The following is a 288,358-nucleotide window of genomic DNA, read 5'->3' as shown; positions in this document are numbered from 1 at the left end:
GAGATAATTTTAATTTTAAGCATTTTAATTTTAGATAAAAGACTTAGAAGAAAGATTTAAAATTAATAAATAATGTAAATTTGAGCTTATTGTAATTTGTCTGTGCTGCTTTCTTGTATTACGTAAGCGAACGAGCGAGACACGTTGCGAGTGACAAAGATATCAATAACAGATATGACAGATCGGTAGGAATACCGCTCTAGGTATGTATACTAGATAAAAACACTCACGCATTTAATTTAATATTATTTTATTATGTAGTTACTTTTAATCTCATATGGAAATATTTTCTAGAATAAATTAATTTCATTCATTCATTTATTAATTGCCTATGACATTTAAAAAATACATTTTAAAATTTACTACCATTAGATACAAATTGAGACTTGGAAAACTATTGGACTTTTAAATTAATAAATTATCATCATATCAGCCCTTTATCGCCCACTGCTGGGCATAGGCATCTCTTCTAATACGCCATTTGTCCCGGTCCTGAGCTAATCTCATCCAGAAGTGACCCGCAATCTTCCACATGTCGTCCATACAACGAGACAACGGACGCCAGGGGCTTCTACCGAAAGCGGCCACCATTCCGTCAACATTTTAGTCCACCTATCACACATGTCCCGTCCAACTCGATTTTACGCACGCGCATGAGGATGGTTTCCACGCGACGCTGCGCAAGCGCTGCGCCGCGACGCTCCGAAGGGTGCGCGACAGCCGCCACAGTCTCCTGGCCGTCGTGGCAGGGAGATGGGACAGTGCACTTATTAGGCACTGGACCTCCCAACATCTTACTTTAGGTACTAACATAGTAATTTAAGTATATTTGTAACTAACAAAATATGGATTGTAATATCGTCGGAAATAAATGATCTTTATTTTAATTTTATTATTTATTTTATTTGGTAATGACGTAACCCACGTCTTGCACCTAATAAATAAATACACACCAACAACCTGTTTCATAAAAAGCGACCCTTTTTTATTGCTCCTACCTAGATGTCATCTCGACAATGGTGTAATTGGGGCACTTGTGATTACCCCATTCACTCCATCGCCCAGATGCATCTTCAAAGGACGCTGAATGCTCGGGTTATGTCCTTGCCGCTCAGTGCCTATACATTACATAATTGCGTACATTTACACGGTTTACTGTAATAATAATAAATAATAAAATTCTTTATTTAAGACCATCGGGGATCATTGGGTTAGTAATTACCTTAAATTTAAATAATCTTATCTAAGTGTTAGAACTATATACATAACTATAACTATCCTATAACTATAACTATCCTATAACTATACATTTATTTATTCATTTATTACTGCGTGCGTGTATCAAGCAGCAGTTATTCAGATACAGGCAATCAATCCTGTCTGCTAACATTCTCAGAATGCTGTTGGAGCTGGCCCTCACTGCGCACAAGGGATGTAGCTAGTAGTAATACTTATTAAAAAATATTTATATCGGGTCTATCGCGAATTTATTTTGTTTCCGTTTTTTCCGATTCTGACGTTCGTTGCAGGTTACACTGTTCGTGGTCGCGAAGAACTGTTGTCCCAATAAAATTCGCGATAGACCCAATATAATTAAATATAATTGGTCAAGCAAATCTTCTACGGAACGATATCCCTTCGCGTCTACTTTTTTTAAATTTGCCGCCTTTTTCTACTGACAGCATTTATTTTTATTTTTTATTATAAACTGATCGGCGATTGGCCCTAGTCACACCTGATGGAAAGTGAAGACAGGGCCTAAGATGGAGCTCATCGGTTCAGTAACAGCCTATTCACTCTTGTTTTAAAGAGACCGAGGTCATATTGATCAGGGAATACAGATGGCGGGAGCGCATTCCATTCCTTAGCCGTCTGTACCAAAAAGGAGGAGGCACATATGTTTTCGTCACTATATGTTTTAATGTGTTCAAAAAGCGAAAGCTTTAAATGTTATATAATAAATACTATTGGAAACGGGTTATTTACCAGCGAATCCGAAAAGATGGCATGTGCAACTGTACCGAAATAAATGTAATGTCTTTAGAACTGCATGACTATGACCAAGAAATGTTAACTCAAACTATATGTTCCGTGCAAGTCATTTTGTGCAAGTGAAGTATTGAATATCCTCACACTCGTTTAATACATATCTCTTTACGGTCTCAGATTATAAGAAACAGAGATCATGTTATGTCTATCGGTACATACATGTAAGATTCATATTCACATAAGTATGCAAAACGTATGTGTGTCATCATAAATTAACCATTAAGCACAAACCGCTCATAAACTTAATTAAAGTTAACCCGCGTTCTAAGTAATAAGTATCCGCGGTTTGCGAGATTTAATGCAATTTGCATAGTTACGCGCTACCCAAACGCTGAGGTTCAAACTTAAAGCATTCTGATCGTAGATTACCCCACTAGATCCGGCAACGTGCTCACGATTTGTCGGCGCTTGGGGAGATATTCAATTATTGCATGCAGTGGATTCTACGCGCTCCAATGAATGAATACAAAACAATTTTTTTATTAACAAGATCCGCCTGCAAGGCTTGCCCGTAACGGTAATATTTTCTATTTTTCTTAAATTCAAAATACTCTGCTCTATGTTAAATATCTCAAATTTTGACTATTAGGTATAACAGAGGTTTTTACCTAGCTCAAAAGTCAGGGACTTCAAAACTTATTTGTATTTGTTTTTTTGACAATAAATATTTTTATGTATTATTATTTATATGTATATGACAACAAGTCAAAATTTGAAAAGGTGGATGGACTGTGTGAAAGATGATATGAAACTAACGCAAGTGAATGATGAGATGACGGGTGACAGAGATGTATGGAAGAAAAAGACATGCTGCGCCGACCCCAAGTGAATGGGACAAGGGCAAGCGAATGATGATATGACAACAAGTTTAATTCTGCAAAGGTCGAATGCGGCTCCTATACTGTAGGTACTGTGTACTGAGGTACATTTCTCATCATACTACCTCAATAATAATATTATTTATAATATTTATCTCTATAACTCAAATTTATTCACATGCATAGGTATTGTAACTTTCAAGAAATTTGACTTGTTTCAATCATAACGTATTCCAATTGTCCCCGTCCTACCCAAAAAATCCAAATTGTGTATCAAATATTACGATCCGTGTTCATGTTACGAATTATCGTACCTAATGTTGCATGGACGTTGTAATTTGACTACAAAATCGATCGCGATGAGTGGAAATCTCGAGTCGTACAAAATGCGGAATCTTATTGGAGGCAATCTGTCCCGAAAGTTCACAAGACCGGGGAGGAAAGAATGCTGCGATAACTACATACAAGAACTTGGGCTCGTAAATATAATGAAAGTCGTAACTCTTTGCTATCTTTATAAAATGTTAGCTGAATTATAAAATACGGTAAACTGCTCTCGTGTAACCTCGGTCCAGGACTGGAAGTGTGGTTTCGCGGTCTCACCGCTGGTCGGCCACCTACAAAACAGGTTAGAAAAGTTAATTTTGAAGTAGTTTCTTTATTTCCCCCTTGAGCGTAATTCACATTGAAAAAAATTGTTAGGTATGATTTTGATCTCATTTTGATACGACTATGAAGATCGATCACGGTGATTGGGGCATGCAAAAAGAAGTGAAGATGCGCACCAGTCACCAAGATAATCATCAAGATAGTATCAAAACCAGTTCAAAATCATTACAAATTGTTAAATTGTAATTGATCTTCAGAAATATTAATTTTGATGTACCTAAGTAGTATCTTTTTCCCTTGTCTCTGGTAATATATAGTTTGCTACAAGTTCGCGAAATTGCGCGAATGGGAAGAAAGTTGGACGCAGCCGGCAAAGGAAATACTCAACCGGCTTTAACAGCTTTTTCCTGTGAACAGTTGTATCATATCTAACTGATTAGATTAATTCCTGCTTTGCCGTTTCTTCGTATTAGGTTTGCTGTGTCATGTGATTCTAAATGATTACCTACACAAATTTGTAATCTGCTAAAGATACCTGTTAGAAATCACGCATTAATGCTTTGATAAGTAAATAAATAAGTTACGTATTTTATTACTCGTTTAGCGAAAACCTTCTTTACTTCATTTGCCTGGACACTCATACCTCGGACGTTGCTATGATTACCCCATTTTTTAAATCACCCAAAAACGCTCTTCTAACAATTTACAGATTATTACAATAGTTGCATTATTAGTCCAATTTTAATAACAAAACTTCCGTGAGACACAGACATATTAAATATATTAATAACGGGTCACTCACGTGTTTTAAGTCGAAAACGCTCGACATGTTTCACTCTGTACCGAGGAGCGTCATCAGGAGCTTGCGTCGACGGTGACGGACCGGCGCAGACTGCGGGCCGCAGCCCTCCGCGGCCGATGACTCGGCGCGGGCGCCACTGGCGGCAGGGGGGGGGGCGAGAAACTACCCTCGTTTACGGCATTATTGTCAAATGATGGGTTGCACACAACACTCACTACGTCATTCGCTGATGACGCTCCTCGGTACGGAGTGAAACATGTCGAGCGTTTTCGACTTAAAACACGTGAGTGACCCGTTATTAATATATTTAATATTATTAGTTCAGTTTAATGATGTAATCTTCTTTTGAAGATAAGTAGGTACTTATAACATCGCTGAAAACACATTAGGTTTACGGCCCGATTCGAACTTTAAGATACGTCAAATATTACGTCTAGATACGATATGGATTACATATGTATGTATTTATGGAAAGTGACATTTCTGTTTGAAGAAACTTAACTTTTGGCACTGATATATATCTAACCCATATCGTGTCTAGACGTAATATTTGACGTATCTTAAAGTTCGAACCGGGCGGTCCCACGTCTCCCACGTACGCAATCGTTTTACTCTGCCGACGTGGGCCAATGAAAACATAGATTAAATTCTACTAGCAGATATGCCACACGCGAAAAAGTACCAGATTTTTTTTGCGCTCGAATAATTTTTTTTTTAGTCGCACCGTGATAAAAAATTTGTTAAAAAATATCTTTTTGATCGTTTACAAGGACCAATATAAAAATAGCAGTTAAATTACGATAAGAATTATATTCGTACTTGAATCCTCAGACGAGTACGTTTTTTCATTCATTCATTACAAAGACACCGATGGTCAGTTAAGTGTAGATGTAAGTTTATGTACTTATTGTACTAACAGGTGCAATAATAATGTCACTGATATTTACGTGTTGGAACGTTGCGTATAATTATGTTACTTTACTGTATTACATAACATAATCTGATTTAAACTTTCACGATTTTTACTCATTGTTATTCACAACGACGGGACTTAATCGCGTAAAATAAGTGCGGGTAGTTCGAAAAACTGAAGATGTTGATGTCAACTTTAGCCAGTCTTCTCCGAGACCACGGGGACAACGCCGTCCTCAAAACGTCGGAGGTAAATTTAAAACTTATTTTACGCGATTAAGTCCCGTGGTTGTGAATAATAATTACATAATCTATACCAAATTGCTCTCGTCGGCAAAAATAAATAACCTGGCCCACCGGAGTGTGTGCTAAGATCTCCAGCGTCCGGCGTCCGCTCCGGTCCCAGTGCCTAGCCAATGTCTTGGAAATAAGATATTTCCAAGTATTTTGCTCTGAAACACAAATATGATCCCCTTTCGAGTATTGTGCTCTGAAAAATAAAAAATATTTAAAAAATTTTGTTCAGCGGGCTCTCGGTGACTTACTTATGTTGTCTAAAAATAAGATATTAATTTAATTAAGAATACGATTTAAATTAAATTAAATTCAAAATATGATTTATTCAAGTAGGCCTTCTAAGAAGCACTTTTGAAAAGTCTTTTACAAATTTTCATCTTAAGTTAATTATCAGAGCAATTTATTGATGTTTTTAGTATTATTTTTAAACAATGTTAAAAACAGATCTCAAATTTAAACGTAGATTTTAGGTATGTCAAAACTAGATCGCAGGCAAAAGCTAGATTAGGATATTAGAAGATTCATTTTTGCAACGACAATTCCTTGCAGTTCTTTATCAAATTGTTTCTGGCGAAATTATACCCAGACTCGCAAGATGGCGTCAACAATACAACGACCCAATTCCGACTCAAGCTTATTAACTCGCACAATGGCTACAAGGCTTATAATTATACTAATGAGAAATCTATTGGTTACGAATTTTATGGACGGCGAGGAATATTATAAAGGAAATTCAGTAACGTTATATAACAACAATGTCGTCTGCTAGCTGGCGCCATTGTACGGAGCGGGTGAGTGAGCGGGTTAACGAAAAATGATATGAGCAATTAAGCAACGCTAACTGGCGCAGTCGCGTGCGACGGATTTTACCTACAATGGCATCCGAGTGCGTGCGCCCGCTCCGTGCACCCGCGCCAGTTAGTGGACGCCCTAATTTCTTTAGACATATTTTTGATATAATGTCTTTATGATTTATATCCTTATGATGTTTCCGGTTTTGTTGAGACCTCTATAAATCAAAGAACCAGAATATTATCAAAATGTCGAAAAAAATCCTGGAAATGTGTCAAAAGAAATTAGAGGGACTAAAACACTGCCCTCCTGACACTGATCCTGAGGTCTATTCGAATAGTAATTTCTGGTTGAAGAAATGTCACTGTTGACAGCTAGATCACGTACATAAACGGTTTGATAACAAAAAAATACTATTAGAATATGCTTCCCGGTTGCAGTCGCCATACGACAATATAAACTTTATGGGTCATACATATTTTATCTTTATAGTATACTTAACTCGTTCGTTCACGTCCTTCCTAAGACATTGCAAAGTTAAGGGAATCTAAAGTAAATTTTTACGTTGCACCCTTACCAGCGGGATCCATTTTTTCAGTACTCGAGACTCAAATAATAAAGAATATCTTGTCTTTCTTATTTTAGTCTCGAGTACTGAAAAAATGGATACCGCCGGTAAGGGTGTATAGGTATATTACGTACATAGGTATGTACTATAGTCGTTAATTTTTATTGTATTGTCCACAGATGTGACCTTTTTCTAAAATGTGTTTGACCCTTACAGTTATACCGGTGTCTTCAACACAGCCGTAAACTGTATCCTCGTCCAGAAAAACGGGGTAATTACATGCCTGGGGCGTTCTCGATTCACTTTCATAATTAAACCCCTGGAGAGGCCACTGAAAAGATGACGGATACTCGGCCATAGCTCTGAGGGCTTTTTAAGAGGCTTTTCGATTAAGCCTGCTATTAATAACGTTGATTAGTATTTTTAGAAAGAGAAAAATATTAAAACATAGAACAATAAAAGTCAAAACATATTTAACATATAAAATACATAATCAAGTGTAGTAAAATGTGGTTTTCTACTGTATAATATAATATTTAATTACAACGAAATAATATATTATTATAAGCAAACCGGGACTGGAACCTCAGGTGGCATGAATCGGCCCACGCATCGGCCTCCACAGTCACCAAACCCGTGGTTGTCTAAACAGCAATAGACGAAAAAGCGTGTGATAGTGATAAATTATTTATAATCTATACTATAATACCTATTATTATAAATGCGAAAGTAACTGTATGTCTGTCTGGCTGTGTGTTACCTCTTCACGCCTAAACCGCTGAACTGATTTCCATAATTTTTTGATATGGAGATAGTTTTAGGCTATATAATTTTGAGGTTTAAATGTCGGTGGACTAAACGAGTTTATATGTAAATACGATACAGAGAAATATTATTGATAGATTGAATGACCATTCATTTTTTTAAACTTGAAAATTGACAAAATCAACTAGCGATGACTGCAGGATACATGCCGGCATATAAAACCACTCACGTCGCACTCGGGCCGAGCCCAAACATTTGTCCACTCAGCGTCCAATCCTCGACGCTCAGATAGAACCGATTTGTCCGCTCGGTTCGGGCAGAACCTAGAATAGGCATTGTGTTTTAGTACGTACTCATACATACTTTACGCGAAAACGAGTTTTATTCTAGTGTGGTGTGGATATCGGTAACGTCCATCTTGAATTGTATTGTATTGTATTTATTTATTGCATTTCACATGTACATTACAGGTTTTACAAATACTTAAAAGTATAGATAGGTACACAAATGACACATGAAACCCTGATGGGCGGGCGCAGCAATGTAGGTAGATAGCTAAACAATATTAATCGTTTCATTATACAATAAGGTACATTGTTATTATCGCACCAAGACACAGGTACACAAACAAATATGAGCAAAGAAACTGGATGAGCTATATTTAGTATTTACTTACAAGTAGGTATTTAATTTAGTTGAAAATATACCTCTTGTACGTGTTTAAAACCTGAAACCGATGTGAATTTAGTAGGTATTTAAAAGTTAGACCAGCGTTTATATTTATTTCCCTGTTCTCGTTTTCATTAAAATAGTCCTGTAAGCGGTAATAAATTTTTTTGGTTAGGTATTGTTTTAAAGTTTTATTAAATATTTTTTCCAATCTTTTATACTTAGTAGGTTCTTGAATCTTGAGTTTTAAAAAGATATTCAGAACTACTAAGTTTAATGTTAATAGACCATCATACCACAAAAATAAACACCTATACAAAAATGCCTAAAAGTCCGAGTAAGCGGTAAAATATTTATGTTACAAGCAAAAAAGTTCCAGACTATGTTTTATTTCAGGGCATCCCTTCCATCGGCCGCCGTTTGACAAGGCCGCAGCTGTTTGATTGCCATTCGATTAGCCTCGCTTCGCAAAACGCGAAAAAATCTGCAGGTTTGCAGTTTGTACCGCCGCTGTTCACTGACGATTTGTAAACCCTATCGTAAAGACATAAGATCTATTCATGATTAGTTCAGAGATTAGCGCCTGCCCTAACGCAGATATTATATTGGTATTTGATGCCAAAATCGATTTGTAAAACGCACAAAAGGGAACAATGGAGTTGTAGAATGTAAATTCTTCATTCGCATAGTTATAAATAAATAAATAAAAAGCTTTTATTCCAGGTATTTACCCATATTGCGTACAAAATTAAATACTACTTAAAAACTAATTGACACTGTAGGGGTGCCAGTCATGTTAAAAGTTATGCAGCACTACAAGCATTACAAAGTATTGTAAGGATCATTATTTATTAATAGCTTATATTTAGATCATTCTTACTTTTATTTATGATTAGCTTATAAAAGAGTATCAATTTTATTTATTTTATTTTTATTTGACTCTTACTTGTCACTGGTCATAACACAACAGTATGAAAATAATATTTTCTTCGTGTTTTCTTTGCTATTGATACATTCGCTATTTAATGTGCGAACCAAGCTATGCATCGCACGTGATGGGCTTATAGGGCAGTTTACTGCGTTTTTAGGGTTCCGTACCCAAAGGGTAAAAACGGGACCCTATTACTAAGACTCCGCTGTCCGTCTGTCCGTCTGTCTCTCACGAACCGTGATGGCTAGACAGTTAAAATTTTCACAGATGATGTATTTCTGTTGCCGCTATAACAAAATGTACGGAACCCTCGGTGGGCGAGTCCGACTCGCACTTGGCCGGTTTTTCTACTTATCTTGGACACTTTTTGAACCATTACCTTACACACATGTTTTAGCACTATGATTCTATATATATTCTAAGTTGGTTACAATATTTACCTTAAAAAGTAACATCGACCCAAACTGGGGTCCCTTTGTTTGACATAATTATTGAAAGTCATAATGTAATGATTGTCATATTATCATTAGTCATAATTCTGAAACCGTTAACTTTTCAGGATTTTCCTCGGGTTATCCTATAGATTTAGGTTAGGTTAGGTTTGTTACTACTACCAAATTATGACTAATGATAATATGACAATCATTACATTATGATTTTCAATAATTATGTCAAACAATAGAGACCCGTTACAAACTACCCCTGAATTCGAACAGCTAGTTAGAGTTTTTACTAGACATGAAATTTAGTGGAGCGAGTAAATTAACAACAACTAATTGATATACTAATTAGCGTAACGGTTCCGACAGCGTTTTAGTGGAACTAATTAATAGAGTAGCGTGTTTTGAGCGCTGATGTTGACGAGACTCGAGCTTGACAAACGCGAATATGTCCGTTGTAGCGGCTACATAGTACAATTATTATTATTATTTATTATTAGGAGCATATAATGTCCCACTGCTGGGTAAAGGCCTCCCCCCACTTTTTCCAGTCTTCCCGATCCTGTGCAATCTCTGGCCATTCCTTTAAAAAGGAGTCTAACTCGACCCGCCATCGCCGACGTGGTCTGCCAGATCCTCGTTTTGAGCTGGGCTGCCACTCTGTGGCGATTTTGGCCCACAGCTCGCTCGGCATTCGGCAGTACAATAATTAACCAAAATTGGTAATTGTGCTCGGAGGCACTGATTTGCGTGCTCTAAATTAATTGCAATTAATATTTACTTTGCAAGTACTCTTACAGATTTGTGTGTTGAATTTGTAATAGCAGAGCTTCAAGACACTTCCGATACTGAAATGGAAGATAGAATTAACATTCCAGCTTTACAGTTCAGAGGCTGATATAGATTACATTTGTTAGAGAAAGATAAGACTTAAATTTGGTTTTATCTTATTATAAATATGCCCAGAACACTGACAGGGAGGAAAGATTACAAGGCAAGTTATTTGCGTAAGTAAGGAGTATTTATAACTGAAGCCACTTGTACATGTAGATGGTACTGAAGTTATGTAATGCGTAAACCAATTTATTTTTTTATGCAATTAAAATATCTAGATGACATTTTTAATATACCTTGTACTTTATCACGATTTAAATTGTGTTTAAGTCGAGCCTCACAGTCACTTTCTTGACAAAATGTATGAGGTTTGACATTTTACCGTAAGTTTGGGACGATTCCTAACCGGCTGTTAACGGTAGGTACCTACGCAGTTAAGTGAAGGCGCCCGGATACAACACTGACGATTACATAAGTGAACATAATTAATAATTAAATTTTATAGCTATATTACAGTTATTATTACTATAGAGACGACGTACCAAACAATAAAATTGTCGCAACCACAACCAAGTAAGCTTACGCGAATAGGCCGCGAAATTCACGCTCCGCTTCTATGGTTTGATGCCAAAACGGCAGCAACTCATGGCGCAAAATACTGGTTCTCTGTGTCAGTTCTATACGTTAGTAATAATAGTTCAATGCTATATTGTATCACTTACTTGCTTTTGACTTCATCACCTAAACGGAAAAAGTTGCCGTTTAGGTGATAAAGGAAAATAACTAAGACCAAACGTCGGGGAATAATTAGGACTACAATATTAATATGCTGGATTATACAGAAATAGATTGGTTTATTAAAAAACACAATCGCCCTAACGAGGGCGCTACTGGACGGACGATACCCTCTTTACCAGAATCATTGCTACTATTGAGCGCTGAGGAGGTTTGCACTCACGACCTTCTGTGTTTTCTGTTTTAAGGGTTAACTGGTCAGTAAGAGCCTTTCGCCGTAGCCCCCACCCCACTTTGTGGACCCTTCAGATTCCATCGGAACTTTTAAGTGGAATTCTTACATTCTGCGCGGATGCTACGAATCGCTGTCAGTTCAACTCGCTAAGATTTCTTTTATTATTTTTCACGGGCTTTTTATTAACTTCACTTCTATTAGGAAAAGTGTTTAATTAAAACAATAATATTGCTTTGCTTCTCCGCGATATAATAACAAACTCTAGGTACTTTTGCGCATTTTTATATGCAATTTATGCAAGTAATAAAATTGAGGAGGGATTTAAATCTTTTCGGCAGAGGTGTGTATAGGGTTCGAGCCGGCTTAGCATTATCTGACGTTCATAAGCGCATTGTAAGTAATAGGCCTACCTACTTGAAGAATAAACTCTTTAAATATCTTTATTTTTATGTTCTCACCCTTGCACACGAAAAGATATATTTAGGCAAATACATGTATTGTTGCTTATAAGGAGATCTTAATTTGTTTTGCAATAACCCTTTAAGACCAATACATTTTTTCAAATGTAGCAAACCGCCACCAAAAGTAGATAGAAAACCAAGTTAATGCCTGATTAATTAAATACTTTAAAATATAGAATTTATGTTACTAATACAATTTCTCTTATAAAAAATAACAAATTTGTAAATATGTTTTTGTGATGAATTTTATTTGTTTTGTTATTTTTTTTTACGAAATTGATTAATCGATTTGTGGTATTCATATCATTATACTTATATAATGTTGTATGTATATGTATAATTTCATAACAGAAAGTCCTTTGCGGTAATCACCAGTTAAAATACCCTCGTATGTTCAGCAACGTTACCTACTCGTATTTAGAGATGATAGAACTAAAAAAATACTTGAATTTACTATACTTACACGAAAACTCACAATATTACTTTATTTATAGTATTTAAGAGAAGTGGACGAATGCGGGGTCCAGCGGCAAGGGAAAAGAAAAGATTGATTCAGTCACGAGCTGTAGCCAGGGACAAATATACCCCATCAATTCAAGGGCCGCTATGTATCAGAGTGCCTCTCGAGAGCGCGTTATGGCGAGCCTCGTTGGTTCTTTTGATGTACAAGTAGTTACAAATACAAATCTTTATTTACAACGCCAGTTACAAGTTACAATAATAATAGGTACAGTGACGCTCCTTGATTGTTGTGCCATTTAAGCCATTTATTTCTGTCAATAAATAAATGGTCGTAGGTTAAGTCGACCGTAGGCCTATTTACTTGGCTTGAGTCTTTACATGTTACTGAATGGATTATGACGCTGGCTATCGATTCGTCGAGACATGTATACCCTGACAAGATTGTTTTTGGCCGTCGCGATGTTGCGGATTTTCTTCTTACTTTCATTTTACTGGCAAGGAGACTCGTTAACAATTGACGTTAAAATCATGTCATCTATGTAATTTTTAACTCTGATGAGCAAAAGTTTATACACCGATAAAGCAAAATCATCTGAATACCAGAACCTATAACCGGTGAGTACAAATAAAAACCCTAAATTTTTTGGTTAAATCCATTAGAGGCGTTACCGACATATATAACATGTTTTAAAATCGGTGTATGACCCACAATAAAAACTGCTGGTCCAATTGACTGAGCTCCTGCGAACAACAGAAACTGAGCTTCAAAAAGCGCTGCCTTTGCGGCAGGGACCGGCTCGCTATCCCTTATCGGGGTTTTATAAGGGTATTGCATAAGGCTTATCTCACCATACCCTTTGCCACACGAAACCCTTTGTTTTGCTTTTAAAAACACTTATATAAAGCTACCACATTTGAGTAATCGGTAGCCCAAATACCCTTACAAAACCCTTATCATCCGCTCACCAACACCTTGCATATTGCTTATAAGGGTTAGCCTTATAAAGGGCTTCCCTTTTAGCATATAAGCGTCCTAATTTAAGTCGTCTACCTTGTTCATAAAGCACACATTACTTCGAATCCGAGCGATCGTCGGCGGCGACGGCGGCGTTCTTTGACTAGGCACGTATTTTCTTTCCTTTTCATACACTACCGTAGATATATACTAATCCTGTCTCTTTCACGCAAAGGGAAACCTTTATAAAAAGCGCTTAAAGATAAGGGTAACCCTTATTAAGGGCTAGCCTTATTTTTGGTTAGCTTTTCGGTAAGGGTTAGTCAAAGGTATGAATGGGCTTGCAGTTCAAAAGGGAAAGTCTTTCAATGTGTTAGCCGTGTTTAAGTGTTGCCCATTGAAAGGGTTTTATCGCGGAAAGGGTTGTCCGGTCCCTGTTTCGCGGTGCATCGGCCGAGACCGAAACTTGGCGCTAGAAATAGGGCCGAAGCCTTGCACATGAGTTGGTGCAACGTTTCGGTGTAACTTCAAAAACAGAATTTTGAAAGCCTACACTCTTTGTAGGTATGAGGCTTATTGTTTCCTGTTTCTATACTTATGTAATTACCTGTTATGTTTCGTCTGCTTATAAATCGTGAAACGGCTCCCCTCCACTTACTTTCCCTACTTATATTATAAATGTGAAAACAACTCAGCAGAATTGCAAACCTTAAGTGGCAGTGGGCGGGGCACATTGCTCGCAGAACTGATGGCCGGTGGGGCCGGAAGGTTCTGGAGTGGCGTCTGCGTACCGGAAAACGAACTGCCGGTAGGCCTCCAACGAGATGGAGCGACGACCTGGTGAAGGTCGCGGGAATTCGGTGGTTGCGAGCGGCACAGGATCGGTCGGAGTGGCGAGCCTTGGGGGAGGCCTATGTCCAGCAGTGGACGTCTATCGGCTGACATGATGATGATGATAAAAACAACTCTGCCTGACTGTCCTGGTCTCCTCACGTTTGAACCAATGAATTGATTTAGATGAAATTTGTTATGCTGATAATTTGAGGCCCGGGGATGGACATTGGAGTTTTTTTATCAAATTGTCATCAAATTTCTACGCAAACGAAGTCGTGGGATAAAGCTATTTCTATAACAAGTGTAAAATCCACTTAATGTCCTTTTCTAGGAGATAAACTATTAGTGACAAGTATTATTAAAATTCTCCACGCCACTACCCATAAATAAAATTGATAAATATGTTAATACAGTAGGCCGAGCACATGATTGACGCGACAGTATCTCGCCGCGAGATAGACTACCCGTCTTTTACTAACTGTATGAATTAGAGGGGGACGGCTAGTCTATGTCGCGGCGAGATATTCTCGCGCCAATCGTGTGCTAGCCCGGCTGATCTTCCGTTATCTCGAATGCGGTTATTATCTTTTTGCACGTCTTTTTGCCGGCCTGTAAACTGACAAGCAAAAAGAGAACATATTAAAATCTCATATTGGCTTTCAATGTCGAGTTGGATGTCATCGCACGTTTTTCTTGTGAGAATAATAAATTATATTATTTCAAGCAGTGTACAAGTAATTTTCACCTTTCAGAATACTTGCAAAACGCCCATTAAAAATTTTACCCTCCTACTGACGGAGTCAGGTAAAAATGTATCTACACATTGATGCGTTCTTTTTCTCTTAAGATATACCCAGGAGCCATTTAGTATATTAGTTTGTGAAATATCGTGCCACTCGTACTACTGAACATGAATTTAAATTTGACTCAAATGTGCAAAGCTTTGAGCTCCAAATATGTAAATCAGACACTCGCCCAATAATTTCTTAGTAAGATTCGTATAACAAGCGAGCTGTGTTCGTGCAGCGCAGCTTGCGCTGACTGCAGCAAAAGCGAAGTAACTCAGATGCTGCTAAATTTACTTGAAAACTAGTGTACATAGTATCTCAACAATAGTTTGCTTCGTCTTAACTTCCAATTGTATGGCAGATAAATAGATATATATATTGTAGCACAATTTTACACAAACCGATTTAGTCCCACTAGTAACCTACACAAATCGATACTTCCATACTATATATCCATACTAATATTATAAATGCGAAAGTCTGTCTGTCTGTCTTTCTGTCTGTGTGTTCCCTCTTCACGCTTAAACCGCTGAACCGATATAGGTTGAGTCCCTGAGAAGGACATAAGATAGTTTTTATCCCGAAAATCATCCCTTAAGAAAGTAAAAAGCGGGGTGGAATTGAGATAATTAACGAAGTGCCTGCTAATTTGTGTGCATAATATGCTCAAATTTAGATTGCTATGAGAATTTTTCCAGACGCTATTCTTACTCTAGCTGCGGTTACTAAGTCCACGCAGACGAAGTCGCGGGCAAAAGCTAGTACACAATAACTGATTAAATTGTATGTACAATCAGCAGCAGAAGTTACCAAGAGGTGTGTTTACAATTTTCTGAGAACTATGTTAGTATTGTATAATAATGCGTTTTCGGTGTGTGCGTGTGAGGAAGAGAGCATGTTTGTGTGATTAGGAAGTATTTGTATATTATACAATTTATAGATTGTAATGTGGTACGTCCCACAATAAAAAAAGGAAAAATATTAACATTTAAGTATTTTCCCTCTCAATTATTCATATGTTAAATTTTAAATTACACAAATGGCGTTATATTCTTATACTTAATATAAACTAATATATCGTTGTAAGTCAGTTGAGTTCCAGCTTGATTTTTCAATGGATTTTTCCCACAAAATCGTGGCTAAGCTGCAAATGCATCCGATCTGCGAACAAATTCATGCCTCAGCGGACAAAGCCTGTTCGAGTACCGTTTACACCACACATAATCCTTCCTACGTCCAAATCCTTTACGTGCCCAGAATGTATCTACTCTTGAAACCTACTTTCAACCATACTCCATTCACGGACAGTTCTTTTTTGAAGATTTTTGGAATTTTGAGACGGACAGGCAGTCCCGCCCACTTCTATTAAAGGAAATTAGACTTTGTTTCAATGAGGTCAAGGTTTAGTTTCACTTGGGTGGTTTAGGTATCAGTCACAGGGTCAGTCGGCATTCGTTTCAGTCGACGCACCGTGCACTAGATATAGCCCCGCGGAACGTGACTTGCAACGTGGCAGTGCACTTAATATAAGTGCACTGTTGCACAGTTAATTTCTACAGTGTAGCTTGCAGGGGTTTAAAAAATCGATTCTCTGTAATACCTCCCCAAAAGCTGCCCGGAAAGACTGCATATTTTGGAACTTCTACCTAGGTTAAATTATTTGGTTGACTTTTAATTGATCTAAAAAGTGCCATAAACTCGTAGAGTTACAGTTATGGATGTTTAATATCATATTTAAATTAAGAGGTTTAAGATTTACTGTGAAGTCTGTCACAGAATCACTGTGCGGTTTAAGAGGAATTTCCTCCCGCGGACGCTTCGGCTGTGGAATGAGCTCCCTGCCGAGGTTTTCCCGAGGGGCTACAGTATGGAGTTTCCACGCGCGTGTAATATATTTGGTGTTACAGGCGTCCATAGGCTACGGTAACTGCTTACCATCAGGCGGGCCGTATGCTTGATTGCCACCGAAGTGGTATAAAAAATAAATAAATAAACTTATTGCTTATTTGCAATACGTACTTTTTTGCCACATCTATGATATGGGCAGCAATTATTTTATCTAATTACAGTTAACCTAAAAACATTACTTATACTGAAGTGTGCTTAACTGAGTAAAATGGCAATTAAATTGTATAATAAGATTCCAAATGACATAAAATCACTAGATATAAATAAATTTCAGAAAAAAATGTTTGATTGGTTACTTGACATGTGTTTTTATTCGATCAATGAGTTCCTTAATTATTAATAAACTAATTATTTTATTGTTGTAATATAATTTTAATATATTGTAATTTATTCCTGACTTAACTACTATTGTGCCAATACCTAGGTAATTATAAGGTTTGTAAAAACTCGATATGTAAATATTAAAATATATTATATGCATGTTAGTAATAATCAAGTAGGTATAGCAACTTAGTTGTAAGTAATACATATTTCTACGCCGATAGAGGCAGAATATGCCGCACTTATTGTAATTTGACCATCTTTGTACCATATTCTATGAAATAAACATTTGTATTTGTATTTGTATTTGTAAAAATGTGTACATTTTAAATTCAGTTTGTAGCGCAACAATTTTCAAGTCAAAGAAGGTCTTCTGAGAATCTGTTTTTTAAAATTTTGAAAGGTTATTCTAAAATCAATGCTAAATTTATTCTGTCTCAGAAGGTAGGTACAAGCAACCAATGACTACAACGATTGTATCTTGTCTTAACTGTATTACTATCTGGTTGAAGAAAATGAGAAGATTTTATATACTTAACATGATAAAAAGATCAGGGGCAAAGATAAAATAAATTGTGTTCGTAGAATCGAGTTTTACATCTCTCCAATCGAATTGCTAAAATAACTTTTAAACATTTTTGTTGTGACATCGCGTCAGTAATGTTAGACGATATGAATTAAACAAAGTAGTGGTACATTACGTGATGAATTATTTTTAAGGATAAAAAAGTAGTATGATTTAGTAAAATATGAAAGATCGTTCATGGGGCCAATACTAAGCTACCCTTTGAATATGCGGTCGTATCAAAAATACAGGCTTTATAGAATTTTGGCCCCCATTATGCGTATAGTTTAGCTAAACTGGCCCGCTTGTGGCTAAGCATTGTACGGTGGGTAAACGGGAATAGCCTAGAGTTTGCCGACGCGATTATGCAAAGTACAAAGGTCAGTCAGGTGCGCGAACTTGGCTAGTTCCATTCCGTAGTAGAGAACCATTCCAGACTCGCTATCTTGGGATAAGGTCGAGATCTGTTTTAGGAACGTGAGTCAGATAGTTTGGCTGATAACGCTGGAGTTTTAACTGACTGAAGAAGGGTAGGTATATAATGTTTCTTGAGTTTATTTTATATATTTTTAAATTTGAATCAGGCAAAGGGGCCCACATTACAAATACGTTAAGTACGTTAGTATGTACAAGATAAATAAAAGTTTGTAAAAAATTAATGCTAACCATCATTGCATATGAGGTTCGTTAACGGCTCAAGGAAAGGTCATTCGTTACTGTAAGCAGAATTGATGCGGACCTCTCATGGACCACTAATCTGGCGAATGAATGAGATGTCGAACAAATGGGTGCCGCGAGACTGCACGGGAAGAATGAACGAAAAAACGGACTGAGATAAATAAGATAAATACAGTTGTATTGGATTCATACTTCTGCATTTGTTGGTACGGACATTTATCTCGTGTCAAAATCTCAGAAAGAGGTATTTAACAAAACCATACTTGTGTTAGTCGTCGTTATAAGGGCATATATTATATGTGCTATGTTCAACCAAAAGGGTACTCATTATCAGTTGTCAATAAGGCGCTATTTCCATAAAGTTTCAATTTGAAATCAACATTATGGACAACCGACAATGTGGTACCTTTTAGTTGAAAATGTCACACATATCGACGGCCTCCTAGCCTAGTTGGCAGTGACCCTGTCTACTAAGCAGGAGGTCCAAGGTTCGGAATCTGGTTAGGGCGTTTTTTTGTGTGTTTATTACTAGATAAAGTAACTGAGATTTACTAGCTAGCGAGGACCTTACTTAGCTTAGTATGCGACTAGGATATTTTGTTTTTATTTATTTTACAGGTTCAGAGAGAAAACGAACATCACAGTAAAAAAACACGTGATCTTCAAAATTAGATTAGGTTAAATTAGGTACTCTTAACATTTACACACTATTACACACACACACACACACTTACACACACACAATTCATGACTACTTATTTAGATTGCAGAGTAAGAAGTTGAACGTAACATATATTTTTACAAAACGGTAAGTCAGTGCGTGATTCACCGACATTGCAATCACATTGCTTTCATATTCTCCGTTCCCGAACACACCCCGGAAGCACAAGCTAAAAACTTGTTATTCTTTTCTGCACATCCATTCTATTTTCGCCGCGAACAAAGCGTGTTGTGTGAATTTCCGAGCGCTGTAAGTGTTTGCCTTCACTCAGGTTTCCATCACCGATTTTTTACCACAATATAAACGGCCAGCTCGCGGATGCACCTGCGACCTAGTTACGTGTTTAAGAGCGATATTCACATGTTGGTATTGATATGATACGATCGCGTACGATATTTGGTGCGCCATGAGATGTACTACTAGGCGTATCAAGGTCGTGTACCTATTAACAAAGCCCGGTTTTTCGAGAGCAAAAACCCGTATCAGTGCTAGTGATTAATTAAATATCGACTCGATATTGATAGCAAGCATTTTCTTAATCATTTCAACATAAAATTAGTTTGCTTTAAAATTTATTAAGTTTGGACTCTACAAGTATTATAAAAATAAAAATAAACATTTATTCTAGCGAAATAAACCCTATTTTACATTTTATTATTCTGCCAAACTGCAAGACAGTAAATGTCATACGCAGATCGTATAACAGAAGTTGTTTCGTCTGGTAACACTAGAAATTATGTTGGATTTTAGGGTTCCGTACCCAAAGGGTAAAAACGGGACCCTATTACTAAGACTCCGCTGTCCGTCTGTCCGTCTGTCTGTCTGTCTGACACCAGGCTGTATTTTATGAACCGTGATAGCTAGACAGTTGAAATTTTCACAGATGATGTATTTCTGTTGCCGCAATAACAACAAATACTAAAAACATAATAATATAAATATTTAAATGGGGCTCCCATACAACAAACGTGATTTTTTTTTGCTTTTTTTTTCCGTAATGGTACAGAACCCTTCGTGCGCGAGTCCGACTCGCACTTGGCTGGTTTTTTATAAATCCCATCTCATGCTTCAGTTTATATCACGGAACTACGAAGCTTCTAGAATCTAGTGTGTTTTATTAGGGTGTTTGACTTAATAGTCACTTTTTATTATCAACGGCGCGTATCGCAAATTGAATCGTGCGTATGAGGCGTGTCTCGGGACCGCCGTAAAATATCGCCGCTCCAGATAGCCTGATACGGCCCGGCATGGAATATGGAGGCATGTTCTGGTGATAAACCGATTTTAAACGAAAAGTTGTCATTACAGTCACTTTCAAAAAGTTCCCGATATATCGGCACAGTTGCACATGCCACCTTTTCGGCGTAACTGACAGTGTACCGTGCATAGCAAACGAATCCTTAAGAGTAACTACTCTTTTGAAGTGGTGTGGTGTGTGAGTAGAGCATAATGTAAACTCGCAGCACGTGAACTACGCTGAGGTACTCATACCATGGAAGATTTTATCAGGAGCCTAAGTGGCTTTAACCATAAAATTTTGATAAAATGCAGAAACATATTATAATTATGGAGTAGAGCTACTGGTCCATGAAGGAGCTAATGAAGGGGGACCCTCCAATGTCACTAAAGCGTAAACTCGTTGACATGTGTATTCTGCCTGTCCTAACCTACGGTGCCCAAACATGGTCGCTCACCGAGAGTCAGAAGTCCAAATTGAAGGTTTGCCAGAGAGCAATGGAGCGCAGCAGCATCGCATCCGAAACACTACACTGCGCTCAAGAACAGGCATAGCTGACGTAGGGGAGAAGACCGCTAGGCTGAAGTGGGACTGGGCAGGTCACGTCTGCCGCATGCATCCTGATAGGTGGGCTATTATAGCCACCAAGTGGATGCCGCAAAAGAAGCGCGGACGTGGCAGGCCCAGGCGGAGATGGCGGGACGACTTAGACACCTTCACTAATAACTGACCGGAAACAGCTCAACAACGGGAGTCATGGAAATCAAAGGGAGAGGCCTTTGCCCAGCAGTGGGACACTACAGGCTATTAATAATAATAAATAATAATAAAAATACATTATACTCGCAAAATAAAAACCACAGAAAGGTTGTCCAGGACTCGTCTTAATTATCTTCGGGAATATTTGGACACTAAACCTTCTCTTCCAAATTCTTAAATTTAATAAAAAAGAAGAAAACAGAAAATGATAGAGCAAGGTGCACTTATAGGAAAAAGCTCGTTTCCTGTGTGTGGCAAAATATTGGCCAGGAAGGAGCCGTCCCTGAGAAACAAACTCAAACCAGGTCGTTTAGCTATTCCCAATGGCTGTGCCCGCGTGGCCTGGTCGAGTTCTTGCTTAAACTACTTAATATAGATATTAATTCACTGCCAGCGTGCGCGACGCGGTAAGAACGTTAATCCGCTTTGTAGCGAAAAACACCTACAAATAGAGAACCCGCCTAGGATCGCTGGAAGTCACTGTGTTAAGGCACATAATGACATAATACATCATAGTTCTGGGTATACAATTCTAACTTTTAAACAAAACTGATGTTTGACAGAGGTATCGTTTTTGCCTGCTAGACTGTGCCTAAATAACTGCTTAGAGAAGCCGTGAACCGAGCTCAAATAATTGAGAGATAATAGCACAGTGCTTCAAGATATAATAATTATTTTTTATCAACCTACTGCAATCTCTGTCCCGTCAAAATATCACAAACGGTAGGATGAAAATGATGATGATCAACCTATTGAAAACTATGCGTAGGTAATTGCAGATTAATCTTTCAAATCTTATAAAACACTCAAAGTATATGCCTCCTTGGCGCTCAATTGTCCTAATTATATTAATTAGGAAAAATATACAAAAAAGTTACAAGTATGTTGTCCTAATGTACATCACGTAATAAATGGTTATACTGGTTGTTTGAGCATTTGCCTGACTCGTGCGCGCCAAGCTATTAGAACGATGCCAGGTTGTCTACACTCCTTTGTCGGCGTACGTGTGTGGATGGCGCTATTGTTACAGGACGGAAGAAAAACAGCACGAGCACATGTATGTCCGTCATTTAGTTTAGTGGTCATTTTACTGGAGCATCTATGAATTAAAGGATAGCATGTATATTGTACTGCGTTTTAACTACATTATTAAAGGTGGTTACTACAAGTGTGCTTTAAGATGTATTAAGTAGTTTTTTTTATTAATATCAATTGATGACAACTATTCGGTGGTAAATTTACCGATGTCATGGTAAAGTAAAAGTTTTTGGTCATTATATCCTTATATATTGACTCAAACTCGACTGAAATTAATTTCAAATCAATATTATAGCTTTAAAATCCTTATACTCGGATTTTAAAACTATAATATTCACGAATCTTCTGGTAACCTACCGACTGCGCCAATTTCGCCTAAAAAAATTGACGACGTGTTTAGTCTTGTTGTCTACAAAACTGATAGTCCTAGGTTTACATTACAGGTCATTTTTTGTAAGACAGACACCAAGAGCTGTTCCTGACTCATGAATGTTTTTTTCTATGCACACATATATATATATAATTAAATAATACTGCCCTGCCCAGGAGTCCGATACAGATGTAACAACTTGTTACGGTTTCGATTTCGATACATCCTTGAATCGCTCACGTTGATTGATGCCTGCGAAATGACGTGTAAAACATATCCCACCTATACAATATTTATTAGTTTATTTTTGACACAAATTGAATTACTTATTTTGAATCTATATCACTGGCTTTCTTTATATTTTGCTACGTGTTTTTAAGGGTTAAAAGTGTAGTGGATTCGAGGCCATGCTCATGCTCATCGGCTCCGTTCAGAAATTGTTATGGAGCCAATTAGCCCATTCTAATGGCAGGTGATCAAAGCTGGCGTGAACTTGAACTTGGAAGGTCAGTGGGCTATTATTAAACGTCACACACGATACGTGCAATAGAGTATTTAGTTAGGGGCAAAAGATGAGAACTATGCTATTATTAAATGTCACACACAACACGTGAAATAGTGTATTTAGTTAGGAGCTTAGTTCGGCTTAGCCAGCCATATTAGGGCTCACGTTAGACAACGTCTTTAATGTCATTGTTTATTCAGGGTCGCTGTCATCGAAAGCGATGAGGCTGATATTATTAAACGGCCTAACTTTTCTAACAAGTAGGGAATGCAAACAGGTTTTTATTTGTATGAATTTCGGTTAATAACTGGTTATTAACCGGTTTTTCCATTAAATTAAAAACCAGTTTGCATTCAACAAGTCGTCTCTTTGTAATTTGACCTTATATCTCGCATACTTTTAAAATTGCCTGTGTCATGTTAATTTAATTTAGTGTCAAAACGAAGATGGCTAAGAAGTAATTTGATCATTGGTTAAACTAGTGTGGTTAAACTCGAAGTTCAGTTTAGATGCCCTAAGAATTGTAAATTTATATACTTGCCATTGTAACGGCAATATTTACTTCCATTTACCTTTGGTTGTAGATGCAATAATATGTGTTATGTTTTTTTTTCCCATAACACGCAGTCGCGTTTGCGTCACCAAATCAGCCATTTAATTTCACTTTCTGTTTATATGCCACTTGCATTGACAAAAAGGTGGATGGACTTTGTGAGAGATGAGAGATGATATGAATAGAATACAAGTGGATGATGAGATGACGGGGGACAGAGAAATATGGATGTTTAAGACATGCTGTGCTGACTCAAGTGAATGGGATTAGGGGAAACGAATCATCATCATCAGCGGTCTAAATATAATAGTCAGAATGAACAGCCCTATACAAGTTTCTGTGTTAGAACTGTGATCGCTACGTCGCTACTCAAATGTCACATCAATCGTATGTCAACTTTCCCAGACAAAGGCTAAATGATTGAGCCTGTCATAGACATAAACAATTGAAAATATTCGTCTGACTAGACTTGAAAATATGACGTGCTCATTCATTTAGAGATGTTTTGTCTGCTTGAGCTAAATGGACAGACCCTTTTGCTTATTGAACCATAAATATACAAGGGTTTCGAGTTTTTTGTTGACACGGTTATGTCCAATTCTGTTTTGATAATTTGATATGGTTTTCATCTCATTTTTATAGCGAGCACCCATCTGCGTAAGCGTCTCACGCTGACTGATGCTTACACATGCTCACATCACTGAGTGATCGAGATACCAGATCATTACGACTCAAGATCGATCGAAAACCATATAAATTTGGTAAAACATAATCGGCCTCCTCATGTCAACTGTTTATATTGATTTAAAAGGCAATCAATTAAAATAATATTTACGGTAAAAATAATCATTTTTGGTGGACAACATTTCAAGTGTAATAATAATAACCTCTGATTATTAACAGTCCCTTAGACAACGATACAGAATAACAAGTAAATGTTGATTGCCCCATATATTTTTAAATACAACGCGTTATGCATACAAATAACGTTAGGTTGTAACCCCTTTTATTTCCCCCTTCTTTGGTCAATCACTTACTGCCCCATATATTTCTGCTCAATATTAAAAGGACGTATGAGTGCAGGAAAAACCTACAAAATGCCCTTTTAGAATAAACACGTTGGTAAATATTGGAGCACGGATTGGTTATCCGTTTGTTCCGACCATCGATGAACAAGCCTTTGTCTGAATATGCAGTTAGTATGTAGGTATATATTAGGGTTCCGTACCCAAAGGGTAAAAACGGGACCCTATTACTAAGACTCCGCTGTCCGTCTGTCCGTCTGTCACCAGGCTGTATCTCATGAACCGTGGTAGCTAGGCAGTTGAAATTTTCACAGATGATGTATTTCTGTTGCCGCTATAACAACAATACTAAAAAGTACGGAACCCTCGATGCGCGAGTCCGACTCGCACTTGGCCGGTTTTTTATTAAGTAAATGTATTGGGTCTTGTACGTTGCTATTTTTATTGTTTTGGAATTCTGCTCAGATTTACATTTATTCTTGAAACATTAGTAGTCATATTCACATATTCATTGATATACTTGCTCGTAACGATTGGTTTGTCGCGCTTTAATTTCCTGATAGATGATTATTTTGCGAGAGAATTCAACCAAAAATGTTTGTCAGTCGTTCATTTTATCAGGTATATTCACGTTTGAAGTATTTTTTCTCTCAATTCGCCCCTTTTTTGATATTACAATATTGTTCTTTTTATTAACATTCAAGACATTAGAGAGAAATAAGAAAGCTTAGTGCTCACTCCATCATCATCATCATAATAGGCCTTTCAGTCTATTGCAGACTATACAGACAGTGTCAGGTAGGGTGACAACGTTTCACATGGCTGTGTAAGCCAATACGGGAGCGGCAACCACGACCGCAAGATAGGCAGGTGTAGTGTGCCCGTGGCCAACAGTTGTCGCGCTGATGACGCTTGGCTCGCTTACTGGCGAGTGTCTTAAACCATGCGTCATCGTGGATTTTACTACCGTCGGACACCAGTTTGCGCCACTTATCTCTGTCCTCGACAAGCTTCTCCCATTGATGAACCGGGATGTTGAAGGCGTGCATGTCTCGCTTGGCGCAGTCCTTATGCCGTAGCATCGGTCGACCGACGCTTCTCTTGGCATCAGCTATGGCGCCAAGCAAAACACGCCGCGGCAAACGAGAAGGTTGCATACGATGCACATGCCCCAGCCAGCGTAAGCGTCTCTGCTTTAGCAGCGCAAAGAGGCTGGGCAGCTGAGCAATCTCAAGAACCCTCTCGTTCGTGACCCTGTCCTTCCAAGATATGCCCAATATGTTCCGGATGCAGCGCTCACTCCATACACTGATAAAAAAACTCAATAATAATAAGATTTAAGCGAGCTTTTCGAAAACTTATTTGTAATAAAATTTAATTCGAATCAAGCTTTAAGCGAGTTTGAAATTTATTAATAATACGTTTTACAATACCTCCCATACAACTTATTATTTATTAAGTAGCGAAACTTATGTATGGGGAGAGCTTACTTTTATTTCTCAACTAGCTTTTGCCCGTGACTTCGTCTGCGTGGACTTAGTAACAGCAGCTAAAGTAAGTATAGCGCCTGGAAAAATTCTCATAGCAAATCCAATTTGAGCATATTATGCACAAAAATTAGAAGGCACTTCATTAACTTTCTCAATTCCACCCCGCTTTTTACTTTCTTAAGGGATGATTTTCGGGATAAAAACTGTCCTATTTCCTTCTCAGGGACTCAACCTATCTCTATGCCAAATTTCATCTAAATCGATTCAGCAGTTTAAGCGTTAAGAGGAAACACACAGACAGACAGACTTTCGCATTTCGCATATATTAGTATGGATATCATATCTGGTTACTGGATTCACATGTCCCCATTCCTCTTGTTACACATCACCAAGAGAAAAAAACAACAAATTATGAAAGCAAACGAATCCGTCGACTTGTCGGCAACCTCTTACCCGTCAGTTTGACAGCTGACAGTTCCCGCTCTGCGCTGATTGGCGAAGACAGCGAGGCGTTGATTGGCGGAGACAGCAGTTGACGCTGAGCGCTCTCGGGAAAGTTTTGAACGAGTACCGTCGCCCACACTGTTAGTGTTAACTGACAGTTCGTAAACCTTATAACAAAAGGCATAAGGTCCACCGATGGATGGATGTTTAAGAGTGTTGATGTATGTACTCTATTACGTCACATTAAGACAACGTTAAGTAATTTTAGTAACAGCCTTTAGAAATGGTAAAGGATTATTTTTATCTTAACTAACTTAGCGGGTACACTCACGTATTTTAAACGTGTAAACCCGCTAAGTTAGTTAAGTTAATATGTCTCACGATTTTTTTTTAATGTGTGATTTTGTTATTTAATTTAGGGTGTTGTATATTTTTAATTTTATTTGTATTGTAATTTTTGACATGTGTTTTTGACATTAAAGATTGATTGATTGATTGATAGTTTAAATTCGATTATTTTTATGTCTTAGAAATGTGTTTTTTTTCTCAACATTTTAAAGAATTGTTTTGTTATTAAAGTTGAGCGAGGCTTATATCTTCGTGGCAGTTTAGCAAAAAGGAACATCTTAAAAGTCTGGCATCTAAATCAATGATTTTTTTATAGAAAGCTTAAATTTTATTAAAAGATTTTTGTGAGTTGAATCCTTTTCCCAAAATGACGTCCAACTGAGGTAAATATTATATAATTATTACGGAACATAGCCATATGTAGTGCGTTAAGTTAGGTTAGTGGCATAGGGGAAAGTGGGGTAAAACCGGGACGCTAAGGGAAATGTTGAATAAAATACATATTTGTAGATAAATCTACGAACTTTACTCGTCTCTGTTTAATTGACTTCATTAACTATGTATATATTTAATTAGTGAGATCACTATGTAAATTTTCACACGTGGAAAAAAATAAACAACTTTAAAATCCCTATTTTGTCCAGTTTTACCCCATGCCTTCTCCAAAACCAGGTATACCAAATCCTATCATGTCCGTTTAGTTCTTCAGGTTCCTAACCAGTATATCCTTTACTGGATTTTTTATACTTGAGACATTGTACGAAAGCCTCGTTTTTCCGTGCATTGTACGAAGAATACACTTGTACGAAACCGGGACGACCCGGTTTTGACCCGAACGTACCTACGAGAAACTAAAAAATCTGCTGACCTAAAATAATATTGCAATAACAATCAAAGTAATGTTTGTTCGCGTAAAAAAATCTACTTACGGGTCAAACACAACTTTACTGTTAACTATTGCCCACAGGAGAGAAAACTGTACAGTCCGGACGAACACACAAGTTTTCTCTCCTGTGGGCAATAGTTAATAGCTTGTGGGCATGTAGGTAATGATTTTATCATACATATCCAAATAAAAAGAGTACCTTTTCATGTGGATAAGGGTTAAATAAGAAAATTAACCTTTATAGCCCTTAATTTTTGGGTATGTCGACAGGAAAGACGCGAACACAGTTTTGTCAACGTACGACAAATTGGTATAGTGATGAATTCTATGGAATTTTTGTATCAGGCACCGATAAAAAAAAAACTTATTTTATTTAATATGGTAGACAGCAGTGACCAAAGCGTTCGTCAATCTGGAACTGTCTAAGTAGCCATACTGCCGTGTCCTTGTTTTACCCCGTGTCACGGTTTTGGACTAATCTCCCCTATGTCTTGTGGTAACAAGTAAAAAGAAGATAATCTTGATGCGAAAAACAATTAGTAGATTTACTTAATTAGGTAATATTTCTCTAAATGTTCAACAAGCACGTCTCTTACAATTATGGATAAGGATATGAAGTTTTAAGAAAATGAATGAAATACCTAACTAAAGTTTTAGTTTGAAACAGGTAAAGTACTAAAAGATTTATGATCCAATCTTCTGATTCTTGAAAGTAATTCTATTCTGCAGTAGCGCATTGTACACGGAATTGATACGGTTCGTGAGAAGCGTTCTCGATACGCGAAGAGATTCATTTTGAGTTCACATAATAGTTGGTCGAAGAATAGCTATTCGTTGTTGAATCTGTGCTGTGACCGCAAGTCCGTGAGGAGGACAATGCAGGCGCAAATACACTATTGTGTCCGGTGGCTATAGTAGAGTGAAAGAGTAGTACAATTAAAAGTTTAGAAGTCCATTTAGGGATGCGAATACATTAGCAGTAGGTAGGTAGTACCTTATGTATTCGTATCCCGTTCAAGAACTTCAAACTTAAACAAAGAACACAATGGACTCTATGGTGTGCGTTTGATTTACGTATTTAATTTATGCACCATTTTTATTATGAATACAAAAAATCCTCTTTATTTTACAAGATAAATTTACAGAGAAACAAACGATGGTGAAAATTTGACTGAGTGTGTAGGGTTGCATGGTATACTCGTATTGTGAAATGCAAATGATAAAATAGAAAATTTGGCTACCCCTCTCAATCCCCTAAATTTCCCCCTAAAATAAGCGGTTTTGACTTATTTAGGATATTAGTATGGGTAGTTACCCTGCCTGTGAAGCCGATGGTCCTGGGTTCGAATCCCGGTAAGGGCATTTATTTGTGTGATGAGCACAGATATTTGTTCCTGAGTCATGGGTGTTTTCTATGTATTTAAGTATTTATATATTATATATATCGTTGTCTGAGTTCCCATAACACAAGCCTCCTTGGGCTTACCGTGGGACTTGGTCAATCTGTGTAAGAATGTCCTATAATATTTATTTATTATTTATTTATTTATTAGTGGTGGTAATTGCTATTACTGTTTCAAATTTTAGGTATCTACCTCAAACGGTCTCTGAGAAAAACGCATTTAACTGATTTGCAAGACCGAAGTGATCCCATAAGTGTTCCGTTTGTCAAAACAAAGTTTTGCACGGAACACTAAAAATGCAATCTGTATTGTTATTTTATATTATTAGAATCAATATCTAAATCTGTTTCCTAAATCTAAATATATACCTTTCTCTTGTAACAACTGGCTCGAAGTTTGTTTACCTGAAGTTGTACTACTTTCTTTACATTGTGTACGTCGCTACGAGAACGCTACGAGGCGTAGCTATTGCTACGGCGTAGCGGGCGATGACCGGAACGGTAGATTGTTTCCTTTTAATAGCTCGCGGACGCTTTGTCTTGAGATAAAGTTTTATTAAAACTACGAGTTCATTATTAGTTTTAGTTCCACTGGAAAATAGTAAACGTTGTATTTAGCAACGTAAATACTATAAATATAACTTCTCGTAAAATCTTCTCGAGGCAGAGGTGTAGGGCTTTAGCCGGCGTAGCTTTATTTGTATATGGCAAATACACTAATGTAATATGCCTACTTGAATAATAAACTATCTTTATCTTATCTTTTATAAGGTGTATTGGCGTCATTCAAAGTAATGTTTGTGGCAATCAAATTCTCGATAACTAATTCTGAAAAATAGTAATATAATTCTTATGTAATAAGTATTAAGGTATGCACATACGTACTTATAATATCCATATATCAAAAGCAGCAAAGCGCTTTTGGGTGGGAAATGTGATCACAGCTCACATACACCTACAGCTACAGCTAGCGCCTGGAGTGAACGGCAGGGCTTTAGATGAACAAGGTATGTAATGCGAGCAGTGTATCCGTATCGCTAATTCGTTTTTTGTTTAATGTCGAAATTATACCACGTAAGAATTATAACAATACTAGCGTCTGCTATATGGGTGCCATTTCCATATTAAATTCCACCCTCGTTTTCATGATTCGGAGCAAAGCCGTGGACGGACAGACAGACGGACATGGCGTTTCCTAGTTGACTACGGAACCCTAAAAAAGAGAACACACAGACAGACACACAGATAAAGTCACTTTCGCATTTATAATATCAGTAGTGATTTTGTTATATTATTTTATATCAAAAAGTATATATTTTTATTCATAATTACACAGATCAAAAATACAGAAATGCAATGTCAAAAATTATACAATTATTAATAAATACCTAAACACTTAAAAATATAAATAAGCAATGAATTCCAAAACAATAAAATACAATCTACATACAATTTTATCAACAATACCTATACCTAATATATTTTATTATTAATAAGGATACAAGAAATTACAATTCAAACATTACATTAAATTAAATCATTCATCATCATCATGTCAGCCGATAGACGTCCACTGCTGGACATAGGACTCCCCCAAGGCTCGCCACTCCGACCGATCCTGTGCCGCTCGCAACCACCGAATTCCCGCGACCTTCACCAGGTCGTCGCTCCATCTCACAGCCACATCAACATCATTAAACCACATTAATCATTATTATATATTGGTTATTAATGTTATTGTATACGCTCCGTTGCAGCCGCCCAGCAAGCCAACGCTTTTATTTTCAAAGGTAGCTTCTAATAAATCTTGTAATTCTTTACACTTTCAGCGTTTAACGTATAAGCTTAAGTTGTACAAAAGCTTATTTTATTTTATGAGATAAATTTTCCGTAGACGTCTTAAATTCTTAGCGCTAAAATAGGGGAAATCTTGAGTATGCTTCCGAAATTCTCATTTAGAAATGATTCTCAAAAAACAGGACGGGTTGCGTATGGAATAAAGATAATGGGAATTCATGTACAATTTTCTGAAATAATATTCTTGCGCAACGAAGCGCGCAAAAAATATATGACATGCTCATAAGGCTCTGCAAATTATAAGGGTGCGGCCACACATATTGGGATTCGGTGAATATTCGTGATGGCGTCTGTCGTTACCCTGTAGGTACCCTAATCCCTGCATGTCTAGTCGCACCATAAGATTTATAAATGTCTCATAGAACTGTTAAAATTATATTTAATTAATAACACGGGGTCTCTATTGTTTCCCATATAGTTTTAAGTCATAATGCGGGTTTTTCCCATAACGCGTAATTTTTCAGGATTGGCATAAAACAAACTTAACCTAACCTAACTTATCTATAGGATAACCTGAGAAAATCCTGAAAAGTTAACGGTTAGAATTATGACTAATGATAATATGACAATCATACATTATGACCTTCAATAATTATGTCAAACAAAGGGACCCCTAATAATATGACATACTTATTGACTTTATTAGGAACCTTGTCAGCTGCATAATTTACCTGCGAGTCCATACTATCCCTACTTATAATATTATAAATGCGAAAGTAACCATCTGTCTGTCTGCTACCTTCACGCTTATACCGCTGAACCGATTAAGATAAAATTAGGTATGGAGATAGTTTGAGACCCGTGAAAGGACACGGGTAGTTTTTATAATTCATCATCATTTCACGCAGACGAAGTCGCAGACAGAAGCTAGTTTTATACTATTTTAGATCAGTACGGTTTCACTCACTATTGTTTATAATCGCTTTTGGCGACATGTTTTGGATTCGTCGGGAATCCTTCTTCAGGCACGAGTGCACTGCCCGCGCCGCCGGTCTCGTCGCTCGTTGCGCGCGCGCTGAGTTCACGGAGTACAACCGCCGCGGACACTCGTGCCCGAGGAAGGATTCCCGACGAATCCGGAACATGTCGCATAAGCGATTAAAAACAATAGTGAGTGAAACCGTATTGATCTAAATATTGTGAAATATGTCTGAAGATAGTTTAATTTCGATTAGTTTTATAGTATTTATGTCAAGTACTACGTCAAGATTTCAACCCGCATTGAGCGAGCGCGTAGTTATATCACATAGGTGATAATACTTTACACGCCCTTAAGACCCCCTGGTTAGTGTAACATATTAATCACACGTGTCTAGGCTAGAAGTTTTATAATTTGTACTTGTCGGCCACCCAAGACAACGTAGGACACCTAAGTTTTAGATCCTAACGAAAACTACAACAGTCCTCTTAAAATGATCCCCGCTATAGTGTGTGTTGGACGCCTTGGTAAAGTTTTCCTTTTTGATGTCCATCGCTAAGAACAGAACAATACTTCTTGTAAACTGTGCTGTCCAAGATGAAAAACTTCTGAGCAAAGCGATATAAAGCTTTGTTTCATACTCTTAAGACTTACTTTCGTCTGTACGTGCTTCCAGCAAGCAAGATAAATGATATGAAATGGCGTTTGCATGATATCGAGCGTACGTTACGATATTGTTCCGTCGTATTTGCCCGGTTTATTCTGGTTTATAAATTTGATATGGTTTTCATCTCATTTTGATATAACCTTGAGTCGTGTCATCACGTCATCAGGCATCTCATGCGCATCAATAAATGCGAGCGAACTGCCTTATGAGACAACTACCGATTGTATTTCGTCAGCGCCAATCTGCGTCAGGTGCTTGTGGTCAAGTAGTTAACTATCCATATTAATATTATAAATGCTAAAGTGTGTCTGTCTGTCTGTTACCTCTTCACGCTTAAACCGCTGAACCGATTTAGTTGAAATTTGGTATACAGATAGTTTGAGTCCCGGGGAAGGACATAGGATACTTTCTATCTCAGAACCCACCCCTCAAGGGGGTGAAAAGGGGGGAGGAAATTTATATGGGGATAGTTTGAGCTGTGGGAAAGGATATAGAATAACTTTTATCCCCGAAATCATCCCTTAAGGGTGCAAAAAATGGGGTGGAAATGTATAGTGTGGACCAATTTGGGGGTGAAAAAAGGATGGATTAAAAAACAGATTTGTTTAAGAATTAAGGTACCCAAATTACTAATTCCACGCAGACGAAGCCGCGGGCAAAAGCTAGTAACATTATAAATGCTAAAGTGTGTCTGTCTGTCTGTTACCTCTTCACGCTTAAACCGCTGAATAGATTTAGTTGAAATTTGGTATAGAGATAGTTTGAGTCCCGGGGAAGGATATAGAGTAATTTTTATCCCAGAAATCATCCTTTAAGGGGGTGAAAAGGGGGTGGAAGTTTGTATGGGAAATCGATAAAAAGCAGATTGGGTAAAAAATAAGCTATCCAAATTACTAACTCCACGCAGACGAAGTCGAGGGAAAAAGCTAGTAACAAAATAAGATGAAAATCAAGGCACGATTCAGATTTAACAATTTGTTATAGTTTTGAACTGGTTTTGTCACGATCTTGACGATCGTCTTTGAAGGTGGGGCACATTTTATGTACAACTTTCTCCTTGGTTTGCATGCAATCAAAGGAAGCGTTCACTAAGGTCGCATCAAAACCATTTTAAAAATTTCTAAGACAGTATCGGCCTCCCGTAGCCGCTATGTAGCCATAATACGAGTATGTGCTGGTAAATAACATAAATAAACAGTATGAAACCAATTTACCGCCCACGGTATCGCCATTAAATCTGTTTAAGCGGAAAATGCTGATGCAAGTATTATCATTGATTTATCTGTTTAAACTTCGTTCGATCGAAATGAAAATAAAATGAACATACTAAGTAACAAAATAAGCGACTACATAAAAAGTCAGCTATCGTTTTATGGTCTTAATCAACAGTTCCACTTCCATAATATTGTTTAACGAGAGGAAATGCACGAGTTGCTATAAAAAATCTAAATAACTACAGTATTTGATATACACATGTGTCTATAAATAGCATCATGAGAACGATAGCGGAAAGGTGGGATTCGGATATTCTCCGAAGATTAACCTGTCTTATAACCTAAAAATTTCTAGATCTGAGGAATATGAAAAAAAATAATATTTTTTTACGATATTTGAAGAACTGTCTGGAACCAATTACCTAAAGAGATACCTTACCTTTTTTATACTGTGTTTGACATAATGTTTCAAGTAATAATGTATTTTTTGTCAAAATATCATTTTCGTAAGGTAATCCTATAGATAGGTTAGGTTTGTTTTATGGCAATCCTGTAGTGACACGTTTCAGAATCAAACAAATTATGACTAACAAAAATGCGGACAAACAATACATTATGACTTAAAACTTTATGGGAAACATCAGAGATCCACCAAATTTATTATGGAGAAATAATTCATAACTGTCGTCAAGCTCACTATGCTTATTAACCTATCGAATGAGCTGATGCCTTTACTGAATGAGCTGATGCCTTTACTGATACTGGAAAAACGATATGTAAACATACTGCATACCTATACGAGGCCTGGACGTTAGTGAGATGACGATAATTCATTGCTGGTGTCCTACTTTGTTACCTACGTATAACATGAGTTAAACCTGATTATCCATCTGGTTACTTGGGCTTCATAGTCGCCTCCAACCTCCCCTTATAGCGACCCCTTTCCGCACACTAAGTTTACCTTAAGTTCATATGATGAGTGGTTACACTTTCTCGTAACTACAATGTGTTCTATAATTCTAAATTACTAATATCTTGGGATGAAACCCTTCGTATAATTATGATTGAACTTCACTTACATTAGCTATGAACAATTCCCTCGGATCACTGTTGACACTCTGAATACTGATATCACAATGAATGTTAGTCACAATCTACCATCGACACCTCATTATTCTAATAACACCATAAGAAACTCCTTAAATAGATCCTAAAGCAAATATCACTCTTCCCGTAGCTTTGTTCGCACCCCACCTCCTTTTCTTACTGTCGTTCGCGCGTATACCCTCTTGTTTTACCCTTAAAAATCACAACAACCTAGAAGCGGTTATTTCACTTAAACGTGACTACGAGCGCCATCTACTCCATGACGTTGGCAGCTATTAGCCGATTCGCGATATTCGCGACAATAACAGTAAAAAAAAATTCGACGAATTGAGAACCTTTTCCATCGAAATTTATTTCACCACTATACGTCTTAGTGGTAACATGTTAAAGTTACTGTTGATATTAATTTGTTGATGTTGATATTAATTTTCAGCTCCACACCTTCCTCGAGCAACACGCATATTTCTACATCGCAACTTCGCCCATTACACACAACTTTCATTAAACTTCATATTGATTAATTAAACATTCTTACGAAACATAATTTTGAATATAACGCGTCTTATATATGTCAACAACAAGTGAAGGAAGTGAAAGGGGTATGTCAGGATCGTAGCAAGTGAAAATCCGTGGTCTCTGCCTACCCCTCCGGGAAATAGGCGTGATTAGTATGTATACTATGTATGTTATATATGTATGTCGTAAGTACTCTCCAGGGTGTTATTTTGGATAAGGAATGGTATAAGAACTTCAGAAGTTATCTAATTTTGACAGCTCTTAGCACATAAGCTCATATAAATGTACAAAATGATGTCAAGTGTCATTGTAGGTATTGACTTCAGTTTTTTTTTAACACGAGTCGATGATTTGATTAGTCACTAGCACTGACGTATTTTAGTCACTAGCTCTGACGTATATTAGTCACTAGCACTGACGCATATTGGTCACTAGCACTGACGCATATTTGGCTAACGTCAAACCGGGGCATAAACATCGCCCATTTTGTACTGCAACGCAGCACCTGCAATACCTACTGCTGAAATCGCAATAAAAAATGTACGCACGTAAGCTTCGAGGAAGAGAGTTATGTCAAATTCAAATAAAATTGTCAAGCGCTGATGGCCTAGCGGTAAGAGCGTGCGACTTTCAATCCGGAGGTCACGGGTTCAAACCCCCCCCCCCACTCCCCGGCTCGTACTAATGAGTTTTTCGGAACTAATGTACGAAATATCATTTGATAAAATGAAATGAAATACCAGTTGCTTTTCGGTGAAGGAAAACATCGTGAGGAAACCGGACTAATCCCAATAAGGCCTAGTTTCCCCTCTGGGATGGAAGGTCAGATGGCAGTCGCTTTCTTAAAAACTAGTGCCTACGTCAAATCTTGGGATTAGTTGTCAAGTGGACCCAGGCTTCCATGAGCCGTGTCAAAATGCCCGGGATAACGCGAAGAAGAGGAAATAAAATTGACAAGTCAAAAAACTCCTATCAACGTAAACGTCATTTCTTCAGTTTTCTTTCCTTTATCACATTTCAGTTAGTAAGTAACTTGGCCGGTTCTTTGATTTATATAATGATAAATTCATGAGTTTTTCGCAAAGTAGATAAATATGTCCAAGTAATTTAATTTGCAATAATCCTTCACGAAATCGCGCTCTTTCACTTGTCCTTCATTTCTCTCAAGTAATCCTCTAAGTAGCTTTTTGCTAAATTATTTTCACATTCTGTCCCTTCGGGCTTTTATCAATTTTGCTTTTAATTATTCACTATCAATTAATCATTGCGTTTAGAAATTTGTCCCCGAGTATTTAGTGAACTAGTGGTGGCCAAATTTATTATAAAATGGACGTCTGTCGTGGTCAAGAGTTTTGCTTAAAGGTGACCGATTAACGCTTATATGCTACGAACATCATGTATGAAGGAAATGGATAGTAGCAGCGCCCGTGTAGTGTGCAGCAGTAATGTCGCGACGTTATGCAGCTGCAGTGGCCATTCGAACGTCACCTTTAATGTTCTTCTTCTTCTTCTTTTTCTAGGGGCTATGTAAGGCTCCAGAGCCTATGTATCACTGCGACCATCTCTGATCTATTGTGATCGCCACCTACTACAACTCTCGATCCAAACCTGCAACTTCAAACAGCTGCAGGATCTTTTTGGTTTCGAGAGACTTTAACTCCTCCGGGCGCAATATATGTCCACCCACGATCAAGTCACGAGTGCGCATTAGGCAGGGGCACTCTGTGAGGATGTGTAGGGGCGTCTCCTCTGCCTCCATACAGAGCACCGCCCCATGTCACGTTTCCCCATAGTGTGCATGTGCTTATTTAGGCCGCAGTGCCCGTTAAGCACCCTAACCAAGTTACGCAGTTGGTTCCTAGGCAGCGCCAAGGCGCTCGAAGACGCCTTTTTGCTGAAGGCCTTAACAAGCGCTTTGGAATGGTTCAAGAAGAATGTTACATTCGGATGGCATGCAGAAAACTTACTGCTGCGTTGACCCGGCTATGTCGATATTAGTGATGGAAGCGCTCTTGGAAGCGCGTGATATATTTTAGTGTGGAGCAAACACAAAAAATATTACCATACCATATTTTGTTATTATTTTACCATGTGTAATTTTAAGTGCAATTGTATATTGTGAGATAAATAAATCATATCATATCATATCATATTACCTAGTGCGTACAAACCATAAACAATAGTCAAAATTTTAAAACTAACACGGGACAATCGCGTACAAACTTACGTTTATTTATGGCCTGACGTTTCGAACGTGACGTTACGTTCGTGGTCACAGGCAGACTGGCGAGGAATTGTATCAACATCTTCTTGCCACGCGGGTTTTGCGAACTACCCGCACTTGATCTTGACAATAGTCAACGCGCCCATTGGAGTTTAAGTGCATAAATTCTCATGAATTATCAGTTAACCGTGTCATCGATTTTACGTACCCACCGGCCGATATTACAAAAATGACTGAAATTCAGCTCTAGCAGTACCAACAACTTCCTACAGCAACTACGTCACATTTAAATAACTCAAATTGACGCAATTCAGCTCGTAATATTGAACAAAATCCTTTCAACGTTTTTAATTTCTGATTGAAATCGTAATTTCCCGGCCGGCACGGATGATTGATTCAAGCAAAGCGGCTTACGACGGCATCGACGCGTTTTAATTTCCCCCGGGATGGAACCCGGGACCGCGCGACATTGTCTCCGACTATGTATGAGTACACTCAATGATTGTGTCTTTGTCTCCTTATCTATTTCTTTGTACAGATAGGGACATCTTTGAACTCAAACCTTTTTTTCTAAAATGAAGAATCAGAGCGATTTGCATTTCTAAATACATAATTACGTCATGTTCTTCTGTTTAGTATACAGAATGTGATAATATCGTTCGCGACTTGATCAAAAAGCACAAGGCTCCAGTCTTCGGCCTTCCATGCGTCGGATGTCAGAAACCACAAAATTCTGTATAAAAGCCAAAATGGATAAGGTTGCCTAGTTCAGGTTACACATAATTGGAGTCCTTGTTCGCCAACCAATATATAGGAATACTTCCTCTTGTTTATGCCCTGGATATTGGACGCATTGTTTACGTTTACATGCGTAAGCCGACAACGGGTGAACTGAGCACGGATTTACGCTTTGGTCTTCTCATTGTTACCGGGAACGGGACGTTTCTTGGCGACTTGACCCGGTTAAGTTAGTCCAGTTGATAAGTCCGCACGCCAAGTGCTGGTAGTTTGCAACGACAATCGTGTTTAGTTCATTTTCGAATATTCTTACTTCAACTTCTAATCGGCCCTGCATTCTATGAACGCCTACCCGCTAGTCTCAGAAACGAAACCTCTGATGATATTTTTTGGTGCCGATTCAAAGAAATGTTATTAACAAAATCGCTGTATTCTGTTAAAGAATACACAAAATTGAAACGCGATTAAAATGTATAATATTTTTTTTATAATAATTTAATGTGACATTGTTATTTTTATGTTCTATTGTTGTTTTTTATTTCTTATTGTTTTAGTTACTTTGTTAATTAGAATTTTATTTCAATTTGACTTTGCAATACTATTATTAATTCTGACATTATATTAACTAGGGTGCCCTAGCAATATATATATTTTGACCGCTTATTTATACTCTGAAGAGATAATTTTTGACATTGTGTTTAGTATAACTATCATTACTTTCTGACATTTTATCTCACTGTATTTGACTTTTAATTTTTTTATTTTGTTATGATTTGTTTGTTTTTATTTATTTTTTAATAATTTTACTGAATTATTATTTTTTACAATTAGACGATCTTTTTGTGAGTTCATGTTATTTGGATACATAGTGACGTTGTTAAATATCATGTAATTCCCAATAAGAAATAAATTAATCTAATCTAATCTAATCTACTGCATTCCTGAGTGTGAGTGTACGATCAACTCTCCTATAAATTCGGTATTCACCAATATTCAGTACAACTGTGCACTTCGTCCACATTTTACCGTTCCCATGAGAATGCGTTCTAGTTTAAAGCGTCTTCTTCCGAACTACGAGTATGAACTGTTTCAAAACTTTTAGAGCAAGTTTTAATCTTGTTTATCAAGCATTTATTGTGTTTATAAAGCAACACCAATTTTAGTGGAATTAGTTTTGTAACTTAGCCGTATTTTAAGGGGACCACATTGATGGCTTATAATTCCTTTAAGGCAACTCAAGGCATCAGGCGTATTATGGATAGCTTTATTCATGTGATAAAATAAATATCACTTTTTAATACCATGCGATTGAAAGTTTTTTCTCTGCTTCACCACCCAATGCAATGACCATTGAAAAGCCAGATGAATTTGGAATTTATGAGAACGCTAGCTCCTGCCCGCGTTTTTTGACTGATATTTCGCATTTATAATACCTACATATAATACATATTATAGTAGGGATGGTAAACAATGAGGGCTATCGTTTTTTTGCTCACCAGTTGGCGCCTCTGTTGATGGTGGTCCAAAAGACTAAAGAACAGGCTGTCAGTCATTGAAGTGACAAGTGACATTTGACATTTCGAACTATGGAAAAGACCACCATCTACACTAGCACCCCTAGCGGCGAATTCATACGCGTTAGCCCTCATTGAATGAGTATTTCAAATCGCTGTCACTGCTGCTATGCGTGGGCAGTACCGTCATCTAACATGAACCGTAATGGGCACCCGAATTGTCAAACATTCTAAAAAGGAGATCCTCTCCTAAAATCTAAGTTATTTTTATCTACTCACCGTTAAACCTCTTCCTTTTGCCGTAGGCAAGTGTCCCGTAGTTTTTGCATTCTAACGCTCTTATTTTCTTAAGGCTAAGGTACCTTTTTGCTGCGTTGTTTGTGTACCTGCGTAGAACTGCCCTATAAAATTGAATGGCCAGTAAAACTCAAGCGGCGCTTGTATTATTTGAAACGAGTGGCGACGGACAAATATAAACAGAACGGTTACTATTTTGTGCCGGACCCGAAAATATTGATGCAGAGATTCGGAAGCTCGTGAATAAAGTAGGAGTTTAACTATAAATAACTCAAGGCCCGAGATAAAGATTAAATAGTTTTAGATTCAGCTGACGTATACAATTTACCGTTGAACTGGTGCGAATGGTCATTATATCCAGCTACGGACTGGTTGAAGGTGAGCATGAAGCTAATTAGCATTAAGTTAAGTAAAAACATATAAACTAGTTTTAGTCTTAGAATTATGCTAACTTTTGCTACAAAACCATCACGCAAATTCTTCACCAACCGCCAGAGATAAGTGGTTGACCTATAACATGATACAGCGTTTGTCCTATCCCAACGCGCGTTGTTAGTGACGTATTCTAAAATTGTTCTGTCATGCTCGATAAGCCCTGCTACCAGAATAGGCTTAAGCCACAGTGTAAAAACTAACAGTGGAGCCTTTGATGTTTGCGTAAGTGCTGACACCGCAGAAGAATACATTAGGGTTGTCACAGACTATAAGACACGCTAGCCCTGTAAGTAGTACCGAGCTACTAACAATGGCGATGTATGCAGCTCGGGTGCGCGCAACCCGCCCCTCGCCCCTCGCATCCGTCTAGACGGCTTTGTCAATTGACTATTGTTTTAATAGACTGTGCTTAAGCTCTATTTTCCTAGCGGTGCCGTCATATAGCGGCTGTCTCCATACAAAATAATATATATAATAATACATATAATCTCCGTAGAAGCACTGAAGCAGGTGTACTTTGCGCATTTCCACTCTATTATGACATACGGCTCACTGCTCTGGGGTAATTCAACAGATGCAAAAAGAGTCCTAATAATGCAGACACGCGCAATACGTACACTTGCCGGGGTAAAACACAGGCATCCTTGCAAAGAGCTCTTTAGTTCTCAACGTATAATGACGCACTACTCACAATACTTGTTCGATCTATTGCTATATGTAAGACACAATATAATAATATTATATAGATATTATCTCAATTTGCTACAGTTAACTTTTCGGGCAAACTGCTTCGAGCTACAGGGCGTCTGAGAACAGTTCCCCGTCGCATGACACTTTCAAGGAAGAACCCTCGAGTCATTTGGCCCAACTTACTACGAACAACTACCTGCTGACCTAAAAAATGAGCCGTGTGACGAAGCATTTAAGCGCAAATTGAGAAATAGTTGGATAACCCTCTGTACTCTATAAGTGAGTTATTTGTAATGATATATGTAATTTTATTTATGATTCAAATGATTTATTGTATTTTAAAAATGACATTTACTTCTTTTGTGATATTTTATTTTTGTTTGACATTTAATGATGATTCTAAATTGCTTAGATTGACATCAAATTTTGACATGTTTTTGTTTATACATACTTATATGACGATCCTGGGGGAGAAAATTATTTTAATTTATTTTGTATTTTTTAGTATGTAAAGTTTGACGATCATGATAAGAAGATAAGCATAATTTTGACATTGATGCAAATTTATAGTGTAATTTTTATCCTGAAATAAATAAATCTAAAATTTAAATCTATGGTAGAGTAGTATTTTGTATGGAGACGGCCGCTAATGACGGCACCGCTATCCTAGGAAACCAGAGCTTTAGAGTTATGACTTGTTGAATTTAAGCGCTGAAAATAATATTATATTGTAGACACCCTCTAACATTCAAAAGTATCCTAATCTCCATCCATTGTTGATGAAACAACAGCAGCAAAACACTCAAACACGTGTTAACTCATATTTACAAAACGGCAAACTTGTTCCAGATACAGCAGCCGCGAAAATTATGTACATAAAAACAGATGTTCATCCCACTTCCTTCTGTCTCCCTCCAACATGCCTCTGTCTCTCTCTACTATAAACTCTTTACTCTAACGTGTCATCTTTATTGCCTCCTATATATTGCGGGACGATGGACACCATTACGCGGGCGTCAAAATAGTTATTTTTTATTCCGTGGTAGCATGTAGGCGTACTGCCTGTTGTAAATGTTCACATTACATTATTCTACGAACTATTTATGCAAGAGGGAAGCGAATGGAAGGAGCTAATTTTAGTAGGAACTAGGCGCGAAGAAGTGAACAATCTGCGAAATCGACGCCACACTTCCACGCAGCTTCGCGCCGTGATTCGCGCATGAGTGTGTAGAGCCCTTAAGATATACTTTTCATTTCTTTTTGTAGTGTGCAAAAAAGCATTTTATTATTAGACTTATATTGACCGGGATATTCAAAACTCATTTTGTTATTAAATAAAACTATGAAAACGGATTATATTACGGATTATTGAATTTATAATACATCCCGACGTTTCGAACTCTTTACAGCGTTCGTGGTCAACGGGTGACTTTTATTTCATGAGTAACTATCGCGGTAACCGAAGACAATATCATTTTGTTATTATTATTATTTGTTTGTCCTTTCCATATCTCGGGACCATGGGGTCAATTAATATTATAATATTAAAGTGCATTCATTGCGAGTTCCCAAGAACGCACTGGATGGCTAAGTGCGGTCAGTTTTTCATGTATGCTTAAGTTCTGTTACAGGAAGAAATTATTTTTTACAAACTTTTACAATCTTCACTAGACTGTACGTAGCTTTTATTCTAGTACTTAGTAACCCCAGCTAGAGTAATAATAGCGCCTGGAGAAAGTCTTATAGCAATTATTCAATTAGAGCATATCACGCACACAAATTAGCAGACACTTCATTAATTATCTCAATTCCACCCCGCTTTTTACTTTCTTAAGGGATGATCTCTATGCCAAACTTCATCTAAATCGGTTCAGCGGTTTAAGCGTGAAGAGGGAACACACAGACAGAAAGACAGACAGACAGACAGACTCGTATTTATAATATTAGTATGGATAGTATGGATGGATTGTGCACATCTAGAATCAAAATAGATGTAGCCGAAAGCCAACACTCACCAATAAAGACAAACTTCACAAGCATGAGAAGTGGAAATGATTGCAACATTTAATCTATAAGTTTCTGCGCCTGACTCGGTGTCCTCCGAACTTCGCCGTAGTGCCTCAAAGGCAGTGGCAGCGCTCTTCAACTATATCCTTAATCATATTAAGGATGACTCACGTTAGACTGGGCCGTGTCCGGGCCGGAGCTTCCGGCGCTTCGTTTTCTATGGAAAGCATCACGTGATCACCTGTTATGTCATAGAAAAGTAAGCGCTAAATCGATTCAGCGGTTTAAGCGTGAAAAGGGAACACACAGACAGACAGACAGACAGACTTTCGCATTTATAATATTAGTATGGATGTATCCGCTGTCCAGCACCGACAATGGTTATTCCTAGATATTGCGGTAATCTTGCCCTTAATAAAGATGTCTATCTTACGATACGACGTAACTTATGGCTGTTCTGACCCGAGATCTTGGAGGCAATTTTAGATTGGCTGCTGCATTCCAGGTGTAGATATGTACAATCAGACAATCACTCATAATAATTTATTATTTATATTTTTTATTTTATTTGTATTTTTATTTTTTATTTTTATTTTATAATAATTTATTGTTATTATAATAAATCTCAAAATAGCTCAAATTCAATTTGTTTGTTATTTTCGATTCTCTATTTAATTTTCTAGCCGTCCAGGCTTGCGGTCGTGTATGGGCCATTTTAAATAAAATAAAAAATAAAAATTTCAGACCAAATTGATTCATAGTTTATTACTCACAACGTATCTTAATAGCTAACTACAGCTATTAAGATACTCTGTAAGTTTAAAGCTTTTTATTCAAATATTTACATTACACTTTTTATTAGGAATTTCCATATACATTACCTACGTTCTTACAATTCCGTTACCGGCATCGTCATACAAAATCTATGGAAAATGGTAACGAAATAGAAATAAAATCTTGAAACACATTTTCTCTTATAAGGATCGAAAGAGCTTGAGATTCTGTAGATTCAGTAGAATATATATAATAGAGAAAAAAATCCTAATAAAAAAGGTGGTGTACACTGTACAGTCTAAGAATTAAATGTCTTACCCATTTTGTACTTTGTCACAGTGACAATAGTATGAGATCTCTAGCGACTTTCATATTGATTGTCACTGTGATAAGGTACGAAATGGGTCGGAAATTAAATTGTTCGACTGTACAACTTTCAATAAAATGGCCCGTATGCGAATTGTCTTACACGGCTATGAAAAACGTTGTCTCCTTATAGTCCTTATTTGATATGTACAGTCAAGGGCATAAATATATATACATTCCCAAAGTTTCAATATGTGTACGCTCTTACACCTTTGACAATAAAGTCGTGTTCACATAATTTTGAGCCATTTGTCTGGATCGATATTTTTGCCTTCGACTGTACAGTCCATTGCTTGACTGTACAGTCCGTCTGTCATGGATTATGATTAGTAGTGCATGGACACTTGATAAAAAATGAAGAAAAGAATCACGATTTAAATATGAGAATAAAATTATATTATGAAAAACTTAATTAAATTTTACTACATCCAATATTATAAATACACTAATAATATATAGGCCTCTTATGTAGCATTCTTCTTATCACCGTCCCGCCGTCCATGTAGTCCTCCGACGGCTGCAATGAAGCACAAACGCAGTTTGTAGACATTCGAGTTTTAGGCATGAGTAGACTTAAGTCTAGCCAATGATAAATTAATTGGTCTGAGCCAGGTTTAAAACCGAGACTCGGTTCAAAAGTCGCACGACTGCTACTACTATTTTTTTTTAATTTTTGCGACACGAATTTAGAATCGCGCTATACACGGTGTAACATGAGGATACCGAATAATTTTAACAGCGTATTCCTGATCATATTTAAAGACTAAAATATCCTATACACTTTTAAGTAACCTTATTGATAGATGTCAAAAAGTGACAAGTAACACTGTAAAAACTACGTTTTACGAAAAAAAAAAGTAAAAGTCCATTTTAAGTGACAAGTTTACCAATAATATTTACTTTTTATGTACAAATACATCTGAAAAATCGAAAAAAAAAACAATTTTTTTTTCCTGCGATTTTGACCTAAACATTCCTTTTTTTCCTTCTTTTGGCCTCAGAAAAGTGTGGTTAAAATCTTTCGGTTTCCTCGTGAACACCTTGTATAATTTTTTTTGCCGTTTATGCACGCACAGACATATAAACACATATGTTGCATTTCTGCGACAAAATTATCGCACGACAAAAAATCGCAGCGCGCTCTTGGCTTTAAAGCTTAAATGCGTACCTATGCGTCTGTAGGCACTTATTAGTACGCGCTAATAGGCGCTTGCGTACACTTGGCTGCTCTTTCAGTCCGATTCTGTGAGTTGGAGGTTCATTTCATATATCTCCTAACCTCTAAAACCTTTTTAAACCAGTCTAGGAAATTTTTAACGCTACAGAAGCCCTTTACAGATCTTGAAGTGTACTCAAAATGGCTCATGCTATTCGCCAAAAACAACTCCACTACATTTTGGGGTAGAGGGGCACGGGGGCTCCACAAGGCGCTCAGCAAACGCCTAAGGGAGGCTACAGGTGACCCTCGCGCAGGTGGCTTTCTCGCGCAAAGATTGGCCATAGCAATCCAGCGCGGGAACGCTGCCTGCGTGATAGGCACAAAATTTTGATAGGTATTTTTAATTTTTAGCTTTAGTTATTATAATTATAGTTAGTTTTAGTTTTATTATTTATTTTATAACACTTATTATCAAATAAATGAGTTGTACTACATTTTCATAGTGATTACTCACCAGTAAAGTGCTGGTGACCTCCGGCAAGGCCGGCTCCCCGCGGTCCTCCCTCATCATGGCAGCTGCCTTCTCACGTAACTCTAGCAGGCCTGGTTTGAAACAATGGACATTATTGGAATAGAATAATAATTTTATTGTAAAACTGTGTACAGGCATGGACTGTAAGATGACAGATCTTAAGGGCTTTACAATAAGTTTTAAGGGTGAGAAGTAAAGCTTTACTCTCTTATAAACTGTTATAGAAATTAAAAATGCGAAAGCCTCTGTATGATAGGTAGACTGTATAGATTAATTATCCAAAAATTTTGTTCCCCAATAGCTTTTGTTCCATTCGCATTTTCCCCATTCCGCTTTTTAACCAGGCGTTTATTTTTTAGTAGTTTATTTAATCACATATCATAAATATGATATACATATCATAAATCAGAATGGGGAAAAACGCGAATGGAACAAAAGCTATTGGGAAACAAAAATTTTGGTTGGACTAAAGCAAAGGGGGCGCAGGACTTAGAAAATTTTTGATGGGGTTGGTGTTATTATGACACCTATTTTTTATGATGCTATCGTATAGAAGACGCTAAAATAAGTAAGTTTTGTAGAAAAAACTTTTTCTCTAAAATCAAAAATGGCCGAGATATTGGACCTGAAAGTTGAGCCGATTTTTAGGACAGAAAAAGTTCGATGGGTGTTGTTGTCATTATGACCCCTATTTTTTATGATGCTATCGTATAGAAGACGCTAAAATAAGCAAGCAAACTTTTCTCTAAAATCAAAAATGGCCGAGATATTTGACCCGCAAGTTGAAACCACTGGAACAGTAAAATTAAGTAACAGAGACAAGATAGGTGCGACGACGAGCGAAGCGAGGAGGAGTGTGTTAGGTTGACCGCGATGATCGCGCTCAAACAGAGCAGACGTGTTCTGCGCTCCGATTTAAATCGTCGAAAATTTTACAAGTTTAGAAATTTGCCAATTTTGAAGTCTATTATCTCGGTCATTTTTGATTTTAGAGAAAAAGTTTTTTCTATAAAACATGCTTATTTTAGCGTCTTCTATACGATAGCATCATAAAAAATAGGGGTCATAATGACAACAACACCCATCGAACTTTTTCTGTCCTAAAAATCGGCTCAACTTTCAGGTCCAATATCTCGGCCATTTTTGATTTTAGAGAAAAAGTTTTTTCTACAAAACATGCTTATTTTAGCGTTTCGAATGAAATTTTTCTAAGTGTTTTATGATTATAATTTTCACTTTTGGTCAAAAAATTTCTAAGTCCTTATATTGCGCCCCCTTTGCTTTAGGCGGACCAAAATTTTGGGTAGCTAATCTAAACAGTCGATAGGTACAGACAGAATGAATAACACGGACAACGTGTCAAAAAATGTGTGCCCAAGTAGTTTTAAACTAATTATGATCTAAGTACTTTAAGACAAACGAGTACTGGATAATCTTGTTGGTTGAATCCAGCAGGCCAGCATATCTCGAGAGGTTTCAGACATACTACCTACTGTATGGCTCAGCATATTACCTGGATCCACCAAGGTCATCAGGTATATGAAGCCAATGAACACGCCCAACAAGAAACACATCCCAAGCACACAGTTTATAACACATTTCATCTTCACTTCACTTTGTGGTTACAAACGAAACGTATAGTTCTTTATGCTCTTATGTTGCAGTTTACCCTTAAAATGCACTCATAATTATTAAATTTTAAACGGAGCACTTCTTTTATATTAGAAACGAAAAGTCACTGAAAAACGTCATCCATGTTGGCATGTAGCTGATAAATGTTTTTAAAAATTTATAATAAGGCTTTTGTCTTAAGTTATGCAAGCTATAAGCTATAATAAAGTTGGTCAAGCAAATCTTGTCAGTAAATAAGAACAAAAAACTACACTCATCCCCTTCTTCTGGGCGCCAGAACCAGTGCAAGACAAAGACAGTATGACTCTCTCCGTCTACGCCGGAAATGAGACAGTCCCTTGACAAACTATACTTATAATTTTAGGTTTTAATTACAATTACTAATACAATAGTTACCTAGCAAATACAGACTATTCTGTTTGTTGAAAAGTTTAAAGTGAACATTGTAAATTGTTAATGATTGTTATTTCGTGTTGTTTTGTGCGCGTGACGTGTTGTTTAGTGTGATTGTGAACATTGTGACTCCTATCCGACCGACGCAGCGTGAAACTAAAGGGGACCACTGACTATCAGTCCGCCGGACGATATCGGCCTGTCAGTTGTTCGGAACTGTTAAATTTTTGTTCTACCTGACAGGCCGATATCGTCCGGCGGACTGGTAGTCAGTGGGCCCCTTTAGCGTAAGTTTAATAATAAATATATACTATATAAATTCACAAAACCTTATCTTATACAAATACAAATAGTTTATTTTGGTTTACAAATACAAATAGTTTATTTTGGTTTAACATTACGATACACTTTACATAAAAGGCTGGAGTCTCCCATTAAGTAAAACAATACTTGTGACGGGAGAGCCCGCTCTTATTAAATAGGGTACTTAACAAGCAGCTGTACTTAACTTAATTAATATACTTTATACAAATTATTATACAATTTACAATTTATGATCAGTTTCAATTGTGTGATTACAATTAAAGATCTTTAATATTCTATAACAAAGTTATAATATTATAAATAATAATAATGTTTTAGGTGAAAGTGTGTGCGTCTCTCTCTCTCTCGCTCCCTCTCTCTCTCTCTCTCTCTCTCTCTCTCTCTCTCTCTCTCTCTCTCTCTCTCTCTCTCTCTGTGTGTGTGTGTGTGTGTGTGTGTGTGTGTGTGTGTGTGTGTGTGTGTGTGTGTGTGTGTGTGTGTGTGTGTGTGTGTGTGTGTGTGTGTGTGTGTGTGTGTGTGTGTGTGTGTGTGTGTGTGTGTGTGTGTGTGAATGTGTATGTGAGTGGGATTCATTCTAACAGTGTATTTTATGCATAGAAATATGCATATTTCATGCAAATCGGTAAGAATTTACGATGTAAAACATGCCGAAGTAAATCTTACCCCTACATAGTATATGTTCTATTATTATTCAACAGTCAAGTAAAAACTAACTGCAGTATTTATAAAATCTAGATAACATCAGCTTGGAATGTTCACTTAGGCTTCCAAATAAGCCTATTACGTATTTCCGCACCCACCTATTTTCTCCGTTGACTGTTTATGAGAAAATCCTCGCCTCGTAAGCCTCTCCTCGACACGACATCGGAGCGACACGACACAGCGCGACACGCTAATATCCCGCCATATTTGAAGAACAGATCCGTTCCTCGATATTCACACATTTATCCTCCGCTGCGCTGCTGAAAACCAGAATGACGTGAATTTTCAAAGACGCATAGGTAGATGTAGTGAGTATTATTATTTCTAATCGATATTTTCTACAAATAAGAGCAACCTCCTTCAATTTTCTCGGTCTCGCCCTCTGGCCAATCAAGAAACAGCCTCACCTCTACAGCCGTCTTACGGCTTTTCAACTTTTGTTTTCGAGTGCCTTCGAGGGCCGGGGACGGTCTCCAACTAAATGGAGCGATCAAGTAAAAGGGGCCCCATCCTCAACCAGCTTTTGCTCGGTCGTCAGAGACGCGATGGACAGGCACCGATGGAGGCAGATCACAAGAACCAGGTGTGGAGCATCCACATCCACTGATGACCACGATCCTCAGTCATGAGGGAGCGATCACAGAGAGAGAGTTTCGAGTACCTACCTACTCTTTTATTGTATATTATAGGCTTCCAAAAACGTACTTCCTAACCATTTGGCCGTCTTCTGAGTTATACGGACTCGATTCATCAATTTAACACCAAATAATACACTCCATGGCCCACTGGTAAACCCCGAATTCGAACTTCTAAGCTTCAAGGTGCCCAAGTCTGAGCATCATAGGTGAGACCAGGAAGTAAACAGGCACATAGAGGTCAATTTATGCTAGTTTTAAACTGATAAAAATGAGGAGATACTAAGCTTAAGAATAAGAGTGTTGAGCAGCTTATGCACCGCCATATTTTACTTTGCATTTCCTGCGATGAAATACTATATTCGGATTTTATTCACTGCATTATTTATATTAAAAGGTAATTTAACTCACACGGGTTTTAGAGAAAATCCATTTTGAAAGTACTTTTTAAATATCATAAAAGAATTTTTCATATTCTTGGTGCTGCATGGCGGGTAAAAGAAATATAAGAAGTTAAAGAAGATAAAAATTTAAAAATTTAATCTCCTTCTGTACGTACATACCCGAGTATTTATTTGTGTTTTCTTTATTATTTTTATCATTATATAATAATAATGCTTATCATTATCATAAATAATAGACGTTATCTAAAATAAAGTCTCACAAAGATAAAAATATGATTATCAACATGTTTAACTTAAACTACAGATGTGCAAGTTGCGGAAAGTTTCAAAAAAGTTAGAATAGTTCGCGAAAATTTCAGGAAAATCTGATTCGAAATTAAGGAAACTTTCATTTTGCAAACGGAAAATTTCGATCCCTGTACGTACGTAAATATGAGGTTTCCGATTTTATTTTTATTTTGAAAACTTTCCGATGGCACTAGAACATCAGTAGACTTAATTTAAAAATGGAAAAATTACTGCCTTGGGTGTCTCAGGCAGTAATTTTTCCATTTTTAAATTTATTCTAAGCTTAATAGCATCGATCGCAGACGTTTCTGCTTGTTAAAAATTAATATCAGTAGACTTAGACATAATTTATTGGTAATAAGGTATTTTTACATTTACATCACTTCGATATCAATTCAATATAACGATTCGATAAATTCCATTATTAAAGAATTCGATATTACACTATTCTTTATAGTCTAATATACATAATACACTATTAACTATTCTACAGTAAATCTTCAACTAACGAATAATTGGTAAAATTATATTGGACTAACATTTGTACAATTTAATTGGCTCAAAACAATTCCTATTTGTCCCATAAATCATTTACATCGTAAGACACAATGGTCCTACTAGTCTTGAACTATGAACAGCCGGAAGCCAAACGTCAGAAGATGCTCCAGACTGCTCCAGACTGCGGACTAACTCTAAACACTAACCAGCCGAGATTAAACCGGCCGAACTTTGACGTAAAGTCCACAGTGTAAGAACTAATGACAGTACCCTATCACAAAACTTTAAGGGATATGCATTTAGCGTTCAAATCTCGAACGCAACGATCAAACTCTAGCCTAGTTGTTTAGTTTTAGTCTTTGTTTTAGTTTTAGTCTTAAGTTTAGTTAGTTTTGGCTTTTTTTTCTGTAACTTCGTAATAAATAGATTTTAAAAGGGCGGTAGCTAATATTTTGTTTGTCTTAATTTTCTATGTATTAATAATGTTTGTGTTTTTATGTTAATGTAAATTTATTTGTGTGTCATTGGCGTACGTGTCGCCATTAATTTTTAGATTAAGTCAGGTCCTCACAGAAAACCAGCGCCACAGTATGCCGCGGCATTATGCTGAGTGGGGATCCTTTTTGGCGTCCAAATGTTTTTTTGTCTGCATGCTTTTCTTTTTTATGTACTATATTGTGGCGTCATATAAATGTATTTTCTTTCTTTCTTTCTTCTATTTTTAGCTGCTACAACGCTGCACCAACAATGCTGCTGCAGTCGCAATACAAATGTCACCTATAAGGTGATGTTCCGATGCCAACTGCAGCTGTATTACTTTTGCAGCGTCATTATTACTGGCGCTGTATTTGTATATTCTCTTTAGTTATATATCAAATCAGTCAGCCGTCTGACTTTTCAACCCAGAGGAGAAACTAGGCCTCATTGGGATTAGTCCGGTCCCCACAATGTTTTCGTTCGCCGACAAGCGACTGGACGTATCAAATGATATACCTATCGTACTCGGGTTTGCACTAGTGTCCTCCGGGTTGAAAGCAGGCAATAGACAGAAGGCGACATATCAAAACACACAGGAATTCAAATTGAGCGTTCGACGCAACGCAACTTTATCCTAGTTGTGACCTCGTGACGTGTATTATCACGACGACGCGTGCTGTTCTGCGTGCGACTTGCAAAAAAGTTTTGGTTTAAAGTTAAGTTGTATTACTGTATTTAAATCCTCTCTGTGGAGACAGCTATTTACGTTCGCACTTATTGAAGGAAGTCCGTTTGAATGGTTTTCCTATAGCTAGGACCGTTTCAATACGTTAAGTATCGTAAATTGGTTACAGATTGTCGTGGTAATTTGGTAGTTTATGATTTTTTATAAATATATAAAAAACCGGCCAAGTGCGAGTCGGACTCGCGCACCGAGGGCTCGGTACTTTTTAGTATTTTTTGTTATAGCGGCAACTGAATAACATCGTCCGTGAAATTTAAAAGTGGAAACATTACTGCCTTGGGTGAGACTTGAACTCACGGCCTCTGGATTACAGACAGACAGACGGAAAGACGGACAGACGGTCAGACGGTCAGACGGTCAGACGGACAGACGGACAGCGGAGTCTTAGTAATAGGATCCCGTTTTTACCCTTTGGGTACGGAACCCTAAAAACAAAAACAAAAAGATCATCAAATCAAGCACAAATATCTAAACAAAGCTGTATTATCAAGACGTTGAAGTGCATTGTTTAGATATTTATGGCCTTGACCGCTTTGATATATCTGATGGCGACTGTACGTTTATCCTCCAAGAAACCAGCATCTGAACAAAGCTTGAGATACTATCTAAAGAAAGTAAAGAAACGTTATCCTCTCTTGGCAGATACCCAGCAGCAGTTCCATTAATTCGTTTAACTATTGTTATTTATTCACAGTTTAATTTGTTAAGTTTATAGGTAACGGCACTAAACTACTCAGTTGATGGCAATGGCAGCAGTTGCGTCTGACAAATAGTGAAACTCGTAGTTTCGTTGTTATAAAACAGCACCTGTGTGAATGGGAATTCAGCGGCGCCTTAAGGAGTCCACATTATGGGCGGGTTGCAGTTTGCGGCATTCTGGGGTGGATGGCTGTTACTTGTGATAACATAGTATATGGATTTTTTGGATTCCGAAACATAAATGACACATGAGGGAAATTGCTAAGCTTAGCTTTTTACCCTTCTGAGCCTTCATAATGAGATTAAGCTAATGTAAGTAATTGTGTAATGATGTGGGTGTGTTTTTGTGACTGTTTAAAACAATAATATTATTACTTTGCTAATCTGCAAAATAATATTTCTGTTTTAATTAGTATGGATTTCCGCAAAGTCTGCCAAACGCCTGATTCCCCAGAAAATAAATACGCAAATTAATATAACAAACCACCATCAAAAGTACAAAACTTGACACGTGTTTTAAATCTCTAGGAGGCATCCTCGGAAGTTGCTCGAGATAATTACGGTCTGGCGTCCGGCAAATAACGGGTTAGTTAGATCTATTAAATATACAGAAGATGAAGCTAAGTAAAAACGTGAAAAAGTAATAAACTGGAGTTTTTATACTTGTACATACAGCGACACTTTTTCGACATTTGCATGTTCGCATCAGCTGTGTCAGTGTCAGTGCTGCAAGAACTCACAGAGGGTGTATGCTAAATTTCTTTGTTGCTCGCACGAAAGAATATTATACTCAGATAAGTTAGCATTCGCAGTATACTCTGGACCGTTGAAAAAAAAAAACCGGCCAAGTGCGAGTCGGACTCGCCCACTGAGGGTTCCGTACTTTTTAGTATTTGTTGTTATAGCGGCAACAGAAATACACCGTCTGTGAAAATTTCAACTGTCTAGCTTTCTCGGTTTATTAGATACAGCCTGCTGACAGACAGACAGACATACGGACAGCGGAGTCTTAGTAATAGGGTCCCGTTTTAACCCTTTGGGTACGGAACCATAAAACGGATTCGTTAAAATTTCAAAGGTATGATACAACAGTTAATAAAAGACGTTATTCTCTACATTCTGGAGTTTTCAGGATTTATTAAGAAGCCATTTACCACGTTGTTACCCATTGCAGTGCAAACCTTACGATGCATGAGTTATGGCACTTAACCGCAGCAACTTTACTGCTATGTCTTAAAACTGCGTCGTTACACACGAGCGTTATGCGCTAGCAGTGAACGGATTTCTGTTCACTGTGCGCTAGTTACTGCTCAGCTGTAACAATTACTTTCTTAGTCTAAACGAGCATGTGTCAGCCGGGTTTACATTTGTGTCATTTTAGCGAGTTATATTTTTGTAGGTATACTTATCTTACAAGAAAATGCCCTTTACTTATTGAACTAGTCAGACTCAGCTTTTTTCGAGTCTTTCTGAAGTTTAAATTATTCTCCAAAAACGATTATGCATTTTGCCGTAACTTTGCGATTGAAACTTTCGGTCCTTGGTCGTCAGACACCAAAAAACTAGTAAAAGAAATTTATACTAAACTAGTCTGGGTAGGTGGCGCATTTTTTGCGCAAAAACAGCCTCACTGTGCAGAAAGGGAACGCGGACAGTGTCCCGGGAACAATGCCTCAGGCTAATTTAGGTTTAGACTTTGTTTAATCTCTGTTTTGTGGTAATAAATAATAAGTATTTTGTCGGTAAGGAAATTGCTCTTTTAACGTATACGAACAAGGTGCTAAATTGCCTCTATCAGTTCAAGGGTCCGCACATGTCTATGCTAAACAATCGGAGATCGGAAATAGGACTGCTTACAATCAGGCGGGCCGTATGCTTGTTTGCCACCGATGTGGTATAAAAAAAAACACAAAAAAAGGTAATCAAGAGGTACTCACTTAACCCTACGTTCCCGAGGCGCCGTAACAGCTTCTCCCATAAAGTATCAGAAAAGTAACCGTACATCCAATAATCCAGCCTTATTACTCCGTCGTCGCCGGCACCTGCTCCGGCCGCCGTATCCTCATGATTTGGAGCGTGAGCGAGGCGATTCTACGGCGAACCAGTGTAATGTGGAATTGAGATCCGTGAGCTTAGCTGCTCATATTAAGAAAGTATGCAATGACATACGAAGGCGTATCTATGCCGTCTAATAGTAGGGCAAAAAGCACACAGAGTGCGCTCGTACTTTGAGAAATGGTCCCAATCGCGTTACAAATATAGCAACATAGGAAAGCGGCAGAGGCACTCTAGGGAGCTAGAAAGGCCTTGCACTCCTGAGTAGCCGCAGGCCGATCATAGGAATAGGAAATCGCATTTAAACAGAAAATTTAATGTTAAATTCTCAAATCGACCCTGTTGTAGTTGTGCTACAAAATAGCTTAAGCTACGTATAGTCAGCCAGGGGCAGTCGATCCGGGCTAGTCTTAGCAATGTGTATCGTACATTAAAGTCATCTCCGACTCTTCATCTTGACAGATTGGCCCAATAATACGTCGACCAAAGAAATTAAAAATCTCTTTCTTACATACACATATTTTACAAAATGTCATTAAAAATTAAAATTACAAACGACTTTTAGGGCCACGTATGTACTTATATTGCCATCAAGATCATACTTTGGTGGTTTGCCTTGAGATGAATGTTCAGAAGATATTCAGAAGCGATAAGAATCACAGCCTTACTTGAAATACTTCCGAAATGGCGCGAGATGCCTCTGATTTATGCCCTGACTTAGTGCAATGGACCAAGTAAAGTGCGCAGCGCTCACGTATCACGCTTATATCGGGACTAATGGAGCCTTAACGACCTTAGCGATTCAGTTGTCGATCTGCAATTGCATCAATCGAAAAGTTTGCTCCCAGATAACAAAGTTATAGGACTTTTATCCCCGAAAGCAAAACGAGGTGTTTAGTGTCAGAAGCTAATCGTGTACACGAATTAATGTACACATCATCGCTTAAACGTATGCCATGAGCGGTTTTCTGTTGAGGATTTGTGATAAACCAGCGATGCATATCTGATGACCTGCCAAATCTGAGAATTATTTGTCATCAGATAAAGAATAACTTTCGGGGAAGTTTTTAAATTCCAAATCTATTTCATACGTTGATATTTATGATTATAACTTACAAGTGAATTATTACTTACAAGTTCAAATTTCAAAAACAACGGTCTAAAAACCCGATCTTTAAAAATACTAAAGAATCGGCCACACCATTTGCTAAAAAAACTTTGACGCACCGTCAGTTAAATGTGTGAAAAATTTAACTCATCACGCTGCTACAAGTTCCTATGTGGCCTGTCCTTAACCATCTCTTTAACCAATTTTGAATCTCCTGTTTAAACTATCAAGAAACCCCACACTAGATGAAGTATTCACAAGTTTGCGACCAACTTGACCCGCAAGTTGCGACCGAGTTCCCGCAAACCGCAAACATGGACGATCCGCTGAATTAGCTAACATGGACGATCCGCTGAATTAGCTAACCCGTACACTGTCGATGAGTGGTATCGACCCAGAAACTGTGTAATTAGTACCTAATTACATATCTATCAACTTGTTCTGTGATTCTCTAATTTTCGTTCTGGGTTTGCGACTGATATAAGATCCTGAGATATTCAGATCAAGATCCCAAGATCCTGTAAATTACTTAAAACGAACATTATGTATATGATATTTGAATAATTACAAATATTTAATATTCTGTTAGTACGATTCACATCTTGTAAATGTGTTTAGTCCCATCAATTATAATAATATTATACCATTATTGAGATATCAATGAATATTAGAACATTACAAGAATGAATATTACATTATAAAAGTTCTATTCTTTCCGGGATTCTTGTTAATTGAGATACGGCCCTTAAAGGATAACTCACGTTAGACCGGGCCGTATCCGGGCCGGAGCTTCCGGCGCTTACTTTTCTATGACATGACAGGTGATCACGTGATGCTTTCCATAGAAAACGAAGCGCCGGAAGCTCCGGCCCGGACACGGCCCGGTCTAACGTGAGTCATCCTTAATATGATTAAGGATATAGTTGAAGAGCGCTGTTACTGCCTTTGAGGCACTACGGCGAAGTTCGGAGAACACCGAGTCAGGCGCAGAAGCTTATAGATTAAATGTTGCAATTATTTCCACTTCTCATGCTTGTGAAGTTTGTCTTTATTGGTGAGTGTTGGCTTTCGGCTACATCTATTTTGATTCTAGATGTGCACAATCCATCCATACTAATCATACTAATATTATAAATACGAAAGTCTGTCTGTCTGTCTTTCTTTCTGTCTGTGTGTTCCCTCTTCACGCTTAAACCGCTGAACCGATTTAGATGAAATTTGGCATAGAGATAGGTTGAGTCCCTGAGAAGGACACAGGATAGTTTTTATCCCGAAAATCATCCCTTAAGAAAGTGAAAAGCGGGGTGGAATTGAGATAATTAACGAAGTGCCTGCTAATTAGTGTGCATAATATGCTCAAATTTAGATTGCTATGAGATTTTTTTCCTGGCGCTATTCTTACTCTAGCTGCGGTTACTATTAAGTCCACGCAGACGAAGTCGCGGGCAAAAGCTGGTAATATTATAAATGCGAAAGTCTGTCTGTCTGTCTTTCTTTCTGTCTGTGTGTTCCCTCTTCATGCTTAAACCGCTGAATCGATTTAGATGAAATTTGGCATAGAGATAGTTTGAGTCCCTGAGAAGGACATAGGATAGTTTTTATCCCGAAAATCATCCCTTAAGAAAGTTAAAAGCGGGGTGGAATTGAGATAATTAATGAAGTGCCTGCTAATTTGTGTGCATAATATGCTCAAATTGAATGATTGCTATGAGAATTTTTCCAGGCGCTATACTAACTTTAGCTGCTGTTACTAAGTCCATGCAGACGAAGTCGGGGGCAAAAGCTAGTATTAAAATATTTTAAAAACTAAAGAAAGTAAAAATCGTTCTGCAGGTTCGTCCTACGTCCTACACATGTTAGTTAGTTAATTTAGTGAATAAAAGTAACTAAAAGGTCCTGGGAGCAAATCATAAGGTCATTCTTTTAACTTGTAACCTAAAACTTCTCGATTGAACCGTAATGTCCGAAGATTCGCGGTACTCGATGGAAGAGGACTGCCACTTCAGAACCAGGCCTGGACGTGAGCCAGCCAGCACCCGATTCCGTTGAGTATTTTAATTCAATTTAACGACTATCAGCTGTTAAGAAGGTAATCTTTAAAACACTTTTAAAAATCATTCATCATAAGTACCTATACAGAATGTTGAATTTTCCGACCATTAAATACTAACTGTAGGTAACTATCATTTTTTTTTTCTAAATATCGACTCACCATTGACCTTTCTCATAGGTAAATATGGGTTGTTAGCTAATGGTGGGTAACGAACAATGTAAACATTCAATTTCATGATTGACAGTTGAGGGTATAATTGAAAATCATTTGAGTTTAGTGATTAATTGCTTTTAATGTTCATGGATTATGATTGTACAAGTTTAGTTGAATATGTACTTTAATCTATTTAAATATTAGACTGAATTTGTATAAATAACTTAGAAATATTTACAATAAAGTTAACATGCAAAGACTAATGTAAAATGTAGATCATTATAAAAATGTTTTATCTGGTTGGCAACATTGGTTGTCTTTGTTCAATTCATATCTATTCATTACTTACTGGTCGCTGATAAAAATAGCTTCTAAGTGTTGCAGAATAAATCATCAAGTACTTAAAATATCAATTGTAGTGATTATTTACGATTCCTGTGGTTCCCGTAGTACGGTTCTCGTACAATTCAGAAGTGCGATACTGGAAAAGCAAACCTACGTCGCCTGGAACCGAGGTATTTGATCCCGAGTGAAGGTCAGTGATTTGAATTTTATATAATTGGTGATTTGTGCTTATTTTATGATCTGATCATTGTTGGTGCCGCGTATAGTGAAGTGATAAACGCAAAATTCTTAAACTTTTCCCGTCGATTAACCGTTTACTTTCAAATGTTCATAATGAAACTGTTACGTAATGAACTCGTTGCACAGATAGATTTATGTGTTTTTACGTAGATACGTACGCTTCTACAAAGATACGTTGGTTCAAGTAACGATACGTGAGAACAATAGTAGTTAATTAGTGACAAAGCAAGTTTGGTTAATTACTTTAGTATATTATAATTATATGATTTATGTAATGTATTGTATATTTCTTAATAAGTTGAGTAATGACTAGTTGATTACTTGTCGTATGGTGAAGTACATTCAGAATTATTAACCATGGGATCAGATAGGGCTTCTAGATCACGTAAGCGTCGCTCTAAACATCACCGTCGCTATTCAAATTCCTCTGGCCGAAGCATATCGACGGCATCATCACGTAGTTCGACATATTCGCCGCCGCGTCGGCGACATAAGAAACAAAGAAAACATCGCCATCGCAAAAGTAAACAAAGGGATGCTCTGACGAACAAACCTGAAACTTATCGTAGTGTAGGGCCTAAAAGTTCTACACCGCCGTTACCTTCAAAAGGTAATCCTAGTAATAATCATCTGTCTGGGAATCTGTCTGCTAGTACCGCTGGAGCGAATCAAACTAGTACAAGTAGTATGTCAGTAGGAAATATTTTGCCGGGTCATGCTTACACTGCACACGTTAACGTAGTGCCTGAGTTTGACCCTAACGATGGTGCTCAGAATATCGAATGCTGGATTCACAAGGTCAGTGAGTGCGCTCAAATATATTCGTGGACAGACACTCAGACGTGTCATTATGCTCTACCTAAGCTGTCTGGTTTGGCAAAGCGTTGGTATCAAGGACTGCCATCCCTTTTATACACTTGGCCTCAGTGGGTGGAGAAGTTAAAACTAGCCTTTCCCTCAACTGAAAATTATGGCGATCTTTTGCAACGAATGCTTAATGTGCGTTGTAAAGTTGGACAACCACTAGATGTATACTATTACGAAAAAATGATATTGATAAATAAATGTGACGTAGCAGGCCGTAAGGCCGTAGGGTGTTTAGTTCACGGAATTGACGATAAGTTTGTTAGGATGAGTGCAAATTCGTGCCGTTTTGAGGAACCGGAACAATTATTCTCGTACTTACGCACGTTGTCTCAGAATGACAGTTATTTAATGTCACAAAAACGCAATAAACCTTGGAACAAAGATCCACGGCCTACTCAAAACGCCACGAATACAGCAACAAGTAACGAGCCAGTTAAACCAGAAATAGTTTGCTATAACTGTGGGGAGGTTGGTCACATTCGCACCAAATGTACAAAACCTATGAAGAAGTGTAGTGTTTGCCGCAGGGCGGGGCACGTGGCTACTGAGTGCCGTAATAGGACGACTTTAGGGTCATCAACCAATTCTAACAATAGCGGTTTGTTGCAACTGCCAGCTCCATCTGACAATAACGACGTAAGACGTATTGAAATAAATAACACTGAAACACCCGATAATCAAACAGTAGAATCCGGAAGCGACAAGTACTATAAAGACGTTAAGCTTGAAGGCGTAGTTACGCCTGCTTTCATTGATTTCGGAAGTGCGCGCACTTTGATTAGGGAAAGTTACGCGAATCAAATATTTGGATCATGGCAACGCTCAAACAATTTGGCAAATTTAAGAGGTTTTGGTAATGGGATCGTGCGACCCCTAGGTATTGTCAACGGTACTCTAGTGGTAGATGAGGTAGATAATCCAGTCGATTTTATTGTCGTGCCTGACCACCACATGCCAAGCGAAATTATGATAGGCCGCACTTTTACAGAATTACCAAACATTGTGGTTATAAAAACTCCAAAAAATTTAACATTTTATAGAGCTCCAGGGGAGGGATGTGTTCTACCTAATACAAAATATACTCTAAATACAGCTGTTGATGTGACGGTTGCGGCGAGTTGTACCTCACCTATAGACGTGAGTACAACAACAAATTTTACTGGGTCCCTTTATATAGCTGCTTCATTTTGCAATTCACAGCAAAAAGATTACATAATTTTACCGGGATTGTATAGTTTTCGTGACAGTCACGGGTTCGTTATGATTTCAAATCTGGCTGCTGTGGAACTAAAGTTTGATAAAAATCAAGTATTAGCTAGAGGAAGTAGTTATGATGAAATTAATGAGCCAACAGTTAGGTTATTGTCAACCACAGATGAAATCGAGCAAGAATTACCAATAGAAGATGTCGTAATAGGGACGCAATTAAATGAAACTGAACGCGATGCATTCCATGCGCTTTTGTCGAAATACCGCGATTGTTTCGCATTAGACTTATCCGAATTAGGCAAAACTGATCTGGTCAAGATGGACATTAAACTTAAGGATGACAATCCTGTAGTTTATAATCCTTACCGTATGTCCCTCAAAGAAAAAGAGCAACTATCAATCATTATAGAAGATCTTCTTAAAAACGGAATTATCCGGGAAAGTTCATCATCTTATGCAAGTCCAGTGTTATTAGTTAGCAAGAAAAATGGACAAAAACGTTTATGTGTCGATTATCGGGCGTTGAACCGGAAAACACTTAAAGATAAATATCCACTGCCACGCATTGAGGATAAATTAGATTGTCTTGGTGGTAACAACTTCTTCACCAGCCTCGATTTAGCTAGCGGATATTACCAAGTACCAATGGCTGAGGGCAGTAAACACTTGACAGCGTTTGTCACCCCGGACGGCCTCTACGAGTTCAATAGAATGCCGTTCGGTTTGGCAAACGCTCCAAGTGTCTTCCAGCGCGCAATAAACTCGATGGTAAATGGTGTTGGGCAGAAACTGGTTCTTGCGTACATGGATGATCTTTTAGTACCGTCAAAATCTGTTGGAGAGGGTCTTGAAAAGCTTGAAAGGGTATTTAATATGCTTCGTAACGCTAAGCTAACGTTGAACTTAAAGAAATGCCGGTTTTTCCAAGAAAAAATAGAATATCTCGGCTATGAAATTTCTAAAGAGGGTGTTAGGCCGGGGTCATTCAAAATCGATGCCGTTAAAAAGTTTCCTACTCCAAAGAACGTACACGAGGTCCGCCAGTTTGTAGGATTAGCGAGTTACTTCCGTAAATTCGTTCGCAATTTCTCTGTAATAGCTAGACCTCTTACTGTTCTTACGAAAAAGAACGAGCCTTGGCGGTTCGAATCCGAACAATTAAAAGCGTTTAATCAATTGAAGGACATACTGGTCAGCAGACCCGTTTTGGCATTGTATGAACCGCATGCACGGTTAGAAGTTCACACGGATGCGAGCAAAATGGGACTTGGGGCCATTTTATTGCAGGATGCTGGTCGGGGACTCCAACCCATAGCATTTTATAGTAAGCAAACGTCGCCTGAGGAACAAAAATTCCACGCCTATGAGTTGGAGACCCTGGCAGTCATAACTGCTCTGAACCGATTTAGAGTTTATTTGTTGGGCTGCTCGTTTAAATTAGTAACGGATTGCCATGCAATTCGTAGTACCATGACTAAGAAAGACTTAGTCCCTAGAGTGGCGAGATGGTGGATGGCGATGCAAGAGTTTGATTTTGCTATAGAATATCGAGCGGGCACAAAGATGACTCATGTAGACGCCCTGAGTCGAAACCCTATTGCAGCAGATAATCCACCATGTCGCGATGATGATTGTCACGTCTTTCACATAGTTGGTGCAGAATCAAATGTCACAGTTGATGATAGGTGGCTACAAACTATTCAACAGGCTGATCCCGAATTACAAAGAATAGTACAAATTTTACAAGACCCTGAAACTAACACAACGGTAGATATTAAAAATAATTTTGTGTGTAAAAATGATAGGCTGTATCGTATGGTTAAAAAGGGTGAGGATGTGAGTTTGCTGTGGGTTGTTCCGAAATCAGTTAGGTGGCAGATACTTAAAAGTCACCATGATGACGTTGGGCACTTTGGATATGAAAAGACTTATGAAAGAATTCGCAAGGTATATTGGTTCAAAAAGATGCGGCGGTTTGTCAAAAAATATTGTAATGCATGTTTACACTGCGCGTATAACAAAGTGCCCGGCGGCCCTAAAGAAGGCATGCTACATCCAATCCAAAAACCTGATAGACCGTTTCACACCTTACACGCAGATCATTGCGGTCCTTTCCCTGTGAGTAAACGTCGAAATGTATACATCCTAGCAATAATTGACGCATTTACCAAATTCATATATATAAAACCTGTCAAAAATTGTAAGACTAGCACCACCATAAATGTCTTTGAAGAATATTTCAGCATCTTTGCCGTACCGAGGCGTTTAATTACAGATAGGGGGACTAGTTTCACCAGTAACTCTTTTAAAAAATATATAAAAGATCAAGGGACTGTTCACATACTTAACGCGGTTGCTAGTCCTCGCGCAAATGGCCAGATTGAGCGCTACAATCGTTCCATTGTAGACGCACTTACATCAATGAATCATGGAAAACCTGATAATGAGTGGGACGTCTGTGTACCAAAAGTCCAATGGGGTCTTAACAATACCATCAATAAGGCCACTAATAAAACGCCGGCTCAACTATTATTTAGCTTAAGCCCCACAGGCAGTTCTGATGGGGTAATGAATGCGATAGTTTCCGAAGCTCAAGAGTATGAGAATCCTGATGTAATAAGGGCAGAGGCTAGTGAAAGGATGCGTATAGAACAAGAGAAACAAAAGGAGCGATTTGATAGTAAGAGAAAATGTCCACATAAATATAATGTAGGTGACCTAGTGCGAATTGAAAGAGAAATAGGTAACCCAACTGGTCAAAGTAAGAAATTGCAACCTAAATGTAGCGGGCCTTATAAAATTACCAAAGTTTTAGGTAATGATAGGTATGAGGTTGAAGACACGCCTATTACTAAAAAGGTAGGAAAACCAATATACAAATCAGTATTTGCGGTAGATAAGATACACCCTTGGTTGGTTTTTGAAAATGATCCCATGGAGAGTGATTCTGACCCAGAAAGTATTAAAGTGTGAAGTAAATTATCTTAATTGATTATCACTTGGAAAAGTAATTGTATAACATAAATGGATAAACAAATGAATGATTACTTTGAAGTTTGTGTTACTTAATGATTAGGTAATGTAAATGTACTGTGTTGAATTAAATCTAGCCCTTGGTGGCGATACTAGCCCTGGTGGCGTTACTAGCCCTTGGTGGCGTTACTAGCCCTTGGTGGCGTTACTAGCCCTGGTGGCGTTACTAGCCTTTGGTGGCGATACTAGCCCTGGTGGCGTTATAAGCCCTTGGTGGCGATACTAGCCCTGGTGGCGTTACTAGCCCTTGGTGGCGTCACTAGCCCTGATGGCGTTGTTAGCCCGGAGTGGCGTCAATAGGTAAGGACAAGGTGTTTTATAATGAAAGTAAGTGCAGTGTGATTATCAGTTATCATTGATTTAAATTAATTGATTTAAAGTGCATAATGATAATTATCTAGTAAATATTTATGATGAGATTGCTTAAGGATTGTATATGTTAAGAGATTAATATTTATTTATGATAACAATTGGTATGTATTGTTTTATGTATTCATAAATAATTACAACAACACGTACACGCGAGGACGCTTACGGTGTCAGAAAAGGCCGAATGTTAGCTAATGGTGGGTAACGAACAATGTAAACATTCAATTTCATGATTGACAGTTGAGGGTATAATTGAAAATCATTTGAGTTTAGTGATTAATTGCTTTTAATGTTCATGGATTATGATTGTACAAGTTTAGTTGAATATGTACTTTAATCTATTTAAATATTAGACTGAATTTGTATAAATAACTTAGAAATATTTACAATAAAGTTAACATGCAAAGACTAATGTAAAATGTAGATCATTATAAAAATGTTTTATCTGGTTGGCAACATTGGTTGTCTTTGTTCAATTCATATCTATTCATTACTTACTGGTCGCTGATAAAAATAGCTTCTAAGTGTTGCAGAATAAATCATCAAGTACTTAAAATATCAATTGTAGTGATTATTTACGATTCCTGTGGTTCCCGTAGTACGGTTCTCGTACAGGGTTATGAAACTTTTTCTGTATTTTTCTTAATATGAACCCTAGTCTAGAATATAAAGAGAATGCCTACATTTTTGACTATTTTCTTAAATAACTTCAAAACAACCTTACAATTATAAAAATATATATTAATTTGAATTTCTCACAACAAGCACGTTCTTTTTATGTCACACGATATTGATGGCAAAACTTTTTTTTTCTATTAATAATTTACACTCCCAAAAATGACCGCCAAGTTTAAAAATGTAATAAACAATAAATGAAAATTGTCACTTGTTCACATATGCACCAAATTTTAACTTAATCGGTCCAGTAGTTTCGGCTTCAAATTGACTGTGACAGACGGACAGACAGACACACGAGTGATATTTTTTTTATGAAAGTTCCGTTTCTTTCTAGGATTAGCTACCTACTATGTTTGCCACTAACGATATCATTGTATAAGAATGTCTAGAAGTATAAATAGTCCTAATTCGTATAGCGTCGCCCACTGACCGCCGCAGACGCCGCCGGTCCGACCGGTTCCCCACCCAGCGCAATGCGCCGGCCGCTCCACGTAGTACCAATCCGCGCCTCGCAAAAACTAGTGTCCCGGTATTTTTCTGATTGTGTTGTGCCTTTGTGTACCTTATTGGAATGTGATAGGGTTCGTCGATGGTCAGTGAGTGTGTTGTGACAGTGCTGGGATGACGGAGTATGCTGGCTGTGCGCAATGCCGAGGTTGGTGTGTTTTTGGAGCCCCTGAAGGTTCCATGGAGGACTGAATGCTGTAGATTGAAGTTACATTCCGATACCTAGTTCCAATTTCATTCCAATGCCAAGAGTTATTGACTCTTGGAGTTGAAACCATTATGCATGTAATTTTTTTTTTCAATTAGTTTTCCTTGCAAAGTGATATAATATATATCTTTTTAATATTTTAGGGTTGGTCTCATAGTAGGTAAATTTTATTCATAATAACCTACATATTTAATTCACCTCGTAGATCATAATTAAATATGAAAAAAAAATCATAATGCTTAACAAATTATAATGCGGAACGATAGCGAATTCCACGACATCAAGGTATATAACGTCGGACATTTATGATTTAATTTATACATAATACCAAAGAGGATATAATAGGATAGAGTGGTACTGTCATACTAAATTTTGTGCCACAGTAAATTCACTGCCATCTATCGTCACCACGCACACACACACACACAACACACGATTAAAACTAAAAATAAAAATATAAAAAAAATGTATTTGTATATGGATATTTTTTATTTTATTTGCATTAATTATTTTTATATGATTTTGACCCATGTTCTTTCTCTGATATGCGTTAAAATTGTTAAATAACAAACGAAACCGTCAACGCCATTTATTCGAGAGTAGGCCAAAGGTAGTGGCGCCATCTGATCGAGAATCAAATTTTCTTGATTTTCGAGGCACGTTTTTTCCTTAGACTGTATCCATCTATTACGAAGTTATATCTATCTTTGCATCCATACTAATATTATAAATGCGAAAGTCTGTCTGTCTGTCTGTCTGTCTGTGTGTTACCTCTTCACGCTTAAATTGGTGATCCGATTAAGTTGAAATTTGGTACACAGATAGTTTGAGTCTTGGGGAAGGACATAGGATACTTTTAATCCCAGAACTCACCCCTCAAGGGGGTGAAAGGGGGGGGGGGTGGAAATTTGTATGGGGGATCAATAACCGCTGAACCGATTTAGATGAAACTTGGTATGGGGATAGTTTGAGCTGTGGGAATGGATATAGAATAACTTTAATCCTCGAAATCATCCCTTAAGGGTGTAAAAAATGGGGTGGAATATATAGTGTGGACCAATTTAGGGGTGAAAAAAGGATGGATTAAAAAGCAGATTTGTTTAAGAGTTGAGGTACCCAAATTACTAATTCCACGCAGACGAAATCGCGGGCAAAAGGTAGTATACATATAAGATTATTAGTACGTATAGTATAAAACGAACTGACAACATATCTACAGATTCACCTACGTCTATGATATAACAAGAATGAAAAGATACAGCAATATAATATTTGATCATTCTTAGCACCTACCATAAAATCCATACTTAATATTATAAATGCGAAAGTCTGTCTGTCTGTCTGTCTGTCTGTCTGTGTGTTCCCTCTTCACGCTTAAACCGCTGAACCGATTTAGATGAAATTTGGCATAGAGATAGGTTGAGTCCCTGAGAAGGACATAAGATAGTTTTTATCCCGAAAATCATCCCTTAAGAAAGTAAAAAGCGGGGTGGAATTGAGATAATTAACGAAGTGTCTAATTTGTGTGCATAATATGCTCAAATTGAATAATTGCTATAAGATTTTCTCCAGGCGCTATTCTTACTCTAGCTGGGGTTACTAAGTCCACGCAGACGAAGTCGCGGGCAAAACTAGTAATATTATAAATGCGAAAGTCTGTCTGTCTGTCTTTCTGTCTGTGTGTTCCCTCTTCACGCTTAAACCGCTGAACCGATTTAGATGAAATTTGGCATAGAGATAGGTTGAGTCCCTGAGAAGGACATAGGATTGTTTTTATCCCGAAAATCATCCCTTAAGAAAGTTAAAAGCGGGGTGGAATTGAGATAATTAACGAAGTGCCTGCTAATTTGTGTGCATAATATGCTCAAATTTAGATTGCTATGAGAATTTTTCCAGGCGCTATTCTTACTTTAGCTGCGGTTACTAAGTCCACGCAGACGAAGTCGCGGGCAATAGCTAGTTGTTCAATATTGCCGACCGATCCAAACATTGCTTGCTTGAAAAATAGCGGTTCCCTGCCAAACTAGGTACTTACAGTAACCATTATCTATATATTTTTAATTATACACTTGTGAGATACCAACAACACATAACTTATATTTTTGCAGTATAGCTGTTGATTATACGAGTAGCCCATTTAACAGTGTGGAGTGGACAATAGGTAGGTATCTAATAAATTATTAACTTAATAAACTAAAGTAATACATAATTCACACCTTGCAAGTTGTAATGCACTGTTATTTATGAGTCCAGCGGGGGTCAACTCCTTTCCGCAAACTCCATCGTCGCGGATGCAAATTTTGCACGTAACCGAAACTGATTAAACAGCGCAACCGCGGTGGTCGCGTGTTCTCATTGCTGATAGTATCGCGGGTGACTCAAGTATTAAATGAAATAATACACTCGCACTAATACTGATACCCGAACGAGCGAAAGATTCCAAAATTGATTTTAAAATGGAATCTTGAGCATTGCGAGAGTTTCAAGGCACGAAGGTAAGCATGACTCACGTAAGACCGGGCCATGCACGGGCCGAGGCGTCCGCCATGACGGCGGGAGAGGCTGGAACTTGCGACTCCTTGTTCCATCCGCCCATCGCCATTGACTTATATCTAAAGAAGGGCCTTACGGCCACTAAGGGTCTCCCTACATATGTCGACGCGAAATCGGAAAAAGTCGATAGAAAAAACCTTTATGTCCTGCGCAAGAAGAAAGAAAGATGCGTCGGCGCATCGGCAGACATGTAGGGAGACCCTTAGAATGGTGCTAGATCAGCATTGTCACTCACTAATTCGAGCCAATCGTGCAGTCTAACGCAACTAATTGCGACCAATCGCGCGCGTGATGCAAACTCATCAAACAATCGCGTCGTGGCCGTAGACTGCACGATTGGTTCGAATTCGTGTGCGTGACACCGTGGCACCATTTATATTATAAACTGAAATAAATGTCATACTAAGAAAAAATGACCAAGGCCTCCAGTGCCCCAGGCTGGAATCGAACCAGCGTCCTCTGCTATCGCGGCAGGTGCATGTGCCATTCGGCCACTGGGCCACAGCGGCATAGGTCGAAATTTTCCAAGTATATGTACTTGTTACTGAAGGCTAAGGCGCCTCCTGGCCATCCCTAAGGTAGAACAGTATGGTTCGACCTAACTGAATCATCCATGTGATTTCGAGCTAGCGAGAGAGATGGCGCTGCCAATCAATACTGTTAGAAGTATTAGAACAAATTAAGTTATTAACAGAAAATACTTTTAATTTGTTTTTATTTTAAGTAGACCAAGGCCTCCAGTGCCACAGGCTGGAATCGAATCAGCTTCCTCTGCTATCGAGGCAGGTGCCTGTGCCATTCGCCTGTGCCAATAAAAACAAATTAAAAGTATTTTCTGTAAATAAATTAATTTGTTCTAATACTTCTAACACCATTTATATTGCCCGTAAGGCCCGTCTTTAGATATATATGTCAATGCCTATCGCTCTGATCGCTCTGCCCACGGAGCTACCGAGACCTCACTCGTGGACAGCGAATATTTCCACCATATCTTACTTAGCATTCTTCTTTATAAAACTGCTAAATAAGTTGTTATTGTAGTTCATTGTTAAGGTGCAGTTTGGGTGTGGTTTGCAACAATGCAGCAGCCATTTCGATGACGTCATTACGGAAGTTTCCTGCGACACTGGCAGTGGCACTAGCAGTTTTGGGGTCCCAGTACCAAGCCAATTGTAATGGACTCCCCGAGATGAACTCGCTTGTGCTAGGCTAGCGATTATAATAGTAGCCCTGTATCGTTATCGGGGTCGAACAAGCGTTCCAAAATACATTGTGGACGTTTCCTGCGACACTGGCAGTGGCACTAGCAGTTTTGGGGTCCCAGTACCAAGCCAATTGTAATGGACTCCCCGAGATGAACTCGCTTGAGCTAGGCTAGCGATTATAATAGTAGCCCTGTATCGTTATCGGGGTCGAACAAGCGTTCCAAAATACATTGTGGACGGTGTAAACAAACTAAACTAATTTGCCAATTCTGCTGTTTGGCGAGCGATTTGATAAATAGTTATATCGATTACACAGTACACTGATCGATGTTGGCGTTAGAATTTTAGTTATTCTATCTGTTTCCGATATGATACTCATCTGTCAGTGTCAAAAGTGACGTTTTTGGTTGAAAAAATGTCATATTGGATACAGATCAAATAACTAAAACTCGAATTCGCCTGGAAGATTTATACAAATATCAATACTGATTTAAAATAACACGATTTTCACTCATAATTTAAAACTAATACGGGACTTAATCGCGTACAAACTTACGTTTATTTATGGCGTAACGTCACGTTCGAAACGTCAGGCCATAAATAAACGTAAGTTTGTACGCGATTAAGTCCCGTATTAGTTTTAAATTATGAAATATCAATACTACTAAAGATATATTGACAGTGTAAGGAAAGAACGTGCCTCAAAAAATTTGACTCTCGATCAGATGGCGCCAGTACCTTTGGCCTACTCTCGTATAGAGGGCGTTGACGGTTTCGTTTGTTATTTAACAATTTTAACGCATATCAGTGAAAGAACATGGGTCAAAATAATAAAATTAATTAATGCAAATAAATAAAAAAACATTTATCCATATTTAAATACATTTTATCGTATTTTTATACATCTTCATTTTTAGTTTTAAAGTGTGTCGATAGATGGCAGTGAATTTACTGTGGTTACAAAATTTACTATGACAGTTTCAGTACCGCTCTATAATATTATATCCTCTTTGATACTACTTATAGTATCAATGAACAGCGTTTTAAAATAAGTATGGCACAGAAAGACAGCATCAAATTCAGTTTTCAAGTTAAAAATGTAAAAGTAAAGTTCTTACTGAATGTTCCTAATTTAATTAGATTATTTATGAACTCAATTTAGAAAAGTGGAAAGATCTAGAAAATTTTTTGCTTGTCTAAGGGTCGGTTGAAAATATTTGGAAGGGTTATTTTTAAGAAATATAATTTTATTTTATTATAATCCTGCAGTCTAAGTTGATTTATATACAATAAGGGATCGGTATTCTTTCTTCGGAAACTCGAAAAGTAAAGATATTTATTTCTAAAAAGTGTAACGTCATACATATCATTATATGTTTTACCACAATGCCAATAAGACACAAAAGACACGTGTTTCTTTTCCTAAAGAACAGTATCAGTAGCTTTTCTCAAACATGCTATGTAATATTGATATTACGTTCTTTATATTAGGCTGGGAAGTATCACGTTCCAGGCGCGGCTAGACGAGAGGTCTGTAATGAAATTTCATACAAAGTTGCAGGCCTAGGCCGGGAAGTGGTTTTTTTTAATTTCTATTTCACATATACTTGTGGCACAGCATCATGGCATTCAGCCATTAAAAAAAACTATAAGCAATATTTGCTTTTTGGTTCGTTTATGACATTCTGCCAATACGCCTATTAAAAAAAACATTTTTTTTTACCTGACTTGGGCTCTGGCACTAGGGCCATTAGAGCGGTAGGAGTGGTAGGACTGTGTGGGGGGATGATAGCCTGGGGAAAATCCAGGACCCTTCCGCATCACACGAGACGGTTTTGCTACGCTGGAATACTCCTAAAGAGTTAAAAAAAATATAAGAACAAAAAAAACTATACTCTTTTCTTTTGGGTGTTAGTACTAGTGTAAGACAAAGATAGTATGATTCTCTCTGTCTATGTTTGAAATAAGACAGCCCTTTGACAAACTATATACCTATATTAAACGTTTGAGAAAAGCACTATACATACATCGGCGTATTCGGCCGGCAACCCCTTCCTTCCCGGCCTCTGTAGTAATGTACTATTGTAAGTTAACAATATAATACGGTCGAAATATGAAAATATTACTTCAAGCCCTGTTTTTACCAAGCAAGTTGCATTTATGTATTCCATTCTTGCGTTACTAAGTTGAAATGTAATAAGAGTAATTCAGCTTAGAATAAATTCAAAAGTGGGAAAATTACTGCCGTGGTGAGACTTCAACTCACATTAATACCTCCTACTCAAATACCTCATAATCAAATACCTACATTAATTAAAATGAAAATTGCATTTGAAATTCGACAGCAACAAGCATTAACATATTTAATCATTAAATAAGCTTTTGAAATAATATCCCCAACTGATGGCGGTATTGAGTGTATTTGCATAATTTATTGAATAATTTATTTGAAGGATTTAAATATTGATGCGTGAAAGGTCAAGTGCGGTCAGCCGAGTCATCGAATTTTGGCGAATGTTAAAAAGTTGAAAGTTGCAAATGGGAGGGGAGCATTCATATTTTATTAATGTAATTTTAAATTGACAATACAGTTCACGCAGTTCGTCTCGCTCATGTCAAAATGTATATTTTATAATTATAATTATTACGTTCTACCTACCAAAATAAACCGCTAGCGATGTCCAGACGTTTTCAAAATTATTAGAATTATACGTGTGCCGTGAATAGAGAGGCGGTTAGTCCTGAAAAGACATCAGGCGGAGTTCCTAATGCACTTATGAGTAAAATTTTTAAGAACTTAAAAGAAATTGTTTACCGACCATTTGATTTAACCCTTTTCCAGGCATAGTACGATTTATCGACCACCAGCCAATAGAATTTCAACTTATTAATTGGAATATTTGATTTTTTTGCGAACTCCCTGTCGATTGGTGCGGCCTGGAAAAGGGTTAAAAGGTCCGAGGTCTTTGCACCTCGCTTCATTATAATCAGATATCGAACCTCGTGGGCGGACTACTCTGAATTTGCTAAACATTTTTTAATAAGAATAATAGAAGCACATTAAAGTCTCTTTTGTACTCTAATGTTACTCGTTTTTATTAACATTAGAATGGTGGGCGGCCGACCAATGGTCGATTGAACCAACCAAATTTTTAAACGAAACGTCGGGATGTATTATAAATTCAATATACGCGATATAATCCGTTTTCATAGTTTTATTTCACAAATTTTTAAAATTGAATCTTTTTTTTTTTTTTTTTAATTTATTTAGGCAACAAACAGTCATATAATAATCTTCAAAAAGGTATCAAAACTTACACAGGTACTAACAGCAAAGCTCTTTGTATATTGTTTAATATGCCAACATTTAAGGGATTCTGTCCAAGTTCACATTTATTTCACTATCTACAAGTATTGCGGCACATTTTGTGACTTCTAATAGTACCAAGTAGGTAGTTAGAGGAAACTTGGCGTAGGCGGACTCTTCATATCCCTTTTTTAGGGTTCCGTACCCAAAGGGTAAAAACGGGACCCTATTACTAAGATTTCGCTGTCTGTCTGTCTGTCTGTCCATCTGTCACCAGGCTGTATCTCATGAACCGTGATAGCTAGACAGTTGAAATTTTCACAGATGATGTATTTCTGTTGTTGTTGTTGTTGTTGTTGATGAATGTGGAGGTAGGTACGAGGAGAGGAAAACCGAGGAAAGGTGGATGGACTGTGTGAAAGATGATATGAAACTAACGCAAGTGAATGATGAGATGACGGGTGACAGAAAGGTATGGAAGAAAAAGACATGCTGCGCCGACCCCAAGTGAATGGGACAAGGGCAAGCGAATGATGATGTATTTCTGTTGCCGCTATAACAACTAATACTAAGAACAGAATAAAATAAATATTTAAGGGGGGCTCCCATACAACAAACCTGACTTTTTTGCCGTTTTTTGCGTAATGGTACGGAACCCTTCGTGCGCGAGTCCGCCTTGCACTTGGCCGGTTTTTTTGGCTAATGTCATCCTCAAGCTAAGAGATAATACTGTTAGCTGCTCGAACTCTCTCTCAAGATAAACAGTTTTAGTTGTGATTAATAAAATTAAATTTATTAATTGATAACATAACTTAATTACAATTTTTTATCTAAACTTCAAAGTAAAGTTTTTTAAGTTCGCCTTTGTACATCTTATTATTTGTACCATGTAATTTTTAATATGTATATTTGTACAATAAAGAGTTTACTGCTACTACTGCTACTACTAAACTTGTGATGCATCCATTGACCTCGTTGATTCTTAGTTTCTAACAAGTTACAGTGAAATACAATGATTTATTCACATTGTATAATTCTGAAAATATTTTGCTGCAGTATTTCTAAATATGCATAAAATGCTGCAACAACTATTATAAATGCAAATGAAATGTCTTGTTCTTGCACTCGGTCATCGTCGCCACAGAAGGGTCACAGCGTAAACAGTTCACTTTGCTAACTTGCTTTTATTAAGAAAAGGCACACTCAGACTACACTAAAATCACTACACAGTATAAAACAAAGTCGCTTCCTGCTGTCTGTCTGTCTGTCTGTATGTTTAGATCTTTAAAACTACGCAACGGATTTAATGCGGTTTTTTTTAAATAGATAGAGTGATTTAAGAGGAAGGTTTTGTATGTGTAATACATCATCATTGCACCCGTGCGAAGCCGGGGCGGGTCGCTAGTTAAATATAATCTAAAATTAATTGAAAGTAAAACTCACACCCACCTAAGACGAATTCCCGAGGTTTGTCCCCTGCAGAAGCGTACTCATGGGGCTTCATTCCGACGCTGAATGGCGATACGTATTCTTAGTCCGAAGAATGAACCAGCCTACTCGCTTACTATCACGGCTCCACGGCCCTACGGTGGTTGTTCGATATATACCCGGCGCTATATCGATCTTTTTATATTTAAATGCAGGTTACCTTACAGTTTTCTTCGTCGACAACTTTACCTACGATTTTTGCCAGGCTACAAGAAACAGAGGCATATTCAAACTGTACAAATTCCTCAAATATATTAGTGCAAGCGAGATCCATAAATAGCAATTCGATTGCAAATTAATACCAAATTTCGAATTAGCCTCTAGACTTTGATTGTTGGGCTTACACACGTTAGCAAGTACAGTCGCCATCACATATATCGGAGCGGACGAGGTGCTCAAAAATATCTGAATGCTCACTAACGCCTTGACAATAGAGGCGTGTTCAGATATTTGTGAGCACCTTGGCCGCTCCGATATATCTGATGGCGACTGTACGTAAAGCGCACTCTATAATGCTAATATAATAGAACTTAATTCAACTTTGAATAAGTTGCCTGTAATTTTTAAGTTGTGTTGCCGGAGAGCAGGGTAATGAAGCTCGCCGCAGCGCAACATGCGACCGCGTCCTTAACTATAACAAGCAGAATAACGTGCTGTTATTCTGCTTTTAACCGACTTTAGAAAAAGAAGTCAACTACGTAAAATAATACCATTAATAACAGTACATAACACACTAAACAAACACCTATATAATATGGGTAAAACTGCAACCCCATGTGCAGAGCATGCATGGCAGAAGAAGAAACAACAAAACATATTCTCCTAGACTGTAAACAGGTAGAAGTATATAGGAGCAAATACCTAGGGAATCCACGCACACTAAAGGAGGCATCTAGCAACCTGAAGACTGCTAGGTTTCGTGGAGGAGATGGAGTGGTTAGAGTAGCGCTACCTCGTTTAAAGGGGCCCACTGACTATCAGTCCGCCGGACGATATCGGCCTGTCAGTTGTTGGGAACTGTCAAATTTTTGTTCTAACTGACAGGCCGATATCGTCCGGCGGACTGATAGTCAGTGGGCCCCTTTACGCAAAATAGGCACATTGGATGTCGATTTGCGGAAAATGCACAGCAAAACGAACTAACTAACTAAAAGGAGGAGGTTGTCAATTTATGAGAATTTTTTCCTATAGTCTGTTCGGAAAGAGAAGAGTCGTGGAATGTATTGGGCACCATACATTCCACGAATCTTCTCTTTCCGAACAGACTATGAGAGTTTTGTTAATATTTATATGATACGATGCATAGTTTAAAAACTAATGCCTATTCATAAACGCGTTACTGGCCTGAATTAGCTAGAGTTAGACCAAGAAAGTTCTGCTACGAGTTTGATATCATACGCAGTGCAAGTGTTTTTTATACGTCATAATTTTATAGAAGTTTGATGTTTAAAATAACACTTGTACTGCGTGTGCTATCAAAATCGTTACAGACTTTTCTTGGTCTAACTCTATGAATCGTTTGTCTTTGTGTATTTGTAAGAAAGGGATGAAACATAATTTAACGAAATCAGGCCGGTAAAGTTTTATGAATAAGGGGGTATATTGTTCCTGTTATTCTGCCTTTCCACATAACCTATGAGACTTTTTGGTTTTCTTGTTTGCAATACATACGACTGATTACGTAAAATAAAATAAAAACATGCCAAAATTTTACAAATAAAAGGATTTGAAATCACAAGGTTTTCTATTTTTTTAATATTTTGTAACATTTTAAGGCATTACTTACAGAAATAAGTTGCTCAGTTAATACGCTTTCTAACTATAAAACACTTAATTTTGGTATCTTCTTCGCCTAGCAGATTATATATGTGAAAACCTCTGTGAAAAATGCAAATAACAAATTAAAATAATCAAAATGTGAAAATCTAAATGACTTTAAATGTTACTCTTGCTTCCATCCTAAAACGAACTTTAACTCATTGCAAAAAGATTCATTATCGACTGTGGGAGTAATTCGTCATGTAAGGCGGAAGTTCTTTGATTAAAACTTGTGCTGAACGGAACGACGAGTTGAATGGAGAGGTGCGGCGCACTGCGAGCGAGCGGTTTGTGAGGTAACGTGGCATTCGGATAGCGACTACAGAAGCGTTACTGCCACAGCGTTGAGGAATAGTGACGTCGCCCACGTCAATGCTGCAGCAGTAATGCTACAACAGTAACTGAAACATCCAAATTTAGGGTCGAGTTCAGAAATATGTATACATTTTTTTACCTTAATCCATTGCAATTAGGTGAAATAATGTACTTACCTATACATATTTCTGAACTCGACTGTAATCTTACACAAAAATATAAAATTGTAGCTTGATTATTCGGTGATTATTCGGTGTGCGTCAGAGAAGGGTCCTTATGCTTCATGTGCAATAAGTACCTTTTTATCAGAATTTCTGTTGGAATTTACATACATAATAGTATTTTCAGTAAAAAATAAAATAACACATCATGAGAACATTTTTTTCTAGGCGTGAAGTTTTGATGGCTGTCGCTCTCATAGAAAGCCAGTTTTAATTATTGACCTGTTTCAATCCATACTAATATTATAAATGCGAAAGTCTGTCTGTCTGTCTGTGTGTTCCCTCTTCACGCTTAAACCGCTGAATCGATTTAGATGAAATTTGGCATAGAGATAGGTTGAGTCCCTGAGAAGGACATAGGATAGTTTTTATCCCGAAAATCATCCCTTAAGAAAGTAAAAAGCGGGATGGAATTGAGATAATTAATGCTAATTTGTGCACAAATATGCACAAATTGAATAATTGCTATAAGGTTTTCTCCAGGCGCTATTATTTCTCTAGCTGGGGTTACTAAGTCCACGCAGACGAAGTCGCGGGCAAAAGCTAGTTATTAATAGACCCAAGGCTCCTAGGCTCCTATAGTATAGCATGCCGCGACAAAAAGTCAAGAAAACGCTAGAAAGTTAATGGTTTCTCGCTATAACTGGGGCTCGCCAATAAAAACACTATTTGAGGATTTTAATGAAGTTTGTGGATCTGACGAGCACCACCCTTTCGTGAGTCACTTACATTTCCCAATCGTTAAGTACCCTACTGTTTTCCAATAAGCAATTAATTTCAGACCAGTAAATATGTTTACTTGCTTGTATATATTGTGGCGATTTTACATATGAATTAATTAGGTATGAAATGGGCTGGGATTGGGAATGTATAATAACTGGGACTTACCAATAAAAGCACTATTTGAGGATTTTAATGAAGTTTTTGGATTGATGAGTACTTACCGCCCGCTCGTGAGTCACCGTCTGGTGTAGGTTATTGTATTTCCTAATCCTTAGACAATTTCTAATAGTAATCAACATATATGTGACTTTTGAAATCCCTCATCATATTCTTATCTCGGAATTTCGCTATGACTTTATTGCAGAATCAGCACAGCACAGACAAAAGTTTTTAAACAGGCCACTGCCATCTGAGCTTCTAACCCAGATGGGAAACTAAAACTTATTGAAACGGTTTCCTAAAATCCGTAAATAGCTAATTCGTACATAAATTTCAAGAAACTCATTGGCAGAAGTCATCAATTTTAAAAATAAAATACACACATATACATTACATTTTTATAACATTAGTACCTACCATCTATTTTCAATCAGCAAACTTTATGTACATAATATTCAGTTATTCTATCCATATAACAATGTCACTAGTTCACCCATTATTATTTCAATTCCCAAGCCTTTACAAATACTGTTATTCTAACATTTCTAACAAATCCCTCAGCCTAGCAGATTAAGCCTAGGCTAGATTTGAACAAACTACACTTCAATAACTTCGATTAAGAGCTGACAAAACAATAGCGGAGATATGAATCAAACCCTTGACAGACCCAGTTGTGAGTTTGATTTGCATTCAACTATGCTAAGCCAAAACCTGCATTATCACCTGGTAATAAGGTGGGATTTGCAAGAGTTAAGTCGAGGTAGTAAGTAGCTGAAACTCTGGGCTGGTTCCAATTTGGAACTGCGAGTTAAGTATGTCCGGGCTTATCGGATTGGAGTGTAATTTGGACACTTTCGCAAGATGTCTGCGTTTTGTAATTTGTAGATAAGTAGTACTTAGTAGTATTTGCCAACTTTATCGCTTTACAAAATTTATGACAATTTGGTATAAGCGAATTGAATTGTGGGTTGACATCGTGTTAATGTAAAACCTTTTTGAAGGAGGTATTAAAAACAACACAACAACAAGGGACATTCTTTAAGGGGATCCCATGCCCCAATGACCTTCGATTTGAATCCCTTAGTTTTCTAATGTTTTTTGTAGCTTATCATATTAACAGCAACGGATTTTAGCAATATAGTATCCCATATTTACTTCAAAGTTCATTGTTTTCGAAATATTTGGCATCAAAGTTCAACAATTTTAGGCCAAAAAACTGGTTTTCTGGCCATAACTTTTGTGTTAATTAGTTTAAAATTAAAACCTTAGACAAATTTTTAGAGACGTCTAAAACGAACCCAAATATGTAGATTTCGTATAAGTAAGATCTTTCACAGCAATCGAGATACGAAAAAAGTGTTTTTTTAGACAATGTTTAAAACAATCATAAATAAATAAGTATTCATTTTTTTCACAATCCGGTAGACAAAAATGGAGATAAAAGATTGAAGAACCGATAGCCGCTTGTCTTATAATTCTATATGTAGTGCAAAAGTAGGAGATACGATTCAAAACTTGTCAAAAATCGATGAAAACCTCAGGTGGCCCCTTAATAAAACATTGTTATTTTGTGTAAAAATCGAGACGACGTGTGATGATTGTGTGAATAAGTATAATATTATTAAATATAGTAGACTTGCAATACAAAAATACAAAACAATCCCAACAATCTCGACGACCAATGAGTCGTATATTATGACATGATCTTGGATCTTGGATTGAAGGTCTACAAAAAACAAAAAGAAAACATGGAGGAACAGATGCCCAGAAAGAATCTACAGTGAAAAAATGCAGGGACTTGCTAGCTTGGCATGAGGGCGATGAAATTATTTATTTCGACAAAAACATGTTTCAATTGCAAGATAGCCATAATCAACAAAATGACCGTGTTTACGGTATTTCATTGGGAGATATTCCAGTAGACAAATTAGCCGTACAGCGGTTTCAATGCGTTTGCCGTCATGGTATGGGGTGCCATATCATCTATATGGGCAAACTAACACTGCTGTTCATGGATCGTGGAGTAAAAAGACCAAGACTATTATATTCAGAACGTGTTTCAGGGTCATATGCTATAAATTTAAATTCATTCAAGCATCGATTGGTCACGATATGGGACGATATATAACAGATGAGGTAGTGCGTGCCGCGTGCAACTTATTCTATGGTAGAATGCGTGAAGTTATTTATAAATACAAGTTTTTTTTTTAATTTTATGGCTATTTTATACTAATACACTTAATCTGCCCAACCCTGTATATTTATTGTAGACTTAAGAGCGTGTTATATATTTTTGCGCGCTTACATGTGCAAGATATTATTGTAGGTGACTCTACGAAACACCATATTGTAAATAAGGCAGCGCCGGGGCGCAGCGGAGCGCGATATGAGAACCGGAACCAACGTCGTCAATCGGCGTCACACACACCCGAGAATCAATCATAACTAGTGATGTGCCACTGGGTTACCCTACCTGTACGGACATGATACTGTACCGTATTGGAGGCGCAACGGAGCGCGACATGAGAACCGGAACCAACGTCGTCAATCGGCGTCACACACACCCGAGAATCAATCATAACTAGTGTTGTCGTGCCTTATTACCTTACTGGATGTAATAAGAAGAGATGTGGATGTGGATTTTGGTCGTATTTGTCTAAGTGACGGCGTGATAAAGATAGTGCCCGTCTCTTTCAGTCGGTTGTGTTAAAAAAAAACACGTGTCGTATTAATAACATGGATAAATCCATCATAATTCGCCTACTGGACAATTTCAGCAGAATGTTATCTTGCACGAACCTGGAGCCGAACTTACACAAGGCCACTGTCATTCAAGACAGCAGCAGTAATGCTAGTTATATTCTGACTCTGAACGGTACCTTTACCGTGTACATTAGGTAACGGGAACATACCCGTCTTGGGTAAGGTCACACCACTTATAACACCGTTACTCGCCAATATTTGCTGTTTACTACAAATTATGCACAACGGAATGTTCAATTTCATTTCTGAAGCAGAGCCGGTTTAGTTAGTTTGAAAGTGACTGAGTATTCTAGTAGATTGTGAGCTTTCAAACGCGCGCCGGTTGAAGGGAAATATTTTTAACTTTGGTGGTTGGTGCTAATTACTAAAACCTAGCAAAATTTTGTTGTCCTTTTCTAACAAGCACGCACAAATACCAAAATGACAGATTTAGGTTAGGTTACGTTAGCCTATTTTCCATAACCTAGTTTCCGTCGCTCATTATTAGTTTAAAGAAAGTAAAAGCCATGCTATTTAAAAAGCAAGAGCTCCACAAGTTTAATAAGCTTATATAATTCCGCAGGAAAATTCTTTCAACAGAAGCGCTTTGAATAAAACTTGTAGTGTAATTAATTTGTGGAGCCCATGTCCGGACGCACAACTTGTAACGCAATTTCAGTAACTTCATGCTCAACACAGTGGCAGATAATAACAGTAGGACAGCTTTGAATAAGTTGTTTCATGTCCGACGCAACTTGTAACGCAATTTCAGTAACTTCATGCTCAACACAGTGGCAGATAATAACAGTAGGACAGCTTTGAATAAAGTTGTTTCATGTCCGACGCAACTTGTAACGCAATTTCAGTAAGTTCAGGCTCGACACAGTGGCAGATAATAATAGTAGGACAGCTTTGAATAAAGTTGTTTCATGTCCGACGCAACTTGTAACGCAATTTCAGTAACTTCATGCTCGACACAGTGGCAGATAATAACAGTAGGACAGCTTTGAATAAAGTTGTTTCATGTCCGACGCAACTTGTAACGCAATTTCAGTAAGTTCAGGCTAGGGTCGGTACAACAGTGGCAGATATCAACCGTAGGGGAAGGAGTAAAACTGAACTTCGTTACTTTAATTATTGTAGGAACCTATAACAAAAAAATAATGAACAGTGAATACATTTTTCACCTTACGCCCATGTGACGGTAGCGAAACGGCCAAGCCACATATTTTGACTAAGGTGTAGAGTTTGTGAATTAGGGCTTGTAGAGTAAGTTAGAAGCTTGGCTCTACGTGAGCTCTGAAAACTTTTTGACAGTGCGAGCCTTATAGTTTCGTCTTGGCAACATTTTACATGAAAATGTTTTTAATGGGATATGACTTATTTTTGTAAGTTGCTTATAACAATCAATCCTCTATATAATTTAAAGGATGGGGGGTGATTTACTAAAAATCCTGAAAATTTAATACGTATTTTATTATTTATAACAAGGAGTCCCTATATACATTTTCAACCCCTAGCATCAAAATTTGCGGAAGTCTCATACAAACTTTCATCCCCTAGTTTAAGGAGTTGGAGGGGTAAAAATTCCAAGGTTTAGATTTTTTTTTGTTTGTGTACCAATACTAACATACCAAATTTGAGCTTTCTAGGACTTACCCCAGGAGTTTTGATGATCATTATATTATTTTGGTGAGTGAGTGAGTGAGTGAATGAGTGAGTCAGTGACGAAATCGGGGTTTTTTTAGATATCAATAAAATCTAAAGTATAAAAGCTATGTAATTAAAACGTTCTATGTTTAATAAGTCTACAATTGACATCATGTCTCGAGAATGTTGTTTAACTGGTATAACCCAAACCCAAGTTATGAGGTTTTACTAACAAAACTTCCGTGAGACACAGACATATTAAACATATTAATATGATCAAGTTATGAGGGTTCAAAAAACGCCGAAGCGCTTCGAGAAAAGGTAGGTTCGCTTCGCTTCCCTTCGCTTCGCTTGGCTCGTCTTGGTGGGGGCACTCGTGCCCTAGATAGTTAAGGAAATTAGGTCCCGATTATTAATTTCGATCTATAGGTAGGTATATAAACAAAAAACAATCAATATGTAGGTACTAGAAATCGACTGGTTTTGCCCGATTTTGTGCTTTGCTGATCACAAAGTTATGATTAATGGTGTGCCGCTGGTGCAAAAGTAATAGGTAGGTACCAGAGGTCGCAGTTCCTTACAGTCTCACCGGAAATAAGTAGCTTTGCTGTACACTACAATGTTGTTTTTAACCGACTTCAAGATTTCAAAGGAGGAGGTTCTCAGTTCGGTTGTATGTTTTTTTTTTTTTTTTTTTTTTTTTTTTTTTTTTTTTTTTTTTTTTTTTTTTTTAAATGTTTGTTACTCCATAACTCCGTCATTTCTGGACCGATTTTGAAAATTCTTTTTTTGATTGTAAGTATATACATACAGATTGGTCCCGTTTTTGTCAAAAAGCAGTTCTGATGATGGGATCCATGAGGAATCGAGGGAACTCCTCAAATGTTAAAGGCATACATATTGACGCATAGTTCACGTTTGGCGATTTGTCCTCTTCGTTATGTTTGTTAAGCAAGTTAGGTTTTCAAGAAACATTTTTGTCAAGCTCGAGTTCTGATGATGGGATCCATGAGGAATCGAGGGAACTCCTCAAATGTGAAAGGCATACATATAGTGATTTTTGTATTTTTATAAACAAATCCAGCACTTCCATTTTAAAAAGTGACATTTGATGAAGTGGAACTGCTGATGATGATCAGAACGGAACTCTTCAATGACGCATAGTTCACGTTTGGCGATTTGTCCTCTACTTTATGTTTGTTAAGCAAGTTAGGTTTTCAAGAAACATTTTGTCAAGCTCGAGTTCTGATGATGGGATCCATGAGGAATCGAGGGAACTCCTCAAATGTGAAAGGCAAACTAAAGTTGTTTTTAAGACATATTTTTGTCTAGCTCGAGTTCTGATGATGGGATCCATGAGGAATCGAGGGAACTCCTGAAATGTTAAAGGCATACATAGTGACGCATAGTTCACGTTTGGCGATTTGTCCTCTTCGTTATGTTTGTTAAGCAAGTTAGGTTTTCAAGAAACATTTTTGTCAAGCTCGAGTTCTGATGATGGGATCCATGAGGAATCGAGGGAACTCCTCAAATGTGAAAGGCATACATATAGTGATTTTTGTATTTTTATAAAAAAATCCAGCACTTTCATTTTATTCATTTTAAAAAGTGACATTTGATGAAGTGGAACTGCTGATGATGATCAGAACGGAACTCTTCAATGACGCATAGTTCACGTTTGGCGATTTGTCCTCTTCGTTATGTTAGTTAAGCAAGTTAGGTTTTCAAGAAACATTTTGTCAAGCTCGAGTTCTGATGATGGGATCCATGAGGAATCGAGGGAACTCCTCAAATGTGAAAGGCATACATATAGTGATTTTTGTATTTTTATAAACAAATCCAGCACTTCCATTTTAAAAAGTGACATTTGATGAAGTGGAACTGCTGATGATGATCAGAACGGAACTCTTCAATGACGCATAGTTCACGTTTGGCGATTTGTCCTCTACTTTATGTTTGTTAAGCAACTTTAGTTTTTAAGACATATTTTTGTCTAGCTCGAGTTCTGATGATGAGACCCACGAGGAACCGAGGGAACTCCTCAAATGTGAAAGGCATACATATAGTGATATTTGTTTTTTTATCAACAAATCCAGCATTTACATTTAAAAAAGTGACATTTGATGAAATGGAAACTGCTGATAATGATCAGAATGGAACTCTTCAATGACACATAGTTCACGTTTGGCGATTTGTTCTCTTCCTTATGGACCCAGGCCTAATTTTGGACCCAGACTCGGACCCGGACCCGGGTCTGAACATGGACCCCACTCTGACCCAAACTTGGACCCGGACAGCCGGACACGGACCCGGACTCTGATCCGGACCCGGAAATGCTACTAGAAAAGTGGGTTAGGTGGGTGGTTGGGTTTTGAACTGCGATTCTCACAGAACAGAACTGCTATTAGAAAAGTAGGTTAGGTTAGAGCTGTGACCCTTACAGAAACGAAATGCTATCAGAAAAGTAGGTCAGGTTAGGTTAGAACTGCGACCCTTAAAGAAACGAAATGCTACTAGAAAAGTGGGTGGTTTTACCTTATTTTCTACATTATTAGGCAAAAGACGCTGTCTTTTTCATTTCATTGTCTGGAATCTAAGAGTGCACCATCAACAATAAGTGAACTTTCAGCGGCATCCCCCATTGAAGTCGGTTTTTTTTTCTTAAAAATTATTTATTATTCCTATTATAAAAAGTATGATACAAAACATTGTATCTTGAATCATACTGATCGCATACAGCAATATTTTTTTCATCGCCCTTTGACATTCACACTACTCACAATGACTTCCCTAGAAAAGCCAAATGGCGATTTTTCAAGATTGTTCTACTGATTAATGATTTTGTACTGTGTCGCTTGCTGTCTGCTGTGGTCGACGCGCGCGGGATGTTGCAACTATCCGCCTTTGAAGTGGCGCCGCCGCGGGCATACACCTAATCTCATTAACTACTAGCCCGCGATTCCCTTCTTTACTGAGCTTAGGGAAACCAGTGTAGAGAACCCCCTCTAAAGTACTAGATGTGACTACGAATGTGCAAGCACACCTTAAAGTAACTTTTAAAATTCACACAAAATAATTCTGGAAACTTTTCACATATTTGTATGGGAATCGAAATTTTCCAGTTTCAAAACGAAGGTTTCCTTTATTTCTTGTATTTTTTTTTCTGAGAACTGTTCCATGTTTTCGGTAACTCTCCGCTACATTGTCTTAGATGTGACATGTGACTGAACATGAGTTTTTGTATGTTTTGTACTCTCCCATGAAGTACAGCGGCTGTAACAGCCGTTGATAAACCAATTTTAATCTTTCTACCCCAGCCATTTGTGAATTAGATAAATTGATAGGGTGAGACCAAGAAAAATCTGCAACGCTTATGATAGCACACGCACGTTTTATTTATACATCATAATTTGATAGAAGATTGACGTTTAAAATAACACTTGCACCTTGCACTGCGTGTGCTATCAAAATCGTTGCAAACTTTTCTTGGTCTAACTCTATCTGAGCTGCCATTGATATATGCCAGTGATATCTAAATCAACTTCATTAGAAGCGTGGCGCGTGGGCGAGCTGGGGCTTGTCTATAGGATCATAATAGGTGATGTTTCAATCAAAAGGTACCACATTGTCGCTCGTCGATAAGGTTGATTTCCAATTGAAGCTATATGGAAATAGCGCCTTACTGACAAGCGACAATAAGTACCCTCTTGGTTGAAAATGGCACATATTTACTGTAATATTAGATTTACGAAACGGTTGTTTGGTAAGTATCGCGAATACAAACTAGTTTTCGCCACTCCGGCTACTCGTCCACACAACAAAGGTCTTGTTGTGGTTACAACAAGGCCATGTGCACTTCCGTCGTGCTTTGCTTATTCATATTATGAAGTTAGTTAAGCATGATAAGCAACAAACAAGATAATAATTTAGCGAAGCAATCCACTGGTTGGCAACATGAAGGAGACAGTAAAAGGTACAAACAAATACTGGTGATTTCAGTACAGAGAGGTGGATCTTGACTCTTGAGCGACCGTCAGTAAAAATATCTTCAATACAGGATTCCTGCTCCGCCTTCACATTAGAAGGTTTTGATATGTCGTCTCGTGCCTCAATAAATCTTAAAGTCCAGGAAAAACGATTTCGTCAAAAAGTTACTTAATCGCGGTATTTGCAGTAATAGGACGTTATGAAGACAGCTCTTATATTCGACCAACTGACATTACAACAAATTATATTAAAATGTCATTTTGACAAATTGTTTCAAAGCGATTTTAAGTGGTGTTGTGAAAGGAAATCACTCAAATGATATTTATTTTTATAACTCTAACCCTCTTATTCATAAAACTTTAAGGGCCTAATTTAGTTAAATTATGTTTTATCCCTTTCTTACAAATACATAAGTCAAAATGACAGATAATTCAGGCCAGTAACGCGATTATCTAAATCTAAATCTACGTTATAGTTTAGTTTTCAAGTATTTATTGGCTTAGATTTTTAAGTTAAGACTCTCCTTGTCTTGGAATCTCTTTTGCCGTGATTGATAATCCTTCATTACTACTCCTGGTGCTCTAAACATTAAAGATTTAAGGTGGTTCGATTTTCATACAAAATTCAATCGGCTTTAATTAAGGCACTACACACTATTACTACACAAATATTTGCTCATTTATCTACTTTCGAATATTCGTTTGCGCCAAAGATAGATATAACTCCGTAATATATGGATACAGTCTAAGGAAAAAACGTGCCTTGAAAATCACGAAAATTTGATTCTCGATCAGAGGACGCCACTAGTTTTGGCCTACACTCGTATAGAGGGCGTTGACGGTTTCGTTTGTTATTTATAATTTTAACGCATATCAGTGAAAGAACATGGGTCAAAATCATAAAAATAATTAATGCAAATAAAAAAAAAACATTTATCCATATTTAAATACATTTTATCGTATTTTTATATATATTTATTTTTAGTTTTAAAGTGTGTCGACAGATGGCAGTGAATTTACTGGGGTTACAAAATTTACTATGACAGTACCGCTCTAGTATAAGTTACTCTATGGTATTACTTAAACGGGTGTGCTCGGAGGCTCGTGAGGCGCGCGAGGTATTTAATAGGGTGGTAACCCTCTTGAGTCTGCACCGACCGCACCCGGGTTTTATTTATCTGAGAAAATATTTGCAGACCCTATTTATTACAGCTGGCCAGCACAATATGTAAACAGAATTGCTAACATGAATTCCTTTTAAATTGTACGAAAATATTTTTATCACCTCAGCAGCTCGAACAAGCCTACTTTCCTCACCATGAACTGCCACTTCATACTTTTATTACATTTTTTTTCTGTTTATTCTGTGTAATTCGAAATAAATTTTAACCTTTCTCACTACTGAGGTGAAAAATTATGTGTGCAACACGAGAGCAAAGTTATTTTACATCTCGTGTTTTTGAGTCCCTCGCTACGCTTAAGATTCTACCTTAGAATCTTTCGCTTTCTCGGGACTCAAAATAAACACTCGCAAGAAAAACCAACTTTCCTCTCTTGTTGCACAAATAACTATTCTTAACTTTTTTTTAATACAGTCAGTTAAACTATGATCTATTATTATCAGATATACCATTGGGATTGTCACCTGCTGCCGTGTAATGTGACCGTGCCGTGAAATGACAGTCTTATTTATCGTTTGCATTCTTATCCATTCCGAAGCAGTAGTTTGGTTGTTGCAGACCCGGCATGAGATCCTAGACAGGCTCGGAAAAAGGAATTTTTACCGGTCAGTGATTTTTATAATTGCCTCTGAGGGTAGCTGTTGTCTTACATTTAATTATACCTTTCAAAGTTATTCAAAATTTTGGTATGACCCGGAGTTTGAATCGAATTCGAAGTTTCCGGTTTTCAAGCCGCACTTAGCCCTAAGTCGCCATTTGCAATTGCTGTAGTGAGCGTACAAGTAAGATATAATGGATAAATGTAAAGTTCTACGAGGCGTACCGAACTCGGCGAAAAGTATCAAAGTTGCAAAAAACTTAATAGAACGCTCAAGTTCAACTTCTGCTTCTAAAATTGAAACTCGTGAAGACTAAATAAACGTAGCAGATCTAATTTTAAAATTGCTACTAATAAATTACTAAGTTCAACAAAGCGGAAGTTTTAACTTTGTTTAACTTGCGCAGGTACAGTAAAACTTGGTAAAACATTACGAGTACTCTTAAAGAAGAGTAGCCTAGCGACATCTCTAAGAATTTTCCAGTACCTTGTTGAACTCTTGGTTAGTAACAACACTGCTGCACGCGCGAGCTTCTCGTTTTCGTAGTTTCGCCACCAACAGACAGATGTCGTTGTAGAATAGTCTGGCTTGCTAAATATAAATGATTCGATTAATACACGTTACAAAGTAACAAAAAAAAAATACAGCAACTATTTTAGATTGCATATTATTATAGGTGTTTAATTTTATTGGTAGATATTTTTACCGCCTTTAATTAAATACCGTGTGTTGCATGGGCAGGAAAATTAAAATACAACTGTTACATTCACGTCTTATTGTAATGATGGTATTATTTGGTATTATATACTTGTCTAATTTCATGGTTCAATGTCATTGCGTCTCACTCCCTTATTAAGCAAAATGTAGGACAAATACACATTGGACCATGGAGACTGTATAAAGGAGCCAAATCTCTATGTATAAAAAGTGTCCATCAAAAAACAGTAATTAGGCGGCGCCACCATACACCGAAATACTACCAAAAACAACCTACGTAATTTGGTCGGATTATTTGTTGCCTTATATGGTTCAAGTTATACTCATGTCCCAGAGCCTAACTAGCGCCACCGGAGAGATTAGGAACTGTTATTTAAAGCTTAACGCGGTCACTTTTACAACAATTCTGCCATAAGAGATTCCGATCCTTTCTTTACCATCCATACATTGGACTAAGAATTTGGACAGATACCAACCTAAGACACGATTTCCGCTACGTTCCAAATGCGACGGGCGTTTTCCTTTAGATTTTGATCTGATCCTGATAAACAAAGCGGCCATATTATTATATTATCTATGACTTGTTTTGGTGTGAATGTGCAATAACTAGCCCTTTTCTTTACAAAAGCGTGGGTGTAACCGGACCGCGAACTTGCGGTCGCATTGTGGTGGCGTTCGTATGTCATCCTACAACCTCGGGCTTACTGTTGCTACTTAATATAGTTTAAGGAAAAGGAAAATATATATTTTCTTTGGACTCTGGGTAGTCTTTGTGTCTATGTATGTTGGTGTCATGTATTCCACCGCTAGCGAAAAACAAGTTGATTAGCTTATGTTGATATTTTGGTAAGTAAGGCGTTAATAATATTCGTTGTTATACCCTCGAGCCCCAAGTTAAAACCTGTAAGTCCTCGGACTCCTGGAGCCCTTCCGGGCTTTTAACTTTCCTGATATTTTCTAGTCCGTGGGAGTTAGAGGTAACTTTTCAGCTGACGCTATGTAGCGTCCGCGGAATACGAGAGATACATACATTTTAGGCATCTTTGAAAATAGAGGATTTCTTACAAAGAAAAACGAAATCGGGTCAATATTTTGCTTTTATCACTTTTATCAGAATGATAAGTGTATATGTCTACCTATTATATATAGATTTATTTGACAAGCGGCTTTACTTGCAAGTTTAACATATATTTTAAATACGTTTGACCAACCCCTCAAACTACACCCCTTAATCAAATTGGCATACATATACTTACTATTCTACCGGAGAATTAAAGGGGCCAACAAAACAATTGTAATTTTAGCAACCGTGTCCATTTAGACAGACCTATAAACAATTTTTCCCTCACCTCAATCCAATTCAATTTTAGTTCCCTAGTGGGTTCCGTGAATGCTCGTAGTTAATTTTGTACACAATGTCCATTAGTTCCTACGTCTAAAAACGTATTGTGATAGCTAGAGAGTCGAACGGGAAAGGTTTTCCGTACCGTATGTTGCATATTGCATTGATTGATTGATTTATTTATTTATTTATTGGTACAATCATCATCAATCAATCATCTCGTTATTTAGCATAGAAACTAGCAACATACGTTGTTATAAAATAAAACGGTATAACAAAATGGTCGAATAATGACTTAAAAACTGACATGACGTAGGTAGTTTGTGCCAACCTTGTGGATACGTGATTCACCAAAATGTTCTTAATATTTCAGTACTAAAACAACAAATAGGTATGTGTTGTGTGTGTATGGTAAGCTAAGCAAAAAGCTCGGGACCCGCAACAATATCCTGCATAAGCTGACCAGAACAACATGGGGAGCTACTGCAGATGTACTCCGGACTACAGGTCTCAGCTTGGTTTACTCTGCTGGGGAATACTGTGCACCCGTATGGCTTAATAGTGTCCACGTGGAGAAGGTAGATGTTCAACTGCGGAAAGCCATGCGCTGCATATCTGGAACCATACAGTGGACCCCAATCCAGTGGCTGCCAACTCTGAGCCACATACCTCCACCACACCTCAGAAGGCAGCAAGCCCTATTAAACGAAGCTACCAAAATTTTAAAAAATCCAGAACTGCCAGCCTATTACAGAACGGCACAGGAGCTAATGAAGGACAACTTCAACGTCCGAGATAAATGGATAGAGGAATGAAATTCCAACCTGCCTGCAGCCTACAGCGACTACAATCCCACTGAAAGGCCCAAAGGCTTCTCGGCCCCAAGATGGGAATGGTGCCAGCTTAATAAATTTAGCACAGGGCATGGTCGATCTGGCGATTTCATGTTTAGGTGTGGGTGGAAAAACTCACCGGAATGCGATTGCGGAGCGCCTATACAATCTATCCACCATATAATTCACGAGTGCCCAAAACGAATGTACCCTGGTGACCCTCTGGACTTAATAGCGTTTAGTGATAACGCAGCCCAATGGGTGAAGAACCTAGACATTATTCTTCTTCTTTTCGTGTCGAGGTTCCTTTTCATACGATGGATGCCCAGTAGGCAGCCGTATTGACAGCCCTGGCTGTCGCGTCCCTCAGATCCAGCTCCGAGCAGTGATGTGGGCATGCGGGGCACACCAGTAGATGTGCCATTGTTTGCGTTGCTGTGCCGCAGGTACATTGAGCTGAGGGGCTACGGAGCAGTAACACAGCGTCTGGCGTACCCCGGGCAACGTTCGGTATTCATTTATCGAGCGGCTAATCCTTTCGCCACGATGGTTCCACCAAATTATACCTAGACATTAATTTGTAAATTCATAAACATAATTGTAGAACGACTCATGAATCATAATGCCATACGAATAAATAAATTCGACTCACTTGCACCCTATAAACGTTTGAAAAGAACATCATTGTGGGGTATGTTCCCTCACAGAGCACAAAGTAGCCCTCATAGGGTAGCTTAATTAGTGGTTATTGTACGTAAGACATGTGACGCGATCTCAGGGGCTGTCGATGCCGATTCGATACACCTAATTGAACATATGTTATTGTTACGCTTTAATGAACTTTAACCTTTCATATGCTTAGTATCTGCTACATATTATATTCAACTTAAACATAAAGTTGTCACGATTGCTGTTTGTATGGCAATTTTTCTGTTTATTGGCATCGTATTATTAATAAACTGCGGTTTTAAGCTATTGAACATACATACATACATACATATAATCACGCCTATTTCCCGGAGGGGTAGGCAGAGACCACGGATTTCCACTTGCTACGATCCTGACATACCTCTTTCGCTTCCTTCACTTTCATAACATTCCTCATACACGCTCGCCGGTTTAGGGTGCTCTTGACCTGGCCTTTCTTCAGGATTTCCCCGATCTGATCAGAGAAAGTCTGCCGAGGTCTGCCCCTTCCAACTCCCGTTTCTACCTCTCCCTTATACACTCTCTTTGTTAGCCTTCTTTCACTCATTCTTTAAGCTAGTAATCTAAGCTATTGAAGCCAATGTTAATTGGATTACCTACGTAGGCTTATTTGAATTTATCTAGTTCATAATGAGTAGTATAAAGTGCAATTGAAATCTTAATTTCTGCAGTTATTAAAAACTGCTTGGTTTTATTATGTTATAAAATATCTAGTAAATATATCATGATGTTTTGCACATGTTTTAAACCGACCCTTTAGTAATAGGTACATGCCCTGCGAACATCCTGGGACGAGAATAACTATATTAATAATTAACAATAACACTCGACGTTATATATTAGCAATAAGGTAGGTATACAAATGGTTAGTTAACTGTGTAAACAATGACATGTCACACACTGAACAACTTTCATAAGACCAACAATGAAATAGTGAAATTAGCTTTTCCAAAGAAAACAAGAAACACATCAAGTAACTGTGTAGTTAGCAATTTCTGGGTTGGTTCTATAGTAATTGTTGTTTAGTATGACCCACAAATTTATCTTGCAGTTCGCAAAAGTAAGATATATTATGTCCAACTGTCCGTGTCAAAAACGCGCCGAATAAAACGTACAGTAAACTAAACTAATGTCGGCCCATCGATTGGCTCCTCTCATTTTAAGGTAGCAATAGTGACTTTCCTATAAAAATACCTAATATCTAATAGTACATTTCGATGCTAGTGCGGAAAGTATGTCATTACGAGTACCGAGATATCTTGCCATGAGCCGTAGGAACATTTCCGCACGTGTATCGACCGACGTTTTTTAATACAGTTGCGAAAAAATAATACAAACAACAAGTAAGGAATAAAAACTTTGGAAATTTAAAACGCCTCTTATTTGACAGGCGTTTCGACAGCTATTCCGTTACATTCAGACAACTTATTAAGAACGGTTTTTCCATATTCAATATTAAAAAATAAACATGTTATAATGATGATGAGGTAAGTAATTAAATTATAAAATATGTATTTTTTCGTATTCTTACATTAACAGTAGGTTTTTATGTTGATTACGACGTTTAAAGGAAACTAATATTAACACTCATCAATAACTAGTCATGTATTGGAACAAGTATAAATTTAAAAAAATTTGAAAAGTAAAAAGCACTAGTTCGCGAAAACCAACTTTCCGCACGCTAAACAGCTACGTAAAGTAGCACTTTTTGAGCAACTGTATTAAAAAATACTTTAATGATAAATTTGGTATTTTGTTTCAGTACCTGGGTTCATTCCCGGCGTGCGGCGGCGAGCGCGCGCTCTCCGACCAGCTGTTGCTCATAAAGGTATGTGCCTCTAAATCCATACTATCCATACTAATATTATAAATGCGAAAGTCTGTCTGTCTGTCCTTGTGTGTGTGTGTTCCCTCTTCACGCTTAAACAGCTGAATCGATTTTGATGAAATTTGGCATAGAGATAGGTTGAGTCCCTGAGAAGGACATAGGATAGTTTTTATCCTGAAAATCATCCCTTAAGAAAGTAAAAAGCTGGGTGGAATTGAAATAATTATTGAAGTGCCTGCTAATTTGTGTGCATAATATGCTTAAATTAAATGATTGCTATGAGAATTTTTCCAGGCGCTATACTTACTTTAGCTGCTGTTACTAAGTCCACGCAGACGAAGTCGGGGGCAAAAGCTAGTAATTTATATATCGTATAAATATGATATCTACCAGATGGAACATAGGGTTACAACACTTAGTTCACACCGACAGCATTATTGGCATTGACAAATGTACCCATGGGCGAATTATACTTGAAGTAAAACTTAGCAGGAGACTTACGTACGGTGATGCGCTATCAATCTATCTGCATAGATAGGCGCTCCGATCCCGCTTTATATATTGATGAAATGAACACTGTATCAATACAATGAACATCGGCAGCACATTGATAAGTGAATTTACGTGGATGTTCCAGCGGCTCCTTCCCATGGCCTCGTGGTTGGTTGGGAACATTCCCCTTTTTCCCGTTTTTTAGGGTTCCGTACCCAAAGGGTAAAAACGGGACCCTATTACTAAGACTCCGCTGTCCGTCTGTCACCAGGCCGTATCTCGTGATCTGTGATAGCTAGACAGCTGAAATTTTCACAGATGATGTATTTCGGTTGCCGCTATAACAACAAATACTAAAAACAGAATAAAATAGAGATTTAAGTGGGGCTCCCATACAACAAACGTGATTTTTGACCGAAGTTAAGCAACGTCGGGCGGGGTCAGTACTTGGATGGGTGACCGTTTTTATAGTTAATGGTACGGAACCCTTCGTGTGTGAGTCCGACTCGCACTTGGCCGGTTTTTTTTACACTTGATAGCGCTGGAAAGGCTTTAATATCAATGTAAAGTTGCCAGTTCAAAACACTGCTACAAGAAAAACGTAATTTTTCATGCTTTCCATTGATTTTCATTAAATATTGGTTACAACATCATTCACTTATCTGATAACAACTGAAATTTAATAAAACAAGCCGATCGAATATGAACGAAATCATGTGTAACAAAACGAAACAGTATTACTAAAAATAGTTCTAAAAACCTTGGTTTTAGACGGTAGTAGGTCAGGCGCCCTTCACATGTGGGGCGGTCTAATGAATGGGCCCTACGAGTGGCAACGCTTTGTGGCCTGGAACTTTCGGAGCTTGGTGGACTTTTATATTTTTGTGTCGCTGCTGTATTTTTTACTTTGCTTTATTCGACAATAAATGGGTGCCTAGCCAATATGACAATCGTACAGTCGCCATCAGATATATCGGAGCGGCCAAGGTGTTCACAATATCTGAACACGCGCTCTAACGCCTTGACAATAGAGGCGTGTTCAGATATTTGTGAGCACCTTGACCGCTCAGATATATCTAATGGCGACTGTACATCGACAAACGCCTGACAAAAAGTTAAATTTTTATTTTTATTTTTTTTTATTCATGTATTTGTTTAGGGACTTTTAATCTTAAGATTACGCCAGTCCCATCGTACCTTAATCTAAATTACACTCATCTACGGCCTGTAGTAGTATACTGACTAATATAATTATACACAAATAAATATATCTCCTTTGCCTCTTCTGAGATTGGTGCCGCCAAGATGCTTTGAAAAGCGCCTACATCTAACCTATTAATATTTAGTGACTTCATCAACAATTGTCTTTTACCTTCGTTCCGTACACATTCCACCAGTATATGTTGAACATCCTCCACAATATTGCAAGCTTCGCAGTTCGGGGATGGCTCTTTTTTCATCATAAAAGCGAACTTCTTTAGAGGAATGTGTCCTGAACGAAGTCTTAACCCTATTTTAATTAAAATGTATCGGGACATTCGGGACCACAGATCTGATGCTACAAAAAGTCACGGGACTATTGCTATACATTATTAAAGTTTTGCTTGGCGTTTTATATCAATGATTGCTATCTTGGCAAGGCCCCCAGCTTGCTTTATACTACAAAAAAAACCGGCCGGCAAAAAAGTCGGACTCGCGCACCGAGGGTTCCGTACTTTTTAGTATTTGTTGTTATAGCGGCAACATAAATATATCATCTGTGAAAATTTCAACTGTCTAGCTATGACGGTTCATGAGATACAGCCTGGTGACAGACAGATGGACAGACGAACAGCGGAGTCTTAGTAATAGGGTCCCGTTTTTACCCTTTGGGTACGGAACCCTAAAAACGTATAAATATTAGGTATACTGCGTACTGTACTAACAGATGCGAAAAAATAATTATTGCCTATTATTTCTTAGTTTAACGTATTTTAGTCAACATGAAAAATAACGAAGAACTCAGTTATTATTATTTTTTATAACCCCAGTGTAAATTAGGGTGCCTTTGTACAAAAGGTAGGTAATCAAACCACTTCAAAAAATAAGTCCACTCATTTCCGTCATCTTGAATTTGAAATTAAAAAGCTATTTCTCTCTAAAGTCTCGCATCGAAGCTTAAAGTCTAGGGGACATACCCACCTGGGGCCACCTAGGTTTTATTATATGCATTTAGTAAATACTTTTACGATTATACCATAGGGCATTTACCGATTAGATGGTGCATTTTGTAACGATTCACTACTCACAGTCACGACACATAATATTAGGCGCTCAATTCAGTTTCGTCCTCAATTCCGTTTACAATGTTCAGGTATTCGTACTGATGCAAATCGCCATCAAACGGAACAGTTTGGCGAGAATATAAATGTTTAGTAAGTAAGTTGTAAATTTGATAAAATAAGTTATATAATTATGGCGTACGCGGCAATGTCAATGAACTTCTAAAATCGTATTTAACTGGACGTAGGCAGATAGTAACAATTAATAAGATATGTACAAAATCAAAAACAGAGCAGCTTGTGTCATCTGATTTCAAAGAAATAAAATTTGGCGTGCCTCAAGGCAGTGTACTTGGCCCATTGCTTTTTATTATCTATATCAATGACTTGCCACTAGCTATAGATCACCCCATGGTCCTCTTTGCAGATGACTGTACAATTGTATTCTCAGATTCAGACCCACATGCATTACAAATTGACATAAACAAGACACTTGGAACAGTAATAGAATGGCTAAACAGAAACAATTTACGCATTAATTTGACTAAAACAAAAAATATGAATTTTAAACAAAGACTAGACAAATTGCCCGATCTAACTGTGACATATAAAGATAACATTATTGATGAAACGGACATAACAAAATTTTTAGGATTAAGTTTAGACCATAAGTTGACGTGGAAAAATCAAATTGAAATTGTATGCAATAAGCTTAGCAGATTTTCTTATGCATTGTATAATCTAAGTAAAAGTGTCAACGAGTCTGCTTTACTGATTGCCTACCATGCATACGTTACATCAACACTGAAATATGGCGTCATGTTCTGGGGAAATTCCACTGATCGCGAGGCTGCTTTTAAGGCGCAAAAAAAATGTTTAAGATCAGTTTGTAGATTACAATTAATGGAAACCTGTAAACCACATTTCATTAGGTTCAATATACTAACCCTGCCATGTCTATACATTTTTGAAACTGCGGTTTACATTAAAAATAACATCGATCAATTTTCAATGTTTAAAAGTGCTCGCAGATGCGAAAAAAATTACATCCAATCCGTGAACTCGGCTTTGCTTGCTAAAAGTATCTTTGGGATGGCACCCAAAATATACCTATACAATAAGTTGCCAAAACATATTATTGCAATAGATAATGTAACTGAATTTAAGAAATGCCTGTATGACTTTTTGGTACAAAAAGCATACTATTCGATAATGGAATATTTACTCGACATATTTTGAATTTAAGTTGTTTTAGTTTTAAGTACACTCTTAGTTTATAATTCAATTAATTTAATTTTCAATTTAGTACACTCTTATTTTGTTTGACATTTAACATATTACTTTCGTTTGACATCTGTTATAATTAGTGCATGCTCCATCTCTTCTTGGCTATATTTGTATGCCAAATGGCAAAACATAGTGAAATATAAATTATTGTATAAGAACTATATTTAACCTATGTTTACAAATAAATAAATTTTGATTTTTGATTTTGATTTTTGAATATAAAAAAAAAATACAATTAAAAAAAAAATACATCATCGTACAGTCAGCATCAAAAGTAAGAATTGAAACAACGTGCCAGAAGTTTAGTATCAGCTACCCTGAAGTACTCTTCCAAATATAATTAATAATATAATTTTAATATAGTTTTTATTATTAATATAATTCTCTAGAGTTCGCATTTAAAAGTATTAAATTTGGTACAGTTTATTGTTTTACATATATTATCTCTTTTTATTAAGCTGTTTGAGAATGAAATATGTAAGTAGATACTTTTCATGCGTAGTCTTATCCGCTACTTTTGACTGACTACGCGATGAGCTCTCCGGCGTCGACTTTATTTTCACAGCGCACTCAGCTTGTTTAATATGGTGAATGTTACCAAATTAAAATGCGCAAAATAAAACGCTTTACAATGCGGAGTCTATGAGACGTAGTTCACGGGATGTGCATTGCCTGGGCACCCTAAGTTTATCATCCCTCTCTGCGTCCCCTCTTTTCGGTATTCTTTGTGGCGGCGCCATTTCGCAGTACTTGGGGGGCAAAACTGCATGTTATCAGAAACAATGGTTTTATTGTACGTTTGTGCATATAATGCGTAGATATCTTTCTGTGACATTTTTAATTATAGTTTAGCATAACGTGCTGAAAAGCGACTGGAAAATATCAAATAATATTTCATACGTAACCCTATTGTTCAATCTGAGGTCTGAAACCGCGTTTTGCCGGTTTGAAAGTCGCATCTTCAATAGTTTCATTTCCAATATAAAAAAAATCGTGACAAAAACGAATGCTTGACAAATTGAAAAAATTAGTACCTGCCTAAATATAAAAACGAAAACTGTAGGTACAGTACTTTTTTTTTCAAGATAGAGGTGTGCTTATATTTTTCCTGTAATATTTATGATAATATTGATAATGTTATTATTGTGTCAAATTAAAAAACAATTTAAAATTAAATAAATAATTTAAACACTGCATAAGCATTTTCGCTTGTTATCCAGCGCGGCAATGCCGCAAGTATATTTGGCACGTTTGGACGGGGTGGGGGTCGGAATGGGGGTTTAAGTTTAGTATAGATAATGTGTATTTTCTAGTTATTTTTAGTGTTTTTCTTTAGTTTTATGTGTACGTGTTTGTTTTAGTTTGTATTTACAATTTGCAGTAAAACAACTTTTTCTGCGTTACACGTGTAATTTTAGCACTTATAAAAAAAATATTCTGGTTCGGTTCGGTTCGGTAATTAGGATCACATTTTACACGGTGTATAAAATTCTTCTTCTTCGTCTTTGCCTTTATCCCATTATTTGGGGTCGGCTCTCCTCGTTCTCATGCGCCAGGACCGTCTGTCCTGGGTTGTCTGTGGATTTAATTGGGCTCGTTCTAAATCCTTTGGACCACCAAGTAGCAGGCCGGCGCCCTGGTCCTCTTTTGGTTTCCTGAAGGGCCAGTGCCTTTTTCACGACACGGTGTATAAAATGATAACAATTTTCTTTAAAATTTATAAAAACATGAAATAAAACTATGAAAACGGATTATATCGCGTATATTGAATTTATAATACATCCCGACGTTTCGAACTCTTTACAGCGTTCGTGGTCAACGGGTGACTGAGGAAAAATTACAAAATGCAAAAATACCCACATACTAAAATAATGAACAATCATAGACTACAAACTTTAAGGCTGGTTGTACATGCAAAATCGGTTCATAAGGCTAGTTATACACTATAATTATTTTTCAAGTAAAGATATATATATATACGCGATAAAAAATAAACTATGCCGGCTCCATATAAATTCAATATACGCGATATAATCCGTTTTCATAGTTTTATTTCATGAGTAACTATCGCGGTAACCGAAGACAATTTTATAAAAACACTTTTTCAACAGAATAATTTAACAGATGGTTGTGGAGGTACATACCAATATAATCAAAGTAAATATTGGACGTGTTCTGTATTTTGTGACAGCTATCTTCTTAAATATGCTATAAATTAATGATCTAGACATGTCGAAATTTAATTTTGTCAATTAATACTATGTCTGATTATTACACAACGAATTGGCCTAAAATGTAAAGGTATGCCGTCTATATGTAAATAATTGTTTTACGTATTTGCCCATTTCAGTGCACAATATTATTAATAATAAATAATAATAAATAAAATTATTTATTTCAGGCCAGATTGCCCATAGATTGTTAGTTATATACAGACTTATATTAGAGTTAGTACATCTTAACCTAGGTTATACAGTTTTCTTTTTCAAACTTATTTGGGGTCCCGGTAAACAGGACGATGAGCCGACGCCCAGTGACTAACGGACAATCCCACCTCTCGGCTATATCTACCAGCAAGCTGTTGGTGCTACCCCGCAGGCGATACATTTGAGAGGCGATTCTTTTTCTCATTATGGCATGAAAATCGTCCATTCGTGCTTTCGCAAACTTCCGCAAACCGCATTATTGCAGGTGACATAGAGAGTTTCGGCGTGTATGAAAACTTACCAATAATAAGTACTTTACGATAAATAGCGTGAAGACTAGCGATAAATCATACTGAAGAGTGTGGCATTAATTTGCGCAGGCGGTGTGGTTGGGAGGCACGTTGTTACATAGAGCAGAATAGCGCTGTCACTTCCTACTGTGAGAAACGCTGCTTGTTTCAATTGCTTGCACCTTTTATTTCGGTGTCTAGGTTTTGTGATCGCGAAACACGTATTCCTTGAATGCGTATTAATTAGTAATATCATATGTAAATTGCTAGCGGAAACTTTAATTTTTTAATTGTTGATTTATTACAACATATGTAAGCATATAATTACAGTCCAAAGAAACCAAGTCGCTTGTATTATAGGACTATTCTTATATAGTAAGTATAATATTTAGATAAAACAAAGATAGATATAACTCCGTAATAGATGGATACAGTCTAAGGAAAAAACGTGCCTCGAAAATAAAAAAAAATTGATTCTCGTTCAGAGGGCGCTACTAGTTTTGGCCTACAGTCGTATAGATCGCGTTGACGGTTTCGTTTGTTATTTAACAATTTTAACTCATATCAGTAAAAGAACATGGGTCAAAATCATTAAAAAAAAAATACAAATAAAAAAAATCATTTATCTATATTTAAATACATTCTATCGTATTTTTATAAATCTTTATTTTTAGTTTTAAAGTGTGTCGACAGATGGCAGTGAATTTACTGGGGTTACAAAATTTACTATGACAGTAACGCTCTAGTATCAGTTACTCTATGGATAAAATTAACAAAAAAATACAACTGTCTTAAAAAAACAATAAAATTAAAGTCACAAAAATATACAATTTATTTATTTAATCGTATGGCATAGATACGTTAATAGGCAATAAGTTATACATTATTCTATATTATATTAATTATGCATTAAACATCAACGTTCAGAAGATCTGCTGCATCTCACACCCGACGCAGCTGCTTGGCTCAGCACCCTGAACGTTGATGTTTAATATACAATAAAACATAAATGAATCAGTTGTAAACCACTTTTAAACCATTTTTAAATTAAATTGAATACTCGTAAAAATTACACACACTTATTATTTAAATAAATTATAAGTTTTCGACCACATATGTGGTTCGATGGACATGGCATTATATTTTAGCGTAGTATCCTAGTATCATTTATATTTGCGCCTTTTATTTTGTTATGCACATTTACTTTTGTTGTATATGGTATGACGTACCTATTTGTGAACTTTATTTGAATAAATGTTTAGGTGATCAGTTTTGTATTGTAAATTTAGTTGTAGATTATGCTATCAAGGCTTCAGTTTTCCTTTAGACATACAATGCAGTGCACGGGCATTGCAAACCAAGTCAAAACGTGTAGCTTATAAATTCATTTTAAATTTGAAGATTTTTGTATTTTTAATTTTATTTGTATTGTAATTTTTGATATGTGTTTTTGACATTAAAGATTAATTGATTGAAGTTTAAACGGTTATTACGCATTACGCTAGTGCACTTTCTGTCCTATATCAGCGTTGTAAACCTTAATCCGCAGCATGTCTCGCGTCCTTTCGATCTGATAATGACGTCACAAACTTCACGCCGGGAGTGTGCGGGTTGGACGGAAACAAGTTTTAACAAGCTTGTTACTAATTAATTGTTAGGTACTTCATTAGTAACATTCTATCATTCATTAAAGTTTGTTTGACTGATTGGATTTAATTATAATTTTTAGGACCCTTTCAAGGTTTCCGTTTTATGTTACAGTTATTTTTGATACAGATTTGCGCAAGGAGTTTGGCTCATTCGCCCTGTTTTCGTTTTAGGGGAAAATAACTAAAGAGGGTTTGTACACTTCGCTTTTTCGCCATGTTTCCGTTTTACCCTATTCAAAGAGAGGGGATGGCCCCACTCCATCCCATATAGTAATAGTACTTGTTGGTCATTTCACCAGCACGGTGATTTGTGAAAAAACATAGCCCTTGAAGCCTAATTAAATAATATTTTTCTTAATTTAAAAAAAATAATAATTTTGTAGTGTAAAAAGATTGCAAAGCAAAAAAGTTTTCCAATATGGCATTCTCGTCGCCAATATGGTATACGGGGGTTGTCTAGGGGTGAAGTAACGGAATACGGTGTTGTTCATTCGGCGTTTATTTCAGAACTGATTTTTGCCCAATCACGAGTCTACCACAAGTACAGTCGCCATCAGATATATCGGAGCTGCCAAGGTGTTCACAATATCTGAACACGCACTCTAACGCCCTGATAATCGAGGCGTGTTCAGATATTTGTGAGCGCCTTAGCCGCTCCGATATATCTGATGGCGACTGTACATATAGGTACATATATCACAGCAAAGCTACCACTTTATTTGATTTCATAAACGAAGACCAACTAATCCAGAAATTCATCACACAGGACATCTGATCACTGATTTTAAATAATTAGAGAAAACGTTAGGCTGTTTTTATTTCACCAAACTGATAAAGAGAAAGTAATGTTCTTTTCTAACGTTTTCAGCAAAGTCGGTATTAAGTTCACTGCGGCATATCAATTCACCAAGCATTTTAACTCGACTGCTAGCCCGTCTCTACTAATATTAGTCAAACAAATTAATATCCACATGAAGAACGTTGCTACAGCCAAAAACTACGTCGGTCATCCTACTTTTAGGCGATTTAATGTAAATAGTTAATTGTAATTTTAATTTTAATTGTAATTTAACTAATCTCTAAAACTAAACTAAACTACAGTGGTACTACGTAAACGAAATTAATAACTAGCTTAAATCTAAAATAGGCCCTTGAGGCATTGTACCAAGGATGCTGGTGGCATTTCCCCGCTGTATCGCAATGCTGATACGTTGTGCGAGAAAGCCGCCAGCTCTTCGGTCACCAGTTACGTCAACCAGACGCTTCGCGATTTCTGCAAACAACTTATGCGCGCTGGGACCCCATGGACCTAGAGTTTCAACTCCAAATTGTAATTTTAATTTGATTTTTAATGTAATTGTAGTGTAATGTAATTTCAATTAAATTATGTATTTTTAAGTTTATTATGTAATTTTTATCTATGGGTTTTTGCCTGAAACAAACAATTTGATTGATTGATTGATTGAAAACCAATAGTTACACTTCACCACTCCTGTTCAATCTATCGGCATTTTTTGTTTTTCTACGTATTTATGAACTGGTTTAAGGTAACCATCCGGATTCAGATTACACCAGCATTCCTGCAGTATTGCAGCGTGACATGACTGCCGCTTGCATAGCTGCCGCAAATGTCAAAAATCCGGGCATCAATAATCGACGTTGACATTTCCGGCAGCAATGAAGACGGCAGTATTTCTTGAGTTATCTGAATCTGAACGGTACCTTTATTGGTGTTTCAGTTGGTCTGGGATGTCGTGAATAGCTAACGCCAGGGACGCTCGGGGCTAGATCCAGATGAGTTTTTCGTCGCTTCACACATAAACATACAGTATATACATATACTACGTACGCAGGAAGCTACAACGTACACCGAATTTCGAAGATTGTCTATCTCTATTATACATGTCTATTTAGTGATTTAATTCTTGGTATAATTGAGCGATAGATTTGGATTTTTTTTAAGAAGGTAAACCCCTCTACTCTCAGCACGGAAGAGAACGAAGCAAGGAGGAGGCAAACGAGCAGACGGATCGCCTGAAGCAATTACCATCGCTCATGGACACCTGTAGAACCAGAGGGTTTGCATTGCAAGTGCAACGCCGATGCAAGATGGGAGTACGTTATTTTCTTGAAAGTTTGAAGGTCATATCGGTCCAAGAATAGCGCGGGTTCATTCCACAGTTTTGCTGTGCGAGGCAGCCCTCTAAATTGCTCAATACGAGTATGCATGCTGCTGATTTTCTGACATAAAACAAGTTACCCTTACACAATTTTGACATATCAAACTGTCGGTTCACCTTATCGGGGGCCGGTGTTGGCCGAAACGTTAATGCAATTAACCATTAACCAGTACAAATTGAACCGTAAACTGTAACCCTCCGTTACGGTTTACGGTTCAATTTGTACTGGTTAATGGTTAATTGCAATTAACGTTCGGCCAACACTGTCGGGGGCTTTCCCAACTCCCTTTTTCGCCATTGGACCGCGTATACGGTCAATGTTCACCATAATTGCAAGAACATTAAAGTTTGGCTTTTGCATTTTGTTAGCTTAACTCATCTCTCCTATTGCTTAAGCCTTAACCTTAAGAATTCCGAGCACAATATTCGTATTGTCTCCAATCAGTGAGAGTTAGATTCCCGCGCGCGCCAGCACGCCTCCGGGACCATTTTGCTTACAGTTGTTCCACGGGTAGGGGTGTAGCGATATCGATAGTTCAGAACGATAAAACCTTTCTTTTCATGATCACAAATCATAATTGAGGAGAGTCTCTTCAAAAGTGTTTATTTCTCTATGAACACCATAAAAAATAAAACCTTTTGAAGACCCTCCTCAATTTGTCATTGTCACATAAAGTTAAATGTCGTAGCGCAAAATTCCATTCATAACAAAACTTCCGTGTGACACAGACATATTAAATATATTATGGTCTGCGCCGGTCCGTCACCGTCAACGCAAGCTCCTGATGGCACTTCTCGGTACGGAGTGAAACTTGTCGAGCCTTTTTTAACTTAAAATACGTGAGTGACCCGTTATTAATATATTTAATATGAATTCTGTGTTCATGCAATACTGCAGTTCGCTGTAACTACATTTAGTAACTTTAATGGTAAATTTAAGGTAAGAGTACCTACTCGTAGTTTGGTTTAAAAATTTTAGTTGTGAAATAAAATGTTTAGTTTAATAGAATGAGAGCTTTCTCACCAGTAAAATACATAATTGACATTTGAAACGTCTGCTAATGCCTTAAGCTTCAAAGAGACAAGGAAGATTGTTAAGTTATCGAAGTATAAATCAAATTACAAAAACCCATTTAGGCTCAAAATTTTAGGGACTCAACTCTGGCGAACAATCATTCAAGTCCATCGATATCCTTCAAAACGTCCCATCTCTAAAACCTCGCATTGCGTAACTTGTCGACTTACGTTTATATTTCGCCGCTATACTTACTCAACCTCGTATCTGCAACACTCATTTGATGACAAAAACACCCGTATTCCGAATGAAAGAAAAGCGACATTTCCATCAAATGATTGTTGCAGATATGAGGTTGAGTAAGTATAGCGAAGATTTATTGCGCGCAGCTTAACGGTCTCTTAAATTGTACATTAATTCGGTTCTAAATGCAGATTGTGTACAGACAGACAAATCGCTTTTACGGCATGACCTTGTCCCGACCTTGACGATTTTGTTTATAATATGTAACACGAGCATGAATAAAGTATCTAACAATAAAAACTTGTGCGAATTTTTATAGGTACTTGGAATTTTATGTTTACTTGTTTATCCGAAGGCTGAATTCTAATTAGCCTCATGCATGAAGTTTATATTTGAACGAAATATGTTTTATTCGGATGTTTGTTACCGTTATATCATGTTACAAATGCATTTCCGTTTTTAAATTACCATTTAATTACTTAAAATTATAAATAAAAAGTACAAAAATTTGCCCGCGAAAAGCTAGTGAGCGAAACGCTCGAAACGCCACGTGACGTCACGCGTTCGACAGATTAGTGTCATTAGTAGCAAACGTCAGTTGGGCCGCCCAACGTGTGACGTCATCACGCTCTGTCGAATTCGCGCCAAAAATTATGAGCGTTTCGACCGCTCAAAAATTTTTAACATTTTAAATATTTTTTAATAAAATAATGTTAAGGTTTACAAAAGTATTTTTATCATTTCCGGTGTTCCAACGATATAAATTATGAATCCAAAAATAAAAATAAATTCATGCATGGAGCTAATTGCAGCGACAAATACATTTCTTTCGGCAATCGGCAATACGAAACAATACAAGAGGTAATCACGGTCTATATCCCGTTGAATATAATAGTGAAAGTGAAACTAACCGTGAATCATTCAAAACTTTTAATTAATGAATGCTCAAATTGAATGATTGCCATTAAACTTTATCCAGGCGCTATTCTTACTCTAGCTGCGGTTACTAAGTCTACGCAGATAAAGTCGCGGGCAAAGGATAGTAGGTTGTATATTTTGATAACCATACATACAGTGACGTAAGGCTAGACCAGGCCTTGGTCGTCGCAGATTAACGACAAATGTTGACGACATTAACAACATTTAGCATTTACGACCTCCTTAACGACATGTGCGAGGGGCTTAATTGGGTGCGTGCGAGCGAGGGGCTCTAACGAAGTGGGGAGTGGGGACCCACATTTTATTACTTTTTATCGAGTTAGGTAGAGGTAATGGACCAGTGGTGTGCTGTTTAGTAATATAATAAGACCGAAGGTAGTAGAGCAATGATGTCTCATTTATAGTCTAGCCATCATTTTTTGAGGTTCCGAACCTAAAGTGTAAAAACGGGACCCTATTACTAAGACTTCGCTTTCTGTCCGTCTGTCACCAGGCTGTATCTCATGAACCGTGATAGCTAGACAGTTCAAATTTTCACAGATGATGTATTTCTGTTGCCGCTATAACAACAAATATTAAAAACAGAATAAAATAAATATTTATGTGGGGCACCCATACAACAAACGTGATTATTTGCCGTTTTTTGCGTAATGGTACGGAACCTTCCGTGCGCGAGTCCGACTCGCGCGTGGCCGGTTTTTTTATGATATAGGAAGCAAGCGAGCAGACTAATTGCCTCATGGTAAGCAACTTCCGTCGCCCATGTCCATACTGCCACTGTCCAGTTGCAAGAATTTCGACGCGCTGCGCAATTTTACGCACTCCTGGCACACAAAGCGGAGACGATATGAAGAGTAAGGACAGCTGCTCAAGGGTGTAGACGACGCTGAGTGGACGTGCAGTGTTATGAAGCCAAAACTTGGGATGGAGTGCTGGAAGATGCGGCCTGCCCTGAATGGGAGAAAGGCCAGGGACGAAAAAATAAAAATTTGTAGGGAGACACGACAACGTGTAACTCCCGCGTTTCGGTCTGTACTGCGCGAGCCAGGAAAGACCATGAGGAGGTGGTGTCCAGTTGCAAGTGCGTTGCCGGCCTTTAAGATGGGAATACGCTCTTTTCTTGAAGGTCAAACCTTCATCAGAGGTCATGTTGGTACGGAAACACTGCAGTCACAGTTCATTTCCTGTTACTACTAGTATCAGTATAGGCAGGTAGCTGCTACTTAATATGTTGAGACAGGCGTACACGTACAATATATCGACACCCCTATTTATTTTGTGGCTCGCCAAACAGTTATTTCCGAAACAGTAGTAGTAAGGTACCTAGATAGGGTTGTCACTAATATTGGATGCCCGTGCCTTTGACATTATCTGCTAGATCTATTGAGCTACCGATATTAGCCGAGCGAGTCTTGATAGCATACTCGAAGAATATTGTACCCTATCACATGAGAAAGTAGGTTGATAATGGCACGATTTTAGATTTGACCAGTAGTTGTTCTGAGCTTAGCGACTTGCTATCTTCGAAATACCTATCTAATGTATAGTCGAATATTGTCTTTTAGATCTTTTGATTACTTAATCCTTTATTAGTTTAAATAAGTTCTAATGAGAAACTCAGAACTTTGGAATCTAAAAGATCTTGTGCGGTCACAGAGGATTTTTCTTTCCTGCCGAGGTTTACTTAAGAGATTACAGAAATGGTTCTTTAAAATAGTAATTTTAATAGGTTATTGAGATGCACATGACACCCCTGTAGTTTCAAACGTCCAGAGGCTTATTTTCAAGCGGGCTGTATTCTATTTCCTACATTCATTTTCTTACTGTGGGTATAAATGAAAATACCCTGAGGTAGGTGTACTGGCAAGTACTGTCAAGGTATTAAATATTGACGTGGACAAAACGCCAAAAATCTGTAGACAATAAGGTCCTGTATACATATTTTTTACACTTTGTCCGTGACGATATTTAAAACGTTGCTGAGCGTTTCTTTTTTTTGCCATTTTTTTATGTGACCTTTTTTGCAGCTCTTTCAATCCTAATGGGATAACAAAATGTCCCAAGGTTTTTTTCCTATTGTGTTACTATTTCCCCATATACTTTGTATGGCGGTAACAAAATGAAAGTTTAAAAAATGTATGGAAATTTTGAGACACTTTTTTTCTCCTATAAGGATGAAAAGGGCTCGTGATCCTGACTAGAAATAACACAAAAGTGGCAAAAAATGTCACATAAAAAAATGGCAAAAAAAAGAAACTCGACTGTACATACATCTGCCTATATGTCGGCGGCAGATCGTAAAATCGGGCATATCGAGATATTCCTAGGCATATCATGAAACGCCGCCATTTCACGATCCGACTAAGACTAACCGAGGCATATCACGATCTGCCTAATAAAAGAGGCGGCAGATCGATCATACCAATTATTGCATTCGTTGATATTCCTAGCTTCATATCGGGCGCATCGTAAAATACCTTCATTGAGATATACACCTGCGTCAAGTAATCATGCAAGATTGTGCACACAGTGGTAAACTACACCATATACCTCGCCCGTTATTCTCCATTAATCCTAAGCTCATCACCGCGCCGAGTTAAGCGCCTCGTAAAACTGGCGACCAAACTCACTGATTAATGATTAACTGAATAACATAGGATGATTTTATGAGAACCACTGGATTTATTATCTAATCTGTCGTTAAACTGAATTCATTAATGCAAAGTGGTTAATAAAGGTAAAAACTTTAAAGGGGCCCACTGACTATCAGTCCGCCGGACGACATCGGCCTGTCAGTTAGAACAAAAATTTTACAGTTCCGAAGAACTGACAGGCCGATATCTTCCGGCGGACTGATAGTCAGTGGGCCCCTTAATAGTGGCTCTGTTAGCTCTGTGAGCTTAAATTAAATAAAAATACTGTTTAAGTCTTTGAATATCTATCTATCACAGCGACAATAGTTGTGACCAAGTGACATAGACCCTTCTGGCGCATTAGTCAATTCCTTAGGCCAATTTCCGCCATTTTGAACATTAAAAAAAAACGCATCGACAGAAAAAAATATTCTAACTAGTGTATCTACCGAACCTGCTAACAAAATTACACGACAATCGGTTAAGAAATGCGACCTGCAGAGGAGAACATCCGGACATGCGAAATCATTTTTGTCCAAGCTCCGGAACGGAGAACGGAGATCTTCGCTAACGCTGGGTCAACAAATTTTACTATGAGAACAAACCCAAAAAGGCAAAAAATTCGGTAAATACTAATTGATTTGTTGCATTTTACCGACACGCGTAGTCTATTCGAGCGTTATAAATTAAACTCATTTTATTTCGACATCGTACCTATAAGTACGAGGAAATGATTATCTTAAACGCTTAAACATCCCAATCGCAGTCTAAATTGAATCCCGTGACGTCACTCATTTCCAACTAATCCGCGAGAGTTTGCTTGTTTGTTCGTGTCAACTCGTAACTCGATAGCAGTCTAATGGCAGCGTGGGCGCGTACAAAGGAAAACAGCGAAGATACTCGCTTAAATAATTGATTTGCCACGGTTGAAATCATTATTCAACCGTATTATTCAGGCGACAGTTCATTCCTTAGTTTAGCTGCAATAATACTGCTATATATTTTTTACCCAATTATTTTCCTGGTCATTTCAATATTTAAAACTAAAGAGAACGTAAGAGTCCCTTAAGTTGTATGAACTGTAGCATAATTAATATATAGTATTTTTATGTATTAATAAATAAATAAATAAATAAAATAAATAAATAAATAAATATTACAGGACATTCTTACACAGATTGACTAAGTCCCACGGTAAGCCCAAGGAGACTTGTGTTATGGGTACTCAGACAACGATATATATAATATATAGATACTTAAATACATAGAAAACACCCATGACTCAGGAACAAATATCTGTGCTCATCACACAAATAAATGCCCTTACCGGGATTCGAACCCAGGACCATCGGCTTCACAGGCAGGGTCACTACCCACTAGACCAGACCGGTCGTCTGTCATCGTCGTATTATAGGATTAATTTATAAAGTCCGTAACGCGTCGCGCGTAGGTATACAAAAACACGTGTTTTTTTTTTTTTAATACCACGTCGGTGGCAATCAAGCATACGGCCCGCCTGATGGTAAGCAGTTACCGTAGCCTATGAACGCCTGCAACACCGGAGATATTACACGCGCGTTGCCGACCCTTTAAAAACCTGTACACTCCTTTTTTGAAGAACCCCATACTGTAGCCCCTCGGGAAAACCTCGGCAGGGAGCTCATTCCACAGTCGAAGCGTACGCGGGAGGAAATTCCTCTTAAACCGCACAGTACGCGACCATTTAGGTGCTAGGGTGTGAGGATGAACACCCTGCCGATGGCGAGCGGTGCGGTGATAGAAAGCGGCCGTTGGCATCATGTCAAACAATTCTTCAGAGCACAGCCCATTGTACAAGCGGTAGAACACACACAAGGAGGCGAAGTCTCTCCTTAGACTTAAAGGTTCGATACCGCTTGTGAGTTTGAACGTTTGACGTGATTAAAGTATAACATTAAAGTGGTATAATAGTGTTCACCTTAAAAGTGAAAATTATCCGCGACTACTAGGTATACTAGTCAAATTATACTTTTCTATGTAGGTATGTATAATTTTTCGAAATGCTAAAACTCTTTAGCCATTCTCTTAGAAATAAGCAAAAGTAGGAGCATTCCACAAGAATGTCACTTACGAAATGCTTTGCCTTGTATGGCAGCTACCTCAATCAAATGCGTAAAGCTCGAAAATATACTGCCAATTTGTTGACCAAGTCATGAAAGAGCTTTGAATGATTCACGGTTGATAACTTATATTGACCGGGATATAGTAAAGCGGTTGGGGTAGGAGAATTTACATGCATTTTGTTCACGGGTGACACCCAGATGGCACAAGAACACAAGGTGCATGTAACTGCGTCGAAATATCGGGAGCTAAAAAACAATACAAAAGGTATTGAAGGTTTAGGGCTTTATCCCGGTCAATATCAAGTCATGAAACATTACCAGCCCAAAAATAGTTTTCTCAGCATTTCTAAAAGTACTAAAAGAATGGCATGTCGTAAGCGACATGCTCGTGGAATGCCTCAGTAGCAGCTGCTCCAAAACTTACACGACGTAATAAAATTTCCTGCTCTTGTTTCACTGAACAATATTTTTATGACTTCATATTTCTTGAAGTTTCCTGCAATTCTACTTCGGGCGTTTACGACAGATGTAAAGTGTTAACAGTACAGACAGGATCTTTCTTTCGCTTCAAACGTAGCTGAAAGTATGCTTATAAGAATAAGTGTTCCTTTTGTCAAAACAAAGTTTTGCACGGAACACTAAAAATATGTATATTTAAAGATCCAGTGCCACCAACTATATTATGTTGACGATTATAAAAATTACACAAGATTATAAAATTATAAGTATTTTTAGGTATATAGGAGTGTAATTTTAATTCTGCTAATTAATTGTGTTATTGCTATGTTGTTAATGTGCTATGTTAATTATAATGTATCTAAATTTGTTTTAATTTGAATTAGGTTAAAATTTGGATAAAAGTTTTATAGTTTCATCTAGTTATAAGTCTATATGTATGTAGGTAATTCCATATAAGTACTACTATACTATATAAGTCCAACACTTCCCTATAACATTCACTCTTACGTTAGTTTAAAGTTTAGAGGTTCGTACTTGCGGCTCTTTTGTAGGTATCTTCTTTTTTAACACAGAATGAAAACTTACGTACTTACAAAAATAACACAATTTCTAAGGGGCTATAATTGCATAAACAATAGTTATGCGATGATTTTTTTCGAACAAGTGGAAACTTTAACAACATCGATGAGCAGAAGTGGCCTTAAATGATTGAGGAACAAAGTCGGGCCGGCTCGAGTGCTTGAGAGCTCGAGTTGCTCGAGCTCGGGCGATTTAGAGCACTTTTCGCGCTCGGAGTTGGAGGCTTAGCCGTCCGGCGCAACTTTGGGGCTAAAGCGGGCTTTAGTTTAAAAGTTTTTGTGGTGATTTTAAACATCTTAGCAAATCTTAGTACAGATGACGATTCTTGCTGACATTAATTTTTATATTTTTCTTAAGTTACCTATAGTGAAAAATGAACATGAACTGAACTCCTTAAGTATGATGATTTAAAAAAGTATTTATTTCTAAATAATTGGTTAAAATACTTCACTTTGTTTTTTTTTATCTTAATTTTGTAGCTTTGTAAGTTCAGTGTCTATTATTCAAAATGTTTTAAATTTTTATCTAAAATTGGTTAAATAAAATATCACCTGCAACAAAATATTTTGGGGAAGTGCGCAGTTTACCCTAAAGCACAGGTTATACCTATTTAGGAAGCAGAGTTTCTAGTTAAGGCAATAGTTGTAAATTGATGCTTATGAAATAAGTTATAAAAATAAACTTATTTACGTAACTGGCGCGGTCGGTAGGATCCACAAATTTAGAATGACACTTACGCTTAGATCTGTGATTAGTTTGCGACACAGTTACGTTTACGTTTTGATAAAACTACATGTACCTTGCTTACTTACTTCCAGTCTCAAAAAAAAATAGTTAAATTATTGTATTTATAGATATACGAGTACAACAAATATTGAACTACTACTACAAAAAAAAACTAGGTAAAAAAATTGGCCTATGTCGTCGTCAACGGGCAAAATGCCCATAAGGCCTTATTTCCTCGCTGAATAGCAATACTTATTCGTACAAGTACGGTTTAAACACAATTTTCCGTATGCTTGCCCCACGCGACGCGCCCGAAGTCCGTCCAGCCTGTTCTCAATAACTTCGATCCTTAACTCCGTTCAACTCACGTTCAACTGCTCGCTGTTACTAAAGTGTATGGCCCACTTCAGACTTTGTATTTTTCTACAAGTTCTATTTGTTAAGTAGTATTCGATCTGGAGGCTTCTTACTGCTTTTCTATTATGCGTTTAGTAGTTTCTGCTGGGAATCGTTATATAAAAGCGTGTAAGGCTTGTAACTTGTATATAAAGCGATAGTTTTTTTACAAAATACGTTAAAAGACCCTTAAGCTTGCAGCAAGCATTTAAGATTCGTATTTACTTGTGGTGAACTTATCGTTTGAAGGATAAAATACCTAGTTTATTCAAATATGGCCATGTTTTTGATGTTTTAGACCATCAACTTAATTATTGCAATGAAATAGCAATGTGGGTACAGCGATAAGACCGTCTGTTTTTCCTCTCTTTACGTGATTCAGGTATATTTAATTTAATTTTTAAAAGTGTCTACAAGAGTTTTGTATTGTGCACTAGCATCTGCCCGAGACTTAGTCTGCGTGATAGACAGAGTTACTTTCGGCTTTATAATATTATTACAGATTGCGTTAGTGAATTTGTATATGAATTATTTAAGCCCGTCAGTTATACGTCGTACTAAAGCCTAACCATCTATATATATAGGCAAAGGGTCAGATTAATGATTAAATTGATTAACCAAGATCCATACGCCACGGGCCTAAGCCTCGGACGGAGGCACCGCAATAGGCTCGTCTAAGCCGTGTGTGTGGCCGCAGACGCAGATATAAAGCAAGAGAAAAGTGTCGGCTATGTGCCTACAGCATCATATTTATTTAATACTAGCTTTTGCCCGCGACTACGTCTGCGTGGACTTAGTAACAGCAGCTAAAGTAAGTATAGCGCCTGGAAAAATTCTCATAGCAATCTTTCAATTTGAGCATATTATGCACACAAATTAGCAGGCACTTCATTAATTATCTCAATTCCACCCCGCTTTTTACTTTCTGAAGGGATGATTTTCGGGATAAAAACTATCCTATGTCCTTCTCAGGGACTCAACCTATCTCTATGCCAAATTTCATCTAAATCGATTCAGCGGTATAAGCGTGAAGAGGGAACACACAGACATACAGACTTTTGCATTTATAATATTACATAGTATGGATGACTGGGTTTTTGCGATACGGTGCACGAATTGGAAGTTAATTGTGTGGAAGATGGTACTTACATAACTCCTAATTACGACATATTAATCAAGCACAAGAGCAGTGCAGAGTTTGTGTAGAATTTAGTACCGTCAAGTAGCGTAACTGGGGACAGATGGGATAACTTTAGATATTACGTTCTAATCTAGGTAGTTGAAAAATTAAGAATAATGAACTCAGATTTAAAGATTGTAAAACAATACACTGCTTTCAACCTTTCATGTGCTTGGGGAATATTTTTTGTCTAATTGTTATCACTTCCCTAATTACCCCACTTGGTGGCATTTTTAGTAGCTATATGGCTTTTTTTTTGGACTTCGAGCTCTCATTCGTGCCAACTTCGTAATGTTGTTTAATTTTTAGGGTTCCGTAGTCAACTAGGAACCCTTATAGTTTTGCCGTGCCCGTCCGTCTGTCTGTCTGTCCGAGGCTTTGTTCCGTGGTTGTTAGTGCTAGAAAGCTGCAATTTGGCATGGATACCTAAATCAAGCATTGCTACCGAACGGTAAAATAAAAACTACAAAAAAAAAATTTTTTTAGGGTATCCCAAAGAAAATGTTTATTTTGTTTTTTTTTTGCTTTAACCAAATAGTGTAAGGTATCAACGGTATTGGATTGATCCTTTAAAACAATAAGGGTCTTCTACAAAGTTTTTTTTGATAGTGAATAGGTTCGGAAATAATCGCTCCGAAAGAAAAAAAATATGTGTCCCCCTCTAACTTTTGAACCATGGGTCCAAAAACATGGAAAAAATTGTAAAACAAAACTATTGCGAACATGATCGGTCCAGCGGTTTTTGAGTTTTTTCAAAAGGCTTCTCTTCTTAGTAAAAAGACGTATTTACAAAGCGCTGCGAAGTTACTCCCTTATCCCTTATGCTTGTAATGTATATGATACTTAATACTAATAGCCCGTTTAGCCTATTCTGATAGAATGGTAACTACGGAACCCTACACTGAGCATGGCCCGACATACTCTTGGCCGATTTTTATTACTGCATTGGGCAGATCATTATGACCCAACCACATGCAGTTTCCATTGGCAATAAGTCTGAAATTGACAAAAGTTTAGTTAAGTATTAAATGAATCTGTCTAATATCTTGGTCCAATGTGTATTTTCCAAAACATGTAATCATTTTATTCATAAGCAGAAAAGTAAAAAATTAAATTAATTGACTTAATGGTATTTAAATACTTTTCTAAACTTTTAATTTCCATACAAAATATTGCTAAAACCGCCACATCCACGAACACGATTATTGTCCAACTTTATATCCGTGGCTGCACGTCCTTTATCCCAGACTATGTCTGACCTCTATAGATGCATCAGATCCAATATGCCGTTGTTTAAGATATGTGGACGGCCATTCTTGATTGTTTGGACATCATAATCTCTATCCCAGAGACGCTCAGATGATATGAAGTAGGCATTTTAACTGCTTTTAATGGGATATTTGCCTAGTGTTTTTGTTTTTGTTTGGTTGAGTCCCGATATTTCGGCTTTATTAAATCTAATTCGTGAAATTTACGTTTATTACATTTTACGTCTCGAGACCGCTCTTTATTTAATCAGCTATGTAAAGGGGCCCACTGATTATCAGTCCGCCAGACGATATCAGCCTGTCAGTTAGAACAAAAATTTGACAGTTCCGAACAACTGACAGGCCGATACCGTCCGGCGGAAGTTATTTTTGTACATTTGTAATATCATTTAAAGGCGTGAATTTTGAAAATTAAGTAGCTCATATCCATCCTCAGCAACTAGGCCTAGCACACAAGCGGCGCGACAGTATCTCGCCCGCGATTTAAACTACCCGCTCCTCTCTAATTAATGCAGATTGAAAAAGACGGTAATGTATCTTGCGGGCGAGATACTGTCGCGCGGCTCCTGTGCTAGCTCTATAGGGATCAACATTTTCATTCGCACATTGAAATGCTTGCAGATGTATGTTACAATACAGACTAAGATTAATTTAAGCCATTTGTAAAGATGACAAGGAAATAATATGCTTCTGTTTCGATTCTAACGCTTCAGACAATTCCGAGTTCGAACCATCCAGCTTCGCAAGCAGAACATTCAACTGGTTGATAAATATTGCCTGGATTGAAATTATAACACTTATCAAGATAACGGGCAAACACGTTTCATCCTACTATTATTGCCAAAGCAAACAAGCCCATCATTGCTATCAACTATAAGAGAGTAATGTCATTGAAAATCCTTAGCCGTTACGACCTTTTAAGTATAGAGAGAAAAACATTAAAGACTACAGTTTTCCAATACTGCAAATTTGAATAATTGCAAGTGCGTTGCGAAGAGCAAATAGTTCCTGGAGTTAATAATAGGGTATTAAAGTAAAGCCTCCGTCGGCAAATGATGTTTGCAAGCGCTTGAATGCGGCTCGGGCGGGGAATACGAACGAAAAAGATAGATCACAAAATGAAGGGCTGCTTGATGAAATATTAGTTTCTAAATCTGTACTATCATGACATCATTAAACATTAAAAATTGGCCCTGGCTGAACCTGAAGCTTCGATAAATTTATCTGAACTTGTGGCCTGTTTGCCCAAGTAGGTCTTGTGTACACAACCTGTATTTAAATTTAAATGCATTTTTTTATTAAAGAGTGGTTGTGTGCTCAACTGAAACTTCTGCTTTTGTGTGTATAACGAGGAGTGCTCTGAGGCAGTGTTTGGATGAATCCCTACTCTTACCTGCTTTTCATTTCCATCTTCACCACTTATCTAAGTTGGTAGTCCTCAACTGTCCGTTTCTCCAGAAACTTCCAAGCTCGATCAGCTAAACTGTGGAATGAACTGTCGCCTGCGGTATTTCCGGACCGATATGACCTTTAATCCTTCAAGAAAAGAGCGTACTCCCATCTTAAAAGCCGGCACTTGCAACGTGCTTGCAACCCCTCTGGTGTTGTAGGTGTCCATGAGCGACGATAATAATCGCAGGCGAGTTTTCTGCTCGTTTGCCTCCTATAGCATAAATAAAAACCAGCCAAGTGCGAGTCGGACTCGCGCACGAAGGGTTCCGTACCATTACGCAAAAAACAGCAAAAAAATCACTTTTGTTGTATGGGAGCCCCCCTCATATATTTATTTTATTCTGTTTTTAGTATTTAACAGAAATACATCATCTGTGAAAATTTCAACTGTCTAGCTATCACGGTTCATGAGGTACAGCCTGGTGACAGACGGACAGACGGACGGACGACGGACAGCGAAGTCTTAGTAATAGCAAGTAATAGGGTCCCGTTTTACCCTTTGGGTACGGAACCCTAAAAAGTACAGTGGCACAGTAAGAGTAAGCTGTGTTCTGATCCTGGCGAGTGGACCTTTTTTAAACACTGCACACTCCAGCCGGCGCTCGAATTTAATAACACTCGTCTTTTGTTTGACTCCTCCGCAGTTCTTGATAGTCTCTTACCGTTTAAACGGCGGGTAACGATTTTCGCGTTGAATGTTTTAAAACTAACAAGACAATATTTTACCGTTAAGTTGTTGGAGACATATTTTGGCTTTCTATTCCACTGTCAAAGATTTGATTAGCTACAATTTTTAGGTATATGATCTGTGACTACAACTAGCGGCAATGCATATTTTTTTAATAATGTTATCTGGTAAAAGGAATTCAATCAGTCGCTGTAAGTAATTTAAAACAACAACCATATTTATGATACCAAAAGAATGTTTTGTCTTTTTTATGTTTGTATAGCTTTGATGTGTCTAAAGATTTTGGATATGTATAACATTACTTTTCCTAAATCTAATAACATATAAAGAACTGACGCACGAAAAGGCGTCCGATATTAAAATATTGTTTTTTCCCAAGCCGTGAACAAGAAATGTGAATAACGACAGCTGTTGCGGGGAACCATCCATCACCCTTTTTCATTACTTATCATTTTTTCATGCTTTTGGCAATGTTTGAATCAATATTATCTATTCTTATTAGCTAATATGGAGACGGGATATGCCATGGACAATTGGGCATGGTTTAACGTACGTATTGTTAACAATTTTCAGTTTACGAAGGGGCCTAGCCAACATGACAATCGTACAGAGAGCTGTGAAATTACATGGAGAAATTATGAATGTATTCATTGATAAAGTCGCCATGCACTTTTGCGGCTGATAGTAGATCGAAAAACGTCGAACGAAACGATTAAATATGGATTAAATGTATCGGGATGACAGATGGTAGAAGTAACGTGACTATTTCAATACATTTATGTAAGTAGAAACAAAATATCGTGTTACGAATATGCAAATATTTCTTTCTTCACATTTTCACATTATAGTTGGATTTCCGAACGATGTTTTCCTTCATCACAAAGTCTCTCAACAAAACATTAAAGAATAGTTTAAAAGCACACTTAACTAGCGGCCCAACATCTTGTTGAATCCTAATGAGGCCTGTGTTGCTCATTAAGCAAATGCAACTTTAATTGTATCTCAAGGCGGCCATTTTCATTCTACGAATCTTGGGACCCGAGTCCCTCTGATGGGCGAGGATCTGCGACATTGTAAGACAACAATGGTGTAAGAGGAGTGAAGAGAATAAATGAGTTAGAAGAAAAAAGATCTGCTGATATGAATGCCTTTGTCGTCCATTTAATCTAGATTGTAGAAATTTATTACGAATAAGATTAAATAATAATGTTCTCGGTATATTGCGAAAATTATTAAATTGTAGTGAACTGACAGGATGGCTAGTAGAGATAGATTCGATATCGGATCGGGCAAATGTGAAAGCGCTCTTAGAGTCGGACCAATCTAACTGTGCATGCTATTTGCAATTATAGTGTTGTAATGTCATTATTAATGTCAAGTTTCTATGAAAAATTATGTTTATAATGACACTCTGTCACTTTTTTATGTTCAAGGCATGTGCAAGGTTAGCTTAAGCAGACTCTATAGTTCGTTTTTTAGCATTAAAAAGAAGGTAAGCGATCTTGATGTAACTTTTGATTAAAAATCACTTTTGAAAAATAAGTCACAGCAAATATGTTACAAATTATAAATCGTATACGATCTTTTACATTATTTTGCTTTTATAAGTAATAAGCTAATTTTTTTAAAGCGTTTTTCAATATTTCTCAATAAAAAGACACGTTAAGATTGTTTACCTTATTTCTAATGCTAAAAAGAACGAACTATATATAAGTAGTTATATAGCTTACTAATTCTAAAGCCGCGTATTGATTTTTTTTATCGTCAAACTGTTATAGGTAACAATGATACACGCAATTGTACGAGAAGCAGCAAAAGTTTCACACAAAAATGTTTAAAATTACTTACAGCCCACATAAACATAAAAGGATAAGGCTTGACAGATAATTATGAGTATGTTTGTATAGCAATATTCGTTGCTGACTGTACTCTGCGTGTACGGGGACAGTTAGTCGGGTATCAAATAAAAAGCGCGCATTACGAGTAACGTCACGTTAGTGTCGGTAATAATCTAATAATGCTGGGGATAGACAGCGAGGCAATGTAATATAGACGTAGCTCTTAGTAGGTACATTTTAACCTCGAAAAATGGCCCACATGAGTCATGTGACATATATGATTGACATTTATCTGACATGTATTATGTAAGGTGAAGGGGGCGAAGTGTGCCTGCCGTGTTAGTGCGCCTACCCCTATATATCTATATAGATTATATAGGTAGGCGCACTTACACGGCAGGCACACTTCGTCCCCTTTACGGGTAAGTGCGCCTGCCGTGTATGTGCGCCTACCCTTATATATCTATATAGATTATATAGGTAGGTGCACTTACACGGCAGGCACACTTCGTCCCCTTTACGGGTAAGTGCGCCTGCCGTGTATGTGCGCCTACCCATAGGGGGATATATAGTATATCTATATAGATTATATAGGTAGGCGCACTTACACGGCAGGCACACTTCGTTCCCTTTACGGGTAAGTGCGCCTGCCGTGTAAGTGCGCCTACCCCTATATATCTATATAGACTCAATTAAAGGTAGGCGCACTTACACGGCAGGCGCACTTCGCCCCTTTCACCTTACCTCGCCCGTAGTTTATACATAATTTAAGGCTATGAAAAAATATCACAAAATATTTTTATTGGCTAAAATAAATCCTGTGGGACATTACAATTTTTGCAGTTGTCAAGCTGAGCGCAGTACAGTGAGTCTCCCGCGGCAGACTTCTATACTTAAGTATTCTAGTTCGTTAGGGATGGATAATGGATACCCTACAGCTTGTGCCACTTTTATGTGCCATAGGAGGTATCGAGAGTACAGAAATGGGAATGAAAATTATATGACCGCAGTCACCAGCAGCTTTTTTTTTCATAGGTTAAAACATAAGCTACCCAATTTATCTTTATTTTCATTATTATCTTTCAAGTCATTTCCAACAGCAGGCAGGCAGGTTTTTACTTAAGTCAGTGAGTTGTTAGTTTTGTTTGGTTTTGGTTCTTAATAAATAGATATATAAATGACTTTTTTCTGCTTTACAATTTTATTCTTTCCAGTCTTTCTTATCAATACAAATGATAACAAAATATTGTTTAAAAAAATTGAACAAGTAAAAACCGACTTTACCTAACTAATCACGAAGCTTCATTATTAATATTCATAAAAACAAAAAAATCTGCCAAAGTTTCGTTCTAATAATTTCCGGGAATTGTTAATTACCGCATTGATTATAATATTTTACTTGATTAATAATGTAGATTTCGGTTTTGTTCGTTAACATGTAAATACATTTTCTCTTTTCAACAGTTTTTTCGTTGTTCCTCAATGCCAGTTATTTCTTTTTAACACGCTTTCTTTATTCGCACTTAAACTATCGTGAAACATATTTCAAAATATTTATCAGTACGGTTTTTACTCACTATTATTTTTAGTCGCTTTTGGCGACATGTTTCGGATTCTTTGGGAATCCATCCTCAGGCACGAGTGTCCGCGGCGGTTGTACGTCGTGCACTAATACACACGCTTTTATTAGGTCGACCTGTGTATAACTAACTATGTAATGGAATCTAAAGTAACTAATTTAACCATCTTCCAAGGATTGTGTTTGGGGTTTTTAGAATTGTCTCGATGAGTATTAGTTGCCTGTGGAAGTCAGCGATAAAAGCTTGTACCAAAAATGAAATTTTTCCAAAAACTTATTCTATCGCTTAGCGCGCGTTCGCTTTAAACGAAAAATACAGTCCGAGCACAGAAAGAGAACATAGAAGAAGACTCATGCCATTTTCAATAAGCATTACTATCTATTACCAAAAACTTTTTGAAAGAATTTGAGTTATTTTGAATCACGCTCATAACAAATGTAGATAATCCATAGGTAACTAATTGTGTTAAGGTTCTCATTCAACTTATACTGGATCAATTGAGGCAAAACACTCGGCAAGCAGTTGGAATTAGACCTCAGGCCTCACTCACATCAACATAATTTAGAGCTTTATATCGACGCGATAAGGTTGCGATTTAAACATTTTCCATTTCATCAAAATTAAGAATACCATTTCTTTGTGTCTGAGGTTTATGAGAAGGAATCGGGCGGTATTAAAGAGTGTCTGGTCTGAAAAGCAAATATGCTCGGATTTGGAGATATTTAATTATGATGCATGCCTTTGTGTTGGTCTCATTATGCGAATCTATGCATACAAACATTTAGGAAATTTATTTAAGAAATATATGTGTACCTATAAGCATCGTCGTTCAATAGTTTTCAACATAGTCACTACATAAAGTTCTCGATCCAGTTGATGCCTGTGTTTGAACGTGTTTTACTTGAAACAAGGGCGTGATTGTCCGAGAAAACGCTGTGTAGACACTGGACCATAACTTACAGACTAAAAATCATTGATTGATTTTTAATAAAATTTGACAGGTGCTTACCTAGTTTAGGGGTCGAAAGTCTGACCTCTCCACACTGTCATGTTTGTACAAACCCTTGTGTACTTGTTTATTATGTAACGTGCTCCTTATGTACAATAAATATTTTTATTATTTAAAAAAAAAAATTGATGGTAGGAACTTGAACCATCAAATATAGAAAACCTTTGAAATTTTAAAATTCATCCCCAAAGGGGTTGAAAAGGGAAAGGAATGAAATTGTAATAACCACTTCGCGGGCAGACGGTAGTCCTTTAATAATATTTGCAGATGTTTATCATTCTAGTAATATTTTTGTGTAGCAGATCGGTTAAATGCTCGAAAATATAAATGACCATTTTAAACCTTGTCACGTGACAGATTTATCCCGCAAACAACATAAGTCACGACAAATCGAGCGATCGCGACATACAAACCGAGCCGGCAATCCGTCTTGCGACTGTCGAAACAATATGAGTAACTGAAAACGATGACGAAAAATTACCTATTGCGTTTGAGGGCGCGGGCACAGTAGGTTTATAGATTTTCATATAATGTGACGTTTTCAAACCATCATTGTCTTTGTCGATAAGGTTGAGTTCAAATTGAAGCTATATGGAAATAGCGCCTTATTGACAACCGACTAAGTACCATTTTGGTTGAGAATGGCACATAATTATATTGTTTTTGTAAGAGCTTAATAAAAAAAACAAGGAGCTACATTCAGATTGTTTAACCCCTTAACGGTCAAGATTAAAAAAAATAGCCTTATAAAATAGAGAAAGATGATGTTGTTATTAAATCTAAGTGTGCTCGATAAAGGGTTAAATACATCTTAGATTTGATATAAGGTACGTACAACAGCACATTATAATATCGTTTATTTTTTGGTGCGAGAGCAAATAGTACATCGCAATATTGTTAGTGAAGAGATTGATAATAACAAAACTTTAACTTTCTCGGTCTTTCTCAAAGCAAATAACATTATCATTATCTTTTTTAATCTATTAAGTATTTGTACAAAAATAAATTAATGTGAATATTAAAATAAAAAATAAAAATAAAATAGTATTATTAGTGTGTATGTCAGTTGCCCCATGTCACGTGCCAAAAGCTCAAGATTGCAATCTAATATTTCACCCCACTTACCATTCGAATAGGTATTCACGTCTATAGGTAGGTACCTAGTTTAGTGCTATGTTCAACTTTTTCTTTTAAATTCGTTGTTGGCAATCTAACTTTTCAAAATATAAACTTAATCACAATAACTTTAGGTCCAACATTCACTAGAGCAGCGGTTCTCAAACTTTTGGGGGACAGAACCCTTTCGGGAAGCGAAATAGTAGTAGTTTTTTGCTTTTACTTACCACTTAGTTTACGTTCCCTCTGCATTGCCATGGCACATTACTTTAAAAAAAAATATTCTCGCCCTCTTTCCTATAAGCACTTAAGCAGTCAAATTTAGATCGATACAATATTGCTTTTGTTGTAATCAAAGAGAAGTTCAAATAAAATCGACCTGTCTTGGCTGTCATTTTGGTTTAGTTTGTGTATCTGCCGCATGGCGTTAGTTTTTCTTAGGCATAATGTACGGCCAAACTGAGTTCGGCCGGCCGGAACAGCTGTACATAAAAATACCGTTTATTGTAATATGTAAAAATACTTATCTGTCTTTATCTTTTGTATGTTATATATTAATTTTGTTGTTTTTTTTGTTCCTGTCGTGATTGTTTCACCGGATGGTCTCACCGGAAGATCAGCGCCGGAAGTCGCCAGCAACATGCTGAGGTGAGACCATTTCGTGGCACTTTTTCTTTTTTATATTTCTCTGTTTTGTATAATTTTCCATTTGTGTGTGCTAACGAATAAATTATTTCTATTCTATTCAATTTTATTCTATTCTATTCTAAATATTTGACGGAGTCCCAAAAAAAAAATTCTTTCGTCACCAATGAACCGTGAACCAGACATAGAAGAGCTGGCTTTTGATTTTTTTTTCACGCGGAACCCTAGGGGTCCGTGGAGCACACTTTGAGAATGGCTGCACTAGAGTGTGTTCATATGACTGTGACACGCACTTCGTAGGGCTAGGGCGGGCGGCTCAGTCGTGCTTCGCCCGCCGCCCTGAGCGCGCGTGTTTCGCCCGCCATTGGAATTACAACTTTACGTGTACGGACTAAAGTTCATACTTGTACTGGAGGGAAGTTAGTTTCTTGGTAAGTTGTTTTTACATGTTTTTCAGTCTCGTTCTTTGTAAATTAAGTTTAGGTTTTGGGTTAAGTTAGTATGCGTCGCTTTACTAGTACCTATGTGAAAAGGACATTAGCATTTTCTCAAAACAAAAACGTGTATGAATCATGTATGAATCCATATAAGCTAATTATTTGTCTTATGTCAAAATCATAATTAATAGGTAGCTTGTTTTTAAAAACATTAGTCACATGTTTTAAGAGTAAAATGTATTGTCATACATATCAAATAGTCGTAGACCTAAAATATCTTCCAATCCTTGATATTTAAGGCAAATTAGATATGTGAATCAGTTAGGTATTTGCAAAATACTTGATTGAAAACTGTCAATAAACATAACGCTCGGCACCTTTTATTTATACAAATCATGTCATAGTCAGTAAAAATACAACTAATAACAAACGCATTTTTGCTGACTTCGAAATAACATTTGTTTTCATCCAGTTTTTAAATAAATACCCACCCCATAAAACATCATGAACCGACAAAAACACTTAATGTTGTGTTTCCACCAAACAAGTAACCCCCCAGTTATTAGAAATATCAAAACTGGCCAAGTGCGAGTCGGACTCGCGCACCTAGGGTTCCGTATTTTTTAGTATTTGTTGTTATAGCGGCAACAGAAATACATCATCTGTGAAAATTTCAACTGTCTAGCTATCACGGTTCATGAATGTGAATGAATGTTCTATCTGGTGACAGACAGACGGACAGCGGAGTCTTAGTAATAGGGTCCCGTTTTTACCCTTTGGGTACGAAACCCTAACAAACTCAGTTAAAACACACGCTCATATAAATCAGCCAGTTGACGGAAGAATAAAATATGCCGCAACTCACCAACTTCCAAAAACATTCCTTCACGACCCTATTAGTTAACCCCAAGGGCCATATCTGCATGTACCGACGGCGTTTTAACATTGTATTCAGTGCGTAAAACTTGGAGTCGGTTATTGCGTAACTTTTCCCATTGTAACGTGTCACCTTGTCCCCTTTGGGGGTGCCTCGCCCCTCTAACCCCTAGATTAACCCGGTAATGTCTGGCTTAGATAGCTGACAGTTCAACCTTGAATAGATGACGCTTGTATAAGACGAATATCACGAAGAAACATCTTACTAAGGGAGATCCAGTAGACATCGTACTGAATTTTTTTTGATGTGAAACATACATAAATGGAAAAACATGTAAGTACATAATTGCGAATGCATCAGACAGGTATTTTTCTTCAACTTAATTTCATTAAAAAACTCAACTAAACTGTGTCTTGTATGTGTGAGTGAAGTGTGTAGATACTATTATCTACACACATAATTATATCTGTCTAGCATACATAGACATAATAAATTTACAATTGCAATTTAACGTAAAACTTGCAAACTCATCATTATAAACTTAGCTTGCAAGCCTGTTATACAGGGTGGGCCAGTGATAAATGCCACTAATTTTTTTTTTTAATAAATAATCAATTTTTATGTTTTTTAATAAATAGAATTCGGGATAAAGAAATAAATTTTACATTTTAAAAATTAAATCATTAAGATGTCGTCCGTAGCGGTTGCGGCACTCTTCCAGTCTTGCTTGTACATTTTGAAAGCCATCTGACCTTCCAACCCAGAGGAGAAACAAGGCCTTGTTGGGATTAGTCCGATTTCCTTACGATGTATTCCTTCAACGAAAAGCGACTGGTAAATAAGTTAATAATTTGGTTTTGGTTTGAACCCGCGACCTCCAGATTGAGAGTCGCACGCTCTTAAGGGGCCCACTGATTACCAGTCCGCGGGACGATATCGGCCTGTCCGTTGTTCGGAACTGTCAAATTTCTGTTCTAACTGACAGGCTGATATCGTCCGGCGGACTGATAATCAGTGGGCCCCTTTATCGGTAGGCCACCAGCGCTCCATGCGTTTTAAAACCTATATACAACTAAATAAGAAGCCTAGTTTAGATTTTATAGTTTTCAAATACCTGCGCCCAAACGATAAAATAAAGGATGCGCCAAATTGTAGTCATAAACATGCGATCTGAGGATTTCTTTACTACCATCCGCGGTGTGAACCCAATTTAATGTGTTCCCCTGGCCAGGAAAAGCTATTTGTAGCCTGGCGCCGATGTTGTGTAAAATAAACATTAATAAATTATCTACTTACCTGATAGTATGGTTTGAAAGAGTATCTCGGTAGTAAACACAGTATGTTTTCATTTTGTGAGAAATAGGTTAGGTACATCTTCAAAAAGATTTCTGCAATAAAAATTGAGCCGAATTCATATTTTAGTGCATGATTTGATTGCTAGTTGGCGCTGAATGACTTATATTATAAACTAACCTCTCATTACTTTTTGAACCAGTCTAATCTCTGAAGTGTGAAACTTAATTGAAAATTCCAAGAGGCTATTTTAAGGTTACTTAATCTTGTCAATTAATTTGCACTAATTGTCGAAGTTGTCAAAAATTTCCAGCAAAACTGAAACTAAAGGACGACTCACGTTAGACCGGGCCGTGTCCGGGCCGGAGCTTCCGGCGCTTCGTTTTCTATGGAAAGCATCACGTGATCACCTGTCATGTCATAGAAAAGTTAGCGCCGGAAGCTCTGACTCGGGCACGGCCCGGTCTAACGGGAGTCATCCTTAATTGGAAACAAAATTGGGTCAATCCGAACGCAATCGCACGGAAAAATCGTCAATCCTGAAAACTGGGAGCATGCGAACTCACAAAAATCGAGTTTCATTTAAATCGAAAGCCAAAAGTGGTGACTTGATATTCCGCAACTGTTCGGACGTGCGACGTGCACAACTGCGGATTGAAAATGCAATATGCAAGTCCGGTATTCTGATTGGTGGCACGAGAATTGGCGAATCAATTTCTTAGGCAAGATTGGGTATGATCCAGACCCAACGCCTTTTGTCCTCATTGATGAATATCGTGATTTCTCTTTTGTTAAGTAACATGTCGGAAGGTGTTTCGCTATTTCTTTTGGTTTTTAAGACTATGAAGGCGTGCGACGTAGTGACCGTAGTGTCCGTGGTTGTGCAACCACTTTTCCAATCATTACTACTAATAATACAGTCCTCTGTCTTCTGATCGAAACAATGTAGTGTTCTCAAAGTGTTCTTCTAAAATAGGTGCTTTGACAACGACCAGAAACAACTCCTAAATATCAGTTCGACCGCGCTCAGTATCAAATGGGAATGACATCAGGCGGTTGCAGCAGAAACTTATTAAGTATTGAGGCGCTTTGGTTTTCAGATTTTCGATGCTTCTCTATTCGCTTAAACTACCAGGTGTATGCATATGAAAGATTTATGGCACAGTATAAATTTAGTATGGTATAGGCATTATAAAAGAGTAAAAGTTAAATATAAAATAAATGAATCATGAAATAGGTAATATTCATTGATTACAAGTTTTACAACTTAACTTAACATACCAGGCACTTGATATCATAGGACATTCGACTAACATAATATGTAATGCATATAGGAAAGAAGAAAAAATACCTTACTACACATACACACAATTGAGTTAGTTTTGAGTGATTCACGGAGTTTCACTAGACTTATATTGACCGGGATATAGACCGTGATTACCTTTTGTATTATTTATGAGCTCCCGATATTTCGACGCATCATGTTCACGGGTGACTGAAGATAGCGGGTGGGTGTCAAAGTTGTGTAGACCGCCCTCGGTCTACCCTCATTCTTGCGCGTCGGCTGCGTTCGCTTACAAAAGGTAATCACGGTCTATATCCCGGTCAATATAAGACACATTTGAGTATTCTGTATTCAACTTCGCTAATACCTAGAGAAATATTTAATATTACAGATTATTCTTCAGAGAAAAACCAGAAGACTAAGTATATAAATAATAGTACTTAGATTTTCTTTCATCATCATCATCATCATATCAGCCTTCTATCGCCCACTGCTGAGCATAGGCCTCTCCTCGAGTACGCCACTTATCCCGGTCCTGAGCCAATCTCATCCAGAAGTGACCCGCAGAGATTTTCTTTAGTAGTAAACTTCGGTCCAAAAATAAAGTTAATCGTTTCCAAGCTATGACTCTCTAGATCCCTGTGCCACAACATGCGCAAATTCGGCTGATAAGAGCGGCACAGTTTCGGAGCCTATCACGAGTATCACGACAATCCGCCATCGCCGTGAATGCCCCGGAACCTACTCCGGGCCTAATGGAGTCGCACTAAGAGGGACAAGGTATGAGCGCGACGCGAGGACTGTAAAAAGGGAATACGTAAAAGCTATTTAAGGAATGATATTTAGAGGTTCAGTAATAATTATTAGAATACGTTCCATTTTAGACATTAATGAGAGGTCGTGAGCTAATGACCAATTAAAGAATAACACATTTTTTTTTAGTTTCATTTTTAATACAAGCTTTTATAGTTGACTGTTATTTTCTTTCAACAGGCACCTAAGTTAGAGTTGGTTAAGTTGGTTGGTTGGTAGAGTTGTTTCGATGTACTCATCGAAACAACTCTAACGAAACCAAACACCAAATATGGTCTCCACATGTGTATGTGTTCATCATCAGATCAGCTCGATGGCACCATAAATACCATAATACATATTGCATTGTCACCCGACTTACGTATGTATGTGTGTCAATCGAATAATGGGAAATGGGTCTAATTTAGATTGCAAGATTTGACCCGAACAAACAGGTATTACCATGTATGTAAATAAAGGGAGGTAGATATGGCACCAGGCGCTCGATCGTGAGCCATCAAATAATAGGTTCCGAACCTATATTGAGTAAGTCGTACGGCTGACGCCAATGTGTCAAGATTGTCAAAATCATTTACTAAATATTGCCTGCATTTTAGTTTTGCCAACTATGAACGTCACGCGTCTATTATTAATGAAAGGTAATTGGGACAAGCAAACATTACAAGTTAAATAACAGCTTGTAAAAAAAAAGTAACGCTCGCACTTTTTTGTAAATTCTATCCTGATTTACTCTAGGGTCAAGGTGAAATTTTCTACAGAAGTGTCGGTTAGTTCGTAAGATTCTTCTCGCTCCCGCTTCTCTTTTACACCTGCCCTTAATGCAGCCTCCAGGAGTTCGAGTGCGCGCCGATGTACCGACACTTTAGGAACTGGCACACTTACTCCGCACTTTCGGCTTCACTTTAGCCTTTAGTTCGACTAAAAACTATTATTTTTAAATAATATGTAAAATTATGCCTTCCTTATATTTTTCTAGTTGCATACTTTCTTAGGAGTAAATACATACCTACCATGAATTGAAAATAGAAAGCTTTCAGGTCTGTGTCCAACTTTTTTTGTCTATATCACATTCTCTGTTTATATATCCCAGAAATACAATGACAGATCGATTGCTTAATGACTACTAACATAAATAAATACAAAAACAAATAAATTGGGTAGTACTTAAACTGGGTCATTCAAGTATCATCCTTAGAGCTTCATTTAATGTTTTATCAAATTTGGGTTTCATACCCGTATATACATATTATTATTATTACTTTATTCATAAAATGACAAAATTTTACATGTCAAAAGTGTAATTTTATTGTATTGAACAATCACAAATACCACAACGCACTACGGAGCGACAAGGTTTACGAAATAAAATAGTAATAGGTATAATATAATTGACTATAAGAAAGAGTAATTAATATTCATACTTATATAATTAGGTCGATGTAATTGAATTACAATTCATTAAACTAATAATCAACAAATAAAACTAAAATATATTTCCAAACAAACTTCACCTTTTAGTTTAGATAAAAAATCCTATTCACCAGTAAATAGAAATTTGCTTTTCATCCACAGCACACTCGTAAATTCCCTGATCGTGTACTTGATAGAATTGGTTCAGCCTTCCACCGAAATAATGAATTCTCAGTTCCATTTAGATTCCCGCAGTGGATCCCGCAATGCGTGCGTCAACCAAAATAAAGTCAGTTTTTTATCCAACAATGCCAACATTCACATGGAATTAAATAACAGAAAAACGCCGCATGGTACATACTGAATGAATGAATTTTATGTTGCGTACTATGAATGGCTATGAATGACTTTCGAGATGTGGTGTTGGAGAAAGATGCTAAGAATCCCATGGACCGCAATGAGAACAAATGAGTCCATTCTGAGAGAACTAAAAATCACCAAACGACTCTCAACTCAACAATCTGTCAGGAGAGGGCTCTCAGATTCTTTGGGCACATAAAGCGATCGCCACACCACAGCCTCGAACGTGACATCATACTGGGGCAAGTTGAAGGCAAGCGCGCTAGAGGAAGAGCCCCGGCAAGATGGTCGGATTCCATTAGACAAGCATGTGGTTCCATGCAGAGGGCAGCCCACATAGCCCTTGATCCCGTTAAATGGAGGGATATAGTTCTTGGTCACGATCCTCAGTCATGAGGGAACGACGAAGAAGACTATGAATGGCGCACAGTCACTGTTAATTATATTATTAAGATTTCAATACTGTTTTTTTACCTTATGCAGTTATTATTCGTGTTGTATTTGTACACTGTCAAAAAGAACAATTATTTTTTTATGGATCACTGACGGATAACCCATGTATATAAATACAAATAGAGTAAATCTTAAAAGTATACTAGAAGTTATGCAATATCTTAGGTAGCACCCGGTTAATACTGCGGTTAAGCTATAGCTTCTTGTTGGAACTTTGTAGCTCGTTAAATTGCGTAATAGACTTGGTAGCTCAATTTATTTTTAATTTTAGTAGGATTAAGGCCTGTTTTAAGACTAAAAATGTTCACAAAGAGATATTTTCACAACCATTTTTTTTGTAGGTACAGCTATAATTGGTATTCCAAAATATATTGGTTAGTTTACATTATTGTATGCAAGAAAATTTAATCTATTATGCGCGTACCAATCTTCGATCCCTCGTAATGCAAACTTTGCGATTGAGGTCGCATCCCCTGTAATTGCGTTCCGTATTTTATCCTCTCCCTTGTTCTGATATCCTTAAATTGGTCAAACACGCCTAAGATCATCCCTGCCAAAAAGAGCACTAAGGTAAGATAAGATAATCATTTATTTAATTTCAATCGTACTTGATACATTAGATTAAGGAGCCATAGCTGGTTTGTAAAAATTGAAATTGCTTAATATTTGTTAATAAAATATTTCTATCTATTATTTTATTATTTTGTTTTCATCTTATTTATAATCTTAGTTTTAAATTAAATCTCAAGTTACGTTATTAACAATTTAATTAATAAACTCCTTGCTTCTACCCCTCAAGCGGTGTCCCGTCCCGAGCAATAGTGCAAATTAAGCTCCCAGCATTTTCGTAGGAATTATGAATAATTCAAACTTCCTAACTAAAGTAGTACACCTGATGAAAGTTCCAAGTATATTCGGAGCAAAAGTTGTATTATCTAACGTTATTTTCATGTCCTTACATTCTTGGTATGGGGCTTTTATAAGGAACTTTCTTACTTAGCTTTAGCAAGTTAGCAACAAGGAAAATAGAAAATCTCTTGATTTCATCAAACGTTGTTTTAAGGGGCACACTGACTATCAGTCCGCCGGACGATATCGGCCTGTCAGTTGTTCGGAACTGTCAAATTTTTATTCTAACTGACAGGCCGATATCGTCCGGCGGACTGATAGTGATAGTCAGTGGGCTCCTTTAGTAAACCAGTTTTGATTTTCACATTGTTGTGATTTCCTGCTTTATTTCTTATATACGTACAAAATATTGAATATTTGCTAAACAAAACATAATCTGTAATTCTGGTTTTTCGTTAATTTCGTTATTAACTACATTTTATCGAATCCCTTTGATCATTAGTAAAGTCGTTATTATTGTTTAAAATGTTTTCTTTAATATTTTACCTACGGGTTCGTAGGGGTCGGATCAAAAACTAAGTAATTAAGTCCGACTCACGCTTGACTGCACATTTCTAATAAGTTTTCCTGTGATCTATAGGTAAAGATCTATTTTGTGTTTTTTTTTTTCAAAATTTTAGACCCAGTAGTTTCGGAGATAAAGGGGGGGGGGATGGTCATGTTTTGCCTATTTTCTTGAATAACTTCTAAATTGTCTATCCTAAAATTATAAAAAAAATATATTTGAGATTCTTATAATGTTACATATCATTTCATATGTAACACGATATAATTTGAAAAGCTTTTTTTTTAATTTTCTCATTTACCCCCTAAAAGTGGCCCCCTTGTTTAAAATTCATTTGTTTACGTTAAATGTCTGGCTTTGGGTCACAAACATACATATGTATACCAAATTTCAACTTAATTGGTCCAGTAGTTTCGGAGAAAATAGGCTGTGACAGACAGAGAGACAGACTCATGAGTGGTCCTATAAGGGTTCCGTTTTTTCCTTTTGAGGTACGGAACCCTAACAAGTAAAACAGCTCAGCAATAGGAAAATTATGAGCTATTATCCGAGGGTTTTACTTTTTTGGTTAGACATAATATGTAAAAACATCTTTTATATAATTAACGTAACTTGCGTTGTTCAACGTACAAAATTTCAATAAGTTTTCAAATTCTGTCGACTCACTAGTCATTACTCATTACTAGCGTATTCACTATTCACACGCCTATCTCTCACGCTTCCCTGCTCGCCACTGAATGAAATGAACGAATGGGTGACCGAGTCAATCGATTAATTAGGTGAGGAATCAGTTTTCTTGTATCTGATGAGAGCAAGGGAATTGTTACCGACAACGGATATAAACACGAATTAAGATATAAAATTGGGTTATCTATAGATATTTATGACAAATTTATGAATAGTTATACAGAAGAAATTAAACAGCAAAAATGTATAGTCTTTATATTAAGGCTAGGCTGCGAACTTATTAGTAAAAAACTTATTAGCGTTTATTTTAAACTAGTCTACCTATGAAGTGTAAACTAGCGAGTCACATTTTTATGTAATTTCAGTGTTTAGTTTGATTTCCGTGTAGTTGACGACAAACTTTGTTTTACATTCAAAATATTTTCAGGCCAGTTACAGCTTTTTGTAACAGTTAAGAAACGCAAAGGAAAAATAATCCACAAAGGAGGGAAACCTCTGAATCCTCGCATTTACATCGAGCAGAATGTAAGGCTGCTATTCTGTGCACCGCACATTTAATAGGTTTCAACCCGCGGAGGCTCGTATTGTCTTCCGTTTTATATTCCCTTCGGGAGTCCCGCAAGGTCGTATCTTTGGTCTCAGTTTCATTCTAATTACAACTTTATGATGACTCTTGAAAGGTTTGTTCCTACTTCCCTTTACTTTACTCTGTATATTTTTGTAAAATTACTAGTCGATTTTGTTTTCCCTTCAAAAAACCGCGACGTAATCAAGTAAGCAAAAGGAAAATGTTTTGATAAGATTTCGACTGCTTAATGTAATGAACCCGATCGGGTTGTTTATAACATTCAGTGTCGAAATATCGAAGGTCAGGATAAAATTGGTTACATTCCGTCTGATTGTTTTCATTCGATTTGATCACGATCAAGATAGCACGAATTGCGAACGGAGAAAAGGTTTTGCTTTTTCTCGTTTTTATAAAACTAAAAGGAATGTACAAGACATTCCTTGTCACGTGTCACCTTTACATGTTTATAGGTACTTCACTTCAGGTAGTCATCTCTATATACCCCCCTCATAAGCTATATTTCTTCCTCGTAAGGTCATTTTCCTTAAGTGTCTTATCCATTTGAGCTTTCGCATCACATCGCAAATGATGCTCTCCGCAAGGTCGCAATATTGCCGCGAACACGCCAAATAATTCACCATTTGCATACAAACTGTCCTCAGCCCCTCATCACGCCACGGCGATACCTCCCGACATCACGTTTTACAACTCCTGCGTATTCAGAACTACAATGAGTGTTTGCCCTTCGTACGCGTCAATGGATTACCTGTATAGAGTGGTCGAAGCATTCGAAACTTCGTTGTTGTTACCTTGAGTGATGGAGCTTTTATGTTCATTTCCTTTTGAGTTTGGAAACTTGAGGCTCCTAACGTTCAGGCTGCAATTTGTGGCAGCTGCGCAAAACCACAGTCTTAAAACCAAATGAACGTATCTACGCATTACGTTTTTTGAAGATACGCTCATCTCGTTGTAATCCACGAAGTATACCCGCCGGAGTGATGCGGACTTTATTAAATACACCCACAAGAGCGAACTTCACTTTGCTTAACAAAACTGCTTTCAATTTTGACTTTAAAATGTTGGTCCTATTAAGAGCTGCTTTTGTGGTTGGAAACAAGCTAGGTTATCCTTTTTACGGAAGCGTCGTAATAAAGTGGGAATATAGTTGCTTCGGGAAATGGGAACTGTGTGTTTAATTAGTTTGACGCTGTGAAAAAATTACCTCTGAATATATTATTATTTTGTGTATGAATACAGGAACTAATAATACTCATACTCAATCCATAGACCGGTATACTGTTCACTTTTTCTGCAATAGTCCCAATGCCTGCTGCGACCGGTTCATGGGTGTCTATTGTTGCGCCTGTGAACGGGTTCCAGCAGGCGTTCTACATGACATTAAAGCTCTCCAAGGGGCCTCTACGTGTTGGATCTATATCCCCACGCAAGCCTATCAAAAGACCGGGATTTATAGGCCCGTGATATCCAACAAGAAGCTCATACTCATTTATTTATAATAATATTTCATATTACACGTCATAATTGGATTTACATAATATTCAATTCATTCATATAATCATTCATATAATATTTCTGTGTACTAAGATTTATCACATTTGTGAAGTTGTTGTTATAGGAAGAAAATGTATTATTCTTCTGACATTCAAATTAAGTATAATTAAATTTTAATTGTTTAAATTGGGTAATGCTTTTCAAAATTTTCAAATTTTTGGTCGTGTTGCAATTTTCATTTTTTTTTTCTTTATTGTTTTAATCAGTCTAAACTCTTACGTTAATATTATATGCTAATATAGTATACATTACATAACACAAAAATGAGGTTAAATAATACTATCGATCAGTATCAAAATTATCAGATTTCCTAAATCCGTAAAACTAGCACCAAAGTTTCAAGGGAAAACTTTAATCTCCGAAGCCTTCTTAAATCAAAGCAGCGAAGGCTCTCCTTAGGCATTTTAATTAAGAGGGGCAGTCGGCTACACCGCAGGTACTCGGAGTACCGCAGGGGAGAATTTTAACCCACATTTGTTTAAGACAATGGACTATGGTAGCGTCGATTAGTTGGAAGTTTTAATTAAGAGGAAGCTACTATAATATAGACGGATGTGTTAGTTTGGTATGCTTCATTAGTTTGGTAGTCGATAAGAATTTCGAAATTAATTACAAGCAAGTTGATTAAAATTACTTCATTAAGACTTTTAATGTTCTTTTTCATATTGGTGAGCAATAAAGAATATTTGTATTGTAATAATTATACAGAAGAAGGTTTTACTCAATGAGATTCAAACGGACCGAAGTGTGTCAACAAGGTTTTATACTATGAATTTAAGATTGATAACGTGTAGATTTTGTTCTAATCATAATTACGTTATTCCAATAAATCACTGTATGACAAAAAACTACTGCTTACAGCTTAAGATTACAGGTGTTTAATGAAAAATTTATTACATTTGTTGCAACAATTATGGGAACTAATATTATGCTTATACTAATTTTAGATTTTAATTCACACATACTAATTGTACCATCGTCATCACTATTAACTGTCAATCCTACTACAAATATGTAAGATAATATATCATTAATTAGTAGAATTGATGGTCGATTAAGAGTGCGGTAGTGCGTACCTTTCTGCTCACAGAACTAGTGTTTCTGCTTAATATAAAATAAAATTTCCTACACGTATTCGTACAGCATTGTCTTCAAAACTCGTACATTTGTCCCTCCTATTTATTTTTCGCAAAACGTAGCTGCTGGCAAGGACTATAATAACCACCAGACGTAACATTAGCAGCGCATCGTTACCAAAACTTTTGCACGGCAAAAAACTGAAGGATTACCATTTTCATCAGCCCCATAATGGAGTCTTTGTAATCCTGTCTCAGCGGCGTGATTAAACCAGCACAATGGAGCGGCTGCCGTACACAATCTACAGTAAGTCCGTAAAAGTGCCCATATAATATATATCGCTTGTTAATCTTGTTAATTATGGTGACTTTTTAAAAATAATATTTATAATATGAAGTAGATGTTAAAATCTGTGGCAAATTATTAGTTAGTTACTTCATTATTTTATCATAGTCTTATTTGTCTTACACATTCACCGCAACAGTTGTCAGCACATTTCCATAAATAAAATTTAACTTGTTATCTGACAAATCTTATCTAGGTAGTATTTAGTAGTTATATTTCAATCAGTTTAAATTCGATTATATTTCAATCATTTATTCGCTTTTTTCTTTTGTAAATACTTTCTTTTACATTATGATTACGTATTCATAATGTTGTATTTCTAATGATGTATTTGAAAAACTAGTCAGAACCGGTGGTAGTTTTTGGCATTCATTAGTTTATTGTAATATGCGTAAATTTGAAGAATAAAGACTCTTTCACTTTCACATTCCCAGCCTATATTTATAGTAGTTAATAGTATGGTGGCCGATGCTAGGCAGGCTCATATGTCATATAGGCCTTTATATGCAAATAACCGACGCGTGCTTTAATTGTCCCCTTTGTCTCCATTTATTGCGACGCGACCTGTTGCCTTATTGTGCCGTTACTCACTTTCCGGCTTTTAATTATTTTGTATTGATATTGTTGCCATCTTTAATCACTCTTTAAAGTTGGTGAGGATGCTTTTGTTTCATGCATGTTTTATTTTTATTCTGTCTACAAAACGCAACTTCATTTCGATTTCGTTTTGTAACTTTGGCCCTTGAATTTTAAGAACACCCTGTTCCACAAAATACTATTCTTTAATTGCTTTATCATATCGTTCACTACTATGTCAACATCCTTAACAATATACATATAGTATACCGTTTTATTAGGCAGGCGTCCGGTTTTTTATCCCATATTATTTCTAAGTTCCGTGTTGGGAAGACATACATATTTTATTCCGTTCGTATGTATCTCTTCATTTTAACAAGGATCAATCTCTTCATTTTAATCAGGATTGAATTTCAAGTATGGAAGGTACTCATAAATAAATAGGTTACATCAGTTGGTAAATTTGATTTACCTTTTTATATGTTATTTACGTATATAATTTGATCTACCAAACACAATTAATGCCTGAACCATAGTGTTATTAATATCGATTGCATCAATAATTACTTTTCCAATATTCTTGTTCCGTACTCAGTACCCTACCTTCATGAACTGTTGATCTTCATTCACAACCCACATCTCCACAAAGAGACTTGGAATGTTTCATCAACTCCACATTATTAAAATCATCTTTTGTTTTGTTGCAGGATAGCGAATGTGCGGTACCGGTCCTAATCGTGGTCGCGCCATCGGGGGTCAAAGTATGCGACCCCGAAGATCAGGTAAGTAGCCAATTTTTAGGGTTCCGTACCCAAAGGGTAAAAACGGGACCCTATTACTAAGACTCCGCTGTCCGTCTGTCTGTCACCAGGCTGTATCTCATGAACCGTGATAGCTAGGCAGTTGAAATTTTCACAGATGATGTATTTCTGTTGCCGCTATAACAACAAATACTAAAAAGTACGGAACCCTCTGTGCGGGAGTCCGACTCGCACTTGGTCGGTTTTTTACTTTGGTTTTCATAAATTCGCGATTTACTTGTTTACAAGTGCGCAGTATTTGCACTGGCTTGATCAAGAAGTATATATCTTTCCTTCTCTTACTTTTTCTGTAGGTGTTAGAATTGAAAATTAACATTTATGTTTTAAGAAAAGATAAAAAGTGCTTATTTATTACACGTCTTGGTTTGAGCGAAACGAATATTACCTATTTGCAGGTAAAGGATTCAGCTAATAGGCCAATTCTAGTTTTAGTTATTAGATTTGTTTCCAATACTGATCTGTCAGTGTCAAAAGTGTCATTCCTGGCCTGTTAGACAAGTTCACATAATAAATCGGATCCAAAAATATTTCATAAAGCAAACAAAAAATGCTTACGACTTATTGACTTGAGTCACAAAAATACTGAATCTGATTAATTTACCTTTAGAACATGTGCTTCATCAAACCTGACATGGTATTTGGCACAAGGCACAAATGCACAGTGAAACTAAAGGGTAGAATGTAAGTTTCTCACACCTGAAGTTTTTAGATCAATCATGTTTTCCAGAGTGTGCGCATGTATCACGCACTGCGCCGCATCTCGTTCGCGACGTGTGAGAGCGCGCGCTCGCTGTTCGCGTTCGTGGCGCGCGAGCGCGCCGAACCGCGCGCCGGACCGTTCGGCGAACACGCCGAGCCCGCGCCGAGGCACTACTGCCACGCATTCAGGACTGAGACGCCCGAAAAGGTCAGTAGAGTAGGACATTTAGATGATGTTCCTGCAGTCCCAAGTCAGAAAACAGATCAAAAAAATTCCGTCGAAACCGAAATATACCAAAACATTGCTTAGGACAGTTAGGGCACATAAATTTTAGTGTCTGCAAGAAAATCACATAAAGCAGTAAGCATTAACTATCAGAGGTTAGGACCTCTGCGGTGGGTCGCAAGCACTGAAGTTCACAAATTGCGGGCATCTTTCTCTATCGCTCTTAATCGCATGCATTATTGTATTTGCATACATTCAAGTATGATCTGTTGCAAATAAAGTGATTGATTGATTGACGCCTTAATTGAAGTAAAAGAAAACGATATTTAGATCAATACGGTTTCACTCACAATTATTTTTAGTCGCTTTTGAAAAAAAAAGAAAAAGAAAGAAAAAGATGCCCACAATTTGCAAACTTCGGGGTTCGCGGTAGGCCCTCAGGGTTTCACGAAGGAGCTGAACCAGTAACTGTTTTAATGTTCAGTTTGTCTTTTTTGTACCTTTTTGCGTTAGTGATGATGATACGAATGTTCAAAATTTTGATACTTCCGAAAACTATGTTTATATATACTTACTTTACTTATGTTTATATTTACTTGTTCTCTTTTTCTAATAATCAGTAACTATTATATATTATTACACACAGAAGAATTTATAAAGTTTTATGTACCTAGTCAAAACGTTTCGCTATCGCAAAACTGCAGCAAACTCTATGTTAATCGTAGTGAATACAAATTGGCCTTCCTAAACAGTTTGCTCGGGTATAAACTCGGGGACCAATTCTGTTTTAAGAATTAGATATGGGTTTGATCTTGTTTTGATACGACCTTCAGTTGTTTCATCTGGCATCTCACACGCACCAATAAATGCGAACGAAATGCCCTATGAGACGACTAGCTAGAACCAATCAGCGTAATCGTAACGCTGATTGGTTTTCACGGTCAAGGTCGTTTCAAAATAACATAAAAATCATATAAAATTTATAAGACAGAATTGGCTTCACGGTACATTTCTCGCGTATGTTTTATTCAAATTCGGTGCAGGTATTGCCCACTCCAGAATTCTTGTAAACCTGATTTAGGACTTGTGAATACTAGTAAAGTTTGTACGGTAAAGTAGAAAAATCGACTACCTAATAAATATTGTAGCTTCTGCTTGTGACTATATACTGTAAAACAGCTGATGTTGGTGTGATTGAGCAATAAATATCTTAATATTAGGTTCTCACAATGGCGGCATTCAGATCAGGTGTTCTGTCTTGGTTTTGGTTTTGATATGATACTAACGTTCGCGCACATTTCCGCGCGAGAAAAGCACTGCGAGTCGCGTCACCTCTATAAGGTTATAAATGGGAAAGCTATTATATCTGTCTGTTACCTCTTCACGCCTTCCCTTTTAAGAGGGAAGTATACCACGTACCCGTCCATACAAAAAGAGAAAATGTTTTTAAAATATGTTAATTAGAGAAGATAATAGAAAGTAGCAGCAACTCTTGCTTTCTTACTTTGGCCATGTTATGCGTAGAGGTAATGAAAACTTAGAAAAAGTGATCGTGCTCGGAAAAGTAGAGGGCGAAAACCCCCAGGGCCCCCAAGTAGATGATCTGACGAAGTTAAAAAGGCCACCTCAGGCAAACTCCATCAAGCGGTGAGGGCTACGGGAGATCGAGGCTGATGGAGACAAATCTCAGGAGCTGCAAAATCAAGTGGTCACGATACTCAGTAATGAAGGGCCGATAAAGAAGAAGATTATAGTTAAATCGTGAAATCCGTTAAAATGTGTCTTCTACATAATACACATCTTCTTCTTCCTCGCGTTGTCCCGGCACTTTGCCACGGCTCATGGAAGCCTGGGGACCGCTTGGCAACTAATCCCAAGAATTGGCGTAGCTACTAGTTTTTTACGAAAGCGACTGCCATCTGACCTTCCAACCCAGAGGGAAAACTGGGGTTGGGGTTTCCTCACGATTTTTTCCTTCACTGAAAAGCGACTGGTAAATATCAAATGATATTTCGTACATAAGTTCCGAAAAACTCTATGGTACTTGGTAGGAGCCGGGGTTTGAACCCGCGACCTCCGGACTGCAAGCCGCACGCTCTTACCGCTAGGCCACCAGCGCTTCCACTACATAATACACATATCAAATTTAAATTCAAATGAGATTCTGTTTCAGATTTTAACATCGCTCACCGTTAACCCAGTCATATTTCTCCCATGCATAGTGATTGTTTCCGAGCAGAATTGATAAGGATTCAGAGACCTCGTATCGCGTTATTTCATGCCATTTCAAATACTACCTTAAATTTGGGAGTATAAAGCTTATAATCGAAGAACAAGCATCAAGTTGACGGGAGATTAGGAACGTTAGTAATGGGTGTAGCCTGGACTATCGCTAGGTATGTAATTCAGGCAGAGTTGCAATGGGTGCATTTGCATGACTTTGCTTGACCACGATGTTTTAAGAGGCCGTAGTCGATTTTGGAGCAAAAATGTAAAATTGATAGATTTAGTCGTTGAAATTATACACGTTTTGTTACGTAATATCTAAATAACGAGTATTGATTTCTATTAGCACGTCTTCTCATCTTGCCTTTTAATAATGAGGTCGCGAGTGTGCGTCACCGGTAATGCATGAAGAGAAGGGGCAGTTTTTAAAAATTCATCATAAAATCATGGTGGTAAATTATACAAATTGATGTATAAGAATAGTTTCAGCAAATGTTGTAGATTGTTTACGTATCAAAATTACGTTGAAATTAAGTCGATTTTCAGAGAAATTGTCACTTGTTTTGAAGTAATTTCTGGAGAAAATTGATTTCGTCTAACTTTCATTTACACTACTTCAAAGTCATAATAATAAAAATGTAGTCTGATAAACGTCAAGTACAGGATATGTGTAATACAAAATTACTATGTTTAGCCGTCCAAACTTTACGAAATTTACAAATAAGAGCGAAAAAATCAGTGCTTTACGCGCGTTTACCTAAACGTCCATCAGAAAAGCAAACATTACTAATTTAGTGAGTCTGTTTTCAAAAAACTGATCTGATAAAAGGTAAGATAAGAAGACGTGCTAATAGAAACCAGTACTTGTTATTTCAATTAGGTAACAAAAGGTGTAAAATTTCACGGACTAAATCTATCAATTTTACATTTTTGCGACTAAAATCGACACCGGCCTCTTAAGGAAGAAGTTTTCAGAAAACTATAGGTGGGTACCTCTCGCTTCTAATGATGGTCCCTATGATAGTTCCTTCAAGTCTCTTTTGGTTAAGCTTATTTTAAATATAATTGAAGCAATACGTTTTTATCGAATTTTTAGGCTTACCACTCAACCTACATAACACTTACCACAAAAAATGTACGTACGTATTTGTATTATTTTGTTGTTTTCCGCTTTTGACAACCACAATATGAACTGAAATATCATACACTAAAGAAAAAGTGACCAAGTCCACCGGTGGCCAAAAATATTTAATAAAATAATTTAATTTGTTCCCTAGTTGAACCACAATATGGTTTGACATCGTTTAGTTAAATGGAACCAGAGAAAATTGAAATATAATGAAAATGAAAATAACTATTTTTTTATTCCTCCTATTTAAAAGTTTCATAAGACCATATCTCGTTTAGTTTTGGTCATTACGTAGTCACGACTTATATTTTTAGGGTTCCGTACCTCAAAAGGAAAAAAACGTAACCCTTATAGGATCACTCGTGCGTCTGTCTGTCTGTCCGTCTGTCACAGCCTATTTTCTCCGAAACTACTGGACCAATTAAGTTGAAATTTGGTACACATGTCAGTTTGTGACCCAAAGATGGACATGTAACGTAAACAAATAAAATTTAAACATGGGGACCACTTTTGAGGGGTAAATGAGAAAATTAAAAAATAAAGTTTTTCAAACTATATCTTGTTACATATCAAATGAAAGAGCTAATTGTGAGAAACTCAAATATATTTTTTTCATAATTTTAGGATAAACAGTTTAGAAGTTATTCCAGAAAATATACAAAAAATGACTATTCCCCCGCTTTATCTACGAAACTACTGGGTTTAAAATTTTGAAAAAAATACACGAATTAGTTCTTTACCTATAGATCACAGGAAACCCTATTAGAAATGTGTAGTCAAGCGTGAGTCGGACTTAATTACTTATAGTTTTTAATCCGACCCCTATTACGGGTTTTTTAAACATTTCACTTACATTTCACATAAAAAATACATTGTTTAAATTGTGTAATGTACGAAACCCTTGGAACGCGAGTCCGACTCGCACTTGGCCGGTTTTTTCTCCTCTAGACACTCGTCTCTTCTCGTTGGCACTATTATTACCTTGAAGTATTTATTCCTCAATGCACTCGCTATGATTCTAACTTCCCTCGTTGCCTGTCGTATGTGTTGTGCGATGAGATTTGTGCTGACGCCAAGTTGGTGAAGTTAGGCATGTGTCAGGATGCCTTGATAGAGGTAGGAGGTCTTTGCATTAAAGTAAGAGTATTGAGTGTTTGATGCTATATTTTAACCTTTTATTACAATTTACAAGTTATATATATACAAAAGACCATTTTTTCAGTTTAGGACAACCGTAAAAAATATTTACCTTATCCTTTCTTTGCCACTTTCAATCCAGCTATAACGCTTGTTAAATGACCACAAAACCTATTTCCACGGTCCAGCCCAGGTCTTGACAAATCGCCGGCATCCCCAATCACGCAGCTAATTCGGTGCTAAATTCATGCGGTTTTGGCGCAATCCTGCGCTAAATTCCCGCGGTTTTGGCAATTTGGCGCTGAACGGCGATAAATTTGGGTAAAAATCACGATAATTACCCGCAATGATGCACAAATAATGGTATTAAGAGGGTTAGGAAGTATATTGCTTTGAATTGGGCGACAGATCGCGGCTGAATGCATTACGAATGCAATACTTAATTTGTTCATTATGTTCTGTGACGTGAATCGATGTATCGAATCCTGAAGGCGTAATAAATAAAAACTTTATAGCTTAAAATTAAAAACTGTTTTTTATTTACGACAAGAAAAGGAAATTAATTTGAGGTTACATTTAATTCTAGTCTTGTTATTAATTAAGTATGTTTTGGGTTTAATAAATTATATCAAAAATAATTTGAAACATGCCCTCTTGCTCCAACCGCATTGTTCATACAAAGATAATTTAATATACGAGTATTAATATAAAAAAAATATTAATCAGTAGATTATCATTGAAAACTGTGTCAACAATTTTAGTTTAGGTACCTACTCGTTAGAGTCGAATTAGTGTCATGTGACGAATTAGTGTGTGTGTGTGTGATATGGATGTGTTATAGAGACATAAGTAAGTATAGAAGTAAGTGTACACAACAACACACACTTTCCTTACTTCCTTTCAACAGTTTCCTTACTAAAGGGGCCCACTAACTATCAGTCCGCCGGACGATATCGGCCTGTCAGTTGTTCGGAACTGTCAAATTTTTGTTCTAACTGACAGGCCGATATCGTCCAGCGGACTGATAGTCAGTGGGCTCCTTTTTAGATATATAAATAATAAGTTGTACGGGAGGTATAAATAAATTAATTTGTTTTAAAACTTATTATAAATTATTTTTTATCTATGGATGGAGTTAGCACTTCAAGTTTACTTTATTTCTCTATGGTTATGCGAATCTAATTGTATCTCCTGGTTTACTAAATTTTATAATCATTTAATTTTAGGTTTGTCAATATAGGTAGCAGCAATAAATCTTGCGTCTTTGAGCAATCACAGCGACCTGTACCTAACTCACGATATTATCGATTTCGTGCATAATATTATTGCTGTATAATTAGATTAAATGGATAAAAAAAACATCTAAAGAAATAAACATCAAACGGTTAGGTCTGCAAAAGCTCTGTCGATTAATTTGACTCGTGAACTAAAACTTGGAATTGCTACATTCTTGATCAATACAGCAATGCAGTTCGATTCACGGACAAGTTTTTTTTTAATTCGTGTGTGATTAAGTAACAGGTACTTGTATCAAATTACTTGAAAACATGTTCAAGCTATACACTTACGATTTAATTTACGGTAGATACCTAGTTTGCTCGCTTGTTTATGGCAAACATTGAAAATGAGATATTATTTGAACGAGTTTAAATCATAGTCAAGAAGCACCACGAGTTAATACAATTTTAAATTATTAATTTGTCGTAATAAACTCAAATAATTCAAAGAACTTAAATGTCACAAGTCACAAGCTGATATGTACTTTTGCATTGACAATAAGACTTGCGTCCATTTGCTCGTTGGGTGGACGACATCCAGAATGCAGGTCACTTCTAGATGAGATTACCTCATCAGGACCGGGACAAGTGGCGTACTAAAAGAGAGGCATATGTTCAACAGTGGGCGATAAAGGGCTGATATCTATGACGATGAAGACTTGCTGCATCATCATATTTGTAACTTTAGGCTACAGCGAGGTTTAGACTAGCAAGAACTTGCATGCAATTTACGTTACATTGCTGGCTACTAAGGTAAACTGCATTCAAAATGTTTATCAGATACCGCAATTTAATGAGAATTGCATGCATGTTCTTGCTAGTCTAAATCTCGCTTTAGAACGCACTGCGTTTCTTGCGTTTTCAGTTTTGCAAGTGGGTGCGCTTGTGAAACATGCCGTGCGTTACACTTTTTGCGGTTCTGAAACCGCAAGAAATTAAGGCGGTTCCCTGAGCCAGAAGGCGAAAAATCTTCTTATATGATCCTGTTTTTGTAAGAGGCGTTGATATTCGTAGACGTGGAAAAAAATATATGTAGTTCTTGACTATATTATCTTTAATATCATAGCTTCCGATATATGAATTATGACATTTCGCTCGATACAATTAATTCCCAAAGTAACCTCTACCTCGGACTTTTAATCCAACTTTACTCGATTATTTATTATGTGATACTATAAACAAAAAAGAAGAAAAAATGAATCTTAACTTAAATAGTAATTTCATAGCTTTCGAATTTCGATATTGTAGGGTAACGTTTTTAAAATAAAAAAAAATCGACAAAATTCGATCAAAATTGACACTTGGCATGTGACAGAGACAGCGGCAAACCGATGGAACGGCCTTAATCGCAGTGCATTCTAAGCCTTAGATAGTTTAGAATCTTGCACGCATTTTGATTGGCATTACTAGGCATTGCTTGAGCAACTTTCACTTAGACCAGGCTTCAATTAAACTCGCCATTGTTTTATCATAAGTCACTTCTTATCACACATTCTCAGAATTCCTACGATTTGGGGGCGGTGGGTCAAATCGTGACTCGTTCCGAGACGCAAGCGCATCCAATGGATTGGTTTTGATGTTGCGTAGCCGTCAATTGCTATTCATGCTTTGTGTGTTTTTGTGATAATTGGTCTGTAGGTGTACTAACAATACAAATATTGATCACTTGATCACTAAATCATCAAATATTTATTTTACTAAAGATAATGACTACTGGAGGCCGATGGAGGTAATTTTTGAAGTTCAAATGCCGTGTGTGTATGTGTGCGTGGGTGTGTTTAGTGTATACGATTGATCGTATATGATATTTAAAATAATAATGTGACTTCCATTAAAAAGACTGCTTGATCTTTCGGAAGTCGCATGTTAGCATCTTCTCTCTTATTTAGTATTTCATTATGGGTACTGTTAAAACTGCACGAGGCCATGCGCTTGGCTTCTTCTTCTTCTCGTGTCGATGGTTTCGTATACATTTCATATTAAGCGGGACCAGAAGGTAGCGACGCTTAACGCCCTGTCTGTTGCGTCCCGTAGATCTTGCTCGGAACGTGTGTGCGGGTTCGCTGGGCAGGACAGCATGTGTCTCATCGTTTGGGGAGCCGTGCCACATACGCATAGGGTATCTGCGCCGTTTAGGCCGCCCCACCTTGCCAAATTCTCTTTGCTGCGGCCAACTTGGGAACGCAGTCTATTTAAGGCTTTCCAGATCGGCCATGGTTGTTTGTGTCCGGCCGGGAGCGTTTCGGCGGGACGGACGTAGTCATCGGGAGGGGCGCGAGTACTTTGCCAGTGTGCCAGCCGGTTCTCGGGTGGCGGGACACTGATAGCGGTAGTGCACCGCATAAAGCTCTTTCGGCTCTTTAGACGCGACGGTGGTAGCTTGTGGCCGTGGAGAGGGTGTCTTGGGTCTTGCTCCTGCTTGAGTTTTTCGATAGCGCAGGCCACCTCCCTGCGGGTCTCCGGGGGCGCTATACCCGCCAGAGGGTAGAGCTTACTGAGCGGCGTGGGTTTCAGACAACCGGTGATCGTGCGGCAGGTGTCGTTGAGTGCTGAAGAAACTTGTCCTGCATGGGGGGAGCGGTGCCACACCGGGCATGCGTATTCACCCGCCGAATAGGAGAGTGCTAGGCCGGTTGTGCGGAGTGTGTGTGCAGAGGCACCCCAGTGCGTTGAAGTAAGTTTCCTCAGCAGGTTATTTCGTGTTGTGACCTTTTGGCGTGTTTTTAGGCAGTGACTCTTAAAAGACAAAGTTCTATCGAGGGAAATTCCCAGGTACCTCGGGTTCGGGCAATGCTCAATGTTAACGCCGTCCCAGATTATGTTGAGCGGTCGATTTGCGTCCCGATTTCGCAGGTGAAATGCGCACGACTGTGTTTTTGTAGGGTTTTGTTTTAGGCAGTTGGCTTTGTAGTACCTCGATTGACCGTCCAAGGCCGTTGACAAAGTTAATTCAGTATCCTCGAAGTTGTTGCTTTGAACCGCTATTGCCAGGTCATCCGCGTACGCGAACCGCCGAGTTCCGGGCGTGTCTGGCTGATCGTTAGTGTATATATTGAACAGGATCGGGGCCAGCACACTTCCCTGAGGGAGTCCGTTTTTTTGTGGACGCCAGCGACTTTTTTCCGATTGCAGGTGAACTTGGAATCGACGATTGTGGAGCAGTTCGCGAAGAATGTTTATGAAGCCCACGTCCTCAGTCATGCCGCCAACCTTCGAAAGCAGTCGTTGTATGTTCACCGTATCATAGGCAGCCGTTAGGTCCACAAAGACTACGCCCGTTATCAAACCGAGCTCGAAACCATCTTCTATGTACTGTGTGAGTTTCAGGGTTTGGCTGGTACAGGACTTTCCCGGCCGGAAGCCTGCCTGCTGTGGAATCAGGAGTGGGTCAATGACGGGAGCAAAGCGATTTAGGAGCAGGCGTTCGAACAACTTATAGGTGTGACACAACAGGGAAATGGGACGGTAACTTTTTGCATCTGATGGATCCTTTCCAGGCTTGAGAAGAGCGATGACTTTGGACTTGCGCCATGCCTTTGGTATTTTGACCGACGACAGGCAGTTGTTATATAAGTCCAGGAGCCAGTTCATGGCTTTCGGCCCAATGTGTTTAATTTGTTCTACAGTCAGGTCGTCGACGCCTGCAGCTTTTCCATTTTTCAAGGTTTTGATTGCGGTCTCGAGCTCGTGGAGAGTAAAAGGCTTACTAAGATCGGTGCAATTCTGTTGCTCAGCGGCTATTGGAGTCAGTTTTGGCATCCGATCAGTAGCTTTGCGATGCGCTTGGCGAAAGAAGTCTATGGAGGAACCTAATCTTCAACATAAGGACATGATGTCACGATCCTCAGCAATGAGGGACCGACTGAAGAAGATGGGTACTGTGGTTAGCAGTGACGGTGCGCCAAAAGTATGGGAAAGCCGGCGTTAATAGACTTTCTTTTTCTTCATGAGCTGTGTAATACTGGCTAGCCGGTGGGAATCTAGTTTTAGGTGCTTTAGGTTTCCACTGGTGGGTAGCCTTGCGCGTGATCGAAGCGCAGAAAGCTTTTTGGTAGCCCGTTCCGTTCGCGAATTGCATTGGAATGCGACTTTCGTGTCGTTTGCGTTGCGCGTGACCTTGCGCGGTGCGCGGGAGGGGGGGGGGGGGCTTGTAATAGAAGGCACATTTAGATTTTCAAAAGTCTCCAATAATACTTACCACCGCGGTCTAACTCTGTCTTCATAAAAAATTCGTAAAATTTTACGAAAAAACGCATAATACTTACATTCGAAAACATTATTTATTATTTATTTATTTTATTATTTAAGGAGTACCAACAGCTACAAAATCATTATGCTTATTTGCTTAATTTATTTATTATTTTAGTTCACTAAAGTAATGTTTTTTAATTTAACTTTATTTTATTTTTAGGTTTGTTTTTATTTTATTCCTACTAAACAGTATAATTCAAACATCTTAAAGTCAGTTGGAAAACAATAGACACAAACGATGATGTTTTTGCCACAATGCATATAATTTTCTTGTAAGAGTAATACTTAAGCTATAAACCTTTGAAGGACGTAGGCTATTCTAAAATTTATGAACTCTCTCTCTCTGATGCAATAAAAAGAAATAAGTGTTTTCAAAGTTCCATAAGAAACCTGCAGCTTGCATCAACTATACAACTACAAAAATACCATCAAAGGTCACATTATATCATTTGTATATTCGCCAAGTTCATCGACCTTATAAATTAAAAAAAAATAGCAATACACAGGTGCTCGTGTTACCATTGTGCGCGAGCGCAAGCATGAAGGCTTCGGAACGAGTTTGCTTTGCTGTCGCCTTGCTCACTGCTCAGTGCTCACTGCTCAGTTTGCTTCCAACCGTCGGAGCGGACGGACGTGCCGTTTGTACTCACGCACGACGCCAGTGCCAGTTACATAGGTGGTGTTTTGTTCAGTGATAAATATAAAAGTGCTACCATGTTTACTTACCGTGGGAGTTAGCTCTGGTATGCGGCCTTTTGTGTGAGTGGGAATATGCTAACCCTTTTAATAATGTATAATTTATTAATGGTTTTATCATTTTCTGTTTGCGTGTTTTTTGCTTTGTCCATTCATGAATAAATGGAATTTGATAAACGAGTTCGGAGTGGAATGCTTTTGAGAATTCCGATATTTTTTCTTCTATTCTCATCTCATTTCTACAAAGTATTGTTTTTATACATCGGCAGGAAGTAAAGACTTGCATCCAACTTACCTAAAATTTCGTCAAATCTACAAAAGATTCTACAGTTTTACAGAACTGTGTTATGTCTGATACCTGTGGCTAGGCACTCACTGCCAGTTCGGTCAGGACATGCATTTACTATCCTGCTAGCATGGCAAGAGCAGGAGACAGCAATATGCAAGAATGAGAAAGTTACCTATAAAAAGTATTGCCATCGCAATCTGATAGCTGTTCCCCGCTCTTGCAAGTCTGTGAATAAGTACTAGGTTTTAGACCACAGCCAACAGAATGTTGTATGCATTCTTTGAATGCTTTGAGTTGCATTGCAACAACCTGGTCAAGCGGCAAAAACATTGCTTATTCCACATCGAGAACTATTGTGAATTTATGTGGTATGAATATTAAAGAGTGATTGAGTAATTATCCTATTCAATACAACATTGTTTTGTAATAAAAGTTTTTGCCATAATTCAGTAATGTCCTACATAAGTAAGAAATCAACCATAGATATATACCTAACTATGAACAAAAAAAAACATTTATTTTGAGTATCTGTGACTCATAAGTACATAATACAAACAATACAAACATTAAACAAACACAAACATAAAACCGATAACATTAAACAAAAAAACCGTCCAAGTGCGAGTCGGATTCGCGCACCGAGGGTTCCGTACTTTTTAGTATTTGTTATTATAGCGGCAACAGAAAATTCCGAAAATTCTGTGAAAATTTCAACTGTCTAGCTATCACGGTTCATGAGATACAGCCTGGTGACAGACAGACAGACGGACAGTGGAGTCTTAGTAATAGGATCCCGTTTTTACCCTTTTTTTATACCACGTCGGTGGCAATCAAGCATACGGCCCGCCTGATGGTAAGCAGTTACCGTAGCCTATGGACGCCTGCAACACCGGAGATATTACACCCCTTACCCCCTTTGGGTACGGAACCCAAAAAATTACAATTAGGGTAGGTAACCGTGGTAAACACATTGACACCCGTCATCTATTTCTCAATGTGTTTACCACAGTGCTGCCAACAACACAATCAACATAAAAAACAATTTAGGTCGAGGTTCACAAAAAAAAAATCCCACAAAATAGATAAGATTATACTTTATTATATAGATATGAGTAGGAACATACAAACTAACCAATATGTACTTGTACTACTACTAGCTACCACTCCAAAACTACAGAAGATTAAAGACCCTTTAATCTATACATATAATAAAGCGGAAGAGGGACGAAAGTCTGTACATGGAAGATATTCGAAAAAAAATTGACTGGGGATACTTTGAATCGATAATAGAACACGTTCTAACAGTTTTTAGAATTTTTGTCTGTTTGTCTGTTTATCTGTTTGTCTGTTTATCCGTTTATCTGTTTGTCTGTTTATTTGACCGCGCATCAAATGAAAACGGCTGAACGGATTTTGATGCAAACTTTACTAATCTGTCGAAAAAATCCACGGCCAGGTAGGCTATAAAAATTTGAGAAATTTCAACCCTAAGGGGGTTAAAAAGGGGATGAAAGTTTGTATGGGGTTCAAGATTTATTTTAAGCTAGCAACTTGAAACTTCGTAAAAAGGTATATTATTGATATACAAAAAAACTTATTTCAGCGTTTTCGAAAATTCATCCCCTAAGGAGGTGAAATAGAGGTTGAAAGTTTGTATGGAGATCAAATTGATAATGGAGTGTAGTTTTATTTAGCGGTACCTAATTGTAAAATATTTTATCTGGAATCTAGCGTATCCATCTGTCAACTGTACTTCAAGTTCCGCCTCCAGGGGAGAGGGAGAGAAATTAGGGGTGAATTAGCCGCTTACTGACACAGACCGAATTTCACGCGGGCAGAGCCGCGGGCACAGCTAGTAAATTTAATAAATGTCTCAATAGACCAATCGTTCAATGGTAGACCTTGGGTCTTCTTAAGACTAAAAATGTTCCACATATCTTAATTTCAAATGATGTTATAAAGCCCACATTCTATAAAAGAAAAAAAAGAAAGGAGAGAAGTATTTCATTTGCAAACACACATAAACAATTTAGTACTAATAATAAATTAACTGAGTGTGCCAGCGAAAAGGCACAAACTCAGCATTGTGCTAAAGCTCGGAATCGTTATCAACCAAGGTCTGAAACTCCTTACTTTCTTTCCAACATTAAAAACAAACTACCTTCCGCAAAACCGCACGGAGCTTTCGGAAAGGAAGTAATTACAATACGTGACAAGCGTGACCCCCTTATGGTTAATTTGTAAATGACCTATGCCACGAAACTGCATTGAAAAATCACCATTATTGCCGTTTCTGTAAGGACCACCAACTGTCATGTGGGAATTACAAATAGGGCGACATACATATTGTGTTAAGTAGTTAGAACTGCAATAAGACCTGCAGTACTTTACTGCTCTGAGTGCTGGGCCACGAACAAATGCCATTTAAACAAACTTCACACCACAGAGATGCGCATGCTGCGTTGGTCTGCTGGCGTCCCTCTGTTGGATAAGATTAGAAACCAGTACATCAGGGGCAGTTTCAAAGTAGCACCGATAACTGATAAACTTGTTGAGAAACGCCTACGGTGGTACGGGCATATTCAGAGACGACCTCCCGGACATATGATCAATGTAGCCTTAGCGATGCCTACGACGACGCGAGGACGCGGGAGACCACCAGCCACTTGGTTGACGACGGTGGAGAAAAGCCTGAGAGAGCAAGGAATAAAGGACGCACACCTGGCACTAAACCGTGCAGAATGGAAGAAGAGGACAGGGAGGGCCGACCCCAAGTAAATGGGATAAGGTCTGGGAAGAAGAAGAAGTTAGAACTGCAATTGTTTTGTTAATTTGTCGTCAATATTTAAAACAGGATATTTAAAAAAGAGGTTAAAAATGAATCGCCATTTCTGTGTTAGCTAGTTTGAAAGGCTATAAAAAAGGGATAGGTTCGGGTTCGGGTGGCCGAAATGGTCGAATCTACCTGATCCCAATTTTCATTTTAATTACGGCTCACCCGACCAACTGCATTTGGCTTTTGTTTACTTTCGGCACTTTCGTGTGTTGTGGCTTTTATGAGCTAACAATGCCGTGTATTGTTAATTTAATGGTTGGAGTAAGTAAGTACTTACTTGCAAAGCTCAAAGTAAGCTGGGTCAGATTTAGAAAGTACATATTTAAATGTTTTTTAAACATAATGGGCTCTTGCATATTGACCACCATCATTCTTCAAAAAAGTTTTTTTTTCAATATTTGGAAAAAAAACGGCAACTAAGTACAAGTTTTAGAATACTTACGTATTATTTGTTCACGCTGCATTTTATTATTCAAAACCTAGGGTCTACTCGGGTTCTACTTAAGCTGTAACATTTTCCTAAACACTATATTTTGCTTATTCACCATTATGTCCTTCTCAGTGAAATAAAAGGCATATTATCATCCCTTTCAAAACAGCGCATGGCATCTCTAAAGATAACCACCGTCCTCCCCTGGTCCCTTGGTACAAAACCTATTGTCTCAAAACAATGAGGTCTGTCTCGTGGTCAGATGGACATTTCATTCATACCCTTTGTTTAAGGCTTTTGCGATATTGCTGTTCATTGACAGGGATTGAAACAATGACTTGTTTTGTTGATTATTTTGTGTTCATTGACATAGATTTCGTTTTTATTTTACTATAGCTAGTAGAATCGTTTTGTTCCTTTAGGAAACGCACATGTATAAAGGCTGTAAAAATAAATTAACGATGCTATTTTACTATAACGATAATCCATGTTATGATAAATTTCTGATAGAAAGATTGAACAAAAAAAAGGAACACGGAAGAACTTAGAACACTGTAAGAGAGACGAAGGGGTGATTGCAATCTACACATAGGAAATAATCACAAATGGTGCATATGAAAGATAAAGGTCTTGGTAAGAACAAAATTATAATGAATATATGCTGGGTAGTATGTAACGAGAATGATACAGGAGGGAACAAGGCCACGATCAGAATAAGACAATAGCCTATAACTGTATTCAATGTTCTAAAGTTTCTAAACAATAAACAATATCGACTAGAAGCAGCGGCCGCATGCAAACAATCTTGGGAACTCAACCACTGTATACGAGAAGCTATGTATCAAACTGTTTCTAGTTGCACGCATAGAGACAAAATAGCTATTTTACATTTGATGAAATCATTGATTAGACTTATATTGACCGGGATTGTTTGATTACCGTGATTACCTTTTGTATTATTTGTGAGCTCCCGATATTTCGACGCAGTTACATGCATCATGTTCACGGGTGACTCGGGTGAAAAGGTAATCAATTCTGAGCTTTGTTCAATTTCTCTTTAAGACAAAGTTTACTGGTCTCATTACCCCATTAAGTTACAACGAAAATAATCAGCTAAATCAACACTCGATTATTATCAACGAGTAGAAAAGGGAATATAAATTTAGGAGTTTCCTGAATCTTTAACGCCGTTTTCTTCCAAATGGCAGTATTTATTAGCAGTAAAACGGTTACTGTAATCTTAAAAGCTCTCCGGCTGATACATCTTCATTGATTTATTTGCTACAAACAGTCATAAAAACGCTACTAAAGCAAGTATCAATTACTTAGGACTATTATTGTATTGATGATTTAATTTCCAGGTCAGCTTTAAAACACCAGCAACGTCCTTGAGACTGACAAATCTGGCTGGTTATTGTTAAACAATTTTAAGCTAATTTGGTTGTTCATTAACACTATGGTATATCCAATACGTATGAAGCAGACCATAAATGGCTTAAGGCCGTTCCATCGGTTTGCCGCTGTCTTTGTCACATTTCGCAAGAAAGAACGGGAAAGGACATACGCGCCAAGTGTCAATTTTGATCGAATTTTGTCGGTTTTTATTTATTTTAAAAACGTTACCTTACAATATCGAAATTCTAAAACTATGAAATTACTATTTATGTTAAGATTGTTTTTTTTCTTTTTTTGTTTATAGTATCACATAATAAATAACCAAGTAAAGTAGGATTAAAAGTCCGAGTTAGAGGTTACTTTGGGAATTAATTGTATCGAGCGAAGTGTCATAATTCGTGTATCGGAAGCTATGTAGTTAAAGATAATATAGTCAAGAACTACATATATTTTTTCCACGTCTACGAATATCAACGCCTCTTAGAAAAACATGATCATATAAGGAGATTTTTCGCCTTCTGGCTCAGGGAACCGCCTTAACAATTACAGTGATTATACTTTAGCCATAATTTACTATTTTGTCGGAGGGCTGCTGACCTGTAGCAAGTTCAACATTCGCTGCAAAAAACTTAAGGCAAACTTTCCTTTGGCTACCTGCTATAGCGATAAAAACCGTTATTGCAAACATCAAATCTAACATTAATTCTTAATGTTTTTAGCTGCGTAATATTATCAGCAATGTTGTATGAAGATCTGGGTAGGACAGTAAAATCGCCGCAGCAGTAAAATTACAGCTAATTACGCTGTAATGTTATACACCATAATGTGATAATCGCCGCGACCGAGCCGGCCCGTTCCCCGAACACAATCTCAGGCAATTAATGTGGAAAAAGTTATTTCGAATATGCGTTGGTAAAAGTTGGCGTGATTGTATCGGTTCTTACTCCAGTCGATAAAAGCTACAGTGCCCAAGAGAAATTAAAAAAGGAATTGTCAGAGAGTAGTATTTAGCGTATTTAATTGCTGGTGACTCCAAAAAATATTTGACAAATATTGAAGAAAGGTACAGCTCATGAGATATTTTGTGTATGCTGTTGTTGTTTTTTTTGTGTGGGTGTTATTGTACATGTTAATTTTTATGAGGGCATCTTGTTAGAAGGCGAGCAACCGTTTGCCAAAATTAAAATTGTAAGCTATTTTATTATTTAGAGTAGTATTTTATAGCCCTAGTAGTTAGTTCATCACCACCGTTAGTCCTATTCATTGTAGCTTTCATTTAGTTCCCAATAATGTTGGCCATGGGCGTGCTATGGCAAGTTGGCAACAGCAGTACTCTTCCTTACATATTTATTGAATTACACTTGTTCACTATTGTCTCGTGTTCATATGTCTACGAGAAAGATAAACAAATCAATTTAATTCGATGTGTTTTGTAAACATCACTCGCACCTTACCATCGTTCAAACTGTTAACTGACATTTCATAAACCTTTTTGTAAAGTCCATTGGGAGTTAGTTAAAAGTACTCTTGATACAAATTTCGCTTTCTGTTGCAGTCCTCCTTGTCTGGAGTATGCAAAGTTTTCGGGCAGTCAGAGCGGAGCGGTATTTTCGGCGATCGGTATTCGTTGGAATGAATTAGCGGATTTTCGCAATCGTAAATAACACCCCGGACTTAAAGTCTTCGAGGCCAAGTGGATTACAAAATGGAAATAAATTTCAGTCAGATCCATGTTGGGATTTAAAAGTTAAATTTAAAAGGAGGCAAGTATCAGTCATAATTTTAAAATCAGCATTTTTTGTCGTTTTTCTTTAATTTCTCTAGAAAAAACTAAAAACCTTTCTACAATGTTTGCTGTGAACAATGTTTTTACACTTTGCTAATGTTTTCATTCTACAGCTTTTCAAAAATAGGTTCTATAGGTTAGGAACTTATATTACTCGACTTGGCGATAGCACTACAATACCCTTTCGATATTTACAAGATAGGTTCACTTTTATTTTAGTGTTTTAGAAATGTTAGACATGTCAGATGAGATCAGGTGAGACAGAGTCAGTCGAAACGTACTTTGTACCGACTTGAACTTGTTTATATTCAGCAAGAAAGTTTGACTTTGAAGTTAATTTAATATACCTATGATGTCAATGGCATGTAAACATGTAAAGTTTTTGACTCGAATCCCACCATAACTTTTCTCTACAACCCTAATATCACCTGGTACCGGCCAAACCCACAAATCGCTTCCCAGCGTCCTTTGCTGACAGATACGAGTAGCCGCCATTTCTCTTCGACGATTGAACGGTGGTCCCACGTCCCACCGGTCCCGCTAATTGTAGCCAGGATGCTTGCAAGGTGAAAGGTTAGGAAAGATTATGGGCGCGTTATTGCCTTCAACGTTGTAAAGTTATAGTTTTATGTTCAACTTCCTAAAGTACATAATACGTCAGTGTTGTTATTTGTACGAGTAGGTCGTACAAATAACAACACTGACGTACTAGTTGAGCATAAACAATTACTACACACATATATTCAAATATGTATTTCGTATATTTCTCTCGTGTTGTAAACGTTTGAGTTCTTGAAACGAGTTGATATAATAAGTTTGACTGATTCTACGGTAAACGTTTTAGTAAGCACGAAATAACAAAGCAAACAATATAATGCATTTAATTTAAACTACAATTTAAATTCCATCAAAATTCTAGCCACAAACTAATAAAAGTAAGCTACAAGCTCGTTAAATTCTGCGTTCGGGAAGCGTTACAATATCGTGTTTATTTATTCAGCAATTTTAAAATATTTGAACAGATTTGCACCTTACATCTTTGTAATACGGCCAGAAATGTGTACTTATTTTTGACTTGCCTTGGCTTGGACGCATTAAACCGGATATTTACACGGCAGTAAAGGGTATTTCTACCGTCTTTGATCCCGGTTTACTGATATCTTTCCAGCAATTATATGTGGACGCACCGGTTTGGGCGCCGATTAGTGTTTGGTGATTGATACAGTTGGATTTATTTTTCCTAGTGTGTTATAGCGCTTAATGTTGGACTTAATCAGTTCACTATTTTGTAGAGCATATAATATTATTGACACTATGTCGGGTGGAACAGAATGAGGGACTTTTATGTAAACGGGGAATTGTTTAGGCTACGTACTTAATTTTTTACTAATTACGTTAATATTTCTAACCGTTTTTGAGATACGGTTGTTTAAACATTAGTGCAAAACTCTCTATGTTTTAACCCTAGCAAGTGGATCCTATGAATGAAATGACATGTGTCAATTTAAAATGTAAGACTATATAAAACTATATAAAGGAGCCAAATCTCTATGTATGAAAAGTGTCCATCAAAAAACAATAATTAGGCGGCGCCACCATACACCGAAATACTACCAAAAACAACCTACGTAATTTGGTCGGGTTATTTGTTGCCTTATATGGTTCATGTTATACTATATAATAATACTATATAATCATGTCCCAGAGCCTAACTAGCGCCACCGGAGAGATTAGGAACTATTATTTAAAGCTGAAAGCGGTCACGTTTGCAACAATTCTGCCATAAGAGATTGGCATCCTTTTTATACCATCCATAGTAAATAACTTTGTAGGGTTGTCACTGATATAAAAATATTTCATTTTAATGATTTCGTTTGACTTTTTAATCCAGCTTTAAGATTATAATAACTGACTTGTAGATCACTTAGCTGCTTAGATAACACTATCCTTTCAGCCCAGTCTCTAGAAAAGAAATGTTCCACCCTGTATACTTATTTAAGTAGATATAACATGTATTTTTACTATTTTTAGGATAGTCTATAATTAATAGCTAAGGCCCACTTGCACCATTCCACTAACCCGAGGTTAACCGGTTTAACCTGAAGTTACCATGGTTACCAGTACAATTTGACACAATTTGGGTTAACCCAGTTAACGATTTAACCGGTTAACCCCAGGTTAGTGGGCCTAAGATGAAATTTGATACGTTAAGTTAGCAAATCATATTAAATGTCAATTTTCCAGACATTTCCCACCAAATACATCGACCGTCCCTCAAATTTGATTCCGAATTCCGCGATATATCCTCATCCCAAATACTTTTACGAGCAACCCTTGTGCCCGGACCATCAAATCCTTGCCATTTTTTACCGACTTCCATCCAAATTCAAATAGGACAATGCGTTTAACGGAAAGGCTGGGTTTCCTCACGACTGATAAAGACTGGATTGGGTCTTGCGGAATTGGGTTGCAGAGATAAGTGGGTCATACTGCACAAAATAGATACCTATAGGTTAAAATTCGGTTTTATGTGCCCGGAAACTGTCTCGACAATAAAAAATACATTTGGATTTAATTGCGACAGCTACAGTGTTGCTTATGGAGAGTTAAGTCACCGTTCGGAAACATCAAAATTCATCAATTTCAACAAAGGACTAGGTACAACCACGCAAAAGGTCAATTCTCCGTGACCCGCCTTTCATTTATAAGGACAGGAGTCTTTTATTGAAAACCCATCTTAATACTGCATCGCCTTTGTCCTCAGTCAGGGCGCACTAGCGAGCGGGTTAGGCGCCGAGATCGCAAATATTTTATTATCTCCAATCGGGAGGCGCTTGGCATTCCAGTCCGCACTCCGCACCAGATATAAATTTCGGTCGTGCCGCGGACGGCCGAATAATATGGACAGTTGGTATTGGTAATTTAAAAGGCCTAAGTACACGCAATGTTGTATGAGCTACACGCCTTTTGAAATGAGCTGTAACTTGTCATTTCGGTTACAAGTCGCGTATCTGAAGTTTATTCGGCTTATATTCAACATAGTACAAACCGTAGAGCTTTATTGTCCATTTGTTTGATAAGTGTGATAAAATTCGATTAACCGTTTATAGATATTGCGTGAGAAAAGTCAATCTTTTATTCTTTGAAGACGCTCAGTTACGCAATAGGTAAACTGTTTAGTCAATATCACCATGGAATTAATTGGCAAATTCAAAACGACATTTTTTCTAAATGTATTTGTTTTGTAACTTAGTCTAGGACCTAGGTATACAATCGGTACCTATTTAATAATGATGTTTACATTTACAACTTCGCAAATGTCTTGACAGAGACAAAAACAATAGTAGGTATATTTCCAATTTACTGTTTAGGTAAGTGGGCAATTTTGTACGTCTTTATTTTTGATATATTTAATGTTAGTATTTCTAATATTGTCTTCGGTTACCGCGATAGTTACTCATGAAATAAAACTATGAAAACGGATTCTATCCCCCGTGTCACCCGTTGACCACGAACGCTGTAAAGGGTTCGATACGTCAGGATGTAGTATAAATTCAATATACGCGATATAATCCGTTTTCATAGTTTTATTTTATATTATTTCTACTTATTACATTTTTTTTTCCACCTATAAGAATCGAAAGACGTCGTGATTTTAGGTAGAAAATATATTTAACAAAATCTAAGCAATAAAATGTGTACTTTATATAAAATGATCGAATTTAAACTATCGTGAGACATATTAACTTGACTAACTTAGCGGTATATCGTGCGAGTGACTAAAAATGAGTGAGTGAAACTGGCTAAGTTAGTTAAGTTTATATAAAATGGCTCAAATACAGTACAACCATCTGCTTTCTACATCTCCGTTTAAAAATATATCGTCTCAGCGCGCAAACTCCTCTGTCATGTAGTCGTATGTTAATCGCGCGATTGATTTATTGCCTGTGTGCTGGATCGTGACAATGTTGTGCGTTGTGCCTTAAAAATTTAATGTCAACGACGTGACCTTGTTTCTGATGTTACAGTCAGTACTAAAATTCAAAAGTAACGAATCATACCTCGCGTCAAAAGTATATAACATTATCTAACAGCTTGATAAAACGAAATTAATAACTAATTTAAATCTAAAATAGGCCCTTGAGGCATTGTACCAAGGATGCTGGCGGCATTTCCTCGTTGTATCGCAATGCTTTTCGTTTACGTAGTATCTACCACTGTATATAATATATTTCGTTTTATGGATTTAAAACTCTTTATTTTCATACAAGATATGCAGAACTAAAATCCGATAATAATGAATGATGATGATAATGATGAGTTACTCTTTAGAATACTTAGGATACTTTTTGACGCGAACTGTAGAGATTTGTCTGTAGGCGGAAAAGTATTTCAGGGTGGTATTAGATAGTTACTTTTGGCGCATTGTTTCATCTGCTACTATTGGTGGTGACTGTCTGTACTAGTGAACCAAATTTATTATTGATGTCCTCGCTTGCTGCTTTGGGACGTCAAATAGTATCGTCATCGTCATTTGGAACTTCAATTAGGTTTATTAAGACTAATCGTCCTAAATTAATGTTACGTTATATTGTCTTCGGTTACCGCGATAGTTACTCATGAAATAAAACTATGAAAACGGATTATATCGCGTATATTGAATTTATAACACATCCCGACGTTTCGAACCCTTTACAACGTTCGTGGTCAACGGGTGACTTCTATACCATCCATATTTATGGGAAGTTGACATACGTTACATTTTAAATCGAATTCAAAAATGATGTTGGTTTTCAAAGGTTTTATTATTCATAATTTTAAAACTGAAATGGGGCTTTTTAGGGTTCCGTACCCAAAGGGTAAAAACGGGACCCTATTACTAAGACTCCGCTGTCCGTCTGTCCGTCCGTCTGTCTGTCTGTCACCGGGCTGTATCTCATGAACCGTGATAGCTAGACAGTTGAAATTTTCACAGATGATGTATTTCTGTTGCCGCTATAACAACAAATACTAAAAAGTAAGGAACCCTCGGTGCGCGAGTCCGACTCGCACTTGGCCGGTTTTTTTTTTAATAATTTAAATTTTTTTCGGGCTTTAAGACGAATTAAGGTATTGAAAGTAATATCAATCATCTATTTTATAAATCCTAATCCTAGGAATACCTATCACATAGGTAGAACTCTCGACAAGACTAACAGTTGTGACAGCAACTCAAAACTTTCAGTCGGCATCAACCTATCTATTCTGCATCCAACTATAATATATGCATTGTTCTCTCAGTTGGTTGTTCCGAAACATTCGCTCATATTCTATTTCCGTCTGCCTCCATTTCCCGTCGTTCACCCCTCTCCCCCCCCCCTCCAGCAGTAAACGCCGAAACAATAGCTCCTGTAGGACGTGGTTATTAGAAACTGGTGGATTTGCAGGCTAACGATCTATTCAGATGGATTTCATACTAGCGACATTGATTTGTTTAATGAGATTTTTTTACTTTATTTCTAATGGGACGAGAAGGGAGAACTTATGTGAATTTTGTTAAGAAATTATACACGAAAAAAATACCTTAACTCCCCAAACCTATTAGCGAGTATAAATTTAATAATATAAGTACATACCTATGTAAAATTGAAATCATCTAGGCAATTGTTTTTGTTGGAATCCCTGCCAAACTGGTTAAAAAGTTTTTTTTTTAGGGTTCCGTACCCAAAGGGTAAAAACGGGACCCTATTACTAAGACTCCGCTGTCCGTCTGTCCGTCTGTCTGTCTGTCACCAGACTGTATCTCACGAACCGTGATAGCTAGATAGTTGAAATTTTCACAGATGATGTATTTATGTTGTAGCTATAACAACAAATACTAAAAACAGAATAATATAAATATTTAAATGGGGCTCCCATACAATAAACGTGATTTTTTTGCTGTTTTTTCCGTAATGGTACGGGTTCCGTGCACCGAGCCCGACTCGCACTTGGCCGATTTTTTTATATTCGAAAAACTGTACGGAAGCTTAACTAATACCTAGATTAATAAAATAATACATTGAAAACAACCAGAATTAAATAAATCTACGAAGAAATACTGAAAAGTCAACTTTTTTATGGCATTCGTTTTGAAGCTTCACAATTAAAAACTTTTTCAAAGGGAAGTTGATGTAAATGGTAATAAAGACTTTATTGTTAAAATTTTGTAATTTGCATAATGAACACGAAAATAAATGTTGTTGTATTTAATGTTTTAATTACTCTTAAAAGCTAGCATTGGAATTACCTCTACCTACATGAAACAATTACTCCTTGAACTGATTACCTTGTGATACTATTTTTGACATAAACTGTAAAATAGTTAATAATAATAATAATAGTTCAAGTAAAATAACAATATTAAGGGGAGACAAATATCCGTGCTCATCACACAAATAAATGGTAGGGGTACCTACCGAGATTCGAACCCAGGACCTTCGGCTTCATAAGCAGGGTCACTACCCACTAGGCCAGATCGGTTGCCGTATTTAGGTCCTAACCTAACGGTTTATTTAAAATTTTAAGATCTTCTAAGTAAAGTAAAAAGTAAATTGTACACAAAGAATTAGGCAGAAACAAAATTAGCTGGTCTTAAAACTAAGGGACAATTTATGTACATTTATGAATTTACAATGACGGTTGTACCGGTTCCTACACTAGGCGTGGCCTGTCACGTAGGTAACCAATCCAGACACGAAATATCAGTGACATGATTTGTGCAAAATGCCAATAAGACACTATACTTAAATTTAAAGAAGTTACTAATAAGTAGGTAATAACAATAATACTAGTTACAAAGCTAAAGTAAGTATATATCTTATTAGTCTAGAAATGAGTGACAAAGACAGATATATAGATTTACTTGTGTTACACGGTTGTAAAGGGGCCCACTGACTATCAGTCCGCCGGACGATATCGGCCTGGCAGTTAAGGGGCCCACTAACTATCAGTCCGCCGGACGATATCGGCCTGTCAGTTAGAATAAAAATTTGACAGTTCCTAACAACTGACAGGCTGATATCGTCCGGCGGACTGATAGTCAGTGGGCTCCTTTAGAACAAAAATTTGACAGTTCCGAACAACTGACAGGCCGATATCGTCCGGCGGACTGATAGTCTGTGGGCCCCTTAACGGTTATTACGATTGTAACTGACGTATCTTTACGAGATTTACTGTATTTTGAAAGTTTGCTGTAGGGTTTCGTCTTTTAATTGTAGATTATTAATATGATTTTCTGTACATTGAAAGCTTGAACCCAGTAAATAGGCAAGGAAGTGAGATAAATTTTATTTTATTGTGTAGCTTTATCATTTCGCAAAATTCCGTCCAGAAAACAATATTTTCAAATATAATTTTAGGTTTAATTTTCTCTCTTACGGTAGATGTCGCTAGGGTCCCCTAGACCCATATAGTGGGAAGATTTGCTGACTATGGATGAGGTCTTGGTGGCTCAGTTGGCAGAGCGCTGGAGTATCGATCCAGAGGCCGTGAGTTCAAGTCTCACCCAAGGCAGTAATTTTTCCACTTTTAAATTTATTCTAAGCATAATAGCATCGATCGCAGACGTTTCTGCTTGTTAAAAATTAATTTTATTTCATTATTTTTACATAATATAGTTGTTTAACAATGCTAAGGAGCTAACAGCTAACAAAACATAAAATAACTTCTAACCACACGTATCTCCAGCTCCTTAATAATATCTCTCATTTCCATACATCTAAAACACGTCTCGATGCATACAACATAAGCTCCTGCATCCATAAATACCGCATGAAGTCATAACCTCTCGCATCTGATTTATGGTTAAACTTCAACCCACTTATAAGGCTATTTTCTTCGGGTTCAAAATGTAAGATGGAAGATTCGGGTTACGAGTTATTTATTGTATGAAATTATATTATAATCTTTGCTGTAAACTATTTGGGATTGATTTTTATGGTTTGTAACTGAAGGAAATGAATTTTGTATTATGAGTTACTATGTTTCGTTTGGAAATGTTGAAATTGGCAACGATTTTCTGCTCACTATTTAGTTATCTTCTTTACGTAATTTTTCATTATTATGTGTATAAATTAATAAGCAAAGTTCATTTATAGTACATTGTGCAACATGCGATTTATAGACTCTAGTTTGAAATATTATTACGTCCCGAGTTACACACAATGTTTTTCATCACACTTGCGATACAGAAATGAAGTTTATAGACAAAAAACTGTTAATTATATTACAAGACTGACAGAGGTTGACTGGAAGAGATCCCTTATAGGGATAAGTCCGCCTTTGTACTTTGTATGTATTTTTGTTCTTTTATTGTGTTTGTTATCTGTCTTATGTACAATAAAGTGTTTACATACATACATACAAGAAACTTCATAACTCTCTAGGGAAAACGCTTTTTCTATAGTTTCCGCTAAGCCTGCGTTCAATTCCACATTTACTGAGCGAGTGTGATAAAAAAATTATTGGTAACACAGTATTAATATAATTTATATGACCGTGTGAGTCAAGCAACGTTTTTTTTATAGATAATAATTTACTATTATAATGGTCCATCATAAATAAAAGCGGTTATTTCAACTCAGTTAAAATATTTTGAAGCGTCCGATTTATGACGCTGCAAATATTTTTATATGATGAGGAAATTAAATTAGAAGTTTAGTTCGTAGCACATTAGATCTATTAGCTATTTATAAAGCTCAAAAATGTAAGAACATTTGTATGTAGGATCACTTCCGTATGCTGAATGTCTGTCTATCAGACTCATATGATTTTATATTAACCTCGGTCTAATGCTTCATTTCGTTTATAAAAATTGTAACAATATGAATATACAGAAAGCTCTGTTTTCATACAACTGGTCGCTGGATTTGCATGTATATTCCGGCCGCGGCGCGCCGGTAATTCAATCGCGTGCGTGTCGATTGATAACTTCGAGCTGAATTCAAACTTTAAAATGATTTAATACCGATTTGATATTACTCACTGTGTTTCTCGCTCATACTTTTACATTGGTTCGTACGAGTGAGGTAAATTGCGAGTAGTATCAATTTAAGATCAGATTTTTAGGGTTCAAATGCAGCTCCGGATTGTAAGACAGACATTTGAGGATAACGGGTTTTGCTCACGGTTGATTTCATGTGGGGTGAGGTTGTGTTACTAAGCTTGCGGAGGACGATCTCAGTCCATAGGGGACCGGAATCAAAATAATAACAATTTGCGGTCTTATCACGTCGCGGTGGACATTATTTACCACTGATTCGTACAGCGCCATGCATCCAGAAGTTGTCATTCATTTCATATTTTTCTTGGATCTTATAAAAACTTACACAAAAATATACTAACTAGTCTCTCTAGTTTCTGCCGTGTTTTCCAAGATCATTAATCATCATCATCATAAAGTCTACTTTGTAGCAGTGCGTAGCTGTAGGCTACCAGGAAATCATGACATAAAACAGATGGCCAACGGAGACGATAGCCTCTTTACGACTCGATTGTGGCTCCGTCTGCGTCTGTTTCATTGTTTAGAGGTTCTCTGTATGTTTATGCTTCAGAGGTTTCGATCGTAAATACCGAAAACGTGTGCTGGGTGCTGGGTGCATACTAAACTTGAACCTTTACGCGGAGCATGTCACATTCTTAGGAGGTCAGTTTCGAGTTAGGACACGTTCTGAGTTTGTCACTTTCGGAGGACGTCACTTTCTGAGTTCGTCAATTTCTGAGTACGTCAGTTTTTTAGCATAGTAAGATTTAAGCGTACCTATACCGGCATGAACAATGGATACCAGCAATTTTATTAGCTGTACTGCATACGGCCGCTTTTATGTATGACATACAGCTAGTTTGTTTTTTTTTTGCGGCCATTGAAGGGTAATACGAATCTATATTTATTTATTTACTTATTTATAACGGGAAACTGTCTTACAGTACAGCTACTATGATTGCTGGTATCCATTGTTCATGCCGGTATAGGTACGCTTAAATCTTACTATGAAGAAAGTGACGAACTCGGAAAGTTACGTCCTCCGAAAGTGGCGTTCTCAGAAAGTGACGTACTCAGAAAGTGACAAATTTGGAAAGTGTCCTAACTCGAAACTGACCTCCTTAGAATGAGACATGCTCCGCCTAAAGGAATTTGAACATGATTAAGACGTTAGTGGACGATCGATTTTTCATACAAACGTTGTCCCCATTTTCCTCCCTGAATATGAATTTAATAGAAAATATTTTTGCAAACTTTATTGACTTTTCCTTCCCTTTTTCCCTTCCCTTCGTTTGACTTTTTTCGATTTATTGATTATAAGAGTTACGATTGAAAAACAAATTCGTTTTTTTTTTAAAGCTTCTTAGCTACTCTTATATACATATGTTTATAGGCAGAGTTGGGCGTTATCTAGATAATTTCTTATCTAGATAATTATTTCAAATAAAATCATTTTAATTAAATTTATTCGAAGATAAATTCAATCACTAATAGTGCGTTGACAACTTTTTTATTTAGATAAATTATCTACATGAAGATAACTGGGTTCGTTTGTTATTGAAGTAAGCTTATAATAATAAAACAGAAACCGTCACACTAACACTGTACTACTGACATTCATCTTTTATTTAAAATCCCAACTAATTTATCTAGATAAAAATAAAACTGATCTAGATAAATTCAAAATAACAAATGACGGATTATTTAGTTATTTTAAATAAAAGATGATTTAGTTATCTTCCCGGTTATTCGTAAATAAATAATTTTTGCCCAACTCTGGTTATAGGTAATAATTATATTTTGATTTTATAATAATATAGTTTGATTTATAACAGCTATGGTTCATAATCATCAAGTTGTGTAAAAATATTCTTTATAATATCTCTTTACCGATATATCATAATGTAAAAAAAACCGACAATCACAATATAAATTCCTAAGAATTTACCATGTGTAATTTTAAGTGCAATTGTATATTGTGAGATAAATAAATCATATCATATCATATTATATGCCCGTAACTAGTCTTCGGTCTGGACTCCTTGAGGTGTCAGGCTCACTCTCCTACTAATTTTAATGCGTAGGAGCGAGTTCTATATATTCAGTGGGTGAGAAACGACCCAATGGGCATATAATTATGGGTTAAATAATTGTGAAGAAATTCGTAGGAAGTTTAACCCACTAATCCCCTTCTAAATCCCGCTTATAAAACGAACACGTCTAATAAATTATGAAATGCATTCTATACCGTTACCAAATGACATCTCGTCAACACTAATCTTAAATGGTAATCAGAGATTGTTGAATCGTAACAAAGTTAATGAAGTCATCTGTAAAGCTCACAAAGTCTGTCTGATTAGAACATTTAGAACAATGTGTATAATGTGTATGGTAATGAAATGAGCTGGCAGTTGGCAGATTGGTTGTTTATACGGTACGATTACGAGACGATTCTTTTGGTTTTGTTTACGTTTGTTTAACCCATTTTTAGTGTTCCGTGCAAAACTTTGTTTTGACAAACGGAACACTTATGGGATCACTTCGGTCTTGCAAATCAGTTAAATGCGTTTTTCTCAGAGACCGTTTGACATAGATACCTAAAATTTGAAACAGTTATTATGTTATTTGCTCAACTTTTAACAGTGTCTTAATTATTATTATTATCACTACTAGACTACTCGTTACAGTGTTTACTAATAATGTGTATTTCAAATAAATTTAATTGAGTGTGATAAGTAAAATTATTAGGTAGGTACACTTATGCCGTACATAATATTATAAGAACTAAGTGAGCTAAACTAAAACCTGTTTAGTATTTTTTAAAGCAAGATATAAGAGAAAGTTAGTAAACATAATTATGCACTTAAAGCAGGTACGTTGCCAACTTACTAACTGAATTAATAATTTAGTACGTTGTCGTAGTGTTTCTGATGCTCGATTGTATTTTTTGCATATAACTATGACCTAAGTACCTACTTTGAAACTTTCTTCGTGACGCATCGTGGTCGTTACCTGTAAAACTGTAACTAACTAATATGCACTGTGCTAAATGGAAATAATGTTGAGGATAATTAAGTAGGTACGGATGCGACCCGCGCGGGAGCGATGATCGAAGAATAGGAATACTGCGGGGAAATCATAAATATATCTACATCTTTACTGTAATGTGAATAAGTAATGGAATTTCAATGTAAAACTGTCGCAAATACTTACACTGAACTTGTGTGCGTGTTCGTTTTGACGGGGACAATGTTTTGGCTGACTGTACAGTCGCCATAAGATATATCGGAGCGGCCAAGGTGCTCACAAATATCTGAACACGCCTCTATTATCAAGGCGTTACAGTGCGTGTTCAGATATTGTGAACACCTTGGCCGCTCCGATATATCTGACGGCGACTGTACCGCTTACAGTTAATATAACAAATAGATAGTGGCATCCAAATTGGAACAATATAAATCGTAACACACTTTTTTTAGGCTCGGCCATTAAAAAAAACGTAAACTGAATCCACAAAGAAAACAATTTCATTTTTAACCTGCTCACAAAATTTCACGAGAATCGGTTGAGAAATGCGACCTGTAGGATGAGAATATACGGACATGCGAAAGCATTTTGCCCATGCTGAAACGGAGACCTTCGCTAACGCTTCGGTCAGTTATAGAAGTGTTCCGATATAGTGTTCCGTAACTAAATATATGTGCCATTTTCAACCAAAAGGGTACATATTGTCGCTTGTCAGTAAGGCGCTATTACCATATAGCTTCAATTAGAAATCAACCTTATCAACAAGCGACAATGTGGTACCTTTTGGTTGAAAACGTCACATATACTTGATGCTGACTGAACGAATCAAACCTTTAAACGAGCTATTCTAGCAATATATATCGGGGACCTCGGAAACGGTTCTAACGATTTCGATGAAATTTGCTATTGGGGGTATTTAGGGGGGAAAAATCGATCTAGATAGGTCCTATCTCTGGGACAACGCGCATTTTTGAGTTTTTATGTTTTCCGAGCAAAGGTCGGTCTCCCAGGTACTATGAATAAAGTTCGTACATAAGTTCAATTTTTTTTTGCTTATGGTCTTAAAACCACGGTCTGTTTTAGTATTTTAATATAATACTTATTAAAATAATAATTACTAGTAAAACTAGACTGCTACTGTCGAGACCAAGAAGTAAAACAGAAAAAAAAACACGATAAAAAACTAGGTTTCAACGAACTAAGTGCATCACTCACGGAAACACTAAAAGGTTCAATCACCTACTAGTCCTTAAACCCATCTAATGAGGTTTATTTTATCCCATTCTCTCTCTCATACTGAATCTATCTAAGTTTGTAGAGGAAAAGTGGCATCATCAAGCATGTTATTACAATTATTTATACCATAAATAAACGTGTACTTAGCTTGGGTAAGGAACCAGTCGGGAACGAGTTACTGCAATACGCGTAGGGTTGCCATGCGTCAGGATTTCCCCTAATAGGTATGTCAGGATTTTTGGTCCTTTGTCAGAATAGCTATTAGAAGCTACGAGTAGCTAAGGTTGGAATTGGGCAGGGGAAAGAAAAGTCTATGCTGTATAGACCGCGGGCCAGGAACAGATTTCCATGACCAAACGCCTCCCGGGCGAAAACTCGTATAGTGGTTAACGGCTATGTATAATGAACCCTCGTGAACGTCAACTGCCGCTTCGTTAGTGGGTTGAGGAATGGCAGCAAATAGTCTATAAAAATTTTTGTCATCGCCTCCTGCTTGATATTTTGTCAGATGATAGTTCAGATGCTATTAAACAAAATCGTCACGTCAGCCGATTGTATCGCTGTGGAAAGACCGTCAGCTGGTCACATGAACATGTAAGAAAGAGAATTCTTTTTAGTCATCGGCGTCATCGCCTTCCGTTTGATACTTTGTCAGATGATAGTTTAGATGCTATTGTTAATAAAACAAATCGTCAGCCGGTTGTATCGCGGTGAAAAGACCGTGTTACGCGTTTCAGTGGCTGCCATTTCTCAACCCACCAACGGAGCGGCAGCTGACGTTCAAGAGGGTTCATCATACATAGCCGTTAACCGCTATACGAGTTTTCGCCCGGGAGGCGATGACTGACGAAATTTGCGCCTGGCTCGCGGTCCAGTAGCTGTAACTAATATTTGTAAACCAGAGAAAGCACGGATGGAACAACCTGCCACTCGGACGAATTCTTAGAGGAATTGGGAGGTTCTTGGAGAAATGATCGTTTAACAAATGTCAGGATTTTCAGGTCCAGACTGTAGTCGATTTTTTCTTCTTATGGTAACCCTAGGGTTACGCGTGGTAATGTAATCATTTAAACGCCACTTATAACTCAAGACGTGGAGTATTTTTGTAATAATTAGTTCTATTTTTGTTATGTCTATGAGTGGTGATAGAATAATGTTTATTTTTCTACTTAAGAAGGGTGTATGGACAGCATTTAAGTGGGCAGGTCAGAGCTAAGTTCTAAACTTTTATTTTTATTAAATGTATAACGATGAGGCCTCAGAGAGGTCTGCCTATCTGTGTTTGCGGAGTGTATCTGACATCTTAATCATTCAGATATCGTGTATTTCGCTTTCTGATGTCAGTATACGTTCGAATTGGCCTATTAGATATCTAAACAAAAGTACATCATTGCCTTGTCAATCTAAGCCTACCCTGTTTTATAACATTTAAAACTTTCGCGTTTTGAACACACATTAAATCACATTTACAATCGGGTCTATCGCGAATTTATTTTGTTACCTTTACCAAAGATAGATATAACTCCGTAATAGATGGATACAGTCTAAGGAAAAAACATGCCTCGAAAATCAAGAAAATTTGATTCTCGTTCAGAGGGCGCTACTAGTTTTGGCCTACAGTCGTATAGATGGCGTTGACGGTTTCGTTTGTTATTTAACAATTTTAACGCATATCAGTGAAAGAACATGGGTCAAAATCATAAAAATAATTAATGCAAATAAAAAAAATCATTTATATTTTATTTATAGATATATTTAAATACATTCTATCGTATTTTTATAAATCTTTATTGTGAATTTACTGGGGTTACAAAGTTTACTATGACAGTACCGCTCTAGTATAAGTTACTCTATGCCTTTACCTTGTTTTGATTGTCATTAAACATGTTCCTCACGCAAGCACCATCTCTCGGCCATTAGTCAAGATTGCGATTAGCTCACGTGCGCGGGTTAGGACCTTCAAGAAAGGGTTGTAAATTGTAATCAGCATTGATCCCGTCGGAACGTGTACTGATCACTGAAAGCCTTTAGAATGAGAAATACTTGAATGTGGCTGCATATTGACGAAAAGTCAGTTCAAGAGATCCCTTTCCTTTTCTGTGACATTAACGCCTTCTGCCAGAATTATCTATAGTTCGTTTTTTTTAGCATTAGAAAGAAGCTAATAATCTTGATGTGTATTTTTATTAAAAATCACTTTTGAAAAATAAGTCACAGCAATTATGTTACAATTATAAATCATATATCATATAGTAAAATCATATATTACGAACTTTTATATTATTTTGCTTTCATAAGTAATATAAAGTATTTTTTTAAAGCGTTTTACAATATTTTTCAATAAAAAGACACGCCAAGATTGTTCACCTTTTTTCTAATGCAAAAGAAAACGAACTAGTACTTAACCATTTATAGAAATTTACTCTGGGGGCAGCAGGTGAAGGTTTTAAAACTTATTTAGTTTTGATATGATCGTAACCGTAAATCTTAGTGATACATAGGAGATGGTTGCCCATATTATCTTTTTTCAAAATAGATTTAGATTTTTTGTTTTCTTTGGATATGGCCCTTTAAAAATAGATAGCTAAAAATGGATGATAAAATAACCTAGTAAAATCTAAAACTATTTTTTATTCACCAGAACCTTTTCAAGGGTACATATTTCGGTTTACACAACCATATGATAATATTAATATGTAACATTTTGCATAAAAGAAACACATACATTATTCTCTGTTGTCCAACAAAATTATGTATCGTACCAGTCTTATTTCAAGATTTGCGTCCCAAATACGCCATACACAATCCTGTCACAACAAATCGTTGCACTTTCTACCACACGTGGGCGGGCATATCACCACTTACCAGTTACCGCTAACAAATTCTCACTTTCAACTTTAAACGCATATATTTAAAGTTCAAATTACAAATGCTAGCTGCAAACGATTTGGTGACTACGCTTCCTTTACTGGAATAAGCCTACGTCAACGCATAAGTATTAGCTTTTTTGGATGGCAACTTTTTTACGGCATTTCTGCGTCTAAACGTAAATTGTAGCTATCAAGATAAGGTTCAAAATTGAATGAATTGATTGTAAAGGTGTGTGGTAAAATTGGATTCCTTAATAGAGGAGCAATGTTTATAGAGCTATAGTTTGTCTTAGCTTTTGTAACACATTCCGTTGAAAAATGTAGTTGTTTGACTTCATGCTAGCAGTTGTTGGTAATAAATTTGTGTAGAAAAATACAGTTCGTGAGCGGCATTCGTAAGCGATTGTAAATAGACTTGTAGGTGTAAAGGTGTATTGGGTTTTAGTGTTTTGTCGTGACTGTAGTAGGTAAATTGTGTTAACGTGTGACACGTGGATTTTAGTTTCTTTCGAAACACTTTAGTTTTTTCGAAAAGGAATTTTTATCATAAATTTTGTTTTGGCGTGGATTTATGTCGTTTCTTTTTTCGGTGGAAGTGAAACATGAAAGCTTAAAAGAAGAGTTTTTAGTAAAGAACTTTATTACAGTCGGTATATATACATTTACATTGTTAAATATATTTTACGCGCCTGAATACGAAGATACGAGTATTTTTTATGATTTTGGAGGTAAACGAGGAGACGAATCGCCTGCTGGTTTTTTTTTTATACTACGTCGGTGACAAACAAGCATACGGCCCGCCTGATGTTAAGCAGTCTCCGTAGCCTATGTACGCCTGCAACTCCAGAGGAGTCGCAAGTGCGTTTGCTAGCCTTTAATTTATTTTATTCTGTTTTTAGTATTTGTTGTTATAGCAGCAACAGAAATACATCTGTAAAAATTTCAAGTGTCTAGCTATCACGGTTCATGAGATACAGCCTGGTGACAGACAGACAGACGGACAGCGGAGTCTTAGTAATAGGGTCCCGTTTTTACCCTTTGGGTACGGAACCCTAAAAATCAACTGTCTACCTATCACGGTTCAAGAGATACAGCCTGGTGACAGAGAGACGAACAGGCAGACGGACAGCGGAATCTAGTAATAGGATCCCGTTTTTACCCTTTGGGTATGGAACCCTAAAAATTACAATACGAAACGAAAGCAACTATTATCAGCAATATGTATACTATAATAATCCCTACAAAATGTACCCGTAGTTATATTTTGTGAGTTAAGTATTGTGTTTTGAATAAAACCGCGTAATTGCCGCATAGCATAATGCACTGGAGGGGTGTAAAATATAGGAGTCCGTTAAACAGGATGTAGCTTGGGACTAAGCGGTTACGAAAGCGATTTAAGGCTGCTTTTCCACTGAGGCAGACAGCACTGGATTACAACCAATGTGCTATTGCTTCATTCCATCTCCTCTCATGTGCGCCCCAGAGGAAAGGCAGCCTAAAGCCCGGTTCACATTTGTCTGTCGTGTTAATTGTGTTGTGTCGTGACGCATTGTCTGATGCACACTGCGTCACGACACAACACAACACGACACGTCAGACAAATGTAAACCGGGCTTAACAGTCATTTATTATATAACGATAGAAGAATTTTAATTAAAATGTTACCGAGGTTACAGACTAAATTCAAAGCATTTGTTAAGCAAAAAAGCGAGCATACTATTATTATGTCATGGATAGAGATGTTTGCATATGAAATCTAAGTAACTATCTAATCTACTTTGTTACTTCATGAAGCCTATAGTAATTTGTATTGTAGGTATTTTTTAATTTAATGCTTGTTAATTATAATATGTAGGTAATGTTTTGAAGAGATATATCCCGCCGAGTTTCTTGCCGGTTCCATATTGGGACACCTTTCTCCAATTTAGGAGAATTTGAATTTAATTTAAATATTCTAGGGCAGAGAGGTTTAGAGCCGGCGTAGCTTCCTTTGACGTTTATAATCGCATTGTAATAATTATGCCTAATTGAATTGTAAAATATCTTTATCTTTATTGAAAATCATTCAAGTAAAATCTCCTGTGTCCTTCCGCCCTCGGTTTGGCTCCATCGCATTGCATTAAGGCAGCACTCAAACACGCTGTTCCGAAACTACTCGATGCGACTTGAATCGCTGCGTTGAGTGCGTTTACCATTTAGCAGCATTTTAATGCTCAACTTGTAATTGTTCTGTCAAGCGGTCGTTAGTTTGAAAAACAGCGAAAAATGTAGGTAACTAAATAAAATGTATGACGTGATGAAAATCATCAATCACCCGTTTATTTACAGCCCACTGCTGAAAACAGCAGGGAATACTAATAGGGTGTAAACAACAACAACAACAACACACAACAACAACAAACAACAACAACAACAACAACAACAACAAGTAAACAACACACAAACAAACAACAACAACACAAACAGTAACAAGTAAAGCATCTAAAAGTGAAGTTCGTATGTCAACTGGAGCAGCAATACTGTTGTGATTTCGTTGTTGCCGCCTCTGTTTCCGTCAATTTCCTTGATAATATGAGTTAAATTTGCCGCCGCATTGCTGCCGCCATTATAACGTACATCCCGTAAATTCCCGTCACTCATTTTATCAAGAAAATTGACAGATACAGCAGCGGCAACAACGACGCCGCAACAGTAATGTAGCTGCAGTTGACATCCAAATAAGCTACCTATATATCTAAAATTGTTGATTTATTACTAGTTTGCTATGATATAATGTTTATCCGCTTGTCTGCAGGCAGAAGAACTGAATTCGCTGGTGGGAGATGCGTTCCGAATGGCGTTCGCGTCGCAGCTCCAGCCCTCCGCGCCGCTTTGGGTAAGATAACATAAGATAATATAAGATATCATAAGATAATATACAGAAAAACTGAACTCGCTGGTGGAAGATGCGTGCTGAATGGCGTTCACGTCGCAGCTCCAGCTCTCCGCGCCTCTATGGGTAAGATAATATAAGATATCACAAGATAAAAAAACAGAAGAATTGAACTTGCTGGTAGGAGATGCGTTCCGAATGTTCGCGTCGCAGCTCCAGCCCTCCGCGCCGCTTTGGGTAAGATAACATAAGATAATATAAGATATCATAAGATAATATACAGAAAAACTGAACTCGCTGGTGGAAGATGCGTGCCGAATGGCGTTCGCGTCGCAGCTTTAGCCCTCCGCGCCGCTTGGGTAAGATAACATAAGATAATATAAGATAACAAACAGAAGAACTGAACTCGCTGGTGGGAGATGCGTTCCGAATGGCGTTCGCGTCGCAGCTCCAGCCCTCCGCGCCGCTTTGGGTAAGATAACATATCTTATCTTATTATTTCGGGGGCCCGTGCGGATACACTTCGACCCATCGAGGTCTTATGTGCAATCGCCCACTAAAAAACAACCTGACCAACCTAATTAGATGATGATGATGGAGCTCAAGGGCAGTGCTTTGAATTAATTTGATTACAGATAGCCTGCTTCAAAGTCTTAGATTCAAGATAACATAAGATAACATTATAACATTTTTAACGGCCTTTTAGCTTAGTCGGTAGTGATCTAAGGTCCCGGGTTCGAGTCTCGCTAAGGGCTTATATATATTTTACTTGACTCATATAAAAGTTTTATGTGTTTAAATACATTTTTTTTTATTATAAACTGATCGGCGATTGGCCCTAGTCACACCTGATGGAAAGTGAAGACAGGGCCTAAGATGGAGCTCACCGGTTCAGTAACAGCCTATTCACTCTTGTTTATTTACATGTTTATCTAAATGAAAAAAAAAATGAAAATATTTTATTACATTTATAAAATGTTACATTACAATGTAGCAGGTTGGGACTTTGGGACTTCCTATTAAGTATATATTATTATACCTTATACCTGTATCAGGAAGCCCCCCGTTCCTCAAACTACCTAAGTATCGTTGTACAGTCGCCATCAGATATATCGGAGCGGCCAAGGTGATCAAAAATATCTGAACACGCACTCTAGCTCCCTGACAATAGAAGCGTGTTCATATATTTGTGAGCACCTTGCCCGCCTCGATATATCTGATGGCGACTGTAGAAGGAAGCACTAGACCTTACTATTTAAATAACGTAACGTTTACAAAGCTTTAAGGGCCTTATTAATTAAAAACGACCTAAACGACACGTCATTTTTGAAATTAGAACCTTTTGCCTGAAGCAAAAAGTCGTTAATCCAACAATAACTTCTTTTACGTTTGGTTCGCGCTTGAAACTGTGCCCGGAACTATAATTCAACGTTCCATAAAGCAAACACCCATAGCCGTTATTATTTTAATCGGTCCAAGTGTTATTCAAATCGCCTACTTGGCTTGGAGTATGGAGTCGAACCATTATTGTAGCCCGTTCTATCATAAAATTTTAAATATTTTTCACCACACCAGCTTGTAAAGGCTTTCTTTATTCTTCAGTAACTGATGGTGAGAAAGTTGCATTTTATCCACACGTGGCAGATTAATTAAATGCTCATTTTGAGTTTTTTTCCTCGTGTTGTCTGGTAGAATTGACTTTTAAGGCCCAATGTGCATTACAATATACACTCCGTTTCAATCTACCTATAATTTGAACCTTACACGCTTAACTGAATTAAGTAGCATTTATTTCGTTTCAATGTTTTCTAAAACAAACGAAAGTCACCCTAATCTTCTATACAATAATGTTCAAATTAAAAATAGGGAAACTTTGTATGGTGGGCCTTATTATGATTTCTGAATGATAAATATTGTATAGCGTTCTTTTGGATTTGATTTGTAATGTTTGTTCCTAGCGTTGGTGTGGCACACATTTTGTATTTCACTCAGTAGCAAAGTTTGTTTAACCCTCATCTTAAAACCCTTGCAACGTTCAAGATTCCATTGAAGCACACACTACGCTCGTGGTTTAATTTTTTAATATTTCGCTTACTCGGGTCAATATTAGCAGGAAGAGGGAGACAGGTGGCTAATTAAAACTGATTAAATTTCATATATCATTATGATATGTCACTTAGGTTCAGATAGTAGTTCAGGTAAACCGTAAAAGTCCAGCACTTAATACGCTACTTAACCTTAACGTTTCGTAGACTCTTCCCCAACGGCCCGGCCACGACATCGCGCGGCGGCGGCAGCGGCGAGCGGCGGCCATAGTTGGGAACGAAAGGTCCAATCGCTGTGTCTCGCTCCAACCTATGGCCGCCGCTCGCCGCTTCCGCCGCCGCGCGATGTCGTGGCCGGGCCGCAAGCCTTAGTTATATTTGCTCCTGTGTCGTAATGATACGTTTGTTACTCTGCTATTAAGTCACGATTGGGTAATGGTAGGTTGGGAAGTGTGAGGTTATAAGTTGTGATTTATTGAGGTATAATTTTGGTGCGGGCATGATTTACGAGTACATAGTTAACGAATTTAAAGCTGTACACGAAAATGTGGCGAAAACCAGATGCCTTCTTGCCAAACATGTCATAATGTAAAGTAGGTAGGTAAATAAATTAAAAAGTGAAAACAATAATTGCTTCTTTCCGAGGTTTGTAAGACTTATATATACTTAATATACTCAAATCCTTGAGTTTAGGGTATAAAACGAATTCATTTTATTTCATACTTTTAGGTAAGTGTGTCAAATACCTATCTGAATTCGCAATAAATAGGTAGGTAATATGTAAACATCGGTATAAAGGCCAGTTACAGTCGCCATCAGATATATCGGAGCGGCCGAGGTGCTCAAAAATATCTGAATACGCACCTAGCGCCTTGACATTAGAGGCGTGTTCAGATATTTGTAAGCACCTTGGCCGCTCCGATATATCTGATTGCGACTGTACATACTCCGCAACCACACTTACCCGTACACCTACCTGTACCTTGGATATACATATACACGGTGGCTAAGAAATAAATGCATTCCCGTCGCGATTTCGTGGTTTGTCCCATAGTAAAACTTGCTCAGTATAATTCCAAAACCTTTCTGGCAACGGGAATACACTTATTTTTTTGCCACCCTGTATTAGATTTTGTAAAGTGGAATTTAAATGATTAGTGTGTTTACAAACTAAAGGCTAACAACCATGACCGTTCCATTTTTCATCACATCATTTTATTTCGTTTATTTTAGTATATTTCTTTAAACTTTTAATTAGGTACTTAAGACGATCCGTAGACCACCGGTACACCATGTCTTTATTATAATGCTTACGAATTATTAGTTAAGAAAGTCGACGATTAACGATCTCCAAACTAATAAGCTATAATCTAAACAATAACCAACACAAGCCAGTAATAACTCATCTTGCTTTGATTTACGGCCGCACGCATCGGCAGTCAATGATCTAAATCACTTACGGCGTGTTGATTAATACCTTAGCGCCACCATTAAGCTATTACTCGTCTTTTTGACAAAAACTTGGGGCAATTTGGGGTCTAATCACTGTAATAGGCGGTAGTTTGAACATAATTCCTAAGTGATAACTTTAACTCTTTTCGTTCTGGTGGTTATCTGCAATAACCACTTTTTATCGACCGATTATTTAGTAACAGAGCCATCTATGGTCAAAGTATCGTATTACGTGGTCAACAAGAAGGCCTAAGTTAGATAACAATGTCATTCGCAGTTCGCTCGACGGCTGTTTGTGGAACTAAATTTTTATTCGAAAACCGCCGTTTACGGAAATGTGAAAGTGTGATTTTGCTGGTAAGTAAAAAATTATAAATAATCTTTTTTTTGCTGTGTTTTGTGATACGTATTATGAAATATACTTATTCATTTATTTTAAGTGAAAAATATTTACATTTAGATTTATAACTTTTGGTAGAAGTGGACTTAGTAAAAGTGGTTAACAGCGATAACCACCGTGGCACAATTGTTTTTTGTTACTCGATTTTTTTTTGTAAAAAAATAGTTTCACATATAATGAAAAGTGTTAAATATTCAGGTTTTAAAAGGTACCTTTAGGTAAAAGCTGACTTATTCAAGGTGGTTAACAGCGATGACCACCGTGACACAAATATTTAGGTAATAAAAAAGGTTTAGGTAATAATATACTTCAAAACGGTCATAAATATAATAATTATTTCTGTTTTAGATAATGTATAGAAAAAGATTGACCGATCGAGATATCGAAAACGCTTTAATATATGAAGTTATACCTTCAGACAATGATAGTTTTGCCGGTTGAGATGAGTTAATGCCAGCAGCGGGAGAGCAAACAGCAGTTCTAGGAAATGCAACACTAACTCGCCGACTTATGCATCTATAATAAAACACAAATTCTTTGTACCACCTTCTATAAGGCATGCAGTAGCCAATCATCTACCAATAAGAGGCACATCGCGACGATGCAGCGTATGCAGCACAAAAGCCAAACCTGTCCGCACTGTGTGGAGCTGCAAAATATGCAAAGTACCACTTTGCTACTGTAAAGAGGGAAATGCGTACTTTAATTCACATCGTGATGTGAATTAAAGCACGCATAAGACCGTGGTCTTATGTATTAATTGATTTTGTTTTGTATATAATACAATATTTTTGCAAATAGGACTGTATACTTGTATCACGGTGGTTACACCTACTAACCACCCTATAAAACACCCCCTTCAAACAGAAAATGAAAAAAAGTCATGGATTTTCATATTATTAGCCCAAATCAATAAATAAATGCAAAAAATAAGTTTTTATTATAATAAACAAAAATCTGTGACACAAAGAGTTAAAAGATAAAGTTTTTTGGTGCACTTTATGCTAATCAAAACGCTCGATGTCCGTCCACTTTTTGATTGCAGTAGGTAATATTTCTTTGGAATTCATTAAACAACTTCAAATACCGAGTATCTTTTACGTTCAACTTTTTTTATTATTATTAGATGTATTGTTTCATCTTGGTCAATAATTTTACTACACTATTAAAACGACTTGTCCGAGCTTTGTTTCTTAGCCTCAAACTATCAGACGATTTAATGAACATTACAAATGAATAACCCGTTTATTCTTTATACTCATAATGTATTGCTTAATTTGTAAGAAGCACAGATTTAACAGCATGTGACCTACAACAGTGGAGACATTTCTAACACCACCTACTCTATAACACAACGGCCCAATCTGGTCAAACTACATTGTTGTATAATTTGTCATTTTGAAGGACAGACAAATTTCATTCACAAATTTAATCTGCAAAGGTAATTTTAAGGCCTTTTGGGCCTTATTAAACCCTTAACAATTCTACTTTTAGAAGATAGACAGACCAATTTGAACGTAATTGCACTGACATTGACATCACAATTAAATTAATTTGAACCATATTATTTAGTTATCGTGTATTTTGCTCGTACACACAATGTATTGGCGCGGGCACGATAACTAAATAACAATGATTCAAATACCATTCTGATGTCAGCGTGCGTTAGAATTGATCTGCTGGTCAAACTATATTGCTGTATAGGTAATTTACATATTTTGAAGGTCGGGCATAAAACCCCCAGATGCCTTTCAATTCAAAAACTCATACACAAATCCAATCTCCAAAGGTCACTCCAATTTCTAAAAACACTCAACTATCTACTTTAGATTGACTCACAAATGCAAGGGTCGGTCGTAGAACGCTCAAAACAAAATGGTTATAAAGTTTTATTGGAGTTAGAAACAGTTTTCCTTATCGCTGACAAAGGGACGTAAATTCGGTTCGTTATCGTGAGCAATGGGACCCCGCCCTAATTACTTATTTCAGCTGTTTTTAAAATCGGATAAAAGTTTACGGGACTAGTGTTGTGGATTTAAGCTTTGAGGCGTAAACTACAAGACTTGAGTCGCGACTGCTGAGCCTTGAAGCCTCGAACCTTAAAGCCTCGGAACCTTAACGACTCGAACTAAGAGTTCGTGTTGCTGCTTACGAGCAAAGAAACCTCGAATCTTTTGGCCTCAAGCTTTAAAGCCTCCTAAGCTTTGAAGGTTTAAGTCTGTAAGGTTTTTAGCAGTAAAGGTTTGGAGCAAAAAGTAAAAGCTTTTAACAAATAAGATCAACCTATGCTATAGGGTAGGGTGAAATTTAATACGTTTTTGTGAAACAGGGAAAAACAGAAAAAGATAATTATGATTTATCGCGTTTTTAGAGTTCCGTATAGTCAACTAGGAACCCTTATAGTTTCGCCATGTCTGTCCGTTCGTCTGTCTGTCAGTCCGCGGGTTGGCTCAGTGACTAGTACTAGAAAGTTGAAACTTGGTATGAATAGATATTTGTTGTGAAATGTGAACACGCTGACAAAGAGTGCTCGAGCAAAAACAAAAAAATAAATCTTCGGTACCTCACTCATATAGGACGGAACGGAATGGGAAATTTTTAAAATATAGTTTCATAGAAAATGTATCTGGATGTACAGTCGCCATCAGATATATCGGAGCGGCCGAGAGACTCAAAAATATCTGAACACGCACTAGCGCCATGACAATAGAGGCGTGTTTAGATATTTGTGAGCACCTTGGCTGCTCCGATATATCTGATGGCGACTGTACATACGCAACGGAATCACGGTTCTAAATGGTCCACCCTGTATACGTTGCAGGCAGTAAATGCGTTAACTGATGTTAAGTTACTCTTCCGATATAGATAGGTATATTATAATATTCGTAAATTTTCTGCACAAAAATAATTTCTGCAAAGAGAGCTCAACGTATGAGCTCTAAGCTTGACACAAGCTTTTAAGGTTCGGGGGCTTGAGCTTAAGTTAAAAAGCTAGAGTTCCCTATGAGGCCCGAGTCTTAAAGACTTCATTTTGACAAGTCATAAAAAGTTTGAGTCGTTAAGGTTCTAAACCGCTTTGTGAGCAAGCATTTAACGCTCTAGCTTTCAAAGCTTGAACCTAAAGGTTCGCGAGTCGTTAAGGTTCAAAAGTCTTAAAGACTAGTCTTTTAACAACACTATACGGGACTTATTGTTTGAAAATTAACTTTTATATTTTTGTGATAAACTCAGATATTACTTGAATGGGTTTTACGACGCGGACTTACAAGGTACGTAAGTTACAAATGCGTAACTTTATTTGTTTATGCCAACGAAGTAAAGTGATATCCGTTTATTCAGCTTATACTGATACTGACCAACCGCTTACTATGATGCAATTACAGTGAGAAGGTTGGTTTTCATATAAAATTCTTTGTGACAATTTCGGATAAGATGACTTCGCTGTGACAAATCGCTTACTATGACCTATAAATCCTATTTTTATGAAATGATGTCCAGTTATACTGACAAATTCGCTGGTTTTTGTGGCCGTCCCTACGTCTTGCCCCACGAGGACGTTTGGTGCGTGCGTGGCGTTTTAGTTGTCATAGTTTAGATTCTCGGTGAAAGTTGATAATTGGTACAAGGTTAATAAAACTCATCTCTTAAAAAGGAATATGAGATTAATTTGTAAAAATTAACAAGAATAAGAAGTTAATCAACTATGCTGTATATGACATCCGCTTAGTATGACGTTTTTGTCTTTTTGACACTTCCCTTCGATGTCATTATAAGCGGATTTTACTGTATTATCCGCAAATAATGTGGTAAAAAAAATATAAAAATATTTACCGTTACCCATGGACGCCAGCAGCACCAGGGGGGTTGCAAGTGTGTTCACAGCATTTAAGATGGGAGTAAGCTCTATTTATGAAGGTCTAATCAATCTGAAAATACCACGGGCAGTTCCTTCTACAGTTTAGCTGTGCGAGGTAGGAAGTTTCCGAAGAAACTTACCCCCTTATTCATAAAACTTTACGGACCCTAATTATGTTTTTTCCCTTTCTTAAAAATACATAAGTCAAAATGACATATAGAGAAAAACGATTCATAGCTAATTCAGATCAGTAACGCGATTATGAATAATGCCATTAATGTTGAACTAAATTGAATATTTAAAGAACGCATTCCTGCCAATACACCCACAGTGAGCTAAAAGCTCGAAAGCCTCGAAAAACACTGCGCTGTGACATAAGTACCATCGTCCACACACTATGACCATTTATAAACCTTAATACCAACGTATAAGGCCCATCAGTAAACATTTAAAGAGTTGCTTAGTATACCAGTTGTAATAGGAATTCCGTGCAACCTCACTTTCGCTTAAAACGGGACGCGTGTACTGTACCCCGTGAGTGCGACAGAGACAGTTGTCGGGGACTGTCGTGCGAAGAGGCAATAACGCATAACTTAGGGTCCGGATTTAATTACGTCTGAAGGTTGAAAGTGTCGGGTTCCGTGAACGCGGGAGGTAAACGAATGTGGGGCATTTTGAATTGACAATTACATTTATTTTATTGCAACTGAGATGGACCAGAAATTGATTATTTACAAGCTCTCTCTTTAAAGCTATGTCTGTGGGATGGTGGAGGGGTCAGCTTTCAGAATTGTTCTCTTCCACCCCGCCCTATAGATAGATAGATAGACAGATAGAATACTCTTTAGTTGCACACCTCAGTAAAAACATACAAATGAAAAGAACAATTGATCAGACCTATCCGCTATTTCATAATATATCTTTCCCGACAAGGCCTAGTTTCCCCCTGGGTTGGACGGTCAGATGGCAGTCGCTTTCGTAAAAACTAGTGCCTACGCCAATTCTTGGGATTAGTTGCCAAGCGGACCCCAGGCTCCCATGGAGCCGTGGCAAAATGCCGGGACAACGCGAGGAAGATGATGAGTTGAATAAATTACTTAAATTCCAAAACTTGAAGTGATATCGATTGTGCTATATTCATCCAATTATCTTAGACGGGAAAAATAAAGAACATTGAGTCTGAACCAAAAGTGGGGTAATCGACAAATAAGAGTTTTGACGACCGGTTTGGCCTAGTGGGTAAATCCCGGTAAGGGCATTTATTTGTGTGATGAGCACAGATATTTGTTCCTGAGTCATGGGTGTTTTCTATGTATTTAAGTATTTATATATTATATATATCGTTGCCTGAGTACCCATAACACAAGCCTCCTTAGGCTTACCGTGGGACTTAGTCAATCTGTGTAAGAATGTTGCTATAATATTATTTATTTATTTACTATCTTTTCTTCTTTGTCGTCACACTCGCTTGTCATATCTTTCACCTTTACTTGAATAAAAATATTGACTCCTCCATAAATATTAAAAATCATTGTGGGTCGATGCGTGAAATACAGCGGGCTGAGCACGGTCGCATTTTTATCGCCTGTCACCATGCCTTGCTGTCTCGTTCTAACAAGTAGGTAACTGCGAAAGTGACAGACATAGTGACAGGTGATAAATAAAAATGCAACCATGCTGCCACCGCAGATTTGTATTGTTCCATTTAGTGTTGAAACTAATTGGTTTGGTCTATACTTGCAATAATGTAATTATGCTCTGTGAAAAGTAAACACTACATATCTGAACAAACAATTAAGTTATTGGTTCTCAATTATTTGTCGGATACGTAATCATTCTTTTACTATTGATTTAATTTCATTGAAGTATGTCAAAAATATTAACTTTTAGTTACTTATTTATTATTGATGTAGCAAATAAACGCAAATTGGAACGGCGAACGTTTCAATTTGTTTGTTTGATGATCTTTTTGTGAAATTCTTAGTATTAAATTTGATCCGTATAATAAATCAATATTATTATAGAAGCTCTGATAATTCACCATCATCATCATCATGTCAGCCGATAGATGTCCACTGCTGGACATAGGTCTCCCCCAAGGCTCGCCACTCCGACCGATCCTGTGCCGCTCGCAACCACCGAATTCCCGCGACCTTCACCAGGTCGTCGCTCCATCTCGTTGGAGGCCTACCGGCAGTTCGTCTTCCGGTACGCGGACGCCACTCCAGAACCTTCCGGCCCCACCGGCCATCAGTTCTGCGAGCAATGTGCCCCGCCCACTGCCACTTAAGGTTTGCAATTCTGCGAGCTATGTCGGTGACCCTAGTTCTACTGCGGATATCATCATTTCTGACTCTATCACGCAGAGAAACCCCGAGCATAGCTCTCTCCATTGCCCTTTGCGTGACCTTGAGCCTTCTTATGAGGCCCATTGTTAGCGCCCACGTCTCAGATCCGAATGTCATCACTGGCAACACACACTGGTCAAAGACTTTTGACTTAAGACACTGCGGCAATTTGGACGAAAAGATACTGTGGAGCTTCCCGAACGCTGTCCAACCGAGTCGGATTCGACGAGTGACCTCTTTCTCCTCTGATAATTAGCTTAAGATAATATGTATGTATATAATACTTACCATTCATAAGTGAAGCACTCGTTGCTAGGCTTACATGAATAAGGTATATTTGAACTTTGAAAGTTTTATTCATTATTATCTAATTTTAATGTCAAAGTTCACCTTTATCACGAAAACGTTCACATATTCGACCATAACCGACTCACGTGGGTAATGTCACTGTAAATCATAAATAATGGAACCGTTTACGTGAGGTCGCCCTGTGTAATGGAGGTACAAGGGTGACATGGTGGTTATGGTTTGGGCATGTTACAGGGCTAAGGGGTTAATAAATCGGTATCGACGGATCGTCATTAATTTATGAAAAACGGTATCCAACGATAACCCACATCATTGGGTTAAATCGAAAAAAAAAAAAAAAATTGTATGGAAGGTACCCTAAAAAAATATTTTTTGTAATTTTTATTTTACCGTTCTGTCGCCATGCATGACTTATGTATCCATGCTAAATTACAGTTAACAGCACTAACGATCACGGAGCAAAGCCGCGGACGGACAGGCAGACGGACATGGCGAAACTATAAGGGTTCCTAGTTTACTACGGAACCCTAAAAAGTATTCAGGTTAGACCAAAACATAAATCAAATATAACTCTATAGCCTGTACCTAAAAAGATGGGAAATTCTATCTATCCTCCAACTTTAGTTGACTTGAAACCCGATTGTTCCTGGCCTGCGTGATCTGACTTTAATATTTACTGAAGTTCAACATTATGATATGAAAGTGTGTTAAAGCCGTAAAGTTTTGTTTGAGTTGTAAACTGGTATTATTTACGAGCGACGTAGAAGGACGTTTCGTGTGGAATGCGTATAAAATGGCCAAAAACCGAGCATTTGTTCTAATTCTCAATTAATTTCTAGGTTTACCCTAATAGTTACAGAACTTTGTGTAGGTACTACATTAATTTGTGATAGCCATAATTTGGTATTTTTATCGTTGATAGATTGACTAATTGCTTACTATGACGTAATTACTATGCGAAGCTTGGCTTTCATATAAAAAAATATTTTCCCCTCACTAGCTCGGAAAGTTGTCTTTTATCCTTTAAAACAAGCGGGGAAAAACGCATTTTATCCAGTAGTGGGGAAAGTAATTTGACCTTGGATGGATCATGTTTAAGTAGCTTGACAGATAACAAAACGTAAAACGCTCATAATAATGATTCGTTTGATATTAATTATCATTAAACAAATGGTTTGAGAATCTAATAAAAAATACCAAATTTAGCTTTATTTAATGATTTTATATCATAAACCTTAAAGTTCCATAAGAAACGTTTGTTTTTTAATAATGATGTTAAATATAATTCTGAACGCACAAGTTGAGTCGATGCAATTTCAAAACGCATCATTGACATTTCATACGTCAGAAATGTCAACATTGTCAACAAAATTTTTACTTACAAACTTCTCACGTAAAAATACAGAATTTTCAGAGTTTTTGTTATAGTATCGTAAAAAATGAGTGATTTCAGTGATGAAGATGATCTAACGCCTGTGGATATTGCACTTTCCTCGCTATAGTGAGGTGAAAAGTTTTGTGTTACACACGGGTGCAAATGTATTTTACTTCTCGTGTGTTGAAACACTTGCTACGCTCTGGATTCTATTTTAGAACCACTCGCTTCGCTCGTGGTTCAACTATAGAATCCTTTCGCTTGCTCGTGTTTCAATTCCACACTCGCGGGTAAAATACAACTTTGCACCCTTGTATAACAAATAACTATTGTGACAAAGTCGGATAAGATGACTTCGCTTATAGTGATAAATCGCTACATGAAATTATGTCCAATTATACTGACACATTCGCTGGTTTTCGTGGCCGGCCTCACGTCTTTCTCTGCGAGGACGTGTGGTGCGTGCGTGGCGTGGCCTGTAAGTTGTTTTAGTTTTGGTTCTCAGTGACAAGTTGATAATTGGTCCAAGATTAATAAAACTCATCTCTCACAAAGGAATTTGAGATTAATTTGGAAAAAATTACAAAAACAAGAAGTTAATCAACTACGCTTTATATGACATCCGCTTAGTATGACGTATTTGTCACTTCCCTTCGATGTCGTTAGAAGCGAATTCGAATATATATACTTATGGTGTATAGCTTAAAATACCTTATAAAATCAAAATATTTAATCAACCATAATTTTTTTTTTAGTTCAGAAGCTTTATTTATCTCTGGAACCGTGATAACTAGACAGTTGAAATTTTCACTGATGATGTATTTCTGTTGCCGCTATAACAACAAATACTAAAAAGTACGGAACCCTGTGGGCGAGTCCGACTCGCACTTGTCCGGTTAAATCATATAACTACCTATTATCAGGCCAATGTGAACGTACATTAATATCAGAATGATATTTGAATGATGTCATTTAGTTTCCATGCATTTACTTGTCTGTACATTTATATTGGCGCGAGCGAGTCGCAATTTAAATTAATGATATAATTCTGATGTCAGTGTACGTTAGCATTGGCGTCAATGTGTAAAAATTTGTGTATAATGTGGATTTATATGTTCTGTATATCAACTGAATTTATTGGGCAAGCTTAGCTTTTTTTGTTGTCCAACTTTGACCTTACCACATTTAAGTGACCTAGCACATCACTGAAAAAGAGGATTAAATCCTCTACACACGACAATAAGTCTGAAGGTCGCAGCGCCGCGTGTGTAGCGGCACTTAGGTGGAAGTTCGACGCCGACGATAAACGGCGTTTTGGGGCCGGTGGTGTAAGGGAGAAGCGAAAGCGATATGGGCGTTAACTAAGACCAAGGGTCAGTTGCACTAACCACAATTGACGGACTGGTCAACGTCAGTCAACAGTGAACTATGAAACTTCTCATAAAACAATATTTACTGAACGTTTTAACGGTGACAGAGGGTTTGGTCTAAAGTTCGATTCCTACCTTAAATGGCGTTCTGGGGCCGGCGGCGTGAGGGAGAACCAGATAGCGAATAAACGGCTTTACGAAAAACCAGAGCTGGGTTCTAAGCCAGTATTAAGGATGACATATGCTAGAACGGTCCGGGTCCGGGCCGAGGCGTCCGACACTTGGTTTTTAATAGAAAACATCACGTGATATGCTTATGCATGCAATATAATTGGTATGAGCACTAGAATAGGTATAATATACGTATAAGTAGGTAATTAGGTACCTCTTAAATACTAACATTATGCGCCCTACCCGGGTGTCATGTACTGACTACATTCTACATACTAACATCTTCTGTAATGAACATGACTTTTAATGTGAAATAAATGAAATGAAATGAACTTATTACCGAGGCTCGGGAGTGGCTAATGAAAAACGAATTGTTGTGTTTTATTTTAAAAAGCCGTCATAAACCGTCATGTTTATATCAATTTCAGTCATTTTAACTCGCACCATACCCCAAATTTCGCGCACCCTCCAGCAAAATCGAATCACAGTCTGATAGAAAACGTGCAGATTGCGTCGGGCCCTCGGGGCCGATTGGGGCCCATCGGGGCCTATCGGGCCATAGTAGCCTAGCGTAATGGAGATTGCTCGATTGAAACTCTTGGAAATATTTACCGACAAGACGACCTTGTCTTGCGCAAGTGAAATACTAAAATTATTAAATACTTACAGATATTGTTTTGGGCAACAAAAGTGTCCAAAATCTTAGAATACTTTTCCATTGTGCGATTTGTGCTCGTTCAAAAATATCTGTGACAGTATAATTTTATTGTTCTACATCTACATATAGGCATGGCTCTTTTTGTTAAGCTATTAGAGAAAAGAGAAAAGAAACTTTGATTGCAAACTGATAAGTACCTAATATGTACAATGACACATTTATAATAAAACGTTTCTACAGTTCTATCGCAAAAGTTTGTTTTATACCCTATTAAAATTTTGAGCCTACTTATATTGATTTCAAAACGGCATGCGTAAGTCCAAAGTTCAAAAAACCCATTCAAAGGTCGCCTCAAAAATATTTGACTCGATCTAAGTGTAGATGATACGAGTATAAATAACAGATACGAATCTGGCGTGACGCGCCCGCCGTTACTGCCGCGCCGCACGCGACTGCCATTGTTTTCTAGGCTAAAAGTTTTATCGCACTTTTTCGCTATGTACTGCTTATTTAAAGACCTCGACTGTGGGATATTTTATAGTCTGTAATAGTCATAATTCTTCTTTAACGTTGAAATATGAAGACGGTTTAGACGCTTTTTACGGTGACGCTGCAAAATTTTACTTGTAATAAATAGGAGCATTATTTTCATAACCGTAACATTTGACCAGACCAGAAACATTGAATATTTAAACGAGGGTTAAATATCCTGTGATGATTTTAATATTAATCAAAACGGGTCTATTTTTATGACCTAAAAACTTCCTTTGAGTTGCGAAAACGTATGGGTTTTTTATAACCCAACGAAAAATTACACACAAGTACCAACATTTTTTTCTAGATACGTTGTTATTTCGCATATTTATCCCACCCGAAATAAGAAGCTCTTCGAATCAACCAGCAAACGTCTAACGAAAATTAAAATTCGACAACAAAATAAAGATCGACCCCAGGCATGACACTGAACTGTTTACTTATCTCGTTGCAGTAAGGTCTGCGAATAGTAAATTGTGTCAACGATGTTACCTAAACACTTAGCAATAACAGTACTTCTGTTAGCGGGGTTCAAAACTGCAAGAAATCGTGACAGAAATAAAAAAAAACTGCAAGCAATAGTGATCAAGCAAAAAAAACTCATTTAGTGAAATGACGCGTGATTAATGCATTTTTCAAAAATAGTAATAACTTATCCAACCCAAAAATATAATTAAGCGACGTTTTTATATTTGCCTAGTCGTAAAGCATGCTCGCGAAACTGATGGCCGGTGGGGCCGGAAGGTTCTGGAGTGGCGTCCGCGTACCGGAAGACGAACTGCCGGTAGGCCTCCAACGAGATGGAGCGACGACCTGGTGAAGGTCGCGGGAATTCGGTGGTTGCGAGTGGCACAGGATCGGTCGGAGTGGCGAGCCTTGGGGGAGGCCTATGTCCAGCAGTGGACGTCTATCGGCTGACATGATGATGATGATGATGAAAGCATGGAGGGTGTTAAGCAAGCTTTCTGGGAAACTTTCTAGAAAGCGGGTAGAATGGTAAAGGAAAACACCCAGTCGCTTTCAAATAATATTATTTATTTATAAAAAACCTTGCCGAGCGAGCGCCGTGGTAAAAGTCCGTTAATTCAAAATTAAACCTGTCTGGTTCCGTGGCAATTACGGTACTCCCCTGTCGCGCTAGCTGGTCGCTCCACTGTGCCGCTCCGGGTTGATGTGGAACGATGGGGAAGTGCCGTGGACCGCTGGTGCAGTTTGGACGGAGGCCACTGCGTCCTGGGTACTCTACGGCCGAACTTGCATCGTGGAATTTATCTCTTACATCTATCCCACCTCTATAGGCTCTTATCTATAGGCACTTGTATAAAATAGCCGCTCGGAATGAACCCCAATGATGTCGCTAAGCTAGGCTGAAGGCAGAAGGTAGCTGGTGGGTGCAGTCGGCAGTAATGTCGCGCTGTGATACTGCTGCGGTGATGCTGGTGCAGTCTGAACTGAATGCAAACGGTACCATTATTGTGCAAGACAATACTTTAAGACTGTATAGTGTACAACAGCGACACAGCGACAGGTGTTATAGCGACAAACTATGAGCTAAGGGAGTTCCCGGCGCAGAGAAATTATCCCGTCTTCTGTGCATTTTCTACATTGTCACGGAGGTGCCAGGGGAAATTAGTAAACGTTTTAACTCCTTTAGTTTACTGTTGCGTTTTCTTTTCGGTTCGCGTTCAATGAAAAATAGGAAACCTAAGTGCCTATTGCATAACTTTTTGTATAATTTCATAGTTACTTAAATATTTATTACAGGTTTTATATTTTATTATGAAAAGGTTAAAGTGCACTTTCTTAATGCCGTGAGAAGTGAAGTTTTTCCACGATAAATATTTGTTCAACTTGCATCTTTTTTACGGGCATGCCTCAAACCCTATCAAATATAACAATGTATTATAATTAATTTTATTTCTCTGTATACCAATATCCAGATTGATTTGGATTACTTAATTATGGTTGGTGCAATCATGCATAACTGTTCGCTATTGAATATGACCAATACGTCTAGCCATTTACAGTTGAGTATTGGAAATATAACACCCAAGAAATTAGTTGGTTGGTGACATAGACAAATAAGTAAGCTTACAGCTCATTCCCTAAAGTATCAGTTTCCTTACTTCATAATAAGAGGGATGCTAAATTTAAAACTGGCTAACCTTCGCTAAATAAATTTTCGCAAAGCTCGCTTAAAAGTTACTTTAAATAAACCAGGCTTTTCTCTATGTATGGAGTGGGCACCACCTACCACCATACCATATCAATACCATAAACGACGTTAGGTCATATTCGGCCTGAAATGAAATTGATATCAGATATCAAAACACGTAGGTAAAGTTATTAAATGACGATCAGAAGTAAACAAAGGCAATAACTGAGTGTAATTATTCCTCAATTTAACGAGCCTGTAAAAGCTGTTATTGTGATTTAGATGGACATTAATAAGCGGAGACCATAAAATGAGCGCCGGGAAACGGTAGCTTTCTGGCTTGTCGGGACCTTGGCTGCACGTTAGAAATAACAAAACCTGCAAAGGCTTGTAATTTTAAAGGTCTGTAATTTATAAAAGAAGCAGCTAGAAGCCACTTTGTAATCAAAGGAGTATAACGGATTTGCCTCACTAGATGCGTTCTGCGGGCAGCGGTCAGGTCAAACTTCAACTTCAAAGGTTGCTGTCAATGTTGTTTATACATAATACGGGTTTGATCTGACCGCTGATCGCAGAACGCATCCAGTGTGGCAAATCCTTAAGAAGACTGCCGCTTGTATTACAATATTACAAAATGTTATGAAACGGGCCCCCATCTTCCAATAGGGTACTTGACTGATGACTAGTCAAAATCAGCTTAAATTATCGAACTGTCAAAACGATTAACCAATATAGAATTTATATGAAAACAGAACAAGTGACGTCACGGTCTAGTTATCTACTTCCTTTATTTCTTAAAACATTTTTCCTTTCTTTTCTTAAAAAAATGATTTGTGGTATAAAATATAATTAGAACAAAAAAGACAAAGTGGACCGAAAGATTTCACTGTTAGCATGAATGCTTCTAAACTCAATATATTAACCTATTTCTAAACTTAATGGGCTATATGTCACAACAAGAATGTTGACGGGACACTAAAATCGAGTTTAACATTCTATTTCCTCCCGGAATGTTGGAACGATGTAATTTTATTGTTTCGTTTAATTTTATTGTGAGGACCGGAAGTGGCATGTTTCTCGTCTCGCGGCGGAAACAGATGTACGTGATGCTCATTTTGAGTAGTATTTCGGTGTTAGCTGTTAGCTAGAGTAGGAAAAGTTATAAAAATGAATTTTTATAGTTGCGCGTAGGCTTTTAATAAATAAATATCAAATAAACCAAATGATTCTAACAACTCGTTCTGTTTTTAACGCCCGGTCCGGTATACAAAAACATAAATCCATAAATGATAGATTGAAAAAAAAAGTCTCCCTCTCTTATTTTAGTGTCTACTCCGTTTAAATCCTTAGTCTCTGCTTCAGAGCTCTGAGTCCAATTTGCGACTCCTCCACTTCTCACAATCTAGTACCTATCCTCTTTTATCAGACAATCTAAAATAAATTCAAAATAATAACTGGCTATGTTTTTGTCTCCAGAGCGCGGAGCTGAGCGGCGGCGAGTGCGTACGCGCACCTGACTCGCTGCCCGGCCTCACACACCTCTACCCGCGCTCCAGAGACAGGTCCGAACCTAAACATAATTCTTTCATTGTCCAGGCTATCAGACTTTGGATCGATCTCCCTCTCTCTATCAGACAAGCGCAAACCAAATTCACATTCAAGCGCATGTTGCGCAAGTATTCCTTGACAAACTTTCTTCTTCGTCAACTTAGTGATTCACACTGGGTATATAAATATGTATAGTATCTATGTATGTATGTTTATTTGTATTAAGTGTATGTGTAAGTTTATCAATATAGTTTATGTTCATTTAGTGTTGGTTACAAATTCATTTACTTTAAAAGTCACTGCACTTACTTAATATTTCTGGTTTAACCCATTGGTTGACTGGTAGAGAATGCCTTAAGGCATTAAGTCCGCCATTTGTACCTTCATGTATTGTGCAATAAAGCTTAAATAAATAATTCGCAAGCCTTCTGGCTAAACCTTTGCCCAGGAATGGAACACTTTCTAACCGAATAAAGTCATTTTATCATTTTTTTAACATGCAGATACGTCTGCGAGCGATACTCCAAATTTTATATTAAAGGAAAAAATGGAAAAAGTCCTCCTGAAGTCCTAAAGTGGATCCTACGGGAAGTGTAACTTTTCCATTTTTTCCTTTAATATAAAATTTAAAGTCATTTTATGTCTTGGCGGTAAGGAATCACTACTATACCTGATTACCGCCTGTTTAGCGCCAATCAGAAGACATACTGCATTCCTGACTCCGCACCGGATAGTCAGGGGAGGACCTAAGAATTTGTAAACCTTTTTCATTCCTTGTCCATTTGACGAGTAGACGCATATTTTGTCAGTCATCGCCTCCCGGGCGAAAACTTGTATAGCGGTTAACGGCTATGTATGATGAACCCTCGTGAACGTCAGCTGCCGCTCCGTTGGTGGGTTGAGGAATGGCAGCAACCGAAATGCGTAACACGGTCTTTCCACCGCGATACAACCGGCTGACGATTTGTTTTATTAACAATAGCATCTAAACTATAATCTGACAAAGTATCAAGCGGGAGCCGATGACAATTTTTTTATAGACTTTATTTGCTGCCATTCCTCAACCCACCAACGGAGCGGCAGCTGACGTTCACGAGGGTTCATCATACATAGCCGTTAACCACTATACGAGTTTTCGCCCGGGAGGCGATTGGTCATGGAAATCTGTTCCTGGCCCGCGGTCTATAATATGCCTGGTTAACCGCTCCTTAGCCAACGCATTGTGAATACGTTAGAATCTTAACCTTATCAAGTTCCTGGTTATCTTCATGCCATAAAAATAACACTATCGCTTGTAGTAGTTGTAGGAAATGCTTTAGTCAAAATATTTTTATACGGCGGTAGATGTGTATTATGACTCCTTAGGCCGCTTGGCGGCGTACTGCACCGATACCGCGCCGCCAAGTGGGGAAGCGGCCTTACAGTTTGGTGAGGCGATTTTATATTTGAAAGCCATGAAATTTGTTTGGGCAACTTGAGTTGCTATGCGATTGCAACAAATTAAATATAATTCTTCAATTAGGAGGTTATCAATCCACTAAACTGAATGTAGTTAAGTAAATGTAACCCTTCTGGCGAAGTTTTAAGTAGGTATGTAATGTTTAAAAGGCTTAAATAAATAATGAATCGTTAAATAAATAAATCGAATACTAAAAAGGTAACCGATGATAATCAACGCTATCAAGATGTTTCTTATTAGTGAAATTTCAAAATATTACTAAAATTTCTAATTATCATTTCCAGATCACCATCGAAATGCGGCATAATGGGCATGCAGCACGAAGCCAGCCCCACCAGCTCGGAGGAGTCCAACTCCCCCACGGAGATCAACTGCTACCGGCGGCTGGGGGAGCGCGCGCCGCTCATGAAGAGACTCATGGGGCTGAGCGGAGCGCTGCTGCAGCCGTCGGATGATGACTCCACTCCGCTAGTTGCTGACACTCCTACCACGTAAGTCACAGTTTACGGTTTGGGAGCATGTTACACTTGAGAACCGATTGTGTATCGACATAGGGCACTGCAAGTTCTAGTTTCGGAATGTGCGAACAGTCTAAGGAATTGTGGTGATGAACTGAAGAAACGAGAGGGCTCGGAATACAAGCGGACTTCGTGTAGCAATTCTGGGAATTGCATTACAAATATTATAAATTGCAAATAGGGCGAGTTTTTAATAGCACTGCTTGGATACTTCTATATTACTTTGACTTCAATACGAGGCTTGAATTCTTTGCTTTTGAGTGATTACAGACACCTATGATTTAAGGATGGGATAATTATGTAGGTGGTGGTGGGTGTTTTTTGGAAACGGTATTCTGAGTCAAAGGGATTGAGCCGGATTTAATTAAATGCGACTTAATTTTAACGCAGTGCTAAAATATACATTAACGGTGGCCTTTGGTAGCCAGTTTACCGCAAGGGGTTTTATAAGCAAGAATAACGGCTTAATGAGGGCAGGGAAGACTGCTTGTACGCTATGAAAATGTTTATTATACTTAGCATTTCTAATATAATTTTAAATTGAATATGTTTCTGCAAGCGAGTTTTTTCCAGTTTAAAACATTTTTCTAACATGCACACGGTCAAGGAATTTAATCTTAATATACCATTGCGTACCTTGTCACAGTGGCAATAGTATGAGGTGTCTAGCGACTTTCATATTGATTGTCACTATGACAAGGTACGAATTGGTAAGGAAATTCAATTCATTAAATGTACCCTACGCTGCGTTAAAATTCTTAGTGCAGAAATCACCCGATTACTAATATCTACTTTTGTTAACCAACAACCAGCGTACGGAACACTTTCAGCGCAAAATTAAATCGGTGACCCTAACATTTTCATAACTGTACCTTAACGCTTCCGGTTTCTGCTTGCAGCCCAACCAACCTGCCGCTATGCATGAACGGCTACGTGAACGAGGCCTCCGAGGCCGAGGCCCGGAGCCGCGACACTCGCGAGTCCAACCGGGAGCTCACGTCAAGACATGATAGCTTGCAGAACCTTGAGCAGTTTACCAAGACTAATCATATCAAGAACGGGTAAGGTGCATGGGTTTTAGTTCTGGGATAAGGTAGATTTTTATACTAACTGCTTTATTACTTTATTACTATTTTTTAAATTAAGAAACTAAAAACTTGTTAATGTGAGTGCGTTGTCTCGGATAACCGAAGGGAAATGCAGATTATGTCCAAAGTCAAAGTCAAAATATTTTTTATTCAAATAGGCCTAGCAAAAAGCACTTTTAAACCCCATTTTGTGTTTTTTGTTATCTTTATTTGGGATAACAACACCTTTCTGTTTTACTAAATGTGTCATTTTCTTGTCGACTAGAAGTATATTACTGTTTACATAGCTAAATGTTTCGGTATTTTCAACTCTGACTAAAATATTGATCTGAGGCTTCGAACGTTAAAAATAAATTTTCATTTCTCATGCTCTGAAAGAGGGTCATTGTGATGATGATGATGAAAATGTGTGCAGAAAATGATACGTGTCTGCACTCGGTCGAAGTACGATTTTTTTAATTTTGTTACGATAAGCAATTGAAATTAACATTTAAATGGATTTGTTATACAATTTCCATTCTGATATTTGACTCTCCATTCTATAAATAACGATACTTTTGTCTGAATTGTTAATTGAAAGTACCCTCAAGAAATACTATAGAAATGTATACTTAGTCATGTTTAAAAAAAACACATGCATTTTACTTTCCTCGTATTTGAAATGAAAAGTAGTGTTTACTCGGGTGAAAGGCATCATTTCTGCCTCGGACTATTGGCGCTCTCACTGCGTTCGAGCGCCAAAATACCTCAGCAGAGATAAGTGCCTTTCATCACTTGGTTAACAATCTACTATTTCTAATCATTTTACCTTGAATATTTTCAGGAGCGGATCAGCAGGTTGCAGCGCAGCGACGTCATCATCATCAGGAGCGTCGTCATGCGGTGGGTCACATGGATCCGGGAACAACAACGTGCCGAGAGCGGAGCCCGAGTTACGACATGCGCCGTGGTTCCAAGCAGGGATCCCTAGAGAGGTAAGCATTAGTGCATAGTTCCGGCAAAAACGATGTGTAAGCCCATAAAGCCAAAAAAGCTAAGGCAAGCCAAGGAAAGTCTGCAGAGATTTTGACAGCACACGGAGTGCCGGTGTTATTTTAAACGTCAAACTCCATTTAAATTATGACTGGCACTACGTGTGCTGTCAAAATCTCTGCAGACTTTTCTTGGTCTAACTCTAGTCGTTACGTCATGCATCGTGGTTTAGTTTCCTTGAGGTTAGGATTCTTACTGCCTTAACCATCAGTTACGTTATGCGTCGGCGTTCAGTTTACTTGAGATTAGAATTGTTGTTGCGTCTCTACAATGGAAACCTAATGGCGCGGCCACACACTCGCCGAGTGGTATGGGAAGTAGTGAGAGAAGTATGTAGGGCAGTATATATTTATATAATTGAGATATATTTATAGAATTAATTTAAAAAACCTCGATTATTAGGCCCATTTTATAATCAGGATGTAATGTGTAATACAGATTTTTTATAAATTATTAGTGTGTTGGCTTATGATCCATACTCGTATTTATCTATTGACTGTTCCGTATCCGTTTATTATATTGACTGTTCTCTAAGTATGAATATAACCTCTGTTTAGTGAACATTACTAAAAAATTCACATAAATTAAATCAAAACTTCCAATTTCCAGATAGCATTAGAAATACTAAGCAACCAGCCAGTCGGCGCGTTTATGGTACGCTGTAGCACCACGCAGACCGGCTGCTTCGCGCTCTCCGTTCGAGTTCCTCGTGACTTTCAACCCTCAGGCATCGCGCACTACCTCATCCTTAGGACACCTAAAGGATACAAGATCAAGGTAACATCAATCAGTCATTAGGCAAGTTCTTTGTGCGCTGTAGCATCACACATCAGACCGACTGCTTCGCGCTGTCTGTTCGAGTCTCATGCGACTTCCAGCCCACGAGCATCGCGCACTGCCTCATCCTTAGGTCGCCTAAAGGATACAAATTCAAGGTAACAACAACCAGCCAGTAGGCGCGTTCATGGTATGCTGTAGCACCACGCAGACCGGCTGCTTCGCGCTCTCCGTTCGAGTTACCCGCGACTTTCAACCCTCTGGCATCGCCTATTACCTCATCCTTAGGACGCCTAAAGGATACAAAATCAAGGTGATTACGGGCTCCTTCTAGATTTAATAATACCTCGAATTGGGAAACTTGGGGCAAATGTGTCCACACGATGCAGCAGAAGTCCTCTATTAGTAGTTTGATCAATGTGCGATTATAACCAAGTTTATAATAATTTTTAAGAAAAAAAAACCGACTTCAATGGGGGCCGCTGAAAGTTCACTTATTGTTGATGGTGCACTCTTAGATTCCAGACAATGAAATGAAAAAGACAGCATCTTTTGCCTAATTATGTAGAAAAGGAGGTAAACCGACCCACTTTTCTAGTAGCATTTCGTTTTTGTAAGGGTCGCAGTTCTAACTTAACCTAACCTACTTTTCTGGTAGCATTTCGTTTCTGTAAGGGTCACAGCTCTAACCTAACCTAACCTACTTTTCTGATAGCAGTTCTGTTCTGTGAGAATCGCAGTTCAAAACACACCCACCCACCAAACCCACTTTTCTAGTAGCATTTCCGGGTCCGGGTCTGGGTCCGGATCCGAGTCCGGGTCCGTGTCCGGCTGTCCGGGTCCAGGTTTGGGTCAGAGTTTGGTCCGGGTCCGGGTCCGAGTTGGGGTCCATGTTCAGACCCGGGTCCGGGTCCGAGTCCGGGTCCAAGTTTGGGTTTGGGTCCATAAGGAAGAGAACAAATCGCCAAACGTGAACTATGTGTCATTGAATAATTCCATTCTGATCATCATCAGCAGTTCCACTTCATCAAATGTCACTTTTTTAAATGTAAATGCTGGATTTGTTGATGAAAATACAAAAATCACTATATGTATGCCTTTCGCATTTGAGGAGTTCCCTCGGTTCCTCGTGGGTCTCATCATCAGAACTCGAGCTTGACAAAAATATGTCTTAAAAACTTAAGTTGCTTAACAAACATAAAGAAGTGGACAAATCGCCAAACGTAAACTATGCGTCATTAAAGAGTTCCATTCTGATCATCATCAGCAGTTCCACTTCATCAAATGTCACTTTTTAAAATGGAAATGCTGGATTTGTTGATATAAATACAATAATAGCTATATGTATGCCTTTCACATTTGAGGAGTTCCCTCGATTCCTCATGGATCCCATCATCAGAACTCGAGCTTGACAAAAATGTTTCTTGAAAACCTAACTTGCTTAACAAACATAACGAAGAGGACAAATCGCCAAACGTGAACTATGCGTCATTGAAGAGTTCCGTTCTGATCATCATCAGCAGTTCCACTTCATCAAATGTCACTTTTTAAAATGGAAGTGCTGGATTTGTTTATAAAAATACAAAAATCACTATATGTATGCCTTTCATATTTGAGGAGTTCCCTCGATTCCTCATGGATCCCATCATCAGAACTCGAGCTTGACAAAAATGTTTCTTGAAAACCTAACTTGCTTAACAAACATAACGAAGAGGATAAATCGCCAAACGTGAACTATGCGTCATTGAAGAGTTCCGTTCTGATCATCATCAGCAGGTCCACTTCATCAAATGTCACTTTTTTAAATGTAAGTGCTTGATTTGTTGATGAAAATACTAAAATCACTATATGTATGCCTTTAACATTTGAGAAGTTCCCTCGATTCCTCATGGATCCCATCATCAGAACTGCTTTTTGACAAAAACGGGACCAATCTGTATGTATATACTTACAATCAAAAAAAGAATTTTCAAAATCGGTCTAGAAATGACGGAGTTATGGAGTAACAAACATTAAAAAAAAAAAAAAACAAAAAAAAACATACAACCGAATTGAGAACCTCCTCCTTTGAAATCTTGAAGTCGGTTAAAAATAAGTCACCGTGTAAAAAAGCAAAAAGAATGTGCGCTATATTGTGCATAGAACGCTAGAGTATTGGCTTTATCTAACTCAGTGTTGGTGGATTCCTAAAAATGTTCTTGTGAAAGCACAAGAAACTATAAATTATGTGGAATTTGGAACTCCAGACATCTACCATTTGGAACTCTCTTACGAGTTCCTCCAGACATCCACCATTTGGAACTCTCTCACTTGTTCCTCCAGACATCCACCATTTGTAACTCTCTCACTTGTTCCTCCACACATCCACCATTTGAAACCCTCTCACGAGTTCCTCCAGACATCCACCATTTCCTACTACTGTTATTTTAAAATTTTAGGCAGGCACGTAGGTGTTCGAATAATATTATTATTGTACGGATATAAACGCCCATTAAATGTTTCAATTAGAAGAATGCGGCGGAGACTTCTCCGGCCCAAATTCCAACCGTTTGTGAAAGGCTATCCAACAGTGAGACATGCGTGTTTTAGGATCTCGCCACCAGTATTAGAATAAGAATAAGAAAACATTTATTGCCACACAACAGAAGAGAAATTACAGGAAACGAATAACATAAAAAATTGTCATGCGCGACAAAAGGAGCGGGCTCAGCATATGCTGCGCCAGCCACTTCACCAGGAATTGACCGCACAGCGCTGATTTCCAGTCCGCCCCCTTACTGAACCACATTGATATGTGCACGGGATATTATTTTTACAGATATACCTATATATATATACGGGCGTCCCACGCCCATGCCACATGGAGGGAAAGTACCTTAAATATTGTAGATAGAACATTTTACTGAAAGAAGACATTATTTAAATTTTAAAAACAATTTTTACTGCGTTCATAGATTTTTGAATAATTATACGTTTGAACCGGGAATCGAACCCGCTACACGAGAAAAAAATCATCCTGTAGCTTTATCATACCGATCGAAAGGGTTCATCAGAAGGATTATTTTTTGCTAAATAACATAGTGTCAGAAATAAAAGGAAGACCATGAATTTTAACATTTGATGTGGAGTTTCGTTCAGATTAATGAAAAGCTAACATTGCCGTAAGGACATACAACTGACATGATCATAAGTACCTATTACTAATCAATGTACCCACTTGAGAAATATGCATCATTTCCCTATTATAATTTAAGTGCATGATAAAATGATAAAGAGATACGTAATTAGCAGGTACCTGGTTGTATGCAACAAATCGAGCCGTATCCTGAGCCGAAAGACGCGTAAATTATTTTGTTCATCGCAATGCGGCTGGCTGATTATAAAGAAATAATTCAAATATGTTCCATTTTCAAACTTTTATTCTTTCGTTTCTGTGATTTTCATTGTGGAATTTTTGCATTGTATTGTGAATTTTTCACATAACCATGGCGTTTCAAAATAATTTTGACTTAATGGAAGCATACTTTTTGAATCACAAAAACATAACATTAGCCTTACAATGGCACCGCGAAAGATATCCTGATAGAAATACACCATCTCGATTTATTATGAAACGGTTGGTGGATAATCTGCTAAATTTGGGACGTTTCGATCATCGCGTACCACAACCGCGGCACCAAATGATAAACACTGACGATGAACTCGACATTTTGATTTACTTTGAGGCAAATCCTAAAAGTTCAGTGAGGGAAGGTGAAGAAGTAATCGGAATTTCGAAAAGCAAAATACACCGTGTACTGAAAAAATACAAATTCAAAAGTTACACTGAAGGGCGACTAGTGCAAAAATTACTGCCGGGTGATGATGAAAGACGACGTATTTTCTGCAATGAAATCGAGAGGCTCATCCGAGAGGATCAGTATTTTCTAAATAATATTATCTGGTCAGACGAGACAAACTTCAGCAACAATGGTATGTACAACCGACACAATAATCGCATTTGGTCCAGAGAGAATCCCTTACGTATCCGCGAGACTAATAATCAAGTGCGTTTTTCGTTCAACTGTTGGTGTGGGATTGTAAATAACCGGGTCCTCTTAGTACATTTTTACGAAGGGCATTTGAATACGGAAAGGAACTTAGAAATACTTGAGATTTTAAGAAATGAGATAAATAATAACCTTCCGGTTGCAGAACGACAAAACCTTATTTTTCAGCAAGGTGGGGCTCCGGCTCATAACAGTCACAGAACAAGGGACTATCTCAATGAACACTTTCGTCCCTGGATCGGGACAAATGGACAAACAAAATGGCCGCCAAGATCCCCAGATCTAACCCCGTTAGATTTTTTTATGGGGTTATGTAAAAAATTTAGTTTACAAGAACACGTATGAAAGTGTCAACGAGCTACAAACAGAACTTAGACGTATTATTCTGAATATCCACCACAGCAAGATCAAAAAAGCGACAGGGAGTGAAATAATCAAAAGAGTGCAACTTTGTATTCAACAGGAGGGGAGACATTTTGAGCATTTGATAAATTGATTAATTTTGTATTAAAAATGTTAAAATTCATGGTCTTCCTTTTATTTCTGACACTATGTTATTTAGCAAAAAATAATCCTTCTGATGAACCCTTTCGATCGGTATGATAAAGCTACAGGATGATTTTTTTCTCGTGTAGCGGGTTCGATTCCCGGTTCAAACGTATAATTATTCAAAAATCTATGAACGCAGTTAAAATTGTTTTTAAAATTAAAATAATGTCTTCTTTCAGTAAAATGTTCTATCTACAATATTTAAGGTACTTTCCCTCCATGTGGCATGGGCGTGGGACGCCCTATATACATAATATATATATATGTGTATGCAGGTTAAATTTAGAATAGTTAGTGTTAGTTGCGTTTTAAGCATGTGTGAGTGAACGTATTAATGTATGCATGTATCTGTCAAATCCAGTCACAAATAAATCTTCAAACAGTGCACACGTCTATCTCTCAGAAAAATCCCTACATACAAATATCAACCTTATTACAAAGAACATTTGGTCGACATCGAACCGGAGGAGGAACCAGATAAGCGAAGCCCAGCCGGCCGGCGAGAACAATAGCGGACCGCATTCCTGAGCCTAGTTGCTATCTGCAGGTGCGAAATATAAGGAAATTATGACAAATTAAATGAATTGAAGATTATTAAGTTGTGTTATCGTGTTGTTTACGTGAATGGACAAGTAAATACTGCAATATGAGTACTAACGAACAGTTAATTCGTGTTTTGGAGGATACAGCGTTATTATTAAAGAAAACTGAAATTAATTTGAAGAAATGTCCCAAACAACGTTTAACTAAAGGCTATTTAGAATCTCGAGCACAGTGTCTTGACGCTTATTGGAAAACATTTACATCGGCGCATAAACAGCTGGTACAGAATACTACAATGCAGGAGCGCGGCGAGATACAGTATTTTCTTAAGGAAGATTATTATGTCGTGGAGGAGTTATACCTATGTTTACAAGGTGATATCAAGGACGCGCTCGCTGCTGCCGCTCCCACACATGTTCAAGGAACAAGTTCGCTGGATATCACGATGTTTGAAGCTGTACAACAACATGTCAAGTTACCTGCTATTGTTTTACCTGTGTTTTCTAATAACTATGAAGAGTGGCCGACGTTTCACGATTTGTTTACGTCGTTAGTACATAACAACACGAGTCTTAGTAAGGTTCAGAAACTGCACTATTTAAAGTCAAGTATCGCCGGTGAAGCCGCTGCTTTATTGAAGCATGTTACGATTACAGAGCAAAATTATGAGTTGGCCTGGGAGACTTTAAGACAAAGGTATGGTAATAAGAGGTTAATTGTGAACTCCCTTTTGAAGAGATTGTTTAGTCAAAAGAAGATTACTACGCAAACATCTAGTCAAATAAAATATTTACTGGACACTACGACGCAATGTTTGAATGATTTACAAAATCTTCAAGTGAATATAAACGAGTGGGACCCGTTCATAATATACCTAGTCGTGAACCGACTCGACAACGAAACTCATAAGGATTGGGTGGAACACGCCTACAGTTTAAGTGCTGACCAGTTGCCTAAGTGGACTGAATTAAAGAAATATCTCGAGTCGAAGTTTCGTACGTTGGAACTGGTTAACCCTGTCACTGCTACCGTACCTAAAGAATCTAAAACAATTAAGGAAAAGTCTTACCACGTGTCAACATCATCAAAAAGCTGTGTTTTATGTAGGGAAGAACACACTTTATGTCACTGTCAAGAGTTCACGAAAATGTCGCCTGTGGAGAGAATTGACTATGTGAAGAAAACTAAATTATGTTTCAACTGTCTCCTACCTGGACATTCTGCATCACGATGTCGTCTTTCCTTTTCATGTCGTATATGCAAGAAGAGGCATCACACCATGATACACCAAGCGCAGAATGAGGAGTCAGTGAAAACTCAAGCTTACCACAGTCAGCTGACACACCACGAAGAAGACCCGCAGAATGATGAAGAAGTAGACGTGGTGGAAATTTCGTGTAACTTTACCTGCAAGAAATCCAAAAGCCTGCTAGCGACTGCAATGATATCCATAAGGGACGACGAAGGTCACGTGACTCCCCTTCGTTGTTTAATTGATCCAGGCTCAGAATCAAGCTTTTTAAGTGAACGCGCAGCACAAGCTCTGCGAGTCAAGAGGTCACCTGTGAGAGGAACTGTTACCGGTGTCGGCGACCTCCAGGTCAAGATCAACAGCGTAGCACATGTTCAAGTATTGTCAAATCAAGATGACAGTTTCAAGCTAGATGTCAAAGCTTATATAATGCCCTCGAAGCTCACATCACAACTACCATCAAGGAAGATTAAGTATGACCCACAAGCCTGGTCACACATACAAGGACTCACTCTGGCTGATCCTAAGTTTCATCAGCCAGGGCGAGTAGACATGCTACTTGGTGTAAAAGTGTATGCACAAATACTAGAAGGAAAGGTAATGAAAGGTCCACCTGGCACTCCATGCGCACAAGAAACAAGCCTAGGTTGGATAATATTCGGAGACGCAGAAGGCACAGCAGACACTTTAGAAGAAAACATAGTTGTGATGCATCATCAGGTCGACGTGAACGACATGTTGAAGGCATTTTGGGAGATAGATACTACAGATACAAAGAAGAGTCTTACGAGACAAGAAGAAAGGTGTAAGATGATTTACAAGGAGACTCATACAAGAAACGAAGAAGGAAGATACATAGGAACGTTACCATTCAAAAAAGAAGAACATCTATCTCCAAAAGGACAAACAAGAGACATCGCCATGCTGGGACTGAAACAACAAGAAAAAATATTCGCAAGGGAACCTAATCTGAAGAATGAGTATGTTAAAGCTATAGAAGAATACATTGAATACAAACTAAACTACATTGAAGAAGGTGAAAGGGAAGTAAACAAAGAGAGAAACTCAAACACGGAAATGATAGTAACAACACAAGAGCTAGAGAAAGCACTGTTATGTATAAGGGTTGTGCAAGCAGAATATTTCATGGAAGACGTAGAAGGCTTGAAAACAAGAAAAGGAGGAAGCACTAAGAGCATATTAAGAAATTTAAACCCTTACCTTGACGCAAGCGACATCCTCAGGGTGGGCGGTAGATCGTGCCATTCTAAGTTTGATGAAGAACGAAAGCTTCCTATGATTTTAGTCAAATGTCACTTCACATACCTAATCATGCACGAGTTGCACGACGCCCACCGAAGAACCTTACATGTACAATATCAGATGACCCTGAATAGTGGTGTTCATTTTGCCGGACCTTATCAATTTTTTGTGTCTAGAGGTAGAGGTGCTAAAACATGTAAGGCCTACATAGCAATTTTCATATGCATGGCCACCGTGGCTATACACCTAGAATTGGTATACACCTGGGAAATGACAGCTTGGAGACATAGTGGATAAACCCGCGTGCGCGGATAACTTAACTCGTGTATAGTACAGTATTAAAAGTGGCGATTCAATCGTAAAAAGAACTATCACTAAATTGTGCCTTATGCCTGTTCATACAGCATCTTAATTTACTTAATGCTCCACATTAAATTAATTTTGCATGTAGCTATGTTTCAAATCTTCTACTTATTTCTGTAACTGAATACTGCCGTAATAATTGCGAATAATTGTACAACTTTTAGTAATTGAATTTCACCTAACTTGCTTATTATTATATACTTACCTTTTTTTTTTTTTAATTTATTGAATAAGGAAGCAAATTACAGTTTTTTTAGATCATTACAAGACCCATCGTAGGCAAAACCTTATGGAGGTTTGTGTGCCGATGGGGAGTTCGAGAATAACATAAAGAAAAACAATATTATATCCTATATCTTATCATAAATATGATTCTTAGTATACATAGCTTGTGTCGTTAGTTTTTAATAAGTGCATTTTAACGACATTTTTTATATGTTTACCATTTAAATATTTAGCACAAACAACTTCTGGCAGATCATTCAATATTTTAGGTAATATATATGTGTACAGCCTAGTGCCATATATGTTGTTATATTTGGGTATACAATATTTGTTTTGGTTCTGTAGACATCTTAGTTTTGTACATCTTTTGTGTTCTTTTAGTTTAGTAACATGGTGATATTCTTCTGTTAGTATGGCTAGTTTACACATATTTTGAACTGGGAGTAAATTACAGTATTTGAAAAGTTGGGAATAGTCTGTTTCGTACTTCTTTTTGATATGCTTAGGTACAAGTGTCTTCAATAATCTTATTTGTAAGTTATATATTTTTTCTATATATGTTTTATAGGTTTTACCATAAGTACTCAGAGCGTAACCGATCACAGAGTCAGCAAGGGCTAAGTACAACATACGTAGGGTTTTGTACGGTAACTTATATCTTAATGTTGACATTTTACTTAGGATGGCTCTCAACTTATCGCACACATAATTAATGTGTGGTCCCCAGTTGAATCTGTGGTCGATTATTAACCCAAGGTACATGTGCTCTGTGACCACTTCAATTTTTTCACAGTTACACGTTGTGATATTATGCTGGTGCAGGCAGCTATGTTGGTGTGCAAATACAGTAATATTATGAGTAGTTTTATTGTGAGCTGAACGAATATGCATTATCTTGGTCTTTTGGGCGTTAATTACTAAACCGACATCGTGCGCCCATTTGCAGAGGGTGTTAAAGTTGGATTGCATTATGCGTTCTGCGGCAGCTATGTCACGGTCGGCTGTGATAATGCATGTGTCGTCCGCGAACTGATAGACAGAGCCCTCAGTTATTATGTTGCACATATCATTAACATATAGCAGGTATTCCGTTGGTCCAATTATGGATCCCTGCGCCGTGCCTTTTTCGGTTTTTATTTCGTCACTGTATGTATTGTTTATTTTTACTCGTGTATGTCTATTTTTATGATAGCTTTTCAGCAAGTTAACTAGAGGACCCTGTATACCGCTCTGCTCTAATTTGTAATATAACGTTTCATAATCTAGCATTTCAAAAGCTTTGCTGAAATCAATGAAAACAACGAGCACATGCCTTTTTTCATGCATGTGCTCGTTGATTTCATTGTTGAAGTCGCGAAGTAGCTGAGAGGTACTTCGATTTTTTTGAAAACCGTATTGTTTACTGTTAATTATATTGTTTTGAGTCAAAAAGTTACTGATTTCGTTACCGAGGTATCTCTCAATTATCTTATCGATACACGACAATATAGTAATTGGTCTATAGTTATTACAATCACTATGCGCTCCTTTTTTATAAATAGGGCGTATTATACCCGTTTTGAGTTCGTCGGGATATACCGATGTGGCAAGGCAGGTGTCAATCAAGTCAAACCTAATACTCTCTCATACTTGCTTTTCCTTACTACACATAGTGTTATAGTTTGTCAATGCAATTGCATGCATTAATGTAGTTATAATCGTACAATTTGTTATAGTCAAATACTATGTACAATTTTGTAGATGAGTTGTATCTATACCTATGTAGTTTTAAAAAAGGTCGATGACCTTTTGGTGGGCGGTATGTTAGTTGCGTTTTAAGCATGTGTGAGTGAACGTATTAATGTATGCATGTATCTGTCAAATCCAGTCACAAATAAATCTTCAAACAGTGCACACGTCTATCTCTCAGAAAAATCCCTACATACAAATATCAACCTTATTACAAAGAACAGTTAGATTACACGAAAAATTTCATACTTAAACTCTAACAAAGTATTATTACAGTTTCATACAATTTACAAAATTTCATACAATTAACAAGTTTAACTGTTTATCCTAAAATTATTAATAAAATACTTTTCATTACCAAATCTACTAGTTTGACAGTTACAAAAAAAAAAGACAAGTACTTTTTGTATGAGGGAATACTTATAATATTTTTAACAAATTATAAAATATATGCAAGAAAAGTGTAATAAGTGTAGCACAGCACTGTTGTAAATAATTATATTACCGTGATCTAAAACAATTAGTCCTCTCATTTCCAGGGCTTCACAAAAGAGTTCACCTCCCTATCAGCCCTCGTGACGCACCACAGCGTGATGCCGGAGCTGCTGCCGTGCCCGCTGCGCCTCGCGCGCCGCGCCGCGCCGCCGCGCGCGCCGCGCGACCTCGACGAGCCCCCGCCTCCCCCGCCGCCGCACACGCCCAGACATCTACCCTTCCGGCCGCAGCTCGATGTATAGCACACTGCTGGTGCTGACCTAGCGAACACGCTGGAGTATCTATAGAGGTGTGATCTACAGTCAAACTTTGATGGACTTAATAGAACTGAAGATGATTTAAACCGATCATTTTACACGCCACGTGGAGTCAGTTGTGGCTTCGTTGCGTGCGAATGAGGGCTATCGCGTATGAATTCGCCGCTAGGGGCGCTAGTGTAGATGGTGGTCTTTTCCATAGTTCGAAATGTCAAATGTCATTTGTCACTTCAATGACTGACAGCTGTTCTATAGTCTTTTGGACCATCATCAACAGAGGCGCCAACTGGTGAGCAAAAAAACGATAGCCCTCATTGATTGTGAGGACAATATGGATATATGTAGTGGTTGAGGGTACCGAAGGATTGGAGCGATAGTCAGTTCGTCGAGTGAAATATTTGATCTCCAGCATCTCGAATGTTTTTAAATTTCATATGTAGCAGCTTGTGCACGTCGCTTCACGTTAAAGACATTAGTATGGTGCGTACGTGAGTGAATGGAAATAAAGTCCCTACAATCGTTTTATTTTGTTATGTGGAAATAGACTCATGTGAATCATCACAAAAATCATCAGATTTTGATCAAGTAGCCAGTTGACTATGGTATGAATTTGTATTTTTAACCTAGAATGTTTAAAAAAAATCCTGTATTAAAGAAAAAAACCGGTCAAGTGCGAGTCGGACTCGCCCACCGAGGGTTCTTTTTAATATTCGTTGTTATAGCGGTAACAGAAATACATCATCTGTGAAAATTTCAACTGTCTAGCTATCACGGTTCATGAGATACAGCCTGCTGACAGACAGACGGACAGCCGAGTCTTAGTAATAGGGTCCCGTTTTTGCCCTTTGGGTACGGAACCCTAAAAAGGAATACAAATTGATAGCTTCTCAGCTACAATTTGTATAGGAACTGTTCATCTGTGTCAAGCTTAAGCGACGGACATATTTAATTAGTAATTTTTAAGTCATTAACTTATAACAATGGTGAGCTCTTGAGAAGTTGCAATAATTTCTATTGTATGTGTTAACGAATGAAGGCACTCTTTATACAGTTTATACGATTACTACCTTATACACATTTACATTGAATTATTTTAAATACTTAATTGAGTCAATGATCAATATCATTAGTTAATAAATATATATATTTTAAAACTTTTTTAGTTATTCTATTCCAGATTTCAATTTTAATAGCAGTGAATTTAGCTTGGTGAACAAAAAAAGGTATTTTAATATTTAATTCAAAGGTTTAATTTAAAGCCATCTCTAAATATTTATACAGTTGAATAATGTATAAACATAATAAACAATGCCTCTCGTAAACTAACGTACTTTTAATAAAAAATAATGTGATAAATACGTCATGTATGTGTAAAATATGTAAAATATTGTGTATATGGAGTGTAACTATAGTATCATGTGTCATATCTAATAGACATAATATAGAAAGGAATTGAGTTTGCTTTTATAATTTTGTAATATCCTAGATATCTAGTCTTAACGTGTATAGCCACTGGTTTAACGACTCACGCCTTTATCAAAGTATAACACATGTAATTTGTAAAATATAGAATATTATATTTGTCGAAATGAATAATCGGTTGAAGAATAAAATAACGCTGTATGTAACAAAAGTTTTACCATTTATACTTAGATTACAGATTTGTCAAAAGATGGCGCCACTTAAACATAATATAGTACCTCTATGTATGTTTGGCATGCCCAACAGTTTAAACCCGTGTGCCCATTGGTTAGAACAACCTTTTTTGACACACTAGCTCGCAATGTAGAACTAATTGAACCGCTTTTATGATTATAATCCTAGATATTAAACCCGCGTTTTTTTTCTTCATTATACATGATTATTGAACTTGCACAAGTTTCGAACTAGTGCGGTAATGTACATTGACACTTTTTTTTATTAAGTTTTTATTAACTGTTTTAACAATTAAAATATGATTAAAATTTAAGTTTTGTTTTTCCTCGCAAGTGTGTTGAAAAACTTCGTAAAAAACACGTGTGCTTTGGTCATTAGTCATTACACATATCTGCTTTATATTTGCGCGTTCCACAATATCACCTCGACCAAATGATCAACATCAGGTACTAATATCGAATGAGGTATAACACTGATTTAAATTTATAAAATATTTGATGAAACTTTTGTGATATACCGATTTAAATATGTATTTGTAACAAGATGCCTTTTAGTGAGTACCTTTTATCTAAACATGGCTTGGCGTAAGTGACATTCGGATCTAAAAATGAATAAGCAACATTATAATTTTTACTTTTAATAATATATCAATCATGGATTCACAATCTACATGAAACTACTGTTATTAAAATTTTAAAACGAGAAAATATGTCGAATTGTATTTGCCTACACGCCAAATTACCAAACGAACTTTTGTCAGTTTTTCAAGGCAACGTTTTTTACAATATACGTATTTTTTTTAAAATTAGTTGAACTGTAGATTCGTCTGTCACGCTATTAATTGTTACACTGCCTTAAGAACGCGTTGTATATGAATATGAGTATATATGACGTTATCAACTATATGTAGATCATAATATAGTGTCTGTTGATGTTTGTCATATTTATTATCAACTACATTAACGTACGTATTTATTGAAGTACTGACAACTTATTGACAGTCTATTTTATCTGTATAGTAATGCCAATGTGGGAAGACCGGCCATAAACTCTTTCATTCATCACATTCATTCATGATTCATTCCATTCCATTCATGTCGTTTTTAACTCTTACGTGTAATCTTTATACTCCACTTACAGATGGTCAGTAGAGCAGAAGTGAAGCTTTTCCTTTCTGACGATGTCTGAGCGACGTACGGAATTTGCGTGCGGACAGTATACGTACGTATACCGTCCGCACGCAAATTCCGTGCATTCGGAGGTCGAGGAAGTGGGGGGGTGTGCGCCGCGCCCGTACACAAAATGACACCACTCGGTCATGACACCCAACATTCCTAACATTCCTCAGTCGTGCACGGAATTCGCGCGCGGACAGGACAAATACAAGTTCTTGCCCTATGACGATCTTCCTTGCAATAAATTGTATATGCCGATCTTCTCCACATTGACCTTATTTGATTTAAATATATCCTTAAGTTGCAGTTTATTTATTACAACCCGTTAAAATAGGAAGAAGTAAATTAATAAAGAGTTCTCCGCACAAAGTACAGTCGCGAACCATAGGTTGTGCCTAGATGGCACTTTGCCACCTAAAAATAATTTATCCGCTCCGTGACGTGTTTTTGTACTGAACATCTGGCCACTAAATGTACTTATCAATATAAAAAAGCGAACAGTAGTCTTAGCATATCCGTGCTTAGATTTTTTATTCTCCCTTTTGTCCTGAGTCGTGACTCGTGACATACCTCACGGTGTATCTAACAATTTATTCATTTACTTCTGCCTGCTTTAAAGTAGTAAATAAATAAAACATGTGAAATGGTCTTATTTTTATTGTATTTTTTTTAATTGTATAACTGAAAAACTTAAATAAAAAAAAAAACATTCATTAAAACTTAATAAATATGCAAAAATTACTTTTGGTACGTACGCTATTTAAAAACGACAATTGGCACTGGAAAAATCAATTACAATGTTGTATATTTTTATTTGTCCATTTTGTATCACTTTGTAATATTAGCATCGACCTAAAACAATTAATTTATTCACTTATAAAATACATAATAAGAAAAAAGTAATTTGTTTGATTTATTATTTCCTTCCATACCTATCAGATATCTCTCATGTTAGCCGCAACTTTATCATCATCTTCCTCGCGTTGTCCCGGCATTTTGCCACGGTTCATGGGAGCTTTGGTTCCGCTTGGCAACTAATCCCAAGAATTGGCGTAGGCACTAGTTTTTTACGAAAGCGACTGCCATCTGACCTTCCAACCCAGAGGGGAAACTAGGCCTTGTTGGGATTAGTCCGGTTTCCTCACGATGTTTTCCTTCACCGAAAAGCGACTGGTAAATATCAAATGATATTTCGTACATAAGTTCCGAAAAACTCATTGGTACGAGCCAGGGTTTGCACCTGCGACCTTCGGATTGCAAGTCGCACGCTCTTACCGCTAGGCCACCAGCGCTTCCAACTTTATATGTTTGCAATATAAAGATAAAGAAGATAATATTACATTTCGATGCTAGTGCGGAAAGTATGTCATTACGTCACGAGTACCGAGATATCTTGACGTCAAGACTCGGGACGAGTGAAGAATGACATTTCCGCAAGTGTATCGAACGACGTTTTTTAATACAGTTGCGAAAAAATAAGAAAAACAACAAGTAAGGAATTCGAAACTTTTATATTATTAATTCTGTGACACCATTGACGTTGACATTATGAAGAGGTGTTTTTTTAGCTGGGTGTTATTATTATTGAACGCACTTCAATGAAAGTTTTTTTTTAATGCATGTTCTATAAGACAGAAACAATTGTAAATATAAAACATTGTACTATTATTACCCAAATATCGTTAATTACGATTATTTGTGTATCGTACATTAATAAAAACAATACCGAATGTTGCATTTGGAAACTTAAAGCAGAAAGAAAAAACGCCCCTTCTTTGACAGGCGTTCCGTTCCATTCAGACAACTTATTAAGAACGGTTTTTCAATATTCAATATAAAAAAAATAGACGTGTTATAATGATGAAGAGGTAAGTAATAAAATATGAAATATGTATATTTTTCGTATTCTTACATGAACAGTAGGTTTTTATGTTGATTACGACGTCTAAAGGAAACTAATATAAACACTCATCAATAAGTAGTCATGAATTGGAACAAGAATAAATTTAAAAAAATTGGAAAAGTAAAAAGCACTAGTTCGCGAAAACTAACTTTCCGCACGCTAAACAGCTACGTAAAGTAGCACTTTTTGAGTAACTGTATTAAAAGATAAGTTTATTACACACAAAACAGGACAGTAAGGGAGCCCAAGGAGAGTTGACACAAATTTTACTTTTTCGGTCATAACATAACTCTGTTGTATTAGAAGCTAGATTAACGAAGTCTGTATCATCTAATAGCAAATTTTATAACCAATTACCACCCAAAACAATAACACCATATTGTAACTTGGAATAATTATTGCCGTACATTAGACAAAGAAAACATGTGACGAACTTTTTTGCAAACAGCGCCATCTCTGGATAAATTGGCACACTTCTCATGCTCCTGAAGCGCTGTGGGAATTTCACAGCATTCTCTGGTTTCATGTTCCTTTAATAATGGTGAAGGTTAACAGTTAACAGGAAGATGGCGTTACATATCACGTTGAAATTTTAGAGATAAGAAACCTATTTTTGGTAGTTATCGGCATCATAGAGTAACTTATACTAGAGCGGTACTGTCATAGTAAATTTTGTAACCCCAGTAAATTCACTGCCATCTGTCGACACACTTTAAAACTAAAAATGAAGATTTATAAAAATACGATAAAATGTATTTAAATATAGATAAATGATTTTTTTTATTTGCATTAATTATTTTTATGATTTTGACCCATGTTCTTTCACTGATATGCGTTAAAATTGTTAAATAACAAACGAAACCGTCAACGCCATCTATACGACAGTAAACCAAAACTAGTAGCGCCCTCTGAACGAGAATCAAATTTTCTTGATTTTCGAGGCACGTTTTTGCCTTAGACTGTATCCATCTATTACGGAGTTATATCTATCTTTGTCTGCATCAAGCCGCAGAAAATTGATGGTCTATTCTATTAAGGGTTATAGTTTCATCATCATCTTCCTCGCGTTATCCCGGCATTTTGCCACGGCTCATGGGAGCCTGGGGTCCGCTTGACAACTAATCCTAAGAATTGACGTAGGCACTAGTTTTTACGAAAGCGACTGCCATCTGGCCTTCCAACCCAGAGGGGTAGAGGCCTTGTTAGGATTAGTCCGGTTTTCTCACGATGTTTTTCCTTCACCGAAAAGCAACTGGTAAATATCAAATGATATTTCGTACATAAGTTCCGAAAAACTCATTGGTACGAGCCGGGGTTTGAACCCGCGACCTCCGGATTGAATGTCGCACGCTCTTACCGCTAGGCCACCAGCGCTTCTGTTAATTTTATAGTTTGGGTTTTGAATATATTCTTAATAATATGCCATAACTATAAAATTAAAAAAAATTATAAGCCTCCTAAGCTAACAAAATCCATTTTAAGCCAAAAATGCCTTACATAATTTTGAAAAAAGCTGATAAGTGTTTGAACTGCTGAATAAATAGCTAAGATCCACCGTAAAAAAACTTACTTTAATGTAAAAAAACCGTATCGAAATCGGCTGATCCCTTGGAGAGCTTGAGCCACAGACAGACAGATATTGGCGTCAAACATACAACACCCCCTTTTGCGTCGGGGCCCGGGGGTTAAAAATCTGAGCTAAGGCCTTTTTAGGGTTCCGCACCCAAAGGGTAAAAACGGGACACTATTACTAAGACTCTGCGGTCCGTCTGTCCGTCTGTCTGTCTGTCACCAGGCTGTATCTCATGAACCGTGATAGCTAGACAGCTGAAATTTTCACAGATGATGTATTTCTGTTGCCGCTATAACAACAAATAATAAAAAGTACGGAACCCTCGGTGCGCGAGTCTGACTCGCACTTGGCCGGTTTTTCTTTGTAGTAATAAAGCGTTTTTAAACCCGTAATATAAGCTGAGGTTTGCAGTCATAAAATACTGAGCTAAGAATTTTTAATTAATCTCTTTCATTTATAATTAAACTTTCATAAACAGTTAACATAAAAAAATAAATCCGTCTTTGTAAACTTGAAACCAGTACCTACAAAAGCGGTTATAGTTTGAATCTTCTCAAATAATTTTTACTCCAAAGATCCTAACCTGGTAAACAAAAGCCATTGTTTCTTTTATGTGAGCTCGTGGCCATTGTTGGCGAGCGCGTGATCATTGTTGGTGAGCGTGTGGCCATTGTGTCTTAGCGCGTGGCACGCGCTCACCAACAATGGCCACGCGCTCACCAGCAATGAGCTCACAAAAAAGAAACAATGGCTTTTGTTTAACAGATTAGGGTTTTTGGCGTAAAAATCATTTGATAAGATTCAAACTATAAGATTTATCTATACGTACTCGTTTAACGATGGTACTTGTAATATAGCTTCTGTAATTACCTTATTTACGAGTGTCAGACTTAGGGATGAAAATTCCGGAAAAAATCAAATGTTTTTTTGGGAATTTTACAAAATTTTGATCATTTCGGTTTTTTTTCCAGTTTTACTCAGAAAAATTAAATACGTCACACACAATGCCACTGATGACTTGATGACAGTGTCAATGCCATAAACAAACACATTAGACATGCAACCTTAACCTACCTGTTTAAATTCCTAATTAAGTATATTGATAAATACAGAAGTTTTGAAAAAAACTAGTTTTTTTTAGCTTCATTTTTTTTCGGAAGTATTGTAACTGAAATTTGCAGTTTTTTTCGAAAGAAACTTGAAAAAAAAAATTTTTCAATGCTAGGCACTCAGGCACAATACATTAACATCGCAGATAAACAAGATCGAAAAACTATGACAGCGTGCGGTGGACACCCACTAACAGACGAAACGTCCTAAGTCTGCACCATCTTCAAAGTAATTAGTCTTTTTGACGAGTAAGGTGAAGTACGAAGTAATCTAAGTCACGTCACTGGTCCTTGTCTGACGGGAGCGATTAAATTTGATGCCTTGGTAGAGCTACGGTGATTTGAGTTTGATAGGTCTATTAAGGTCTGTATAATGTACAGTCGCCATCAGATATATCGGAGCGGCCAAAGTGCTCACAAATATCTGAACACGCCTCTATTATCAAGGCGTTAGAGTGCGTGTTCAGATATTGTGAACACCTTGGCCGCTCCGATATATCTGATGGCGACTGTACTAGGCAGTATAATAATTATGATTAAATTGGGTTTCATCATTTGGCAGTGTATTCTGAATTTCAAATGTTTTATACACAAGTAAGATGATGTTTCTATTATAATTTATACCCACGTTATTATTACTGATAAAATAAATAAAATGCGTGTAATGCAGTGTCAGATTCGAAGTTTCTTAGAAAGTTAACTAAAGAATTAAACGCCCAACTAGCTACAGTTACGGACTTTAATTGTTGAGCCATTTAGAATATTTAGATCATCGTGCCTGAGGAAGGATTCCCAAATAATCCGAAACATGTCACCAAAAGCGACTAAAAATAATAGTGAGTAAAAATATTTTGAAATATGTCTCACGATAGTTTAAGTGCGATTATGAGCCATTTAGGGTTTACTTTGGAAATTTCATACCGTAAGTATTGACAACGAAATTAGCTTGAACCTTAGATGGATCAACAATTCAAGTCTGTAACCGTACATCAATTATCTATATATATAAATGCACGTGTCCTGACTGACTGATTTATCAACGCAGAGGCGAAACTACAAAAGCTAGAAAGTTGAAATTTGCACACCAGGTTACATTTATAATGTGTACAAGAGATAAGAAGCGATTTTGAGAAATTCAACCCCTAAGGGGGTTAAAAAGGGGATGAAAGTTTGTATGGGGTTCAAGTTTTAAGGAACCTGCCGACTGCAGCATTGCTGCCGGAAATGTTAAAATTCTGGGCAGCAACATCGATTTTGATATAGGTATTAAATTTGTCATTCAGGTACGTCAGTAAAGCAGTCGGCAGTAATGTCGCGCTGCAATACTGCAGCAGTAACGCTGGTGTAGTCTGAATCCGAAATTAGAATGGTATTAAGGAAATAATGCTTCAGGCTTTGGACTTGGTTTCAATGAAAATACCTGACTATAGTGACTTGAGAGAGTGATTGAAGAGAGAAGCAGATGGAGAAAGATCGTAAGAGAGAAAGTGATACAAAAGGGAGGTCACTGAGGAATACGACGCAAGGAGGAGGAGGGAGTGACTTGAGAACGGTAAAAAGCAATCAACCTTCAGATCCTCGTTCAAACGAGTTGAAATGGCTATGCAATATTGACTGCATCTAACCATCCGTAGACCATAGATGAGACTAGATGCCGCAAGCAACCTCAATAGTACCTATGACAACCAAGCGTGTCGATATTTCATATCGACAATGAGATCACGATTGATGAACGATGAGGTAACTACCTCAGTACTTTTAAGCTCTGGTGAAAATCTACAATTAATTACCGATGGCGTAGAAATAACAACTGCAGCAACATCCGAGAGTTTGAATGCTTTGATTGGAAGCGAACGTGGCTGAACAGAGTTTAGAGCATTATACTCTGATTTGTAATTAGATTCCAAAAAACTAACCTCACTCAGATCCTTTTTCTTTCGTAATAATGGAAAATATGTAAAGAAGTAAACTCAAATTTCCCTTTTGCATACTCTAGCATTTAAAATAAATATAGATATATCCTTTTAGCGTTGTTTAGTTTCTCAAAACATATGGAAAAGAGAAAAAGAGGTTAGTTTATTGGAATCTAATTACAAATCAGAGTATAAAATTAACGGTGCTTGTGGTCACCATCCAAACGGCAACACGAAAACCGGACAATTGCGAGTCGGACTCACCCACTGAGGGTTCCGTACTTTTTAGTATTCACATACAAATACATCATCTAAAAATTTCAACTAGCTATCACGGTTCATGAGATACAGCCTGGTGACAGACAGACGGACAGAGAAGTATTAGTAATAGGGTCCCGTTTTTACCGTTTTTGGGTACGAAACCCTAAAAACTGAGATAAAATAATTTCACGGTATAAATAAATAAATAAACACTCACTATACTATAGACTCACTTGTTTTAGTCACTCGCGCGACATGTTTGAAATGATGCCAACGGCCGCTTTCTATCACCGCACCGCTCGCTATCGGCAGGGTGTTCATCCTCATACCCTAGCACCTAAATGGTCGCGTACTGTGCGGTTTAAGAGGAATTTCCTCCCGCGGACGATTTGGCTGTGGAATGAGCTCCCTGCCGAGGTTTTCCCGAGGGGCTACAGTATGGGGTTCTTCAAAAAAGGAGTGTACAGGTTTCGGTCGGCAACGCGCGTGTAATATCTCTGGTGTTGCAGGCGTCCATAGGCTATGGTAACTGCTTACCATCAGGCGGGCCGTATGCTTGATTGCCACCGACGTGGTATAAAAAATTGTTTCGGAGGTTTCGGTAAACCGTGAAATTATTTAATGTTAATAGTACTAAAAACTGAGACGCGCAATACGAGCACTTCCTACGTCTACTTCCAACACATGGTCCGTGCATCCGTGTTTACCTAATATTATCATATTTGCGTTCCACGTTGAAATCGGATGGAATCGGATTTGTTCCGGGCTTGCGGCAACAAGTTTTCAATTGGGAAAGAAAATCTTCGCAAAAGGCGTGCCACACGGTTGGCGACGCGACGGCTTGTGAATCCAATTCGTGAAATGCACTTTATTTCAATTTAAAAAATACGGAAATTGCGCATCGTGCTCGAAATTTTATTTTAGCGTAATAGGTATTTTATTTCCTGCTGCTGCTGCTGCGGCGCTGGTGGCCTAGCGGTAAGAGCGTGCGACTTTCAATCCGGAGGTCTCGGATTCAAACGTTCAAAAAATATATTGACACGACCTTATTTTCAGTGTCTTAGAGGCTTGTAGATATATTTTCACCACGCCAGCGGGTAAATGCTCTCTTGATTGAAAGTTGAATTTGCTGTATTGTCTAATTGCTCGGAGCAATAATAATTATAAGGGTTGTCACAGCTTGACGTCCCTTTGCATGCACGACCACAGCTGATAAGATAATGACTTGAATTTTGACAACCCTAAATAGCCGAAAGGGATAGCGCCATATATTAGAAAGGAACAACTTGATTCGACCCTAAACCGCTGTCAAAGATGTAGGAAGTTTCCGTTCTGTACGGTAGTACCTATAATTATTTATTCCGTGATCATGTACGATACGTTCAAAGGTTTAATATTATAACTTCGAGCAACTTTCCATGTCAAAGGAAAAGGAGCTGCGGGCTTAAGGCTGTAGGAAGATGAATATGAAATTTATAATATTAAGTATCCATGATAGAGTTTAGAATTATGGTTATTTGAAATAAACCATATTAAAACGTAAATGTTTCTTCAAAGGAAGAAAATTTAAATAAAATGTTGAAAATTCCGATTAATTTTTAAATTTCTTGATAATAATGATACACTCGCATACGCGATACACTGTCGCGGGGCGAGGTAATTCTAATCGGGGCGGGGCGGTGCGTGGCCGTTCTGTATACTATTACTTATTCTGTGGTAACGTTAAGTTAAAGAATATTTTAAAATGCAAATGTACCGGTAATATGGACCATTTTCACTATCAGTAGATTTCTGCAGGCCGCCTCGCTGATGATACCATTTGACCTCAATGCGCGCCGCAATGGCGCTGCTTGCTACATTTGTTGTCAATACAGATAGTTCTCAGAATTTTCAATATTATATTCAGTATAACGGGCCTAAGGTGACATAATTTCAATAGTACCCAAAGGGTAAATACGGGACCCTATTACCAAAGATAGATATAACTCCGTAATAGATGGATACAGTCTAAGGAAAAAACGTGCCTCGAAAATCAAGAAAATTTGATTCTCGTTCAGAGGGCGCTACTAGCTTTGGCCAACTGTCGTATAGATAGCGTTGACGGTTTCGTTTGTTATTTAACAATTTTAACGCATATCAGTGAAAGAACATGGGTCAAAATCATAAAAATAATTAATGCAAATAAAAAAATCATTTATCTATATTTAAATAGATTTTATCGTATTTTTATAAATATTTATTTTTAGTTTTAAAGTGTGTCGACAGATGGCAGTGAATTTACTGGGGTTACAAAATTTACTATGACAGTACCGCTCTAGTATAAGTTACTCTATTCTATTACTAAGACTCCGCTGTCCATCTGTCTGTCTGTCTGTCCGACTGTCACCAGGCTGTATCTCATTAACCGTGACATTTGAAATTTTCACATATATCTATATTTTATTTATTTATTTATTCAAAAGATATTAGTTACAGGTAGTTGGTACATGACACCCTGATAGGGCACAAAATGCTAACAGATATATAGGTACATTAGGTACTTACAATTCTAGCAAAAATCAAAATAATTAATATAATTTAAAGCTAAGATAGTTCATGCAAAGCAAAGGTATGTCAAAACAATATTAATTAAATTAAGAAGGTATACAATGCGATGTCATAATCTGTTATTATAATTATTTTTTAATATTTACATAATCATATTCATTCCTACTGTATTTAACTTAACGGATTCCATTTCAATAAAGTGTCATCATTTAAAAATTCGTCAATTGAATAGTAAGACTTATCGGTGAGCAGCATTTTTAACTTATTTTTAAATATTTTGTCATTACTTTCCTGTTTCAATATTTCGGGTAGTTCGTTCGCTATGATGACGCATCTACAGTAAGGACCGTTTCTGTACATAGCTAGTTTCGAGATTGGTAAGAAGTACTGGATTTTATTTTGATTTATCTGTTGCTGCTATAACAACAAATACTAAAAACAGAATAAAATAAATATTTAAGTGGGGCTCCCCTACAACAAACGTGATTTTTATGCCGTTTTTTTGCGTTATGGTACGGAACCCTTCGTACGCGAGTCCGACTCGCACTTGGCCGGTTTTTACCTTATTCAACGTTTCAACTGGGTTTCACCAGCTGAGGTTACGGATGAGCAAAACGTCAATGGAATATGGGTAAATAACACTGAACTACCTGAAAATAGAAAAATAATGAAACTACGAGAATATCGTGTCTAACACGATAGTAGTAATTACAGTCCGTTAACTCTCAAAATGACGTATGTAATGACGTAAAATTGAATGTATTCGCGTAATTGAAAATGACGAGTCTCTTACTGATTTAGTTTCAATACAATACCCAAAGAGTGCAGTCGTAGTGTTGTGTTCCTGCCGGTGAGTAAGGTTGCCAGAGCTCAACGAGGGAGAGGGTGTTAGGGTCGGCAATGCGCATGTAACTCCTTTGGAGTTGCAGGCGTACATAGGCTACGGAGACTGCTTAACATCAGGCGGGCTATATGCTTGTTTGCCACCGACGTAGTATAAAAAAAAAGTCGTCTTTTCAGCCCTAAACTGTATAAGAGTAGTTAATACCACCATAAATTAACGATAATATCACAATTTTCCAATTGTATATTTTTACCATATGAATTGAAATATGTGACTGGTATTATCAACTCTATATAATTTAAAATTTGTTTTCGAATTTCAAATTCTGATTCTATTTTATTTAGATTATGACAAAAAGTCAAATCGCAATATTGTCATTAACCGAATATTAAGTATAATTATTGTCATTAAATTAGGGCTTATTTTACACTGAGACAATAGGTATCCTTAACTTTTTGCGGTAAGTTTAAAACTTTTTGTGAGTTAATAAGAAAGCAGAACAGCAGTATCACCTTCGCGTGTTATCGCCGATACCCGATGTATCTTTCTAAAATCCGAAGGTCATTCTGAGAGTTAACGGACTGTACAACCATAGAGTAACTTATACACTAGAGCGGTACTGTCATAGTAAATTTTGTAACCCCAGTAAATTCACTGCCATCTGTCGACACACTTTAAAACTGAAAATGAAGATTTATAAAAATACGATAAAATGTATTTAAATATGGATAAATAATTTTTTTTACTTGCATTAATTATTTTTATGATTTTGACCCATGTTCTTTCACTGATATGCGTTAAAATTGTTAAATAACAAACGAAACCGTCAATACCATCTATACGACAGTCGGCCAAAGCTAGTAGCGCCCTCTGAACGAGAATCAAATTTTCTTGATTTTCGAGGCACGTTTTTTCCTTAGACTGTATCCATCTATTACGGAGTTATATCTATCTTTGGTACAACGGTTGTACAGTGGTTACTGCGCAGTATTCGTCACAAAGTATTTTGTATTTCATCTGAGACTTACAGCCTGAAATCCTGAAGTAACACCGCCCTATAATGAAACCCTTTATTTAGCTCGGTTATAATTTCTTTCCCAATGTTTACGAGCGTTCTCTTGGCTATAAATTGGGCAACAGCGAGGAGATAAATTATCTCCTCTGCTTCAGGTTAAGGCTGCATTCTTATCTTTGAATCCTGTTTAAAATTCAATCAACTGAGATATAACGTATAGTTAACGCTATCTCTACTGAGCTCGTTCACTTACGTACTAACAATGGCATTATGTTAAACAAAAGCCATTATGTCTTTTGTGCCTGAGCGCGTGGCCTTTGTGCCTGAGGCTCCCACACAATAGCCACGCGAACAGGCACAAAGGCCACGCGCTCAGGCACAAAAGAAATAATGGCTTTTGTTTAACAGAATGCCATTGTCAGTACAGGTAAGTGAACGAGCTCAGTAGATAGACCGCATACTATACCTATAGTGGATTTTGTAAAAATATCTAGTTAAATTTTATAAAATATCTTACTTTGACTCTTGTTTCTTCCTTTCGGTTATTTTAATGCGTTTTGAACTATTTCATACACGCACCAATACATCAATGCGAGCGAGATGGACTACGATCGAGTTCACGCAGTCGGTAGCGTAAACGTCAAATGTCAACTCATGGTAGCCATTTAGATCTAATCTGACAGACCTATGATATATTATTTTACGGAAATGAATATTCCTGTTTTAAGTCCAACGACTATGCACTAATGTACATAATACATATATACTATATAATGTATACCTACTTTACACACATAGAACGGGTACCGTTGTATGTCGTGCTAGTTGCTAAATTAGATTTTCAAACTATTTGTCTATGAGTTTCTTATTGGATGGATCTTATTTAACCTCCTCTCTGAGTACGATAAGAATCCGAATTTTAAATCAACATTTTGCAATTTTTTTCAAGTACGATTTTTTCTGCTCTATAGCGCAACCGAGGTTTGATTCGCGATTTTTGACCACTTACACACATATGAAAAGTTAAAACAACTTTTTGTCGCTCCATATAATACGTGGCCTTACCTAACCCTTCAGGTAAAGGTGTCCGTATCTGATCTCTAAACTAATGAACCCGCTCTCTGCTTCCGCCTTTGATTTAACCCTCCGATTAACTCATGGATAAATTAACTAACTGGAGGGGCTCGTTATTTTGCTGAATTAAGTTGCTTCTTACTTTTTGAGTTTATACCAAAAAATACACTAGCTTTAAGATCATCGTTAAACTATTCTCGAAACGTTTTGAAATATGTCAATCGATAACTGACTTAAATTAAAGAGCTTTTTTAAGCAAAAATATATTTTATTATTTTTATGATGCTATTAAAAAATATATAGTATTTTTTTTCGCTCCCTTATTACGGACGTTTGTATGGAGAACCGAACTTGCCTCGGGGACTAAGTATTTTGGAAACATAAAATAGTACATTTTACAACTAGTGTGAAAAGACATTTCACACGTGTTGTAAACGACGTTTTTTAATACAATTGCGAAAAAATAATAAATTAATATATCATTAGTAGAATCATACCACCAAACCAAACCAAAACCAAAAGTACCTATACAGCCCAGATACTTGAGCTGCCGCAGCCCGCGATACCTTCATACTCGTGCGCGCCCCGGCCGCGGCCGCCGCGGGCCCGGCGCGGGTTGCTCAACGACACCGAGGAGTAACGAGTGAGGCCCCAGTACCTGCTCAAGCTAAATTACATTTTAACTGCGTTTCGAAAGTATAGTTTGGAACTAAAAAGTAAAAAGCACTAGTTCGAGAAATTGAGCTTCTCGCACGCTACGCAGCCACAAAAAGTACCACTTTTTGAGCAACTGTATTATTATTATTATTTTATTACAAGGAGATAAAACAGAAGCATACAAGTGAAGAACAATATAGACAGAATATACATAACTATTATAGATTATGTTGTTTCCTTAAGCATATCTCACCGAGAACATAAGTGGTATTAGAATATAAACCTAGCAACATGCAACACTTAACTATTTTAACTACAACAACTACATTAAATTCATATTTATGATTTATGAATGTTATGATCTAAAACTACTTATCTATTTTTTATATAATTTTGTGACAGCAGCCTTGAATGAGGCACGGGAGCATGAGAATAAATCTACATTACAAAGTAGCTGGTTGTGGTGGTCGCAAATTCTATGTAAAGGAGCCCGTTTGCCTGCGTTAGAACGCGTAAGCGGTAAACTAAATAAGTGTTTGGACCTGGTCAACTTCTGCGGAGTGCGAAACTGTAGGGCCGCGAGAAGCTGCGGGCAGTCTATATCGGCTACGCAGATATTGCGCAGCATCACTGCGTCAGCAACGGCTCGTCGGTTCTCCAGAGACAGCATGTTAAACTTGGTCAAAAGATCAGCGTATGAACAACGCGGACTCTTTATTTTAAAATTCAGAAAGCGAAGAAATTTCTTCTGCACCATTTCTATTTTATCTACGTAAATTTGGTAGTATGGGTTCCACGCTACTGAAGCATACTCAAGATATGATCTTACCAGTGATTGATATAGTAGAATGAGAGTGTCCTGCTTTTTTTATTCCTCCTGCTTTATTAAAAAATATAATAAGGATCGGTTGCACCAAACCGTCTATCACCGTTAACACGTTCGCTAAATTGTAAGGCTAGTTTCTTAGTCCACAGCTGAGTGACGTTGATCAGTCAGTCAAGTGTGGTTTGTGAAATTCTGTAAAACAGTTATTATAGGCCAACTTCTTAAGATTTTCCATGTACATCGCATTATTACCTAATTCTCGATTGAGTTCAGACAATTTTGTACCAGTCTTCCACTTATCCGAATTGCATTATTTGTTACTAGTTCCAACGGCCAGCAGCAGATGGGCGAAAAGCCTTTGTGTTTGCCTGTTTTATAACAAAATGACTTAACTCCATACACAGCGGAATTAATGAAAAATAATTAGTATCGCGTGTTTTAAAGCAAACTTTCCATACTTTGTAATTGGAATGTCTTAGTACCAGTTGCACATGAACGTCACCCGGCGGTTTACTATGAAACTTTCCATACAATAAAATTATAGCGAACTCTTTAACGATGACAAACGGTGCAACCTATGGATGGTATAGAAAGGATGCCAATCTCTTATGGCAGAATTGTTGCAAAAGTGACCGCTTTCAGCTTTAAATAATAGTTCCTAATCTCTCCGGTGGCGCTAGTTAGGCTCTGGGACATGAGTATAACATGAACCATATAAGGCAACAAATAACCCGACCAAATTACGTAGGTTGTTTTTGGTAGTACTTCGGTGTATGGTGGCGCCGCCTAATTACTGTTTTTTTAATGGACACTTTTCATACATAGAGATTTGGCTACTTTATATAGTAGCATGGGTGCAACCGACCCTTAATCAAGAGAATTAGATGAGAAATAAAATGTCATACCTTACGTTTTTAGTTCTTTTGTGTGCTTGAATACTTGTTTGACAAGTATACAGATACCATACCATTTAAAGCTCATACTACACCAAAGAGGCAGGATAAGGATTGAATTTAAATGTACAGTCAGCGATATAACGATTGTCTATTTTATCACAAAATCAAGATATAAGGTTACGGTACACTTTTGATTCGCTTTTCCTTTTAGGGTTTTTATTTCGTCAGGTGACAAATAAAACTCTAATTAATAAAAACCGGCCAAGTGCGAGTCAAAATCGCGCACCGAGGAAGAACCCGGCTTCCTGATGCAAAGGCTGTCCATCGCAATCCAACGCGGCATCGCAGCTGGCGTGATGAGCAGGTTTGCGTCGGGGACAGCCCGGGATGGGTTTCAGTAGGTAGTTTTGTACACATTTAGTTTATATTTATATTTATATTTATGTTTAGTAATTAAGTTTAGTTTTTAATTAGTTTTGTACCTTTGTACCTTTTGTAATAGTATTAACCGCATCAAATTATTTGAAGAAAACCGCCTCAATACCTTAGATGTCAAACGCCAACAACGTAAAGAGAGACCGAAGCCCTCGTACGCGTATACGTATAACGCGTCTCGCCAACTCTATTGTAGCACCTGCAATAGTCTTTAAGACCAACTTCGGCCTGGCCAGCCACATTCGAGCCCATAATAGGCGTAATCCATAATTGCTGAGGTCGCCGTCATCGAAACCGATGAGGAGGACTATATATATAATAGTATTTATTTAAAAAAATGCCTACTTGAATAATTATCTTTCTTTATCTTTAAAGACGTAAAATAAAGCTTTTCCTTCAATTACACCTCGTCACGAAGACAAACTACTGTTTTAACTTTCACCATAAAGTCAAATCACCTTCTGGTTTTGAGAGAGCCCGTGCAGCTAAACTTTTCTGCAACGATGATCATCTCCTTTATTCAATTAGTTCCTTTCAATGGCGAAACGAAACAATAGAGTTTGCCGCTTTAATAGTTGTTTTCTTTATTTTATTTACTGGATTTTCGCCTTTGTTTTCGAGTGTAATTAAACAAAAGTTTACTTCGTGGTGGAATTAGGTTACGTTTGTTGTTGCTCATACAAGTATTCTCTCTATCACTTATATCAAAGATAGATATAACTCCGTAATAGATGAATACAGTCTAAGGAAAAAACGTGCCTCTAAAATCAAGAAAATTTGATTCTCGTTCAGAGGGCGCTACTAGCTTTGGCCTACAGTCGTATAGATGGCGTTGACGGTTTCGTTTGTTATTTAACAATTTTAACGCGTATCAGTGAAAGAACATGGGTCAAAATCATAAAAATAATTAATGCAAATAAAAAAAATCATTTATCCATATTTAAATACATTTTATCGTATTTTTATAAATATTTATTTTTAGTTTTAAAGTGTGTCGACAGATGGCATTGAATTTACTGGGGTTACAAAATTTACTATGACAGTACCGCTCTATTATAAGTTACTCTATGCTTATATTATGTAAGTGTCCAGGAGTCTGCAGGTTTGGCACTTGGCAGCCAAACGTAACTAGGTCGATGAGAAGTCATTATATTATTTATATAACGTTTTCCTTGCTTATTGTACAAATGTAGCTTACTTTGGGAATTTAGGTTGAGTATGGTAACGTACCTACCATAAATAAAATAAAATAAAATAAATAAAAATAGCCTTTATTCCACCATAATTAAGTACATTTTTTTTTTGTATTTCCTTTGCATGCATAAAGATTCTAGTTGCACATTATTGTATTGTATTTAGAATATAGAATTGTATAACATAGGTAAGTGACTAGTAGTAGGTATTATTTATAAAATATAAAGATTTCTTTTAACATTCTATTTCAATTTCATTATCTATTTTTATCACAGTCTTTTAAAATTAAAGCCATTTTCACTATTACAACTAGGTATGAAATATATTATATTAATATTAGTATAAGTTTAATAATTACTAGTACATACTTAAACATTAATTTTAAATACTTAAAACAATTATTCTTCATTAATTATGGAAGTTGCCTCTTTGGCGTAGGCCTCCCCCAGTGTTCTCCATGTGTCTCTATCTTGAGCTAATCTTCTCCATACTGTTCCACAACGTTTCCTAAATATGTCTGCCCATCGTGTCTTTGGGTGACCATGCTTTCGTGTTCCTTTTTCTTTTGGTACCAGACCTACCATACTCAACCTAAATTCCCAAAGTAAGCTACATTTTACTAGAAAATCATCGTGGAAGATCGTAATTACTTACCCAACCGCTTTACTAAGGTAGAAAGGCTCTGTTTCTACCTCTATGATTTTCAATACCTTACCCATTGGTTTAAAGTACTCGTTAGTCTATATTATTTGTGCATCACAAAGGCATTTACGATTTAATAATATTATCAACAGAGCTGAGTAAACTTATTGATAAGTTTCGAATTCCAATAATGCTACCGAGCCTAAGTGCTATCAGAGATAATAGAGTGTATAGAGGGTTATTGTCATAGTAAATTTTGTAGTCACAGTAAATTCACTGCCACCTTTCGACACAGGATTAAAACAAAAAATGAAAATGAATAAAAATATAACTCATACACAGTCTAAACAAATGTCATATCTATCTTAGCATATTGTAATCCGCGCCGCAGTTTGAAGTGAGAACCCAACAAGTATGTGCTTATTTAGAACCAATTCCACGTGTAATTTCGCTTGTATTCGCGTTTCAAAAGAATAGAAATTAAAAGGATTTTGAAGCGTAGGCTTTCTTGTGTGTGGAAATTCAATAAGGAAAGATTACGTTGCGAATGTGAGGAAAAGGAGACTGATTCAGTTTCAACACCTTTGACAATGATTTTTATTTTACGAGTATTTTGTAACGTCAAAGCATCACCAATTACCGTTGGTAGCTCATGGTGATGATGCTGACGAAAATGCGATCAGCGGTGGTAGCATGAATGAATGAATGAATGATTTATTTGTATATGAATATTGAGTTACATAAGTAGGTGTTGGGTACAATATTTTGAGTTTGTTTCACCAAGATTCTACCTATACAGGTGTACATGCACTGTCTGTATAGAATAGAATAGAATAGTTTATTTGTGCAAAAAAGGGTATAAATTGTTGTTACAAAAGTTGTTGAAAAATAATAAAAGTACAATTAATAATAAATAATAAAATCATAAAATTGTAAATATAATTTAAGATTACAATTTGTCTAATGTGTGTATGTATATACATGATCGCGTTTTTATCGCCTTTTACCATGCCTCACGTTCTAACAAATATCGTCGCTATACTTACTCAACCTCATATCTGCAACAATCATTTGATGGAAATGTCGCTTTTCGTTCATTCGGAATACTGGTGTTTTTGTCATCAAATGAGTGTTGCAGATACGAGGTTGAGTAAGTATAGCGGCGATATGTAAAGGGATCCCCTGACTATTAGTCCGCCGGACGATTTCGGCCTGTCAGTTGTTCGGAACTGTCAAATTTTTGTTTTAACTGACAGGCCGATATCGTCCGGCGGACTGATAGTCAGTGGGCCCCTTAAGTGCGAAAGTGACGAATGACACGACAGGCGATAAAAACGCGACCATGCTACCGCCGCGAGTCGTCTCATAAAACATTTCACTCGCACTTATTGGTACGCTTGAGAGACCTGGAGCTTGATTTATCTTTCACAGCTTGTTACGGTTTTAATCTTATTTTGATATGACTGATTCAAAACCATAACAAATTCTAAAATTAGAATAGACCTCCTGAATTCGTCGTGTCGTAACAGGTGCCCAACTATCTTCCCTCTTCTGCTCTCAATGATTTGCAACAGGGACCTCCTCTCCTGCACAAGGTTAAGAACTTCCTCGTTAGATTTTCTCTCGGTCCAACTAATCTTCTTCATCCGCCGCCAGCACCACATTTCAAAGGCTTCAAGTCTTTCTCTGTCCCTCTGTGACATTGTCCACGTTTCACACCCGTATAACGCTATGCTCCAGATGTACACTTTGATAAGCCTTTTCCTGATTTGGCGAGATATTCTGGCTTTAAATAGGCATATGTCGTATCAAGTTGTTATAAAATAATAGGCCTTACTTTCTTTTTTTTATCGTCGGGAAATATAAATCCAAATTGTTTGAAGACAGGTTGCGATGACATTGGAAAACAACTTTGAACTCAGAATTTATTACGTGAGAATATGGTAAACGAATGAATGATATTTTAAATGTCACTGGTAACGATTGGTGATGGTTACAATTTTGCAACAGGTAGCAGTGTGGTGGTGAAGAAGTTTTAAGCATAGATAATGGGGAAACAGCTATTGTTTTCTTGATAGCTGTCATAAAGATATTGCTAAAAGCTGATTTTGTGCTATCCCATCTATCCTTAAATTCCCTGATACCATCTAACACTTGTTTTTTTTTTGCATTATAATGCAAAAAAAAAATATTATAAAGAACTTCGCAAAAGTAAGCTTGAGGTTCCAAATTGGGCATTTGTTTGCGGTAAAATTTCGAAGTAAATTATAAATATTGATTGTATTGATTAGATAATTCCATTATTATTAACAATTAAAGAGCATGAAACAAAAACTGCACGCTCACTTCTTCGGAGTTCTTTCTAACGCAAAAAAAAAAACAATTATAGGTAATCTGTGCGTATCATGGCCAAGTATCATCTATCCTGAGATATGGTTTACAGCACTGGGGTAATTCTTGTAACTTTACTGTAACACCTATAATTATACAATAACTGAAATCTTATTCTTATCTTAATATTGTCAGCCAGCTGCTTTTTTTCTAAACTTTGTCAATTATTCTTTATAGGTACATAAGAAAAAACAGTGTGTTTTAGGCATTCATAACTAACATTAAAGCTTTACTAATTTCTAACTACGTTAAAAATTAAACCTACGTCTAAAGTTCTCGTTAAAGCTAAAGTTTTCTCCGTCTAATTAGAGTATGACAATTATTTGAAGCTCGTGAAGACTACGTTTGTTTTAACAAGTTGTGAGTGCAGTAAGAATGACTAAGTTCTTTTGTTTCAAAGAAGCTGCAATTTAAACTCTCGCAGGTGTTTTTGTATAATACTTTACAATTAGACCTATGCACGGTTACAGAAAAATAAAATGCTATTTAAACTAAAATTTAGTACGTGTGCGTAGATTTACTGTAGGTATAATCATAAGAAATAAACCGGCCAAGTGCGAATCGGACTCGCGCAACGAGGGTTCCGTACTTTTAGTATTTGTTGTTATAGCGGCAACAGAAATACATCATCTGTGAAAATTTCAACTGTCTAGCTATCACGGTTCATGAGATACAGCCTGGTGACAAACAGACGGACAGACGGACAGCGGAGTCTTAGTAATAGGGTCCCGTTTTTACCCTATGGGTACTGAACCCTAATTACAGTAAGAGTACTTATTATTTCAAATTCAGTCTTAATGTTTATCCTTTTATTAAAATTTGCGATGTGCATGATAAAGTTTCATATTGCAAGTGTCCATAGGCTTCAGGTATGTCTGTTTCCCACAGACGCAGGATAAACAAATTCGGACCAGTGCGAGTCGGACTCGCCCACCGAGGGTTCCGTACTTTTTAGTATTTGTTGTTATAGCGGCAACAGAAATACATCATCTGTAAAAATTTCAAATGTCTAGCTATCACGGGTAATGAGATTTAGCCTGGTGACAGACAGACGGACAGTGGAGTCTTAGTACTAGGGTCCCGCTTTTACCCTTTGGGTACGGAACCTTAAAAATCAAGTATGGGAAGTCTCGCGTTTCCTATAGAGCCTCTAGAGTATCTATCCCACTGCTGCTGGGCAAATTCATCCCAATACCCTGCAGGTTTTCCAGTTTCAAGCCCTAACACATCTGTGCCTGATAACATTTTGACTGTTATGTATGCCAGACACGGTCGTGTAATGGTACCTAACGTTCGGATTATTACTGCAGAAATATTAGTGCAGAGCAACGTTACATTACTGCAGGAGACATCAAATACAATATAAAAATATCGATAAAATGATCTTTATAACGTTTGCCGCAGCAGTGCAGTCGGCTGCATTATTGCAAGAATATTTCAGCGCGACATTACTGTCAACTGTATTACTGGCAAATGTAAAAATCGATGTTGCTGCTCATATTATTGATATTTTCGGCAGCAATTCAGTCAACAGTAATGTCGCACATTGAGTAGTTTGAAACAGAACGGTACCTTATGATAGATTTGACGGTGCTATCAGTGCGTATAAATCTAGCTTATGCTTGTTTGCCCACGAGCAGGATAAAAAAAATTAAGTTTAGATTTTTATACAACACACATTCATGAAACACATTACGTTGGCGCTTGTTGGTTCTCCGCCATTTTCCGAACGTATCACTGTGATTACTGGCAAATTTCCAAAATATTTATCTATTGCAAATAAAGCACTATTGTAAATATTCGAATTCAGACTAGATCAGTGTCACTATTGCCGCAATTTTGCGCTAAAATACTGTCGTGCTAAAATAAAGTTGAGCACCAAGGCTGATTAAAAAAAAACCGGCCAAGTGAGAGTCGGACTCGCGCACCGAGGGTTCCGTACAAACCTGTAGGTATATAAGTAAAAGTTCACCCATCACGACAATCGAGTCATAGTCATGGTATTTTTATTGTGAAAATGAAATCCATAACATTAATTTTTATTATATGATGCAACTAAAATTTTATGGTTTTCGCAATTTTTTCCTTTATCTGTGCTATAAGACGTTGCTTCGTACCTAATCTCAAGATTCTGAGTTCACGGGAAGTACCTTGTAGGTTTTGATTCCCTTACGAGTGTCGAAAATTTGCGGCATAAACGGTTATATCTTTTGATTGCGTTGGCTTAGAAGTTTGATTTTTTCACAGCTCCAAGGGACAATAGACCTGAGTATCTGACATAAATTCCAGCTTGATACCTCTACGCGTTCCTGAGAAAAAGGGTCTTGACAGACAGACAGACGGACGGACAACAAAGTGATCCTATAAGGATTCCGATTTTGTCCTTTCGAAGTACGGAACCCTAAAAAAGGACTGGCACTGCCAAGACTAGAGTACTCCACAAAGAGGTGTAAAAGCAAAATTTAAACTGTAACTGGAAGTAATGAATGCAGCTTGGACCAAGACGAATGCGTCCCCAGACAAGCAGCTAAGTACGTCGTTTGTCTGGTGTTCGGGAAGACACCTCTATCTGCGCGCTCCTAATGGACAGCGTTGAAACATTTGTACCATCGTTTACATTGTTAATTGTTTTCGTAAACCTTATCGCAAGGGGATAGAGTCCAACAACGGTCTTGGTTTTGCTGTTAGGAGCTCTGTTGTTACACGGAATAATTAAAATGAATAAGTAGTATTACTTTATTTGCATTAAGCACTTCTGAACACCTAACATGGCCATTTTTGAAGAGGACGCTGTAGTACCTTTGCCAAAATACGTTCTAAGACGACGTGACGTAACATAAAATGATTTAAGCGAGGAAGGAGGAGTTATAAGTCCATTTTGAAGATTTATTTTATAATAGAATAGAATAGAATAAGATTTTATTCGAAAGCAGAAACAAACAAATCATTACATAATATAAAAGAAAACATAAAATAAGATTAAAGTGCCACGAAATGGCCTCATCTCAGCATAATATGAACTAAGCTAGAAAATATATCGTACCCAAGAGTAAGGAACGCCAAACTAATAATAATCCAGTAACTTTGTCGCCTGAAAGTACGGGGTTTCTTTGCATCAAATCCGGTAGTTCTGATTTTTTGTTGAATTAATTATGATGTTGACCCAATGAATAATCCAAGTTTGTGACCTCAAGCGCCGAACGCCACTTTATCAAAAATCGAAAAAACCGGGAAAATTTAGGTTTACAGTAAGTAATTGGGTATTGTAGATGGTGACAAAATTAGAAGTACACAAGCTCATAATTGAGCATGCAAAAATTATAAATTACCAATAATATATCAGTTTATCAGTTTCAAATTAAATAATTAAAATAACAATAATTAACATCACAATAAAATAAATTACAAATCATTAAGTCATTTTCTCTGTTTTCTTTCGGTCATTAAGTCAGTTAAAAATTTGGGCGATTATAACTCTAAATGACAAATTTTTGATAGTACCTTCTCACAACGTTTTTAAAGTAGACATTCTTAAGGGTTATAACCGCCGAAATCTAAAAGAAATCCGATATTTTCGATTTTTGACAATGTTGCGTTCGGCGCTCGAGGTCACAAACTTGGATTATTCACTGGGCCAACATCATAAATAAGTCTGCAAAGATTCAGAACTACCGATTTTAACGCAAACGCTTAATGTATAAAGTTACTGAATTATAACGTCACTGCGCTTCTAAATTTCGACATGTGCTCGATTTTTGAAAACTGAAATTAAACTATGAAAACTACTTACCTAAGCACAAGGTTTTCTTCCTTGAAAATTTGACAGATCACATAGCTGAATTTACAAGTGCAACGACGACAAACCAATATTTCTTTACTAATCCATGACACCATGTTTAAATTTCAGCATGCGTAGCTGACTTTTTCTCTCAGCTCAAAATAATGGTATTTATTTTCATACTAAAACAGCAAAAACCATAACAGCGTCCCGTGGCTACCACACACACGTTTCTCTCTATTGTTTTAGTATTTTAAACCATTAAGGCCGCTCGCTTAATTTTTATTCTCCCCAAACCGTAAAACGGCGCTTACGTTCCGGGATAAGAAATGGAACGGTTGATATTTACATAATTACGCGAGCGATACGTAAACCCACTGTGAATTGGAACAGTAGGAAAAGTGGTAAATAAGCAATTCGGATTAATTTTTTACTTAAAACAGATACCAAAAAAGTTGGTGTTAAGTATCACCTGGTAAATTTGATGCTACTCAAAGACTAGATGGGTTGAATAAAGTTCGTCATCATTCAGCGCGATACATGGATTTTTAGAATAACTAACTTACAGACCAATTCGAACAATGATCTAGATACAGAATACAGAACTTTATTGGTAAAAGCAAATTTTACAGGTCACATTTTACATTTATAAAAAAATATATGTACATATGTTCGCTAATATAATGAATTACATGTTTCATTACATTTTTAAACTTAAAAAACATTATTAGATTTAAATATAGTTAAGATGAATATTTTTTTTTTAAATTACCATGCAGAAATCAACGACCTCATCGAGTATTTATAAATTCGTCAATGCTGTAGAATGCTCTTTCTATAAGCAGCAGTTTAAGTTTAGATTTAAATACTTGGTTACTATTTAAGTTAAGTATATCTGAGGGTAATGAATTGTAAATAGTTGGTCCCATGACGCTGAGTGACCGTCGTGATTTAGCGAGTCGACGCCTCGGGGCAAGTAGCCGGGGACGTCGCTCACTACTAGAACGTTTATAGTTCTGTATGTTTTGCCTAACGTACATACACGCGGCCAGTATGTATACACAGGGTAGGGTAAGGATCTTGTGTTTCCTAAACAACTGTTGTGCCGGATGGTCCACCGGCTTACCATCAATTACACGAATGGCGTGTTTTCGCATTTTGAACGCTCTGTCCCTCTCCGCAGCCGTAGCCGTAGTAGTAGATATCAACTAGATATCCACTAGATATGAAACAGAAACGATAACGAGATATTTAAGAAAGTCATGTCAAATTTGACATTTCCGCGATAAAAATTAAATTAAAAAAAATCCTTTCCACTGCACAATTCGCCATACGACTGAGCGCGCTGGTGTAACTAAATGCGATTTTGACTCCAATGTATCGGCCCCATTCGTAGCGCTCGTAAGGCCGGTCTTTACGAAGTAATATATATGTCTATGAAAAAAAAACTAAAAGACTAGCGAATATAATATTAGTACTGTGGTTGCTGCCATTTATATAGCACCGGTCGCAGGCAGCCGTGCGCGATCATCGCTAAATTATGTGCCTTACCTCGCGAAAACAAGTTTTTCCTACACAGAGCCATTCTTCAAATTTATATTCTGATGGAGGCGAAATAGAGTTTTAGATCTTGTTTGATAGCTTGATGACATGTCACGAACATGCTTAAGTTACAATTTCTTTAGAAATTTAACAGTATTTCTGTTTTGTTCTTATGCCACTTGGTATCTAACTATCTACTCCAGAGTCCACTTGGGTCCGTCTGGACGCCCTAGGTACATAGGCAGAGAGACGAAGTGCAGAAAGATCTTAGGGAACTCGGCGCTGTCGACTGGACAGTTTTAGATCCTGTATTTTTTTATCATTTCTATATATTATTTTAATATCTATATGTGCCATTCTCAACCGAAAGGGTACTTATTGTCGGTTGTCAATAAGGCGCTATTTCCATCTTCAATTTGAAATCAACCTTATCGACAAGCGACAATGTGGTACCTTTTGGTTGAAAACGTCACATATTATTGTGATTTATTGCTCATTTGCTGTCTATTTTACTAGATTTTGTTATAAAATTCAACATATTGTGTCGTCATCCCTATTTAGGCTGCAGTATTGCGGTACAGCACTTCTGCCGGCCGCAATTTTTCTCCAAAGACCCTAATCTGTTAAACAGAAGCCATTGTTCCTTTTGTGCGAGCGCGTGTCCATTGTGTGCGATTGAGTCTGAGCGCGTGCTACGGCGCGTGCTATTATCAGACACAATGACACACAATGGCCGACCGCTCGCACAAAATAAACAATGCCTTTTGTTTAACAGATTACCGCCTCAGCCCGCCTAAGGCGGTAATCTGTTAAACAAAAGCCATTGTTTCTAAGTTAGGCGTAAAAAATTTTTGAGAAGATGCAGATTATAAAGCAGTGTTTTGTAACTGTACATAACTAGGCATTATGACAGTAATTTAATCAAACATCATCATTGACAATTAGTGAGGTCGAATCGGTCTCTTGTAATTTGCGTTGTTTAACGAATTCATCCGAGTCGCCGCGTCGAGTGCCTAACTTTTCCATTTCGTTTATTTTTGTCTTGCTACTGGGATTTCCGATCTTTGTTCTGTTCAATGTTGTTTGCTAATTAAATCCTTTGTTAGCGTGCTCGATAATTACTATGTGTGTTCCTAATTGAAAGGTAAAGGTAAGGTATAATAATTTAAAACAAAAATATTACTTTGCTAATCCGCGAAAATGTTTTTGTTGAAAATGTTGATGTTTTTAAGTGTTGTATCTAGTTTGTAATGTTGCTCGTAGGGAGGCGAAACACGTGTCGAGTTTTGTACTTTTGGTGGTAGTTTGGTATATTTAATTTGCATATTTATTTTTGCGGTAGGAGGGAACATTAATTGCATGTAAAAATACGCACAAGTTAGCACTGATTGACCAGCACGTTATTTTTTCGCGGATTAGCAAAGTAATATTTTCGTTTTAATTAGTATGGATTTCCGCAAAGTAACACATGATTTTATTCATTATTTTAAAACAATATATATTTTTCTATTTCGGGACCATGGGGTCCCGGTCCTTTGGGAGGCGCACGTGGGGCCGAAGCCAGTATGGTAACAAAGTACGTCAGGTACAAAGACTATTGCAGTTCAGCACTTCGGCTGCGATGGGAAGGTCATAGGTTATTGATTTGTATGTTGGATGGACTGGATAATGGGCTATGTGAGGAGACTAACGGACATCTGTCATCACAATCAGTCTCGGAATTGTGAAAGAAAGGTGGTGACTCGCGAACTCATTGAGTGGGCCCCACAACGGCCGCACACACAGTGCGACAATAGGGCAACACTTTGGAGCGGCTGTAAGGCTCTTGTTGGTATCTCCACTGATCATTATGTAAAAATTTTTTTTTGTATTGAGCGAAAACGCAAATGAATCAAATGATACCTCAATGTCTCATACAATTCGAACACGTGCCAGATTCTTTTCTCTGAACTTGATAAAGCTTAATACTTAATCGAGCTTGATATAAAATAAATGTTTAAAAAGCTTCACGTCTCCACATCCCAATTGGATTGAAGGTGCCGTACAGTTAAATGGATTTTTAAAAGAGCTTTCTGTATAAAAGAGTTTACTGAAAGCCTTATTTGATTGGAAAGCTTTTCTTCATCGGTATTGGGAAAGTTTTGTAACAGCCGTTTGTTGTGGCTGTGTACTTTATATTTGACATTATCTAATACAAAGTTGGATTTTGATCCAAACGTATCATGTGGGAATTGTTTACTTGGGGAAGATACTTTTGGGAAACTTCGTAGGGTACATTCCTAAACATTTCTAATAATTTTATGCGAACTTCAGTAAGGTGTGTAGGTATAAAGTGTTCAATGTTAACTATAATTAAATATTTATCTTATTTAATGACAATTTTGCTTTATAAAGTATCAGCGCCATTTTATATTTTGATAGGAAGATCGTTTTTACCTGTGTGTATTATTCCATTCATACACAATTCGTCTTATTCATGTCTCCTTAAGTTGAGAGACCTTGAAATGATGGTTATTTCGGGTTTTATTGTTCTTTACAACGTGTAGGAAGTTACGTAATTGTACAAGTGTAATTGGTATCAAAGCCGTTCTTGTAAATATAAGTAAATAAATAATCGGTCGGAGTGGCGAGCCTTGGGGGGGGCCTATGTCCAGCAGTGGACGTCTATTGGCTGACATGATGATGATGATGATGAAATAAATAATATTTTATTTATTTATTTAAAGATATTGCTAAGCTCCACAAAGTTAGAATGTTTTATGGCAATTAAATCCTAATTATAAATAAGTGTAAAAAGACCAAAAAGAAAAGCACTCGTATTGACTTTACAATAATGTCATAAATTTTTAATTGAAGGTTAAGGCACTATTGTATTAGGGTTACCTGTAAGGATAGTTGCTGTATTTAATAATAGTTATTTACGATACAAGTGCGGAAAAGAGGAAATCCGAAACGAGTGGCGATAAATTAAAACACGACCGCAGGGAGTGTTTTAAATCGACACGAGTTGCGAATTACCTATTCGCACGTGTATCATACAACGTTTTACAGTACATATGGCCCTTTAAACTTTCGACATATGCACGAAAAGTACTCTTTTACGCACTAGTGCGAGAAAGTAGCACAATATGTACTGTAAAATAAATTATGATAAAAAATAAAAAAAATCCAACATAGAGTACAACAGTTGTAAAAACTAAGTACCGACCAGAGGGCAACATGCGGCATGCATGAGGGCGGCATGTTTCCCGGCCCGGCAAAATCTTAACACCGCGTACTAGCATTTTTCATCGATGCAGCGACATCTAGTAGAGTCGTGGCAAAAAAGCCGGGACAACGCGAGGAAGATGTAAGAGGGAAGGTAATTCGAAAAAACCGGCAAGTGCGAGTCGGACTCGCGTTCCAAGGGTTCCGTACATTACACAATTTAAACAATGTATTTTTTATGTGAAACGTGAGTTACGTAAGTGAGATGTCTTTAAAAAACCCGTAGTGGTCGGATCACAAACTAAGTAATTAAGTCCGACTCACGCTTTACTGCACATTTCTAATATTTCCTGTAATCTATAAGTAAAGATCTATTTTGTGTATTTTTTTTTCAAAATTATAGACCTAGTAGTTTCGGAGATAAAGGGGGGGGGGGTCATTTTTTGCCTATTTTCTTGAATAACTTCAAATTTTTTTATCCTAAAATTATAAAAAAAATGTACCTGAGATTCTCACAATGAGCTCTTTCATTTGAAATGTAACAATTTATATAGTTTGAAAAACTTTATTTTTTAATTTACTCATTTACCCCCCAAAAGTGGCCTCCATGTTTAAAATTCATTTGTTTACGTTACATGTCCGTCTTTGGGTTACAAACTTACACATGTATACCAAATTTCAACTTAATTGGTCCAGTAGTTTCGGAGAAAATAGGCTGTGACAGACGGACAGACAGACAGACAGACGCACGAGTGATCCTATAAGGGTTCCTTTTTTTCCTTTTGAGGTACGGAACCCTAAAAATTTACTCGGGCGTGCGATAAAGATAGGAACAGGCGGGTCAATGTACGAAATTCTTACTTTAATTCTCGTGAGCTTTTCAAGCGATTGGAACAAGTACTATTTAGCTAGTAGTAGGGCGGCGGAACAGGTTTTAGGTTACTTTTCGTTCATGTCATCTCGGATATGGGTAACATGGTATCAATGCATTCAGTATAATGTCCTGAACACAATGTACAAAAGGCGGACTTAATGCTACAAGGCATTCTCTACCAGTCAACCTTCGGGCAAAGCAGATAACTTGTAGGCGGTGCAACATCACGTAATTACAAAACAAAGTAGGTATTTTACACAACTCATACAACTAAACAAATACAAGTAATATAAATAATACATAGGTATAATTCATACATATATAATTAAAATATAAATATATATATATATATCTACATATAAAGATACATATACATACACATACATAAGAAATCGAATATACGAGATGAGATGCGCGAAAAAGCTGACTTTGAACTACTCTAAATTGAAAATGGCTGAATAGATTATTCCAAATTTTATACCAAATGACTGTGAATATCCTCTACATAATGTCAAAAAATTTATTTTATACTTATTATAAATTTTTTGACATGATGACATATAACGTATTTACCCGCCCGCATCAGAAGGAGGGTAATGTTTTTCGAGCGTGGGTATGTCTATTATGTCCATGTCCAATAATTTTTTAGACATTATATAGAGGATATTCACAGTCATTTGGTATAAAATATGGAATAATCCATTTAGTCATTTTCAATTTAGAGCAGTTCAAAGTCAACTCTGGATTGTGAAAGTTTTGAACGTTTTCTAATAATTTTTTAGACCAAGTAGTGAAAATGTTACAGTATATTATATATTTGTAATCTACTCACTAAGCCCTTTCATTTGGTATCCCACATGGTATGTTTAAAAGAAAGTAAAAATAAGTTTGTAGTGCCGACTTTATGACGTCACAGCGTCACAGCAACTACACCCACCACTTTCGCGCTTGTCATCTCATATATTTGTGTTCAAGACATCATGCTGAATGCACTGATACCAATTATACCCATATCCGTGACGACATGAGCGAAAATCGATATCTAGAAGACTTTTCGAGAAAAGGCCAAGCCACTAATAGAGCGAGCTAACTGCGAGTTAGTACACTTGGAGGTGCGCCAAACATGCTCGCTGACATCCGACTAAAAGTACTTCAAAGAGTAAAGGAATGGCTATATTGCGCATTGAAACTACAGATTTTCCGAACCTTTTGAGTGTTGATATAATTATACAGATTGACTCCATAATGGTAATTCTACACACGTTTGATTGTAGCTCGGAAATATTGTATTAACATTAATCATTTGTAAAGATATGAATTTAAGCGAATTGTCGTTTGGCTCAGGTTATTATTATTATTTACCATTTGATGTTAATGATTCATCCTTTGAAACTGTAGGTAAAATTGTTAGAGGTGTAAGCGATACAATATTGATTTAAACTAACACGATTTTCACTCATTACGACGTCTCGTTCGAAACGTCAGGCCATAAATAAACGTAAGTTTTTACGCGATAAGGGCCTGTTTCACAATGTCCAACTAAAGTATTGGATAGCTAATTAACAAATAAATTAACTCCCAGATAAAATTTCCTACAAAAAAGCACTTTATCCAGCAGATAAAGCTTATTTGTAGATTGTGAAACGCCAACGATGACTTTATTCGTCAGATAAGTGGCAAGTAGCTTATTCAGGACTTTACTTGGACATTGTGAAACAGGCCCTAAGTCCCGTGTCAATTTAAAATTATAAGCGATACAATTTTCGCTGATAGGTACAAATTGTAAACCTGCTCCATCGTTTGGTTGAAGAGTAGGTATAACCGGATGCGTGTTTCTGGCTTGTTCAGTGATAAACATAAATACAAGAAAATAAGTAATCATTTCTACAAGTGTGTGCCCCAGCCTTTACCAGACAATGTTCGGTCACGTTCGCGTTCGGAACGATTGGAAACTCGAAATTGGTGAACGGAGTTTTATCTCCGGCAATAAAAAAGTGTGGACGAGGCGAGTGTGTTAATATTGTAGTGCATTGTACCTCTAATAGGAGATCTTTAGGAGCATTCCACTGGCTATGCCGTAAAAAGCATTTTATTTCGTGTATTAGAACTTTTTAACAACTCTTAAGCGAGGTTTAGACTAATAAGAACTTGCATGCAATTTACGTTACATTGCTGACTACTAAGGTAAACTGCATTCAAAATGTTTAACAGATACCGCAATGTAATGAAAATTGCATGCAAGTTCTTGCTAGTCTAAACCTCGCTTAAGGGCAAGCAGTACGCGCTTGCACCTCCTATACGAATTCCTTACGGAATTACGATATAACGAGAGATTGTTGCTGCCATCTATACACAACTTTGGGAACAAAGTATATAGTAGCAAAGATAGATATAACTCCGTAATAGATGGATACAGTCTAAGGAAAAAACGTGCCTCGAAAATCAAGAAAAATTGACTCTCGATCAGAGTGCGCTACTAGCTTTGGCCTACTGTCGTTTAGATGGCGTTGACGGTTTCGTTTGTTATTTAACAATTTTTACGCACATCAGTGAAAGAACATGGGTCAAAATCATAAAAATAATTAATGCAAATAAAAAAAATCATTTATACATATTTAAATACATTTTATCGTATTTTTATAAATCTTCATTTTTAGTTTTAAAGTGTGTTGATAGATGGCAGTGAATTTACTGTGGTCACAAAATTTACTATGACAGTACCGGTCTAGTATAAAGGGGCCCATTGACTATCAGTCCGCCGGACGATATCGGCCTGTCAGTTAGAACAAAAATTTGACAGTTCGGAACAAGTGACAGGCCGATATCGTCCGGCGGTCTGATAGTAAGTGGGCCCCTTAAGTTACTCTATGATAGTAGTGTGACTACTAACTCGTAAAACACAAATCATAGTTATTTTCGATACAAGTGCGGAAAAGAGGAAATTCGAAACGAGTGGCGATAAATTAAAACACGACCGCAGGGAGTGTTTTAAATCGACACGAGTTGCGAATTACCTATTCGCACGTGTATCGAACAACGTTTTACAGTACATATGGCAATTTAAACTTTCGACATATGCACAAAAAGTGCACTTTACGCACTAGTGCGACAAAGTAGCACCATATGTACTGTAAAATAATATTGATTTTACCAATAAACGTTCTGATTCTGATTCATAATTAAATAGCTGCCATCTTTTTGCACGGCAAAAATCAGAAGGAGGCGAGGGAGTTTATCTGGCTCATACAGATAAAAACATATAAGAAATTATTGTATTATACATGCTAGCACATTTGTTGCTGAAGAGAGACGCTAAGTTACGCCACGAAATACTAGCTACGAGTTTTCTGGTTTGTAGCGAAAAACGGCTCAACCATAGAACCTCCCCGCTGGCAGTGAATGTGTTGATAGAAAAAGGAGTAGTTCTTTTTACAGATAAGAGTTAAATAAGAAAACCGAGTCGGACTCGCCCACTGAGGGTTCCGTACATATTGAAACTTTTTTTGTATTTGTTGTTTTAGCGGTAACAGAAATACATCATCTGTGAACATTTCAACTGTCTAGCTATCACGGTTCATGAGATAGAGCCTGGTGACAGACAGACAGACAGATAAACAGACAGACAGAGAGACAGTGGAGTCTTAGTAATAGGGTTCCGTTTTTACTCTTTGGGTGCGGAACCCTAAGAAATAACTTTTGAAATGTCAACAGAAAACTAACCTCGATTATGAATCTAAGGCTATTAGTAAACGTTAGGTCATATACCCCGGCCACATACTCGACGAGTGGCACGGGAAGTAGGCAGAGACATAGTGTGGCCGCGCTTACTCTTCATCGGCCGCCATACTGCCCTGCATACTTCCCTCACTACTTCCCATACCACTCGTCGAGTATGTGGCTGAGGTATTGGACCCGGGTATGTCCATAAACTACGTCCGGACCCGGGTATGTCCTTAAACTATGTCCAAAAGAGAGGTATGGGCACTGCGAATGACATCTCGCTTTGTGTGGTAGGGCACAGGTCAGCGGATGTCATTCCAGATCTAGAGCAGAGCCCAACTGGGGAAGTACCTCCACCTTACAGAAAACCGCAGCCAAATAACACTAGACCCTACTCAGTGTTGTGTTCCTGCCGGTGAGTAAGGTTGCCAGAGCTCGAGGGAGAGGAGTGTTAGGGTCGGCAACGCGCATGTAACTCCTCTGGAGTTGCAGGCGTACATAGGATACGGAGACTGCTTAACATCAGGCGGGCCGTATGCTTGTTTGCCACCGACGTAGTATGAAAAAAAATTCATATGCAATTTATGTCAAAAATCAATCCTTACGTTGCTCCAGCTATAACATGCTGGCATTGCAACTAAGCCGCCAGACATATCAGTGTGCCACCACCCCCTAAAAATATACAGGGTGACCTTAGCCATTGGACAAACCCTGAAATCCCACGTAGGCTTACTTCTCAGGAATGCTCTAACGTTAATATTTTTTTAATTAGAACAAAAGACAAAAAAATAAATTTTCAAAGAAAAGTTATTTAATACCAATAATCGAAACAAAAAGAAACATACTGTATTAATTATTGGCAGTGTTTTTGACAATTTGTTCGAAAATGTGCGGCAAAGATGACATTTGTCAAACGTCAGAATCTTATTACTGACATAAATAAAAAAGATAATCAAAAAGGTCGAAGAAGGTTTCATACTATTTATTACCACAGGAGCTAATACACAAACAGGCTGCTCCAAAGCTCGTAATTTGTTAATTTCTTCGTAACCGCTACACCGGGTTGTTATGATACTTTGTATACTGGTTCTAAATACCCTAATGCATATGTACATTTCGGCTGTGTCCAATAGCTAGAGACACCCTGTATAAAAATAAATTCACTAAAATTAACGCAGTTGAAACCACCATCCAAGAACGTCCACATTGCAATTGCAACTGCACAAACTGAACGCTGTAGCGATAAAGTCGAGATTCGCCTGGCGTCCCTATTGGCACAATAAGCGCGAGGCACGTCTTTCCGCCCTTAATGATCCGGCTGCGATATGCTAAACTTATAATTTTGTCTTCTAAGTCCATAATCGACATTTTGTCCAAGATTAAGTGTAAAAATATCATATATTTAACATTTTGTCAATTCGAGAGAAATTATTTTTTTACATCTTAAGTATTGTTAAAAAAAAATGTTCTAATGTAACTGTACGTTCTGTTTTTTCGTGAAACGGAAAACCCAACCCGGCCATCGGAAAACAACGGTACACCAGCCGGCAGCCCCCTTTCAAAAGTGACTTGAAAAAGTGTTGATGTGATAAGTGCTTTACCTGCCGTGCACTGCTGGTCTAACAAACGCTTTATCTGCTACTTATCTGGAGTATAATCTCTCATCTGTTATCTGCCGTGACTGTTTAACCGGATGGTCTCATAGGAAGATCATGCTGTGATGAGACCATTAAAAAAAAAGATTGATATTTAATTTAGATATAATTTTAATTGTCCCTAAAAAAAATACGCCCTGAAATTTTTTTTTACTTGTACAGCAGTATTTTTTTTCCTTTAAGTATTTACCTTTTGATTAGTTTTGGTAAGTATTTTTTGCTGATCGTTTGTACTCTTTATTTTAAGATAATTATTTTTCTTAAAATTATTATTTATGTCCATTTACTTCTCGAATTAATTTTGTATTTATCAGAAACCTCTGCAACCAATACCACTGTAAATATTATTATGTTATGTGAAATTGCTAATTGTTTATTTTTTTATCAAACATCACCAAATATCAATCATTTATTCAGCAAATAGGCCACAGGGGCACTTTTACATGTCTGTCACTGTTTACGTTTGGCGCGTTGTGTCATCGACTCATCGCTACTAATCAAGGGCCTTTGATAGAGAAATATAGTCTTATTGCGATTCCTATAAGAGGAAAGAAAAAATAGTGCCATGCTTTGTCTTTATCACCGACCGGGCATTTTTTCATGGTCGGGTTATGGCATCATAGCAAGGAGGCGATGGCGAAATACCGAAATTTATAAGAGTGAAAGAGAAAAAGGATTATGCTGCCATACATGAAACTGTCAATACATAAATATGTCTTTCTCTTACCCCTGGTCGCTCTGTTTCATGTCTATAACTACTTGTATATACTATGTCTATGCTATTAATTGATGCTGAATGTCCGAACAAACCAAATTTAATTAACTCACAGTCGCCTAACCTTTTCTGCAGCAGTCGGATAAACCGTCACAGCGTTACATCACGGCTCCAAAAATTAATGGGGTAAAGCGGCCCGACGGACCCGATAACACCAGTTCTTAACGCAAGATTAAACCGTACCCGTCCGCTAAACGGCTGATTTACCTTATTTCATATATACCCTTTCCACTCGGGAGGTGCTAACATAAAAATAAATTGTTACATTAAAAAAAAAATACGACATTGAAACGGCCAATGACGCTAGTTGACGATTTGTTGAAAGAAAGAAAGAAAGAAAAAGCATTTATTAGCACAACATAACATAAGACTAAAACTAGAAATAATTACACAGAATGAGACTAAATGGTCCTTAGTCCTTACTCAGCTTGGTGTCACGGTGTAACACCAACACCGCGACCAACCAACATGGCACACTCCGCGACGCTGATTTTCAGTAAGGCCCAGTAGATGGACTAGTGAACACAATGTAAAAAATAAATAAGGGAAAGCTTAAATACAAATAACAATCAAATTACTTAATTAAAATTAGCCTATACCTAAGTCTTATGAATGTTTGTGTGTATCCCCCACATACTTGTGTTGGAGTTTAAAATACTCAGTTGGATCAAACCGTCTGTCATGCGCATCTCATGTACGACTTTAACTTCATTTCGCCTGCGCCAATTAGCGTGAACGATGTTGAAAATAGTATCAAAACCGTCACAAATTGTTATTTCTGAATCAGGCTTCTGAGCGGCGTTGATTTGTCTGTCAATTTGTGATTGGTGCAACTGACCCTAACGGCCCAATTCGAACAATGCTTATAAGATATCACAGCGATACGATAGCGATCTGTCAGTGTCAAAAGTGACGTTTTTAATTGAAGAAATTAATTTGGTAGAATGACTGAATGAATTGTATGAATTTACTTAAGTTGTAATATATGTATTTGTAATTTTATTGTACTATATTTGTAATATGTAATTATCATACTATTTATTGCAATAAACTAGAACAGAACGGCAGTACAAAAGGGAACTTCTCCTTTTAAATAATAAATAATAAAAGTAAGTATAGACAAAAAATACATAATTATTTTTACTTTAATTAAGTTATAAAAATCTATAAATGTATCGAATAAAATATTTTAGTTTTTGCTTTGCGTATATCGTTGGTATATAAATATAAATAATATTTAACTAATAATTAATACATGTATAAAAGTAGTTAAAATGCTAAAGCAAAATAAAAACCGGTCAGACGGGACAGACAGACGGTTCCGTTTTTTCCGTTTAAGGTACGGAACCCTGAAAAAAAAAAGTTTTGGAATCCTCAATTTAAATTCTTTCAAATGATGCCCCACTTGACCAAGTATAAGATAAGATAATTAATAAACAACTAACTTATAAAACTTAAAAAACTAAAACTAAAAATAAATAAAACTAATCTTAAAATAAATAACTAAAAACTATTCCCCTGCGGCACGCGCCATGGTGCCGTAGATGCTGGCAGCATTTCCTCGCTGTATCGCAATGCTTACTCTTTGTGCGAGGAAGCTGCCAGCTCTACGATCACCGGTGACGTCTATTATTTTTTTAGCCAATTGCTTAAATAATGAAGACGCATTCGGACCCCACGGGCCAAGGGTCTCGACCCCAAAAGGTACGAAATCGTATAAGATACATTTATTGATAAAATTGTACACATTTATCTAGATTTTGAAACGTTGAAATTGAAAAATGTTGCCTCCTTTTGTGTGGCATGTACCTGGCAGAATATCAGCCGATGTGGCTTGCCACATCATAATGCTGAGCCAGTGCCTATTCTCTGCCGCGACACATGGTTTTGTATTTGTATTGTTTTCTTTTACTTATTTCAAGAATTGTAAACTAGTTTTTAAGTTTAATTCTAAGCTGCATGTTTTCTATATACCATGTATGTTGTGGAAATAAATAAAGTTTTTATCTATCTATGTATGTGTTTGGGCACAGAATAAGTAATAGTATTTTCATACAGAACGGCCACGCACCGCCCCGCCCCGACTCGTTACCTCGCCCCGCGACATCAGATTGACGGCCGTTTGCCGGCCGCTCAGTACTGTTTTTAAGAAACTTACTCACACAATGACGCATGACTCGTGTACAGACGTTCCGTTCACACATAGAAACGCAAGTGATTTTTGATGTTTAGCGTGTCCGCCCTGTGGTTTGGGTTAGCGTTGTTCATGACTATTCCAAGTTTCAAATCGATAGCTTGGCTATAGTAACTTTCTCAATCATGCCTATTTATAATTTCACAGAAAATGTAATAAATTGACGACCGACGCGTTTGTTTACTCTCATTTAGCCGAAGAATATAACGTTCGATAAATTATCTCGAATATTTGAAATACCTAACGATGGGCACTTAGAGAAATTGGGCTTCGCTGGGTCTTTGCAAATTAACCGTTTATTATTTATTATCGATAATCAAATCTAGTCAATTGATAATGTCAAGTTCTTTGCTATAAGAAAAACATTTGGTATTTATTACAAAATAATAAGTTTAATTAAAAACAAAAAAAAATAAGTTGCCATATACCTAATGCTGGTGCTTGGGGTGGTAATGGGGTGCTGGTGCGCGGAAGCGAAAAAAATGCTCGGGGAGCTGGGGCGTCGCTTGCAGGAGAGGGGTCTCGACCCCCACTCCGGGTTGTTCCAGTCGCAGATGTTGTCCAACGCGGAAACGCGGCTAGCGTGATGGGCACCTTTTCGCCGGGAGCGATGTGGGGTGAGTTATTTGAATATTTTTTGTAAGTTAGGTTAGCTTTAGTTTTATTTTTAGTTTTATTGTCTAATAGTACCTACATTTCTCAGTTCTTAGGATGTTTAATGATTGTATTAAGATATTGTTTACCTGAATAAATTTTATTATTTATATACCTAATTGTACATTTTGAATTACAGCGATAGTAACAAAATAAACCTAGAGGTAGAGGCTAATTAAAACAATTTGTTATGATTTTGAACTGGTTTTGACACGCCTTGAGGATCGTCTTGGTGATTGGCACGCATCTCACACAAGAGCGCTTCGTTTCGCATGTACAGTTCAGTTCATAAATATGTATACATTTTTTCACCTTATTGCAATGGATTAAGGTGAAGAAATGTATACATATTTATGAACTCGACTGTACCAATCAGCATGAGTGAACTTCAAGGTCGTATCAAAATAAAATCAAAACCGTAACACGTTATGAAATCTGAATCGGCAAGAGGACTATAAGTAATTCACTCTCTTCAAAGGAGGCAATGTACTCAGCTGTGAAACGTATGATGATTTATGAAACATTTATTTCAAATAAGGTATTCTTTTAAACACAAACGAGCCCCAACTCGAAACACATGTAACACAACCAAGTAATTAAGACAATTTCATTTAATGACGCAATATTATATGTATACTCGTATTCATTCCAAATTAATTTGTGTTCTATTAAAATTAACTCAAGGCTTAATGAATGTTCCGGAAGCGGGGAATAATAACCGTTATTCAAATAATTACATTGTAATTTTGTGAGCTGATAATTATGAGAGGGAATAAAGATGGCACGGCAGGCATTTTAAACGCAGGTAAAATATCTTCTTGCCAATAATTCGGGTCATGTTCGCTTGTGTCCATTTGATAAAGGAACAACCAATTTTATATTTAACATTTTGTAAGGCTTTGAATTTGTTTTGATAGGATCTTGATGATCGTCTTGGCGCGTATGTCACAGTTTCACTTTCTTTTGCATGGACTAATCAACATGAGTGATCTTCAGGGTTGTATTTCCAATAAAGACATTTAAAAGTTCACGTATCACACAAAAACACAAAAATAAGTTGGACTCGATGTTGCCGACTTCCGAAATCCACCAAAACGATATCCAATGCAGGGCCGGGTATCTACAATAAACTACCTGATAACATTAAAAATATTGAAAATGACCTGACATTCTATTTTTTTTTTTACTAGCCTAATTTAGTGTCCCACTGCTGGGCAAAGGCATCCCCTCGTTTCCTCCACTCGACCCTGTCGTTTGTAGTGTCCCGCCAATCCGGATAAAATGCGTCTAAGTCGTCCCGCCATCTCCTTTTCGGCCTGCCTGCACCCCGGCCAGCACCATCTATGGTGTTCCGTGGGTCCCACTCGGTAACCATTTTGGCCCACCTTTCAGGGTGCATGCGGCAGACATGCCCAGCCCAGTCCCACTTTAGCTTAGCGGTCTAGACACCTACATCTACAACTCGAGTTCTGGAGCGCAGTTCCGTGTTTCTGATTCTATCAGTTCTGCGAACACCTAGTATACTGCGCTCCATCGCTCGCTGGCAAACCTTGAGTTTGGACTTTAACGCCTCAGTTAATGACCATGTTTGAGCACCGTAGGTTAGGATAGGCAGGATACACATGTCGATGAGTTTGCGCTTGAGACACAGGGGAAGGTCGCCCTTCAATAGCGCCTTCATGGACCAGAAGCTCTTCCAGGCGTTGTCAATACGTCTATTGACCTCTATGGTTTGCCTGTTTTCGAAGGAGGCTATCTGGCCCAAGTAAATGTACTCATCAACATACTGTATATCCTGCCCATCTACCGTGACCCTGTGTTTTGCTCCATTGGTCATCAACTGAGTTTTCGCTCTGTTCATTGTGAGTCCAACCTCAAGGCTCGCTGTGCTGAGATCTTGTAGCATGTGTTGTAGTTGAGATGCCGTGTGGGAGAAAAGGACGATGTCGTCGGCAAAACGCAGGTTAGTTAACCGTTTATTACCGACGACAATGCCCAATCCTTCCCACGAGACCGCCAGCTTTTTGAATATCTCCTCTAGGCAACTGGTGAACAGTTTAGGAGACAGCGGGTCGCCCTGTTTAACGCCTTTCTCTATTTTAAATATAGGACCAGGTGCGTGTAATTAATGTTGGCTGTGCTGTTATTATAAATTGTTCCAACGAGTCCAACGTATGTCGGGTCTACACCCTGATTCTGCATGGCGGAAAATATAGCGGAGTGTTTGACGCTGTCTATAATCAGTTAAAAAAATGGTTGACCACAAAAGCTTTTTATGACATGTCAGAATATAATAATAATGATTTAATCTTAATTTAATTTTATATTTTGTATTTTTATTAATTATTGGAAATTTGAAATGTGTTGATTATTTTTATATTGTTTTATTTTACTTTAATTTAATTAATGATTATTTGAATGAATTGAATGTATTATGTAAATCCAATTATGACGTGTAATATGAAATATTATTATAAATAAATAAGTATGAGTATTAAAATAAAAGTAATTGTGTGGATACAACCACGATGCAAGTGAAACTTTTTTTCGGATTGTAGGCATTTAACTGAACATTTTCGGAAAATTATTCGATTTAGGGTATTAAAATCGCGTTTTTAATTTTAACTTAATAAATATCTTCTTTGATTATCTCACAAAAGCTCGCCCAACGCCAATTACTAGAAATAAAGTAGAATTTAATGTACTGCGACATGCTAAATAAAGACGGCCCAAAAAATTTGAGGCGATAGAGTAAAAGCTTCACTTTAATAAGTTCAGAGCCGTAACAAACTGTTTAATCTGAATCGAGTTCCAATACTGTTTTAAGGCCATAGAGTTAAATGATGTGGACATTTTAGTATACAATTTTCTTTTGAAGTAATTTTGGGTTGCATGTATTGCTGCAGGAAATGTACATCTTTGTTCAATGTTATAAATGTTACATTATGTAACAGATAAAGTACATAAGTAACTCATGCATATCCTTATTTGCATCGACTTTACATACTCAACCCGCAGGAAGAGCGTTCATTAGTAATGAATCATTACCGGGTCATTGTTAATGCGTACGTAAAACTCTGTGAAAGAGGATCACAGAGCCGAGTGAGCCCCAATTGATTCACGCACCGTTGGCCGAGTTCATTGATTGTGGTATCGCGAGCTAGGATGATTTCTGTTCACGGAAAACCAGTATCATGTGTGACCTTGAACTGGAGTGATATTTCAGTTAATTAGACAGAAAATGAGCTATTTATCAAAATATATTGGACACAAAGTAATATATGGCAATGATAATAGACCTCAAAGATTCTAAATTGTAGATTTTTTTAACTTCCAAAATGACAAAAAAAATACTATTCGATCCCTCATCCCTAATGCATAATAATTGTAAGATGTGTCCCGCCGAGTTTCTTACCGGTCCCATATTGGGATACCCTCCTCCAATTGAAAGGGGCTTTAAATCTCGGGCAGAAGTGTATGTAGGGTGAAAGCCAGTGTAGCTTTATTTCTCGTTCATAATCGCATTGTATATGACTACTTGAAAAACAATCTTTATCTAACATTTTATCAAAAAATATATTTTAGAGCAACTATAGGTATATTACATACCTAAACGATATATTTCACCACCAAAATCGCATGGGTCGGTCTTAGCTTAGTTCGATGAGCGGTCATCTCTCCCGCTCACGCAAGTGACTGGAATGACACACACGGGTGAATGCGTTGCGATGATAAAACTGGTGCATAATTGGTAGGCCAAGAAATAAGAGGGAATGCTCGGAACACAATTTTTAACTCCGTAACTTTGTTTGGACTAGTCAGAAGGTGAACATATCTAGTCCCCGGCCGTAGCCTTTGAGCTGGGGGGGTAAGGAGGTCCGATTTGTCGGTTTTTCACATATCTTGGAAACTTTGTGTCTTAGCGACATGACAACTTAGACAAACCGAAAGATGATTAAATTTGCTAAAAGTTTAATTTAGTAAAGTTTTTCGATATCTTAAATAGTTTTTGGGATATCCTCTCTTGAAAGTTTATTTGGGGCTCTCAATTTTATCTTGACTTACATCAGTGAAGCTACTAGGCCATGTTTAATAAGTCTACTATTGATTTTCCGAGAATTTTGTTTATCTGGTAAAATCCAAACCGAAGTTATGAGGGTTCAAAAAAACGACGATGCGCTTCGAGAAAAGGTAATTTGCGCTTCGCTTGGCTCGTCCTGGCGATAAATTTAATGTTGTAAAAATAAACGGTTTTATTATCCATACTAATATTATAAATACGAAAGTGTGTCGGTCTGTCTGTGTGTTACCTCTTCACGCTTAAACCGCTGAACTGAAGTTTGGTATTGAGATAGTTTAAGTCCCGGGAAGGACAATAGGTCAGTTTTTATGTCGGAAATCATCCCTAAAGAGAGTGAAATGGATGATGAAATTGAGAGATTTAATGAATTGCCTGATAATTGATATCAAGCAATTAAGCTGATGCTCAAATTGAATAAACACTTTATCCAGGAGCTGAACTTACTCTATTTAGCTGCTGTTAAGGGGCCCACTGACTATCAGTCCGCCGGACGATATCGGCCTGCCAGTTGTTCGGAACTGTCAAATTTTTGTTCTAACTGACAGGCCTATATCGTCCGGCGGACTGATAGTCAGTGGGCCCCTTTACTGATTCCACGCAGACGAAGTCAAGGGCGAAAGCTTGTAAGAATATAAAGCCCAAAAAAAGCACAGCTATTTGTCGTAGCACCAACAACAACACGTAGAATAGCCATAAATAAGGATGTTAGTGCCCTCACGTTTCCGTCGCACGCTAAGTCGACCGTCTGATTTGGAAAAATGGGACAATGCATGCGTTAAAACTGCATGGCTGCATTGAGCTGAATTTCAAGACCATTTGCAGGGATTACAAACAATTCACTGTTTTACGACGTCATTAAACGAATAGGACATGTTTTAAAGAAAGGGGAAGGAAGGTAAGCATTTGCATATACATATTCGAGCGATGGAGCGGCAGATAAAGAAATTTCAATTTCTTTTTTGCGGTAGAGCCTCAAATATGTAATAGGTAATTGACCCTACCCTGTTAAAATTAATTATTTTATTAATTTTAATAGGGTTTTGAGTAAATATTTTTTGACTTAATAAGTTCTTGATGAAATAATATCAACAGATCAGAATGTATCAAAATAAGATCTGTTTAGTGTACCTAATAAAGTAAAATAAAAATAAACCTGTAACAAGTTCTTAAATCTGAATCTGGCTCAAGGTCGGTTTGTCTGTTTAGTGTACAGTCGAAGGCAAAAATATCGCTCCAGACATTTTGGCTCAAAAATATGTGAACACGACTTTATTGCCTAAGGTGTAAGAGCGTACACATATTTTTGAAACTTAAGGAATGTATATATATTTTATGCCCTTGAATGTACAGTCTGCGCTCTCTGGTGGTATTAAGTTGGAGTTAAAAACCTCTCGGGCTGCGCGCGCCATTAGACGGGATATGCGGGCGAGTGTACGCGACGTATGCTGGCAACTTTACTTGCAAGGGCAGTGGGAGTGCTTTCCGTAATTAAGAATAGGAATTTCTATGCGGGGCTTTATCTCGCCGTTAACCGCATTGCGGTTGAGTATAGATAATTGTTATATTACGAGAGTTCATCCGTGAATGAGATTATGAAAAGCTTACACCGTCACTCAAATCGTTGACATGTGATTAGCTCCTAACTTACTGTCGTCTCGGTTGTCCTAGCCATCGGCGATAAGCTGTAGTTTTTAGGGTTCCGTACCCAAAGGGTAAAAATGGGACCTTATTACTATTACATAGTCTGTCCGTCTGTCCGCCTGTCCGTCTGTCTGTCTGTCCGTCTGTCTGTCACCAGGCTGTATCTCATCAACCGTGATAGCTAGACAGTTGAATTTTTCAAAGATGATTTATTGATGTTGCCGCTATAACAACAAATACTAAAAAGTACGGAACCCTCGGTGGGCGAGTTTATTTTTAGTCAATAAATGTCCTATCATTTGCAAAATATGTATCGCTTAACTTTAATATGTCTGACGTACCTAATTTTGCAATGCTAATTTTAATTTTGAATTTTAGAATTGTCCAAATTAAAATATTATTAAGTAATACTAACTCATTTTAGTTGTAGTATCTTAGTTTTTTAGTATTTAGTATTAATAATTTTAGTTTTAATTTTTAGTTAAGAACTTACTAACAATGCTATGGACCTATGAGTTGTCTGAAAATAAACGAATTTTATTTATTTATTATTATTTAAACTCGGGTAAATTCATTCAACCTTCTCAGCAAAATATTATCCTATTACCTTTTCTCGCATAATCTGACAGATGGATTTACCGGAGTTTGAAGTTAAGCGACTCATATGGTCTTCTTCTTTTAAATCTCCACTAGTATGTTTCGGAGTCGTCTGGAGTTCTTCCTCAGGCACGAGTGTCCGCGGCGGTTGTATTCCGTGTACTGCCCGCGCCGCCCGCCTCGTCGCTGAGTGAAACCGTAGTGATCTAAATATTTTGAAATATGTCTCACGATAGTTTAATTTCGAGTCATAGCTGGACTTTCTTTATTTATAATTTATAAATAGCCTCAATGGATTGCCGAGTCTGGGTTGAAGAATAGTTAAACGCGTTTGAAGACTAATTCTTCATGAGCTACACTTCCATGTTATCTAAAGCGTTTTTACATTAAGAAGTAATATGTATAATTTCTTTATTTATTTATTCATTTAAAAAAAAATCTGCGGGCCGACATAGCGGTTATAGGATCCTACATCCGATGACGGATCGAACAATGTGAAAACGCTCTTAACTCACTGTATAGGTATTAGGCTATTACACGAAACAACAATAGTAAGCAAAAAACTGAAAAATATTTTCAAGACGGTATGGTTTTGTTCAACCGTAAATACAAAATAATTTCTATTTTCAGTAAAATAACGTTATTGACATAGAATGATATCACTTTATCTACGTTAAGCCACGATTTAACTAACTGAAACGAACCTACAAACGCTTTGAAGCAGCGTAAATATGAACCGAACCAACAAGCATAAAACAAACTCAATCACAAACTTCGATTCAGTTCCCACGGCGCTAGCTGGTTTAATTGGGCGCAGAGGTGAAGTTTTCATCCCTTTCTTACTATGTAGATTGCAAGATACTCTTGTAGATGTCATTCAAGATTCAAGACAAAGTCAATCTTGATTTTTAGTGAGAGAATTAAGATTTGAATAGGACTTTGCTACAACCCGGTCACAATATCTGTGCACCTCGCTGGAATGTGGCGCCTCTCCCGCTTCCCCTGTCACCTCTCCGCGCACTCCCCGGTGCGACAGTACGGTTAGCATCTTCGTTGCCGCTACACCTCCACATTTCTCGAAAAAACTTTTTTTCACACCGTACCCAGACCGCCGATATGACGTCACGAGGTCAGGTGCACAGATATTGTGACCGGGTTGTATAAGTAAAATCTTTTTTAACTTAATAAAAGCGTTCTTGACTGTATTTGCTGATTGTTTGCTGTAGATTTGTCTTTTATTTATACTAGAGAACCGGACTCACTAATCAAAATAGAGCCACTTTCTCTCTCGACTACGCTTCTCTTTTTCCAGTATGCCACATTGGCTGAGTAGTTTTTGCTAACATATCTACGACACAAACAAACATATGTACATACACATACTAGGTGCAATAGTCTTAATTATTCTCGCAACGTCGTCCACAACGTGTCCCGTCCCGCACTATGCTGTCCCGCACACTCCGCTGGCTCCACAGAAAACCAGCGCCGTTGACCACGCTAGTCGTGCCAGCTGCATTGCTGAGTGGAGACCATTTCGGCTTCACATCTCTATTTCTACTGTTTCGTTTATCTTTGTCTTGTATTTGCTATATATGTGTTGTATTGATGTGTTGTCTGAATAAATGATTTCTATTCTATTCTATTCTATTCAATCGGGTAAAAAGTCTCTATAAGAATTAATGTGTTTTTCTTTATTTTATTTTATGTTTCTCTAATTGTGCTATGAAGTGTGCAGTATCCTATTTGATAGGTTTATTATTTTTCTTTGTTTCTTTAAAAAAAAAAAGAAACATCTGAAATGATAAAATTCTTAACCTTAAACATGTTTTTACGTCTGAGGCAGATAAAGTTAATATGGAGCAGAAAGGTCAGCTGGGCAATAAACACATACCGAAAGACGAATATGCCCATATTAGATATTAACCCCTTCTTAGGGTTCCGTACCCAGAGGGTAAAAACGGGACCCTATTACTAAGACTACGCTGTCCGTCTATCCGTTTGTCCTTCTGTCCATCTGTCCGTCAGTCTGTCTCTACGTCTGTCTGTCACCGCTGTATCTCATAAACCGTGATAGGTAGACAGCTCAAGCTTTCACAGATGATTTATTTCTGTTGCCGCTATAACAACAAATACTAAAACGTTACAAAAAACCACGTCTAAATCGATCGATCCGTTTGAACATAAATGACAACTATTATTTGTTTACACGAACATTCAAATACACACAGACAACCAAAATGCATAAGACGTCGTTGGTGACAATCATAACTTTATATTCGCCATCGTCGGTTAATAAAGTAGCCTAGAAATACTCCCACATAAACAATATTTTTAATCCCGTTACAAATTTGCCAAAAAACAGCAGTGAAGGCAATAAACTGCGGTAGTGTTACGATTATTCCCAGCAATCCACAACTTGCAAGAAATATAAACAGGCATACGAATATTTTATTTGGCGGAACGCTGCAAGTTTTACGAGTCGCCGTAAAAGTGATAAACATAAGCTTTCAGTTTTATCGCGTTTGTTATGTAGCGCTTTCTTTACAAGTGTAATATGGCTTCGACCTATGGCAGACGATCGGTTCAATGCGATATGTTTTAATGATGTCGTGACACTCGTGACGGCTATGCGGAGTTTGCGAAAAAATACTCAAAGCAAAGATAGATATAACTCCGTAATAGATGGATACAGTCTAAGAAAAAAACGTGCCTCGATAATCAAGAAAATTTGATTCTCGTTCAGAGGGCGCTACTAGTTTTGGCCTACAGTCGTATAGATGGCGTTGACGGTTTCGTTTGTTATTTAACAATTTTAACGCATATCAGTGAAATAACATGGGTCAAAATCATAAAAATAATTAATGCAAATAAAAAAATCATTTATCTTTATTTAAATACATTCTATCGTATTTTTATAAATCTTCATTTTTAGTTTTAAAGTGTGTCGACAGATGGCAGTGAATTTACTGGGGTTACAAAATTTACTATGACAGTAACGCTCTAGTATCAGTTACTCTATGCTCAAAGTAAGGACCTACCTAATATGATTTTAAAATTATGACACCGTTTCTTTATGTTATTATGATTTTTGAAATTATGAATTATGATAATTATTACAAATAACGGGTTAAATAAAATCGGAACTATAATTAGACCTATTCCTATCAATTGGTTATGGATATAGGTAATCTGCAGCGATTGATACTCGTAATCTGTTCAGCTGTTTTTGACGTATGTGGTTCTGATATCATATCCATAACCGATTGCCAATTGTAAAAAATGAAACAAAAAACAATTAAGACACTGGAGCCAGCAATTCTTGCTTTCCGGCAGCCGCATCGCAGTAGATTACTTATGAAAAAAACATTTTTTGTTATCCCTGCAATACACGAATAATTTCCCCTAGTTGGCATTTTTTGGTTTTCGTTTGGTGAGCTATGAATACAAGTAATAATCTTAATTGATTGCGAATGAAAACCTTATTAAATTGAACAGAAGCCACAAATTTTCGCGGCTACGTTGATGTAAAATGTTTTCCTGTATACATATAATAAGCAACGAATGGAATATTTAAAGTCACTAAATGTCAATGTATAATTAATAGAACAGTTAGGATTTGTACATAAATTGGTACAATAAAATATAGTACTTACATTTTTATTACTTCTATAATATTACGCATAATTAACATTTCTGGGAAATACTCCGGGGAATTTTTTTTCGGGAGAACGTTCTTTGAAATTAATAAAGTAAATAAATGATTTACGTTGTGAACTTGTGGATCAAAAAGTCCTATAGTAAGTATACTTACTGGACTATAGTTTGGTCGTTTTAAGGGAATTTAAAACTACGAGGAGGTGTAGAACTAGCGAGTAAGTAGATGACAAGAAATTGTAGAAGAAATTGTTGTTATTTTACCTAAGTCCTCAGCCAGGCGGCCTTTTTTTGGGTGTTCCCTTATCCCTTCACCCATAATGTAGGTTGTGTTGTTGCAATATTTTCATATTTTCATAACCAAAATTTTACACACATCACACATTCAATAAATATGTAAATATAGAAATAATATTACGGAAAACAACAAAACCAACGCACATACTCTTATTTCCCGTATATTATTCAAAAACATTGTCGACGTCTCATGTTTGTCCTTACAAAAGAAATATGTGAGTAATGTTACTGTATACATTAAAAGACGCACCCCGCGGGCCCAAACGATGATCCTTGGGGTAATCTTGTTTACAAATTGGGCATTCATACCGAGATTCAGGCCTTGATTTCAATTAGAGGTGAAAGTATGGCTAAAGAAACATCATTTTAGGTAATCATGACTTGTTTTCTTTGCAAAGAAGTTGTTAAAGTAAGGTCTGGAATAACACCAATTAGGCTGGCTTTGTTTCATGAAAATCAGAGCCTGTATTTAATTGTTAGACAGCTGGATTCAGACCTAACGACTTACAGTTTTGAACTAGTTTTGACAAGACCTTGTCGCCTATAGTCTTGGTGATTGGGGCGCATCTAAATAGTCTTTCACTTCATTTTCGAATGCACCAATCACAGTGACCGATCTTCAAGGTCGTATCAAAATGAGATAAAAACCGTATCTATTAGTCAAATCTGAATCAGGCTCAGTGTCAATTGCGTCGGAGACGGAGAGGACAATAAAATTGTTTGCGTAATTTTCTTTAGTAGGGTGGAATAAATTAAATGTCTGTACATTTCTCTCGCTCTAATTTGCCTGTAAAATGGCTGTCTGGGGGACTATTTAAGTCTTTATTTCAATTGTTGTACAATCTACTATTACTCTATATATGTGCCACTTTCAATGAAAATGGTACTTATTTTCGGTTGTCAATAAGGCTCTATTTCCATACAGCTTCAATTTAAAATCAACCTTATTGACAAGCGACAATGTGGTACCTTTTGGTTGAAAATGTCACATATGGCTACCATAATGATAGCAACATCACCTGTCACTTTCTCTCAATTTTAATTTTGCTTCAGCATTATAATATAGTCAAAAACATTCGTTTATGTATTTGCAAATTGCAGTTGTTAAAATGTTTACATATACAAGCATGTACGAACATCCTGTGTATATGCAATATTACAAAATAACCAAAGCAGAACTCGCATGTCGCCGTGAAATAAAAGTAACACTAAAAGTAATGTTCTGTTCCAATTGCACGACCGGAAGTATGGAAGACATTTTGTTTTCCCTTTGAGTCGTTTCCGGGCGGCCATTTTATTGTCCGTGTTATTGGATGTTAGTGTCGAGGTGACTTGGACGCCTTTTTACAAAGACATTATCGTTTTTAGGGTTCCGTACCCAAAGGGTAAAAACGGGACCCTATTACTAAGACTTCGCTGTCTGTCTGACTATCTATCCGTCTGTTTGTCTGTCTGTCTCTGTCTGTCTGTCCGTCTGTCACCAGGCTATATCTCATGAAGCTGAAATTTTCACAGATGATGTATTTCTGTTGTCGCTATAACAATAAATACTAAAAACAGAATAAAATAAATATCCCGGGCTCCCATACAACAGACGTGATTGTTTTTGCCATTTTTGAGCGTAATGGTACGTAACCCTTCGTGCGCGAGTCAGACTCGCACTTGGCCGGTTTTTATGAGCCAACTGGAAGTTGTTCATGTGGGAATATTTCTTGAGATAGGTGGGAATTTCATTCCGCTCGAATCTTGAATGGCCCGACAAGTAAAGTTACTGAAGAATACAGGTAGCTTTATTAGTACGCTACAGATACCTGAATGGAGACTACACCAGCTTTAATGCAGCAGTATTGCTGTAACAAATGTGAAAAGAAATATTTCTTTTGACCAAACCTACCGAGTGCTGGCCCCTCAAAAAACAACAAGAGGATTGACTACATGCCGCTGAGATGAGGATGTTGCGCTGGGCTGGAGGTGTAACGCTGCTAGATCGCATCCGAAATACCCTCATCCGTGGTAGCTTCAGGGTAAAGCCAATCCAAGAGAAGCTAGTGGAAGGTCGACTTCGATGGTACGGGCATGTAATGCGTCGCCCACCCGAACACATGACCCGACGGGTGCTCGAAATGTTTCCGGCGCCAAAATGAGGAAGAGGAAGACCCCTCCAAACATGGGGCAATGTTCTGAAATTTGTGGAGCAAATCATAGTTTTATACCTATTATAATTGAAAGTATTTCAATTAAAAATTTTATTAATTGAGTTAATAATTATTCTTCATAGCTACTATAAACAGGGACATGAAAGATGCAAATGTCACATCTGAGACAACCCGGGACAGAGCGTCCTAGCGAAGAAGGACTAGGAGAGCCGACCCCAAATGATGGGATAAGGCTAGGCAGAGAGAGAGAGGGAGAGACCAAAGCTACCGTGTAAAGTACGAGGTTGTACAATGCCATCTACCTCATTGCACCTCATCATCTTCCTCGCGTTATCCCGGATTTTTGCCACGGCTCATGGGAGCCTGGGGTCCGCACCTTGTCATTATCACATTAAATTCTTGAGGGCATATATCAAACGAACAAAACTTCACCCAATTATAATACTATAATGCCAGTAATTCACTCCCGCCGCACGTTTCACTTAGCGTACTAATTAAGTTACCGGCAAGTGAATTAGTCAAGCTAGTGCCCTGGGACTCGCACTCGACTGACACCCACGTAAGTGCCAAATTGCTCGGGTTACTGATGAGGTTATGATTGTATTTTGATTTTATTGTCAAATATCAAACATTTATTCACCAAATAGGCCACGGGCATTTTTACATGTCAAATTTCTACAAGTATTAAAAAAAAACAAAGATTACAAAGTACAATTACAAATATGGAATCAATGAAATATTAGATATTTTATTAGAGATGTATCCAGTCTCTAAATGTCGAATTACGCAAAAAAAAAAAACTATAATAAAAAAATATACAAACAACAGACAAATACTAAAATTCTTTAGAGACGTAAAAGTCTCTGTGTCAGGGATAAAATATATATAATAAACAAACGATCAAATTATCCTTAAGGGGCCCACTGACTATCAGTCCGCCGGACGATATCGGCCTGTCAGTTAGAACAAAAATTTGACAGTTCCGAACAACTGACAGGCCGATATCGTCCTGCGGACTGATAGTCAGTGGGCCCCTTTAGAGATTTTGATGATTAAATTCAAACGACGATAATAACAGCACATTAAAAATGTAGCATATATTTGTAGCTCAGGTTAGGCTGTATACCGTTAAGTATAATTTTATATCACGACGAACCAATTAAACGTATGGTCCAATGGACTATAATATATTTATTTATATAGTATTAAGATGTTTGTAACTGAAAACCTACGAGTATACCTAATTTATCATCATCTATAGCCACCTGTTGTCCACTGCTGAGCATTGGGCATCTCTTCGTATAGATAGGTATGCCACTTTTCCCGGCCCCAAACTAGTCTCATCAAAAGGTGCCCCGCGAACTTCCGAATGTCGTCCACCCAATGAGCTAAGGGATGCTTCTTTCATCCAAAACCGGCCAATAATCTCTTAACATTTTGGCCCACCTGCCATCATTCTGCCTGGCAATATTTCCCGCCCAATTCTATTTGAACTTCACCTACGTCTCGCACCTTAGTGCGGCGTCCGATCTCGAGATTCTTTACTCGGTGGCGCGCTCCAGGGCTCTCCTTGCTACTCGTATTTAGCGTTATTTTTTTTTAAATTATAAACTGAAAGTGAAATACCTATATGATATATACAAAAAAAAAAACCGGCCAAGTGCGAGTCGGACTCGCGTTCCAAGGGTTCCGTACATTACACAATTTAAACAATGTATTGTTATGTGAAATGTGAGTGAAATGTCTTTAAAAAACCCGTAGGGGTCGGATCAAAAGCTAAGTAATTAAGTCCGACTCACGCTTGACTGCAATTTTTAATAGGTTTTCCTGTAATCTATAGGTAAGGATCTATTTTGTGCATTTTTTTCAAAATTTTAGACCCAGTAGTTTCGGAGATAAAGGGGGAATGGTCATTTTATGCCTATTTTCTTGAATAACTTCTAAATTTTTTATCTTAAAATTATATAAAATATATATTTGAGATTCTCACAATGAGCTCTTTCATTTGATATATAACACGATATAGTTGGTTTTTTTTTTTTCTCATTTACCCGCCAAAAGTGGCCCTGATGTTTAAAATTAATTTGTTTACGTTACATGTCCGTCTTTGGGTCACAAACTTACATATGTGTACCAAATTTCAACTTAATTGGTCCAGTAGTTTCGGAAGAAATAGGCTCTGACAGGCGGACAGACAGACAGACAGACAGACGCACGAGTGATCCTATAAGGTTTCCGTTTTTTCCTTTTGAGGTACGGAACCCTAAAAAAGGCCAAGCCCTCCGGTGGCAGGGGCCGGATACGATAACGAATCCTATTATTGATGATGGGGTAGTTTAGAGGCCAGAGCGTTAACCGCGACGCCGGTTCGTATCCGACCTCCACCACTTTCTTTTTTAGTTTATAAAATATAAAAATAGTAATGAGACTAATTCAAAATCAAATCAAAATATAATTTCATTTGTTCCCAGTTCTTTTCAGTTATTATTCTCAGTTGTTCTTTAAACACAATAGCCCAGTTAAAGAAATGAAACAGTGGTAATCCACGTACAATAGACCCCGTCTGGACGGCGACGCGCTCGTATCGTGCACAATACACTCTCTGTTTTATGCTGCTATGTGTGTCATGCCACAATAGTTGGTCCATACTGAAGTTTAAATTAAAAAAGTTGCAGTTGGAGTTCGTATTTTTAATGGATTATTGGCAATGGAAGTACCTATTGAGCTGTTAATTGTCAAAGACGTTGTGAGGAATATATTTTTTCAGATCACCTATTACAACAATGGATTTTTCTTCCCCGCTAGGAGGGATCAAAGTGGCACTTCTCTTCCCCGCTAGGAGGGATCAACCTGGCACTTTTCTATTCTAGAACACGATTTTTATTTGCATACTATATTTTTAGGTTAAATGCTATTTTGGAACATAAAAACTCCCTCATGGTTGATATTGTGAAAAGTATGTGTCACATGGTAGCAAAATTATTTGCACCTTGGGCGTTAACACTTAAATTGCTCACTACGCTTAGGGTTCTATTATAGAATCCCTCGCTACGCTCAGGATTCAATTATATAATGCTTCGCTTCGTTCAGGATTCAATGTACGCCCTCCGAACTACAAATGGCTCCGAATTAACCTTAAAGGTCAGTTACCTAACGTGGTTACCGAATCAAAATATGAAGTTGCTAGGCAACCGATATTATTTTCATATGGCGAACCTAGTGTTGATTCACCTGCGAACTAGAGTTAGACCAAGACAAGTCTGCAACAATTTTATTAGCAGTGCAAGTGTTATTTTGAACGTCAAACTTCTATGAAATTATGACGTATAAATAACACTTGCACTGCGTATGCTATCAAAATCGTTGCGGACTTTTCTTGGTCTAACTCTAGAGTCATTACAGTTTATATCATGATGTTACACAATTATATCATTGTTTTTAATAAAATTGCACACTTAATTATTCTTTTATTTTATTTGCCCTGATGTTTCACGTTATGTTTTCGGGTATAATAACTAAACAAAAAAACGCTATGCTTTTAAATCCTGTTTCGTTAATAGGTATAACACACAATTTAATTTCAAATTGGCCGTAACATGGTCCTTGGGACCGATTTGAATTAAGCAGTCTACCACGCCCCCTGGTCGCTGTTTAACGGCGCGATTCGGGAAATAAATTAGAGATTCACTAGATATGAAATAGTAAAGCTATGTGACGTCTCACGGGTAAAGGTACCTTATGGCGGTTGGCGCTTACGCTATTATTAACGCCGCTTCAATTAATATTGGATGGCGCTTACGTCGCATAGCACCGCAATAATTTGCAGCGCTATTGTAAGCGCCAGCCGCCGTAAGGTACCTTTTGCCGTGGAACGTCACAGATCTTTACTATTTTATATCTAGTGAATCTCTAATGTAATTCATTTCTCGAATCGCGCCGTAAGCCAGCGGATAGTTAATTTTCAAACAGATGAACGTCACTGTCAATGTTAACCGATATTTCACTTCACACCGAATACGAAATTTAACAATATTGTATTTTACCGTCACAATAATAAGGCTCATAGTGAACTGTATGCGGAATAAATTAACTGTACGCGAGTTTATTGAATGGCGAATGTCAGTCAAAGCGAGATAACGTGTACAGAGCTGTATTATGTGGCAACTGTTGCTGCAGCTAATTGAATTGATGAATTTATTGAATATCAGGGACGTTTATTTAAAAGTTAATTAAAAAGGAAATTGTGCGAGTGCGATAATTTGTGACGACATCCTCATCAGAACGTTGACGTTTTCGGAAAATGATGTTTTATGAAAGTGACATAGTTTATCTCGTAAGTGACGTCCTAAGAAAGTTATCTACTTTTTATCTACTTTGTGACCTAATGCTTTTCTACTTTCACGTATCTATAAAAAACTCAATTGACAACAAAATGACTGTTAAACTTCTGCATTTTCCCACAAATTGCGCGAACATAACAACATGTTCAGAATAAAAACAAAACTTCAACCGAGCCCAAACAATAGTGAAGAAACTAAGCGCAAGTACTCGTTGTGAACAACGGGAGCGAAATTTGTAAAAGTATTACATTTCTGGCTATAAAAGTGCTCGCTCGGCGGCTTCAACTTATATTCGCTACTCGACTATTGAGTTGAGACTGCCACATTGTTCATTGTGCAGTTATACCTACTTCTTATCATTTACAACATGTACAAGAATATTTGTTAAATGTAATGACTGTGTTTTAATAAATAAAAATTATAATTAGATTTTATTCCTATTATCAATTGAAAATATCGCGAATAGGGTAGTTGACACATGTTGAATTTATTAAGTCTAGTTAAATAGATAGAAAATGAGCAATTTATCACAATAAATCGGAGAAGATTTTATTCGGTCTTTGCCATGTTGCGGATTTTTCAGTAGTACTAATTTACTTACTGGTATGGAGTCTCTTTGACAACAAACGTTGAAAGTAATCACATATTACCGATGTAAACAAGAAGAAAAGATTACAATTTAAACGATTTAAACGAACGAAAAAAAAATTAAACGATTATACCACAAAAATGCTAATAAAGTAGTCAACGATGCAAGAAAACAATATATTGAATACAATGAAACATTTATATCAATAAAAGGACGACAGATTGCGTAACATTTCAATAAAAAATGTTTTGAAATTATTTAGTCATTAACATGACTGACTGGGTAGAGTATGTTCGTAAAGAGAAGAGTCGTGGACTCTTCTCTTTTCGCACAAACCTTACTGACATTTTATTTGACGTACCTTCGCATATTAATGCCATAACTAAGCTGCTTGTAGCGACTTTATCTCAGGGCCAAATATAATCTTGTCAGGCTTACACATTCAGGAAATTAGTTCAAATATATTAATCTTTTCACAATTATAACAATTACAAATGACAATAATACAAAACTTAGATGTCCTAAAATACAAAAAAATATAAATACCTATTAAAGACCTACAGGAAATACAATTTACAGAATTATAATTATAAAAATACAACTATATCTAATGAAATAAAACTATGAAAACGGATTATATCGCGTATATTGAATTTATAATACATCCCGACGTTTCGAACTCTTTACAGCGTTCGTGGTCAACGGGTGACTGAGGAAAAATTACAAAATGCAAAAATACCCACATACTAAAATAATGAACAATCATAGACTACAAACTTTAAGGCTGGTTGTACATGCAAAATCGGTTCATAAGGCTAGTTATACACTATAATTATTTTTCAAGTAAAGATATATATATATACGCGATAAAAATAAACTATGCCGGCTCCAACCCTACACCACGGACCCGAGAAGATTTAATTCCCTCCTAAATTGTAGGAGGGTATCCCAATATGGGACCGGCAACAAACTCGGCGGGACACATCTTTTCAAAACATCAGAATGTCCAGCATCATCCAACACTACGGTCTCACAGTCTATGTCTCGCTTGCTCCTTTATCAGGTGGACTACAGGATCCCAAGCTGGTGGTAGAGAAAAGCCATCTTCCCTATTAAAGTTTGGATATTTCTTAATCTCAATGGCCTCGCGCAGCATTCTGGGTATGTAACGCTTCTCCTTGGCAAGAACCAGAGGCTTATCAAACTTGATTGAGTGATTGGCTTTATCCATGACATGCTCACAGACAGCAGACCTAGGTCGACGGTGCTTGACATCAGCTATGTGTTCCTTCACCCGAGTGGAAATGCTCCGTTTCGTCTGCCCGACATATGATAGGCCACACTCACCTGTGTTATGATGGTGTGATGATGGTTATTTCATGAGTAACTATCGCGGTAACCGAAGACAATATCAACTATATCTAAATTAATAAATATGTACCTAAACTACTATACCAAACACAATAATTCACTCAATAGACCTCCGCGAGCTGCACGGCGTGAAAAGGTGCCCATCACACTTGCCGCGTTACCACGTTTGACTTTCACTGTTTCATACATTCATAAGTGCTTGTTGCTAGGCCTAAATGAATAAAGTATATTTTGAATTTTGAACACTTTTCTAGATCACCTAATATTTAAGTATAAGTGACTACAGACCCAAATAAACTACAAAAAGCAGTATCACTGTTTCCCATAAACCATTTTTTAGGCGTTATTTATGAATTGTCTAACAAACCTAATAAAACTCGGGAATGAATTTTTACAACTGTCAACAAGATTTGTAGCTCAGAGGATTGTTTCTCGCCCCATATTGAGTTACGAAGGCCAATTCTGTTTTGAGAATTTGATATGGTTTTGATATTCTTTTAGTATGACTGAGTCAGCGTACGCCACTGCACAGATTAGCGTGAGCCTTCTTTTCATTTCATATATCTTTATTGCGATCATGTTCATTACAGAGGATGGTACAAAACATTTTGAAGTAGGTACATGATACCCCGTTAGGGCACTGCAACAATCTTAATACTAGGTACTGAACTATTTACAAATAATACATTATTGAACTAGGAAATTGCTAAATAAATTATGATAATAAACAAAACTTTGGTTAAATGTCATTCATATTGCATAATTACTCATTTATAATTGTATATTTAATTCAACATAAAAGCCCAACAATAATAAATAATAACATGAAATAAAAATAAAAATAATTAATTCTTTGGACTGATAATTAATCTATTGCATTATCTGATAAAAATTCCTCGACTGTATAATATGCCTTTCGTATTAAAATTGATTTCAGTTTGTTAATAAATGATTGCGTTTTTTGTTCATTAGTTACGCTTTTTGGTAATTGATTATAAATTATCACAGATCTATAATGAGGGCTATTTCTAAACATTTGTAGATTTGGTTTTGCTGGAAACAATAATTTATCCTGTCTTCGGGCACTTTTAGCATGTTCGTACAAGGTAATATGTTTTCTAACAAAAATGGCAGTTTCTAATATGTAGAGACAGGGGAGGGTGAGCATAATTTCTTTAATAAAGAGTTCTTTGCATCCAGCGCGTTTGCGCACGTTTACAATTATTCGAAGGCACTTCTTTTGGCTTACGACTTACTTTTTCGTGAGGTATTCACGAAATGTAATCAGGAGTTGTCTCATACGCATACCTCGGGGTTTTGGCTAGTGTATAACATTCGCGCACCGAACACACCGGGCGTGATATAACTGATTACATGACTCAAGGTCATATCGATATAAATAACATCAAAACGATTTCAAATTGACAAAATGGAGTCGGCCCTTAAGGACGATTATTAATTCTCGCCTCGAATGTTGCGTATTGAATGACAACTTTTCTATTGCTTAGCTTAAATATTTGACAAGTTAAAAAGCTTTTTACTGCAAGTAGTCGATTTCCATTTCGATTACTGTTTTCAGATTAGCCTTTGGGTTTGCAAGTTTAATAAACGTTTCAGTAAAACCCACGTTAAAATATTGCTTGTTATTGTTTTTATTTATATTTGGAAACAGAGAAACAATGAATTATCTTAAATCAGAAAACCCGGTCAGATTGATTTTTGCTCTAAAGGTATTCTTATTAGGTACCGTAAAATGGGGTGGTTACTTTTAAAAGGGCTAGAAAAATAGCACAATTCATCATTTACTCAAACTTTCCATACAATTAATTATATTATCATGAATTCATGTTTACTTACTACAAAAAACCCCGCATAAAATATTACCGCTTAATAACTAAAATTTTAAAGTCGCCCCAGGATTTCAAAGCCACCTCGTTTTACAATACGCAAACTTCTTAATTGTTTGTAGTTATTTGCATGTTAAGTATTTATAAAAATATTTAATTCATTCATCAGCATTCGTCGTAAATAATAAAATCTTCTTTTGCATAAATAAATAAATAAATAAAATAAAATAAAATCATTTATTTCAGGTCTTACATACCCATATTTTAACACATTACAAAAATTACAAAAAGAAAAATAGAAAATAAAAAATGAAAAATATAAAATAACATTAATAAAAATTCAAAATTAAAATTATACAATATTAACCCTATCATTATTAACCCTACAAACATGCTTTTTATATATATGTACAATAATTAATTACTTACTAAATAAATTACGAATCGACACTAGGTAAAAATCATCACTTTGTTTGGCCAGTGATGATTTGTACCCAGTGTTTAGTCATGGGGCAGTCCGCGCGTTCAGCGAACATGCTCAGGATGGTGTTGGAGCTGCCGCGCACTCTGTTCAGCAGAGACGCTACTATCTTCCTTCTGATGGCGTGAAAGCCATCAGTGCGCGCCTCTGCGAACATACCCGACGCACTGCAGCGTCGCGGCAACTTCAACAGCATCCTGAATATGTTATTGTATTGAACCCTGAGCGTATTGTATGTGCGCTGCGTATGACTCACCCACAGGCTGCTGGTGTAGAAGGTTTGGCAATAAAGTAAAAGGAGCTTCATTTATTTACTGTTTAACAACTTATCTTCGGTATCGTTTTGCAACGTAAGTGGAACACCATTAAAATGATGTTCTATTTCTTGCAAAGTTTTTCCTTCTGTTTCTGGCAAAAATATATACAAGTATGCAAAAGATCCCGCCATGCACAATGAATACACCAAAAACGTTCCATGTACTTCTATACTCTTGATTAGTGCAGGTGTTACTTTCAATGCTACTAACACTGATAAAGAGAAAAATACTCCCGAAACTACAGTCCCGAAACCTTTATGCTCTAAAGGATATACCTCGCCTAGTAATGCTATAACTATTGGCGCAACACCAAGGCTGACAACGACATGATACATAAATAATAGTATTAGTGGCAACCAGTTGTTATCTTCAGGAGCTATACCTATAGCTTTTAAATACAAATACACACAAATAGATACTAACAAAACGCATGCTAACCCGCCAGCGGTAAATAATATTGTCCGACGGCGAAATAATTTCACGACCACACAAGATAATATTCCACAAATACAAACAACACCATCCACAGCAAGGACGTAATACAAAGTACTAGCATTATTAGTTGTAAAGGCAGACATAAATCGAACAGCGTAAGCTGATAACGAGTGCCGACCGGAGGACTCTAAAATAACAAAAACAGACAAAACGATCAATGAAGGTCTTAAAAAATCTTTCTTACCAAGCTTTGACAAGTTCTGTCTAAAGCTAATAATTTTAGATTTGCCTTTAATTTTACTCAGTCTTAGATTCCTTTGCACTGCCATTAAAAGGACCAATTCTTCTTTAGCCCTATAGCTGTCTCCTCTTAACTGTTGAAACGAGGCTTCGCAGTCTTCATATCTTCCTCTATAAGCCAACCATGCCGGACTTTCTGACCAAGTTAATGTGTTTATTAGTGACAATACTGAGGGTATCAGTCCTATGAGGGCGGTCATTCTCCAGTCATAAAATATACCAACGCAATGCACCAAAAATACACCTAATGTGTAACTTGCTGATTTCGCATTGAGGAATACTCCTCTATTCTCAGGACTCGAGTATTCTCCGATGATGATGGCAGCAACGAATATTGTAGTCCCGAATGTGAATCCAGACGCCAGGCGGGCTATAACCAGCGCTGTAATGTCCTGAGCAAAGTACAGGATCGGGCACGCGATGAGGTTTGGAAGAACGACAGATATGTGAGCTGATTTCCTTCCAAGTATTTGTAGGGTGGGTGCCACCATGAACCCCGATATCAGAGAAGATATTGCTATCGCAGACACTGGAATAAAGACAAAATCAAAAATATTGAACGACCATAAACAAATTGTAAGTTATTTGGAAAACAATACAGTTATCACAAAGGGTAAGTAGATATAAACAGTGATTTAGTTATAAAATAATTATAATATTACCAATAAAAGTACACTTACAAAGCCTTATGTGTTCAAATTATGTTTTCTGAATTATTAAAAAGTTTTGACATCAACTTACCCACCCATGACTCTGCTTCTAAACTCAGCTTTATATCTGATCCAGGCGTCTTTAAATCCCGAAGAAGAATTGTAGTGTAGCCAAAATGATATCCAAGAGTTATTATATTCAAAATAATACCGCACATCGTCCAATACTGAAAGACAAGTATTCAAAAAACTTCACGTACATACATAAAACAGAAAAAGAAATTCACGTTTTAAAAAGAAGACTACCATTTATTATACGAGTATATGCAAATATATTCGTTGTTAGAAGCGTATTATGATGATGTTATATTTTTGCTTGTCGGCAAGAATGAAACAAAAAAAGTTGTGTTTTTCTTTGATCAGGTAGTAAGTCCAAAAATAACGCAGGTACTTGTATCTACATAGATACTATAAACGGAACCGTTAAACAACGTATTGGTCCTGATATATAAAAATAAATAGAGCATTTACCTGTCTAAATGCAATTCCCATTTTTGAGCACTTTAGCAATAAATTTAGTAAGATATAAAGATAAACCTAATTTAAAAAAAGACAACTAAACGGCTTGCGCGGCACGAACATAATAATAAATATTTACGTCAAAGTACATTCTTCTTCATGTAAACTGTGATTAAACTCGTGAGCTATAAATATATTTTATCTTCATGCCATAAAGCGTAAATTTTATGTTAATTTTCGCAATGCATTGACAACGGGATCCTGCCTTTTCGCTGAAAATTGTATTGCCGAATTTCACTTGCCAGCCAACTTTTCGCAGAAGTCTCATTTGGCCGAATAACTTTTACCAAATAATAATTTCGCGACCATTTTATTTCCCAACCCCATAGTTGGGAAATGAAAATGACGTCCTAGGTTGGGTTAGGTTAGGTTGGATTATGTAAAGTTGGGAAATGAAATTCGGCCAAATGAGACTTCTGCGAAAAGTTGGTTGGTAAGTGAAATTCGGCAATACAATTTTCGGCGAAAAGGCAGAGAACCATTGACAACCGCATTGTTAACCCTTAATTTGGCAGTGTCCAAAATACGCTACATACGAAATTTTTAACCCTATTTTTGTATTTTTTTCTTAACCAGAATCATTGATACTATGAGATATGTTAAGATCATCTAAGATGAATATGATGCGACCGATTATTTATATTTTGTTTTAAGATTTCGCTATTCCTCGACAGATAATTGCAATTGTTTCATTATTTTTGGACCCATTTATTTTCGGTTCGAGCCTAAATTTGTGTAAGTTTGTGTTGAATGAGTACCGTTTTAATAAACCTAAAGATAAACAATATGCAAGCCATAAATAGTGAAATATAAAATATCAATTTGCTATCATCGCTCAAATTGTTTCCGTATAATGGGCAAATTTATTGTCATAGTCGCGTGAACGATAGGTAATTAATTATTATGGAATTAATTCCACATTTCGGTAATGAGATGTCACCGTTGGAACGTTAATTTAGTCCCCCAGTGCATTGATGTCCTAATGGCTTCGGAAGTGATAAAACGTGGTTTTATTTAAGTGCTTAGTAGCAAGTTATCAATGTATAAATTGTCTAAATATGTATATAAAATAGTCACGATAAACACTGTCAGATAACGCATACGTAAACTATTGACAATAAAAGATTATTTTGCTTTAATTGTGTAAACTAAAAAATATGTTATTTGTAATTGATCAGCAATAAATAATGGGGAAATAACGTTTAAACGATTTTTACGGGGTGAATGCTAATAAAATGAAACAAATACTATAATAAAAAAATACTATGTGTATACTGTTCTTTTTATTCGTAGGTATAGGTATATTAAATACCTACACATAAAACATTAATATCTCTGACGAACCCACAAAAATATGCCCTTCCCAGAATTCGAACCCGGGATTCAAAGCAGGAGGGGCTTTGTCACTACCAACTTTGCTAGGAGTTAAGCTACATGTATATAGTAGGTATCTTTACTACTTCAGCACACTGTTTTAAGTTAAAATAAAATTTCTAGAAATACATTTTACCTTATCACTAAGCTATTTTACATAATTATTTTTATGCAAAATAACTTACTTTTGCACAGAAATTATCTTGAGTTTAATTCAGTTACTTACACCCCACTAATAATATTCAAAAGATATTCAAAAACTGGCTGATAGATACCTAAGATTCAGTTACACTTAATTTATCTAATAATATTCAAAGGACTTTTAAAACTTAGTAATGGATTCCGTAATTTTTTCTTATAACTTTATGAATGTTACTGAAGTTAACTCTAATTTGCTTAATTTACAAAATATTTGGCATGAAACATTAACAGCTATTACAGTTCACAGTATATATACATATCTTTTATCTTTATATTTATTAGAATTACTAGATAAATATTGTAAGTAGGTAATCGACAACATTTTAATAAAACATGCTGATTGCTTACTTAGTTGCCAGAGCTGATGAAGATACGTTGGAGGTAAGATACGTGCAGGCGTATTATGGATGGCTTTATCCACGTGATAAAATAACCGTCACTTTTTAAAACCATTTTATCACGCTGTCACATAGTTAGACAAAAACGACCATCATATGCGTACTGCATTTAGGACAGTGACTTGATTCCTCGTATTCCCATAAATTTTCAACGCGCTTGTGACGCTTCTGGCATTTCAGAACTACGTAAGCTGCAGTATATGTCATTGTATTAACATACAGGTCAATTCGAACGTACACTGACATCAGAATGATATTTGAATCATGTTATTTAGTTATCGCGCCCAAACATGTATGAGCGACATGACTGATAAAATAACATGATTTAAATATCATTTTGATCTCAGTGTACGTTCGAGTTGGCTTGTTTGTCATTTGAATGAGAGACAAATGATCTTGATATCATTTAAAACGTGTTTCATTTTATTAAATTGATTATTGGGCATCACTGTTCCACAGTGAAACTGTCAAAGGGCTTCAATAACGCTGGACTCCCTGCAGTCGGTATGCTGGGCACGATTGCGCAATATGCGATCACGTAGCGACACTCACGGGCCCTGCTCACTGATTATTACTGGACATTGTAGGGCAAAATGATATTATACTTGAAATTCCGCCGCAGCATCATAACCAAAAAGATAATAGAAAATATAGTACCTCATACCTACAGCCGCCATCAGATATATCGGAGCGGTGCTCACAAATATCTGAGCACGCCTCTATTGTCAAGGCGTTATAGAGTGCTTGTTCCGATATTGTGAACAACCCCATGTAGGGGGGGGGGGGGGGTACACGAACACGTTACGGCGCGTTACGGGGGGGGGGGGGGTCAAAAATCTTTGAAAAATACACGGACAAGTAGCTGTACGTGTGAAATGTGCGCGAATTATAACTAATTGGCATCAATTTTTATATCATTTTTATGTCAATGTATACATTCTAATTGGCCTTATGTTGTCCCTTCCAAACGTTTCTTAACCTGTCATGCGTTTTCTTTCCCATAAATGACTACTCACAGCAAAATTAGGCGACCGCGCCCAAATTGTTTATTGACATAATAGGCCTTTTCATCTGTGCCAGATGTTTAAAGGATGACTCACGTTAGACCGGGCCGTGACCGGGCCGGAGCTTCCGGCGCTTCGTTTTCACCAGGCATCACGTGATCACCTGTCATAGAAAAGTAAGCGCCGGAAGCTCCGGTCCGGACACGGCCCGGTCTAACGTGAGTCATCCTTTAAGCAGCATCCCGGTAACGACACTTGCGTTCGTGGCTGTGTAGCCCTATGCGGGAGAGGATCCCTCTTCCACACACGCGGCAGGTGTATGCTCCCCCAGGTGGGCGGGGGTTGGAGGCCTGCTCGTGGCGCCCCAAGCATTTCTCTTTCAAATAGGTAAATCAGGCATCGTCGTGCTTGGATTGGCCATCATGGACAACACGACGCCACATGGGTCGGTCTTCGGCCAGTTTATGCCATTGGTTGCATGGGATATTAAAGGCAACCACCCACATACCCACTTGTTTATTGGTATTTGTGGATATATCAATGTATACATATTATTATAAACTAGCTTTTGCCCGCGACTTCGTCTGCGTGGACTTAGTAACAGCAGCTAAAGTAAGTATAGCGCCTGGAAAAATTCTCATAGCAATCATTCAATTTGAGCATATTATGCACACAAATCAGCAGGCACTTCATTAATTATCTCAATTCCACCCCGCTGTTAACTTTCTTAAGGGATGATTTTCGGGATAAAAACTATCCTATGTCCTTCTCAGGGACTCAAACTATCTCTATGCCAAATTTCATCTAAATCGATTCAGCGGTTTAAGCGTGAAGAGGGAACACACAGACAGAAAGACAGACAGACAGACTTTCGCATTTATAATATTAAGTATGGATTATATAAAGGCACTATAAAGTCAATTACCCCATGAGAAAATGATTAGGAATTTCATAATTCAAAATATTAGCAACTGATTCACAAATACCGCTACAGCAAAAAGGGATAGGTACCTATTTCAATTATAATACGAGTAGAATACGAGTATAGTGGGCAAAACTAATCCATATCCATACTAATATTATAAATGCGAAAGTCTGTCTGTCTGTGTGTTACCTCTTCACGCTTAAACCGCTGAACCGATTTAGTTGAAATTTGGTATACAGATAGTTTGAGTCCCGGGGAAGGTCATAGGATACTTTTTATCCCAGAACCCACCCCTCAAGAGGGTGAAAAGGGGGGAGGAAATTTGTATGGGGAATCAATAACCGCTGAACCGATTTAGATGAAACTTGGTATGGGGATAGTTTGAGCTGTGGGAAAGGATATAGAATAACTTTTATCCCCGAAATCATCCCTTAAGGTTGTAAAAAATGGGGTGGAAATGTATAGTGTGGACCAATTTGGGGGTGAAAAAAGGATGGATTAAAAGCAGATTTGTTTAAGAATTAAGGTACCCAAATTACTAACTCCACGCAGACGAAGTCGCGGGCAAAAGCTAGTTATTTTATAAACTTAATTAAACAAGAGCAAAGTTTCCAAACCAAATTTAACTTCTAACAATACGATAGATTATTTTAATATCGTAAAATCCACGTCAATAGAATTCATTCAGACGTCGACTGTTAACATAAAAACTAGTTTCACAAACAATCCATCTCACTCAAACGAACTTGTTCAAGAGTTTTCAATAAGTCGGTTTCATCGTGCAGCAACATTTAAAACATTGCGAATTTAGAATTGTTGATTTGGATTTTTTAAATATAACTTTAATCAAATAAAAAAATACAGTTTAAAAATATTAAAGTGCCACTTCACGAAGTGATAAATTCGAGAACAAAATCTATGACTGTTCGTACTCATTTAATCATTGCTTGTGTGTACAAAAAGATCTTATGATTATTATTATGTTTCAACACAACCCTGTAAGGGCACTGCAATAAAATTACAAACTAATCAACTACTTAACTTAATAACACTATTAAATGACTATGACTAGACTTATATTGACCGGGATATGGACCGTGATTACCTTTCGTATGGTTTTTGAGCTGCCGATATTTCGACGCAGTTACATGCATCTTATTCACGGGTAATAGCGGGTAGGTGTCAAAGTTGTGTAGACCGCGCTCGGTCTACCCTCATTCCTGCGCGTCGGCTGCGTTCGCTTTCAACGTTACCATCGGACGGACCGTGTTCGATTCGGATATCACGGTAACGTTGAAAGCGAACGCAGCCAACGCGCACGAATGAGTGTAATTAAAAACAGTTGTGTCAATCGCCATCGCGATGGCGACTTTTTATTTTCTTATAACTGTTACAAGCACAATGAATACTTCACACATATCTCACAACGAGATTTAAAAAAAGTCTCTTCTTTGTCCGTCCCTGCTCCCGTTATCTGGGGTCGGGTCTCCTCACATTTCTGCGCCAGGCCCGTCGGTCCTGGATTGTCGGTTTTGGCAATTGGGTTTTCTTGTGGTCTCTCTCTGTGTTAGACCGCCAGGTCAATGGCGGGCGGCTGATACCTTTCTTACGTTCTGGTAAGTTTAGAGCGATTTTTACCACATGGTCTTCACTGCGTCTCATTTAAAAAAAAGTACTGGTTTAAATATGCTTGCCAGTGCAAAGTTTTATTTATTTATACGAGGAATACCAACAGCTGTAATTGGTACATTTAACATTTTAAATATCAATACAGAGCCAATCTTGTATTGCAAAAAAAAAATCTAAAAGGACGATATGTAACTTATCAAAAAAAATAATTATATACCTACTTACTAGGATGTTTAATAGATAGGGTGTATTGGGGTTACCTAATGTAAGTTTTTAGTCACCAATATACAATAATAATAGAAGCAGCTTTTGGCTTGGGGTGTACCTAACATATATTTTTTTTATATTACGTCGGTGGCAAACAAGCATACGGCCTGCCTGATGTTAAGCAGCCTCCGTAGCCTATGTACGCCTGCAACTCCAGAGGAGTTACATGCGCGTTGCCGACCCTGACACTCCGCACCCTCGTTGAGCTCTGGCAACTTTACTTACCGGCAGGAACACATTATGAGTAGGGTCTAGTGTTATTTGGCTGCGGTTTTCTGTAAGGTGGAGTTACTTCCCCGGTTGGGCTCTGCTCTAGATCTGGAATGACATCCGGTGTCCTGTGCCCTACCACACAAAGCGAGATGTCATTCACAGTGCCCATACCTCTCCTTCGGACGTAGTTTAATATAACTCGAAATATAAAAACACTTTTATTATCCTGTACCTCCGCGGAACCCTTAGTTTCGCGGGTCACTACTTGGTACATTAATCATTTGAGAAACTCCGTAGTCGGTTAAAAATGACCCTCGTTGAAGACGGTTGGGACAGCTTAGTTAACAAGAGAAGGGTGTGAATGTGCGAAAAATGTTTCTAAGAAAAACAAATATAATAGTATGTCGAGGCATTTCAGTAGAACTTTATGGAACTAAAAATATTGGGGAAATGTAGATAAAGAGGTTTAACTTTAGGTTAGTTTAATGTTGTTAAGATTGTTGGAAAAATACTGACCAAACTATTCGAACTATTTCAAGGTGCATTGGGGTAACTTCGAAACGGGTTAAAGAAAATGACAAACATCTAAAACCCAGAAATACTTCATAGACTGGTACTTTTGCTACTGGAACGCTTACCAAGGGGTATCTTGCTTACAGTAGAAAGAGCTTCTAGTTTAGTAGATATTTGCCACTTTCAAAATTACCCCGATTTCGAAGTTATCCCAATGCATCTTACCAAATATGATTCGGTCTAGTTCTGTTCTAATATATGGGGAAGACAAACAAATAGCCAGCATTAAATGAACGCATTTGTGTATGGTGGTTACGCACACTAGCGTCCCCTCCCCTATCCTGACGCAACCCCCCCTTTTGATGACATCGTTTGATGCAAGATATTACGAAGACCGAAACGAAACGACGAGCAGCATATTACCAACGCTCTCCTTCGACGACATAACCCACCCCACCTACCTTTCAATATTGGCTTTAGGCTGCATAGCCGGCTGATTATAACTATCCCTTTCCCATCCCAGATCGTGTCACTCCCCATAAAATTACGTCCCCTGGTATGCCGGCTGGTCTGGAGCAGGCATGTCCCTGGCTGGGAGTGGCGTCTCTTGTCTTGTGTGTCTTATCTTGTCTGAAAAAAAAATTGGATTGTCAGACAGTTTTATGTGAACGGTATTTTATCCGTGAATTACGCATATTCAAGAAAATGTGTTAAATTTTTATATTTGAAACATTGATAGGTAATATAACATTTAAAACTTTCGCGTTTTGAACACATATTAATCACATTTAAAATCGGGTCTATCGCAAATTTAAATGTGATTAATATTGATAGGTAAATCTTTAAATAAATTAGAAGTTTCCGAAACCAGATACTTATAAAAACATTGCGTTTTCCCCTACCTCGGCAGTAAAAAGTTTCCTATTAAAATTCCGCTCAAGAAATAAATCTAAATTCCACTTAGCCTCAAAAAGTAGCAAAAATGTCCATCCCAAAGCCCCTGGAATTCGATTACGCATTGTCACGGCTAAGTTTGCGATTAACGAGACAAGTTTAATGAACTTGGACGTTACGGGGAAACTTCCGCGCACGGTAATGGTACACGCATGGAGTTGTTATTATCTTACTATAACTTGTTGAGGGTGAATGTTCATACAAATATAACAAGTTCTCCTATTATAGAAAGAAATAAAGACAGAAAATACATTTATTTAACGCCACAACAGATAACATATAGGCAAAAGGAAACATACAGACAAAAAACATTGAACGCTAAAATAGGACCCCACTCACCATAATGCCGCGGTAATCCGACTCAAAACTATGAGCTGGTGGCGACACATGCGCCAACGACACAAAAAAGTAAGAAACTACCACAAAAATCTATACATATAAAAACATAGAACTTACAAAAATTTACAAAAATTAAAAAACATAAAGCTACCCACAAAACTGACACCGACAATGCTAATCATTATAGAATAGTGGAACATCTCTTCCACTGCTATTTTAATGGAAATGTGAATGAGAAATTGTATGTCACTGGTCGTAAATTTGGTTTGCGAATAGTATTATTGTCCTTTCTCGTACCCGATCATTGTTTCATCTCGCCAAAGATAGATATAACTCCGTAATAGAGGGATACAGTCTAAGGAAAAAACGTGCCTCGAAAATCAAGAAAATTTGATTCTCGTTCAGAGGGCGCTCCTAGCTTTGGCCTACTGTCGTATAGATGGCGTTGACGGTTTCGTTTGTTATTTAACAATTTTAACGCATATCAGTGAAAGAACATGCGTCAAAATCATAAAAATAATTAATGAAAATAATAAAAATCATTTATCCATATTTAAATACATTTTATCGTATTTTTTTTTAATAATATTATTTAGTTTTAAAATGTGTCGACAGATGGCAGTGAATTTACTGGGGTTACAAAATTTACTATGACAGTACCGCTCTAGTATAAGCTACTCTATGATCTCGCTAATGCAATAGGTACCTACTTACAAATATGAACCTGAAAATAAAAGATGAAGAGCCATATGTAATATATTTGTCTTATATATTATTCAAAGACGAAAGCAAGCAAACGAAAAACAATTAAAGTAACTACCTTAAAATGTACCTATTATGTAGTAATGCAGTTAGGCATTCCGCCCAGCCGAACATGACACCAGTAAAAGATGCATGGTTGTCTCCGGTTGTCAAAGTTGCCTCTGGTGTCACTGTGACGTGGTACTTCTGGGACACCCTGTATGTATATGCCGATTTAAAGTAGACCATTACTACTTTCATGTTATCACAAATGTACCGTAAAATGGGGTGAGTAGGTTTCGCGGGGAGAGTTGGGTTATGAATGGGGAGAGAAGGTTTGAAAGGGGTTGGAGATGGGTTTTTAGGGCTACTGCTACAAACATAATGTATTCCAGTTTAAAATGGAGCTATAGTACTCATAATAAACAAAAATCGATCCAACAATCTTCCAAAATCATCTTTGTATGTAAACCCATCTCACTCCAATTACGAGGGACTACGTGGTGTGGTGGTTTTTCCTGTTTATCGTTGTTAAAGTTATGAAATGGAACTACCCAAAATAAAATAAAAACTAAAACACAAACGTCCGGAACACTTATTACATACACCATTCAGTTTGCATAATTATGTAAAAATAAAATTTTATCTAGGTTTGAATGTCAGTTTTGCTCCAACTCACCCAATTTTCGGCATCATTTTATTGTGGCCATGCAAAATATTAACCAAATATACACTAGAGGTTGGTATCTCTTGTTTATGTGCTAAGTTACTACACACTTACACATGCCAGTTATTTCAGTTAATAGTTAATATTCCGCTACACTAAACATCATAATAACCGCAACATTTCACCAAAAACGGACAGTTTATGTCAGTTTAACGTCACGCGGTGATACGTGGTGTTACATGGAAATAGGGTTGACGTATGACAAATTGGAATATCCTGACAAAAGTCCAAAAACATCACTCTAAAAATCCTTGACATTTCCTGGACGGTCACTTCTTCCAATATCTACTCCTTAAATCGTATCATAACCTTCCCTTTACTCTGCCCAACTTTAAACTTTTAGCTCGCTTCTAGTGGTTAGTTGAAGTATCTAAAAAACCCTGATACTTTCCAAGTCCCCCGTCCTGACAGACCAACAATCCTGACATGTATTGTAAAATCCTAATATATATGTGTTTGTGTCTTCACCACTTAGATGGTTGGCAGTCCTCAACTGTGCGTTTTTTCAGAAAGTTCCTGCCTCGCACAGCTATACTCCTGCGGTATTTCCGGACTGATACGACCTCCAAACCTTGAAGACAAGAACATACTCCCGTCTTAAAGGCTGGCAACGCACTTACCACCCCTCTGGTGTTTTGGGTGTCCATTGGCTACGGTAACAGTAACGGTTTGCCTCCTATACCGTGAAAAAAAGAACATGTTAGGGGAAATCATGACGTATGGCAACCCTATGTGTAGATACGTGATGATGGTGATACGCGGTAATACGCGGCTGTACGTAGGCACGATACAGTGTAGTTTACGACGTACGGTAGTAAAGGAGAGGAATAAAGTTGGTTGCCGCTTTGTAAAGCTTGAGGTACAAGACGCTCGCTTGGAACGCAATTGACAGTTACAGCGGCCGCCATAACGCGGCAGTATAGTAATGCTGCCACAGTAATACAGTTACAGTTGCCATTCGAATGTTCCCTTAAGGAATAGGTAACATTTTTTTTCTCGTTCGGTATTAATTAAAAAGGTGTTACTGTCAACGTTTTACTCTCTAAGTGTCTGTTTTTCACCTTAAAAATCTTTTTTTGGCAAAAGAAAATGTTTTTCGTATGTTTAATGCAACTACTTATAAATATTGAAAAAAATATTCAAGCACTAACTTTCATACCATTTGCTTTTGTAAAAGTGCGAAGAAATTCAATATAAAAACTTCATTTCTGCGTTAGTCCCCTTTAAACTAAAATATCAGTGTGTCCCAATCTCTAAGTGCGTTTCAGCCAGGACATTTTCATATTATTTGCCCGATATCACCGTTGGGCTGAATAAGAACTTTATGACGATGACGGCATTTTCCAAAGGGGTTACCTAACTTACTTTCACGCTGTATTGGGGCAGTAAGTACACTAGCATGTTAGCTTATTTTGTCATCGGTGCGGTACAAAGGAACCCTTTTTATATATGTTCATTTGTATTAGGAAGATTGCTAATTTGGGTTAGTTAGTAAAGTATAAAAAGTTATATTAACAAAAAAAATATTGTTGATGGTACTTTTCTTTAAAAGCTTCACTATTTTTGGGTCGAATTAAGGATGACTCATGTTAGACCGGGCCGTGACCGGGCCGGAGCTTCCGGAGCTTCGTTTTCTATGGAAAGCATCACGTGATCACCTGTCATGTCATAGAAAAGTTAACGCCGGAAGCTCCGGCCCGGTCACGGCCCGGTGTAACGTGAGTCATCCTTCAAGTGTCGACAGAGAAAAGAGAAAACAGTTGTTATTTTTGTTAGATAATTGATAAAATAAGTTTTGTAACAGTTTCCTCGACAACCTTATGAATGGCACCATATAGACCGAGTTGTCTCGAAATAGGGTAATTGCGCGTTATCGTCATTAGGTCTGAATGGGCAGGATAAGGCCCAGTTACCCTCATTTGCGAATGAAATTAAATTACTCGTCAGTAATGGTGATCTTGTGTTAATGACTTGTGGAGACGGGAGTAGATATGTTTATTAAATTGAGGTATAGGTTCGACATGGTTTGAGAATTTGGGTCCAGTCCATGTCCGCATAGCCGTACTTATCCCATTCTTAGATTAGATTATATATTATTTATTTCATTAAGGTCGATTACATATACGTTTGCATTGATGTCAAAGATATAAGAATTTCTATTATGATCGTCAAAATAAAATAAAAATCAAATTACTAATGAAATAAAATTATATATCTCCAATAAGGATTGTCGACACAATTAGAATACGAGTAAGTAGGTAAATACTTACAAATACAAATCCAACATTTAAATTTATTTTAAAGAATGATGCTCTTGGGCAGCAATACCTTGTTGAGCCAATAGGTGTTTTTTCAGTTTGGACTAGAACCCACTAAAAGTAATGCTGTCCCAAATAAGTAGGTGGCGGAAGGTTATTCTAGCACTTCGTAGCAGCATAACAAAAACTGCCACGAAATGCTGCGGTATTGTGCCTTGGGCAGATCAATTCAATTCAATTCAAATTATTTATTTCGCTTGAACATACACAGTTGTTATGGTTACATGTCATTGGGATGTTATAGGTACATAGTGTAGCTATTAAGTGTTACATGCATGTATGGTCTACCACAATATGGCATGCAAAATCTAAGACTAACTTAAAATAATAATCTAAATAATCTAATTACAATTAAAATGTCAAGTTATCAAAATATTCATTCAGATTATAAAATGGTCTTATAAGTCCATCGGGGATTACGCCTGATACGACGCTGATAGAAGACCAACTTATCATGCAAATATGTGGGTTTTTTACTATTGCAGATACCAAATAAAAGTGTGGCAAAATGTAGGGTACGTCCACCATTCATATTTAAAAGTTTGTTAATGTTTAGATGCGGAGTAATATGGGATCGTGGGGGTATTGCGAAACAGAAGAGTGTGCAGGCGTTTTGTAACCGTTGTACGACTTTCTTGGTTCGAGAGAGCAGGCAATCACCATATACTGTATCTGCGTAATTAAGTTTGGATAGGATGAGTGTGTCGCAAAATTTCACACGCATATTTACACTGAGATAATTACAAACTCTGTACAGGACTGTGAATGAAATATTAACCTGCGGATTTGGGGTTAAAGATTTTTATTGATCTCAAAAGAAATTTACATTTCACTTAATGAGATACATGCACTTAATGAGATATTTTCAGCTGTAAATCGGATAACTTGTTTGTTTGAGCCCAAAACGAGGCACTTGGATTTTGTCTGTTCTCAATCCGAGGACTAGACTATTCATTACTGACCAGCGGTCAATCCGGTGCAGGTCTTCATTTAGTCTATCGACAGTCCGCTGCGTATCTTGGAGGTGCTATGTCCTTTTCTAAATCCAGATTGTCTTTCAAGAAAATCAGTAAGCTGCATTGCATGCATACATTTTAGATGGGAGAGGTAGTATGCTGATTCTTCTTCTTCTTCTGGTCTTTGTAATCGGCGGGAATCGTATTGTATGTATGTTAGTTTGTAAGGTATCTTCGGGACTAAGTTGCCTGAAAACAAATGATATTATGTTTTGGCCCTTAGTATGAGCGATTTAAATCCCGATATGTTCGAAAAAAATCAGGCTATACTGGAACACGTCTGTTGTCTAATTCCATACATTAGACAGCTAACAAGCTCCGTTTTAAACTCGTGGCAGGTACAGACCCAATTAGCAGACCCTCGTCGCGGACAATTACTTCATGCTATTGACGACCAAGGCCGGAAAGGGTTCACGTGGATGGTGTTGTACAATATGTAGCTAGTGTACTGATAGGCAGGTGTTCAACCTGTAGCGATCGGGAATTTCCGATAGACGAGTTTTTCTTTGCTGACAAGTGTTTCTTCTTTGCTTCTTTCTTGCTTGAACTTGCTTGAACAGACAATAAATCTCTTTTTTCACATAAATTTATTTCACTAGAACAGTCGACCGTAACGTTACTTACTTTATCACAGGTAGATCGCTGGACATGACAATGTGCCCTTTAAATCTCCTAGTACCTACTTCCTTAATTCCGATGATATGCTAACATGGAGCTGATCTGGTGATGCAATCAGAAGGTAACAAACGGAAGTCCTCGATGAAAAAACACAAAAACTTCGAGTTTAGGCTCATTACGAAGGTCTCGAGAAACAATTGATAGACTTGCAAATGAGAAGAAGTACAAGTCAGCAATAAAAAAGTGTCAAAAACATTTTTTTAAGTTACTTGTTTTTGTGAATACTTTTAAACATTTGTAAATAACAGTAACAAAGTAAGTGATATAACGAACTCATTTCCTATTGTTACCTTTGCTCAACAATGTAAACATTGCAAACAACATTAATTATTTAAAATATTGTTAACATAAATTTAATGTCTCATAATCCATTATTATAATCTTACAAAGAACATGCAAACATACTCATCTGATCGTCGTATCAGACTTAGACATCCATTGGAATTTAGCATCTATTCCCGCCAAATAAAGTTGTATTTTGAAATTAGGAATTTGAAGGGCGAATTGGGGAGTATGAATGAAAGTACGTTCATTTAACATAGCTCGTTATCGCGTTACTCCAGCTAATGTTGAGACTGTGCATGATTCCCGTTTGATGCGCGAGCGCGGGCATACCAGAGGGCCTACCGCGAACACCGAACACCGCGAGCATCTTTCTCTTTAACTCCAAAAGCGTAATTAGATTGACAGAGAAAGATGCCCGCAATTTGCGAAATATGGCGTTCGCGGTAGGCCCTCAGTACACTCAAAACCGGCATTGGAAAAAACATCAACTAAAACTGGTAGCGTCAAGCGTTTCACACGACCCTATCACTCGGACCTTTTTCCGCGGGAGCGGGTTTTTTACTGAATCCTGCAAAAAAAAATTTGTCACACACTACTTTGGATCCTATTTTTTGCGGTAGGTCCTACCTCCCCTGCACCGTGTACCGCACCCAGTAAAAACTGTATGCAGGAAGCTAATGGGAACACTTCCATTAGAATATACAGGCAATTTAAATGGATTCTGTTGTTTACTAGACAATGATCAAAAATTCGAACGGATCGGTTTTTTTGCCAGATCTTGCACGCTGGATGATCGACTGTGAAAGTTAGTATATAAACATTATCAATTAATCAATCAATATTTTTATTTCAGGCAAAAAACCCATAGATAAAAATTACAAATTAAACTTAATAATACATAAAATAAATTGACATTACATTACACGTGTATTAGAAATCAAATTAAAATTACAATTAAAATTAAAAATTAAAATTACAATTACCTATTTACATTAAATTATACACTGTGCCTCTAGAACCCATATGTATGCTATGTGTGTGTATGTATGTGTATCATAAACACATGACATTACTAAATGTAGAAAACCGTCCCTGCAAATAACGGGATGATACCGTGGGATAGGGCCTCCTGACTCTTCGATTCACCTCAGCTCGGTTAGTAAATGGAATGACTACCCAGACACCCAGGTGACAAATGACGTCGATCCGTGCGCGCTGGCAAACAAATGCCGCATCCATTGTGCGGCGAATAATCGTCACGCAATCCCGTTAAATAATAGCGCAGATTAACGGAGCAGAGGTTGCTTGGTTTTTCTTGGTATTATTTAGGGTCGGCTGCACCAAACCGTCTGTCACCGCTAAAGCGTTCGCTAAATTTTATTGTATCGGAAATTTCATAGATCTCTGCTGACGTTGATCAGTCTGTTAATTGTGGCTGGTGCAACTCGCTCTTAGTCGTGCACTACTTGACTAATTGGTTCACCGCGGTGATTAAACCCCGTTATCATTGTTATCAATGTTGCAATTAATATAAGGGTTAGCAGAACTATCTCCCGTAGGGACCCCTACCCAAACTTCGCCGTGGTGCTTAACTTCGCCCAAATAAAATATTAAAATAATAATTTTACCAAGAAACAATTTTACAATGTGGAAAAATTTATGGGCCCTGGAGGGACAGTACTTAAAACCTTAAGTTATTTCATTACTTCAAGGAAACATTCTTTTATTTTTAAAAAGAAGCAAAACTGCTTTCAAAGATTTTTTAAATGCGCTTGTCTCACCCGGGAATCGAACCGACTTAAAATTCAAACACCGGACAAGTGCGAGTCGGACTCGCCCACCGAGGGTTCCGTACTTTTTAGTATTTCTTGTTATAGCGGCAACAGAAATACATCATGTGAAAATTTCAACTGCCTAGCCATCACGGTTCATGGGATACAGCCTGGTGACGGACAGACAGACGGACAGCGGAGTATTAGTAATAGCACCCCGTTTTTACCCTTTGGGAACAGAACCCTAAAAATACTAAATATTCGATTTTATGGATATTTTGTACGAGGCGAGTTTAA

At 37.3% G+C, this 288,358-nt stretch overlaps 2 protein-coding genes across 4 annotated transcripts; one reads left to right on the top strand and one right to left on the bottom strand.

Moving 5' to 3' along the window:
- Positions 1-65,651: 65,651 nt before the first annotated feature.
- LOC134743756 (EGFR adapter protein-like) lies at positions 65,652-212,568 on the top strand. 2 transcript variants are annotated; one of them, XM_063677399.1, is made up of 11 exons: positions 65,655-65,784; positions 93,154-93,219; positions 137,547-137,621; positions 138,388-138,567; positions 174,966-175,046; positions 193,193-193,278; positions 195,008-195,214; positions 196,141-196,302; positions 197,153-197,303; positions 197,971-198,138; positions 208,650-212,567. In XM_063677399.1, the coding sequence occupies exons 1-11, from the start codon at positions 65,761-65,763 to the stop codon at positions 208,845-208,847; spliced, it is 1,398 nt and encodes a 465-aa protein (XP_063533469.1). In that variant the 5' UTR covers positions 65,655-65,760; the 3' UTR covers positions 208,848-212,567. The 2 variants fall into 2 exon arrangements, with proteins under 2 accessions (XP_063533470.1, XP_063533469.1); XM_063677400.1 differs by lacking the exon at positions 196,141-196,302 and having other exon boundaries at positions 65,652-65,784; positions 208,650-212,568.
- A 57,852-nt stretch (positions 212,569-270,420) lies between these two features.
- Positions 270,421-272,760, bottom strand: LOC134743416 (facilitated trehalose transporter Tret1-like). Of its 2 annotated transcripts, XM_063676804.1 has the most exons (3): positions 272,660-272,760; positions 272,220-272,355; positions 270,421-272,007 (listed from the first exon to the last, which is right to left on the bottom strand). In XM_063676804.1, exons 1-3 carry the CDS (start codon positions 272,678-272,680, stop codon positions 270,734-270,736), a joined length of 1,431 nt encoding a protein of 476 aa, XP_063532874.1. In that variant the 5' UTR covers positions 272,681-272,760; the 3' UTR covers positions 270,421-270,733. The 2 variants fall into 2 exon arrangements, with proteins under 2 accessions (XP_063532874.1, XP_063532875.1); XM_063676805.1 differs by lacking the exon at positions 272,660-272,760 and having other exon boundaries at positions 272,224-272,327.
- Between the last annotated feature and the right edge of the window lie 15,598 nt (positions 272,761-288,358).

The sequence above is a fragment of the Cydia strobilella genome, chromosome 8, assembly GCF_947568885.1.
Source record: "Cydia strobilella chromosome 8, ilCydStro3.1, whole genome shotgun sequence".
Taxonomy (NCBI): domain Eukaryota; kingdom Metazoa; phylum Arthropoda; class Insecta; order Lepidoptera; family Tortricidae; genus Cydia; species Cydia strobilella.
This window is presented reverse-complemented; position numbering and strand designations above follow the sequence as displayed.

What these genes read in the sequence shown, in the direction of transcription:
- LOC134743756 (XM_063677399.1), top strand. Translation starts at nt 65,761, where the DNA reads ATGCTGGCTGTGCGCAATGCCGAG. An exon ending in ACCAGCTGTTGCTCATAAAG is followed by an intron (nt 93,220 to 137,546) that starts GTATGTGCCTCT and finishes GTTTTGTTGCAG; the next exon opens with GATAGCGAATGTGCGGTACC. An exon ending in GGACTGAGACGCCCGAAAAG is followed by an intron (nt 138,568 to 174,965) that starts GTCAGTAGAGTA and finishes GCTTGTCTGCAG; the next exon opens with GCAGAAGAACTGAATTCGCT.
- LOC134743416 (XM_063676804.1), bottom strand. Translation starts at nt 272,680, where the DNA reads ATGGGAATTGCATTTAGACAG. An exon ending in TGGGAATTGCATTTAGACAG is followed by an intron (nt 272,356 to 272,659) that starts GTAAATGCTCTA and finishes CTTGTCTTTCAG; the next exon opens with TATTGGACGATGTGCGGTAT. An exon ending in AGAAGCAGAGTCATGGGTGG is followed by an intron (nt 272,008 to 272,219) that starts GTAAGTTGATGT and finishes TCTTTATTCCAG; the next exon opens with TGTCTGCGATAGCAATATCT.